Genomic DNA, 284,278 nt, shown 5'->3' with positions numbered 1-284,278 from the left:
TTCCAAAAGTACTTTTACAAAAAAGTTTACCAAACACTATGTTGCTTAATTTCACAGCTGCTTATTCTCAAACAACAAAAGCAGTTTTTTTTCAAAGCACAGTAATACGAAACCAGCCCTAAGTGATAAGAATTATCATCTAGATTATGTTCATTTGTGGTTCGTCTGCTACGCTCCTTCGTACCCTTTGCACTCTGTGAGGTTGCTTCAAAACTTATGCTTGTATAAAGGAAAAAAATATACATGCTTACGCCGTCTTGTCTACCAACTAGCAATTAATGTATTTACACTGGACAATTAAATTTTAACGAAACTAAAAATGAGGTATAGCATTTAACGGAAAAGTAAACGGCCAAGTAACGGAAGGTATAACATTGGACCAAATTCTAAAAATGAGGTATGACATTGTCAATTCTAAAAGATGAGGAATGAAAGTGTCGTGACACCAATAGTTAAGATAATTTTTTGTACTTTACCCAATTTTTTATTGTCCTAACCCAGCCAAAAGTCTGAATCATGTCTTGTCAGCTCCAATAGTGGCTCAAAATCACAATTTGGGCTAACTGGCTTATTGCTCTTATCAACTCCAATAGTGGCTCCAAATGCAATTAGGGATGAGTCATGTCTTATGTTGCTTTCTCATGTTGGCATATATGGAAAGTTAGATGTTGCTTTCTTTTCCAACAACAACCAATTAACCTGAGACAGGTGCTTGCGGCCATTTCCACCAATTCCTGTGCATTTGCGAAGGCTTCTCATGTTCCCGCTATGAATTTGGAGTCAAGTAGCCACGACACCCCTGCGACAGCGTGATGGTTTCCACCGTGCCCCTAGTTTGTCAAAAAATAATGTCAATGGCAGTTGGTTGGCTGCTACAAATACGTGGTTTTCTGGGGTTGTTGCACGGGACGTAAATGGTAGTTTCGTTGCAGCTCATAGATACCGTCTTTCTGTTCCTTGCATTGTGGCGGTTGAGGCATTAGCCATTCTTTATAGGTGTGAGTTGGGTATTTCCTTGGGTCTAAACTCAGTTGTCATTTAATATGATTCGTCGGAGTCAATTTCATGCCTTAAGGATACGCTAACAACTGGCAGTTGGGAGGCTTTTCCCACTCTAGTACAGAGCAAAAAACTAGGAGAATCATTTCAAGACTGTCGCTGGTCTTAGATCCCAAGATCAGCCAATATGGCGGCTAACCACCTGGCGTCACAAAGATGTTTAGAGATGTGTGACTTTATTTGGATTGATTGACCCCCATCTTCTCTTGTTTATATCCTAAACAATGATGGGTTACCTTGCCCTCCTTAGTTTATGTATTAGTAGTGTAAGGGGTGACGTGTTAGCTTTGGTAGCAGCATCGGGCTCTCTTTCATCCCCTTACACTGCTTAATTTTCATCCTCGTTATTTTGCTTGCCTCGCAATAGGCTTTTGTTTGTACTTTTGGCATCTTTGCCTTGGTAATGAAAATTTCTGGTTCACCAAACAAACAAACAAACAAAAAAAAAAAAAAAAAAAAAAAACTGATGACTTTGACTAACGCTAAAAATTATTTAAATTTGCTTTTAGAGAATGTAAAACAATAAAAGTATTTAAAATGCTAAAATAAACTAATAACTTTAACTAACACTAAAAATTTATAGTATTGAATTAAAAAAAAAAATCAATGTCATTACTATCATACACGTCTCTTAGTAAATTGTAGCATTTCACCATTCAATGCATTCACTCATGACTCGTGAAAGCTGCTTGTCAATTCCATGCAGAATTACAGGCTGGATTAGACATTTTTTAAGTCTAAAAATCAGTAGGCTACACCTCTTGCCAAATAAACACTCTGACATAGACATCTCTTCTTTGACTCTTAGTCTGAAGCTGATTGATTTTTAGCAGATTGAATGATTGTTTACATTGAAAACGAGCTTGCCAAAGGTGTTGATTAAGACAAAATATCAGAAGATTTCAAATCGAATGACACATCATAAATATGTATTTCTTCATTTTACTTGTTAAGTTGTTAGGACCCGCCAAAGTCCATAGCCCAAACATAAAGCCTGGATAAGAAACCCAAACAATAACCGGAAAATCGACGGTCCCGCCCAAATATTTGTTCACTCTCACTATTTAACCGCACAGAATCCGCCCTCACTCCATTTCTCCGGGAAACCGCTCTATTGAAAATTTGAACCTCTTCTTCCCAGAGAATCCCTAAACCAAAATTGCAAACCCTAATCGCCGCCGTCTGTGGCCTCTTCGTCATCGGGAAACCCCCGGTCCCAGAAGGGAAACTTCCGAAACTGGACCGAACTCCCTGACGAATCACGTCGTCCATACTCTCGCGGCTGGGAGCGATCGAGATTCTGGAGTCCGCTCATACGGTGTGCATGAAATGGCTCACAGTGTTCAAGGACCCGCTGATGTGGCGCACTATCGACATGCGCAATGATGGGGATTTCGACGATGAACTTCCTTACGACATGGAGAAGATGTGCCGCCACGCCGTTGATATGAGCCGCGGCGGTTTGGTCGATATCGATATCGAGTAGACGAGTACTTCGGCACCGATGATCTCCTCCGATATATCGCTCTTAGGTAAACTGATTAAACTGAAAATATTACTTTTTAGAGTAACATGTATGAATCGTATCTTCATTTGCCCTGCCTCCTTTTAAATTGTTGTAATTTTGTCGATATTATTTTAGAAATTAATGTAAACATTTTGTTATCTGTGATTTGTTTCGGAATTATAAAACTATGTTGATCCTGTAAGGACCCTCGGATGTGGCACACTATGCTGATCCTGACCTGCCGTATAGCCTTGATAGGATGTGCCGCCATGCCGTAAATCTTAGTGCTGGCAATTTGGTCGATATCAATATTGAGTCATTTGGCGAATTTGAGCTCCTTCAGTATATCACAAATAGGTAATTTATTTATTTGTTTGTCTTATTTTTTAAGTTTGATTTGGGATTCTGTTTGGAAGATGTTATTGTCTGTAACTGTGGTTTCTTAGTTTATGTGACATTTTTTAGAGCAATATGAATCATATATTCTTTTTGTTTTGATAAGAAACCGAAATTTTTATCAAACAATTAGATGTTCTATGATTTATTCCACTTCCCTTTTCCTGAGTTCAGAGGTATAAATCTGAGCTGAAATGGTATGATCCACCAGACGTCTTCTGAACTTATAAAAATTGATAAGTTGGAGGGTTATCTAATCGAGCCTGTAGTCTGGTAAGGTTTCGGGGTTTATAGAAGTATAGTCTTCTGTATTCTCTTTTAACCTCTGGCCCCATTTTGGTTCGATGCTTCAACGGTTTTGAAGGGGGTATAATTGACTGCGAAGAAAGGCGTTGTGGATTATGTTCTTGGTGAACTTTTATCGACTCCCAAATTATGCATGTTCGTTCAATGAATAATTATGGTGATGTTTAGCTTCTTTTGGTGTATTTTTTTTTCCTTAATGTAACGGCTAACACATTCATCTAAATTCTTTCAACAGTTCGAGTAAAATCAGAAGGCTCCGAATTGTGTGTTGCTATGGCATTTGCGATGAGGGATTGTCTGAAGTTGTTTCAAAATTTCCAATGTTGGAGGACATTGACTTAACATTATGCAAAAATATTACGCATAGGTCTCTGAAACTGAATGGGCGCTCTTGCCCTCTTTTGAAATCATTGAAAGTGAACAATGAGTGGCACAAGTACCCAGACGACTGGTTCAATGATGATAGTGATGATGAATTCTCTTTGAATAGAGATGAGGATGCAATTGCTGCAGCTCAAACGATGCCTGGTGTGCGCCACCTCCAGCTGTTTGGGAATCAGATAACTAATGAGCGCTTGAAGAAGATTCTAGATGGTTGTCCTCATCTCGAGTCACTTGATCTGCGGCATTGTTTCAATCTTGATCTCGGGGGAGATTTGGGAAGAATATGCGCTGAACGAATTAAAAAGCTGCTGCTTCCTAATGAATTTAGCCCTTCAATTGATTGGCGTAATCAACAATTAAGTCGTCGTGAAACCCCTGTACGACAATGGTGGGATCCGTACGGAAATTATGATAGTAGTGATTGATTGGTTTGTATGGTGATCAACTGATCATGAGGGACCTGAATTGGGAGTGATGTGTGTGGCCTGATCATTTTTCTTCCAAAGTTTCTGTGAAGCTTCATCCATCGTAGTGGTTCGGAACTTCATGACGGTTCTATTTCTTGGTTTGTAGTAACATTATTCTCCTTAGATTCTCAAGAGCTGAAAAATTTCGGTAGTTTCTTCTTATGCTTTGCAGTTTGCAGTTTGCTGGCTGCATTTTATTTATCAGAGAAGGGTTAACATTTTAGCTTTTCAACGTCCTGTTTACCTATGTACTATCGCCATGAAAGGCTTAATGTCTACTTACCTAATCTTAGTGTTTGTTGTCTATCTGTTTATGTAACTACAGTCGTGTGAGAAGAGAAATAAGCACAAAGGGATGGTACCCAGTTGTCTAAAAGTATTGTATTAAAGAAGATAAACAGTGTATCATGGTCGAGTTTTGACAACAAACTCGTCAATAATTGTATCTTGTGTAAGGACCAACAAATATCTAGTCTTTGATTAAGGGTCTTTGTTCGATGGTTGTCTATTAGAAGAGCGCTCAAGGGCGATCTTCAACGAAAGCACTCAGGAGAGTCTTTCATAGAGCACTCTGGAGAGACGATCGTCCGTATAGAGTTTTAATTGGCAGTGGTCGGTAGAGTACTCTAGAGAGGTCATCCGTATAGCACTCTAGAGAGGTGGTCTTCTAGAGAAGGGGTCTCTTCCATCTAGTGGTGATTTAGTTCTCGGTGGATGAGTCTTCTCTCAAGATGGTGACATGGCAAGAGTGGGATCGGGACTTGCATGGGCTTAAAAAAGGGTGGACTACTTCCCATATGGTTAATTGTTTTATGGTGGAACCTCAACTTTTTTCATAGTATTAGACACAGGTCATCCCATGTGTGAAGCCAAACGGCCACACGCGCTCCACGTTATCTCGTTGGGTTGTTCACATGTTAGGCTTAAAATTTCACCACACGTGAGGAGATGTGTTGAGAATGAATCACACATTGATGAGAGAATAGACCTTACATGAGCTTATAAGAGGTTGGGCTAGTCTCCATATTGTCAATTGATTTTATAATGGAACCTCAACTATTTTCATCGGGTCTGACATGGATCTTCGTTAACAACTTCATATTCCAAAGCAACAGCCAATCATACGGTTTGGTTCAAGTGTGTGATTGTGGCTTCTATGCAACTCCCCGGGAGCAAGTCTCACATTTCCCACATTATCAATTTAATGGAGGATCATACGATTACATAGATAAAAGGCATAAATTAATACTATTGTAAAACCTTCTTGGTGCAAATTGGTAAGAGTAAATGGTAGTAATGGTTTTTCAATTTTAACCCAATTGAAGCAATGGTCTATCAACTAAAAATTCATTACTATTGATCATTCAACTTATCAAAACATGCAATTATTATGGTCATTTTCGTCAACTCTGTTAAAACTTATGTCAAAATGAATCACATGGCATGCACGTGAGACTAAATTAAGGGGCAAATACGAAGAATCATATAAGAAATATTGTATCAATAGTCTCTCAATTTTAATTCAACTGGAGAAATAGTACATCAACTTTAACCCATTATAGTAATGATTCTTCCAACATAATTCATTTTAACAAAATTCTGACTGAGTTGACGAAAATGACCGTAATTACATGTTTCGATGAGTTAAGGGACAAATGGTAATGGATTTTTAGTCCAATTTGATTAAATCTGAGAGACCATTGCTACATTTTACTCAATTGATAAAATAGAACTTCGTTATCCATTTTGAAAATCAACTAAAACTTAGAGGTGTAAATGCATGTAGTTTAAGACATGAAGGGAAATCTGCACGAAAAGAAGGAAGGAAAGGAAATAAGGGGGAAAGAAAAACTTCTCACCGCAGAATTTGAATCAAACGGTCAAGATAACTTGGTCAGCAAAATCCAAATGACAAATATGGGGAGAGGATATGAACCCCGGAATGGAGGGACATTTGGGAAGAAATGTGCTTAAACAAGGTAAAAAGCTGTGACGAATGTTACTTTTATATACTTAGACACAAATTTATAAATTTAAGCAACATGAGTTTGGTTAAAGTACAAAATTACGTTACTAGTGATTTTCACACAGAAACAAGAGGAGAAGTTCAAACTGGTAAAATCGTAGTGTGATAATCGACGCCTATTTTTTTTAGTTAAGGAGGTGAGTATTCAAGTTTTAAATTCCTTCTAATTAAGTTTCTAAATTAAAAGAACTAAGTTGGTTAGTTTAAGAAAATTATATTTTCATTTACGATTCAAATTTAAAAAAAAGAGCGTTCCCAAACCAAGCCAAACAAAGAAAGTTTTATGTTTTACTATAATCGAAGAAAACGTCTATTGCACACAATCTTACTTTTATTTTTGTCGGATTTTGGAGTTCTATAACCGTTTAACGTAAAAGAACTCAAACAATCCATTTGAACCACTTTTGATTACGTATAAATTATGTTTGGAAATTATATTTGTATTTCACACTTGAATAAGATTACAATATGAGTATATATACTAGTTGTGAGCCAAAGCAAATCACAACACTTTCTAACTAAGAGAAAACAAACCTATAACAAATTAACAGTTTTCCTTAGTCACTAAGTATTATCCCTTGAAGATGAATTTACAATATTATCCTTAATATCCCCCCTCAAACGAAACTGGAGAGGTTGAAGTGGAAGTTTGGCACGGAGGAACAGAAATCTGGGCTTGGACAAAGACTTAGTACAGATATCAGCGACTTGGTCCTGGGAGCATATGAAATGAAGAGAGACCTGCTGAGCCAGAACCTGTTCACGGATATAATGATAGTCTATCTCGACATGCTTAGTGCGAGCATGGAAAACAGGATTTTTAGCAAGAGACAAGGCAGAGATATTGTCACACCAGAGTTGAGGAGAACAAGGTAAACAATATCCAATATCAGTAAGCAGTTTCCAAATCCAAGTAATTTCAGAGGCAGTATTAGCAAGGGAACGATACTCAGCCTCGGTGGAAGAATGAGCAACAGTGAGTTGCTTCTGAGCACTCCAACTAATGAGAGAGTTGCCCAGATAGATGCAATAACCTCCAGTAGAGCGCCTGTCTAACGAACAATCGGCCCAGTCAGCATCGGAGAAGGCCGTGAGAGAGAGAGGAGAGGAGGATTTAGTAAACCATAGGCCAAGATCAAGACTACCCTTAAGATATCGAAGAATGCGCTTGACAGCTTGAAAATGAGACACTCGTGGAAGTTGCATGAACTGACAGACAAGATTGACAGCAAAACTAAGATCAGGCCGTGTCCAGGTTAAGTATTGGAGAGCACCTACCAAGGATCGATACTCGGTAACATTGTCAAGAGGAGGAGAGTCATGATCAAGTTTGGAGGTACTAAGGGGTGTAGCACAGGGCTTGGCACCAACCATGTTTGCTTTAGTAAGCAAATCAAGAATGTATTTAGTTTGAGATAAGAAAATACCAGTAGAGGAACGTTTGACCTCAATGCCAAGAAAGTAGTGTAAAGCGCCAAGGTCCTTGATGGGAAACATATCACTGAGTTTGTGAATCACAGCTTGACAGGCAGCAGAGGAAGGACCAGTAACCAAAATATCATCCACATAAACCAGGATGAAGATTAAGGCAGGATCCGTTTTGACAAAGAGAGAGTGATCACTTTGAGAACCAACAAAACCAAGTGAATTAAGAGCAGCATGCAGTTTATCATACTAGGCTCGAGGAGCCTGTTTCAGACCATATAAGGATTTATGGAGTTGATAGACAAAATTCGGTTTAGAGTGATCCTGAAAACCAGGAGGTTGCTGCATAAAGACTGATTCAGAAAGAGTACCATGCAAGAAGGCGTTGCTGACATCAAGTTGATTCAAGAACCAGTCAAATTGAACAGCTAAAGTAAGGAGAAGACGAATGGTCACAGGTTTAGCCACAGGGCTAAAACTCTCAGTGTAATCAAGACCTTCTTGTTGATGAAAGCCCTTGGCAACCCGCCTGGCTTTATAACGATCAATAGATCCATCAGGCTTCCGTTTAATCCGAAAGACCCATTTACAACCCACTAGGTTTTGAGACGGATGAGAAGGAACCAAATACCAGGTTCGAGTGTGTAAGAGAGCAGTAAATTCCTCCTGCATTGCAGTGCGCCAATGGTGATGTTTGGAAGCTTGAAGATAAGTGGTGGGAAGATAATCTGGTAACAGCTGTGAGGGAAGGGGATGTTTAGTGGCAGTAAGAGCCCGAGGCCTGTATATACCAGACTTTGAGCGGGTTTGCATAGGATGAGTGGGCAACAGTGGGGAGGAAGAGGCAGGGGGTGAGGAAGAGACAGGTTGAGGAGGGTGATTAGAAAGAACAGGTTGAGGAGAAGGGACAGGTTGAGGAGAAGAAGGAGGGATTGAGGTAAAAGTAAGAGAGGATGGTATAGAAGAGGTGGAGAGGGTAGAGGGAGGGTGGGAAGAGAGAGGAGGAGTAGGAAGAGTATGGAATGGAAATTGAACCTCATCAAAGACCACATGCCGAGAGATGTACAGTCTCCCTGAAACAGGATCAAGACATTTGTAACCTTTATGGTGAAGACTGTACCCCAGGAAAACACAATGCTTGCTCTTAGCATCCAGCTTGGAAGAAGTATAAGGCTTCAACCATGGGAAACATAAGCAGCTAAAGACTCGCAGTGTACTATAACTAGGAGCCTTCTGGAAAAGAGACTCCCAAGGAGAAGGGAGAGATAGAGTAGGCAACCAATTTATGAGATAAATGGCAGTGGCAAACGCATCAACCCAATATATATGAAGGACTTGAGAGGCTGCCAAGAGAGTCCTTGCAGTTTCCACAAGATGGCAATGTTTACGTTCTGCACATCCGTTTTGTTCAGGAGTGTGAGGACAGGACAACTGACGTTGAATGCCATGTTGAGCCAGGAAATTGGAAAATAGAGTGCTCAAGAATTCACCACCAGAATCAGATCTCAGAGCAATTATTTTAGTACACAGAACATTCTCAACCAATGACTTATATTGCATGAAACACGAGAGTACATCAGATTTATGTCGCAGAGGATAGAACCAACAATATCTAGTAAAGTCATCCACAAATATGACATAGAAACGGAAACCTTCCTTAGAAGCAATAGGAGAGGGGCCCCAAACATCCGTATGAATTAGTTCTAGGGGTTTCTTTGTAGTACTAGTAGTAGAGACAAAAGGCAACCGAGAACTTTTGCCTAATACACAAGATGAGCAAAGAGAAGTGCTCTTATTCTATAGCATAGAGATACTAGAGAGGGAAGCTAGCTTATTAAGAACTGCAACAGAAGGATGGCCCAATCGTCCATGCCAAAGAGTTCTGGAAGCTTTGGGAGCAGCAGTGAGAGCTAGATGCCTGGCAGTAGTACAAGAATGTGGAGGAAACTGATAGAACCCATGCTGAACAGGACCTTTAAAACGCATCATCCCCGAAGAAAGATCCTTCACAACGAAGTGAGATGGATAAAGATGCATGGAGACTTGATTATCAATTAAAAAGCGATTGGCAGACAGAAGATTGTGTTTCAGAGCAGGCACATACAACACAAATTTGAGTGCAAAATTACTATGTGAAGCAGTAAGAAGAGAAGCGCCAGTGTGAGTGATAGGCAAACCTTTGCCATCACCAATATACACTTGTTCAGGGCCTGTGTATGCTTCAGGATTCTGGAGCGTGGCATAGTTGTTGGTCATGTGAGAGGTGGCACCAGAGTCGACAATCCACTAAGAAGAAGGATTGGAGGTGCTAGCAGCCAAAGCCGATTGAGAGGACTTGGTATTATAGTGAGGATCCATGCGATGAGGACAGGCGCAAGCCTCATGATCAGATTGGCGACAGATTTGACAAGAAAGTTTCCGGGTGGATGAAAAATTAGGGCGAGCACCACGATGGAACCTCTGATTATTGCCTCGATTAAATTGGGGAAACCTCTGAGAATTAGATTGCCTGAAGTTACCTCGATTATAATGATTGCTCCGATTAGAATTGCGATCCAATCCACGACTGGAATTGTTGAAAAATGAAGAAAATTGAGCAACAGGACCTTGAGAGACAGAGTTAACAGGCAAAGGTAGAAGACCAGTGGAGGTGTTGTAAGCCTGAAAGGAAGATATAGGGGTACTTTGCTTGCAACTGGTCAATTGAATCTCTTTGCTGAGAAGCAATCCATGTAACTCATCAAGAGTTGTAGAGCCGAGACGAAATTGGATAGCATCCACAAACGAATCAAACTCAGGAGGTAAGCCATGAAGAACCACAAAAATTAATTCAGAATCTTCAACTGGAGCACCAGCACTGGCAAGAGCACCTGCAATTTCTTCAGTGCGTTGAAGATTTTGTGCAGCATTGAGATCGCCTTTAGTAAGATTCTGAAGGCGAGATCGGAGTTCATGGATATGAGAATGGGAGGCAGCAGCAAGTCGTGACTCCAATTTGGCCCAGAGTTCACGAGCCGAAGAAACTCCAACAGTATAGGGAATTAGGGATTCAGAGAGAGAAGAGTTGATCCAGATGAGGATGTTCTGATCATTTTCATACCAGACAACATATGCCGGATTGAGAGTGCGAGCACCGGAGGAATCAGTGAGAAATTGAGGCGGCGCCACCATAGATCCATCAATCAACCCGGTGAGATTGTAACGACGAAAGATTGGAGCAAAAAGAGCACTCCAGGTCAAGTAATTGGTAGTGGTGAGCTTAATCGGAACCATAGATCCAATGTTCTGGACCGTAATCGAAGAATTAGGGTTTGAAGAAACAATTGGGGGAAAAGATTGAGATTCTGAAGCCGAGGAGGAATCAGACGCCATGATTAGAGAAACAGAAATCAGAGGAGAAGATAAGCAATAGCAAAGGATTGCAAGATCAAAGACTAGCAAGAACAAGATCAGAGAAAGGAGATCGACAGAGAAGCGGGAAAAAGGCAAAGAAAAGCAGAGAAGCGGGAAAAAAATGAGGGATCGAAAGGTCGTGAGACTCAGGCGGGTGATACCATGTTTGGAAATTATATTTATATTTCACACTTGAATAAGATTACAATATGAGTATATATACTAGTTGTGAGCCAAAGCAAATCACAACACTTTCTAACTAAGAGAAAACAAACCTATAACAAATTAACAGTTTTCCTTAGTCACTAAGTATTATCCCTTGAAGATGAATTTACAATATTATCCTTAATAAATTAAACTTTGATAGCACAGAGCACAGCATGAAGGCCGTAGCACAGCGAGAACAGGGCTATGAATTTTATAAACCATTAATAATAGTTTGCTCAGGAAATCAATAGTGTCTAATTGACTGACATATGAACACAGTTTAAGAACCCTAACCCTACGCTGAGACTGAGACTGAGGAGCTAGGGTTCGTCAGGAGCATATAGTCGCTCTCTGCATGACACAAGTTCCGGTGCAAGCCCACCTCACGTGACCCTCTCGTCTTCCCTCCATTCTCGAAACGGCCAACCACAACCAGTCAGTCGAGCGTGCGACGCCGTCGCAGGGGCAGCAAAAGGCTGAGCCACCAGTGGGGAGGATTGCCTTTTTCTGCTGTAAGATCGAGTGGGACTCGCTCGGGGCTAGGGAGGCTCTGATCTTACGCTCTTCTTACGCAAACCTCATCACTGATCCCTACCGACTTGACCCGGATTCGTACGGCAAAGATCTGACTTGACACTCCATGTTCCTTTCAGCCAAGCAAAGCACCGGGCTGCCCGTCAGTATCCTGTCGTTGACGTGAGGGATGCGCCATGATCTGGAGAAATTTTTAGGTGTACCGGGTACACCAAATTTTTTTGGTGTACCCTCACTCATAACATTTTGATTTTTATTATTTTATTGAAAAATAAGTGAGGGTACAAACAGTGTTATGAGTGAGGGTACACCAAATTTTTTTGGTGTACCCGGTACACCTAAAAATTTCTCCATGATCTGCATACAAACAATTAAATACGAATTTACAATGGTATGTGAGACTGTAAAATTTTTATCTTTTTATTTTCTTATTAATCATTATATTTTAAAGGAAAAAAACAAGATATAGGACTGTAAAAATGAGGTTTCATAGCTTCTTTTTCTCTATCAGGATTCTCTTCTGATTCTTTTGGTGATGATTCTAAAAATTTATGAATTATGTTCATTCATTGTATATTGTGCAATTAATTTTTATCAAGTACTGTTTATATTTATTTTTAAATAAAAATATTTAAAATACGATGAACGGACAAGTACAATTCACAAAAAGAATCTGGCAAGGAATCCGACTCTTTTTTTTCTTACACAAGTATTACTTTAACTAATCTAAATTGCATGAGTATTCCAAATCAGATTGAATATAAGAACGCATTGACTTTAACTATTGTCACTAGTAACACATTTCTTGCCAGGAGACTAATGGTAAGCTTCTTATATATAGGCATTGTTTAAAATATTGGTATCGATAGAAATATCAATATGCAAATTTGTAGAAATATCGATGCATATATCAATTTTGATTTTGATATCGGTTGCTTTCAATATTGATGGAGATGATGAAAATTTAAAATGAAGCTTTAAAGAATGTTAAACACTAGTTTAGACGAAATATAAAAATTTCTCCGATATTTAACTGATACATAGGAAATATCGACGAAATCGGTCGTTGGCCGAAATTTAAGAGTTACTTCTATATATAGTGAAGTTTAGACTTCACCCTCCCTCGATATCTTTATCTGACTTTTTGGATATTTCTTCGAAAATATCGACAATATTGAAGAAATTTCAAATATAGTGCTAAACCTAAACCGTGAACAAACAAGCATCTCCACATTGTGTGACAACATATGTTTTTATGTGACCATTCTTTTTATACCTTTTGCTACAATAATTTGAGAAAAGAATTTGATGATCATATGATTCACAAATTGAGATAATAATAATGCAATGAAATAAACCCATCACAATCAATTCAAGAGGTTGTAGTCATGAATATTTTTCCCAAAATATGCACAATAATTTAGTTTGCATGTTAGGTGAAGATGTTCAAGGCTTCAAAGTTGGCCCATACAATTTAATACATGCTGATGTAGCTGGCAATTTTGTTTTCCTAAACATCATCTCTCAATTGTCATTTTCTCTCTTTTTATCTTTCTTTCTTTCAAGTGATCAACAATACATGACTAGTCAAAAGATGAATAGGATATTAAAAACTATCATTGTCGATTTATAGAACTTTATATTTATGATCAAAATTTTATATTTATAATCAAAACTGTTCTTATTCATCCTTGAATAGAGTTCTTACTCATCCTTAATGAGAATTTTACTCTTAATTAATCCAACAATTTTCCTTGATTATAAAATTAGTGGACAAAGAACAAGTCGTTTACATTAGTTTTGATAGCAGATAATACTATTTATACATTCATTTTTTACTTCTCATACATTTTCTTTTAATTTTCGATCGTCGAATCAAATGAATTGAAAAAGATATATGATTAAAAATTAATAAATATGTATAAGAAGTAAAAATAAATGTGTAATTACCACTATCCTTGATAATATTCAGTAAAAAGTTTGACCCAAAGTCAAAGGTTTATTCCAAGATGACTACCCATTTGGCCCCATTGAAAAAATTGTTCCATCCAAAGAAAGTGTTAACCAAATCTCTTTTTCCCAGTGAATGTAAATTTTATCCTATTCACTTTCTACGTACTATTTAAGTGGGGTTACTTTGCCAATTCACATTACTTTTTCTGGAAAGACAACTATAACAATAACCATCTCAATCAATCTCTCTAGCTAGCTATCACGAAGATAATAGTGAAACTGCACACCTAGGTAGCTATCACCGTTCACACCACTCATTTTGAATACCTTGTTTAATCAAACATGTCTTTTGATTCTTATCTATTTCACGAAGAATTCTCTTTGAGCTATCTGATACTTCGTATTTTGATGTTAATTTTTATGTCAACGTTATACGATATGTGCTAAAAATATAAGATGACAGAGAGTTCACAGATAATCTCATTTTCAAAAGTCTCATTGGCATTTCTCTTTATGACTATCAAATTATGTTAATTTTCTTTTTCAAATACAAATCAACCACTGTGGCAGCTCACGTATGAATGTGTCTATCACTGGTTAATGGAATGGATTTCAGAACACTTCATCAAAACAATGTTCATCCGTATGCATATACAACTTGTGATTAGTAGCACAACTCTTATTTATTTGTGCTTGTGACATGTTTCAGTTTTTAGCATTAAGTTGAAAAATTGAAATTAAGAGTACATCAATGCATAACATACATCAACAGAGTGAAATTTGCTAAACAATGTAAGAAGATTAATTTAGAGATACAGAATCACTTAAAACTTAAACAAACTTATATTGTACGAAGCATAGTAAGATGGCGGATCATGCTCCTGCCCTAAAATTTTGCATGAGAGGAGCTGCCACGTGACCAGCATGAAATGGGAACACGTGGAGGCATTTCATTGGTTTGGCAAAGCATCTTGGGTATATACCCTAGGTTTTGTATTGTTTTGGGTTTTCTTCGAATTATTGTTTGTTTTGGTTTTGAACAAAGAAGGGACAGAGCTTTTAATACAGTTGGTAGGGCTGCCTGGTTGGCAGGTGACCATGGACAATCCCATGTGTTTTTCATGGGCTAATGGACTAATAAATTGATGGGCTTTCCCGACCCGACAATGCCCACAAAAACTCTTATTCAACGTTTCATATTTTGTATGCCACATGATATGATGATTGATGGTTAGATTATTTCTTTAAATCATCAACCGTCAAATTATGTGATTTATAAAATATGGTCTAAAAGAATGATCTCCATAGCATCAACATTTATGTAAAGTTTTGTTGCTTTACTTTTCCTCGTAGTGAAACAGATGGAACTGAAATATATTAACACATGAGGTCCTGTGGTCGAATTTCCATGTCTTCTAGTATTATTACTTGTAAGCGAGAGTATATCTTCATTGTAGAACACTAACTCTAATTGTATGCAAGAGTCTGTTTGGAGGAGGAAGAATTCTTACGTGTAATCGGGATTTATATTTCCATACAATATCTCATATATACGTGTGATCATATATTTTCTCTCTTCAACTAAGAACTTTTTGTAACATATAGAAAAATATTTATTGGCCAATCTATCTCTAGTTGCAACGTAGAATTTTTTATGAATGCGGGCGTTGTGGTTGGTTTAAACGTATAACATTAAATCGAAATTATTAAAACAAGAAATGATGTGTTACGTGTATTGGTGAATGAGGGCGATGTGGTTGGTTTTAAAAGTATAGCATTAATGGAAATAATTAAAATGTGATGTGTTATTTAAGTTGCAACGAAAGTAGGTCCGGGATGCTGCTCTCTCTTTGTAGTAGGTTTAGGAAGCTTGATGATGAGTTATTCGGTAGGGTTAGAAGTTTTTCTTCTTTCCTATATACAAATGAACCGACCTCGGACCTGTGGAACCAGTAACTCAAGTTGTCGGTGAAAAAATAAGAAAAAAATGTTTTAAAATTAACAACACAAAAGGAAAAAGTGGGAAATTGTGGAATTCAAAAGTAACGAATTTTCTTCAACGTACGACCTTCTCACATTCGGCAGACCAAGTTCCAAGCATCCCTAATTGCATGTAAATAGTCAAATGTTCTTTCGGATAAAGTAGCTTGTTTTACGCTTTGAAATTTATCTTAGATCAGGCTGCATTAAGACGTACGCAACCCAACTGACTATGAAATATCGACAAGCATATTGCATTATAATGTACGTGACACAACCGATTATCAGAATATCAACAAGCATTTTAAACTCGCTCATCAACCGCCACGTTGCCCGTATCATTCTCTTGAATCCTTCTACGTTACTTTATTTGTTTTGTTCATTTGACTGTCAAAATATAATACATAAAGAAAAATTAAACAAAATACGTGATAAGACGGTCTGATCTAATATTTCTCATTTTAACGGTAAAATAGTCAAATTGAGAAAACACGTGTACGTACCAACATGGCAATACAGCTTTTTTTTCTCTTTCTCATGTTCTCAGATATTTTATCTAAATATAAGAAATCTATAAAAAAAGAAATTTAAAAAAAGAAAAAAGGAAAAAAAGAAGGGAAACAAAAGACCGCTCGAATATACAACTGTCACCCGCCTGTCACAAAATCGGGCAGGGTTGTCTCAACGCGTGGCGCACATCTCGCCGTTGCTTCTCAGAAGTAATCGAACTCCGTCGATTGTCTCGTATTTCGACTATCCTCGATCTTGGCCTGGCAATACGGCGTCGTGTTTTGCCTTCTTATCGAACCCGGGATCATCGGCGGCGTGAGCGACCGCACCAACGCCAAGTTGATGCCCTTGAAGAACGGATGCTTCTTGACGTCAGCGGCTCCGCGCTTCGACCCGAGTCGCCGGTCCGGGTCCTTGTTGAGAAACCCGGAAATGAGGTCCCGCGCGTGGCCCTCCAGCGCGCTGGAGGGCGTGGAGGTTGGGAATGTTAGAGGTTTTTTCACAATGTTACGCAGGGTGGTCTCGTTCGATGGAGCCGCGAACGGCGTCCGGCCGTAGACCAACTCGTAGAGGAAGATGCCGAATGCCCACCAGTCGACGGCGTTTCCGTGGGACCGACCGGAGGCGACTTCGGGGGTCACGTACTCGTGGGTCCCAACGAAGGACTGCGACCGGGCGGCCACCGGTTCGGCGACGAAGAGCCGGTTCGGGGAGAGGGTCCGGACATTGCGCGACCGGAACAGCCGGTTGGAGAGGCAGGAGAAGGGGGTGAGAGTTGCCCTCTGCTGCGGGCGGGTGTACGATGGGGTCGATGAGGACGCGGAGTCGGAATACGAGTCGGGTGATTCAACGGCAGGGATTGCGTCCGAGCATAGTGAGAGGTCAAAGTCGGAGAGCATGATGTGACCGTCCGATCTGACCAGCACGTTCTCGGGTTTTAGGTCCCTGTAGATGATTCCCAGCATGTGGAGGTATTCCAACGCCACCAGGACCTCCGCAGCGTAGAACCTGCATATACGGACAAAAAACCGAGTTTAGACCGAGTCGAAGCGTCCGAGTTAAACAAAATTAGGACCAAAAAATATGATTGAAGGCGACTATGCAGTGAGATAAAGCAGACAAGATAAGAACATCTCATGTTCTAATCTGAGTAATGTATTCACAAGAAAACAAAATTACAAAAGAAAATGGCGGTCATTTTTTTTTTTTTTAAATTAATGGAGGAATATTCAAAAATGTACCTTGCGGAGTTGAGGGAGAAGCGTTTTTGAGGCTGATTGTGGCGGAGGGAGTGGAGGTCGCCGCCGGAGCAGTACTCCATGACGATGCAAGAGAAATGCGAGGCTTCAAACTCGGCGTAGAGAGTAGGCAAGAACGGGTGGTCAAGCATTTTTAGGATCTTTCGCTCCATCTCGGCTCTCTGCACCTTCTTCTTCATCGCAAGAGCATCCTTGTCGACTACTTTCATGGCGTAAAGGCACGAGGAAGACGTAGACTCGGTATACTGATCGGCCGGACTTGAAGAGTCGCTGCTTCTGAGTGTGCAGAGGTAGACGGTGCCGATGTCACCGGCGCCGATGCGTCGGTGGAGATGGAAGTCGCGGAAAGTGAGGGCTGTTTTTTTGGAGCGAATGGCGGAGTAGGCGAAGTCGGAGGAGCGGTGAGGCTTGAGGCTTAGTGTCTCGGCCAAGAGGTCGGAGGCGGTGGTGGTGGCGGCGGCGGCGTCGAACGAGAGGCGGCTGAAGCTGCTGCAGCTTTCACTGCTCATTGAACTGTGACTCGAGTTTACTGCTTCACCATCCGAATCACGCTCTAACATCTTAGAAATCAAACGTTTTTATGGACACCCAATCCGAATTTCCTCGAGAAAGAATCAATAAGCGGAGGGCTTTTTATATAAATTTTGTGGAGGAATCGAAGGAACAGTTTTCGGCGAATCGGATACGAAGAAGAAAAACAGAAGATTCCTGGGGAATTTGTGACGTGCGGAAAGGCGATTTTGAATTTTAATACAGAGAACTTGGAGAAGGGTTTGTGTTTGTGGTTGGGTCAAAGCTTGTGGCTTGAAGGTTCAAGTGGAGCAGTGACGCCATTAATGGATCTCCGTACGATTGCAGAAAGCGAGTGCCTTGAATGGCAGGTTTAAACGCAGCAGCAGGCTTTTTCAGGTAGGATTTCAGAAGTAGGGTTTCTCTCAAAAAGTATGAAACCTAGAGAGAGAAACCAAGGGGGGGGGCGAGAGAGAGAGAGAGAGAGAGGTTTTGGTTTGAGGAGCTGGTTTGCTCAACACACTGTGTTTTGAGTTCTGAGAGGAGTTGGAAGGCAGTTGGGTATTTATGCTGGAAGTAATGTAACAGCGCGGTAAAGCGGTAACTTTTTGGGGTGAGGTAATAATATGTAACCCGGATCTTATTTGTGAGGATTTCAGAATCTGTCAATTCTGTTCATTTATCGTATATCATACTATCAGAAATTATTTTAAATTTTTTATTTAAAATAAAATACAAATAATACTTGGTAAAAATTGACCGTATAATATATTATGAACAGATACGACTCATTAATCTTTATGATCTCACCAAAAGGATCTAGAAAGGATCCTGTTAGAATAATATGCAGGTTGGGCACGTGGGAATGGTGGTCTTTGTTGTTCTGCGCATGGCGCTAGAAACTTACCGCGGGTGCGGTTTCACTGCTGGGAAGGGGTTGAGGAAAATGTCGGAATTGCCCCTATTGGGGACTGTTACGGTCAATTTTCTTATCGTTGATGTGCGTGAGATGGGCATTGAGAACATTCAGGTGCGTAGATGATAGATACGAATTGGGAACTTTATTCAGAAGAAAAATTAGACTTCAAAGATGGTAAGTTGGTAACTTATCATGCATGCTGTGCCAAGCACATGTGACAAATCAATTTATTAGGTTGTTAATAGGTACCTGTTATGATTAATTTAGTTTAATTCATAATCACTACTAATTTCATCTCGATATTACAGCGATATCATGTTAAACGGATTTTAACATATACCCATTAACAACTTAATGAGTTGATTTGTCACCTCTATTGGCAAGTCGTTTAATTAAAATGATTTCCTGTTTCAAACCTAAGGTGTGCACAAGTTCTTTTGTTGTATGACATATATCGCAGATCCGACTATAAATATCGATTTTTTTTCTTTTTTTCTTCAATTGATCATACCTGATTTGTAGTTGGTAGCGACTTGAAGAAAGAGTTCGGAATAGTCTATTTTATTTGGTAAGTCGCGAGTTTTAAGGGGCTGGATGGGCCAAGTACAACCTCTAAAAACATGCGATAATCGGTTTTTTAGTAGCAATTGTCCTTCCTGACCTGTTGTCATCAACTGTCCGCTTCCTTGAATGAAGAGAATATTGCGAACGCATCCCATATAATGGTTAAAATTATTGCCTTATATTATGTTAAAACTTTCCCATTTGCATTTGCCTATAAACACAGTTGAAAGCTTATCAACACCTCTAATGTCGAAAAATTGACAAGGTACATAATATCGCGCGCACAGTCGAGCGATTCACATTTACCAAAACAAATGCAAATCATTTGAAACAAAATGTTTGCATAACTACATATCTGAACACAAAACGATTTATAAACATGTAGAGTTGATATCGTCAAGGCATTTGACAAATATAATTAAACAGATTGAGTTAGAACTAGATCGTTATTGAAGTCGAATCCAAACAAAAAGCACGATTGAACACGACGCAATGTGAATGCTACCACCTACCGAAAACAATGGAGGGGTAGGAGTTGATATCATCAAGGCATTATTGACAAAATATAATTAAACAGATCGAGTTAAAGCTAGATCATCATTGAAGTCGAATCCAAACAAAAAACACAATCGAACACGACGCAAAGTGAATGCTACCCCCTACCGAAAACAATCGAGGGATAGGAGTTGCACAGGAGTTCTTGTACGGAGCGGGCCAAGAAGGTGGTGATGATCACCCCTTTAAATCCGTCGAGTTTTTTGTTTGAATTCCAAGCCACACCATGTATTGGTGTTTAAGATTCTGAAGAAAGCGTGTATCGTTCTTCAGCCTAGCGTTTTCAGTTACCAATCTATTATCTTGATTTCAAGGGATTTGAATTTTTATGCTCTTAAAAGTGTTGATGCCCCACTGAGCCGCGTGGTTTGTTTTGGTTCGCTTTTTCTCTCTTTCACAAAAATAATTTGCATGGAAGGGGGTCATCACTATGTGATCCAATAACATTATGCCTTGTGAAAAAAAACAAAAACTTACACATAATATAACGTTATTGGATCAGAATGTCACAATGCCGATAAACTCATTAATTTGAGATAAATACGTCTTCTCTTTCGCTATCATCATATATATGTATAGGGTTAGGATCCAAAGACATACGTGTTTTACACATTTTGATACACGTTTTTGTAAGGCCTACTTCATAACGTATTTCAACGATTTAACCGTCTATCGTTTATGTCTTACCTCAAAGATCATGTCTACTAAAAATTGCCCAAATCCAAAAATATGACCATTAGATTAAATTTAGTGTTTCTTTATAGATCGTATTCGTCCATTTTTCTCACTACAAATAAATATCTTAATAATTTTGGATTTACCTAATTTTTTCTAAGAATAATTTGTGAATAAAGTACTAAAATATAGATGATTTATATCATTGAAGTACATTACTAAATAGTTCCAACAAAATACGTGTAAAAAACGTAGATATGCTAGAATTGAAAACTAATAATGGTAGCAGTAAAATACAATGAGGGTTGAGAAAAGCGTACAATAATTGAGTCTTCGATGAGAAGTGACTCTTAAAAGTATTTAACTACTCCTTGGCTGCATCCTGCAGATGTCGACTGCAGTAGAAATTTCAAATGCTTCTATATTCTACTGTTGATTTGAGAGTCTGAATTCCTGGATCATATTTCATTCAAAAGGTTAACTGTCGTTGATCAACGAAGCATTTCCAACCAAGTGTCAAATAGTGTCCAAGGCTAAATGATTGCGTGTCGATACTATGAGACGCCCTATAATCTGATTCATCAAATTATGTCGTAGTATTTGATTGACTAGAATTTGAATTCGAGTACATGTTGGCGTGAATCAATTGAATGCTGTTAGTATGTTATTAGGATTCCTTAATTTACTACGATTCTTTAATTGTCTTTTGTACTACAAGTGTAGTCTTGTATGCATATACATTACCTCCAAGGGAAGAATACAACAACAAATCGAACCCTAAATTTTAAACAGGGCCAAAATGATTTGACAAGAATTAAGGATATTTTGTCATTTTTGTCTTTGTTTAATGGAGAATTTTTTACGGAATGACCAAGTGATTGACTGTGGATGGACAATAGTTCTATCGATTTTAAATCTGAATGACCAAAAAGAGGAATTATGTTAATCTTAGAGACTACTTTGGCTCAAAAGCCTATATATTAAATCGTGATTAATATTGACAGTGAAGTATCAAACCTTAGCACATCATCTACGACTCAAATTCAGAATACAGTTTTGGTAACTCTATTGTTGGATTATTATTGTTATATTTTTCGTAATCCAAAAGATATATTATATTCGACACGACAAGTGACTTTGCTGAATTTGATTAATATTCATAGGATCCCTCTTTTTTTGTTTCTTTTTTACACAAGTGATACTGGAAGTGACGAATTTGAACATAAGATCTTAGATTCATGAGTGAACTCTCTTAACCATTAAGAATGCCTAAGTTAAATGGTAGAATATATAAGAGGACATAATTAATCTGTAGAAAAATAAATAAACAAGAATTTAAAAGTAAAACTGATATATCAAAAATGTGACAAGAATTTAGACGGTTAAAACTTGAAAAAATGGCAGTGATTCATTGCAGTTGAAGATGCTCTTTTACACTGGCACCATTCTCTGCTCCTGCGCGCAGCAACGAGGACATAACTACTATTAGCAAATAAGGGTTCATTTGCATTAAACTAGACACTGAATCTCCGACGTTGCATGCGGGCTAAAATTTAATTAGCTATATTGTGTACGTTACGCGAAGAGAGATATACATACATCAAATTACACACACACACACACAGAGATATATATATATATATATATATATATATATATATATCACCCATTGCGGTTAAGTCTCTCTCGATGATATGAGTTGTAGCGGACTGCATGTATGTTGGGTGTAGTTAGCCAATTCCATGTGCACCTTCAAATGTCTTTTGAATATGATAAGGAGGTTGAAGTAAACTAACCAGCAAGGAGTATTAGATCGATACTAAAATTCCACATGGCCTAAAGAGAGCTGGGTTTGCAACTGTTTGAGGAGAGATTTTTCAGTACGTCGGGAACGTACTCCGATACTAATTATATTATCAAATGTCATAATACAAATGATTGAATACTTGAAAAAATTTCTAACATTTGCATTATGATACTTACTATAACAAACTGTATTTTCGGCATATTAAAAATTTCTACAGGCTGATTGATTGGGAGATGCAGTCTGCTGGTTCCCTTCCTTTGAAAAGAACGAGACTCAAAAGCCTACATGATTTATAAAGATTATTAGATTATTTCATACTCGAATATATTTATTATTTCACACTTTTGGAGAAGTAGATTGAGAGGAAGTTGATGAAAGGGCCCCATGATTGTTTGCATGGAAACCCTAGTGTTTTGGAAAAGGCCAGCAAAAAGTGTAGCAAGTGGAATTGTTTTTTGCATTTCAGCCTTGACATTACTCCAAAAGTGCAAACCAAAAACCCACATTTAACGTTGGCTTGTTAGTTTTGAGGTTACAAACTTAAACTACCAAAAAAAATTAGATTATTAAAACCATACTTTACCTGTTTAATCACATGTATACATGAACGCAACTAACTCCAAATGTTAAATTTGAAGAACGATATTCTAATTTCCTTCATTTACGGATAAGAGAATTAGAAACTTGAATAAAAGAGGATACACACACTTCTCCGTAACACACAACTACAACTCCGAATGCTAACTAAATCAATCATTTCATGGTAGAGCTACTAGAACTGGTATAACCAAGTTAACCCCTGATAAATATGGCTAACCGGGAATCCATCTTAATAGACACGTTTTTTAGACAAATACGTGTACGATAAAATTAATTGTGTTAGGGTTTGTTTTATAGGATTCAATCATTAACAAGCGACATGATAACAACGTGTAAATTTGATGTATCAAAATGAACTTATATTTATGTTTTATAGATAAATTAAATACTTTATGAAACGTGTTTGGTGTTGAATAACTTCTTACAACCTACAACATGAACAATCATAAACGCAGCACCTTACCAACCAAAACCTAAGATTTGTTTCCGGCCATCAGTCTAGATATTAAGTCTAATCTGCCTATGTTAATATAGCTGCCTATGCTAATAGTCTAATCTGAACAAAAACACAAACAACCTAATAGTCATAGGAAGAAAACTTAATAATTGAACTGGGATATTTTGGACGCATTTCAAAGGTAGACAAAATTATCAACTGGTGGAATATTCAATAATTGATCAGAAAATATAACAAGGGCCCAAAAATCTGATTCATTGAATTAGGTAATTAATAGTTTGTTTGAAAATACTTTTAAAATGACTGCAAACATTTTTAGATAATATATATATATATATATATTTTAAACACCTAACGTGTTTTCTTAAAAAAAAAAAAAAAAAAAAAAAAAAAAAAAAAAAAAAAAACACCATTTATATGTTTCTAAACAAGTTCTGAACCAGTGACCACCAAATGTGGCTAATCTAACTTTGTAGATCTTGTGGGCCAAGTTTTTAACTCCGTTGTTGTCCGTTTACTTACTTTGGTGTTTGGAATTTTCTCGAGGATCTTTCTGTTTTTATCCATTGTTATAGAACATGTTAATAAGAGGTGTGATATCTACACATCCCTTTTTACTTTTCATACATTATTTTAATTTTCGGCCATCAGATCGGATAAAATGAAGAAGATCAATGGACATAAATTAATAAGGAGTGTGTGAGAAGTAAAAATGATATGTGAATAGCACATCCCGTTACTAATTAATTAATAATTAGCCACTGGATGAATTAACCTTAAACCAGAAGTAATCAGTGAGATTGCCAGATGACTTTTTGTGATTCACAAAGATATCTTACAAGACAACTCTACCTCAATTAATTGTACCATTTGCATATTCTGTTTGAATGTCGCCAATTTCACAAGCATCCCTGTTTCCTTCTGTAACAAGAGAACAAGACGAAATCTTATCAACCATAGAAAATAGGTCGATAAAAAAATTATGCACATCTTCCATTGAGGGAGTGCAAAAATTGTGAATTGTGCATTATTGGCACACTTTGTACTGGTGACACAACTGGTTTTGGGAAATCAGTGCAGCTCTAGTACAAGTGATAAAAAGAATTGCCAAACTAGTAAAAATTGACATGCAAAATGTCTCAAATGCCCATTGTGGCTGCTCGATCGATAACATCGACAAAGACTTTATGTTTTACTATGACAATAGTTTATGATTCTATTGATACGATCTTCATATAGGTGTATATCGATACAATCATCGTTGTTTATTGTTGATACACCTGCCTTTCATATGCTAAATTGATATCATACTATATAGTATCATATAAATTGAAATTATGTTTGACGATCGCGTACCATCGATATATGAGTATGTATAATGGCATTTTAACATTTCGTGTCTTATTTTTGCTAGTTAAGTATTTAACATTTCGTGTCTTATTTTTGCTAGTTATAATTGCACCCCGAATTTGTAGACGTACCACAGCGCCCAATTTCCAACTTGTTTTTGGAAAGGAAAGAACTTGGCTGCTGAAAAAATTAGCAGCAACTCCGGCTGCTCACCAATCACTGATGGACATGTGTCCAATATGTGATGAAAAATCAATCACTTGGACACATGTCCATCTTTGATTGGTGAGTAGTAGGAGATGCTGCTAATTTTTCAGCAACCAAGTTCCGTTCTTTTGGAAATTCATTGTGTCAGAGAGTTGAGAAAACAGTTGGTGTGTATAGTATTATTCGTAAGTTGTAAATTTGTAGTGCAATCCGAAAGTACAAATTTTTTGTGCTCCCCCCTTAAATACTATTAAAATTTGACATGGAAAACAAAGTGCATAACATTCTCACTCTCCCACACTCTCTCATGTCCAACTCTACAAGACTACATCAACACTAATTAGACCATAAAGATTATAAATGCTAATTGATGAAACTTGTTAGAGTACACCAAACAAAAGAGGGACTTCATACCAACAACAAGGCTCCCCTCTTTGTAAAGATCGAAAAAGGGGGTAAGGGAAAACACCTATTGTACACAACCTTTCTCTTGCTTTGCAAGGATGTTGTTTCTATGATTCAAACTCATGACCTTTCGGTCACAAAAGAACAAACTTTTCCCTTGCATCAAGGCTTGCACTCAGGGTACACCAACACAGATGGGAAAAAAATCAATGGTGTCTTGGTTGGAATAGACCAAAAAATATCAAGCAAACAAATATCTATACCCATCACATTCAAGCTTTGATCATTATCCATGGCATATAAGAGATCCTTCAATGTATTGAATATTTGGTCCCCCAGTTTACCTATAATTTGATAAAGGCTCGTGGAAACTAAAGTAACATTTACACAAAAGTGCACGTCGCATTAAAGTATGGCTAGGAGCTTATGATGCTACAAATACAGAGATTCCGCAGCAAAGTTATGCTTTTCACATCAACCCTACAAGTTTAATATATGTGAGGAATGCATGATGAATAAATTAATCAATCTAATTATATCAATACATGAAATGTAGGGGTGGAAATGCAACAATAATGGTATATTAGGATTAATTTGTTTTTTTTTTTTAAAAAAATTAATGACCATTTCAAGGAAATAGCAGAGGGAAAATGCTTGAGAAAGGACAGTGAACAAACCACCAATATTCCCGCTGTTTTGATAGGCCGACAAACGGACAAAATATGTCACGTAGACAAATTCTTCATCAACGAAGCATATAAAAAATGTTGGATTAGTTGAAAATTATGACACTAATTTAATATTAAAATGACTTTTATATTAAGTCTGTACTATAGTCTACTAGTTTTACAATAAAATACGATTAAAACCTTAATGGTGTGTGGTACGTAATGGCTGTATCAAGAACAACCCAAAATAGTTAAAAAAAAAAAAAAAATTAGGGTTTGGAATCCAAGTACGGAAGTTGAATTATCTCTCTTTCTTCGTACCATAAAAATATGCAGACGTTGCTTCCATGTCTACTTGATCTGCTGATATAGTACGGTGGTCGCTCATCTGACTGCTAGATTTTGTCCCGCTGTATGATATTATATATGTATTGCTGGATCTTATTTCTGCAAAATTTATATGATTTTATTTTTATGTGTGATGCAATTTGCAGCTCGTGATTTGGCTCAGGTATTACTAAATGTTGAGGGAGCATGGAGCCCAGACAAGATCAAACTGGTCAACGTTGAACTATTCAATTTCAAAAATTGATAGGGTCTATAATAAGGATAAAATGACGGGTCTATAAAGGTAATACGTCTATAAAAGCGTTTAATTAGTTTGGCTCGAGAAATTAAGAATAATGAATGTAAACAAAATCTTAAAATGAAAACAACTAAAAACGAAATAATTCTTAAACGAAAAGGTTTCTTTCAAATTAGATATATAGTCACTCGAGCCCTAAAAGGTTTGTTTGACCACATGTCTAAATTGGGTACGTTTCAAAAAAATTCCTATATGATGGGCTCATGCATACAAAAAATTCAAGAAATTTTGTTGTACAAATTGCCAAATTTTTTATATTTAGCCCCATTTCGAGATTTTTATGACTTTAACCACGTAAGATTGGTTTGAGGCATTGAGTACTACCTCACATGACTTGGGTGGGATGAAAAATGTGATCAGACTAGCATTTTTAAAACTAATTTAGATTGTGCAATGTGGATTTACTCTAGCAAGAATAATGCAGAAACAAGATTTTTATGTGACCCAAAATCTGCAAGTTATCAGCGTGTTTCATCACTAAAGTTTAATAGAGATTTAAATATACCAGCAAGAATCATACAGCAGCAAGATTTTTATGTCTAGTGTCCCCCTTGCCTTTATTTATCGAAGCTACTAAAGCAGCGTTTGCTCAATTTCGAGGACTAGTTCAGTAGTGCGTGAGCTATCTTGAGACCACTTGAGTAGTGCTCGAGCACTACTTAGTGGGGCCTTGAGTGAGCATGAGCACTGCTCAAGTGACCATGAGATAGCTCGAGCCCTCTTGAGTATGTCCATATAAGTCCGAAGTATGTCAACAATTTGGCTACTTTTTAAATTTCTCATTTATAATTAGCTTATTCACAAATTAGACCCTCGAAAACTGTTTAAAAGAGCATTGTGGTGTTAGACATTTATGCATCCTTGAGTCTTGTTTGATTGAACCAAAATCATCAAACTTATGTGATTTAATCCATCTTAATTCATCTTATCGTGCTGACATTGTATTTGAACAAGGATTGTAGGAAATTTTTATAGGCGCTAAAAGAGTAATCATAAACTCAAATAAAACTGCATGTTGATATTTTGAAGCGCCAAAAATAGTGTTCAACAAACTGTGTAAAATATGTGAGAGGTCGGCTCAATTAGAAATTTTTCATTGGGACCGGAACACGGATGGTACACCACGTGTTTTTATATAAGTAGTTGGAAATTTTATTTTTTAAGTTATTAACTTTTTAGCAGATATATCCCACAATTTATATAGTGACACATAATATACCTATTCCGTGTTTCAATCACACTGAAAATCTCTCCGACTCAACGACCCGAGTTCAATAGGCTCCTTGACAGCCAGCGATGCTTCACCAGTTGCTGGACATTAACATGTACATAATGAGCCTACATGTGCAGAATTAGTACACAATCTTTCGTCACAAATCAATGAGATTCACAACTATTTAAATTGGGATGTGCTATCTACATATCCCAAATTACTTCTTACACACCCCTTGTTAATTTCTGTCCGTTGATCTTATTTAATTCATTCTATCCGACGATTGAAAATTTAAAAAGTATGTGAAAAGTAAAATAGAGTACATGGATATCACATCTCTTTAAATTATATCGTACGCAGAGCAGGTTACAACTATTCTCTATGACAACACCACGTCAAACAATTAACCGAGTTGGGTCCAACCCCCTGTAACTAATTAAATTCCAGTACTATATAAAACTTACAAAAGAGTGAGATGTTGTTGCAACTATCATAAATTAATACTGCCCTTATTTATTTAGTACTGAATGTACATGTACTTGAAAGTTACGTGTTGGATACGTACGACAAATTCAACAAAACTACGTACCAAATTTAAGTACAAGTCAAGGTTTGAATACAATAAACAAATTAACTGATGTACAACAACAAATGTAGCGAAAATGTGTACCTCATGACGAAATGTTTTACTACCACATCCACGCATAAACCAAATTAGCTAACTTAATAAACTTCGATCTTCCGTATCTGTTTTTACGATTAATAATTCGCTTGGAAAAAAAAAAAACCTAATTAGGACTATATATCACTCAATTTAGCTAACTTAAATTCAATCGTTTGTGCACTTGAGTATTACTGCACTACAGGTGGGGAGTTTCTTTTCTATATAAGCAATATTTTACTTTAAATTAATCTAAACTACTAAGACAGGAACTCAAACTCAAATGTTATAACCAATCGTCAACTAGCCCACTCCTGCTTGAAAGTAGCAAAGGGGGATTTGGTGGCAGGAGTGCAACGATCTAGCCCAAACCTGCTTAATTAGATGAAGTAGCAAGGCGTATGAAGGGAATGACGACCCATCTTGGAGATAACTTCAAAAGCTGAACCTAGCCCAACCTACTTAAACAACCTGTGTAACAATTTCATACCGTCTAGCCACCTTGACTTTAGACTTTTAATATATACCCTTGTCCTAGCTACGATGTGGGAACCAGATCCACTCAATGAGGCTGGGCAAGACTTTACGTCTGATATTGTAGTGTTAGACATTTGTCATACTTAAGCAGTGGGATAGACTCCTTCAAATGAAAAGATAGGAGATGTTTAGCCAGTACAAGCTGTGTTTGCTATGCCAGCACCAGTAAAACTTTGATTCTTTAAGCGTTTCTCATTAACATTATCAAATTATTAGGGGATTTTATGTATAAAATAAGGGAAAAAAAAATGATTGTAACTAAATACAAAGAATAAGATCCGAACCATCAAAAGCCAACTTCATCTTCAACATCACCAGGCCCCGTCCCCAAAACTGGGCCACTTAACCCAATTGAGCCCAGAACTCGACCTGGGTAGTAATGGGTACTCTGCCTGGTTGGTTTGCTTAATTCAAAGTTGGTGGACCAAAATAACCCCAACGAAAGATGGAAATTGCGGAGAAAATCCAAGGGGGTGATATGGATTCAGTACATCGCGAATAGAACCCAAAAATTGCTTTATGGCTGGACTCGACCACCACCACCACCACGACGTTCACCACCACCTTGTGAATAAAGCTTTAATATTTTAAGCGTCCGAACTTTCTGAGACTTCTCTCTGAAACGTATACATTTGCAAAAGTGAAGTAGTACAGAGTAAATAGCTCAGCTTCCGAAAGCATCAGTCACACTCTCTCGAAAACTCAAATTAAAAAAAAAAAAAAAAATAAAGCGAAAAAGGAGATAATTTCCCACTCAAGAAACTTCAGATTCTTCAACAAATCGTTGCATTTATACCACCACCCCCTTTTCTCATTTGCTTCTCACTTTTAAAACACAAACAAGAGAGAGATAGAGAGAGAGAGAGAGAGAGAGAGTGGTGGGTTTTCTTATATTTTTATTTTTATTTTAGTATTATATTTGTTTTCTAGGAGAAGGGTATCAAGCATGAGAAAGAAGATATGGGTTTTGGTTTTGCAGTGCCTCTTGCTCGTGGGAATGGGATGCCATCTGGGTAACTTCTCTTCTCTTCTGTTTTTTTTTTTTTTTTCATGTTTACAGTGGAGTTCTCTGGTTTTTATGTTATTTTTCTTGCTGTTTTTTTGTTTTTGTATTTTTGTTTGGAAATCTTGTTGTTCAGAAGTTGGCCGTTTCTGGTCAGGTTTATATATTTGTTTTTTCTGTGTTTCCCAGGATATATATAGTTGTATATGAACATTTGAAGCTTGCAGAATGCAAGGGATTGGGAAGTAGGCCAATCCTCCTATTTAAGGCGCCAATTTTTGGACCAAAAAGAAAAGAAAAAGTTTGTCTAGGCAAATCCAATCCCACTTAGGCTTGGATAGCTATTTGTTTGGACACAAACTTGAGAACGTTACTCACAAAAGTATGGTATCCCTGTTTATTGGTCTCACTCACGTTTCCCGTGGTTTCATCGATGTGGAAGTTGCCCTAGTCGTACAAGATACAACCCTAACGAAATTTCTCTTGTTTGTTGAATTTCTATTGATGCCAGTTCTGACTTTTATGGGGGTCCATGTTGTTAGACATGAGTCACATGATCTTCTAGGCCACTTTCTAACTGGTATTATTCAATTTTAGGCGAAGCTATCCACTTTTCTTTATGTTTTGTTGCTTGAATCGGTAGAGCTTGTTTTGAAATTGAAGATTTAATTTACTGAATCTTTTACAAACTTTTAGTTTCGACAATGGGAGCAGCGGTGCAAGAGAAGGCAGATGGAGCAATTCCAGACACCACATTGTCACCACCAGAAGGGAACACAACATTCCTTGATGGCACGACATGGTGCGTAGCCCTTCCCGGGGTTTCCCAAGCCGATTTGCAGAACGCATTAGACTGGGCCTGCGGATTGGGAATGGCAGACTGCAAGCCAATTCAAAAGGGTGGAGCGTGTTACGAACCAGATACTCTGCTGTCTCATGCCTCTTATGCCTTCAATAATTATTATCAGCAGAACGGGAATTCGGACATTGCTTGCAATTTTGGAGGAACTGCAGGTGTTACTAAAAAGAACCCAAGTAAGTTGTGCAGCTCCCCTTCCTGATAAGAAGTAGTGTAACAAAGGGTCACTTAAAAGATCTGTTGGTGGAATCCAACTCAGAACAACTTAGATCGATTTTGAAGTCGTAACTAAATGGATTTTCGGTATCGAAGAATCCAAATGAATTCTTTGGTGCCCCTTAGAAGCTAATGTTCTTTGACATTGTAAGGTGCTACAAGGGTCTAGTTCTTCCCGAATTTTTTACCCGGGATTTCACCCCGACACTTCCTTAAACGGGGAAGATGCCATTAGGCCAGAAAGCCATTTGGTAGCGTTGGCAGTCTTACCAAGTTTTCTGATCAATCTCTTGATTACATGGTTATCTCTATATTCTCCACATAGCAATAAGTAAACATGACTGTAAGATCAAATTGGGGCTGCACAAACTCTACCGGAATGTGTTCGCTCTACGATATTTATCGTTCTATGCCTTCAATTCTGCTCTACTGATCAGTTTCATCACATTACAGGTCATGGAAAATGCAACTACGCTGCGCCCGGGTACGCTTGTTGCATCACACAGTTTAGTTTGCGTAATCTAAAACACAAGTCTGTTACTTTTACAATGCTTATAGATTGATACACCCTTTGTTCCTGTTTCTTTCAGATCTGTAGGCTCTACAGCACCTCCATTCTCAAAGCAAAGTCACATCTCTCTTTGGTGGCAACTTGCTGGCCTTCTGCTGCCATTGTATCTCGGAAGCTGATATTTTGATGGGTTAATTAAACTGCTTCCAAGAAAAGCCAAAATTCCCGGTGCTTTTACAAAAAGCTATTTGCTGTTACTCTGGGGGAAAAAAAGCAGGAGATGAGAACATGATTATAAATTTAGAATAGGGTTTTGTAATTGTAATATGCTTTATCCCTATCTTTGTTTTTGGTTTAGGAATCTTTTACTTCTAATTAATCAAATCCTATCCTTCCACCTTTTGCCTGATTGCTTTCTTCTTCTAAACGTATTCATTCATGGCGATTTCACACTTCACACCCATGTTGTCTTTTTTGAGGGGAACATCGTATGGACTTCTAAATCTAACCATCACTTTGCATGGAATATGGTGTTTCTCCCATTGCGGATTTCATCTTCTTTTTCTAGATCTTTCATAGATTGAGGATTGCCGTTATTGCATTATTTTAAGTCAATCATCATATGTTATACGTTTTAATTTTTTTGTATGATAATACATGATTGACGTAAGATATCGTCATAATGACATATTGTTGCGAAGTTAGTTTCTGTCTTTTCTCATACCAGATATTCATGTTCAACAACAATATTATTGATTACAGTATTGACACATTTCTTATTATGACAAGTCTCGCAAATAAGAAAGTACCGATTTTTCAAGGTTGAGCTTTGTCGACCTTACCATTTTGTACAACTGACTAGGAAGCTCAACCTCGATTTGCAAATCCGCACCCCTCTTGAAGGAATTATCGATCAATTTGTATAAAATCAAATATAAAAATATTTATAGTACTGAAGTTACAAGATTGACCTTAACAATTTCTCAAGAGATTTTGAGAGAAAGATACGTATGAGGAGAAGGAGAACCAATCAAATCCCAGGAAACAGAAATCTGGAGGTTTAAATGTGGGGGCCCACTCACCCTCTGCAATGTCTGCATAGTATCTTTGTGGATCACAGATTTACATCATTTTGTCTTTCACAGGCCCTGGCAAACCAAAATCATCATTACATAAACAATACACCTTAAATGACAATTTTGCCCTCTAGATGGCTAATCCCGGTCCATCAGTGGACTGGACTTGCATTTAACTTTCAAACCAACCTAGCCCAGTCCAACCGGCCCAACGGAAGCCCAAATGTAAGATTTCAAAAATTAAATCCAATCAGAAGTTGCTGCTGCAGCAACACAAACAAGGGTCCCACAAACAAAACCTTATCCAATTGAGTAAAATGATTAATCCAATGGGACAGAGCCACGACGGCAGCAAAGGATCCTGGTGCATCCAAATCTGGAATTCTGGAGCCACAGGTTGCTCATGCGGCTGCGGCTGCAGACTTTGTTGCCCTAAAAGCTTATAGCGATATTACGGTACGCAAAACTTGATAAAATTATCAAACAAGTAGAGAGAAACTGCAACAGATCTCAGCAAATGGCAGCTACCACTGTGACCACTTCTCTCCCCCAGTTCAATGGGCTCAGACCCAAAATTTCCTTCTCTAATGTGCAAAGCATGGTAAGTTCTGCTTTCCTCTCGGTCTTTAGGATTTGACGTTGATCGATCATCTTTCGCTACATCATGGTAGATGCTTAAAGATATATGATAAAGTTATATTAAGGAAATTTAAATGCTATAAGAATAGAGATTTTGTTATACTGAGGTTAATGGAGAATCGAACACAGAATTTCGAGTGTAATAGGTGTAGGAGTAAATGCTCTTACTTGTATTTGATCAATACACGAAACTTCGAATTGCAGAATGACGTTATTGACTAACTTGAGTTACAAACCTCTTATTTCTCGTTTTACAGGCGGTTGCTCAACCAATGAGGCGCAAAGGCCTGGGCGCTTTGGGAGCTCGCTGCGATTTCATTGGTTCATCCACCAATTTGGTAAGCAAATATTTCACTGAACTATATATACATACAACAACCAGACCATACATTAGCAGGTGAATGTGATTAAATTACTAATTAATTTGTTCAATTAAATAATCTTGATTTGTTCAGATAATGGTGACTACTACAAGCCTAATGTTGTTTGCCGGAAGATTTGGGTTGGCCCCGTCGGCAAACAGGAAGGCAACGGCAGGATTGAAGCTTGAAACAAGGGACTCTGGGCTGCAGACTGGCGACCCAGCTGGGTTTACACTTGCTGATACCTTGGCCTGTGGGACAGTTGGTCACATTATTGGGGTTGGTGTTGTTCTTGGCCTTAAGAATGTTGGTGCCCTGTAATTAGTCAATTAATCAATCAAATTCCAAGAGTTTGATTCAAAAGAGAACATGTTTGTGAACTCCTCGTGCACTGAATGGTATTTTTAAGTGTCATATTGATAGAAGAATGACAAACGCTAAGAATGCTGAACTTTTCCTTTTTAAGCAAGCCCTCATTGCTCTAAACTTTCTTAATTGTTTTTTGGTAGTGAAGGGGGACAACGCTTTGCACTTGGTGTAGCGTCTTTAGTCTTTGTTCACCTCTTCACTGCTTTCTGTTTGTTTTCTTTGGTTGTTGCCTCCTGGTAGGCCTCCTATGCTTTTGGCTTTGGCCCTAGTTATGAATATTTCCAGTTCAAAAAAAAAAAAAAAAAAAACTTTCTTGTAACGTGACAAGTGAGATGGAGAGATAATCAACGATGTAAACCAAATGCATGGAAGTTTCTCTCATCGAAAACTTCGTAGCAGAGGACCTTCTAAACACCACCTGTCTTGGTGCAACAAATACAAGCATATTGGATTGCATATCGCGTTGTGTAAGAATCGTAAAATTTGGGTTGTAAAAGGAGCCCAAGGAATATGAATTATATTGACTAAAAAGACCAACCACCTCTTGTTTAGTGGCACTTCAGATTTTTATGTTAGAAGATGTTCGAATTTCCACTTCCCCATTAATAAGAACAACCTAATTGTAAAAGAAAAAGAAAAAACTAAACAAGACCAAAGTAAGAAAAATAAATTTGCAGTTGGAAAATTTTGACTCGGACATTATGTACATGATATATTATTGCGTGCCACCACTTGTACATGAGATATTATTTTAATTTACACTAGAGAAAAAAGAGGATTTCAACCTGGAACACAATAAATGGGATAGAAACCATAATTACCTGGCAAATCCACCATTTCAATTTTCCAATTCTTTTCACTCTCTTACAACAAAAAAAGGTCTTGCTTTTATAGGAAGACCGATGATTTTCACACATTCCTTTTAATTTATGGCTGTCGATTAGATAAATCAACGGAAACGACACACAGATTTAATAGTAGTGTGTGAGAAACTAAAAAGAAAGTGTTTGTAACTTTCCATGGAAAATGTAAATATTCCGAAAACGGGCGAAATGGGTCATGAGTCCATGACTATGGATCAGGCCAAGACCTATAAAATTAGCCAAACCGGATCGCACCCAAGTCCCAACAAACCCACCCATGGATCCGCGGAAAAAACCCAAAAGGCCATAAGCCCAACGACGCCGCTTCACTGCATTTCGGATCTTCTGTCTGCTTCTAGATGAGCGAGTGAGACTGTGAGAGCTAATCGGCTACACAGCCGAAAAGAGAGGGAGAGAGAGAGAGAGAGGGAAAGAGAAAGAGGTTGCTGCTGGCTAGGGCTCGCTGGTTCGGCTCCTTTCTCCACAAAACCAATTTGCAGAAGAAGAAGAAGAAGAAGAGGAGAAGAGAGGAAGATGAGCATATGGAACTACGTCGTAACGGCTCACAAGCCCACCAACGTCACCCACTCCTGCGTCGGCAATTTCACCGCCCCTCAGGAGCTCAATCTCATCACTGCGTACGTCCCCCCCCAATTCCTCTCTCTCTTTCTTCTTTATCTTTCTCTCTCTTCGATTTTGTATCTTTCTGCTAGGGTTTCGCTAATGCGTTAGTTTCCTGAGGCAGTCTCTTCATCTTCTCATATACATATATATATCTATATATATACAGATATATATATATACAGATATATATATATATATATATATATATATATATACCTGGTTAATTTTGGATTAGAAATTCAAGCATTAAGTTGTTTGCAAGATTGAAAATTTCAAAACAACAAAAAAACTTCAGGTTTCGGGCCGAAGGCGATTGAGTTTGGGATTTCCTGGCAATTTTTCAAAATTTTTTCGTTTGATGCCGAGAGTTTTCTGGGAATCAATGAAATATTATACTTGTAGCTCTTTTTAGGTTATCAAGATTATCAATTGCTCTTTTAGTGGGGAGTAGTAGTGCGGGAGCGGTTCAATCGATTGTCTAGAAGGCTTTTATTGATAGAGCTTTCGTGTCTGCGCATAAAACAAGGACTCTTCATTCTGCTGTTTAGAGATTTCCTTGATTAATCATATTATTTTGCAGCAAGATTTCTTGTCCAGAGTTATATCTTGTTAATGATTGGTTTCATAAATCTTTTTCAGGAAATGTACGCGAATTGAAATTCAGCTACTTACTCCTCTGGGACTGCAGGTATGTATGTCAATCTATTTTGTGGTAAAAGAGAAAAGATAGATACTTTAAAGTTAATAGCTTACTTGTGCGTTGTGTCATTAAACCCTCAGGTTCGAAGAATTGTATCATCGCATTTTAAATGTCCAATGACAATCTTTGGAAAATTGTTGCTCTTCGGTGTTCCTTGCACCTTTTTGGTAGTTGATGATGTTATGTTGACTTTTGTCCAGGGATTTATATATTATTGGGAACAAAGTAGTAAGAATTCAATTCTAAAGCTTAGGCATTCTGCATGAAGTTTCGGCATCTAAGAATCAAAATTTTAAACTTTAAACTTGGACATAGTAACATTAGACTTTGCATTGTATGTAAGTTGTCCCCTAATAAGAAGTTCTTATTAAGAACTATCATCTACTACTCATTTCACTGAACTCTTATAAATAAAATTATTGTGCAGAACTTGCACAATAAGTTTTACTTGACTCTACATAATATGATTTATTTTACGAAGCCATTTACCATGGCATTTGAATTACACGTGAAATACACGATCGAATAAACTGTATCTACATTCTTGGAATTAATGTTTGAAATTTTTTTTATGTTTATCTCTTTCTGCTATAAAATATCAAATTTGTAGCTTTGTTTCTGTTGCCATTTAAAACTAGCATCCATTTAGCACTAAGCTAAATTTTGTTTCTCTGCAGCCTATCTTGGATGTCCCGATATATGGAAGAATAGCGACGCTTGAACTTTTCCGGCCTCATGTGAGTCTTAATGTCATATTTTTGTCTGATTTTGTATTATAATTTTTTTTTGGTTTTAATGTTGTTTTTTTTTCTTTTCAACAGGGTGAAACACAGGATTTTCTATTCATTGCAACAGAAAGATACAAATTTTGTGTTCTTCAGTGGGATGCTGAAGCATCTGAGCTCATCACTAGGTTAGATATGCAAACCAAGTGAAAGTATTGTTGTTTAAAATTATTTACAAAAGTACTCACTTCATATGGACTGTAGATATATGTTTAATGACATTCTGACAAATGCATGTCCTTGTCGTGTAGGGCAATGGGGGATGTCTCAGATCGCATAGGTCGTCCAACAGACAATGGTCAAGTAAGTTAAATGATTCTACGACTCTCAATTCCTGTAGCTTTTTCTTGTTAAAAATTTTATGTCTTTCTAGAGTTGACGTCTAAATGATGTTTAAGTTTCAACTGGGAAATCCATAAATATGACTAATGTATATTTTTTTTACCTACTATTTTTTGCAGATTGGTATTATTGATCCAGATTGTAGATTAATCGGACTCCATTTGTATGATGGATTGTTTAAGGTATGTGGTTTTGAATACTGGGAAGAAATATAAAGATCTTCATTTTCTCATCACATTTATAGTTTAGAAATGAAATAATATGCTGTTGGTTTTTCAGGTCATTCCTTTTGATAATAAAGGGCAGCTCAAGGAAGCATTTAATATACGGTATTTTTTCTCTTGTTCTTTTAGTTTTCTAGTAAAATATATATTTTGTTGATTAGTCTTCCTGTCATTAACTGACCATGAGTTATATTTAAATTTACTCAAATTGACAATTGATTTTACAAGGCCTCACTATATATTTGTAATCGTGCTTAATTATGTTGCTAGCTGCAATGTCATATTTCTTGCTCTCTTCTTTTTGTGTGAAATTATAATTTCTTTTCACTCTAACTACACCTTTGGCTAACTTTTCAGGCTTGAGGAACTTCAAGTTTTGGATATCAAGTTTCTATATGGTTGCTCAAAACCAACAATTGTAGTCCTATATCAGGTACTAGTCATTCCTTTCATTTGGTTATCAAGTTTATGTTGGGCTACCGTTTTACCCTTTTATCTTTGTATCACCTAATTTGTCTTAGTATCGAATGTTCAAGTTTTCTTATACTGTTATGTTTGTTATGTTCCTTGTATGTCTTAGTATCGTATGTTCAAGTTTTCGTATTAGTATCGTATGTTCAAGTTTTTTTGTTCTGTTATGTTTGTTACGTTCCTTGTATCACATTGAACATTATTTTAGCAAAGGCTTAGCCAATGCTATGTAAGATCCTAGTAGAACAGCAGTTTCAAAATGGAAAACTTGGTAAAAACAAGCGTGATCTGGTCAATGATGTTGGTATATTTTTTTCTACACATGTCTACACAAACCATCTAAGATCTTTGTAAATCTGCTCCATTTCTAAGTCACAGAACATTGTGCATGTGTAGTGTTAGGTATTGCCCCATATAACATTAGTACATATACTAAAATTGTGGGAGGCCTTTTTGGGTGGTAAATTAGTGTAGGAGTATTAACCAAATTTTTTTATTGCCTTACTATGGTTGAAATATTGCAGGATAACAAAGATGTTCGCCATGTCAAAACATATGAAGTTTCTCTGAAGGATAAGGATTTTGTTGAAGGTCCTTGGGCACAGAACAACGTTGAAAATGGGGCTGATTTGTTAATACCAGTTCCTCCGCCGCTCTGTGGTGTTCTTATTATCGGAGAAGATAATATTGTTTACCGCAGCCCGAATACATTTAAAGCAATCCCAATAAGACATGTATGCTATAGTATCATATGAATGTTGTTTGGAATTATGTGTTGAATTGGTTATAGAAGTATTATTTCAAGTTTTTCTTTGTCATTTGTTATAGTCCATCACAAAAGCCTATGGGAAAGTAGATGCAGATGGTTCCAGGTATTTACTTGGTGATCATGCCGGGCTACTTCACCTACTTGTTATAACGCATGAGAAAGAAAAGTGAGTTCTAATACATCCTTGAAACATCAAATTGTTTGTGGTTGAAGATTATGGGGTTAGTTTCTCAGGATTTCATCTACACTTCTTGTAGGGTGACTGGACTGAAAATTGAGCTCTTGGGGGAGACATCAATTGCATCTACCATCTCATACCTTGATAATGCATTTGTCTATATCGGATCAAGTTATGGGGATTCACAGGTGGGGTAGTCAGAACTATTGCTTGTTACTTGTTCTATTCTTAGCTATAAAAAATTGTTCTTCAAAGACTGTACACATAAGACTATAAAGATAGATTTGACAGAAAGTAGTGGTTTAATAATGTGCTTGAAGTTTTAAATGAAATAAAGATGTGCGATTATTATGATCAAAATTACATTGATACCTCATTAAATGATTTGGATTATAATATATTAACACTCCATGGTGTTGTGAACACAGCTTGTAAAGCTGAATCTACATCCTGATGCAAAGGGTTCATATGTGGAAGTGTTAGAAAGGTACGTCAATTTGGGGCCGATCGTTGACTTTTGTGTGGTTGATCTTGAGAGGCAAGGCCAGGGTCAGGTTGTAACTTGTTCTGGAGCTTTCAAGGATGGTTCTCTTCGTGTAGTTCGAAATGGAATTGGAATCAATGAACAGGTTTGACTTATTTAAATATTTTGGTAATCAGTACCCAAGTTTCATTTTGTACGTTTGCATGGGGTTCTTGCATACTGATGCCTGTAATTATTATATGATGTTGAACAGGCATCCGTTGAGCTTCAAGGTATTAAGGGAATGTGGTCGTTAAGATCCTCCACTGATGATCCTTATGACACCTTCCTGGTTGTAAGCTTTATCAGTGAGACAAGGATTTTGGCAATGAATATTGAGGATGAGTTGGAAGAAACTGAGATAGAAGGCTTCTGTTCTCAAGTACAGACTTTATTTTGCCATGATGCTGTCTGTAATCAACTGGTGCAGGTAAGTTGTCTCCATATTGCATTGTTTCTTCTATGTTTTAATGCATATAGTAGAATATACTCAAAAGCAAGCACTTTTATGTTTTTTTTTTTTGGCCTTTTATGTCATTAGGGACGCAAACGCTAATTTTCAGTCATCACTGTCACATCGCTACCACCATTTGGAATGCAAAGTTTTAAGTTGCTTCTCACCCCCTAGTTTCTCTTCTACCAGCCTTAGGGACACTTTAATAACTATTAATTTGAACATTGCTGGTCTACAATTTCGTAATAAATGATCACATCATAACTGAGGTAGTAGGGAAAATCTACACGATCTATCTCACTTAGATGGTGTGGATGTATTTTCACCGGCCACGTTTGTTACCTGTTTTAGGTGATGTTAACATTGTTGAGGTTATATTTTTGTTTTAGAAAATATTCTAATATGTAATAATCTGGATTGTATAGGTGATTAATTTATTGCTGATTGACATGTATTGTATCTATTGCATGCTGGCTGATGAATTGACATCACAGGTAACTTCAAGCTCTGTAAGATTAGTCAGTTCTACAACTAGGGAGCTCAAGCATGAGTGGAATGCTCCAGCAGGCTATTCAATTAATGTTGCCACTGCTAATGCCACCCAGGTTTTGTTTCTACTTGTTAACTTTTAAGTTTGCAAGTAAGCTAATAAAAGTTGTGTTTCTTATTAAAAACTAAGTTTTCAAGTAAGGACCATTGACAGTTTTAGCTGTGCCATTGAATTAGATCAGTTTTGGTTTTTTTTAGGATTTAGGATTCATGTTCCCTATAAATATTCAGGACATCCTATACTATAATATAGAATAGGTGGTTTTTCATAAGGAGCGTCTGTTGACTCCCAAAACCTAGATTAAGATCAACTTTTAGAAAAAAACAAACCAGCATATTTCTGAAACATCCTTGAAAAATTAACTCTCTTATTTCTTTGAAACTTGAAATGAAAAATATTTTATAGATTCCCTGGTGTTGATAAATCCCCCTTCTAGTCTCAGAATTGCTAATGAGTTACCATACATGCTGTTTCCTAACATGGTATTGTTTCCTTTTGTGGATGTCTGCGTCAACATTTGGTTGCCTGATGTTAATGGCTAACTGGTTGTTGCTTTAATCTACTTCTGTGACAGGTTTTATTGGCGACTGGTGGAAAGCACTTAGTTTATTTGGAAATTGGTGATGGGATATTGACAGAGAAAAACCACGCACAGTTAGATTTTGAGATATCATGCCTTGACATAAACCCTATAGGCGACAATCCCAACTATAGCCAGCTGGCAGCTGTTGGAATGTGGACAGATATTAGTGTCCAGATATATTCACTTCCTGACCTGAACCGCATCACAAAGGAACATTTGGGAGGGGAGATCATACCTCGTTCTGTTCTTCTTTGTGCCTTTGAAGGGGTATGCATGTGCTTGAGCCTACTTCACTAAATCAATTCTCAGTTGTAGTCATTTTGTATGACTTGCTCATTAATATTGGTCAGAAATGCAATGTCTTTTTTTGAGATTACCATTGGGGAGTGGCTCTTCTAATAGCATGTTCAACTGATTATAATTTTAATTATCATTATTTTGGAATTTATCTAAAGAGTTGGGCCTGTGTTTGTGTCAATCAATGGGGACTTCTGTTGCGTAGATGAGGGAATATTAATTTGCACATCTATTGCTTTCTTTAGTTCCTTCGTAAAGTTTTTACTTTAGTTATTTGGTTACCGAGTAAATTTTTGTTACTGTTTTTTTAATCAGATATCCTACCTATTGTGTGCCCTAGGAGATGGGCACCTCTTAAACTTTATATTGAACACAAGCACTGGTGAGTTGACGGACAGGAAAAAAGTCTCTCTTGGGACACAGCCCATTACACTCCGTACCTTCTCATCCAAGAGTACTACGCATGTATTTGCTGCGTCGGATAGGCCAACTGTCATATATAGTAGCAACAAGAAACTGCTTTACAGCAACGTAAATCTGAAAGAAGTCAGCCATATGTGCCCATTCAACTCTGCTGCTTTTCCAGATAGGTACTTTTCTCTTTCTATTGTTCACTCATAAAATATGGATAGGATCTTGGTTTGGTGGATACGAGGTTTAGTCTATATCCAAATATCATATCTCTTTTCATATTTTCAATTTGTAATCCACTGTTGCTTATGTGATGGCTGCCATTTTATGTAAATTATCATGCCGGGATGGTTTATAGTAGTTAAAGTCGTGAGTTAGTTTCCAAATTGATTATTAGAGTTACCATTTTTTGGTGTGATAATATGCTTTATGATCTTCTTTCTCAAAAAAAAAAAAAAAAAAAAAAAAAAAAAAGGCTTTATGATATTAGCATGTTTTAAGTATTTCTTTAAATGAAAGTTTACATAAAAATAATGGTCTGGGTGCAACTTAGACAACCATACGCTGTTTTTTTCCCTTTCTGTTCTGTTACTGTGTAGGTTTGACGGGGGAACTCTTCCTCCGCCCTCCTTAAACTGTCAACTTTCAGAGATTAAACACTTGACTTTTTTTTTTCTTGTGACAACAGCCTTGCAATTGCTAAGGAAGGTGAACTTACTATTGGCACAATTGATGACATCCAGAAGCTTCATATTCGCTCTATTCCCCTAGGTGAGCATGCGCGTCGTATCTGTCATCAGGAGCAGTCCAGGACTTTCGCCATTTTGAGTGTGAAATATAACCAGTCTAGTGCAGAAGACTCAGAAACACACTTCATCCGATTGTTAGATGATCAGAGTTTCGACCTTGTAACATATTATCAACTGGACGCTTTTGAGTATGCCTGCTCTATACTTAGCTGTTCTTTCTCGGATGACATGAATGTATATTACTGTGTCGGGACTGCATATGTTCTCCCGGAAGAAAATGAGCCAACCAAGGTAAGATAGCACTTTAGTTTACTGGTTAGTGCAGAAATCTCACTTGAACTGGTAAGTAGCTGATTTTCCATCCTCCCTCTGTAAGCTGACAATATTGTATACTTGTAGGGCCGCATTCTGGTTTTCATTGTTGAAGATGGGAAGCTGCAGCTCGTCGCTGAGAAGGAAACCAAGGGGTCTGTTTACTCTTTAAATGCATTCAATGGCAAGTTACTTGCTGCTATTAATCAAAAGATACAGTTATACAAGTGGACTCTGCGGGATGATGGTACTCGTGAATTGCAATCGGAATGTGGACATCATGGCCACATACTTGCCCTTTATGTCCAGACTCGTGGAGATTTCATCATTGTTGGGGATTTAATGAAGTCAATTTCTCTGTTAATGTACAAGGTAATAAAACTAACTTTCAACCCTCTGCATGCCTTGGACTAGTACTGCTCAAAGTAGTAGTGGTAGGTGATTTGTTTACTCCGACATGAATTGCGTAAAGTTGCAACTTAAAATTACTTGATCCAATGAAAATGAAATGTGATATTGGGATATTTTGTGGGAGGTCACATTTTTCGTCATACGTGTCAAGGCCTTGTAATAAGAGTCCCTTTAGTCCCTTTTGTCTCTGCTAGTTCAACATGAGGTTCTCTTGTTTGAATTTGTTGATCCTGTTTTTACTCTGTTGTTAGTCTCTGTCCATTTAAGAGGAGCGAGCCCGTGATTATAATGCAAATTATAAACTATTCTCTTGCTTAACCGAAATTTTTTTTATTGTATTCAGCATGAGGAAGGTGCCATTGAGGAGCGAGCCCGTGATTATAATGCAAATTGGATGTCTGCTGTAGAGATCCTCGACGATGATGTTTACATTGGAGCTGAAAATTTCTTCAACCTCTTCACTGTTCGTAAAAATAGTGAGGGTGCAACTGATGAGGAACGGGGCCGCCTTGAGGTTGTAGGTGAGTATCACCTAGGCGAGTTTGTCAATAGGTTCCGGCACGGCTCTCTTGTCATGCGGTTGCCAGACTCTGATGTGGGCCAGATTCCAACTGTCATCTTTGGCACCGTGAATGGTGTGATCGGAGTAATTGCCTCACTTCCTCAAGAGCAATATGCATTTTTGGAGAAGCTCCAGTCAAACTTGAGGAAGGTGATAAAGGGTGTTGGAGGGTTGAGCCACGAGCAGTGGAGGTCATTCAGCAACGAGAAGAAAACTGTAGACACCAAAAATTTCTTGGATGGCGATCTGATAGAATCGTTCCTTGATCTAAACCGCAGCAAGATGGATGAGATCTCAAAACAAATGCGCGTTTCAGTGGAGGAGCTCTGCAAGAGAGTAGAAGAAATGACGAGGCTGCATTGAGTTGGGACCACAGTTTAGGTTTCGATTGCACATGTGGTACATATTGGCACTGTAACTATGATCTGTTGTGAAATACCTGGCTGTGAACTTGGGTTTGAGTTTTACTGTAAAACTATAACAAGGAAAAATTGGATGTTCGTTCTCTTAGTCGGTATTTTTCTTCGATTGTAAAGGGCATGCAAATGCAATGCATTTACATTTGTGTGTTATTTATTTGTATTTTTCTGAGGTGTCTTTGGATACGTGTGATATTTTGGGATTCAGGATACATGCATATAAAAACGGATGGTGCTATCTACGCATCCTTTTATGTCTTCCACACATTCCTCTCAATTTTCGGCTGTCATATCAAATGAATTGAAGATGATCAAATAACTGAATTAATAGTGGTGTGTAGAAGATAAAGAGGTGTATGGATAGCACGGCCTCATCAAAACCATTGAAATCATAGGAAAGAATGCTATCTATCTCATCAATAGGCTTAGCTCTGAGGGCGGGGATAGGAAAGGGCGAAGATGAAGCTGATACGGTCGATTGCTGCACTTTGAAGGTAGAGCATGTGAAAGCAATCGCCCCTAACTCGTTGGAGTTTTAACTTCCTCGATAAAGATTCGATCAGATACGAAAACACCGCTGAAGTTGAGGTACCTTTTTACAAGGCAATTAGACAGTTCCAGGCCGGGAAGCGCAGCAATGATCATCTCTTCGACAAGCTGGATGCGAGTAGATTGAATGCTCATTTAAAGCAACGGATGCCTGGCCTTGGCCTTACGGCGAAGAGAGAAGATGGTTGCTTAGCAGCAGAAGCTGGGGATCGGGAGAGCTTAGGCTTGAAATGGAGCTAGGATACCAGTATATTTCCCTCCTCTAATATCACGGATTTGGTTATACATGTCTTCGTTTTGTTACAATCCTTGTGGGTTGGAACTCGTGCTTACAAGTCTAAACTTGAATAGATTATCTATATGTTTGCATTCGAAACAAATCGTAGCATAAAACACTTGTTCACGAATAGTGAAGCTTCAGTCCAAGAACAGAAAAAAGCAACAAACTGCTCTTCGAAAAGAAGAAGCAGAGGAGTGAGAAGAAATCTAGCAGCACCGGTGACTTACTTGGCACTCACTCAACGTCAGTTTGATGCTCAATCAATCTCCGATGAGTTTAACTTAAAAGGCGGTCATGCTTAACTTGCAATAAGCACACTAACACATCGCTCTCTCTCAAACACTGTCCACCAAATCCTCGTCGACAAGAAAGCTCAGCACTAAAACCTGGAGGGATGAGAAACAAGGATGAGTGGGCCTAAAAAAAATAAAGTTTTATAAAAACCTTTTTGAAAACATTATAACCCCTCGTCGTAAAACAAGTATAGTTTTCAAAATATACATACTACGTATAATATGGAAATACTTACCATAGCCTGCGATATCTCAAGACTTCAATACGTCATAAATTCGTAAATAAGCATATCTTCTACAGATCACAATATCTTGCAGAAATAAATAAATCACATCGAGTGCTCATCGACACATGCTAACACACGAGTTCATGCATATGTATTCTGACATGAACATGATTGGGTGTAATAATGATTTACGCTCTAGTATTACAATCACATGAAGATTGACGTTATACGCATCATTTACGAGTCCTAATTGCCTATAGCAATCTAGGACAGGACTGGCACCTACAATGAATCCAAAGTGAGCGTGCGGTGCGATGTGAACATCCGCGTGAAAGACTGGCCCTAGCCCGGACGAGTACTAACACTAGTGCAAGCAACGATGAGCAGATAATGTTAATACGATCACATAGCAGTAAATCAATAATTCACGTTGACGTAATACTAATAAATAAAATATTAATTATGACCGTAATTAAAATCCCATAAAAGTACGCATACCTATGCATCTCGTAGGATTTAGGATAATTTCGTAAATTCCATTATTTTGCTAATTCTTATAAACATTAGTCTAATCTAGGCATAAATAGGAAATTCTTTTTCAAATGTATAAGGGGAAACTAAATAAATATATGATATTGCGAAGTTGCAGCCATTCGAGCTAGGAAAGCTGAATTCTCCGATAGTAATTGCACCTAAGTATAATATTGGAACCCATTAGTAAAACTCAACTAAAACGACTAAATTTGGGAAAACAGAGTGCGGATTTGGAATTAGAACGTCGAATTACGCTAAGAGGGGTCCTTGGTAAATTTTGTAAAAAGTCAACAGTCAACCCTAAGAGGTTAACCGAGCAGCCGCCTCGACAGTGAACTATGTTAAAACTTTGAAATTTCACTAAATGGATGTCAAAAACGGACTCGGGGCATTGAAATTAGCCTAGGAGGGTTTCCAAGAAAATTTCAAAAAAATCAACATAAGGAATATTCTAAAGAATATTCCATATCCATTTTGAAATTGGGCCGCCCTAGAACATCGGCCCAAAGGTTTGGGCCAGTTTGGCCAAAGGTTTAGGCCAAAAATTTTGGGCTTAAGGCTTTTTTTATTTTATTTTTTTCTGGGAAAAAGGATGGCTAGGATAAACCCTGGCTCCAACCAGCCAAAAGCTTCACAAAAACCTAGCCTTCCAATATATCAAAACAAAGCTTGGAGAACAAGGAATCAGAATATACATTTGGTTTCCTCGGCCATGGCCAGAGTTGGACGGAAAATGGCTCGAAAGTTGTCGGATTTTCGTCGAAAAATTGGGGAGAGTTTCTCCTGAACTGATATGCACCAAAACTACAACATTTCTCTCAAATAAAACAAGAATCATATACAAAACAGTGATCTAAGATGATTGTCGTCGATTTCAAAGCTTACCTCAGTCGGATTCATCGAGAATCTGCCGTTGGTTCGTTGGAGGAATATAGTACAGTGATCTGTGTCACTGTCGGGGGTTCTAAGGTTTTGGTCTGGCTTCAAGACAAGGAAGAAGGTGACGATGGTGGCGCTGGTTCACGGGAAAGATGGAACTCGACGTTGGAGGTGACGAGGCAAAGTGGTGCCTTGGTGTTGTTGTAGAGGAAACGAGGGATGATAGATGAGAGCGTAAGTGAAGAAAGAGTTCGAGCGAGATTTCTAGAGAGCTCAGGGAGGAAGACACGCGGCAAAAGGAGAGTAGAGAGTTTTGGGATATATGGGCCCCACGGGCCAATATAAATTAATAAAGTATTTAAAATATCCCCCAAATAATATTCAAATAATAATATAATAACAAAAATTTCTTAAAATAATAATATAATAATTATGAGAAATATATAAAATAATAAATAGTAATTTTTTTTCAAAAATACTTTTCGGATTTGTAGTTTCGTAAAACATTCGTCGTAACCCTGACTTTGATTTCGCTTGCACCTACGCGTTCGTACCGCCAAGTACTTCGAAAATATGGTAATATAGTAACTTGTACGCGTCACGAAATGACGGTCAACAAAAGTCAATAATCTTGCCACTAGGGCATTTTTGTCAATTCACACTTATAAAATTATTAAAGTAGTAAAATTAGGGACGGGTTGTCACAAGTCAGACTACAGTTTCAAATATTTCAGCACCATGTTTACCAATTTTATGCCCTTGAAATTGTTTGACGAGAGGAGCTAGAACTGTAAATTTGATTTCAACTCCTTTCATATTTGGTCATCTTTTTCTTTTTTTTTTTGAGAGAAATATTTTGTCATCTTAAAAGAGGTATTAGTTTCCCACCTTGAATCCCATAACTAGTGGGATTGATGTTATGATTTGATTAACTGAGCTAATTATTTAATTTAGGTCTTAATTAATTCAACATGTTTTTCAGAAATTTAGCTCTTAATTAAAACAAAGCCAAATTCACCTTAATTTTTGGCGCCATTTTATTTTAATTTTGTTTGATTTTCCCCCTCTTTTTCCCAAACAAGTTTAATTCATCGGTGTGAAATACAAGTAAAGTCGAACCAGATGAATCTTCAACAATTCAACCTTTACGTTTACGTGTATGCGCCACATTGCCAAGAAAATTTAAATTACAAAAAAATCGAAAGTAATTCCGTCCCTTATTATATTTTTTGGCTTTTTGTGTTCCCTCAGGTCAATTTGTGATGGAGAAAAATGACCGGACCGAACTATATCGATGATACAGACTCCGGGAGCCTCTTCGACACTATCAAGGTGCAGCAAGGCAGAGAGCCGGTTGATGTGAACTTTTGTTCGAACACAATATATAAATGGGACTTTAGATCATGACCTTTTGCATCATCGGATTGAAGATGTTTCTAGACAAAAAGGAACTGCAGGATATGGAGATTGATCTTAAAGCTCAAATCATTGCAAGATCCGAGATAATGGAATTACAACATAATCTTGATGCTCAAATAAATGCTTCCAAGCCTCAGGTTTTGATTGATAATTGGATATGTACTTTATAGTGTGTATGATGACAAAGTTTGTTCAGGTTGCCAGTAGATTAGGGAGCTGGCGGATTTAGAACTACGCCGAAGTGCCAGAAGATAACATCTTTCTTCACTGTGGTAAAAGCTTATTTACATTTTTTTCAACTATTATTTTCCTCCTCTGTTTATTTTCTTTGTTTAATTTTCAATTTTCACGGTGAAAACTCGTGTAGAAATTAAAAAATATTTCTTAGAAAAAAGGAAGAAAAAAAAGGTGTGAGAGGGAGAGAGCGGAGGAATTCCTTGCCCCATTTTGGAGGTCAGAAATAAAAAGAAGGAATTCAACATGTAATCCTTGACATGTCCAGTAAGTACAACCAGTTTGGATTTCATACATTCGTTACATGTAATCCTTTTCAGGTACTATACCCAAGTATTTGGATAATTTGACTACGATGGTCAACAATTCTGATGCAGGCTCTTTTCATGGCTGTGACCAAGCCACATTGACATTAAAAGCATTGATCTTTCATCAAATAATTTACAACGTGAAATCTCTGAAGAAATAAGCAGTCTCATTCTATTGGGCACCTTGAATTTGTCCATGAATCAGTAAGGTCAGGAAACTTGCGTTGGCTTGGAACTCTTGATCTCTCACACAACCACCTCTTGGGACAGATTCCTCAAAACTTTTCATCTTTAACATCTTTGTCCCACTTGAACTTGTCTTACAATAACTTGCTAGGAATAATTCATTCGGAAAACCAACTTCAAACGCTTAATGATTCTTCCATTCATATAATCAATCCATCACTATGTAGTGTTCCTCTCTTAACCAAGTGTTTTAGAGATGACACTTTTACTACTGAGGATGCAAAAGACGAGAATGAAAATGGAAATGACCAGTTGCGGTTCTATGTAAGAGTGGTACTTGCTTCCTCATAGGCTTTTGGGGCATTTGCGGCACATAGACTTCAAAGACATCGTGGGACTTGTCTATTTTCATTCTTTGACAATATCAAAGATAAGGTAGCACTAGCAATTGCAAGTGCAAGGAAGAAACTGTAGGGACTTAACGAGGTTTTGTCACTGCATTGGGTCTTGATGCATGAATCATATGCATGACATGGATCACGACTCATCGAGCAGATGATCACAACAGCAGTGCAGTCTCATTGAAATCGTATGCTTCGTGAAGCATGCCAGCTCGCCCAAGCAGGTCAACCATACAACCATAATGCTTAAGCATTGGCTCCATACCGTACTCATCCCCTGTGCTTTTGAAAACTCTCCAGCCATCTTCAACAAGCCACCATGATTGCAAGCCATCAAAAGGCAATAACAACTTGTTACAATATATTACAATATCTCTTGACGCATTTTCATGTTTTGAAAACATTGCATGACTACTTTATTATGAATAGGCAACAACATCAAATATCTCTCTATAAAAATAATTGTGTTATTATCATCAATTGATTTCATATTCGATTTCTTAATTGATTGTTCAAAAATTCCATAGCCGAAAATCTTCTATCACGTGGAATTGCTATATGCATCATGTGTATATTTTCCAGAAAAATTGAGTGTGAGCATCTGTCCCCTGGGGCCCAATGTGGCTCTGTCCATGGTCCCCTGTAACCCTGTAAAAAGTAAAAATGAGTTTAGATACACATGATATTTAAAAGTAAAATGTAAAAGCAAAAACGAGTTGATACTTTCCTATAAAGATTTTCTTTATATAATTAGATTATACAGAATAACCTGTCATTTTCGGACTACACACCTTATTTCCCAAATTAATGAGATCAATATCAGTGCTGGTCTTGGGAGTAGCCCGAGTAGGCGGGCGCCTACGGCCCCCACTCCGGGGGGGGGGCGCCCAAATTTATTTATTTATTTTTATATATATAGAGAATTGTTATTGACACTTTAAAAATCTCGTCCTACACTTTTTACAAGTATATTTTTTTTTTCCAAATATAGAAAGTTTGGAACGTACTCCACTAGAATTTTGGAATACCAATAACAATTATATATATAATTTTGTAGTTTGAGTAAAATATCTCAACATGAAATTATAAAAAAAAAAATTTGGAACTTGCTGTGCAGATTTCGGCCTTGGGAAGGGCCGGAAGGCCCAAAATATTTCTTAAGTATGTGTGTGTGTGTGTGTGTGGTTTTTGTAGTAGTTAATTAATTTGAAGAAGTTAAAAGATGTAGACAATGATAGCTTGAAGAGTTTTTGCATCAATCTTGAAGGATTTCTGAAACATGGTGAGCATTCTGATATTGATAGAAATGACTTTTTTTATAGAGCTAATAATCTTGAGAGAAACTTTGCCGAAGGAAATAAATCGGGCAATGGAAGTGCTGAAATATATAAGACAAATGGATGGTTGTTTCCTGAATGCATGGGTTGCTTATCGTATTTTGTTAACCATACCAATTACAGTTGCCTCTACTGAAAGAAGTTTCTCAAAATTAAAGTTGATCAAATCGTATCTTCGATCAACTATGTCACAAGAAAGATTAAATGGGTTAGCTATTTTGTCTATTGAAAAAGAATTGGTTGAAAAGTTAGATTATGTAAACTTAATTAGTACATTTACATCTAAAAACACGAGACATGTAATATTTAAGTAATATTTGCATATCTTTCTTCTTTGGATATGAATTCTAATGATTTTTGATGTAGAAATGAACTTTTTCATGTATTTAGCGAAACCTTTTCTTATACATATAAATGTACAACGAGTCGGATGTTAAAGAACTTTAGGGCCCCCATTTGAAGGCTCGCCTAGGGCTCCCAATTTCTCAGGGCCGGCCCTGATCAATATTTATTATTTTGCCGGAAATATTATTAGATTATTATTGGTCGGAATTCATACATGTGATATTTTGGAATTCAGGATATAATCATATATATGTATAAAAACAATTGAAATCTTTGGAAAACAGTTGGTAGATTTGCGTATAGTACACACGTACGTATTTTAAAAAATATTATGTGTACGAATTTTTCAAAGTATCTTTTCGTATTTGCCAAACTATGCATTGACGTACACAATTTTTCTTCTTGAGAAAGTCATCTCTTATAAGTTGATACAGTCCTACATACGAAACGATCCAGTAATGGATCATCGATTCAGGTATTGCACTGGAAATATTGATATGGTGGTGTATGACGCGTTTTGTTTGTTTAAGAATTCTATTTGGTGTAATTAACATGTGCACGTTTCCGTTCCACTACAAATTAACGAGGCAAAAGAGCAAATATCAAAGGGACCAACCTACTAAGCTTTCCATTTTGGGTAAAGAAATGGACTGCTAACCAAATCCCTCTGAAGACAGCATGCAAATAAAATCCATTTACCATTTTCACATGATGACTTGACTCTGGCACACAGAAATTTGAAAGACCTGCAGAAAGAAGTAAGGTTTGGTTTGAATACCACTTTGTCTGACATAACGTGTTACGTCGAACTGCACTTGCTATTACATAAACCCAGATATAGAGACTCTGCTTCTGCCCACCATGAAGAGCAAGAGCACCCCTCCAGCGATTGAATCCCCAAAAACGAACAAAATCCTCTCCTCCCCAAGCCCAATCCTCTCGGTCAGGTAACCACCCTACTGTTGAACAAGGAGCTCTACATTGCTGGGTTTGTTTTCGTCTGAGGTATGCCCTTGCTTCCAGTTATCTCTCTCTCTGATATGTGCTTTGATTTGATTTTATTACTTGCAAAAGCGGAGCTCGTAACAACGGACTCGGATCCTCTCCGGACTTATCTGTCCGAACTGATTTTGGCGGTTGGATTCAGTCCTACGGTTAATAATTAATTTTGTTTTTTAATGGGTTTTTTTTCTCTTTCCTGCTATCTTTTTCTCACTACTCTCTCCTTCTGCTTGCTGTGCTCTCCTTCTGGGTGTTTTTTTGGTTGTTGAAGAAGAAAGAAGCCAGGGGTTTGAGATAGAGGTTGTTGGGTTATTTGATTTTCTGCTTGAGACAAACAACAAAGATGGCTGTGTTGAAAATCTGAGATGTGGGAGGCGAGATTTTGAGCAAAAAATAATTGAAATTAATATTTCTGTAGCTTCAGTTTTTCATCTGTGAGAGAAAGCAGGAAACAAGACGGAGTGAAAGGGGAAAAAAAGGAGAGAGAAGAGAGAAAAAACAGAAGGAGACGGAGTTAGAAGATAAACACATTAAAAAGCGAAATTAATTACTAACCGTAGGACGTGAATCTAAGGGCCAGAATCAGTGTACCCGTCGTAACATGTTCTTGCTTGGCTCTTTACCTGTTTGAGTTTGTACAATATTTTTAGTTCAATTTTGATTTTTAATCATATATAACAAAAATCTAGCCGCCAATTTCTTCGTCCTTTTCTTATGTAGTGAATGAGCAGCTTCTCCAAGAACCCTAAAATCCAAACCCTATTTGATAGAAGTATGAAAATTTACAAGCTTATGATCGATTTGGATTCACCGTGAAGAAAACTGGTGTCTAAATATATCAATGTGTTAATTATGACCATAGATAAAAGGGCGCTACAAATAGCAGGAGTTGATCTTAGTAAACAAGCCAAACAACTCCGTTCAGGGGGGTTGATTTAACATAAAAAATATTTATACAAAAAGGGTTCTTTTAATTTCTTTAGAATTTGAAAATATGGGTTACTACTTTTCGGATTACTTGTAAAACCAATATGTTGCTTTATTAGTTTCTGCCCAGTTCATCAGGTTCAATTGTAAAACCAACATATTAGATTTGATCCTCTTCAACGTATTGTTGCTGAATGCTAAATCTTTTCTTTGTTTCCAGTTGAACCCACACTCCATCCTTTTCAACATGATCCGTGGTCTGGTCTTGTCGGTGGTGGTGCTGCTGCTGCTGCTGTTGCTGCAGAGCAACAACAATGCCTCTGCACTATCCGAGGAATACAAGACCTATATCATCCGGATGGACTACGAATCCTCATCAGCCACTCTTGCATCTTTCCCGTCCGTGGAGGCGTGGCACAAGTCCGTCCTCAAGTCGCTGCCTTCGTCTCCTCCGGACTACGACGACAACAGTGACATGCTATTGTACTCCTACAGCCACGCCTTGCACGGCTTCAGCGCCAGACTCACTGACTCGCAGTTGTCGGAACTGGAGGACTCGCCTGCTCACGTCGCCACGTATCCGGACTCATTTGGCCGGCTGTTCACCACCCATACCCCCAAGTTTCTCGGCCTTAATGACAAAGTTGGCGTCTGGCCTGCTTCTTCCTATGGAAAAGATGTGATAATAGGAGTGATCGACACCGGAATTTGGCCGGAGAGTGAGAGCTTCAGCGACAAGGGAATGCCACGAGTCCCAAAAAGATGGAAAGGCGCATGCGAGAACAGAACATCATTCGCTTCTTCCCTCTGCAACAGGAAGCTAATCGGTGCTCGGTCCTTCAATAAAGGCTTCCGAGCATCGGGAAGAAACCTAGCCGCATTGGACTATGACTCGCCGAGAGATTACAGCGGTCATGGAACCCACACCTCCTCGACAGCGGCGGGTAACCATGTGACCAGCGCAAGTCACTTCGGATACGCAAAAGGTTCTCCGAGAGGGATGGCGCCGCGTGCACACCTTGCCATGTACAAAATCGGATGGTCTGGACAAGAATTTATAGCTAGTGATGTGCTAGCTGGCATGGACAGGGCCATTTCCGATGGCGTTGATATCATGTCCCTTTCTTTTGGCTTAGATATCACCGAATATTTCAACGATGTGATTGCGATCGCTTCTTTCTCAGCAGTCCAAAGAGGAATTGTTGTTGTGTGTGCTGTGGGAAATGACGGTCAGCTTGAAAGCTTAACATACAACGGAGCCCCGTGGATCACTACAGTCGGTGCCGGAACAGTGGATCGTACTTTTACTGCGAAATTGACGCTCGATGGTGGCTTATTTACCGCTGAAGGAGTATCATACTTCCCGCTAAGCGTTTACATTAGTGATGCACCTTTGTTTTATGGGAAACACAATACAAGCAAACAAAGATGTGACCCTGGGGCAATGATTCCTGAAGAAGTGTTCGGCAAGGTGGTTCTTTGTGATTGGAGCAACCTGACTTCCTTCGTTGGTCAAATGGCGGAGGTAGGAAACTCAGGGGCTTATGCTGGAATCTTAATGTCTAATGAGTCAGATTTTAACCTCCAACACTTCACCATTCCCGCTCTGGTTCTTCCAATTGAGAAAGGGGTTTCGATCAAGGAGTATGCAACAAGAGCCAACAAAACAACTCAAGTTAAAACCCTGAGCTTTGTGCACACTAGTTTGGGTTCAAAACCAGCACCACTAGTGTACTCTCAATCTTCAAGAGGACCGGACCGCATCAATCCAAGCATCCTAAAACCAGACATTCTTGCTCCAGGTGTTGACGTGCTAGGTGCAGTTGCACCTAACAGGCCATCAATCTTGCACTTCAATAACTACGAGTTGGTCTCAGATTATGCACTCATGTCAGGGACCTCAATGGCAGCACCGCACGTTGCAGGTGTTGCTGCTCTGGTAAAAGCCGTTCATAGAGAATGGAGCCCAGCGGCAATTCGATCAGCAATCATGACCAGTGCATACACTGTTGACAACACCAATGCGACCATAAAAGACCAAGAGACTGGTCTTCCAGCCACCCCTCTAGACTTCGGTGCTGGTCATATCAACCCAAACAAAGCCATGAACCCTGGATTAATCTATGACATGGATGTCCAAGATTACATTGATTTTCTGTGTGGCCTAGGATACAATGTGAAGCAGATGCATGCCATTCTTCGGCGAAGTGAGTGGAGTTGCAGCTCGCATCCTACCCAGCTGAACTACCCTTCTTTTATGGCCATCTTCAACAGCAGCACAGATGGATCATCTCCAAAATCCGAAAATTTCACTAGGGTGGTGACAAACGTGGGAGATCATACATCAATTTACAAAGCAGTGTTGCAAGTTCCAAGAGGCTTGAAGATTGCAGTAGAGCCGAGTACTCTAGCATTCTCTAGAAAGAATCAGCAGCACGCTTTCTCTTTGAGGGTACAGATTGACGGCAATGCTTCAAGAGTGACATATGGCTATCTGAAGTGGATCGATCAATATAGCCACATTGTATCAAGCCCCGTAGTGATTGTTAATTACTAGATAGTCATGCAAAACCACATTGTAGCCTTGTAGTGATTGTTAATTTTCGAGATAGTTTGGCTATGTGAAAGGAATATGCTCAATCTTTATCGTTGAACTCTTTTCTTAATTATATTAAGGTTTTAAGCTCTTTTCTCTGTGTCGTTCGATTCTTAATTTCTATGTATGTTCTCAATTCATGTGCGGAGGGCTGTAGTGAGAATCCAGTCCAACCACCAGGGAGATGTTCCTGGAAATAAACACTTGCTCACCCCTTAAATATCAGTTCAGTCTGATCGGGAATTTCTGCTATGTTTGGTTGCTTGTTCTCAACTTTAACAACTCTTTGACCTCTCTGCTTGACAAGGAATGTTGTTCTAGATATGAAGAGAACTTGTAGATTGACAATGATCTTATTTTGAATCACCTCTTACAGGTTTCCATTGCCACGTCTATGTCTCCGGTGCTCATTATGAATTTAACTTGTGCTAGTCAGGAATGCTTTCATTTTTGGTATTTGTCTAGGGGAGCTGTTTGGTTAGAGTCATGAAATGGCAAACTCAAATTCAGTTTTCCTATAATATATTTTGGGGGCTTGCAGCATTTATCTGGTTAATTATAAGTTCTTGAGAGGGTTAAGGTCTTGTTAGTTGTTACTTTTCTAATAATTTGTTGGAGCGGGGATTGGCTTTAGCGTTTTATGTTGAGGAGTTAGCCAGTAGTATGATCCTCTGGCTAGTCTTATAATGTGGGGAAGTATTGAACTCATTTTATGAAGGTTTGCAAAACTATTTGTGAAGCATGATTCTATACTCTTCTTCTTTTAGGTTGTTGCTGTATTTCGGAAATCCTTAACACTGACTCATGAAGCTCGAAAGAAGTTTGCCTATATCAGTTTGATAGCCGTGCTCATGGTAGTTTTAGCTGAAGAGAAAGTTCTTCTGCCAAACCCCTCCTCTTGATCTTGGATTGCCGGCCAATGGCCATCTCAATTAAGAATGGATACTTTTCTTGGGACCAAAGGTCTAATTGATAATGTTTCATTTGTTTCTCTGTGACTGCTATCAATATGATAGGCTTACAATTGATTCATGATTACGTATATCAGTTTATGCATATAATGAAGTTATGCATTTTTGTTCCAGGCTTTAAGCCTGTTTTCATTTTTGGTGATCAATTTTAGTTTTCATAGTTCTTACATCATATAAGCTTATATGAAATAATCTTTTTGCTCTGGGACTGGGGTGGATTAGAGGGGCTGAGAAGTTGAGAATGTTGAAGGGTTAATTCAACAAAAGGAAAAGGACGGATGAATTGGAGCAAGAATGCACTGGAGGGTGGGGAGATAGGCTCGTTACATTTTTGTTTGGTTTTGTATTACTATTTTTACTGGTTTTGGTAATTTTTCTTTTCAACGAGGTGAAACACAGGATTTTCTATCTATTGCAACAGAAAGATACAAATTTTGTGTTCTTCTGTGGGATGCCGAAGCAGCTCATCACTAGGTACTAGACATTCCTTTCATTTGAATATCAAGTTTATGTTGGGCTGCCGTTTTACTTCTGTATCATCTTATCATTTAAGTTGTCTTAGTATGTTCAAGTTTTCTGTATACTGATATGTTTGTTATGTTCCTTGTATTGGATTCAAGATTATTTGAGCAAAGGCTTAGGCAATGCTCTTAGTACTGCAGTTTCAAAATTTCAATATGGAAAACTTGGTAAAAACAAGCGTGATCTGGTCAATGATGTTGGTGTATTTCTATATATGTTTAGATAAACCCTCTAAGATCTCTGTAAATCTGCTCAATTTCCAAGTTACAGAACATCGTTCATGTGTGGGGTTACAGTACTGCTTTTATAACATCAGTATATACTAAAATTGTGGGACGCCCTTCGGGTGGTAAATTAGTGTAGGAGTATTCCAGACAAATTTTTTGATTGCCTTATCTATTGCAGGATAACAAAGATGTCAGCCATGTCAAAACATATGAGGTTTGTCTGAAGGATAAAGATTTTGTTGAAGGTCCTTGGGCACAGAACAATGTTGAAAATCGGGCTGATTTGTTAGTACTGGTTCCGCCGCCCCTCTGTGGTGGTCTTACTATCGTAGAAGATAATATAGTTTACCGCAGCCCGAATACATTTAAAGCAATCCCAGCAAGACACGTATGCCATAGTATCATATGAATGTTGTTTTGGAATTACGTGTTGGATTGGTTATGGAAGTATCATTTCGAGTTTTTCATTGTCATTTGTTATAGTCCATCACAAGAGAATATGGGAGAGCAGATCCAGATGGTTCGTATATCAGAAACCAAGGATGCGCAACATTTTTCCATTGAAAATCGCAGTAGTGTGGTGGAACTTCAAGCAACGACAGATCCATAGTGAAACTATAGAATCCGTGATGCGGCACGACGTGAATGTTGTGCCTTGGATGATTATCTTCACCAACATACAAACCCACAGTTGAATAGTTTAAAATACGAGAAATAAAGACACCGAGAAATTTACGAGGTTCGGCAAAAACCTGCCTACGTCATCGGAGAGATATTGCTCTTCACTATGAGAAAAACAGTACAAGTTACACATGAGTTAAATCGACATAACCCAATCCCATATCCCTTGTACACCCACTCACAGAATTTTCCCAAGAGCCTCACTCTACCCCAAAAGTTCTTTCACAAGAGATCTTTCACTCTAGCTCTCTTGATTTCTCTCACCTGTGCCCATGGTAGAGCCAAATGCTCCCACCATCTCTTTGGATGCTTTTCTTTTTCTCATACAAGCCTTCTCCCTCGGCAAGCATTTAAATAAAAATCAGCCCCTTTTTTTCTCCTCCTTTCTTCCACCCGAAAGCCAAATAATTATGGCTTTGAAAAAGCCACAAAACAAGGAACAAATCAAGCCACAAAATAAGGAACAAATCAAGCCACAAAACAAGGAAACATAATCCTCATCATGATGTTCCCTCATCAATTTTGTTTTGTTTCCTAGCCTAATTTGGCCACTATCCAACAATCTCCACCTTGGCCAAATTGTACCAAAATCCATTGGCCTTACGTACCAGCATGCACACTCTGAATCAACCTCGTTGGTCCTGTTCCAATTCAGTCACTGCCAATGCATGTGCAGCTGCTGCAAGCAAAAAAAACATTTAGCTTCAGACAGGATCTCGACACATCCTCGTCTCCTCCAGCAGGTTTTCCTCCTCTTCATTGTCTGCAACTTGGAAACTTGTCAGTGCACCCATTTCCAGCAACACCCGTCGAGCCAGACAAACATTCCTCACACTTCTCATTCTTCAGGACCATCTCATCACCTGTGAATCCCATAGCTCCACCTGCTGCAAAACTCCTGCAACACTTGAGACTATAGATCACCAGGAGATGTGTTGCTTCGAGTACCTAGAGGGCATACTCGAAGTCTTCCGCCACAAAATTGCTGCTACCTGGACCAAGATCATCCTTTCTTTTTCTCAAAGGACAATTTATCTTTTTATGCCCGAATTCTTTGCAGTCATAGCATTGTGGTCCCTTGCCTTTGGAGCTTGATTAGAACCTACTGTCTCTCTCAAATCCTCCTCCCAATTTTCTTCCATGATTCTAACCTTGAACAGCTAAAGCAGTCTCGTGCCCACTATCAACAATGGTCTTCCTCTTTTGTGTATCATAAGACACCAAAGAAGTCTGCACCTGCTCCAAACTTACTGTATCTTTTCCATGCAATAAGGTTGTCACAAGATTCTCATACGAATCTGGAAGTGAGGTAAGAAGTAAGAGGGCTTTATCTTCTTCCTCAACCTTAACATCAACTTTCCTCAATTGATCCAAGTATCCATTGAACACATTCATGTGGTCCATGAGATTCCCGCCTTCATCCATCTTCAGCTTGTACAGCTTCCTCTTCAGATGTAACTTGTTGATCAAACTCTTAGCAATATAGAGTTTTTCCAACTTCTCCCACAGTGCAGGCGCAGAATCTTCATCCATAACATTGTTGATAATGTTATCAGCTATGCAGTGTCGAATCGTGCTAACACAACGCGACTCCAGCTCCTCCCATTGGTCATCTGTCATTTCTTTAGGCTTCCCATCTTTTCCCTTCAAAGCTCTAACCAAGCCTTGTTGAGTCAAGACATCCTTTACTCTCATCTGCCAGAGAGTAAAACTGCCCTTCCCATTAAACTTCTCAACTGAAAACGACATGTTTGTAGTCATCATGGTGAATAATAAATCTGAACCTTCAATGAACCAAAGCTTCCAACAAAGCTCTGATACCAATTGTTGTGCCTTGGATGATTATCTTCACCAACATACAAACCCACAGTTGAATAGTTTAAAATACGAGAAATAAAGACACCGAGAAATTTACGAGGTTCGGCAAAAACCTGCCTACGTCCTCGGAGAGATATTGCTCTTCACTATGAGAAAAACAGTACAAGTTACACATGAGTTAAATCGACATAACCCAATCCCATATCCCTTGTACACCTACTCACATAATTTTCCCAAGAGCCTCACTCTACCCCAAGAGTTCTTTCACAAGAGATCTTTCACTCTAGCTCTCTTGATTTCTCTCACCCGTGCCCATGGTAGAGCCAAATGCTCTCACCATCTCTTTGGATGCTTTTCTTTTTCTCATACAAGCCTTCTCCCTCGGCAAGCATTTAAATAAAAATCAGCCCCTTTTTTTCTCCTCCTTTCTTCCACCCGAAAGCCAAATAATTATGGCTTTGAAAAAGCCACAAAACAAGGAACAAATCAAGCCACAAAATAAGGAACAAATCAAGCCACAAAACAAGGAAACATAATCCTCATCATGATGTTCCCTCATCAATTTTGTTTTGTTTCCTAACCTAATTTGGTCACTATCCAACAGTGAACACCAAGATCTCCGTCTGTGGATTTGCAATGAACAGTCAAGTTGAGACCTACACCCAAATCATTTGTCAGTTTAACATCAATATGCATTGCATCAACACATCTAGTGCTGTTGACTGTTACGAGAAATGTCAGAACCAAGAGAAATGCATTATTTCGGATGTGCGAAGCTGAAGAAGCAGCCATTCTTTGTTTATGAAATTTTCTTGAAAAATGTTAGGAAGATCATATGTAAAACCCCACCCCCGATTTTAAAAGTACTTTCGGGTTTTTATTTGAAAATTATTTTTAGGGCCTTAATAGGTACGTCCAAGGGGCCCACCTCGTTTTTGTGTCCCCCGACCTCTCTCCTCTTTGTGCTCCCTTGAGCTCTCTTTCTCTCCTTCACCTCTCACTCTCCCTTAACTCTCCTTCTCGACTCTCTCTACGGCCTCCTCCCCTGAGCACCTCACACACACACGCAAGCACCTATTCCCTCCGGCGAGCACCATCAACCACCTGGACCTCCCTATCGTGACCCCGGGCCACCATGGATGTCCTTCTCCTTCCCCTTTCACAGAACAATGACACCGTCACTGTTCAAAGTGTGCTCCGGCGAACCCCGACATAGGTGAGCTTCGAAACCACTCTAAAACTTTCCCTTTTCATCCTTACTGTTCTTTTCTGATCGTATGTGTATGTTGTGGACATTGAAACATCGAGAAATCACCTCGGATGAACTAAACCAAGTTTCCGGTGAGACCCGGGGCTGCCAGGCCGTTTTCCGATCACTTGCTGGTCACAACTAGCCACGAGGAAGGTATATTTCGACTCTCTATTTCCCGGGCTTCATTTTGGTGTTTTGAATTGCTTGAAAAGGTTATGTTTCGAACTCCGTTGGAGCTAAGGAAGGTTCCGGTCGTGTTCCGGCCTTCTTCCTCTCGAGGTCCGGCGGCCCACCTAGCAAACCGATGGCCTTTTAAGGCCCATCCCTAAAACCCTCTAAACCCAACCCTTTAACCCAAAACCCTTTTAGTTTAGGCCTTTCGGCCTAGGACCTTTCGGCCCAAACTCACCAACCTAGCCCACCGGATGGAATTTTTCTGGAATATTCTCCTGTTAACTTTTGTTGACTTTTCGGAAATTTAACCGAGACCTTTCTAAGGGTAATTCGACATCCTAAATCCGTTTTCCCAAATTCAATTGTTATAATTGAGTTTTATTAATTAGATTCTTTATGTGCTTAGGTGCAATTAATAGCGGCGATTCCGTTATTCCTTTTTGGTACGGCCTTTCACAAACGGAGTATGGTGAGTGGACCCCTTCTAAAATGCATGTTTTAATAGTAGAAATGCATACATGAAAAACTTGATTTAATGATTACGTTTTATGAAATGTTCTATGAGATAACATGTTTACTGAGGTTAGTTTGAATTATACTATTTTTCTCTATAACCCATGTTCTTTATAGGATATCAAATGGATGACGATATAATATTTAGAACATGTTTTCGAGCACCTCTTTATAATATAGATGATGGATGACCTTATACTATGAAGTTGATTTTCAGATATATATATATATATATATATATATGCTCAATGATTTTGTACTTACCTAGTGGTCCATATTCTACCTGTGGGCGAGGTTACGATGTTGGCATAGGGCCGAGAGAAATAATCTCTAGCTACGGGCTAAGAGACACGGAATGGCATAGGGCCTAAAGAAATCTCCTTTAGCTACGACGCAAAAACGGGAAGCAGGCATAGGGCCTGGAGTTGAGACTGGACACATACACTAATGATTACGCTTTATACGAGATATGCTTTATGAGAGGTTTTATGGCATGCTAGGGTTTTCAGAGAAACTTATTACTTATTATGCTATTACTTTTCATAAAACTTTGGTGTTAGTATGTTGATAACTGTTTTATTATATATATATCAACTTGGTCCACTCATGTTTGTTTTGCGCCCGCATCAGGACATAGGAACAACGACTACGATCCGACATACGAGGTATTCCCCTACCAGTGATATCGTGCTACATTCTCTCTGCTTTGGCATCTATTGTAATAGCAATTCTCCATCTTACCTTCCGCTTGTATTCTAATTAGAATGTGCTCTGAACATGTCATGCATCATCTTTATGAATTCATTGTCAGCAGTTGAATATTATTTTTGTATTTTAGTATTCATATGAAATTTATATGCATATCGTTACATGTTCTCAGCATTTGCATTCATAAATGACTTGGGTCACCTTCGGGTGTCAACCAGCACGTGACCATCCCGATGTCCCACGGACATCGGATCGGGGTGTGTCATCATATTTATATACTATATTTTGCAAACCAGGATTTCTTTTTTAATGATTTAAAGAATGAATAAAATAATCAATTCTCACATCATATTGTCTACAAAATATGATTTAAAAAATGTATTATTTTATATTTACCCCATTTATGAAGAACATTAATGCTTGTAACTGTTTTTGGAACTACTATACTATAAAATAAATGTTACCAAAATTGATGATGCATGTGAATGATGGTTTTGTGGTATTTCTCTTTACTTATGAGTGGAAGGTCTTAAATTCAATATTCGTAAATGGCGAGTTCAAACCAAATGATTATTGATGCCCATTGTGTGGCTTAGTTTAAATCCTCCGCTCTCAATGTAAACTTGTCATTGTATTAAAAAAGAAAAACAGTGTACATCTATTACTAATTGTGTTACTAATAAGGAGTCTTTATAGAGACAAAAATATATACTACATTTCAAAGAAATCCAATAATTTTTAAATATTTTTAGGAGAGACAAAAATACAAAATACTTAAAGTCCAACCTAAAAACATAAAAATAATTTTTTAAATACCAGTTATACTTTAACAATTATGTTTAAAATATCAGTCATACCCTAACAAATATGAAATTGTTTTACTATTTACTCTAAATAGTAGTTATTTTGTGCAAGTCCACCCATTTCAAAAGAGAAAGAGTAAGGACGATTACTATTGACAAATATATTTTTTATTTTTTAAATGATATCTCCATTTTATCCTCTACATAACATTATTGCCGTAAATCCTAGCAATTGAAATTTTAATTTTTTGAAATCAGAGGATCCACAAAGTGCCACGTGGCGCAGCACCAAAATTTTCAATTTTTTTAACTAATCAATAGACCTTTATAAATCCAACGACTGTAAATAGATCAAATTTTAGCCGTTTGGCTCTCCTCGGCTTCACGTGGGGAGGCCCCTTGTCTACTGGGCTTCATGCGGGCGCAAGCTCTAGCTTCAGTTGGCAGGGCTTCTGCCTTTCACCCAATTGCCCCTCATTTTTTTCCACCGGTGGAGCCATTTTCTTAGGACAACAAAACAATTTAACCCAATTGCAAGGGCAACTGAGGGCTGCTGAAAATGCTCGTAAAGTTGGTTTTCGAACTTGTAAAATATATGATACATGCGGTCAAGTAGATGGCTTACACTCCTCCATTTTCTAGTGCCCTATCTTTCCTGTCTCCTTAAATTCATAATTTTAATGACAAAAAAAAAAAAAAAAAAAAGGAGCACAATAATAATTCATGATTTTGCAATCCAGTTACTTCAGAAGAGCTTAGCACCAATTTATAGAATTTGGTTGCTAAAATGGGCAATTGATAGGTTGATGCAATGTGGTTTTCCTCAAATACGGCTAGAACTATTTATCACAAAAAGGGAAGAAAAAACGAACACATGAGGTGATATGCCTCCCAGTAGGACTTTTTATTGAAGATCAGATAGAAAATACATATTTTGTGAACTGCTTAGAGCATCCTCAATGGGGGTTTTATCCTTCTTGAGGCTATCACATTTGTAGCTCTAACGAAAAATTTCACTTACAATGGGCCAAAAAATGGGGCTACATCCATCACATGGGCTAACAACTTCAATCTTTGGGTAGCAAAAAGTTAGGTTACATCTAGCCCCAAAAAGTAGGAGGACCCAAAGTCTTGTTTTTTTTGTTTAGAAATGGGTGAGCCCCATTTTTAATTCCAAAACCTGATATTAAGGGTTTATTTTGTTAACCGTTTGGAATTTTAAGCATTTATTTTCAACGTTTGTTTGATTAAGAAAACATATACAAACAATGACCATTTTTTGTGTGATTGATTAGAAAAAAAATGTAATGCTTTGTGTTTAATTTTCTAGATTGAAAAATTCATAAAAAAGTGATGAAATTTAACATTGGTAGTTTAGAGACCTAAACCAAAAATATAAACAAACAACATAACTAAATTGTAATAAGATAACTCAATCTAATGGTTGTTATGAAATGAAATCTTTTCTTGTTTCATTTCATAGAAACAAACAAACCGGTGAAATTGAAATAAGAGAGCCTATAACAATAAGAGTAGTTTTATCTAGACCTAAAAATTATCTTTCTACACACATTAAGAAAAATTATTCTTCATAATTCCCATTTTACCCTTATGCAAAATAATCTTTCTACACCCATTTTCAAACAAACGGCTGAAACTCATCCCTCACAAGACATAGCGCCACCACCCAAACCACCACCACGTGCCTCCCTCTCAATTTTATCTTCGCTGCCATTTCCCTTAACAAAAGTTATGTCATACTTGATCCCGACACCTACACATCCTGTTACGTCTTTAACTTCTTCGACGACAAGTTGTTCACGGCGTTCGCCAACGAAGATGCTTAGTTCCATCTCATTACCGACACGCTTCATCATCGCCAAGGTTTGGTCTAAAGTGGTGGTTCCAGCCCCCATCGTCGTCGCCAAAAACACCAGGGCGAGATCTGATCCTATCGATCTATAGGATACAAATTTGAGAAACAAGAGATAAGGATGATGAAGAAGTGAATGAGGAAGAGAAACGATGGCGATGATGGAAGATTTGACGGCATCTGGCATAGTGTCGCCGAAAACAATGCTGTTTGGGTTTTGTTCTTTTTTTTTTCTTTCAGTTTTTGTAAGGGTAAAATTGAGAATTTAAGTGCAAAAATATTAAAGTTGGGTGTGAAAAGAGGATAGTTGGGTTCAAATAAAATTTTCCTAGTACTAAATAAGTGATGAAATCTAACTTTATCAGAATTTGAATTTTTTTATTAGGTTAAAAAGTTCATAAATTTGATTTAAGATAACACGTCCAAAAATCAAGTTAAGAAAAGTTAAGGCAAAATAAATTTATCCATCTTAAAATAAAGTTAAGACAAAATAAAGTTGGTTAGAATCATAAAATATTTGCACCTGAATTCCAGCCGTTCACGAACATATCTTGTCTCAAAAATTAAATAAAGGGTTATGAATTATATGAATATGATACCTAGATCAAACACATTTTCTTCAACCATAGAAGTCAGAAAAATAAAAAGGAAAACCATCAATAATGCTATAAGTTAATGGCTTTTGTTATTTCTTGTTTGTTTTCCAACCAAGAGATATTGCCAAACCATTTATCACAAGGGGGAAAGAAAAAGGAACACCTGGGATAACCCTCTCCCAGTAGGACTTTTTATTGAAGATGAGATAGAAAACACATATTTTGTGAACTCTTTAGGAATCCCAAGTGTAGCAACGCTCTTTTGTAGCCCCGCTCTTCTTGGTTCTCATGCACAGGCATTGCTATTTTATGCTCCAAGGACAATAATTTCGGCATAAATTCTAGTATCTAGATTGTTCGTATATTAGGAACCATGGATATGTAACATTTTTCCATTTAAATTGGCAGTAGTGTGGTGGAACTTCAAAAAATGATAGATCCATAGTGAAATTGTAGAATCCGTTATAAGGCACCACATGAACACCAAGATCTTCAATGGATTTGCAATGAACAGTGAGGTTGAGACCTGCACCCAAATCATTTGTCAGTTTAACATCAATATGCAGTGCACCAACATATCTAGCTGTGCTGGTCACAGTTACAAGAAAGGTCAAAACCAAGAGAAATGCACTGTTTCGGATGACTGAAGAAGAAGAAGCAGCCATTGTTTGTTTATGAATTATTTTGGGTGCGTTTAACGTGCACCTTTTTTTTTTATAATGCATATTTACTCCATTCATGGAAAGTATTCATTCCGTCCAACCGTTTGGTGGATCAAAAAAAAAAAAAAAACAAATAGTATTATTATACTACAAACAGTATTTAAAATTTTGGAGTAGGTAGAAATATCGATATGCAAATTTATAGAAATAATGATGGATATATCGATATTGATATTGGTTGTCTTTGGCACAAATTATGGATTTGTAATTGGGTGGATGTATCAACTCATTTAGTCGAAAGTAAAGAAAAATTTCTTCAAAAAAATTCTTAAATTTAAATCTGCAAAGGATTCCGGCAAAATTTTTGTACTGAGTCAGTAAATATCGTCTATATTCATTGATTTCTTATATCTCGCCAATATAGGGGGAAGTTTGCATTTCAAACCCAGCTTCCATGTCGATCCTAGGTTTTTTGATATTTCTACGAAATTATTGACAATTTTGTCGATATTTAAAACATTGACTATGAAAGATGGAGGGCTTAATTACATTACTAATAAAGACGGATTATCTACTAAACACGAATCCAACGGTTGATTTGTTCATTCAAAATGAATAGATGATTAAACGTCTTTAAATGATAACAATATGCCCAGCCCTCAACGGATTGAGATATCATTCAATGTGCCTGGAATATTGAACAACATACCAAGTGTAACAATACAATTGGTTGAAAATTTTAAAAAATTATTTTCAACCAATCGTATTATGAAGCTTAGTTGGTTAGAATCATAAAATATTTACATCCGAATTCCAGCCGTTCACAAACATATCTTGTCTCAAAAATTAAATAAAGGGTTATGAATTATATGAATATGAAACCTAGATCAAACACATTTTCTTCAACCATAGAAGTCAGAAAAATAAGAAGGGAAACCATAAATAATGCTATAAGTTAATGGCTTTTGTTATTTCTTGTTTGTTTTCCAACCAAGAGACATTGCCAAACCATTTATCACAAAGGGGAAAGAAAAAGGAACACCTGGGATAACCCTCTCCCAGTAGGACTTTTTATTGAAGATGAGATAGAAAACACATATTTTGTGAACTCTTTAGGAACCCCAAGTGTAGCAACGCTCTTTTGTAGCCCCGCTCTTGCTGGTTCTCATGCACAGGCGTTGCTGTTTTATGCTCCAAGGACAATAATTTCGGCATAAACTCCAGTCTCTAGATTGATCGTATATTAGGAACCACGGATATGTAACATTTTTCCATTTAAATTGGCAGTAGTGTGGTGGAACTTCAAAAAATGATAGATCCATAGTGAAATTGTAGAATCCGTTATAAGGCACCACATGAACACCAAGATCTTCTATGGATTTGCAATGAACAGTGAGGTTGAGACCTGCACCCAAATCATTTGTCAGTTTAACATCAATATGCAGTGCACCAACATATCTAGCTGTGCTGGTCACAGTTACAAGAAATGTCAAAACCAAGAGAAATGCACTGTTTCGGATGAGTGAAGAAGAAGAAGCAGCCATTGTTTGTTTATGAATTCTTTTAGGTGCGTTTACCGTGCACCCTTCGTTTTTATAATGCATATTTACTCCATTCATGGAAAGCATTCATTCCCTCCAACCGTTTTGTGGATAAAAAAAAAAAAAAAAAGTATTATTATACTACAAACAGTATTTAAAATTTTGGAGCAGGTAGAAATATCGATATGAAAATTTATAGAAATAATGATGAATATATCGATATTGATATTGGTTATGCAAATTTATAGAAATAATGATGAATATATCGATATTGATATTGGTTATGCAAATTTATAGAAATAATGATGAATATATCGATATTGATATTGGTTGTCTTTAGCACAAATTATGGATTTGTAATCGGGTGGGTGTATCAACTCATTTAGTCAAAAGTAAAGAAAAATTTCTTCAAAAAAATTTATAAATTTAAATCTGCAGAGGATTCCAGCAAAATTTTTGTACTGAGTCAGTAAATATCGTCTATATTCCTTGATTTCTTATATCTCGCCGATATATGGTGAAGTTTGCATTTCAAATCCACTTTCCATATCGATCCTTGGTTTTTTGATATTTCCACGAAATTATTGACAATTTTGTTGATATTTTAAACATTGACTATAAAAGATGGAGGGCTTAATTACATTACTAATAAAGACGGATTATCTACTAAACACGAATCCAATGGTTGATTTGTTCATTGAAAATGAATAGATGACTAAACGTCTTTAAATGATAACAATATGCCCAACCCTTAACGGACTGAGATATCTTTCAATGTGCCTGAAACACTGAACGACATACCAAGTGTAACAATACAATTGGTTGAAAATTTTAAAAAATTATTTTCAACCAATCGTATTATGAAGCTTAGTTGGTTAGAATCATAAAATATTTACACCCGAATTCCAGCCGTTCATGAACATATCTTGTCTCAAAAATTAAATAAAGGGTTATGAATTATATGAATATGATACCTTGATCAAACACATTTTCTTCAACCATAGAAGTCAGAAAAATAAGAAGGGAAACCATAAATAATGCTATAAGTTAATGGCTTTTGTTATTTCTTGTTTGTTTTCCAACCAAGAGACATTGGCAAACCATTTATCACAAAGGGGAAAGAAAAAGGAACACCTGGGATAACCCTCTCCCAGTAGGACTTTTTATTGAAGATGAGATAGAAAACACATATTTTGTGAACTGTTTAGGAACCCCAAGTGTAGCAACGCTCTTTTGTAGCCCCACTTTTGCTGGTTTTCATGCACAGGCGTTGCTGTTTTATGCTCCAAGGACAATAATTTCAACATAAATTCCAGTCTCTAGATTGGTCGTATATTAGGAACCACGGATATGTAACATTTTTCCATTTAAATTGGCAGTAGTGTGGTGGAACTTCAAAAAATGATAGATCCATAGTGAAATTGTAGAATCCGTTATAAGGCACCACATGAACACCAAGATCTTCTATGGATTTGCAATGAACAGTGAGGTTGAGACCTGCACCCAAATCATTTGTCAGTTTAACATCAATATGTAGTGCACCAACATATCTAGCTGTGCTGGTCACAGTTACAAGAAGAAGCAGCCATTGTTTTGTTTATGAATTCTTCTAGGTGCGTTTAACGTGCAACTTTCTTTTTTATAATGCATATTTACTCCATTCATGGAAAGCATTCATTCCCTCCAACCGTTTGGTGGATCAAAAAAAAAAAAAAAAAAAAAAAAAAACAAATAGTATTATTATACTACAAACAGTATTTAAAATTTTGGAGTAGGTAGAAATATCGATATGCAAATTTATAGAAATAATGATGGATATATTGATATTGATATTGGTTGTCTTTGGCACAAATTATGGATTTGTAATCGGGTGGGTGTATCAACTCATTTAGTTGAAAGTAAAGAAAAATTTCTTCAAAAAAATTCATAAATTTAAATCTGCAGAGGATTCTGGCAAAATTTTTGTACTGAGTCAGTAAATATCGTCTATATTAATTGATTTCTTATATCTCGCCGATATAGGGTGAAGTTTGCATTTCAAACCCACCTTCCATATCGATCCTTGGTTTTTTGATATTTCCATGAAATTATTGACAATTTTGTCGATATTTTAAACATTGACTATAAAAGATGGAGGGCTTAATTACATTACTAATAAAGACGAATTATCTACTAAACACGAATCCAACGGTTGATTTGTTCATTGAAAATGAATAGATGACTAAACGTCTTTAAATGATAACAATATGCCCAGCCCTCAACGGACTGAGATATCTTTCAATGTGCCTGGAACACTAAACGGCATACCAAGTGTAACAATACAATTGGTTGAAAATTTAAAAAAATTATTTTCAACCAATCGTATAATGAAGCGTAGTTGGTTAGAATCATAAAATATTTGCACCTGAATTCCAACCGTTCACGAACATATCTTGTCTCAAAAATTAAATAAAGGGTTATGAATTATATGAATATGATACCTAGATCAAACACATTTTCTTCAACCATAGAAGTCAGAAAAATAAGAAGGGAAACCATAAATAATGCTATAAGTTAATGGCTTTTGTTATTTCTTGTTTGTTTTCCAACCAAGAGACATTGCCAAACCATTTATCACAAAGGGGAAAGAAAAAGGAACATCTGGGATAACCCTCTCCCAGTAGGACTTTTTATTGAAGATGAGATAGAAAACACATATTTTGTGAACTCTTTAGGAACCCCAAGTGTAGCAACGCTCTTTTGTAGCTCTGTTCTTGCTGGTTCTCATGCATAGGCGTTGCTGTTTTATGCTCCAAGGACAATAATTTCGGCATAAATTCCAGTCTCTAGATTGGTCGTATATTAGGAACCATGGATATGTAACATTTTTCCATTTAAATTGGCAGTAGTGTGGTGGAACTTCAAAAAATGATAGATCCATAGTGAAATTGTAGAATCCGTTATAGGGCACCACATGAACACCAAGATCTTCTATGGATTTGCAGTGAACAGTGAGGTTGAGACCTGCACCCAAATCATTTGTCAGTTTAACATCAATATGCAGTGCACCAACATATCTAGCTGTGCTGGTCACAGTTACAAGAAATGTCAAAACCAAGAGAAATGCACTGTTTTGGATGAGTGAAGAAGAAGAAGCAGCCATTGTTTGTTTGTGAATTATTTTAGGTGCGTTTACCGTGCGCCTTTCTTTTTTATAATGCATATTTACTCCATTCATGGAAAGCATTCATTCCCTCCAACAGTTTTGTGGATTAAAAAAAAAAAAAAAAACAAATAGTATTATTATACTACAAACAATATTTAAAATTTTGGAGTAGGTAGAAATATCAATATGCAAATTTATAGAAATAATGATGGGTATATCGATATTGATATTGGTTGTCTTTGGCACAAATTATGGATTTGTAATCGGGTGGGTGTATCAACTCATTTAGTCGAAAGTAAAGAAAAATTTCTTCAAAAAAATTCATAAATTTAAATTGCAGAGGATTCCGGCAAAATTTTTGTACTGAGTCAGTAAATATCGTCTATTTTCATTGATTTCTTATATCTCGCCGATATAGGGTGAAGTTTGCATTTCAAACCCACTTTCCATATCGATCCTTGGTTTTTTGATATTTGCACGAAATTATTGACAATTTTGTCGATATTTTAAACATTGACTATAAAAGATGGAGGGCTTAATTACATTACTAATAAAGACGGATTATCTACTAAACCCTAAATCCAACGGTTGATTTGTTCATTGAATATGAATAGATGACTAAATGTCTTTAAATGATAACAATATGCCCAGCCCTCAACGGACTGAGATATCTTTCAATGTGTCTGGAACACTGAACGGTATACCAAGTGTAACAATACAATTGGTTGAAAATTTTAAAAAAATTATATTCAACCAATCGTATTATGAAACTTGATGTACTACGCCGTGTTCCCGGCATACTAAAGAATTTTCCCAACGGACGGTAGCTAAAATCACCTTATGGAATCAAGAAAATTAAAATAATAAATGGTCTATGATTATGTTATTTGTGTGGTAATCAGAAATTATAATTAAAACAATAAATACAGAAATTTTCCTGCCATTCACATTGATTGAGGTTTCTGTATTCAACAAAACGTGCATCATTAGACTTTGCCGTATTCACATCTTTCAAAAGTTCGGTTTGTTTGATAATGTGGCGCGCATGTGAGTCTCACACATTTCATATTCTAAATATGTGTTTAAGGACCAACTCGAATCTAAGGTGAAAGTTCAGAGCCAAATCTAAATTGGGTGAAAGTTCATAAACAATTGTATGTCTTATTGTGGAGCCCAGAGTAATTTGAAAAATCTTGGAATTGCCACGTATATTCTTTTTCGAAGAAGAGAAGAATACCCTCATTAAATAGGCGAGACTCAGATTTAATCCACGCATAATTCACCCTTTCTGAAATACGCAAGCAACTGACTACGACATCATCAAGCTCTCGTACATTTGGCAAGAAGAAAATTCAAAGGCCTTAAAAATATTATTGATTACGAAATCCCATCTTTAATATTCTCCTAATTGAAAATCAGCTCAAACAAGGAACGAATCATAATCACATCCAACCATAGATAATTTCGAGATAATTCCAAGGTATTATTTAATAACTAATACTTTTTAGATTATTCTTTCATCATCCATCCTACTGATGACCCACCTTGACTAATGGAATGCCACCACGTGTAGGCAAAAGTGGACACCATAGGTCAGCCACCTCCTTATAAGTACTCCATCTTCACCAACTTCTGGTAATTTTTGTTATCTCTTGGCTTTTGTTTTTTCTTGTTTGTTTTCCAAGAAGGGAAACCATAAATAATGCTATAAGTTCATGGCTTTTGTTATTTCTTGTTTATTTTCCAACCAAGAGACATTGCCAAACCATTTATCACAAAGGGGAAAGAAAAAGGAACACATGGGATAACCCTCTCCCAATAGGACATTTTATTGAAGATGAGATAGAAAACACATATTTTGTGAACTCTTTAGGAACCCCAAGTGTAGCAACGCTCTTTTGTAGTCCCGCTCTTGCTGGTTCTCATGCACAGGCGTTGTTGTTTTATGCTTCAAGGACAATAATTTCGACATAAATTCCAATCTCTAGATTGTTCATATATTAGGAACCACGGATGTGTAACATTGTTCCATTTAAATTCGAACTAATGTGGTGGAACTTCAAAAAATGATAGATCCATAGTGAAATTATAGAATCCGTTATAAGGCACGACATGAACACCAAGATCTTCTATGGATTTGCAATGAACAGTGAGGTTGAGACCTACACCCAAATCATTTGTCAGTTTAACGTCAATATGCATTGCATCACATCTAGTAGTGCTGCTGACAATTACAAGAAATGTCAGAACCAAGAGATATGCATTATGTCGTATGAGTGAAGAAGAAGAAGAAGCCATTTGCTTGTTTATGAATTCTTTTAGGTGCGTTTAACGTGCACATTTCTTATCTATAATGATGCGGGAGGCAGACCTTGAAGAAAACAATTTGAAGACCACTATAATGCATTGGAATAATAAGGTTGTCTATTTTAATGACATAGGAACTTGTTAAGTCATTTTTAGAGAGTTTCTTAAGAAGTTGTAGTATATTTATGTTCCTTTATCTTGAGTTCCTTTAAATATTGATGTATCAAAAGCCCTTGGGGCTAGACTTGAATGAATTAAAATATTATATGCTTTGTGCATTTGAAGTGAGTTGTTTCTCCTTCTAAAATCAAGCATTTGGCTTGGTCGTGTGAGTGAATCCACGATTAGCGACGTGAGCAAGCTCCGTTGCCCCTGGTTGAGCGAATCCCAGGTTATCTATTCCACTCTCCTCGATACCCTTGGTTCTGTCCTGCATCAAGTGGCATCAGAGCGGGTTTTCGGATTTTTATCTGAAATCCTGGTGGTAGCGCTGCGCACATCATCTGTGTTCGTCCTCAAAACCAATTCAGTTCCCGTGACTTTTATCTAGAGAGTCATATATCACTGGAAAGCTGTGGAAGTCTAGTTTCAAACGCAACAAACTGTGCATCAAACCGAATTTTGTGTGTGTAGATATCGGCAAAACACCACAGAGCATCGGTGCTGTCGCGAAAACAAAATCAGTTCTCTTGCGGGTCAGTTTTCGATTTGGTTAAGCATTTCTTGACCTTCATGCCATATATCATTTGAAAGCCCTTCCAGTCTAGTTTCTAAATTCTCAAGCGATTCCTCAATCCGTTATTTCTACAAAACAATATCTTCAATTTACTAAAGCATGTTGCTGCCTCCAGTAAATGAGGTTGGATGGATTCTAGAAACGGCTGTCTTTGATTTTTCAGGTGATGATTTTCCATATCTCAATCTTTCTCCAAATTTTGATCATTGTCCAGATGGTTCATGTGAGATTTGTTGTGCATGTAATGAGGTTGAAAAACGTTTTAACATGGAGTTTGGCATGAAAGGGGAACATACAGAAAGCAGTGATGTTGTCGATAACTTTGCCAAATGGGATTCCGCCCCGGTTTATGATCAGTATGAAGGCGATGAAGATGTGGTTGAAGAGTTCCATGAACAACTATATAATGGAGTACAAGCTCTTAATATCCGTAGCATTCATGATCCTATTTGGGACAATTTCGTTGCTCAAGATACGAGAGGAGAGCTCTTTGATAGAAGAACTTTTCAACAAGATTTGAATTATCTTGGCTCATTTGAAATAGTGATTTGGAAGCACTATTCCAAGGTGATTATTTTCAAGAAGAAAAGATTAATTTGTGCATGGTCTATAGGAACTTGGAAAATTTTGGTGATAAATCGGGTATTGTGGAACATCTTGGTTGGACATCCAAAAGATCGAGGAAAAAAAAAAAAAAAGAGGTCAATTGAAACTCAAGGACAAGTTTTTTCAAGGAAAGGAGAATGATGCCGGAGGCAGACCTTGAAGAAAACAATTTGAAGACCACTATAATGCATTGGAATAATAAGGCTGTGTATTTTAATGACATAGGAACTAGTTAAGTCATTTTTAGAGAGTTTCTTAGGAAGTTGTAGTATATTTATGTTCCTTTATCTTGAGTTCCTTTAAATATTGATGTATCAAAAGCCTCTGGGGCTAGACTTGAATGAATTAAAATATTATTTGCTTTATGCATTTGAAGTGAGTTGTTTCTACTTCTAAAATCAAGCATTTGGCTTGGTCGTGTGAGTGAATCCACAATTAACGACATGAGCAAGCTCCGTTGCCCTTGGTTGAGCGAATCCCAAGTTATCTATTCCACTCTTCTCGATACCCTTGGTTCTGTCCTGCATCATATAATGCATATTTACTCCATTCATGGAAAACATTCATTCCTCCATAACCGTTTTGTGGAAAAACACAAATATTATTATTATACTACAAAAGGTAGTATTATCATCTCATTCAGATTCAATCAAAACTAGAGAAAATTTTCAAAATAAATCTAAAGTTCAAAATCTACAAGGGGTTCTGGAAATTTTCTATAATGAATCAGTAAGTATCGTCAATATCATTGTTTTCCTATATGTTGCCTATATAGGGTGAGGTTTGCATTTCAAACTCACTTTTCAAATTGATTCTCAATTTTTTAAACATTTAGAAGAAATCATTGACAATTTCATAAATATTTTAAACACCGACTATAAAAGATGGGAGGGCTTAATTACATTACTAATAAAGATGGATTATATACTAAACATGAATCAAAACGATTGATTTGTTCATTGTATATGATAGATGACTAAACTGTCTATAAATGATAATCAAAACAATATGCCCTGCCCTCAACTGATGAGAGATTTTTATTGTGTTGGGAACATTAAACGGTAGACCAAATGTAATAATACAATTAGTTAAAAACTTAAAAAAAAAATTCTAACCAATTGTATTATGGAGTTTGGTATACCACGCTATGTTTTGGTCCACAAAAATTTGTCCAACGGACGGTAGCTAAAACCACCGTATGAAGCTTTAGTTATAAACTACATAGTCCTATAGTCAAGCTGCATGCGAGAAGCTTCAGTCCCCATCATCTTAATGCGTCACAGCATATGCAATTTCAAGTGGGGATCAGTGAAAGAATTTTAGTTTTGCATCAGAGAACATTTTTTTTATTGATATTTAACTGTTTGATTATGTTTTCAGGCTTCGATCTCTAGCATGAGCAACAAAAGGAAGGAAGAAGAAGTGAATCGATGCCTGATTGAGGATTGGTACCGCTAGATTTCTATGTCTGACAAGAAACAGATTCATGAACTTCCATAATCCATTGTTCAATATCTTCTTGATGATTCGGGGCCCTTTGTTCTTCCTGCTTCCATCTCAAATGAAGATGCCTTACAGGAGTTCATAATAATCCAGAGGAGGAAGATGATTATCAGGTTTCAGAAGGATCTGGTAGTGAGTCAGTGAAGCGTCGGTTTCCCCCTTCTTGCTGAACTTGAGTTGGAGACGGAGGCATCATATTAAGAATATATTGTAATTAAATATTGTATTTGTCTAATCTAGAAAGGCCATTCCGTGTATTGTGCGGGGATCACGGCTTTATAGAAAGGCCATTCCGTGTATTGTGCGGGGATCACGGCTTTATAGGGTTAGAATCAGGTTTTGACTTTACCACTTGTATTTGTATATATATATGGGCTACATAGCCTCTGATTAAAAAAGAAAGCATTCAGCCATAATATTCCTTCATATATTTTTCCATATATCAATCCCAGGAACTACCTAGCTCTTTCTTATTTTGGTATCATCACAGGCTCTTCGATCCCCTTCATCAAACCCTAGCAAAATACAAACACCATGACAGATAACCAAACATCCAATCCCAACAAAAACAATTCCAGCAACCCGAGTATGGAATTATCAAATCCATACTATGTTCATCCTTCAGATCACCCTGGCCATGTGCTTGTTTCTGAAAAACTGAATGGGACTAATTATTCTTCCTGGAGCAAGTCTATGCTTCATGCCCTACGAGCCAAAAATAAAATTGGGTTCATTGATGGATCCATCAAACCCCCTTCAGAAGACGAAAAACCAGGTGACTATGCCTTATGGGCACAATGCAACAGCATGATACTATCATGGATTTCAAATTCAGTAGAGTCTCATCTCTCTAAAGGCGTTGTCCATGCCCAATTTGCGTACAAGATTTGGGAGGATTTCAAGCATCAATTCTCACAGCAAAACACACCAACAATTTACCAAATCCATAAACAGATTGCTTCTCTATCCCAAGGCTCCATGACGGTCTCAACGTACTTTACAGAACTCAAGCATCTCTGGACTCAACTCGATGCATATGAAGACCCCATCATCTGCAACCTGATGGAGAAGCATCATGAGTAGCGAGAAAAATACCGACTTATGCAATTTCTTATGGGCCTCAACGATGTTCATGACACTGTTCGCACCACCATTCTCATGATGACACCATTGCCCAATATTCATCAAGCTTATTCATTCGTCAGCAATCATGAACAACAACGCCAGTTGTCTTCGGAACAACACAACCAATTGCCGTCCGACAATTTTTCTCTTGCTGCCGTGGCACAAACTCGCTCTGATCAGCGCTGCAATCATTGCAACCGCGAGGGACACACCATCGACAATTGCCGCACTCTAAAATACCATTGCAGTTTTTGTGACAAAAGAGGACATACAGAGGACAGGTGCAAAATTAAGAATGGAACATGGGTGCCCAATCCCAATGGAGGCCATGGCAACAAAACTGGTCGAAAACAACGACCTCAAGGAGGCTCTTTTTCCCGTCCTGCTGCCCATGCAGCAGAAACAACTTCAAGCCCTCAAAGGCCATCCATGCCGCAGCCAACACATCCTCCTGCATCTTCCAATTCGTTGAGTGCACTCTCTGCGGATCAAATTCAACAGTTAACTCATGCGCTCTCTTTGCTTTCTTCTGGTAATGGGAACACTTATGCAAACGCCGCAGGTCCAAATTCTTTTTCTATTACTTCCATTAATTCTGTGTTTACTAAGCCATGGATCTTGGATAGCGGAGCTACTGATCATATTGTTTCTGATTCCACTTTATTTTCTAACACCAAACCTCCATCTTTACCCGTTGTTAATTTGCCCACTGGTTCTTCAATCCCAATCACTTGCACTGGTACAATACCATTTAATTCTGATATCACTTTAACCGATGTCTTGTGTGTTCCGTCTTTTAATCTCAATCTCATGTCCGCTAGCAAAGTCACTGACTCTCTCAATTGTTGTGCCATTTTGTTTCCCACCTTTTGTGTTTTGCAGGACTTGGCTTCAGGGAAGATGATTGGTTCGGGTAAGATGCGTGGTGGTCTTTACTACATGTCACCTATCCATCGGACACCTACCTCTCATCACGTCTCTCATCCTTCCAATTTATGGCACCAACGACTCAGACATCCATCCCCTTCTCGTCTTAAATTAGCTTCTTCTTTATTACTTTCTAATGCTATTTCCCTTGACAATAATTGTAGTGTCTGTCCTTTAGCCAAACAGACCAGACTTCCATTTCCTTTAAGTTCAACATCAACTCATACCCCGTTTGTTTTATTACATTGTGACATATGGGGTCCTTACAAAATTCCCACTCACTCTGGGGCTCGTTTCTTCCTTACAATTGTGGATGATTTTAGCCGATATACTTGGGTTTTTTTAATGTCTAAAAAATCTGAGACACAAAATCTCTTAAAGTCTTTTATCACTTTTGCTCACACTCAATTCCATGCTACATTTCAAACCATTAGAGTAGACAATGGGTCTGAATTCCTCTCCATGAGAGATTATTTTCAATCTAACGGCATTGAACTTCAACGCACTTGTGTTTACACTCCCCAACAGAATGGGGTCGTTGAACGCAAACATCGCCATATTCTTACAGTGGCCCGTGCTTTACGCTTTCAATCCAACATACCCCTCATCTTTTGGGGCGATTGTGTACTCACTGCCGTCTATCTCATCAACCGTTTACCTTCACCCCTCCTCTCCAACAAATCACCCTTTGAACTATTGTATAACCGTCCCCCATCCCTTGAACATCTCAGAGTTTTTGGATGTCTCAGTTATGCTACTGTTGTCCATCCTACCCATAAATTTGAACCTAGAGCTCACCGTTGTGTTTTCGTTGGCTCCCACCTGCCACAAAGGATATAAACTTTACAACTTGGAAACTAACCAATTTTTTATCAGTCGCGATGTCAAATTTCATGAAACTTCATTTCTATTTTCTAATATTTCCTCTCCTGATTCTCATATTCCTACCACTAACCCCCTAAATACGGACCCCACTTCTCTTTTCCCCATTTCTTATTTAACCCCACCTCTTCATGAATCTGACACCATCACCGATCACACCCCCTTAACTCCACATGGTGTTGACCCCACCCTTGTCCCTCCACCGGTCGACACTCCTACTCCACATATCCCAAATCTTTCTCCTCTCCCAGACATCATTCCCCAACCCGTGCCTACATCTCCTCCATTACTACATGTCCCCACCCCTCCTGAACCCCCCGCACCTTCTCCTAACCCTCTTACTGGATCTCATACCGACCCTACACTTCCCATCTCTTCCCCACCTCATTTTCCTTCTCTCCGGCAGTCCACCCGTCCCACACAGCCACCAGCATGGACTAAAGATTACCACATGTCCAACCAGGTCAATCACTCTTCTCTGGCACCACGTTCTGCGAAAGGTACCCGTTATCCCATCTCTGATTTTCTTTCCAACTCTCGTTTCTCCTCTACCCATTGTTCCTTTTTAGCTAACATTACAGGTCCATCTGAGCCCACCACCTATGCTGAAGCTATCCTTGATCCAAACTGGCAACAAGCTATGCAAACAGAATTAGATGTTTTACATCATAATCACACTTGGGACTTGGTTCCTCTTCCTGCTGGTCATAAACCTATCGGCTCAAAATGGGTTTTCAAAAAGAAATACAAGTCTGACGGTTCTCTTGATCGTTACAAGGCTCGTGTTGTTGCAAAAGGATACACACAGGTTGAGGGAGTTGATTACCAGGAAACATTTTCACCCACTGCCAAACTCACAACTCTGCGTTGTCTCCTTACCGTTGCTGCTGCCCGCACTTGGTTCATTCACCAGTTAGACGTTCAAAATGCTTTTCTTCATGGCACTCTCCATGAAGAGGTCTACATGGATCCCCCTCCAGGTCTTCGCCGACAGGGGGAGACGCTTGTATGTCGGCTCAACAAGTCTCTTTACGGACTCAAACAGGCATCCAGAACTTGGTTCACTACCTTCTCGGATGCTATTCAGAACGCCGGATATCGTCAATCGAAAACAGATTATTCTTTGTTCACCAAGGTCCGAGGTACTTCAATCACTGTCATTTTTATTTATGTGGATGATATACTTATCACAGGAAATAATATCCAAGAGATGGAACAACTCAAAGCATTTCTTCTCAAACGCTTCCGCATCAAAGACCTTGGTGATCTAAAGTATTTTCTGGGTATTGAGTTTGCACGCTCAGAAAAGGGAATTTTTATGTCACAAAGAAAATATGCGCTTGATATTTTACAAGACTCAGGGTTACTCGGTGCACGACCAGATTCTTTTCCGATGGAACAAAACTTGGCACTCACATCCACAGATGGAGCATTGTTGAATGACCCAACTAAATACAGAAGGTTAGTTGGGAGATTGATATATCTCACTGTTACTAGACCGGACATCGTTTATCCTGTTCATACTTTGAGCCAATTTATGCACGAGCCACGGAAATCGCATTGGGATGCAGCTATGCGAATCCTTAAATATATCAAAGGGACTCCTGGTCAAGGTTTACTATTTTCTGCCAACAATAATCTAGACTTGAAAGCCTTTTGTGATTCTGACTGGGGACGGTGTCGTACTACGAGAAGATCAGTTACGGGATATTGCGTTTTTCTTGGCAATTCACTCATTTCGTGGAAGTCCAAGAAGCAAGATAATGTGTCCAGATCATTAGCTGAGGCAGAATACCGTGCTATGGCAAACACTTGCCTGGAAATAACTTGGCTGCGTTACATATTACAAGATTTACGAGTTCCCCAGAAAACTCCTGCTTCATTGTTTTGTGATAATCAGGCAGCCTTGTACATCGCAGCAAATCCTGTTTTTCACGAACGTACCAAGCATATTGAGATAGATTGTCATATAGTTCGAGAGAAATTACAAGCTGGTATAGTTCGTCCCACGTAGGTGCCCACGCTTTTTCAGTTAGCTGATATATTCACGAAGGCTTTAGGGAAGGATCAATTTGTGAAGCTGCGAGACAAGTTGGGCGTTCATAATCTTCACTCTCCAACTTGAGGGGGAGTATTAAGAATATATTGTAATTAAATATTGTATTTGTCTAATCTAGAAAGGCCATTCCGTGTATTGTGCGGGGATCACGGCTTTATAGGGTTAGAATCAGGTTTTGACTTTACCACTTGTATTTGTATATATATATGGGCTACATAGCCTCTGATTAAAAAAGAAAGCATTCAGCCATAATATTCCTTCATATATTTTTCCATATATCAATCCCAGGAACTACCTAGCTCTTTCTTATTTCATCAGTCCAATCCAATCCATAGGATCCCGCAGCTCGAAACCATTATTAAATTACAAATTAGACCGGTCCCCCCGTAATCTTGTATAAAAATCCAACTAGGTAGTACGACATTTAAGTTTAGGGAACTTTAACGAAAAACTCATGTTACTATTCATTTTAACGAAAAATCATATTTTTACACTAAAAAGTCAATCTGGTATTATTCATTTTACCATGTATTTTATCCTTATCGTTAAAATTAAAAGTTTTTAAATCATTTTCATTAATTTTCCTTTAAGTGTTTAACCGGTGTGGTGGTATAGTTTTAGGATGTCCAGAACGATGTAGAGCAGCAACACAATTTTATCTATTTATTTTGTTTTTATTTAATAATTTTTAGTAATTGTCTTGGAATTTGGTTTGATTTCTCTTTATACGAGAGTTTGCTAATTTGGGCACCCTCTGTAGGAGAGTGTTGCTTGATTTCAATATTCATTTTGGTGTGCCACAAGTTTTGGATCTATGTGTGAAGAGCGGAACTGTTTGATTTTCTAGATTTACTTCATTTGATGATATAGGATTGTGGAGGTGATTATGCGATCTACTCATCCATGTCCTAATTTATGATTTGAGATTTTGTTCTCACATAATCTTCGTGTAACACGAAATTTAACTATTTTATTGATTTGTGTAATCTTCTAATTCCGGAAGATCTTGGACGAGTGTTTAAAGTTAACTCATTATTTTGTAATTAGTGATATTTGTTGATATATTTTTAAATTTAGTTTGTAAAGATCCTTTTTGATCCGAGAAGGTCGTATAAATGCAGCGGTTTTACTCTTGCAGTTTTGCTTCTGGGTTTTTGAGTACGGGACAAGTCTCTGAGGTATTTACTGCTTTTGAAATCTGAAAAATTATGAATTTGGTATTTCTGAGTTAGTTTTTTTTTTTTTGAAGTAATAAAAGCTTTTATACGTTAATTTATTTTTTTTGCTGAAGAATTTTAGTTTTCTAGCTTGAGTCTCTGCTTTGTTTGGTAACTGAGAAAATGTACACTACCAGAGTAAATATTGACTTTCTTTAACTGGAGTGAGGTTCTAGAAGGTTTGAAGTTATATGGAAAGCTTGAACTTTTTTTTTTGGATTATTGGAAGGCTCGGAACTCTTGATCTCTCACACAACCACTTCTTGGGACAGATTCCTCAAAACTTTTCATCTTTAACATCTTTGTCCTACTTGAGCTTGTCTTGGATCAACTTGCTAGGAATAATTCCTTCGAAAAACCAACTTCAAATGCTCAATGATTCTTCCATTCATATAGTCAATCTATTGCTATGTAGTGTTTCTCTCTCAGCCAAGTGTATTGGAGATGACACTTTTACTACTAAGGATGCAAAAGACGAGAATGAAGATGGAAATGACTAGTTGTGGTGTAACAACCCGTCCCGGATTTTTTACGGAACGAAAGGGTAATTTTGTAATTTCATGTTGGGTTGGGATATTAGTTTAAAATATTGCCTTAATAGGTGTGCCCAAGGGGCCCACCTTTGGAGTTTGTCCCCAGCCCACTCCTCTCTCTCTCTCTCTCTCTTCCCTCTCGTGAGTCTCACTCTCCCTCTCACTTTATCTCTCTCACTCTCACTTTTCTCCCTTCTCTTTCGGCAAGCATCAAAGGGTGCCATGGGGGAAAGCACCACTTAAGAAACCACCCATTTCATCATCTAGACCTCACGAGCTCAAACCTGAGCCCTGTTACGTAGGAAAAACCGAGCCGTGATACTCTAACTCCAAGCTTCAACGAGAACAAAGTTCCCTAACGCGACTTTGAATGATTTTGTAACTTTTCTGATTTGGGTAAGCCTCAAAACACTCCAAATGCTTCTCTTTTCATCCCTATAGTTCTTTTCCGGCGAGGTGCTGGGACTTACGGACGTTGTCCGATCATATTCCAGCCATGACTGGCCACAAGGATGTTATATTTCAACTCCTTGCTTCACAGGCTTCATTTTGGTATTTTAGTTCACTTGTTTTGACTAAGTTTTGAGCTCCGTCAGAGCTCGAGATTTCTCCGGCCGATTTCTAGCCTTTTTCTTCCTTGGGTCCGGTGACCCACAAACCTTAGACCCAAAACTTTTTACCTATCCCATTTGGGCAGCCCAATCCCTTAGTCTTTTAAACCAAATAACCCAATTAAATAACCGCGCTTTCAAGCCCAAAACCGTAGTCTAACCAAGCCTTGTGTCGTGCACCTAGACCCAAGCCCGTCACCAACCCAGCCCGTTGAAGCCCAAACCATTGACCCTTTGAAACCATGCCTTTGGGTCTAGGACCCTTCGGCCAAACCCACCAGCCTAACCGGATAGAATATTCTTTAGAATATTTCGTCAGGGAATATTCTTAGTGTTGACTTTTTCGAAATTTACCCCAGGACCCTTATTAGGGTAATTCGACGTTCTGTATCCGTTTTGCCAAATTCAATCATTTTAATAGAGTTTTATTAATTGGACCCTTTATGTGCTTAGGTGCAATTATTAGCGGTGATTCCATCATCCCTATTTTGTACGGCTCTACGACGACGAAGTATCTATGAGTGGATCCCTTCTAAAATGCATGTTTAATAATAGAAATGCATACATGAACAACAGGATTTAATGGTTACGTTTTATGGGATATTACGCTTACTGAGAATATTTTGGAATATCATATTTTATCGAACTCATGTTCTTTGTAGTATAGATGATGGATGACTTTATACTGCTTATGAACATGCTTTTACACACTTCTTTATAGTATAGATGATGGATTTATACTATGAATATGTTTTTGAGATATATGTATCTACGTTTGGAAATACTATGTTCAATGATTTTGTGCGTATCTAGTGGTCATGGTTTTGCCTACAGGCGAGGGAGATAAATGGCTGGCAGGAGGTATATATTGATGGCTTCAGGGTGAGAGATACTGATATTGATATCAATAGCTAGCCCACTATCTACGAGATATGTTTCATGAAAGGTTTTATGGCATGCTAGGTTTTCAGAAAACCTATTACATTTTATGCTATTAGTCTTTATAAAACTTTGGGGGTTAGTATGTTGAATAACTGTTTTATTATTATGTATATCAACTTGGTCCACTCATGTTTGTTTTGCGCCCCTCAGGATTTAGAATCAAGGCGTATGATCCAGGTGTCAAGGTACTTCCAAATTGACATCTTCAAGCCTTCTTAGTGTAGTATCCATTCTCTTATTCATTCGATTTTATATTCTTCCCTTTAGTGTTCTAGATTAGTTGTATGCTCTGAACACGTTCTTTATTTGCATATTAATTATATTTAATTTATAACTCTTATTTATTTCTTGTTCTCATGCATTCTAATATGATTTCATCACCTTCGGGTGTCGACCAACACATGCCTACCTTGGTGTTCGGGGAATATCAGGGTCGGACGTGTCATGTGGTTCTATGTAAGCATGGTACTTGCTTTATATTAGGCTTTTGGGGGCATTTGTGGCACATTGATCTTAAAGACATCGTGGAGACTTGTTTATTTTCAATTCTTTGACAACATCAAAGATAAGGCAGCACTAGCAATTGCAAGTGCAAGGAAGAAACTCTAGGGACTTAACGAGGTTTTGTCACTGCATTGGGTCTTAATGCATGAATCAATATGCATGACACATATCACAACTCATCGAGCAGATGATCACACTGAAATCGTATGCTTCGTGAAGCACGCCAGCCCGGCCAAGCAGGTCAACCATACAACCATAATGCTCAAGCGTTGGCTCCATGCCGTAATCATCCCCTATGCTTTTGAAAATTCTTCAGCCATCTTCAACAAGGCCACCATGACTGCAAGCCATCAAAAGGCAATAACAACTTATTACACTATATTACAATATCTCTTGACGCATTTTCGTGTTTTGAAAGCATTGCATAACAACTTTATTACCAATAGGCAATAACATCAAATATCTATCTCGATATAAATAACCATGTTATTATTTATCAACTAATTTCGTATCCAATTTCTTAACCAATTGTTCAAAAATTTTACAGCCGAAAATGTTCTATCAGCGTGGAATTGCTATATACATCATATGTATTTTTTCCAAAAAAATTGAGTGCGAGCATTTGCCCCTCGGCCCCAACGTGACTCAATCCATGGTCCCGTAATCCTATGAAAAGTAAAAATGAGTTTAGATATACGTGATAGTTAAAAGTAAAAACAAGTTGATACTTTCCTAAAATGATTTTCTTTTATATAATTAGATTATACATAATAATCTGTCATTTTCAGGCTAAAACACATTATTTTCTAAATTAATGTGATCAATATTTATTATTTTGTCGGAAATATTATTAGATTATTAGTTGTCGGAATTGTGCTCTTCTTCCCTTTTAAGTTACAGCAAGTTTACTCCTAGAAAATATTGTTTACTTTTCTGCATTTATTTTCTCTCACTTTTTCACCAATTAGATTCTGGAGAATCATTTAAAAAGAATTATAGATATGCCGGTCATTATTAAAAAGAAGAATTGCCATAATAAGATTCCTCCTGTGTCCCGGCCATTCCTGGTTATCATTGATAGAGATTTTACCGGTGCTGAAGGTAGCTTGCTTGCCAAGCCACCCACTTTCTGCCAATTTTATTTTTTGATTTAGTCAAAGAACCATCAATTTTTGTGTGTGTTTGTTTGTTTGCTACCCACTCGAAAGGGTGGGGGCGTCTCTACTAAATTGAGAGGTTTAGTGCGTGCTTAAAGTGACTTCATAAGAGTGGTGAATATATTTCAACCAACCATGCCTTACTCGACAAAGTCTCCATCATCCATCAATTGCTTAAATTCTCTGCTTAGTTACAAGCTTGCACTACCATGGCACCGCCAAATTTTTTTTACTACCTGCAAAAACATGGATATTTAAATTTCAGTTTTAATTTTGACTGGTCAGTTGTCAACTTGTCATGCTTTTATTAATATTTACAAGCATTTACCTATATATTTTGTGTGTATGAACACATTTTTTTTAGAAAATAAGAATGAGAGGGAGAGATAACGTGGGGAGTGGGAGGTTTTTTTTTTTTTTTTTTTTTTTTTAATATTGAAGGTATTTTACACTTGTAGGTGAGGCTTCAATAAAAAACAGTAAAATTTAGACCTGTGAAATTACATTATTGCCTATTATTTTTTTTTTGTGATAGAAGACTAAATTATATTTTCACTCTTTTTTCGTTGACAAAGAGAGTTTCATTAATTAATATAAATAACAAAATTCTCAAAAGAAATTAGAATTTATTAGTGAAGATTTCAAAATAATAATCTACCATTAATATTAAACAAAATAATTGACCCAAATCACTAAATAACTGACCCAAATCACAAGAAGTTACTTTTTCCATCAACAGAAAAAACAGTAATACCCCTACTGAGCACCCCCACCAATCTTTGTCTTCCCCACCTCCACCTTGTTATACACAGAAGAACAAAAGCCCAAATTTCCAGATTATTTCCAGAGTGTAGGAAAAACCAAATAATTATTGTCTTTTTGTCAATTTGCTTTTCAGATGAAGAAATTCTCGGTTTTCGATTCCTCATCAGGAATTAGATACGATACCAACTCCACTCCAATGATTCCATCACTTCTACACAAAGAAAATGCACCAAAATGGTAATCCATCTTGTCCAGGAAAGTTGGGATTCTCTTCTTCTATTTTCTCGGCATCCAATCAAGAGCTTTAAAATATTTTACTTTCCCAAAAAATTTCACTTTTTTGATCCGAGAAGGTCGTATATATGCAGCGGTTTTACTCTTTCAGTTTTGCTTCTGGGTTTTTGAGTACAGGACAAGTCTCTGAGGTGTTTACTGCTTTTGAAATCTGAAAAGTTATGAATTATGTAATTCTGAGTTTTTATTTTTTTGAAGTAATAAAAGCTTTTATACGTTAATGTATTTTTTTTCCTGAAGAATTTTAGTTTTCTAGCTTGAGTCTGTGCTCTGTTGGGTTACTGAGAAAATGTACACTACCAGAGTAGATAATGACTTTCTGTAACTGGAGTGAGGTTCTGGAAAGTCTGAAGTTATATGGAAAGCTTGAACATTTTTTTGGGATTTTTGAGAACGACGGTGCTGAGATAGTAGAATGCTTGACTGTTTTTATTTTTGTCCATATTATTTCGAAGCATTGTATTTTCTCGTGGATAAAAAAGTATGAGGTAGGTAGTAAGGAAAGTATGCCATTCATCTGCAAAGTTGTAATTTTTACTGTTTTCTTTTACCCTTTGAAGAGATTTCACTGGTTCCTGGGTTTTTGTGGGGCTAAATTCAGTTTTACCATATAATGCAGGAGTAGCTCTCAGTGGGGACTGAGAGCTCAGAGTGGTGGATTGTGTGCTTTAAAAGTGAATAATTCTTGTGAAAAAAAGTGACCAAAAAGATGGGTTTTCAGCCTTTGGATTGGTATTGCCGTCCGGTGCCCGGTGGGGTCTGGACAAGAGCAGTGGAGAATGCTTTTGGTGCATACACGCCGTGCGCGGTTGATTCTTTAGTTGTCTGCATTTCTCATTTGGTTGTTCTGGGCCTGTGCATTTATCGAATATGGCGGATCAAGAAGGATTTCAAAGTCCAGAGGTTCTGTTTGCAGTCCAAAGTTTACAATTACATGTTGGGGTTATTGGCTGCTTATTGCACTGCCGAGCCTGTGTTCCAGTTGATCATGGGAATTTCAGTGCTGAATTTAGATGGGCAGACTGGCCTTGCACCATTTGAGGTTGGTTTGTTGTGTACTGTGAATTAATCGTTTAGCATTTAGCTGCTCTATTTGGTGTTACCGTAGTTAGTACAGATGAAGTTCTTTTACGTAAAATTTACACTTAAATGAAGTGAATTGAAGAAACCAATGTTTCCATTTATCAAATGTAGGACAATTAGGTAGTCATCACCCTTTAAGTGACAAAATAAACCAAGTTTAACAAACTAAGAACCGTGATTTCTAAGGAGATATCAAGTTTAACAAACTAAGAACCGTGATTAATGTAAATGCAATGAAATTAGGGATTTTACACTTAAAACCCAGTTAGCTTTAGACCATTGGCTTAGCATTTTTCACATGTGAGTGTCATTAACCTGCTCATATTATTTTTCTGGGTAAGAAACAAACTTTCATTGAAGGGAAAACAGAGTACAAAAACAAATTATCAGTAAGCTTACACTCATGTGCTTAATATTTTAATTTCATCTTTTCTCGGCAGGTATTTTGTCTGATATTAGAGGCTTTTACTTGGTGCTCTATGCTGGTCATGATTGGTGTGGAATCTAAGATCTATATCCGTGAGGTCCGATGGTTTGTAAGGTTTGCGGTAATTTATGCTTTAGTGGGGGATTCCGTGATGCTGAATCTTGTTCTTTCACTGAGGGAGTTATACGACAGGTTTGTGTGTGACTGTTTACCTAAATTGGTTCCTTCCTTACCAAAAGATGATATCACTGCTTATAGTTTTAAGGTTTTTGTTTGGTTTTATATTACTCCGCTAGTACATTATCCAGGCTTGTGGTTGTGCAAGACAACTTACAATCTTCCTGTGTAACCGTTGCAGTTTTGTACTATATTTGTACATCAGTGAAGTTGCTGCTCAGGTTTGTTGGCTTGTTTTTCTTTTTTGACGTTCATTTTCACTGGTTATGCTTTTGTTTCCTCTTTCTGTCCTACTGTTTTTTTAAATGTCGCAATGTTTGAGGTTTCTTCTTAAAAGTAGTGTAAATAGTGTTTGAGCAAGTCTAATTTCTCTTATCCTCCAGCACTGCCTTGTAAAAAGCTACTATTTACCAATCCATCTTAGAACCATCATAGAATTGCTGCATATCTAATGTCATTGTTTTTTATATGTATTTTCACTCTGATGTAGGGTTTGTTTGGAATACTGTTGCTTGTGTACGTTCCATGTGTGGTCGATTATCCTGGTTGTACTCCAATCCGTACTGAATCAATTGATGATGATGCATATGAAGAACTTCCTGGAGGAGAGCAAATATGTCCTGAGAGGCATGTGAACATATTGTCAAGTATGTATGTAATTTGATGTGATCCTAATTTCCCTAGCCCTGTATTTGTTATTTGCTTGCTAATTTTGCATGGTGCAAAGGCAAAGGAATAGATTGTTAGTAATATTCTGAAGACTCCACCGAACCCTCTTTCCATGGCTGATTTCTCAACTCATATCTTGGTTGTGTTTTATCCAGGATTGCTGTTTTCATGGGTGAATCCCCTTATGAAGCTAGGATATCAAAGACCCATTACAGAGAAAGATGTCTGGAAATTGGATACTTGGGATCGTACTGAAACACTGAACAATAAGTGTGTGCTTGTTATTTTCAAATTAGTTTCTGCTTAAACTAGTACAATCATGGTTTGCTCATCATTCTTTTACTGGCTTTCTAGGTTCCAAACATGTTGGGCTGAGGAATGTCGAAAGCCTAAACCATGGCTTTTAAGAGCATTGAACTCTAGTCTTGGCGGAAGGTAATATATTCCAGACTTTTCATGTGCAGTTCTATGTACATGCTTCTCATTCATATTTTGTTGTTCTGTTTATAGGTTTTGGTTTGGAGGCTTTTGGAAGGTAATTAGCTTGTTCTTCCGAATTTATTATGTTTGTTAATAGTGTGCAAAGTTTGATACAGATGTAATAGTACACAAAGGCCATTACACTTATTTTTCGCTAATTGGAATAGTGTATGTTTTTAACTTTTTAATCAACACTTACTGCTCTTCGTCATTGTTGTTTTACATTACATGCTGGTCACACTCTTCAGTGAGTTGTTCTAGAAATTAAGAGTTATTAGTTTCTTATTTGTTTCCTCAAAAGTTTTGCACGGTAAAATTGAACGCATTGTGTGCTATAACTTATTTTATTTTTTGTTGACAACTTGTAGATCGGGAATGATCTTTCCCAGTTTGTGGGGCCGCTTATTTTGAATCATCTCTTACAGGTTTGTGTTTATACCCTTCCCTTTTCTATATTTTCATTCCCATGTCTGTCTCTGGTACTACTAGTTATTTTAATATACAAATCAGCAGGGATAATGATTTTGGTGATTGGGCCCATATGAGGGCTGTTTATGAATTTAACTTGTGCTAGTCAAGCATTCCTGGGTTCTGTGTATTTGCCATTTTGGCCATAAAATTGTTGAAACACGATAACTAAATAGAAATTTTGACTACGAAATAAAGAAAAGAAACAACGATGAGACTTCAATAACACAAAAACTCTAGTCGCTGTAATGTCGGAATAGCTTTAACCTAACCTTCGCCAGGTATGTTAATTTTTAAAATTATGCTGCTGATATGTCATAATTCCTGCATATCTCTGAATTCAGAATGTGTATCAGAGTCCTGTGAAATGATCCTTTATTGTAATTATCATAATCATTCCTTCATTTAATCTAAAATTGTCTGCAGTCTATGCAACGAGGGGATCCAGCATGGATTGGTTACATCTATGCCTTCTCAATATTTGCTGGAGTGGTATGATATAAGTCCTTTGTTTTGTATTTACGTCATTACTTTTGCCAATACATAGCTTGTTTTGCACAGCTACCCTTTAGTATCACATATATTTGCATACTCCTGCTGCTTTAACAATTTCAAGGGATGTTGCAGTTACCCTGCTTGGTGAATTGACAAAAATTGCTTACCTAATATAACCTGCTTTCCCTTTTCCTAAATTTCCTGTTTTTCCCTGAAAACCTTGCACAATATCCACTAGCTGGTGTTTGAACCTTGGAACATATCTTGCACATTTATTTTTATTGGGAGGATGTGCCTTGATTACAGGTTGGTGGGGTGTTATCTGAAGCTCAGTATTTTCAAAATGTCATGCGCGTTGGCTTCCGGCTACGGTCAACCCTGGTATTTTGTGTTACTCTTTCCAATCCCATTTTAATTGTATTAGGTTTTATTCCAATATTTGTTTGTATTTTACCATGTTTATAATATCATCAATGTCATTCTTTTCCCAAATTTATACTATTATTTAAGAGAACTTTGTTGAGGAATTTTGAGAAAGTTCCATCTGTGCTCATTTATACATTAAAGGATAATAATATAGTTAGGGTAAATCATTAATGAACAGTCATTTCGAAACTGAAGATATAGGAAAAATGCTCCAACTTTTTTTCTCCCACAACTCTCCCTCCCCAGTATAACTCTTGTTTCACATGCATGGCAGCAACCAACGCAAGTCTATCAGTTTGTGAGTCCCTTTACTTAGTCCTGGTCCCTGGGTGAATGAGGATTGGAACTTTACGGTAGATTCTTAGCTCAGGGATGTCTATAGATGTTTGGTTTTGTTAGGCTAGGTTTTTGTTTAGAATCATGAAATACCAAACCCAAACTCAATTTTACTGTGCTATTTACTGGGGGCTTGTGACATTTGGCTGGTTATTTATGAGTTCTTGAGAGAGTTAAGGTCTTGTTACTTTTCTAATATGTTTGGAGTGGAGATTCTTTTTAGCGTTTTATGTTTGGGGGTTAAATAGTAGTATGGTCTTCTATTCACTCTAATAATGTGTGGATGTAGTGAACTCATAATTTTATGAAGAATTTGGATATATCATTTTTCGAAGTATGATTCTAATTTCTACAGTTTTCTTCTTTTAGGTTGCTGCTGTATTTCGGAAATCCTTAAGGCTGACTCAAGAAGCAAGGAAGAAGTTTGCCTCTGGGAAAATAACCAACTTGATGACAACTGATGCTGAAGCACTTCAGGCACGCACTCTGAACAGTTTTTGCATGTGTCCTAAAATTATCTTTTGAAAGTGAAAATTATTTTTTAATTAGAGATTACTATAACAATTTCCTGAAGTCAGACGATAGTAAAATCCCCGAATGTGCGATTGGAGCCATAATTCTCTGGACACTTTAATCTCAGAACATAAGATGTTATTTTCTTTTTCTACTTATTGTCTACTCAAAATTCTTTTCAAATGAGATTTGGGTTTATGTCATTCTTGCCAAAATATATACAGGTGGTACCAAACAAATTGGAGTGTACTAATCATTTTGTGCTATTATTTGTGAAGTTGTTTAGGTTGGTTGGTTAATTTGTTTTTGTTTCCTTGCACAGAAAGTATCCCAATCTCTTCATATTTTGTGGTCAGCTCCATTTCGTATCGTTTTCTCCATGGTTCTTCTTTATCAGCAATTGGGAGTTGCTTCACTACTTGGTGCCCTCATGCTTGTTCTTTTGTTCCCCCTACAGGTAACATAGTTGCTGCATTTGATTTTGCTTGTTTTCCAATAAAAGCTATGTTAATTTTGCTTTAGTGACTACATTACTATCACAATAGAGTGTGCCTGTCTGTACTGAGTAGTGAGTAACTACACCACAGTTTTATATTTGGACACCTTATACATGTTTAGGTCTCCTATCTATTTAATGTGTCCTGATCTTTGCGATTTATTTGGAACAGACATTTATGATAAGCAAAATGCAGAAATTGTCCAAGGAGGGGTTGCAGCGTACAGACAAGAGAATTGGTCTGATGAATGAAATTTTGGCTGCAATGGACACTGTGAAGTATGACTCAATTTTGGTGATATGCCTATATATGTTAGGGGGATTTATATGTACTGTTTTTCATTGTGTTTTCCAATGGCTCAGATGTTATGCATGGGAGAGTAGTTTCCAATCCAAAGTGCATAGTGTTCGAACTGATGAATTGTTCTGGTTTCGAAAAGCATCACTGCTGGGAGCGGTATGGCAATTTTTTTCTGAAATTTGCATTTTCTTACCATATCCACTCATTTGATGTAAATTTCTTATAATATCTCTTTTTTGGAAGGTTTTCAGTCCTATAAGAAAATCACTTCTGATTTCATATATTCATGACATGCCATCAAAGTGCTACAGTTGATTACTAAAGTAGGCATTTTGCATGATCTTGTTTCTATCATGATCATGTGCATATCCAAATTCATTGAGATAGATGTTATGAACGTCAACTTTTTTTCCTTTTATTTTGACCGACTCTTTCCCTTGTTTTGCAGTGCAATGGATTTATACTAAATAGCAGCCCAGTGGTAGTCACTGTGATTTCATTTGGATTGTTCACTTTTCTTGGGGGGGATCTTACACCTGCAAGGGCATTTACTTCACTTACTCTGTTTGCTGTGCTTCGGTTTCCCCTATTCATGCTTCCTAATATAATAACCCAGGTTCAACTTCTTTCCCGATACCCAAAAATGATAATATTTCCCTCAAACATTTATAGTGGTTCAAACTTTGGGTTATTCTTGAAGATGGTTTTTTTTTTTTGGGTAATGTGATGTACATGCAAGAATATTTCAGTGTTTTGAATCCATGTTGGTTCTTTTCTGAAAACAGTTCTTGCCTATACTTTGAATAAGCAGTTTAACAATATGTTGGCCTCTTGAGCATTAAGTATTCTGTTTCAATTTCATGTAAATAATCAAAATAAAGTTCTTTGTCTGCCAACTTTGTGAACTTCTTGCATGTTTTCTTCTATTACAATTTCTAATGGTAGTTTATTTTTACAGGTGGTTAATGCTAATGTATCCTTAAAGCGCTTAGAGGAGCTACTTTTAGCTGAAGAGAGAGTTCTTCTGCCAAACCCTCCTCTTGATCCAGGACTGCCGGCCATCTCAATTAAGAATGGATACTTTTCTTGGGACTCAAAGGTCTAGTTGACAATGTTTCTTTGGTTCTCTGTGGCTGTTATGAATATTCTAAGCGTACAATTGATTCATTATTACCTATATGTGTTCATTATGTAGTCAATTTGTTCTCTGTGGCTGTTACATCATATAAGTTTGTGTGTGTTGTAGAAGGATTCCATATATAAGTAATCTAGTGCTTGAACAAGCTTAGAAGTGTTTTGCATTTTCTCTATTGAAAGAAACAAACCTGAAATATATGTTTTCCTTCAGGCAGAGAAGCCCACGCTGACAAATGTTAATTTGGATATCCCTGTTGGTAGCTTGGTAGCAATTGTTGGCAGTACTGGTGAAGGAAAGACGTCACTTATATCTGCAATGCTTGGGGAGCTTCCTCCTGTAGCAGAATCAAGTGTTGTAATGAGAGGAATGGTTGCTTATGTTCCACAAGTTTCATGGATTTTTAATGCAACTGTAAGTTTTGAGCACCTCTTTTATGTATTTATATACATCTTTCTAACATATGTGTTTGAATTTTTGTATTTATATACTGTTTCTGTGAATATGGAAAACCTTGTGATTGAAAATTGCTCGCACAAATAATACTTGTTCTTGTTATCAAGATAATTTAGTTGGAGACGGTGCCCCCTGGGACGTGGTTAAACCTTGAGTACTAAATTAATTACAATGCAATCTACTTGCTCGTGCAAATTGGTCAGTTTCTGAATTTATGTTTTCAGGTACGTGACAACATTTTATTTGGATCTTACTTTGACTCCAGAAGATATGAGAAGACAATAGATGTGACTGCATTGAAGCATGACCTTGACTTATTGCCTGTGAGTACTCTTAGAGTTCTATCGTGCTAGTTCTTATAGTACATTTTGCAAACTTCCCATGTTACCTAGTAATTTGTAGGCCTAAATTTCTCGCTTGTTTCACTGTAGGGTGGTGATCTGACTGAGATTGGTGAAAGAGGAGTGAATATTAGTGGTGGGCAGAAGCAAAGAGTCTCCATGGCTAGAGCTGTCTACTCCAACTCTGATTTATACATTTTTGATGATCCCTTGAGTGCTCTGGATGCTCAAGTTGCTCGACAGGTTACTGTTTTACATCCAACTTATGTTATTCACTTCAGGAGTTCGGTTATCTGTTGCTTCTGCATTCTAATTCTAAATATAAAATATAATCTCTGATCTGTTGTTTAGCATGTCCTTTGTCATCTCCACAAATGTGTTTTCAGTAAGCTTTCAGTATTTCAAATATTAGGTTGAATCTGTCTTCTTTGTCAGAGTTAATTGGACTTACCCACATAAGCATGCCTTTATTTAAGCATTTGTGTTAACAGATCATAATCACATATTAATTTTGACAAATTCGTATATAAGTCCAGTGGATTCTACTAGTATAGTTGTATCTTTCTTTTATTTATACTGTAAAGCTTATGGATATTTCCTTAACTCTGGTTTATCTTGTCGTTTGCATTTTCCTAATTCCATTATTTCTTTCTACAACACTTGCAAGCTCTATCTCTGGCTGCTGAAAGTTGGTTATTAATAATTCTTTTGTATATTAGTCATCTAACTTTTCTTATGTATCATTCCAGGTTTTTGATAAATGTATCAGGGGAGAACTGAGAGGGAAAACCAGGGTTCTTGTTACAAATCAGCTGCATTTCCTTTCACAAGTTGATAGAATCATCCTGGTCCATGAAGGTATGGTGAAGGAGGAGGGAACATTTGAGGAGCTTTCCAATAATGGCACACTGTTCAAAAGGCTAATGGAAAATGCAGGAAAGATGGAAGAATATGAAGAAGAAGAAGAAAAAGAAGATAGTGGTACCATTGATCAAAACAGTGAAATGATTGATCATGGTGGCTCTTCAAAACCTGTTGCCAATGGGGTGGTAAATGGTATGCCAAAAAATACAAGCCAAGCAAATAAACCAAAAGAAGGAAAATCTATTCTTATCAAACAAGAAGAAAGGGAAACAAGCGTAGTAAGCTTGAAAGTTTTGGCAAGGTAAATCAGATTTTCAAGTATCCCCTTGAATTCCTCTTGTACTACGTTGAGAATCCCTTTATTCTTAAGAAACCTTGATCTCAGAGGGGCTAATACCATTTGCTGTTTACATTCGCACATTACTTAGCTAATCAATGCTTAGAAGTCTTTTAAATCTGCAATTTATCTTATCCAGGTATAAGGATGCGTTAGGAGGCTTGTGGGCGGTTATGATACTCTTTACATGCTATGTTTCATCTGAGGTTCTACGAGTTTCAAGTAGCACATGGTTGAGCCATTGGACTGATCAAGGCATGACAACGAATTATAACCCCGGTTTCTACAATATGATCTATGCACTTATATCATTTGGTCAGGTAAGAACACAGTTAAACATCAGTTGTTTTAAGTTAGGTGTTGTAATGTGTATCAACTATCTTGTGGAAGATTTTGCCTCAAATTGTACTGAGCAACTACATTTCTTGGTTTCAGGTTTTGGTGACACTGGCAAACTCTTATTGGTTGATTATTTCTAGTCTTTATGCTGCTAGGAGGTTGCATGAGGCCATGCTTAGCTCTATCTTAAAAGCTCCAATGGTCTTCTTCCAAACCAATCCCCTTGGACGGATCATAAATAGATTTGCAAGGGATCTTGGAGACATTGATCGTAATGTTGCTCCATTTGTGAATATGTTTCTTGGGCAAGCCTCTCAGCTCCTTTCTACCTTCATCCTGATAGGGATCGTGAGCACGATGTCCTTGTGGGCCATTATGCCCCTTCTCGTTTTGTTTTATGCAGCCTATCTCTATTATCAGGTACATGATTCTTACATGTTTGATATGCTTTTGGAGTCACCCTTAAGTCTTAACTCAAAGATACTAGGTGTCATGTACTTAGCCTGTTGTATTACCATGTTGGTCACTTTGGTATCAATTTCTTGCTGCACTTTGTATAATATTTTGTTTTCTCTTTGGGTAGAGCACGGCTCGTGAGTTAAAGCGCTTGGACTCCATCAGCAGATCCCCTATTTATGCACAATTTGGTGAAGCACTGAATGGTCTAGCAACTATTCGCGCATATAAGGCTTATGATCGGATGGCAGACATTAATGGAAGATCTGTGGATACCAATATCAGATTTGCACTGTTGACCATAAGTAGAAACCGCTGGCTTGCAATCCGTTTGGAAACATTGGGAGGCCTCATGATATGGTTTACAGCTACCTTTGCTGTTATGAAGAATGGAAGGGCAGAGAACCAGCAAGAGTTTGCGTCCACTATGGGTCTACTTCTCAGTTATGCGCTTAATATTACAGATTTATTGACTGCTGTACTGAGACTTGCAAGTCAGGCTGAGAATAGCTTGAATGCTGTTGAGCGGGTTGGTACATACATAGAATTGCCTTCCGAAGCTCCATGCTGTAATTGAGAGCAACCGCCCCCCTCCAGCGTGGCCTTCATTTGGATGTATCAAGTTTGAGAATGTTGTTCTACGTTATAGACCTGAACTTCCCCCAGTTTTGCTTGAGTTGTCTTTCACAATTTCTCCTACTGACAAGGTCGGAATTGTTGGAAGGACTGGCGCTGGAAAGTCCAGCATGCTAAATGCTTTATTTCGGATTGTTGAATTAGAAAGAGGAAGAATTTTGATTGATGATTGTGATGTCGCTAAGTTTGGACTGTCAGATCTACGTAAAGTTCTTGGTATCATACCTCAGTCACCGGTTCTTTTTTCAGGTACATGCAAGCATGCCACGTTGACTTAGCAAGCTATAATATTAGTCAAGAGTAACAAGAAGTTATTCCCAACACCTAATAAAGTACATTTATTCTAATGATCCTATTTTTCTATTTTTCTTAGGAACTGTGAGGTTTAATCTCGATCCTTTTCAAGAACATAATGATGCTGACCTCTGGGAAGCTTTAGAGAGGGCACATTTGAAGGATGCCATCAGGAGGAATTCTTTGGGATTAGATGCTGAGGTAAATGCTCAACTTTGCTTTACTTGACAGTGATTTCGGTCTCATTATATATAGGCTCTCCCTCATTTAGAGGTTACTTTATGTGATTCCGGTCTCATTATATTAACCTGACTTGTGATATGTCAAGGTCTCGAGGCAGGAGATAATTTCAGTGTTGGACAGCGACAACTATTAAGTCTTTCTCGAGCACTGTTGCGAAGATCAAAAATACTTGTTCTTGATGAAGCAACTGCAGCTGTTGATGTCAGAACTGATGCTCTTATTCAAAAAACTATTCGTGAAGAATTTAAATCATGTACAATGCTCATCATTGCTCATCGTCTGAATACCATTATTGACTGCAACCGAATCCTTCTGCTTGATGCTGGCCAGGTATGCTTCAGTTAGAATTCCTTAAGCTCATTCTTTATTTTCTTTTCTGCTGATGTCTGAGTGACAATGTGGAAAGATTATGGATTCTGTCTTATGGGATCCATATTGCAAATTTGAGTCAATTATACTTGAGCCTTGCAGCCTTTGGACTTAAAACGCTTAAGTGTTTTTGTTTTTGTTAATTTTTTTGTGCTTGCAGGTTCGAGAATTTGATACACCAGAGCACCTGCTGTCTAATGAAGGAAGTGCTTTCTCCAAAATGGTCCAAAGTACAGGCTCAGCGAATGCTCAGTATTTACGAAGCTTGGTACTTGGAGGGGAAGGAGAAAACAGTTTGGTGAGAGAAGATAACAGGACAAGTCGATGGATAGAAGAGATGGCTAGCCTCTTCTCGCTGGGCTGCAGCTGCTCAGTTTGCTGTAGCTGTAAGCCTCACTTCATCCCAGAATGGAAACTGAAGACGAGAACAGCATCCTCAAGAAGACGAAAGATGCAGTGATCACTCTCCGAGGAGTTCTGGAAGGGAAGCATGATAAAGAGATCGACGAGTCTCTTGATCAAAACCAGCTCTCTGGAGATGGGTGGTGGTCAGCTCTCTACAAAATGGTTGAAGGTACCGTGTGGCTCCATTTGATTACTCAACCCACATTATTTCCGCAATCAGAAGTAGATTCTGAATGTATGTTTTCATCTGTTTTCCAAAGCTGACCTGCATTTAAACGTTCTTTACTTCAGGTCTTGCCGTGATAAGCAAGTTGGCTTGGAATCGGCTGCAGCAACCGGAAAATGGTTTTGAAGACGGAATTGACTGGGACCATTGCTGACATTTAGGAAAATTGTCTCCGGCTTAGTGAAGAAGTTTAGATGACTAATTGTTACTCGATTTTTACTACGGTCTCTAATTTCGTTTTTTACCTTTATAGGGCGATATTGTTAACTAGTCTAATTTATGAGGAGGGAGGCTTTAACTTGGGTACAAGAGAGTTGGCACTGGCTTTTGTTTAACTAGCTTAATTAACGTCTACATTCGAAGTGAATGTATTTTGAAAATGATTTTTCGAACATTTATTTTCTTTAATTATTTGATATTTATTCAACTTGAATGTCAAAAATAAACATGAGCGTTAGAAGAAATGGGGTGTGTTTGCATGTATACATCACTTTTTATATCTTGTTCAGACGCACAAGTGGGTCAAGTCTCCAACTAATTCGTACTAAATTGCTTGCATATCTCTGTTTCTTTTATCACACGACATGTTATGTGATGAAGAGACAAAAATAAGCGCTACAACCAGTTACACTTAAGATTTTACCTCACGATAATACAGGTTCTTATCTATAATCGAGAATAAACCTTACTCGAGAACTTATTCTAAAAATCTACAACACTTACCAAGTTACGTAGAGAAAAAGATGTATGACAGTGACAACAGTTCGCTATGGCTCGTGAGGGGGATCAAATCAACAATGCGATGTCAACAGATGCTAATGCACTTCAGGTATGCTCTAAACGTAGATTGCAGCTTCCCTTGACATTTCTAGATGGCACGCATTGAAAGTAATCCTTCTCACGTTCATCTGAACAAATAATGTTGCGGATGTTATGCCTTGGGAGACAAGTTTCCAAAACCGAGTTCAAGGTATATATAAGAAATGATGAGCTGCCAAGGTTCCGTAAAGCGCAGTTACTGTCTTCTGTAAGGCACAACACATCATCCTGGAAGTCTTTTCTCCCTGATTTTTCAACACCACCTAAAGCACAATTGCGTCGATAGATTCAGTGGATAACATGTTTCCGCAGACTATCTCATTCGTAATCTTAGAGTTTCTCTGATCGACCAGCTGCCTCCGTTTTCCAGTTTAACAGTTTTATACTGAACAGCATCCCGGTTGTTGAGGCACCAACATCATTCACTGTTCTCGGCGGCGAATTGACACCTGCAAGTGCATTTATACGTCCCTTCCTCTCTTTTTTTTTTTTTTTTTTTTTTGCAGCGCTGCGGTTTCCTCTAAACATGATATCTAGCTTATTACCTAGTTTCAGAAGTGAAATTTCAACTACGCCGATAGCCTGCTAGCCCCCCTGTATACATCTATCAAGTTGGGGGGAGTGCAGTTTCCGAAGTGAAATCAAAACCATCAGTTGGTTTAATGTGCCCACAAACAGCCTCAATGGCTTCAACATAGCGACTCGAAGACGTCATTAACGCTTGGAATACATTAGGAAGGCTCGTTTTCAGGTTTTCCAATGTCATGGCCTTGCTAACCTGGACCGAGTTTAGATATTAGTACAAAATAGGACGCCAGTCATATATGAACGTGTTCTTACCGGTAAAAACACGTTCATTAGTAAAGCTGCAAATTTATACGTGTTTTTACCAGTAAGAACACGTTTATTATTAGAGCTGAAAATTTACAAGCATTCTCACCGGTAATAACCTTTGTAAAATTTCAGATCAATTAGTGAACGTGTTCTTACCAGTAAAAACCTTTCATACATAATTACCTATTATGTTGTAGTAATTTTCAAAATTATAATTTAAGACTCCGAAGTCTACTGTTTCCTAGATCTTTTTTTTTTTCCATGCATTTTGCCAACACTTTGCCTACTATTTTGGAATAATTTAGAAGCAAGGCTAGGTTGAGGCTAATAGTGATGTTTTGGCATGCCACGATGCAAGAGTTAGCGTGTCAAAGTGTTAAAAAAATGCATGGCATGACATGCTAACTTTTGCATCGTGGCACGCCAAAACATCGACGTTGGCCCCCGACATGACAAGCGTCGCGAAATGTCGGCAAAATGTATGTCATGACAAGCCATGCATTCTGTTAACAATTCGTGAGGCTTGTTTGGTGTTCCACGATTGGGGCTTAGGGTGTCAAGACAAGTCATGGCTACATTAACACTCGCATCGTGGCATGCCATCATTTTGTCAACACTTTACAGCGGAATAATTTAGATGTCAGCAATGCATGTCACGACATCCTAATCCCATAACATTCTCATCGCATGCCAAGCGCGCAAAACGTCAGCAAAATGCATGGCATGACACACTAACCCTCATATCATGGCATGCCAAAACATCGATGTTAACCTTGACATGACAAGCGTCACAAATTGTCGGTAGAATGCATGTCATGACACGTCATGCATTATGTCGACAATTCATGATGCTTTTTATGGCGTGCTACTATGTGAAGGTTTACGTCATGCATTTTGTCGACAATTCATGATGTATTCAGTTGTCAGCTCGCAAGGCTTGTTATGACATGCATTTTTCTAACACCTTGCCTTTTGGAATAATTTAAAAAGGAAAAAGATCTAGGAAAGAGTAGACTCTGGGGCCTAAAATTATTTTTTTCCAAAAATTAGTACAAAACAGGACACTAGTCATATATGAACGTGTTCTCACCGGTAAGAACACGTTCATTAGTGGAGCTGAAAAATTTACACGTGTTCAACCAGTAAAAACACATTCATTAGTAGAGCTGAAAATTTACAAGCGTTCTTACCGATAATAATCTTTGTGAGTTTGCAACTCAATCAGTAGATGTGTTCTTACTTGTAAAAACCCTTCATATATAATTGCCTACTATGTTGTAGTAATTTCCAAAAAAATAATTTTAGGCTCTGAGGTCTACTCTTTCCTAGATCATTTTTGTTACATGCATTTTGCCAACACTTTGCCTACTATTTTGGAATAATTTAGAAAAGAGCCTAATGTCGGGGCTAATAACGATGTTTGGGCATGCCACGATATGACGGTTATGTGTCAAAGTGTTAGAAAAATGAATGGCATTGCACTTTAACCCTCGCATTGTGGCACGCCAAAACATCGTTGTTGGTCCTAACATGACAAGCGTCTCAAATTGTCGGCAAAATACGTGTCATGACACACCATGCATTCAGTCAACAATTTGCGATGCTTGTTATGGCGTGCCACAATGCAATGGTTAGGGTGTCAAAACAAGTTCTAGCTATGCTAACACATCATGGCACGCCAACATTTTTCCAACACTTAGCCTATTATTTCGGAATAATTTAGATGTCGGCAATACATGTCACGGCATCCTAATATCATAACATCCCATCACATGCCAAGCATGCAAAACGTTGGCAAAATGCATGCTCATCGTATGCCAACAGTGATGTTTTGGCGTGCCATGATGCGAGGTTAACGTGTCAAGTGTTAGAAAAATGCATGGCATGACACACTAACTCTTGCATCGTGGCATGCCAAAACATTGATGTTGGTCCCGACATGACAAGAGTCGCGAGTTACCGGTACAATGCATGTCATGCACAACACCTAAAGCACAGTTACTATCTTCTGTAATGCACAACACAATCATCCTGAAAGGTTTTTTTTCTCCCTAATTTTTCGGCAACGTCTAAAGCACAACTGCGTCGATAGATTTAGTGGATAACACATTTTCTGAGGACTATCTCATTCGTAATCTTAGAGTTTCTCTGACCAGCTGCCTCCGTTTTGCCCGTTTAACAGTTTTATACTGAACAGCATCCCAGTTGTTGTGACACCAACATCATTCACTGTTCTTGGCGGCGAATTGACACCAGCAAAGGCATTTACGTCCCTTTCTCTTTCTGCACTGCTGCGGTTTCCTCTAAACATGCTGCATAGCTGATTTCCTAGTTTCAGAATTGGAATTTCAACTACGCCGATAACCTGCTAGCCCCCCATTATAAATCTATCAAGCTGGGCGCAGTGCAGTTTCAGAATTGGAATCAAAACCATCAGCTGTTATAATGTGCCCACAAACAGCCTCAACGGCTTCGACATAGCGACTTGTAGACGTCATTAACGCTTGGAATACATTAGGAAGGCTCGTTTTCAGGTCTTCCAATGTCATGGCCTTACTAACCTGGACCGAGTTGAGATATTTAGCCTTCTCGCTGTCCACTTGCTTCTTTAAGGCTTCAGTTTTGGCGCGCTTCAGTGACAATGGATGCTTAGGGCCTAAACCGGAACACCCATCTTCCGCAGTGCTCTTTTCCTCCATCTCAGCTAATGTACATAACTCCTTTTGCAGCCTTTTGTCAAGTTTTTCATATTTTTTCTGCAGATTGTGCTCCTCTTCTTGCTGCATGAAAATTGAGCGGATGGCTGATAGAAGGCTCTTAATGGCTTCTGCTGCCTCCTGCAAGCAAAAATAAAAAGCATAAAAAATCATAGCTCCCCACATAAAACAGCACAGTTTGTAACTTATAGTTTCAGAATTATAAGTACAACGCCAGGCACAAACTAGGTTACGAATAAAATGGTTCATAAAAGTAATCAGTTATTCTCAACTTCAAGATACTTACGAGGATTTGCACTTAATCTAAAGCACAATTGATTCATCCAATTTCCACATCTCAGTACATCTTGATTGCCTAATGCCTCAACGTCTAGTACTCAATTTAATACTTCTCAATTCTCATAAGATGCAACAAGAAATGTAAGCACATTTGTTTTTCTGTCAAAATTCAACCACATGTTTTACCTCTGCACAGCAAGCGTCCAACTCGTATTTTGTTATACAAGTGCGAAAGACTGAAAATCTTGTCAGGAAAATCAGTGATAGCCAAAAGAAGTACCTTATCCTGTAATCTTTCAAAGGCAAGATTCCATTGTTCACACATCCAACAAATAGAAGATGAGTAGAGACTCTTTCGATCATCATCAACAAGACTGTTGGTAAGTTGGATCCACCTGGAGAGGGTTCTAACATACTCTTGTTGAGATTTTATGACTTTGCAGAAGTGGTTGTACCAGCAAGAGACCTCGGCTTCTAGTTGAATTGTTGCTTGGCGGTGGTAGTTGCTACTCAAGTCTAGCTTTTGGATATCAGTAAGAGTATTCAACTGCTGGGAGATAGAATGCTGAACTCGGTGACACTCATACATTGTTCTCCACAAGTGCAAAAGCCTGCAAGAGGGCCATGCAAAAAGACATCTCAGGATACAAATAAGCGGGGGAGTGTTTCACCACATTCCATTAAAATGTGTAGAAGGGCAGTTGAGAATCCATGTTCAAGGTAACGGAATTTTAATCCTGAAGAGAAATGAAGTTCAATTAAATTAAGGTTTTCTTCAATTAAAAGGGTGCTTAGGGATAAAACAACCTCTTGTTCCATGTACTCACTACTAGGTTGGTATCAACTAGAAAGACTACTAAACACCCTGCTGTATGCAAAAGAAAGTGTGAAGGAAGGAGTACTAATGAAATTTACAGAACCAAGAGGAGGATACAATATCATCACTGTCTGATAACTATGGTGAATGAGATGAATGAGAACAGAAAAAAAAGTCATAATTTCCTTCATCATGAAGGACAATTTTCCCCGAGTGATCAAGAGTACTTTATGGTATCGACTAGAAAGACTACTAAACACCCTGCTGTATGCAAAAGAAAGTGTGAAGGAAGGAGTACTAATGAAATTTATAGAACCAAGAGGAGGATACACTATCATCACTGTCTGATAACTATGGTGAATGAGATGAATGAGAACAGAAAAAAAATCATAATTTCCGTCATCATGAAGGACAATTTTCCCCGAGTGATCAAGAGTACTTTATACATTCTACTGTCCTCCATAATCTAAAGCTAATAGAATAGCATCCATGTTATTTTTATAGACCAAGGACAAAACAATGGTTTTCATAATCTCAACAATACCCGGTAGTTAGCTTGACCAACTGAGGATACAGCTCATTATCTATGAGCTTCACTATAGAAGAACAAGTAGAGCTGATTGAGTGCTGAAGACGTAAGATTTCAGACTCCAAACTCTCAACGCTCAGCCTTATTTTCTCAGTCCTGGTCCAGTCATTGTTTTCATCCTCTAGTTTTTGTAGTAATTTGGTTTTTCTGTCATGCTCAAATTTGATAAACTCTTCCTCCTGCACAATAAAAATGATTAAATTCGGAGGGGGACAAGGCCTAGCTTGTGATATTTAAATACACATTCTGAATATCTTCACTGGATACACTACCGTCAATTACCATTCTTACCTTAACTTCTTTGTAAAGTGTCTTTTCGTGACCATATAATTTTTTCAGTGTGATGCAATGAGCTCCTGGCCTGCATGGTTCACTTGAACCACTAGACTCAACCGCATCTTTAGGAAATTGAAGCGACCTAGAAGACCAGCTCCATGGGAATGCACTAAAGACCTTTGTGGAATTGGAACTCTTCCCTGCAAATCGTACAGCAAAGAAAATATGTGGAGGAGCCTAATAAGCGAAGCAGCCAGTAAACACAAGTGCACAGGCATAGAGACTGCGTTAAGCTGCACGATAACAAAGTGTTGTAGAGAACTAATACGTTTGAAATTTTGACTTCAATGTGATATGTATTTTCAAGTTAGAAGTGTATATGTAGTTTTACGAAGTTCTCTACCATGCTACTAGTACTTTTTCTCCAACTTTGTTATAAAGTTTGTGTCTGTAAAAAAAAAAATTGTCAAGAAGAAGACAACATTTAAGAGAAACCAAATCCATAAATCAACAACATCTTACATTTGCTTTCGTTAGTACTGAGTGGCTCAAAAGTGTCTCCTCCTTGGATGTCCATAAGAACAGCAATTTCCTTTAAACCATCAGATGATTTCAGAAAATAATCATCTAACACCGTAGCTATACCCTCCAAGGTCTTCTTGCATCTCCGTAGTACCATGGGCATATCTGCAGTGTCCAAAGTATGCCGCTTCTTCACTGATACATCCTCCACGATGAGTTCTGCAAGCTGCAGATTCTTAGGTGGCGAATTCACAGCATTAGCAACCGTTTGCTCTTCCTGTTCGTCTTCCTCAAATTCCATGTTGGCCTCTTCCCATTTTTCCTCAAGTGTTTCCACCATTTCATCATGTTTATGATGCTCCAGTGAAGAAGGGCCAAAGAGGTCCCAAGACTCCCACGACGAGCTAGGGCCTGGAGGAGGTGGTGGAGTGTTGCTATTATCCTTAGTAAGCTCAATGCATACTTCTTCTGTGTAACTATCATACAACTTTCTCAAATCAGGGCTCAAAGGTGGTGGTGGTGGCGGGGAAGGAGGCAAATGGGGAGGCGATGAGGCTGGAAATTCCAAGCCGTAGGGAGCAGTACTATCAAGCTCCAACGTCGCCGACTCCGTAAATTGTCTAAGTGCTGCTCCAGTGTTTCTCAATGATCTTACATAAGCCAACTGAGCCTCTGCAAATTCACCTCTAAAACCTACCAAATGTTTCATTAGCTTCTTTCTCTCCTTGCAAACCCTCACCCTCTCTTCCTTATCAATCCTAGATGCAGCACAACCCATCTTCCCAAATTACCAAATTATACCAAAACAAACACAATTTCTTCTGCCTATTTACTGAAATTACAATAGCAAAGCTTTTCATAACATCCATTACATGCATTCCTTTATTCTGATCACTGAGAATAAAAATAAATAAATAAAAGCTAACAAATTCAAAATCTTTCGTAAACCAAAAGGCTTCAGAGGTTGTAGAAGTAACAGAAAAAGAGAAAAAGTAAAGTGGGTACCTTTTTTCTCAGTGAATTTTCAAGCATACACAGAGAAAGTTGGCATCTTTCACCAATGAATTCAAGGTTCTTATCCTCCAAATCATGAATCTGCTATCCTTGCACTGCATGCATCCACACTTCCAGTGCTTCAAAGTCCCCAAAGAAAATAAAACTCTCAGTAAAAAAAAAAAGGTTCACTTCCCAAAATCTCCATATCTCCCACAACTAAACAGAACCGGAATAAAAATTAATGGGTTTTACAGCAGCTTTGCAGGAGAAGTGTTTTTCCTGCCAAGCAGTTCCAGAGATGTTTTTGAAATTTTAGCATTTTTTATTTGGTTACATAAAAATTTGAACTTTCACAAAACAAATAAAATAATTTTTCAAAAAAAATGGAAAGCAAGACGACAAGATAAAGAATGGGTCCGACATGGAAACTGTTAAGAGAGAGAAAGGGGTAGAGAGAGAAAGAGGAGCAGGGATTTGCCATGCCCAGAATAAACGACAGGAGTAAAAACGACAATCACTGATATTACTAGTAGCAGGGTTTTGGGCTTTCAAAATGTTGTCACAGAAACTCGAACCTTGTTCAACAAATGAATGTCGCCTTTTCCATGCTTTTCAAATGGAAGACCATCTCTCCAAGCACGCAGAGAGGAGAGAGAAAGCAAGGAGAGAGAGAAGAGCTCGAGACCCAAGAGACAAAGAGAAGCAACCAAGGACGAGAGAGAGAGAGAGGAGGCGCATTTTAGCACAGGAACATTATTATAATACTTGCCCAAGAAGCAACTCACGATCATGAATAGAAAATTTTAATTGTGACGGGAACACGAGTGATACACTATTTTTATATAAGTAGTGAAAATTTTTATTTTTTAAGTTATTAATTTTTTTACACATATATCGCACTATTTATATAATGACACGTAATATATCATCTCATATAACGATTACACTGAAAAATCTTTCAATGAAAGATTACAGCCATGATTCCTTTTTGGGGAGGCCACTCCACCGATTGCAAACAGTACCGTACAAGAGGACTGGAGTGCTACAGTAGTCGCCCTCGGCGCATTTTAGCAATGAGAGGGGTCCACGCTCCATAGGTTTTTTAGCATGAATCCACAAAGAAAAGTGTTCGGGTTGTTATCTTTTGCGTGTTATGATATGGGTATTTATAAAGTTTGCATGTCGCAGGTATTGTATTAACCAAAAGACTAGGAATTAACTAGTTTTGAGAGTGAATTGAACATTGAAGAATTAGCGTGTTGATCCAACGTCCCACATTATATATTAAGCTTAATTTATTTTCTCCGTGTTAGGCTTCTGTAACTTGTCATATATTAAGCTTAATGGTTAACATGCTCCTACGTCACTCAAATGATATCTCATAAGAAAAACATTAATGTATAAGTTATGCATCAACATGTAATTTTACGATGAAACATATAATTCTCACTGTATAAAGCATTATATGACGGTGCCAAGCGCGAATCTTCGTATGATTGGCGTGAACGTAAAGGTGCGCATTTAGCATGCAAGAGAGGGCTGTGACGTATTACTTTCAAAGTTCAAAAAGCTCCAACTACGATTTTTCCAGTTTATTTTATTGGAAAAGAGTATGTAAGTTAAAATTAACAAATTAATTCGAACCCACGAAGGAAAAGCCCAGTTAGGCCTGTGTGCGTGAGATTGGGTTGGGGCCAGAGTCCTGACTGGTGAAGAAGGAAAACCAAGTATTAAAAACATAGCAACACTCGTCCCACATCGGCCAGTCTTGCTATTTATGAATGTTTTATATACCTTTCCTTTCCGAACAGAGCTTGTCCCTTCGGGGACATCCGATAAAATTGGAACGATACAGAGAAGATTAGCATGGCCCCTGCGCAAGGATGACACGCATAAATCGAGAAATGGTCCAAATTTTTTTTTCTGTTTTTGCGCTGTCTTCCCGGTGTATCAGGGTGCTTCCCGGAATCCAAAGGGTCAAATGCATAGTTGAATGCAGTTTTGGGTTTGAAGCTACGGGAATTATCTTATATCTCCAGTATCTCATTGCCTTTTGATCTGTTTGCAAGGCAGCTGAGAAGGAAAAAGATGTATATAACACGACTATGGTGGCCGTTTATCCTCCCGTGGTCGGCAGCTTCGACTCTTCATGGCAGCAAAGGGTGTTATACGGTGTTAGTACTGCTAGGGCCTTGTTTTGGTGGGTTAATAGCCGAAATTAACTTACATGACACGAGTATACTCTGTTGTAGCATTTTGTGCCAGTGCTAAAACGACATATGCAATTCATTTTGTCATATGGCGTTGAATTGTAGACACAATGAACGTGTATTTGTGCTGTAAAAGTACTTCTCTTACATGTAAGGTCTAATAATAAAATTAGATGTCAAACTCATCATTCAAGTAAGTCGAACTTGAGACCTCCACGTAATGGTCATTTGTGTGCTTTGTATCAATTATTGTGGCTTTAGGCTCGTAAATGTTTACCAATTTTATATCACGTTCATCAATTTTCAAGCGTATCAATTAGTTACTAGTCTAATTATAATTTTTTCCCTAACATGTAAGACATTCATGTTCGACTCCTTCCTCTCCTCTCTCATCTTCGACTAAAAAAATAAAGTTTCAAAGATTAAGCGAGTTTTCAAGAAACTGCTCGAGTTTTAGTAAAAACTGCTTTCCAGGGTCATATTGATTGGTTGGGAATGTTGTATTTTATTGTTTTGCAAAGTAAATTATGAAGTACAAAGTAAACAACGCAAATTCTGATACAATAAATACTCATGTTATCTGATCGTCCCTCCCACGCCGCGCAAACTTACAATATACAAGATTATGTGTTTTGCATTGCATTGAACTCTGCACAAAACTTCACACCTACGTTTATGTGCAATCATTATTTTTCAAATCCTAGCCATTATTTTTTAAGCAATACAATGAACTTGAAACTTTAATAAATCGGTAGAATTAATTTGCAGATGGCGCGTTATTACAGTGGCAAAAAATAATTATGTTTATGTATTTTTTTTATTTACACCGATTTCTCATGCCCTAACTATTAACTATTTAACTCATTAATGTTATCAATCTAATAAAAAAAATAGTATAATCATCTTATTTAAGTTTCATGTACCCTTGTATTTCTAATTCTTATGTTTGGTTTCGCAACTTGTTTTTAGAAAAGAAACATTGGTATTGTCTGATTAAAACAGCTCACACACCCAGTAGATCAATGTGAGGCCACACCTAACCAAAATACATGAGCTTTTTAACTTTTGTGAAAGATGCCCAACTGATGACGTGAAGATACATCCCAACTTAAATTTTTATTTTTTTTAACAAACGATATTATCTACACTAAGGGAAAATGAGTGGGCTTAGTCTCACAATGGACTAGCAAGAATAAGGTTCAAATTCGTCTTTGGCAAGAATCGAACCTAAGACCTCTCACTTATAAGTGAAGAGAAGTACCACTAGACCGTAGTATTATCTGACCCCCAACCTAAATATTGACCATTGAGTAAGAGTGATAACATGACATGTAACAGGACATAACAACACTCTATGTTAAGTTTACGTGTCATTTTATTTTTATCGTAGAATTATATTTTTCTTCACTTATAAGTTACAAAGTAATTAATAATGCTTCAGATCATCTATTTAAGCTATATTTTGTAAATCATATGACGTATCTGTTAATGATTGAATTATTACTTAACTGTTGATTAACGTGCTTATTTCCTATTAATGACACATCATAAATTTGTAAAAGTGTTCTAAAAAGTTGGTTCACCTAACCTTACTCGAAAGTAATGTTTTAAGTCCGATTCTCAAGAATGACAACGACGAATTCAATAATAATTTCGTTATAAGGAAAACTAATGAAAATGATTTGAAAGCTTTGAGTTTTAACTATAAGGACAAAATAAATGATAAAGTAAATAGTACCAGGATTAATTTTTTAGTAGAAAAATGTGGTTTTTCGTTAAGAGCAAATCCACCGGGAGTGGATAGCCCGACACCCAGCCAATTCCTTCCAACCTAGTCAACTCGGCCAGTTGATAGCCCAAGTCATCCTATAGGCTGGGCCAAAATGTGCTGAGCCAAGGCCCAACCTATGTGACGTCATGCTGACGCCAGCGTGACGTCACAGGCCGTTTTAAATTTTTTTGCTCTAGGCGTGTGGAAAACACGCACGCGTGGCCGACATTGTCACAAAGGCGGGGCCCACTGTGCAGGTGCACTATGGGGTTCCGGCGTGGGGACACATGGCTCCTCTCTGTTCGTTGGATTTCCAACAGTAAAAAAAATTTGAAATTTAAAATTAATGGCTACTGACGTGACAATGAGGATCGTTCGGTTTTTAGATCAACGGTCTAGATTTTTCAACCAAAATTTTTTTTTAAAAATAAATAAAATGTCAGAAATTAATAATTTTTTTATAAAGTCAGAAATCAAAAATAAATTTATTATTTATTATTATTTTATAAAAAAAATAATAATATTTTAATAAAATTGACTATGCTTTTTTTTTTTTAGGGGTGGAGAGACATTTGACCTATTACTGTTCATTAGGATCTATCACTGTTCACTGAGTGCTGATGCATTTTTTTAAGAATGGACTTGCTTTTAAGTGAACAGTACCGAAAACTTTTCGTTAAAATTCCCTATGTTATAACTGATACATAATGGAGCTATATATTGAAATTCCATAAATACGCTTCAATCTCCCATAAAGTCTCGCATCGTCGACACCGACCCTACGGAGCATACATCTCCGTCAATGCAGGGGAAGGAGGGGTAGGTAAGTAATAACGTATTGGTCCCAGTCCTAAATTTATGCAATGCATCTGCATGGGACAAGAAATTGACTATCTTTCTAATCAAACCCTAGCAATTTTTATTCTCGGAAATCAGTCAGAATCTCAGTTAAAATGTCGACGTACTAATACTATATTTTAATTTAATTAATATTATTATTTTGGTTTTGGTCTGAATAATTTAATTATTTTCATATAGGCATTAGTAACGTACACCCACATGGCCTTGCTGGATCAAACAGATAGTTGTTGCTTCTATTCTTTCTTGTCAACAAACTAGAAAAAAAAAACCCTTAAAAATTATAGTTAAAAAAGTTTAGTGTTTATACATTAGTTGAAGTTTTTTTAATTACAATCGGTATTACTATTATCAGCAGACTCAGTTATATTAAGAAAGAAGAATTAATTTGAACACGAAATACTCATAGTTTTAATTTTGAAATTTATAGTTGACATATTTCAATTCAATACCAATTTCTGTTTGAGTGTGATTCGATAGGGGTTATCAAAATATTATGTCCGAGTATGATTAGCTATAGACTGTGAAATCGCTGACCTTCTACTAATCTATCTACTATTGAACATATTATAGAGAATATTAAGACCATGATTGAACCGCCCACAAACTTGCTCGCCTCGGTCTTATTGTTAGTCAGTGCTGTACTTGGCTTGACACCCTTCTGAATCTAATCTTAGATTTATTTAGTGGATGAGTCTTGCTTTCCTTTAATTGACTTCTTGCAATGTCATTTGCTCTTTATTCTAATGAATCTACTACATTTCTAAAAAAAAAATGACTAAAATTATTCTTGTTAAAATGTTTCTGAAATTAATTTTTAGTACGAATTCAAGTGGATCTTAAAAAAACATTTGAAATGTTTTTTTTGCACAAAGCATATATTTAGTGCTTTTTACAAAAAGCGCTTAAACTGTTATCAGAATCTCAAATCAATTTTAACAAAAACGCTTTTAGTTATTTTAGAATGACTTCCAAACAAGTTAAATATTTAAATATTATTATATATAAAAACAAAATTTACCCTTACGTGGGTTTATTTTTCTTTTCTTTTCTTTCTCACATTATAAAAAAAACCCTAAATCGCGAAAATAGAAAATACAAAGACGAAAAGCAGAAATTTGCTCCAACTACAAAGCCAAAATCATTGTTGGGGCTAAAGATTCTCTTTCTCCTAAACCAAGTTATTAAAGTGCAATGAGTGTGTCGCAAGCCAGAGGACCCCACACGTGTGCGTGAGAGAGGAGAAGGTCTTCCTTGCTTCGGAGCCAGAGAGAGGGAGAGCTGCTGTGCTGCCATTAATAAAGCCATTGCATTTGCATGTTAGGGGTTCCAAGCGCCTCGCTGTCTTTTGAGCAAATGGGTCTTCCGGTTTTACATTTGCAGACATTATTTTCCATCACACATTCATTGGGAGGACTCCTTTTACTTTAATAAGGTGTCAGTGGTTTTGGTCCCTTGTGTCTTGTGGGTTTTAAATTTTGGAAATTTCTTTCAAGTTAAATTACTATAGCATCTCCTTTTGGAGTTTTCTGGGGCTGCAGTCTGGAGGGGTTGACCTAAATTCGCTGTCTGAATTAGAAAGTTTGAGTTTTTATTTCTTTTTTATTTTTTGTGGGGAGGTTTCTGATTTGGGGTTTTTTTGGAGATGGGTATTCTGTGGTGGAGTTGTTTTGGAGGAATTTTCATGGATTCAGAACTGGGTTTGTGAAGGAACTCACTTTCTTCTGTTATATCTACTGGTTTTTTTGGGTCAGCTTTTCCAGAAAATTCAGTGGTTTCTGCAAAGAAGGCTACATTGTGGTGCTGTTTAAGCGTTCTTGGGTTTCTGCTTTTGGCTTTTTCAGGGAGTTATTGGCTGATTTGGGCTTTTACAGTGTGTTTGAGGGAAAGTGCTTATTGGGTTTCTGCTTCTGCTTATGAAATTGCCCTGATTTGGGCAGTTACTTGTGCATTTTGCCTTGAGGGGTTTGTTTCTGCATACCTGATTGGCTTATCTCTGTTGGGAAGTTGATCTTGAAGTTGTTCTGTGCTGCTTTCACTGGGAGGAAAAATGGCTTGCGTGAAATTGGGATCTAAAACTGATGCATTCCATAAACAAGGACAGGCCTGGTATGCATCCTGACATCTTAAATTTGAAACTCTTTATGACAGATTGTGTGTATATATATGTATATGTGCTGTGAATTGTTCAGAATTTGTATCGTAATTAAAATGGTTTAATTATGTGTTTATTTTTAACATGGTTTATGTTCAGTCTGCAAACCTTGGATTTGTATGGAAAGTAAAATTTGTTATGTGTTGGCTGGGATTTTGTAAAATTTGGAGAGTTGTTACCTCAGACTATTCTTTTTCCATTGCTCTGTTGCGATTTCGGCTTGAAGAATGCTTAAGAGAAAGGCGGTTGATACAAACATTTCCGCTGCTTGTTAAGAATTGATGAATTCTTGCTTTATCATATACTGTTTGGTTATACCTACGATTATATATGCTCTTTGGGTGATCAGGATCTAGTAGTTGCATGTTCCTGCATAATACATGGGCCGTTGAATTCTCTGTGTAGACTGCCTTGTGCTATTAATCTTTTTTCTGTTTTCAAACCTTATACTTTTGATTAACAGTACAAAATGATGTCGGACTGAATTCTTTTTTGTACTAGGTAATGATTATCTATGATGGATTTGTATCCATGTTGTGAAATGGAAGCCATGTATGTGATTACCCTTTTGCATTATGAGGTCTATGCTTCATGATTGATTTCAAAAATCATGACTTGCTCGGCTTTTTGAATGCTGATACAATGAATTACTCCTTCATGTGTAAATTAGTTCCCCTTATTCTCTCTTTTCTGTTGACTACTTGACTGACATATATATGATTTGTAACAATTATAGGTTCTGCACCACTGGGCTTCCTAGTGACATTGTTGTTGAAGTTGGAGAGATGTCATTTCATCTGCATAAGGTAAGCTTCTCTGCTCCATGTTTCCTTTTACTTCCTTTTGGTGGGTATAACTATCACTTGATTTACTGTCTTTACAACTTGGGACAATTCGTTGCATACCCTTGTTAGAGAGTGGCTTTTGACTCCTTTTATGAGGTTCTATGGCTCTACGCTCGAGTTGTCAATCATAATTTGGTGTTGACCCTATATGCATGCATAGATTAAAATTTGAAAGCTACTCTCACCCTTGAATGGCCCTTCGATGCAGTTTCCTTTGCTCTCAAAAAGTGGGGTTATGGAAAGACTGATTTCCGAAGCATCTGAAGGAGAAGAAGGACGTGTCATAACCATCCCTGATATTCCTGGTGGGGCTAAAACATTTGAATTGGTAGCCAAGTTCTGCTACGGGGTGAAATTTGAGCTAACTGCCTCAAATGTTGTATATCTACGATGTGCTGCTGAGCATCTAGAAATGACTGAAGAGTACGGGGAGGACAACTTAATCACACAAAGTGAAGCCTTTCTCAATCAAGTAGTTCTTCGAAATTGGAAGGACTCTCTAAAGGCACTTCAAACTTGTGATGACATTCTTCCTTATGCTGAAGAACTCAACATTCCAAAAAGGTGCATGGAGTCACTTGCCACAAAAGCATCCACTGATCCTAATTTGTTTGGGTGGCCTGTTAAGGAGCATGGTGGCCCCATGCAAAGTCCTGGTGGGAGTGTCCTGTGGAATGGAATAAGTACGGGGGCCAGACCAAAGAAATCAAGTTCAGATTGGTGGTACGAGGATGCATCAACCTTAAGCTTGCCTCTCTACCAGAGGCTGATTTCGGTCATGGAATCTCGTGGCATCAAACAGGAGATTATTGCAGCCTCGATCACTTTTTATGCAAAAAAGTACCTTCCTGGGCTCAATCGGCGTCAAGGCAATGATTATAGTACTAATCTTAAACCAGTGTCCTTGGGGTCCCCACCATCAGAAGAAGACCAGAAGCTTTTACTTGAAGAGGTCGATCGGTTACTTCCATTTCAGAAGCGTGTAGTTCCAACTAAATTTTTGTTTGGTCTACTTCGAACAGCCATGATTCTTCGAGCAAACCCTTCTTGCATATCAAATTTTGAGAAAAGAATTGGCATGCAGCTTGATCAAGCTACGTTGGAAGATCTTTTGATGCCAAACTTCTCTTATTCTATGGAGACTCTATACAATGTTGACTGCACGCAACGAATTCTAGACCACTTCCTTGCCATGGAACAAATTACAGGAGGAGTGTCTCCATGTTCGGCCGATGATGAACAATTGATCGGGTCTTCAGGCCCTTCACTGACACCAATCACAATGGTAGCCAAGCTCATTGATGGATACCTTGCAGAGGTCGCCCCTGACGTCAACTTGAAGCTCCCTAAGTTTCAGGCTCTTGCTGCTGCTGTTCCAGAATATGCCAGACCCTTGGATGATGGTCTTTACCGTGCAATAGATATTTTTTTGAAGGTAATTAGAAGAATCGATCAATGGTTCATATATATATATATATATATATATATATTTTTTTTTTTTTTTTTTTTGGTTATAAGATCATTGAATAGACAGTTGACCCCATCACTGCCATGTAGAAAATAACCACATCACATCCTCTAGAAATTCTCTCTCAACCTCAAGGTTTCTAGAATCACAATTGCGTAACTCTCTGTGTTTATTGTTTTCAATGGCTTTCAACTTGCAGTCACACCCATGGTTGGCAGAGTCCGACAGGGAACAGCTCTGCCGGTTGATGGACTGCCAGAAGCTTTCCTTGGAAGCTTGCACTCATGCTGCACAGAACGAGCGGCTACCCCTTAGAATAGTTGTTCAAGTTCTCTTCTTTGAGCAGCTTCAGCTTAGGACATCCATTGCGGACTGCTTTCTGGTTTCAGAAAATCTTGATGGATCAAGACAGTTAAGAAGCGGGTTTGCTGGGTCTACTGAGGGAGGCTGGGCCACAACCGTGAGGGAGAATCAGGTTTTAAAGGTTGGGATGGATAATATGAGGACGCGCGTATCTGAGCTTGAGAAGGAGTGTTCGAACATGAGACAAGAGATCGAGAAGTTGGGTCGCGTAAAAGGTTCTAGCACGTGGGGAAATGTATCAAAGAAATTCGGGTTCAAGATAAAGTCCCAGATGTGCAGCGCTCAAGAGGGATCGGTCACCAATCAGCATAATGCGAGTGAGAAGGTCGAGAAACTAAAGGAGAGGCATGGAAAGCAAAAGAAAGACTCTGTTAAAGATGAATAGTTTTGGAAGTTCTTTCTGTGTTTCGCTGGATATTTCTTCGATTTCGGTTCGTAAACTCAGTTCCCACTTTTACTTCTCTTGTGCTAATACACCTGTTTAGTCCTTTGCTGTATAATTCTGTGTTAATTATGTGTAGTGGAGATGGACAACGAAGTTACCTTGTAATTTGTTTCTTAGTTACATTCTCAACAAAATTCATGAAAAATTCGAACGACCTTTGGCAATGTTTTTGTTGCAACACTCTTTAACCTTTTGAGATTTATACGTTTCTTATATTTGATTGTCAGGAGAGATTGAAATGTTTCTGTGGACCTTGTTAGCTCCGAAAGAGTAAAAATACCGTGACGAAAACCTTTGTTCCTTTTTTAAGAAAAGAACATATGAAATTCATTGTCCTTATGATAAGAACAAAAAATTGAGTCATATCACCTTGAGCCCTTTACTTTGTTTTATATTTGCAAATTCAGTATATTTGTTATCGTTATCTTAACTTATTGACTAATATTGTATTGAGAGTTTTAACGAAAAGCTTACGGTACTGTTCATTTTAACGAAAAATCACATTTTTACACTAAAAAGTCAAACCTGGTATCTTTTTATTTTGTCCTTATTATTAAAACTCAAAGTTTTCAAGCCCTTTTCATTAGTTTTCCTTATTGTATTAGTAACACAGTTAATAATACATGTATATGGTTTTTTTTTTTTTTTTTAAATACAATGATAAGTTTACATTGTTTTTTTGTTATTAAAAAGGATTTTTAACCTTTTGAGATTTAAATGTTTCTTATATTTGGTTTTTCTTATATTTGATTGTCATGAGGGATTGAAATATTTCTGTGAGCCTTGTTAACTCCGAAAGAGTGAAATACCATGATGAAGATCTTTGGTTCCTTTTTTACGAAAAGAACATATGAAATTCATTGTCCTTATGATAAGAACAAAAAATTGAGTCATATCACCTTGAGCCCTTAACTTTGTTTTATATTGCAAATTCAGTGAATTTGTTATCGTTATTGTAACTTATCGACTAATACTGTATTAGTAACACGTTTAATAATACATGTACATCGTTTTTTTTTTTTTTTTCAAATACAATGACAAGTTTACATTGAGTATCGAGAATTTAAACTAAGTCACACAATGAGCATCCATAATAATTTGTTTGAACTCACCATTTACAAATATCGAATCTAAGACATTCCACTCATAAATAAAGAAAAATACCACGAAACATCATTCATTTCACATGCATCGGCAATTTTGATAACATTTATTTTATAGTATAGTATTTCTAAAAAACAGTTAAAGGCATTAATGTTCTCCATAAATGGGGTAAACATGCAATAGTATATATTTTTAAATTATATTTTGTAAATCACATGATGTGAAAATTATTGGTTTGATTCATTATCTAAATCATTAAAATTTTTAAAAAAGAATCCAATCATCATCCCCGTGGTATGCAAAATTTGGTCTATAAATATGATATCTCTAGCATTTTTCAAGAAAATTTCATAAACAAACAATGGTTGCTTCTTTCTCTTCGCTTATCCGAAAAAGTGCATTTCTCTTGGTTCTGACTTTTCTTGTAGTTGTGAGCAGCACTGCTAAGGGGGACTCTCTCAAGGTGGGGCTCTCTATAGATTATCTACCATCTCAGAATTTAACGTCAATTCTTATACAAAAAATATGAGGTGGTATAGAGTTTATGAAGAGTCCAACTATTGAGAGTGTTCTTAAAATTTCTCAATAATTATGGCAATGTCTCTTGGTTGGAAAACAAACAAGAAATAACAATGTCTTTTAACTATTTCCTACTTTAGCATTATTTGTTTCTCTTCTCATTGACGATATTTTTGGGGTCTTTTTCCAACTCGCTTTGTTTGTTCTGGAAAGGGATATTCTCTGGATTTCTTCCATTAAATCCTCCCCATCAATTAATCTGGATCTTTGAAATTTGATCTAACGGCTAAAAACAGGTTTCACTTTAAATGTTATAATTACTTTAGCCGTTAGATCAAATTTCAAAAGTCTGTATTGGTTGATGAAGAGGATTTAGTGGAAGGGATCCGAAGTGGATCCCTTTCCATTTGTTCTGATGTTGTGAGTCAGTTTTGAGTTGCACTTCTCGTTTCTTTACTTGAAAAAAAAAAGTGTTTTATTTAGGTGTCGTATGTAATTAATAATCCTTCATTTAGTTTTTGATACAAGTGATATTGATGGTGTAGGCTGGCCAATTACGGGTGCAAAGATAAAAGAGCCAAAGTTTTTCAACTAATTAAGTTACAAATTTCTTACTAACATTTGGCTAGCTAGAACTTTCATATTCCATCTCTTTTTTGTTCTTAAAAATAAAATAACCTACACTAAATTCATCTAAACTACGAACATGTATGTTTAAACTAGAGTGAAAAAAAGAAACACACAACTCTAGTTAACTGGCTAAACTCATGCAAGTGGCCCCTTACCACAGTGGTGGAGAGGAGTATTGCCCTTTCACCACGGCGTGAATTCAAACTCTGTTCCTTAATTTAACATCTATTTTAACAAATCTATCGTTTGACTAAAAAAAAAAAAAAAAAAAAGGCTAAACTCATGTGTACATCATATCCAAAGTTTATTTGTGAGCTTGTTGTTTTCTAATTTCGTGTACTCAGTGTTTAACTTTAAACTCGTAACGCAGGTGAATTAAAAATAAACGTCTTATGTAATATTTTTATTACAACTGATATTGCCATTCAAAACTAAACTAAAACAATCATATTCATATCCATCAGCGCAACAGACTACTTGCATGAATGCAACATTTTTGTTATAAATAGCGTACGACATTTTTGTTACAAAATTACAGAAACAGAAAATATAATTAGTGAAAAGAAACAAGATTACAGAAAGAAAGATAAAAAAAAAAAAAAAAAAAAACGTAAAAATCCAACAAAAAATGGGTTTTTACAGAAAGCGAGAACGAGTTTAAAAGGCGCGTGCTGTTACCGCCGTGCCAAAAAATTTAACGTCCTCATTTCTCAACTTTTTCTCTCATTTGATTTCGTCTCCAGGTTTCTTCAATTCAAAGACGCCTCTCTCTTTTTCTTTGCGTTTCTTTTGAACATTCAGTATTCAATAACATCATCGTTTCTTAATTTCTCGCAAATATTATATAAAAATCCTTTCTTTCTATCCGTTTCTCGCACAGATCTAAATCCAGTTTCTGTAGGAATAGTTTGTATTGGATCGATCCAGACAGGGCGCAGAAATGGACAATGCCGACGTCGAAGCCGGTGCGGAAGAGGAGTTCCGTGGCCAGAGGGGTCGCAAGTATCGCCCCGTCGTCGACGACGATCGCGCCGTGCTCGAGATGTCGTCCATGGATCCTTCCTCCTCCTCCTCCTCTTCCTCATCTTCTCTCCCCGTCCACCAAGCTTCACTCAAGTATGTGCGCTTTCTTTATCTGAGACTTAGGGATTTGAATGGTGGTTAAAGAATGAATTTTGTTGCGTTATGCTTTGCGTTTATTGGGTTTTTTGTGGAAAATGAGTTAAACCCACAAGTTCATTTGATGCGTTAAGCTTTGTGTATGATGGAGTTTTGTCGGAAATTGGAAATGAGTTAAACCCACAAGTAAAATTTGATGCTTGAAGCTTTGTATATAATGAATTCTCATCGGAAATCGAAAATGAGTTAAACCCACAAGTGCACTTTGATGCTTTAAGCTTTCTTTATGATGAATTCTTGTCGAAATAAAAAATGAGTTAAACCCACAGTGCAATTTGCTAGAATGTTGATTGTTAAGTAGATGAGCTATTGAATTCAAATAATGGGAATTCTTAAGATGCTTGGATTCTGAATTCGAATGTACACTAAAGCGCTGCCCAAGTCTCATTTGTATACTACATATGAAGGTTAATTCCAAGTGGCATGTATAGTAGTTATCTTCTTTGGTTTTTGCTTGTAGGGGATATAAATTTTTCAGTGAACTTGAATGATTGTGAATTCCGAGAGTATTGTCTCCTCAAATCTTGGTCAATTTGATAAAAGATTGTAGTCGGGTAAATCATTAATTTTGTTATCTGCATACTGATCAAGGTTTTGAGCCATATAGATGATGTGAAAGGTCGGTGTGCCCAATCAAAAGTGCAGTTTTTGTTTTCTATTGGTTCATGAAACATTAGTACTTATGATATGCTCCAGAAAAGAAGTCTATTTGAGCCCATGTCTGTTTAGATCTCCATAGTGGTGTGCTGTGTTTTTGCAAAGCGATATACCTATTACAACACAAATTTGGGTTAGGCTGATGAAACTGTTGGGGTGGTTTAGGGTTTAGCTTAGAAACTGTTGTTCCTTGCTGGTGAAGATCAGTTGGGGATTGGCCCCAACACATTGCGATTATCATTTGGCATTGTGGGTATTGGTTTTTATGTGGATTGTTTGGTTGGAATGAAATAAGAGGTTAGTTGATGTTAGGGTAGAGGAAATGGGGTGAGTTTGGGGCTAAATTAGGTTTGATTTTTGTTTTGGTCATCTATATCAAGCATTTCAGGATCTTCCTTTAAATGCAATCATTTTGGTTTGGAGTTTTGAGTTGAAAGCAAGCAATTTGTAATTTGATGGACGTCTTGTCCATACTTCTCTGCAGTATTTTTTTCTTAATGATAAACATGTTTCCTAACAAAGAGTACACACATTTTCCACTTATACATTTTTTATTATTATTCATGGGTATCCCAATCTATGGTTTGGCATAACATCAGTCCATGAAAATTTAGAGTTATCTTATTCATGGGTTGTTGCAATAATTCCTTGGAACCAAAAAGATCCGAGTTTCCTTGTCAAAATGTTTTATATAGCTATAAAGATAATTGTAAATTGATATTCCTATTCAGGTAAGTTTGGTTTATTTTGTGCCTATACGTTGAAAGGTGGGTTTCTGTTCATTGCATGTAAAAAAGATCGAGCAACATGTGGAATATAATTTTATTTATTCTTGCTTATAATCTCTGTACATGTCTATTGGGGGACAGGAAAATAAAAGTGAGCACCCAAGAAAACATGGGTTCTAACATACAAGAAGGGCCTTCTACTCATGTGCAAGCCAATGGGCCCCAGAAAGAATCAAAATTGGAACTATTTGGTTTTGATTCTCTCGTCAACATTCTTGGTCTGAAGAGGTAAGTTCGATATGCTCATTAGTATGTTTTTTTTTGTTCTTTTTATCATGTTCTGTTACCCTTAAACGCAGGTACTCTCAAAAAGTTTCAGATATGCAGTATCTGATTCACATGCTTTTGATACTCCAAATCTGTATCCAATTTGACACTTGAATATGGCATGTACATGGTGAATAGGAACAATGATTTTGAAATTGTTAGGAAAATCACGTCCCTACGGGTAGTTTTAAAATGTTAAGGGCTCACATGAAAAGAAAACATTGATGAAAAAAGAGGAAGCACTTTGAATATATTATTTTGTTTTGCTGTCTTGTCCTTTGCTTTGCCATATCTGTATCCTAGGTTTTACGATATTTGTCATATTGTTTATGTACCCCTGTCTCTGGTGCCCTTGGAACATAATTTTAACTGACCAATACACACACTCACACACACACACACACACACACATATACACATCTAGGCATTCAGAGGGATGCAGGCACATGTACAATTAATTTATTTTCTCTCTTAAAGTTATCGTTTTTGATATGTGGTTTCTGTTTTCTGTGTAATCTCTTTCTGAGAAAGGATGTAAGGATGAGAGAATAAATATTTTGGCAGTTTTTTCCCCCCATGTTTGATTTTGGAGAATTTTCTTGATACAAAGGCTATTTACTTATGTTTGGTATAACTTTTGTTGCTGATTGGCTGGTAATTATTTGTTTCATGCTTGCTACAGTATGACAGATGAGCAGACTGCAGCACCGTCAAGTCCTAGAGATGGTGAAGATATTGCTATCACTCAGGGGCGACCAAAGGTATGGTACTTTATTGAATATCCTGCTGTATCTTGCATAAGTCCCTTCTTTATCTCGTTGCTTGCTTGGATTCAATAGAGTAAATTACAAGGTAAAACAGTGCAACTATTTTTGTCATTTTGTCATTACTTTGAAAGTAGGTGTGGTTAAGAAATCATAAGGATGCTGGCTTAGATGTATAGTTACTTGTAGCGTATACCTTTTAACCCTTTTGAGTTATGCTTTCTTGAAAGTTGGAACTGCAGTTCCGAATTTCTGATGTTTTTCTGTATCTTTTGATGTGCATCACCATGCAGCCAAGTGATCTCAAATTGGGAACAATGATGGGTGTATTTGTGCCATGCCTTCAAAACATATTGGGAATTATCTACTATATCCGCTTTTCTTGGTAATTCTTAATTTGCTTGAGGTTCATCTTTCTTTGATATGCAACTATTTTATTCTATTTCTCAAGCTGTTTGCAAGATGCATGAACAATATATAAAAATGACCTTTTCTCTGGCATGCTTCTACCTCGTTCTAAAGCTCTTTGTTAGGCTTAATAGAACTGGGAAATTGCATGCGAAACAAATCTGATGATTATTGCTTTTATTTCTGTATCTTTCGTTTTTATGGATTTTCAAATGATTGAGTGCATCATGCTTCCTTTCCTTCTAGACCAGTCATGTTCTTACGGATATCTATGTTTTTGATTTATTTATTTATATAAAAAAGCTACTGATATTATATCTGAACATGTAAAAATGACAGGATTGTTGGTATGGCTGGCATAGCTGAGTCACTACTCTTGGTTTTCTTCTGTGGCTTGTGTACTTTCCTGACTTCAATATCATTGAGTGCAATTGCAACCAATGGTGCTATGAAGGTACATAATATTTATATGATAAGACAGACTAGAGAAATATTAGACGGTATTTTAAGAATGTCGTCACCCTGTCATAAAATACCAGAGCAATGTTTTAGTGACTCTTAAAAGTTGGAAACTGGATTGTGATACCATTTTAGATTGTTACATGATTGTGTGTCTACAATTTGGTTTCAATCATAAGAGTTATTCTTACTTTCAAAGAATTGCTAACCCTGTGCTTTATATGTTATTGAACTGTGTTATATTCACATATCAGGTAATGCATGTTGAATTATGGTTCTTTCCTTGAGTACTGTGACACGGTATTTTATGAGTTAGTTTATTTTTCACCAAATAGGTTTGCGAAAGAAGGGATAATGAATTCTTCTTTGTATTCATTTTACTTCTAGGGTGGTGGACCTTACTATCTAATTGGTCGTGCCCTTGGTCCAGAAGTTGGAGTTAGCATTGGATTATGTTTCTTTCTAGGAAATGCTGTTGCTGGATCTCTGTAAGTGTTCACTGTTAACTTAATTGTGATGACATAATGACATGATGGCTGATGTCCTGAGGCGGGCAGAGTTGAGTCTTGAATAAAGTGTTCTATTCTTTTGATTGCTTTGTGCATGGTGCTGGATGGTTGTTGAATACTGACCTTGGGCTTTCATGTTCTTGTTATTTTAGTTATGTCTTGGGAGCTGTTGAAACCTTCTTGAAAGCTGTACCAGCAGCTGGGATTTTTAGAGGTAATTTACAATAATATCTTTCCTATGAATTTTTGAGGCCTGACTAAATTTGAAATTCTTGTATGGCTTGGCAGTGGTAAAATCTATACTTGTTTTTAGGAAAAGTTCTAGTGCTTGTAATGCTGTTTTTTCTAAGGATTTTTATATCTTAAACAAAGAAGAAAAAAACCTCAATCCATTTGTGAATTACATTTTTTAATTTTCATTTTATTTTAAAATAAAGTTAAACCTAAAATAGGAAAAGATTTCAAACTGAGGTTGATAGTCAAGAATTTTGAGCTTTGTTGGCAGTCTTTTGGAACATTTGGTTGGAGCGAATAGAACAACTTTTGAGGATTATAAGGGAGTGGGAGTAGATGAACTTTGGGATTAGATACTGGGCAGATCTCTTCAGGGATTATTCTCTTTCATATATAATGATGGATGTGTTAGCAGCTGTAAAATGAATTTGGTCCAACTTTAGGTTCTTGTAAATTAGCCTACTTGAGAGGTCTTATCTATATTTTTTAGATGGTGGACTTCTTATCCACTTGTTTGTAAATCTTTCTGCTGTTTTAAGTTCGATCGTTTCTTGTCAACAAAAAAAATAGTGGAACCTTTTTTCTTTGAAATGTTTTGCTGGGAATTGGTATAATTACCAAAAAAAATTCAGGTTAAAGAAAATAAAAACCAAGAACTTGTTTCTAATATTTGAAATTGTATGTAATTTCTTGTTCCTTTTTTCATGTTGTCAACACAGAGACCACAAGAGTTAATGGAACATCAATTCAAATACAAACTCCGAGTTCACATGACCTACAAATCTATGGGATAGTTGTGACTATTCTTTTGTGCTTTATTGTGTTTGGTGGTGTGAAAATGATCAATCGGGTTGCACCTGCTTTCCTCATACCTGTTTTATTCTCGCTGTTCTGCATATATATCGGGATTGCTTTGGCGAGGAAGAATCACCCTGTAGGTTAGTGAAGCATTAACTTTCTTTCAGGAACTGGCACTTATCAATATGTATATATGTTTTTGCTTGTACTTGATATTTTTTCTATGTAATTTGTCTACTATTATTAATGGTGTATTTAATTTTGGGGTCATAATACGTAGGCTCGATTTCATACATAAGTAATATTGTGAACCTTCAGTGTTGTGTTGTCGTCAGCTTGTTGTTTATTGTTATTACTACTACAATGTTAGAGATAATATTATTTGCAATAATAATGATAGCAATATTAACAACAATAATAGTTTTACTAAAAACAAAAACTTAGGTTTAGAAATAAAAGAAAATACAAGTAAGCTAGTATGACAACCTCAGCTGAAAGCACGAAACAAGGTCAATAATCTAAGCAACGCTGCCCCCATTCAAGAACAAATATACTGAAAGAAATATCTTCGGATGTTGGTACTCAGATCTAGTTGGATACTGTTATTATTTTTTATTTTTTTTCATTTTAGTGGTCAAAGGCTGCATGCCTGGACCAGTATCTTAAAGATTAGCTTACTTTTACACAGGTGTGCAGTTTAGATCAGGTCGACTATCGCATTATATTATAGTAACTGGACTTTTTACATATATGTTCCCGTCAAATGTATTCTTTTATACTTGTTGGCTTTGGTTTTGGTGGGGGTAAATGGATAATATTTCTTGTAATATCTGTTACAGATGGGGTCACGGGCTTGAGTTTGAACTCTTTTAAAGAAAACTGGAGCTCAGATTATCAGAAGACCAATAACAATGGAATCCCTGATCCTGATGGAAAAGTATCCTGGAATTTCAAGTTAGTCATGGCATTAATCTTTTGAACTTTTGTAGTTTGACTATTTTGCTGGTGTGAGTTAAACTTATAAATATGCAAATATTAGGATTCTTTTTATGATTATTGAGGACATTCTTTTAAAATCACGGTTTCATCAATCTATTTCTTTAAACTTGTAATTGTCTACTATTATTTTCCTTTTTGGTGAAGGGCTATTATTTTATATACTAGCTGTATGTTTGTATGGCAATTTATTTGATTTGTTGGTTATGAATTTTGGGCGGATATAAATTTTCTATTGCTTTTTTAACTTTGCTATTAATTTTTGTTTCCAGTGCAATGGTCGGCCTCTTTTTCCCTGCTGTGACAGGAATTATGGCAGGTTCAAATCGGTCAGCCTCACTAAAAGATACTCAGCGTTCAATTCCTATTGGAACACTGGCTGCAACTCTTACAACTACGGCAATGTATCTGGTCTCTGTGTTACTATTTGGAGCCCTTGCAACCAGGGAGAAGCTTTTGACTGACAGGTATACAAATTCTCTAATAGTCCTTCCTTCAGGCACTAACCTATCTTTTCTTTCTCATTTTAACTATATTAATTTAAAGTTGCCTGAGGTTGTATAATTTATTTATTTTTTTGCCTTTCTATTCTCATTTATGTGTGGAAATGACCACCTCTGTTAATCATGTGGCAAACTAGACATCTAGGAATCATCTATTTTGCAATATTCATTTTTGCTCATCAACTTTTAACAAAAAATCCAAATTTGGAAAGAAAGACTGGCAGTTCTTCAACATAAGGACGGAGACAGGTGATAGAAATCTTTTACTAAACTTTTTAAGTTCCCCCTCTTTTGTCAGTGGCTGTTCTTTCTTAAAAACCTAGAAAAACATCTTTCTTTGTGCTGAATTTTTCAACACCTAATAAAAGGATAATGTAATTCCTAGGTTTGTACTTGTTAGAGGGTAAGTACTGAGAAGATCTGTTTGAGATGATGTCTAACTAGTCTCTGGTCTGGAAGTTCCTTTTGTTTTTGTTTGTTTGTTCTTAACTCTTCAGGGTTTAGAACAGCTAAATCCGTTGATTTGGAGTTTCGTCCATGGCCACTTATTTATTATATTATCTATATTGTGTTAACTGAGTTCTAAAAGTTGGGAGTTTCTGTCTAGTTAATTATTTTCCTGCGTATGTGTCAAATAGAATTTTGCATTGGCAAATTAATGTACTTTGTTCATCGTTTGTTTCTGCTGAAACTGGAGTTTCTCTGCAGGCTACTTTCGGCTACAATAGCTTGGCCTTTCCCAGTATTCATTTACATTGGAATAATTCTTTCAACCTTAGGTGCTGCTCTTCAAAGCCTGACTGGTGCCCCCCGTCTCCTTGCAGCAATAGCCAATGATGACATTTTACCTGTTCTTAACTACTTCCGGGTTTCAGAGGGGAATGAGCCTCACATTGCTACCTTGTTTACAGCGCTCCTCTGTATCGGGTGTGTCGTTATTGGGAACCTGGATCTAATCACACCAACTATAACTATGTTTTTCCTTCTGTGTTATGCGGGTGTGAACTTATCTTGCTTCCTTCTGGATCTTCTAGATGCTCCCAGTTGGCGTCCTCGTTGGAAATTTCACCACTGGAGCCTCTCTCTTCTTGGAGCCTCACTTTGTATAGGTATACTATACCTATTATATTTATTTTGTACTCTGATTTTTAACATTATGATCTATCTTTATAGATGCGCTAAGAAAGACAGTAAAAGCATAGGTAGGGAAATCAACTGTCAGCTCTTGAAATTTAGTTGGAAATTTCCAGCCCACCTAGCTTTGGGGATTGTTAAACTAATGGATCCTATATACTCGTCACTGTTAAGATTGATTAAATGGATTAGCATCTGACAGTGGCATGATTCTGTTACTGTCGTACTGCAAGTTATTGTAGCCATATGTGCATGCTTATGCGTGATGTAAGTAGGTTAAATTCGATTTTTTTTTTTACGTTATATTAATCATCTGTGTTTTCTTTTTGTATACAGTGATCATGTTCTTGATCTCCTGGACATTCACTATTGTGTCTCTAGCCCTGGCAAGCCTTATTTATTATTATGTGAGCATCAAGGGCAAGGCTGGGGATTGGGGTGATGGTTTCAAGAGTGCATATTTCCAACTGGCTCTCCGCAGTCTACGATCTCTAGGAGGTACGTGTACATCTAAAGTTTTACCTTTCTAGGTGAAAATTTTAGTGTGAGAGCGTGTTTATGTGGTGTGGTTGCCGGGGGCATCCTGATGGTTTGGAGGAAGTGCATGCTAATCCAATGGTTCGTGCTTGCATGCGAGTATACTTTAACTTTTTCTTATTCATCTTTTCACTATGCATGCAGCAAACCAGGTGCACCCAAAGAATTGGTACCCCATCCCATTGATATTCTGCCGGCCATGGGGGAAGCTGCCAGATAATGTACCCTGCCATCCCAAACTTGCTGACTTTGCCAACTGTATGAAGAAGAAGGGCAGGGGAATGTCCATCTTTTTTGCTATTATGGACGGTGATTACCGTGAATGTGCTGAAGATGCTAAGACTGCATGCAAACAGCTTGCTACCTACCTTGACTACAAGAATTGTGAAGGTGTAGCTGAGATTGTCGTGGCCCCCAGTGTGTCTGAAGGATTTCGGGGCATTGTCCAGACAATGGGTCTTGGAAACCTCAAGCCAAACATTGTGGTGATGCGGTATCCTGAAATATGGCGTCGTGAAAACTTAACGGAAATTCCAGCCACTTTCGTTGAAATAATTAACGATTGCATTGTTGCGAACAAGGCTGTTGTTATTGTCAAGGGTCTTGACGAGTGGCCTAATGAGTATCAGAGGCAGTATGGTACCATTGACTTGTATTGGATAGTGAGAGATGGGGGTCTCATGCTTCTTCTCTCTCAACTCCTCCTCACGAAGGAAAGCTTTGAGAGTTGCAAAATCCAGGTTTTCTGCATTGCGGAGGAGGATACTGATGCGGAGGTGCTCAAGGCTGATGTCAAGAAGTTTCTGTATGATCTTCGGATGCATGCTGAAGTGATTGTTGTAACAATGAAATCATGGGACATGCAAGCAGACGGTGCTTCTCCTCAAGATGAATCCATGGAGGCGTACACTGGTGCTCAGCAGCGGATAGCTGATTACATGGCTAACATGAAGGCAACAGCTGAGAAACAAGGGACCCCTCTGATGGCTGACGGGAGGCAAGTTTTCGTGGATGAGCAGCAGGTGGAGAAGTTTCTTTACACTACGCTGAAGCTGAACTCGACAATACTCAGATACTCGAGAATGGCTGCGGTTGTGCTTGTGAGCTTACCTCCACCACCGGCCAACCACCCGGCATATTTCTACATGGAATACATGGATTTGTTGGTGGAGAATGTGCCGAGACTTCTAATTGTGAGAGGATACCGTAGAGACGTTGTAACTCTATTCACATAGTTTCAGTGAAAGACTGCATCCGTCCTGGAATGGTAATTGCCGCATTTTCCGACGCTACGTTGTTCATATATTTTTTTTCACTTTTCCATTTGATTTTCTTACTTTTGTAGTTTAAAGCGTTACATTCATTCTTTTTACCGTCCTTGTGGCTAGAGCAGCATCTTACTGGTTCCCTTAATTTGTTCTTGTAAAGTTTTGAAATATAGCTATTTTTTGGGATGTGAAACTTCCAGTTAAAAAGCTTAACCGTGCACCATGATGAATCTATTTTTGTTCATTTCTTGTGTCTTGCAGCTCAAATATATGTTGGTTTTGACTCGGTGTTTTTTATGCTTCTCCCAAAACATCACGTAGCCAATTAAGCAATACATAGGTACAATGATGTGCATTGCATTTGCTCTGCCATGGGATGTGCATGACCCGGTTAAAGACATTGTATCCACCGATATCTTACCCAAATATAGACACTATACAAACATGAATCTACGAGTTTTACGTTTAGCTGGCCTCGGTTTGTGCGGCGTATCTTGTCTCGTTTTTCATGCTTAGAGCCATACTCGTTTTCTGAGTATCTGGGATTTCACCTCGTTTTGTGTGCACGGAGCCTGCCTTGTCTTGTGCATTGGGTTCGCCTCGTTTTGCATGTGAGAAGTCCGCATCGTTTTGCCTGCCAGAAGTCCGCCCCTTTTTGCGTCCACAGAGCCTGTGTCATTTTAGCTTGCACAGAGCTAGCCGCATTTTCCATGCGCAGTGCGGGCCTCGATTTGTGTGACATATCTCGCCTCGTTTTTCATAAGCAGAGCCCACCTTGTTTTGCATGCCACGGTTCATCTTTTTCTGTGTAAGCTACGTCCGCCTCGTTTTGCATACGTCAAGCCTGCCTAACACCCATGTTTTTGACAAAAATGTAAAATTTTTATTTCCGCAAAATATTTTTCCTAAGCATTCAGTTAATTTTTTTAGGAATTTGGAAGCAGGTTTACGGTTTATTGAGTAACAAATGTATATTTAGTAGAATATTTAAGCTGAAAACTAAAAAAAAGGTGAAAAATGTATTGAGGCCCAAAACATTATCAAATGGAGTTTTGCATTCAAGAATCTCAACAGAAAGTCTCACCTTAATTTTCAAAACTTCGTAGGGAGGCGAAGGTGAAAATAAATAGATTGGACGGTGATTTATGTACGAATTTGCAAAACCAACCGAAAACTGTGAGTTAACATCCACATCTTTTTGTAAAAAATGCAAATTTTTTATTTTCTCGAAATATTTTCCGTGAGCATTAAGGAAATCTTTATAATGTATTGGAAGCAGATTGAAAATTTATTGAGCAACAAATGTACATTTAGTAGAATATTTATGCTGAAAAGAAAAAAATAAGTTTAAAATATAGAGATGTTAAAATGTATATTTAGTGTATAATTTTTATTTTTAAATTAGAGATGTTAAAATCACATGTAGGTGAGGCTTAACCAAAAAACAGCAAAAATATTGTTTCGTTAAATAATCTTTTCACTCTCTTTTGGTTGATAAAGAAAGCTCTATTAATAGGTAGTTTAGAATTAGATGAAAGCAAAATTAACAAAAAAAAAAAAAGGTTCAAATACCTTTAAATTTAGGAATGTGTGAATAGTAGAGCATGAACAGTAACAAGTGAATAAAAGCGGGCTGTAAAAATAACATCCTGAGTTCGGCACATTTCAACACTCAACGCACACGAATGTTTTTAACCTCACCTCGTTTCTTGTCCCAGAAGCCACCTAATTTTCTATGTGCAGGATTGCCTCGTTTTGAGTGCTAGAATACCGTATCTTTTTTAGCGTTCAGTTGGCCTCGGATTACGACATTACGTGATGTATCCCGCCTCGTTTTCTATGCGTGGAGCTCGACTTGTCTTGTGTTCCTGAGTTTGCCTTGTTTTGCATGTGAGGAGTCTGCATTGTTTTGCTGGCTAGAAGCCCTCCCCTTTTTTCGTCCATAGAGCTCGTGTCTTTTGGGCGTGCACATAGCCAACCTCGTTTTTCGTGAACGAAGCTCGCATCGTTTTGCATGCCAAAAGCCCGTGTGAACGAAACCCGCCTTATTTTGCATGCCATGGTTCACCTTGTTCTGCATGAGCTACGTTCGTCTTATTTTGCGTGTGTCTAGCCCGCTCAACACCCATATTTTTTGACAAAAATGCAATTTTTTATTTCGCAAAATATTTTTCTTGAGCATTAAGTTAAACTTTTTAAGGAATTTGGAAGCAGGTTTACAGGTTCTCGAAAAAAAAATCTATATTTAGTAAAATATTTAAGCCGAAAACTAAAAAAATAAGTAAAGAATACAATAATGATATCCAAAACATAGTCAAATGGGGTTTTACACTCAAGAATCTCAATGGAAAGTCTCACTTTAATTTAAAAACTTCGCAAGTGAGGCAAAGGTGAAAATAAATAGATTGAATGGTGATATATGTACGAATTTGCAAAATCGACTAAAAACTGTGATTGTTAATACACGTTTTTTTTTGTAAAAAATGCAAATTTTCTATTTTCTCGAAATATTTCCGTGAGCATTAAGGAAGCCTTTATAATTTATTTGGAAGTAGATTTATGATTTATTGAGCTACAAGTGTACATTTGGTAGAATATTTATGCCGAAACGTAAAAAAATAAGTGAAAAATGTAGAGATGTTAAAATGTATATTCAGTGTATGTTTTTTAATTTTTTTTTTAAAAAAAAAATTAGAGATGTTAAAATCACCTGTAGGTAAGGCATAAACAAAAAACAACAAAAAATTAGTTTTGTTAATTATGTTTTAAATAGTTGATTAGAAGTGTTTAAATACGAATTATAATAGATTTTGTACAAAAAAATATATTTTGAAGAACATAATATGATAGTTTGTTGTAATAGTAAGAGAAATAAAAGAAAAATGTACAAAAAAAAAATGTTTCAAACTCTCCCTCCAAAGCCCACCAATCAATTAATTCGGGCCCTTAAAATTTAATCAAACGATAACCCCTTAAAAAATTATAATAATTTTAGTCGTTTGATTAAATTAAATATCTGAAAATTATCAAATTTAGAAAATTAAATATTTAAAATATTTCCAGTAACCTCGTCTAAAATTTATCAAACAAACAGCTCGTAATCACCTAACACATAACGTCGGTTACTCACGTACGTAAAATAAAGTGAATCTCACCCGGAGATTCACCAAACCAACAGCTCACAATCTTCACAAATAACATGTGACCATCGATGAAGCCTGAGATTCAATGAATCTAAAACGGTTGGAAATCGTTTGTTGTATGGTACTAAAAACAGTTGATGCAGTGAATCTCTCACACAAAAAATCAACGGTTCAGATTCCGTCGTTGGCCAGTTTGCAACAGCTCTGAATACGAGTAAGGATAATTGGGAAAATTTTCATTGTGATCAGAAGATAAGTGATATATTTTGTGGTTGTGTAGAAGGGTTCGGAAAAACGGAAGCTCACTCTATGTCTCTCTAAAATAATATATAAATATGCAGATATTGGAATAATCGCTTTTTGTTCGTACATAAAAGCCGAATTCAGACGTACGGTTACGGATCGAATCATTTTCCTCAGCTTTCTCGGCAACCAAACAGAAACTAAGGGTACTGAATTTAGTCTCTCTGGATCATATTGTGGTTTTATTTATTTATTTTCTTTGATAAATTCCATTTTTCTGAAAATTTTGAGTTAGAATTTTTACAGATGCTAGCGGGCGGCGGAGGAGACGATGAGGGGATACGGCGGAGAGGCTGCACGTACAGAAGGGACGATTTTCTCCCCGAGGAGTCGTTTCAGAGCTGGGGCAACTACGTCAACGCGTTGAAGCAGACGCCGGGCCGGTTCGTGGATCGGGTCCTGACCCGGTCGGCGGACAACACGGAGCTGGTGGAGGTGAAGGCGCGGAGTCATCACGAGATGAAGAAGACGCTCAGCTGGTGGGACCTCATCTGGTTCGGACTCGGCGCTGTCATCGGCGCGGGAATATTCGTGCTCACGGGACTGGAGGCGCGAGAGCACGCGGGCCCAGCCGTCGTGCTGTCGTACGTCGTCTCGGGCGTCTCCGCCTTGCTCTCTGTTTTCTGTTACACCGAGTTCGCCGTTGAGATTCCTGTTGCAGGTACGGCTATACCAACACACTTACTAAATATTCGAGCATTTTTAAATATTTTTATTTAAATTAGCCTTTGCCCACATATTTATCATCTTGTTTCAACCATAAACGTTTAAAATATTTGTAGCAATATGTGGATGTAGCCTAGGCTTTGATGTTTGATTTTCACACCACAAAAAAGGATCGATATCAGGGATCAGCAAAATATCCATGGATTCGAGTAATCGCGATTATCTATTTATTTAAAGTTCACTGTTACAGTTATGGATAATCGTTTAGACGAACAAACGGTTATGGGTATAACCGTTTATTTGTGAAATTTAAATGAGCAGTTATAAGTATTACCTGTAGTTATAACGGGTATCTATCGGTTATGGGTGTTGTCCGCTATTATAACGGATATTCATTTACTTATTTAATTTAATATATGTCAAATTTATAATATTTTTAGCGGTTATAACGCGTTTTTGTATTTGTTGCTTAACTTTTCGTATACAAAAAGTTTGAAGCATAAGAATCCAACAAGGAGAAAGATCAAAGAGCTGACTTGAAGCTTATGATCTATCTTGCAGTTAACAGAAAGTACTGGTATTAGTGTAGAAAAATGTTTGTTTTTAGAAGCTTTACTTTGTAATCATATGGATTATAATTAAAGACTTGCTTGGGTGTAGTAGAAAAATATCATTCATAAACTATTATTTCAATTATTAGAATTGTATGAGAACCTAAATGATTAAAATAGGGAAATGCATACTAAAATGTACCTATAACGGTGTTTAATTGTCAAAAAAACGATTTATTTATTTATTTATTATTATTTTTTTTTTGTAATTTTCAAGTTGTTAAAAAAAAAACAGGTAAATAGGTGAAAAATGGGTAAATGGATAAAAAAAAAAAGGATAAACGAGTTTAAAATGGGTAAACAAGTAAATGGTTATGGTTAAATGGGTAAACGATTATGATTAAATGTGTATACGGTTGTGGGTATGGTTAACCGTTTATAAACGGTTATGGGTATGAGTTTAACCGTTTATGCAATTACCCAACGGGTAAACGGTTATACGGATATGAACATAAACGGTTATGAGTAAATAACCGCGATTACCCATCCGTCATAATCGTTGCCTATCCTAAATCGATATATAATTTAATAATAATACACCATAATTTTATTTTATTGCCCGTTATAAAGTAATGCTGACATTTTAAGGGTTATAGGTTCCCTTTGGAAGCGTTTTAAATAATATAAAGCTTTTTAGAAATATGTTTTTGAGTTCTAAAAAACTTGAAGTATTTCATACAAGAAAATACTTGAAGTGTTTTCTATAAGAAATACTGATTTTGTGTGCTTCTTGTGAGAAACACTTCAAATGCTTTTACAAGTTTCACTTACATTTTTATTAAGGATTAATTCTAAAAATACTTTTACAAAAAACGTTTGCAGTCATTTTATATACACTTCCATAAGATTCTGTATGCTTTAGCTTTGGTTCAAAAATTTCTGAAAGAGGATTGTTAATAGGACTAAAAATAAAAATTTGTATTCCACTTGCTCGTTTTTCCCCTATCTACCCACCTCGGTGAGTGCCAACAAATGCTTCCTTTTAAAAGTGTGTTCTTAAGTTGTGTGCGTGAAATTTAGTATGTTATTGTTAGGACATGATTGAGAGTGCTTTTGATAACAAAGGATTAACTGCATCCAAATAACTAGATCTTTTATTTATTTAGAAAACATATATTTTTGATAAATAAAAAGCTAAACATGCCTTTGATTAATACTTTCCAATTGAATTATTTCATATACATGCCTTTGATTAACTAAATCATAAACATGCTTTTGATTAATATCTGACAATTGAATTATTTCATAGGATGTATGACTTGAGGTTTTATATAACTTTAATTATTAGGAATGATGTTACTCAATACTATAATCTGGTGATATTCCTATTTACTGGGAAATGAGAGGTCTTAAGTTCGAATCTCGTGGATGACAAATTTCATATCAAATTAGATTGTTAATTGTGTAATTTAGTCGAATTTTCTCTTCCCTTTAATGTAAAAATATATCGATGTACTAAAAAAATAAATTATTAAGAATGCTTTTAGGTGAAGATGCAACATTATCAAATTATCAAATGATTACGTTTAGGAATTCCTTTTGAATATTCTAAAGATACTTTAGTTACATGTACAAAAAAGAAAAAGTCTAAATTGCCAAATGATTACGTCTAAGGAATTCCTTTTAATTACGTTGATGATTTTCTTCCTCCAAATTTCTTTCTTTTTTAGTCTCTATCACTTTTATTTATTTATTTATTATATATATATAAAGATAACTTAGTTGAGATTGTTCAAATAAGAGGAGACTGAGGAATAGGAAATGTTGAAGTGTTATTCACGCATATATTTTTATCTTACACACAACCTTGTTAAATTATTATTATTAATTTTTTTCAATTCATTTGATTTTTGCATAAATTTGAGAAACGTGTGTGAGAAAATGTGTGGATAAGAGAATAGATGGTGATGGGGGGAAATCTGGCAGGAAGCACACCTTTGCTTGGCCACATTCTTTTGCTACTTGCTAGATTGATTTTTTCATCGTTTCTTCTGGATTGTTTTGTTTACCTTCTAAAATGTAAAGTCAAGTGGAGGCCTGCGTGTGTCTTCAACTCTGCCCCCACCACCTGTCCAAGATTTTGACTCTTTTTTTTTCTTTCAATCTTTCAAGATTTATACTTAATTATAGGGGTGGGTACAGTTCGATTTGTCCTGGTTCTACCACAAAATGGAAACGAAAAAAGAAAATTTCAACGGTGCGGTATTGCTTAAATTTATTTCTAAAATCGTACGGTTTGGTTCATGACGGTTTCGGTTCGATTCATACCGGTTTACGGTTCTAATCAAAATTATATATATGTTTTTTCTAATTTTGTACTTCTAATACCAAACACATATTTCAATCATAAATTCAAGTAAATTTGAGTTTCCACTATTAGATCTACAAAATTTGTGACCGGAGGATAGAAAGTGTGCATATATAAATATAAATCAAAACATAGAAAAGTTCATATCAAGACTAAAGTGTAGATCTTAAACTAAAACTAAAATGTACATAATGCATAATATACTGGAAAAGAATGAAGAACAACAAAGGAGGGGGAGAAAAGTGATAAAACAACAAAGGAGGGGGAGAGAAGTGAAGAAAAATATTGGGCTTATACACATGGTTATCTTGGAAAAATGTCTTATTTATACAAAAATAATAATAAAACAATAATTTATATTAAAAACGGTTCGGTATGGTTCCTTCGGTTCTTAATATTTCCAAACCGGAACCGGAACCATTTGAAACGGTTCAGTTCGGTTTTTGTTCCGGTTTGGTGGTTTTTATGCCCACCCCTACTTAATTATAGTGTTATCTGGTTGATTAGGTACTAACAAATTGTTTTATTTCAAATTTTGGATATATGAATTTTCACACATGCGTTCAATTCAAGCATTGCCATTGCATTTTTTTCCATTCAATTGATGATTTACTTCATAGTAAATAACAATTAGTAACGAGCTTGTCACATCTTAGTTAAAAGTATCGAAGTTTCAAGTTCGAATCCCTTCCTTTCTCGGCTCCAGTATCACTTCTAAAAAAAAATAATAGTTGTTGATTCCATCTTGCTACATCTAATCTAATAGTCCGAAGTAATTAAAATAGTAATTTGTTGATTTGTGTCGCTACACTTTCACAAGATTAAAAGTTAATTAGGTTCCCTCCTAATATACTTAGATTGAATTTGATTTTTCAGGTGGCTCATTTGCCTACCTAAGGGTGGAGCTTGGGGACTTCGTGGCGTTCATTGCAGCAGGCAACATCCTCCTCGAGTACGTCATTGGTGGCGCAGCCGTTGCTCGTTCTTGGACATCCTACTTCACCACCCTCTGCAATCGCAGCAACACCAATGATTTCCGCATCATAGCCCACGGTTTCCCGGAGGACTACAAGTACCTCGATCCCATTGCTGTCGCTGTCATTATCGGCATCTGCTGCCTCGCAGTCCTCAGCACAAAGGGTTCTTCTCGTCTCAACTACATTGCCTCGATTGTCCACATCATTGTCATTCTCTTCATCATCATCGCTGGCCTCACCAAAGCAGATATCAATAACTACCGCGATTTCTCCCACTTTGGCCCTCGCGGTGTATTTCAAGCTTCAGCTGTTCTATTCTTTGCGTACGTTGGATTTGATGCTGTTTCAACCATGGCGGAGGAGACCAAGAATCCTGCAAAGGACATCCCAATTGGTCTTGTCGGCTCAATGGTGATTACCACAGTGCTCTATTGCTTGCTTGCAGTGACATTATGCCTTATGCAGCCGTATGACCAAATCGACAAACAAGCTCCATTTTCGGTTGCGTTTGAAGATGTTGGTATGGGATGGGCCAAGTAAGTTGTGGCAGCGGGTGCATTGAAAGGCATGACAAGCGTGCTGCTTGTTGGGGCAGTTGGACAGGCGCGGTACCTCACTCACATTGCCCGAACCCACATGGTGCCGCCATGGTTTGCGCAAGTTGATTTCAAAACCGGCACTCCTGTCAATGCCACGGTCACCATGCTTGCAGCCACCGCAATCATTGCCTTCTTCACGAGCCTTGACATTCTGGCCAACCTTCTCTCCATCTCCACTCTGTTCATCTTCAGCCTTGTTGCCATCGCTCTCCTTGTTCGCCGCTACTATGTCAGCAGCGTCACAACTCAGGCCAACAGAAACAAGTTCGTTGCCTTCCTTTTCATCATAATTAGCTCTTCAATTGCCACCTCTGTCTATTGGAGCAGAACAGATGATTGGACTGCCTACGTGGTAACCGCGCCGCTTTGGTTCTTGGGTACTTTAGGGATTTGGTTACTTGTCCCCCAAGCAAGGAGTCCAAAGCTCTGGGGAGTGCCACTGGTGCCATGGTTGCCATCTCTTTCAATTGCCATCAACATTTTCCTGCTCGGGTCAATCGATCACGCCTCATTCATAAGGTTTGGAGTGTGGACTCTGATCATCTTGGTTTACTACTTCATCTTCGGATTGCACGCGTCTTATGACACGGCAAAGGACTCCGAAGAGAGGAGGCTGGAGGGCGGCACAAACAATGAGTTGAAGAAGGTTCAAGCTGCAAGGGTGGCCACGAGGGACGCCGGCTTAGACGCTGGAAATGGTAGCAATGCCTCTGCACCTCCTGCTAGTTAAGAAAGGGTATGTTTTGTGTGTGGAGATTTAATTGTTTATGTGTGTGATTAGTGCTGTTTAGTTTTATCAGCTTGCTTATTAGAGATGTGATTTACAATTAAATGTTGTCTATAAATCTGTCTTGAAGTACGTAGTATTTTACTTTTATTGATATCACCACAACTTTCTTTCTCAATTAACTTTGTTTCTTACAATGTAACTAGAGGGGTTTATTTATTTTCAAAATGATAAGTAGACAATCTAACTCTAACGGGCAAAAAATTATGATCGGTCCGGGGAGGCTACTGTAGCGATACAAAGCACCCAAACATTCTCGCACGGTTGAGAATGGCTTGTATTCGCAAGGGATTCGCATCAACAAAATAGGTAGAGAATTATTGAGAAATACCATTAACCCGTATTGCTAAGTGGCAATTAAGAGCTACTTAAATTGCCTAAAAAAAGAAGACGTTAATTGTGGATAGGATCTTTACCATGCGTAAAAGGGTTAAAAACATTTATAATACTTGCAAGAGTAACAAGATATTGTAGTATATATGGCTCTAGCAAAATCGTTATTCACAGGGATTATTAAATAATTCATATTAAACCAAATCTCAATTAATTATTTAAAGTAAAGTTTTGAGAAGATTGATTTATGATATAATTTAATAAAAACGAGTTTAATTTTAAAGAGTAGAAATCAAATTCAGAAAGCACTGAGGTTCCGCCCTCATCTTAACAATCTTAAGTAGTTCTCCTAATTACTTATGACCTAAAAATGCATATTTTGAAGGTTAGATTTTCCTAATATATGCCTACTTAGACCCCCAATATAGAGCGTATATCAAACATGCAATACATCTGTGGCATTCAGATCAAATCTAAACATGCATAACTCATTAAGTTTTGTGAAAACCCTCTAAAAAACAATGCAACCCTTAAGACGTGGTATTCATCCTAAATGAACTTGCACGTATTAACCACAAGAAGCCTTTATCAATTTCAGGGACTGACCTCCGGCCAAAATTGCATCAAATTACTTTTCTAAACATCCTAATGGTCACGAATCATCAAGACACTTAGATAGTTTAAACCGGAATAATTCAAAATTTGCATGCATATTATCATAAGAAAATTGAAAATAAACTACCTATTCTTACTAAGGCTCGTGGCCTCACCCTAACAAAATAGATTAGTTACGCATATTTATAATTAAAATCAAAGGAATTTTTATTGAAATAGAAAAAGATTGAAAACATCTTGAATGTAAAAATCTGAAAATCTCTAAACTTTGCCCAAACTCCTCTCTCAAATTTCACATAGAGAAGAAGAAGAACTAGGCCTGGACCTATTGTCTTATTTATACTGCTATAATTCAATCCTCCTAGGAAATCAAATAAATTAAAATAAACAACATAATCCTAAATTAACTAGTAATGCCCAAAATCTGCACAGTCACATTTTGGACCCATATATGCTCCAAAATAGGCCCAAGATAGCTGGATTTAAAGCTTGAAATATTTTGAACACTTCTCTAGTCCATGAACCTGACAAAGGTCATATTGGGCTCTAAAAATCGCAATTAAGCCCCAAAAACGTCATTTTACAGCATCACACACTACTACTTTGTTTCATCGCCAGAAAATAATCGATTGGTAGAAAAGCTGAAATTTTGACATGAACAAGCTAAGGAACTCACGAACGTCCTCCAATTTGAATCACTCCAAAATTTGTCTGTTTGATCACATTTTGCTCCAGAGAAAGTCGAAAGTCCTATATATGTTGAAAATATAAAGTAAAGCATCATAATTCTACCAAAATAATTACCAAAACATACTAAGAATAGGATAAAATATATAATATGAAATCGACTCATCATGAGGATTCTCATTGCAAGTGACCCTTTACCATAATGGTGAAAAAATGTTAAACACTTACATGACGGCGCGAGTTCGAATTCTGTTAATGGCTAATCTAACAAAATCCCTCGTTTGATGAAACAAAATTGTGGGGTTCTCACTAATCACTATCCGCATGTCCTTTTTATAGGAGTAGCATCACAGCCGTCCGATTAGGACATCGTTTTAAAAACTACTGAATCTTGTCCAAAGTCACTTCCCCGTCCGTCTGCATCACTCTCTATGCAATTATTTGAAAAATATCAAATATCAAATTAAATATTTAAAAAAATTTCCATGTGAAATAATTCCAAATAAAACCAAACTTCCAAAAAAAAAAAAAAAAAAAAAATCTATTAGACAAACAAGCAAAGTTGTAGTCACTTAAGATTATGATCTAATGATATTCTTTTTCAGTTGTAAGTGAGAGGTTTGAATTCTGTTAGTGGCTAATCTAACAAAATCTCTCGTTTGATGAAACAAAATTGTGGGGTTCTCACTAATCACTATCCGCATGTCCTTTTTATAGGAGTAGCATCACAGCCGTCCGATTAGGACATCGTTTTAAAAACTACTGAATCTTGTCCAAAGTCACTTCCCCGTCCGTCTGCATCACTCTCTATGCAATTATTTGAAAAATATCAAATATCAAATTAAATATTTTAAAAAATTTCCATGTGAAATAATTCCAAATAAAACCAAACTTCCAAAAAAAAAAAAAAAGAATCTATTAGACAAACAAGCAAAGTTGTATTCACTTAATGATAATTTTTTTTAGTTGTAAGTGAGAGATTTTAGGTTCGATTCTCCCTAAAGACGAATTTGAACCACAATATTGCTAACTCATTGTGAGGTTTAACCCACCTCTCCAACCATTTAGTGTAGATAATATCGTTTGTTAAAAAAAATAAAAAACTACTTCCAATTATATTATACATTTAATTTCATTGTGTTTGAAGTAGAAAATATTAACATCAATTATTCACGAGCATATAAATAATTGAATCTTAAAATTTTACTAAACAAACAGCTTACAATCGCCTTAAAACATAACCTCAATTACTCATAAGCACATAAATAAAGAGAATCTCAGCCGGAGATTCACCAAGCCAACAGCTCACAATCGTCTCAAATAACAAGTGACCGCCGATGAAGCCTGAGATGAATCGAACGGTTGGAAATCGTTTGTAGAATGGTACTAAAAACAGATAATGGAGTGAATCTCTGACACATAAAAATCAACGGTTCAGATTCCGTCGTTGACGAGTGTCACAGTGTAACAGCTCTTAACACATGAGTAATGAGCGGTAAACTAAGTGAGCCTATATAACTGCTTGCTCAACTGAACGAGCTTTCCCGCGTCTCTCTCTCTCTCTCCGCCGGTCATCGGAGAAAAACGGAAGCTCACTCTCTCTCTAGAATAATATAGAAGCCAAATTCAGACGTTCGGTTACGGATCTTATCATTTTCCTAATCTTTCTTGGCAGCCAAACAGAAACTAATTAAGGGACTGAATTTAGTATCTCTGGATCATATATTGTGATTTTATTTATTTATTTTCTCTGACAATTCGATTTTTCTGAAATTTTTGAGTTTGAATTTTTACAGATGGGAGCGGGCGGCGGAGGAGACGATGAGGGAATACGGCGGAGAGGCTGCACGTACCGAAAGGACGATTTTCTTCCCGAGGAGTCGTTCCAGAGCTGGGGCAATTACGTCAATGCGCTGAAGAAGACACCGCGCCGGTTCGTGGATCGCGTCCTTTCCCGGTCGGCGGACAACACGGAGCTGGTGGAGGTGAAGGCGCGGAGTCATCACGAGATGAAGAAGAAGCTCAACTGGTGGGACCTCATCTGGTTCGGAATCGGCGTTGTCATCGGCGCCGGAATATTCGTGCTCACAGGACTGGAGGCGAAAAGGCACGCAGGCGCCGCCGTCGTGCTGTCGTACCTCGTCTCGGGCGTCTCCGCTATGCTCTCTGTTTTCTGTTACACCGAGTTCGCCGTCGAGATTCCTGTTGCAGGTACGGCAACACACTTACTAAATATTCGAGCATTTCTTAAATATTATTGTTTTATATATATATATACATGCATACATTTAAAATTAGGAGGTTTAACAAAACACTTCCGGTACTATTCATTTTTAACGAAAAATCATATTTATACATTTCTCTGGTACTATTCACTATACCTTTAAAAAGGGCTTTTCATTAAAAGAGAAATTTTTTTGGACTTTTCATTAATTTTCCTTTTAAAATTAGCCTTTGCCTGCATATTATCGTCTTGTTTCAACCATAAACGGTTTAAAAAGCAGAATTCACATAATAAAATTGGTATTTATAGAAATTATATTAAAAATAGAAAAAATAATATTTAATAAACAACTAATTGTATCACATTATTGCTAACATATTGTGAGGTTAAGCCCAACCCCTCCCTTGTGCAGATAATATCATTTGTTAAAAAAAAAAAAACAATCATTTTACAACTTATTTAATCACATTATTATCCGCGTGTAAAAATTCTTTTTTTTATAACTAGCATTACACGCCTCTTAATATGTTTTGAACATGTTTAAAAATATAGAAATTGAATCACATTATTGTTAACTTATTATGAGGTACTAATTATTAAATAAAAAAATTGTACCCAAAAAATAATTATTAAAAAAAACACTATTAAAATGATAAAAATACCCTTACCTTATTTGATGGATCATTTTGGAATACCTTTCAAGCCTTGTGTCTTGGGGGTATTTTTGTTGAAGCATGTTGAACACAAAACGAGGGTACCAAAAATACTGTTCACCTTTTGTGTTCTCTTTAAATATAGATTTCTTGAAAGGATTGTGAATAGGGTTAAAAAAAATAATTCATATTCCACTATTTTCTTTCTTAGTTACTTTACCTCGACGAGTGCCAATAAAGGTTCATTTTAAAAGTGTGTCCTTACATTGTGTGCGTAAAGTTTAGTATATTATTGTTAGGATATGACTGAGGGTACTTACAATAACAAAGAATCTGCCCCCACATAACTAAATCTTTTATTTAGAAAACATATATTTTGTTTTTATGAAATAAAGAGCTAAACATGCCTTTGATTAATATTTTCCAATTGAATTATTTCATAAACATGCCTTTGATTAATTAAATCATGAACTTACCTTTGATTAATATTTTACAATTGACTTATTTCCTGGTTTGTAGGACTTGAGGTTTTGTACAACTTTAATTACTAGGAATTATTTTAGGTGAAGTGAAGATGCAAAATATAAAATTATTAAATAATTACATTAAGGAATCCTTCTGAATATTTAAAGATATTTTTAGTAATTAGGTTCGATTCTTGCTAAAGGCGAATTTGATTCACATTATTGCTAGTCAATTATAAAGCGTATCCAACGTCCTCTATCCCGTTACGATAAATAATATCGTTTGTTAATATATATATATATATATATATATATTTTTTTTTAGTAACATGTATCAAAAAGTCTAAATCAATATGGAATCATGGTGGTGGAACCGTGGAGGAGTTGTTTAGATGGTGACTGGTGGAAATCTGGCAGGGAGATTACGTTTGCTTGCTTGGCCTCATGCTTTTGCTACTCGCTAGATTGATTTTTCATCGTTTCTCCCGGATTTCCTGTTTGAGTAATGCTAGAATAAATTTTTAGATTAAATTTGTAAATTATGTGACGTGTCATTAATATAAAATAAACACGTTAATCAACACTTAAGTAATAATTTAATTATCAACAACTACATCATATGATTTACAAAATTAAGAAATGTTAAGAGGACTCTTTCGAAATAAAACTCTTTATGAACTCTCTGTCACCTCACAGTTTGACGTCAATTCTCAAGTTTTTGTCACCTCACAGTTTGACGTCAATTCTCAAATTTTTGCTACTTGCTAGACCTCCATGCATATCTCTTCAACTCTGTCCCACCACCTATCCAAGATTTTAGGCTTTTTTATTTTTTTTATTTATTTTAATGTATTCAATATTTATACTTAATTCTAGTATTATCCGGTTGATTAGCTACTAACAAATTGTTTTATTTCAAATTTTGGATATATTAACTTAACACATGCATTCAATTCAAGCATTGTTTTTGTTCAAAATAATAATAATAAAATAAAATCAAGCATTACCATGGCATTTTTTTTTTCATTTAATTGATGGTTAAGAAATAACAATTAGAAAGAAACTCGTTGCAACTTAGTTGGCTAAAAGTATCAACATCTCGAGTTCGAATTCTTAGCTATTGATCATATTTTGATATGTCTAATATAATATTCCAAAGTAATTAAAGTAGTAATTTGTTGGTTTGTGTCGACAAGTCTCACAACATTAAGTAAGAACTTAATTAGGTTCCCTCCTAATATAATTAGATTGAATTTGATTTTTCAGGTGGCTCATTTGCCTACCTAAGGGTGGAGCTTGGGGACTTCGTGGCCTTCATTGCAGCAGGCAACATCCTCCTCGAGTACGTCATAAGTGGCGCAGCCGTTGCTCGTTCCTGGACATCCTACTTCACCACCCTCTGCAATCGCAGCGACACCAATGATTTCCGCATCATAGCCCACGGTTTCTCAGAGGACTACAAGTACCTCGATCCCATTGCTGTCGCTGTCCTTATCGGCATCTGCTGCCTCGCAGTCCTCAGCATAAAGGGCTCTTCTCGTCTCAACTACATTGCCTCGATTTTCCATATAATTGTCATTGTCTTCATCATCATCGCCGGCCTCACCAAAGCTGATACCAAAAACTACATCGATTTCGCCCCTTTTGGCCCGCGCGGCGTGTTCCAAGCGTCGGCTGTTGTGTTCTTCGCGTACGTTGGATTTGATGCTGTTTCAACCATGGCGGAGGAGACCAAGAATCCCGCAAAGGACATCCCAATTGGTCTTGTCGGCTCAATGGTGATTATTACAGTGCTCTATTGCTTGCTTGCACTGACATTAGGCCTTATGCAGCCGTATAACCAAATCGATGAACAAGCTGCATTTCCGGTTGCGTTTGAAGCTGTTGGGATGGGATGGGCTAAGTACATTGTGGCAGCGGGCGCATTGGAAGGCATGACAAGCGCGCTGCTTGGCGGGGCAGTTGGACAGGCTAGGTACCTCACTCACATTGCCCGAACCCACATGGTGCCACCATGGTTTGCACAAGTTGATTGCAAAACCGGCACTCCTGTCAATGCCACGGTCACCTTACTCGCAGCCACCGCAGTCATTGCCTTCTTCACGAGCCTCGATGTTCTGGCCAACCTTGTCTCCATTTCCACTCTGTTCATCTTCAGCCTTGTTGCCATCGCTCTCCTTGTTCGCCGCTACTATGTCAGCGGCGTCACAACTCAGGCCAACAGGAACAAGTTCATTGCCTGCCTTTTCATCATAATTAGCTCTTCAATTGCCACCTCTGTCTATTGGAGCAGAGCAGATGATTGGATTGCCTACGTGGTAACCGCGCCGCTTTGGTTCTTGGGTACTTTAGGGATTTGGTTACTTGTCCCCCAAGCAAGGAGTCCGAAGCTCTGGGGAGTGCCACTGGTGCCATGGTTGCCATCTCTTTCAATTGCCATCAACATTTTCCTGCTCGGGTCAATCGATCACGCCTCATTCATAAGGTTTGGAGTGTGGACTCTGATCATCTTGGTTTACTACTTCATCTTCGGATTGCACGCGTCTTATGACACGGTAAAGGACTCAGAAGCGAAGAGGCTGGAGGGCGGCAGAAACAATGAGTTGAGGAAGGTTGAAGCTGCAAGGGTGGCCACGAGGGACGCCGGCTTAGACGCTGGAAATGGTAGCAATGCCTCTGAAACTCCTGCTAGTTAAGCAAGGGTTTGTTGTGTGTCTCTGTGATTGTGTGAAGATTTAATTGTTTTTGTGTGTGATTAGTGCTGTTTAGTTTGGAAAAGGGGATCCCAAGATCCCGTGATCGTGATCGTTTATCATGCGGACAAAAATCATTTGAAATTTAAAATTTAAAATTAAATATAAATAGTACTTAACGAAAACTGACCGTACAATGAACGACCACAATCACGGGATCCCAAAAAAAGGATCCGACGAGGATCCTTTTCACGTTTGTTATCAGCTTGCTTTTAGAGATGTGATTTATAATTAAATGTTGTCTATAAATACGTTTAGAAGTAGTACTTTTATTGTTATCACCACAACTTTCTTTCTCAATTAACTTTTTTTTCTTACAAGTACTTAGAGGGGTTTATTTATTTTCAAGAGGATACGTAGACAATTTAACTCTAATCAGCCAAAGTTTATGATGGGATTGGGGAGGTCATTGTAGTGACACAATGCACCCAAACATTCTCGCACAGTTGAGAATGGCCATGTTCACAATGGCATTCCCATCAACAAAATATGTAGAGGGTTGTCTGTGTTCGAAATTCTCCTCTTCATAATTTAGATGAGTTTAGTGTGTCCAAGTGTTTTAGTCCTTATACAACACTGATTAGTAGTAAGATTTTGTTACGAAGTAAATAACTATCATACCAAGTTTAATGGGAGAGTATTATTTAATTTAATGGACCATTAAATACTGAACCCTTCTTGTGGAGTAATTTTTCAGTGTGTCACATATGTAGGCAACACAGTCTAGTACACCAAGTGTTATAATATAAATGGTTGAATACCTAAAAAAAAAATTTCAACCACTTTTATCATAACACTCTCTGTGCCCATACTTTTTGTTTTTTTTATTTCTGTTTTTATGTTAAATTTCTGGGTTTGCCTTCTCTCATCTAAAACACTCTTCAAATCTGCAAGGGCTAGTAGCTTAAGTAGGTAAAAGCGTTTTTCCTCCGTTTGAAGTTCTGCACTCGAAGTCGTGTGTTTGAATCTTCTCCTAGTATTTCTTTGTATAGAAATACAAGCTTCCAAAAGGGTACGTTTTTTACTTTTGCTGGTTCCAATTTAAAGTTATTAGTGTAAATTGCAATGTTCTTTGCTGATGTAGTCACATATCATCAACTAACAGTTATGCTTATTTTCACAAATCTGGTTTTGAATTATGCTATGAATTTTGAATATATTAATTTTTTTAATATGCATCAAGATCCTTGACTATTATACTTAACCGCCCATACAACCCTTCATTACTGCGGCACATGTCGTACACCGAAGCATTGTAGAATTTTCTTTTTCTTTATTTTTTGTCGAAAGCATAGTAGAGTTTTTGCTGATGCCATTTCTTAAGAATAATAACATTTTTATACATGATGAGTGAACAAATATAAAATATTTTATTTTTCGTTTTGGCTAAACGTTTGATGAGGATTGAATTTTGTTAATTAAGTTGACTGGTTCTATTTTAGCAGTTAAAAAATCTGATCTGTTATCTGAGGATCCGATCTTCTCCCAAAGATCTTTATTTATATGGTGAGAAGGAACCCTAGCACCGAATAATTTGGTACCAATGTTTTAGACTTTTTATTTCAAAAAAAATAATAATAATAATAATAATAATAATCCCTGCATCAAGATTTTCCATTTCTTGGTTGAAAGGCAACATTGTTCCAGTTATATTCTCACAAATTTTTTTGTCGAAACTTGTAAATCCGTTCGATTTTAGGGAAGCCGGAAGACAAATGGTGACCGTCGTCAGTAGAGGTGGTGGTGATGGTGGTGCACAAGGCATTGTGATCAAGAGAAGAAGTTGCATATGCAGCAAAGATGATTTCTTGCCGGAGGAGTCATTCAAGAGCTGGGGAAACTATGTTCATGCACTGTCCAGCACGAAAACAAGACTCAAAGACCGGCTTCTTGCGCGGTCCCTCGACCACCAGGAGGTCGAAGAAATTCGTGCACGTAGTCAGAATCAGATGAAGAAAACCCTAAACTGGTGGGATCTCATTTGGTTCGGCATTGGAGCGGTCATGGGGTCAGGGATTTTTGTTCTCACAGGTCAGGAAGCAAGAAATCATGCTGGCCCTGCTATAGTAATCTCTTACTTCATATCCGGCGTTTCAGCAATGCTATCAGTTTTGTGCTACACTGAGTTTGCAGTGGAACTCCCTGTGGCGGGAGGCTCATTTTCTTATCTTAGGGTGGAGCTTGGTGATTTTGTGGCTTATATTGCTGCCGGAAACCTCCTCTTTGAGTATATAATTTCAGGAGCTAGTGTGGCAAGGTCATGGACCTCGTACTTTGCTACGTTGTGCAACCACAGCCCCAACGATTTTCGCATCACCGCATCATCCCTTTCCGATAACTTCAACCATTTAGACCCAATCGCGGTTTTGATCTCCATTTTGGTTTGTTTTGGTGCTGCCTTGAGCATGAAGGCTTCGTCTAGATTCAATTCGGTTATGTCTATCACCCATCTGGTGGTCTTGATTTTCATCTTTGTCGCCGGCATGACTAAGGTTAACCCTACTAATTTCACTACAAACTTTGCACCATTTGGTATCCACGGAATCTTGAAAGCTTCAGCTGTTCTCTTCTTTGCGTACGTGGGATTTGACGGTGTAGCAACGTTGGGGGAGGAGACGAAAAACCCTGGCAGAGATATCCCAATTGGGCTGATTGGCTCAATGTTGACTATCATAACAACTTATTGCCTTCTTGCAGCCACATTGTGCCTGATGCAGCCATACAGCCAAATTGATCCTGATGCATCATTCACCGTTGCATTCCAAGCCGCGGGTATGAATTGGGCCAAGTACATTGTTGCACTCGGAGCACTTAAAGGCATGACAACCGTCCTGCTTGCCAACCTTCTTGCCCAAGCTCGTTATTTCACTCACATTGGACGCACCCACATGGCACCTCCATTCCTGGCGTCCATCCATCCGAAAACTGGTACGCCTGTGAATGCCACGGTTTTTATGACGGTTCTAAACTCCCTTGTTGCATTCTTCACAAGCCTTGATGTCCTGACAAACCTTCTCTCAATATCAACCCTGTTTATCTTTACACTTGTTGCCCTAGCACTTATTGTAAGGCGATACTACGCTTCTGGTGAAACCTCAACTCCCGACAGAAACAAACTCGTTGTGTTCTTGGTACTGATCGTAGGATCATCAGTTGGTTCTTCTATTTTTTGGGCAGCTAGCGACAACGGTTGGATTGCCTACACTGTGACAGTCACAATTTGGTTTGTTGCCACATTAGGCCTACAATTGACTCTCAAACAAGCAAAGAAACCTAAACTTTGGGGGGTGCCATTAGTCCCTTGGTTACCATCAGCCAGCATTGCCATCAACATCTTCATCTTGGGATCCATCGATGGTGCATCGTACATAAGGTTCGGCGTTTGGACGTTGATTCTGCTCGTGTACTATTTGTTCGTGGTGCTGCACGCTTCGTACGACGCAGCTAGGGAGCTTGAAAGAGGAGCAGTTGATGCTAACATGGAGGCTGGGACTAGCAGAATCATTGAATTTAACTGAAAATCTGAGTCTCTTCTTTCAGCATCTCTGTACAAGTCTTAAATTCAATTCACTATTTTTATTTTTTTACCTATTTAATTCAGGATACAAGTTGTTGAGCATTGCTAGTTTCCAATGTTCATATCCAATTTTTGTTTTGTCAAATTTTATATGCGCTCTAAATATGCACTTCTAAGTCTAAAAAAAGTAAGCAAAATTTGCTGAAACAATCAATTTACAAAGTAAGAAATGCAACTGTTGAATTTTCGCAAGATTTTTGCGTGCACAAGAAAAATTCATGCAATTTGAAACGGATCTTACCGAGGACATAACTATATTTTAATCTAATTTTTAAGCTCAAAAGGAAGGAAAATCAATAAAAGAAAACTAGTTTTTCCCAAAATATGGGATTTTTACAAAGTCTTAACATGAATTTGAAGAATTTTTTTTTTCTAACAAACAATAGCGTTAATGAGTTAAAAAGATTAAGAACAAGAACATCGGTGAAAAAATCAAACCTGCACTATGGTACATAAGTATTATTACTTTCCGTCAATGCAGCAACACACCAGCTATGAATTTTAAGAAGCTTATGTGGCTGCTAAAGTTCCACAGTAAGTTTTACGACGATTTCTGTAGAATTTTTGCAAAACCGATCAATAACAGTGAGTAATAATTTCTTTTAGAAAATGCAATTGTTAATGCTTCTTGAACAAATAATTTAATCATTAACTAATATAATAATTCCAACAGTTTCCTCAATGTTGTAATTTACATACAATTCTTGACCACTGCACACCTTTTCTTTCTCACTACCGTACACAGAAAAATAATAAATAATTTTAATTTTAATTTTAATATCATTAATAACAGTATTAATAATAATCACCTTAATTACCAATTACATAGATTATTTAAGCCTCTATCTTGAGGAGGGTATTGAGTGATGTACTGTTGAATCTCTGAGCAAGCCCTCTGATCACCAGCACAGTTACATCCCGAAGGTGCCTTGACTGCACCATCAAGTCGACATTATTCTCGCCGTCCACGACGATTTTCAGACGGTGTTGGTCGTTTCGGAACAGCTCCACCTGCCAAAATCCTCCACCTTATTAAGTTTGTAGTACATAGAAATGCAACTCAAAACCAGGAAGAAAAACGAAAGGAAATCCAGCCATATGGCTGAATTATGTAGGTTAGGCTTTAGATCAACAACATAACCACGCTAAATTTGAAACTTCTTCGATCTGTTGAACATTGCAAACATCATACAACTGGAAAAGAAAGCTCGATTAGAAGCATGCATATGGACTTACATGAAAGGGAGGCGCGTAACTTCCACGAATTTCAGTGGTTGGGAAGGAAGTCTTAGAACCGGGCTTTACCACCTTGACTCTCTTTCTGTTGACTTCGAGGATTCTTCTCTCAAGACTTCCCACTGCAGGAGCCTGCGATAAGAACAACGGAAAAAAATACTCAAAACTTTAAATCATTTCTAATGGGGAACAGATTAGTTACGATTGTATGCAGACAATATCAAATGACAACCTTTTTCGTAGATTGGTCCTTGTCACACAATGTCTGTACCGAACAAGTGAAACGTGGTTAGAAATGGTTTTCGCAACAAATACTATACGATTTACTACACGCAGAAGACAATATTAAGAGTTTCAGAATTTCCATAACCTCAAATTTCACAGTTCCAAGATCAAGCTTCTGCTTCACTTCTTTAAGAACATCAGGTTCTGCACGAAAATCAATGCCAGTTTTAAAATCGCAATGTATTATAACTTAAAAGTAATAAGAGATAGATCCAAAAGGAAACCGGAAAAAAAGGGTGAGGGATGGGATTCTTAATTACCAACTGCAATCGGCTCCGTTGATGCAGAAACAGGTTGCCCCTCCACTCCATCCTCTCTTACTGGAGTGTAAATGGCAACAAGCCTGTACCCTACGTCGTCAACATTAGACTCGTACATTCGCCCTACCTCCCCTGCAAGGAAAATTTTCATTTAATATTGCCCAGTGAAAAGATACATCTATGATAATGTTATCAAGAAAATTCCAATACCTGGTATAGAGATAAGATCAGGACTGCCAACCATTGATCTGAGCCACTGGATTCTACTTTTTCCTTCCTTCCCTCCACTATAAATTCCACGTACAGCGTATAAGTTGGTGTGGAAGCCCCTCCCTTCAATCTCCAGCTTATCTATTCTAGGGATTCCTACAGATAAACAGAAGTAATATATGATTAAATAAAAATTAGGGGGCAGATATGGAGTCAGGGGCAACTTCCACCAGTTTTGCATTTCAACTCGTCAGTACATGGCTTGAAATCATTTCTTATTGATGTCCAGTTTACAAGCTTTAGGAACCCAAGAAAATCAACAAACCCGAGGCCTAAGTGTTCGAATGGGAATACCTGGTAATATGGGTCCGGTTTCAGCATACACAGGCTCAGTTGATCTTCCAAAGACATCAGTCACAATGCATTCGCATTTTAGACAGCGCCCAACATCTTCTAGACGCATCTTGTAGGAGCAAGATTTCTGTGCAGGTAATAATTCGAAGGTTTTCTCATCTCCCTCTGTTGAAGAAAAATACCTGCAGCATCCCTCTGTCATGTAATGAACAAAATGAAATAGTACAAGCTAACAAACTTGAGACAAAAAATCCAAGAAAATTTCAACAAATTGAATGCATCTCCAGACTTCAAAGTTATACAACATTAGAAATCGCTGCATGCCAAATAGTCATCTGCTTATCAGAACAAAATGTTACATGAAACTAGGACCCAGCTGTAATAAAAAGTTAAATTCCCATTTGAATGGAATCATGCCGTAGATTACTAAAATATAACATCATACCATTGATATGTGACATCTTTCTTGTACTTGCTCCAAACAATCTGTTGAGTCTCACTCTCTGGGATCACTTGAACAACTGTAAGAACACCACCTTCGATTGCCTTTCCTGTGAGAGCAAGCATCTCTAGTCTTGGAAGCTCTGGAGGGATCCAAATTGAAATTAAAATTTTATTTAAGCTCTACCATGTAAGATAATAACACAGCGTTTTTACTGCTTTCTACCAGACCGAAGAAAATGCAAGTCCATCAAATATATCAAAGGCCAGAAGTGTTGATATGATGAATTTCTACCTGGAAGGATAATATCAGTTGGCTCAGACAACTTCAGTTCTCCAACCACCGAATCTGAACGAACTGGTGTGTATCTATAAGATGCATATGGAAGCATATGGAAAAGTTTATTAGAATATACATCTCTAAATTCTCTATATATTCATCCACAAGACTACATATAATATACGAGAAAGCAATTATTGAGTTTACAAGGAATAGATTTACATGCAAGTTTGTTAGATGTAGGAAAAGTTAAATAGTCAGACAAAACTTTTACCCAAACAATAGACGGCAGTTGTAGTCTGCATCAGTGACTTCATAAGTGTTAGTGTTGGCTCCATTAATAAGAACAATAGTTCCTTCATTAGTTTCTCTATACCAGCTAAAAAGGCTCGATCCTTCATATCCACCAAAATATTCTCCTTCTCCAGAATAAACGCTTTGTGACAACTCCTTCACACGAACATTAGAAACCACAGGAAGAGCTGCAACATTAATTCACCAAACAGTCAACGAACAAGATCTAAAAGAAATGGATATATGAATGCCTTTGTATAACTCAGACCAAAGATCAGTAAGATCATATAGCAGATACAGGACATGGAACTATCAATTAGCTATAAAATTGGTCTTGGCTAAAATGAACTGAAACAGTTGCTCAAGTACACAACTTCCTCAAAAATCGAACACCAAATGAAATGTATGAAATTTGGAAGTGTACTGTGTATACTAGTTTCCAATCAGAAAAAATGAAGTAGCCTTAACGATATCTCCTCATGTGAATGACATTGACAAGAAAGAAAATGAACTTATGAGCATGAAAATGAAGAAGTTTGTACCAGGTGCAACTGGAAAGTTGCAAATGGCAACTAGTGCATGTCCACATTTGCCATCAGAACGAGTAGGGACCCAATGTAAGGCCAAATATGCCCCCACATCTTCAAGTACTGGTGTGTATGTTCTGCCACATTTGCAAACCATTCAGACATCTTTTCAAAAATGAAAATACAGACTTCAAAACATTAGAAACCACCTAGTATCAGAACTTACAATGTTTTACCACAAATAACCAAATCTTCACATGCATTATATATGTCCTGCAATGCAGATCCATGCAGCTTATTCTTTGTTCTGTACCAAATATATTCCCCAACACCTTCTTCTCCACCAAAATATGTTTTTTTGGGGAATAAATTCTCATTCTCACAGCAATCGGAAATAACAAGCTCCAGTCCTACTGGATCCGCTGTTGCAAAAAGCAATAAATTGAATTGGTCAAGTTCAAATTAGAATTTATTAAATGGATATGAAAACGGAAGGGAAATGGACAGAATGAGATACATCAACTATAATCCTAAACAACTTTAGCATATGACCTTCCAAACTACAAAGAAAAATTTGCAGAACTCTTCAAAATAAATTAACTAACCAGGAGCAATCACATCAGATTGTATGCTCTTAGGATTTCCTCTCATCCCATCTTTGCGCATGGGAGTGTAAACAAGTTCAACACATGTACCCACATCATCAAGAGTCAAATCCACAAAATCTGCCAAGAGAAAAAATACCATTAAATTTGTAATTTCACATGAATGTGAAATCTGTCTCATCTAATTAGAACTCACCCTGAGTACTCAACTTCTCCTTGACACCATTACGTTTAACTCTAAACCATTCGTGCGAGCAATCTCCATTTCTCCCTGAATTACAAACAAGGACTTCCATTGTGTGAATCAGTCACAACACTAAAGTTCCAGGTTTATCTAAAAGGAAAAGAAAATAATAATATAATAAGAATAAAAGTAAGTCTGACCCTCCACTATAAGAAGCAGTAAAGCTCAGACGTTGCCCTTCTATCATTGAACCAAGAAACTCCAAAGACCGACAAGTGGGGGGCCCTGCACTCCGAGTACAAATTCATAATGGTTTAGTGATAACCCAGTACACAAGCCAAAGTGCACAAGGGGAAAAAACTAGAAATCTTCAATAGAATCCTACGATTATGAATAAAGATTACAAGAAATTAACTCATTACCAGGTATTACAGGTCCAATTTGTTCAGATAGAACAGTAGGACCACGCGCCCAGTCACTTCTGACAGGCTCACAAGATACTGAGACAAAGAAGCCAATATCATCAATTGAGAGTGTGTATGAAGCAGTTGTTGCACCCCTGATTTCGGTTTGTGTTCCATCTGAATTAGTCTGCCAATGCATCACATTTCTTTAATCAAATGTTGTACCAGTTGACAATTTTCTATTTCTAAAGAAAAGCAATCAAAGTAATCAAGTTCATAACTAAAGTGGTTTTTCAAGGAATTATGACTTTCTGATATTATAAAATGTAAATTTCTAGTAAACTAGGAATGCTCTGTGCAATAAACCAGCATTTTGCAAGTTGAGAACAGATGATATCTTACAAACAGCAGAAAGTTAAATGAAATTACCCGGAACCAGTAGAAAACTGAATCCCCTCTTCACCGCCCCAATATTTCTTTTCTACACTAAGTGCAGTTCCCTCAGTGGCATTCCCAACGATTTGTAGAGAAAGAAATCTAGGGTTCCCTGATTATGAAACAGCACGCTTTATAAGAATGATTCGAGCACAAAATATATAAGTCAGTACGCAGAGCTATCCATCATAGTTTGCACAAGTCCACAATGAAAATTATAGCATATGCCTGATTGGCAATCGATATTCAATTGAAGACATCAATGTACTATGATTTTTGTCCACTTTGCAAAAACAAACATGCAAATAATCGGCACAATAAATATCAAGAAACGAGAGAACAAAATTACCAGGGCGAACACGTTCCTGGCCCATGCATGTTCTTAGCTCACCCACAATCCCATCATCACGCACAGGGGTGCATTTGAATGAAATGAATTTACCAATTGCATCTTTTGCAATACGATACTGAAGAAGCCCTGTAACCTCAGGTATTAGAGATCCGGAGTCAGTTTCAACCTGTCAATTACGAGGTAAACAAGTAACTATAAGCATTGGTCCTCTTTACATTAGCTCGTATTCTGCACAGCACGAAATCAAGGGATCACGGATGGACCCTAGAGACTAATTATCATGGCATAAGAAACCTAATACAACCCAGTATAAAATTGAATATTATCTTATTTTCGGTAAATAAATCAGTTTAAAATATGTAAGATAGGTGTTAGACCTCCAATAGATCAAGCATTAATTCATGACTTGCAAAATTTGATAAAGGTGCATATACCTCGTGAAGATACCAACTATAGATACTTTTTCCTTCATGACCACCAATGTAACCATATGATGCCGTCAACATTCCACCTTCGATGTAATCACCAGTAATTGATAAGAAATTTAGGCTTGGAGGCAAAGCTGCAAGAAACGGGACAACAGTCAGCTATACACAACCTCAATTATGCATCAAGAATGGGACATTCAATAGATGGAAGCTTCAAATCTAGCCGTTGGAAATCAACAGTTGAGTTTGTAAAGTATTTAAAAAAATGCATATAGAAGTCCACCAAATTTTTGGGAATATATTAAAATAATTGTCTCAGTTTCCATCACGATGGTGAAACACCATAAGAGGGAAGGATACACCTTCCACCACTCCTTCTATATCAGTGGTGGCAAAATACTTGTAATAGGCTGATATTACTGTATAGTGGCCTGCATTTCAAATACTTTAAATACACAAAAACATGTATAAAGTATATTTACTTACTCTCAACTGCTCTATCTGATATAGCATATGCTGGTTCACCAGATTCACCATCTGGAGTCATAGGAGTAAATTTTACAACAATGTAATAGCCAACAGCTCCTAAGGGTACGCGAAAAGCCTGAACAAAGGTACGATCAATCCAATTTGCATCACATAAATGAAAGCCTTCAATTAGGATTTCTGAATTCATACATTCAAATAATATGAGATCGCATACCTTTGCAATCTTAGATGTGCTTACAGATTCAAGACCTTTCTCACCATCCAAAGTAGATGAACTTGTTTTAAACCACTGTACTCTGCTAGACCCTTCAGTTCCTCCAGTGACAGTACCAGTTGCAGTAACCTTACTGTTCTCCCTTAGATCACCAACTATCTTCAAATCTATTACCTTTGGAGGCGCTGGAATTTGACAGAGCAAAAAAATAGGAAAACAAGAGGAAGTCAGTGACAACATGCCAACATCATAAAACCAAACAGAAGCATAGAACAGGTTAAAATTCCAACCATAATCATCACAACAGATATGCTCAATAAACAAAATTTAAAAAAATAAACAACCACAAGACTTCCACAAGGAAAATGACATCAATTTAAAGAATGTTTTTATTTTCCCCTTGGAAAAGTAAACTGAATCAAGCTTCAAGAGTATTGACATTATTCAAGATACCTGGCTTCACAACATGGGACCTTATCGAAACAGATTCCCCTTCTTGACCTGAAAAAAAAAAAAAAAAATAATAAAAAAAAACACCAACACAATTTTAAATGACAATCCATTAGTAAGCAACACTGTTACTATCTATAAAATGTTCCCAGGGAAAGTTCAACGTATTAACCTTCCAAATTGATGGGTATATACACAAAAGCCAAGCGATGGCCAACATCTTCCTTGGTCAAAGTATACTCAGGTGTACCCGTTGATACCAAAACAAGGTCTCTGACAAGAAAAGCCATTAGAGAAAATAATTGGAGGGAGGCTCAAGTATGCAAAATTTCAACCAAAAAAAGCCAAAATTCAAAAAAGATCAAGGGAACAAAATACAATAACTAAAGACTTTCCATTGGAGCATCGCAAGATATGAGCATACTAACCCAGTGTCTTTATCCTCACATAACCATTCAAACTTGCTGGGACCCTCTCTTCCTCCAAAGTAATCACCAACTCCTCTGATAGTACTGCCTTCAACAACATCTCCAACAATGTGTACATTATTGACTGATGGAGGGGCTGCGACCATGAAACATGAACAATTAATACCCTAATCATAATCTCCTAGGCCAAAAAAGAAATGCAGTGAGTAAAAGAGAGAAAAAAGCCCTAAAAATCGTATACTTAACAGTTAACATAGTCATACCACAAAAGTTATAGACAAGATCTTCACAAAAGTTGGAAGGCTTACATACCTGATTTTACAAAATCGGTGTATTCATAATGAGGTTCTCCTTTGGCACCTTCTTCTGTCACTGGTGTATACATGAAAACCAAACTGGAGTCAACATCATCTATGGTCAATTTGTACTCCTCATCTTCAGCTCCCGCAATAACCACAGGACTGCTATTCCATTTTCTCCTCAACCAACTGAAAAATATGAAACATGTATGTGCATTATATGATTTTTCTGTACCAAAAGGAAAGAGAATAAAGCATATACGTGTACATATATCTGGTACATTACATACAAATGTGCAGACAAGCATATATCTGGTACCTTAGCTTGTAAGAAACATACACACGTAAATAACATGTGTAGATATGCTAGGCTACCATTGTACACCAAAAGCTTAAGCAAAGGAATAGGCCAACTATGCAAATCAAAGCTTCAACATCCTTGTTTTGAAACCTCAACCAGTGCATGGGAGATAAAAAGAGAAACATACGTGTGTAACCCACTCCTGCACTATTAAAAGCTAATAAAATCACTGGTGGGTGGAGGATCAGAGGTTTGGACCACCAACATCTTGAAACTAGAGCTTTATTACCGTGCTAGACTATCACCATACCCAATCTTAAGTTATTTTGGAATGGACAACAATGTATAACAAGCACAAAACATCTAGAATTGTCAACGTATAACATGTATGTAAATCGTTTAAATAGGTAGTCTCACCTAGAAACACCTTTCCCTGGAGTGCCACCACACCACGCAACCTTTGCATGACCTCTAACAATATTTCCCTCCACTAGATTTCCACGAACATCAAGATTCACAACCTTTGGGATTCCACTTCCTTTGCAAGTGAGAAAGTAAGATAATCAGTAGCATGACAAAAATTACTTGCACCATATAAAAACTATCCCAATAAGCAAAGGTATGCTTCCAGAAGAAATTTTAACACAGAAAGATATTGTCAAATTATTCCATTCGCATTTACCTCGTTTAACTGGAGAAGATATAGCAAAAATAGAAGGGTACTCTGTTTCTCCTAATACAGGAGTACACTCCACTTTTAAAATTCTACCAATATCTTCATGCTTAGGCCAGTAGACCTATGTTCATCATCAGCTCAAAATTAGATTGCATGAAGAATCAATTGCAGCCCAAAAGTTCAAAACATTGAACTTACTGAAAGAATCAGTTACCTCTCCAGTGGCATCAGGAATAATGGTGAAATTCGAAGGAGTTCTTTCTCCTACAAACCATTGGTATTTCAAGATTAATTGTGGATCAGCTGCCAAAGTGTTCTCTTGTACAAAAGTGAACTGGCAGCGACAAGTATCTTCTTCAAATGGTTTCTCAACAGAGGCCTCCTTGACCAGGAAGCCGGGAGGCAAATGATCCTTCCATTGCTCAACAAGAAAACGAAAAGTAGAGTCTGTTCAAGAAACATAATTTCATAAGTTTAACTAGGCTATCAACTACAACTGCAAAACAGGGTTAACCATCCTAAAATATTCTGACAGCAGCAAGCGTATCCCTCAACACATAGATCCATAGACATATACATATAAATTTTATAAGTTCATTCATGGGCATATAATAATAGCTCATTGCGAACTTTGTTGATGCATTTGAATACTCTACTATTAGATAATACATAATGCATGATAAACCAACAGATTTGCAGTCCTTTTACCAAAAGCAACTTGTATATCCAAAAGGAATCATGAAAGACAGTAACTTATCCATTCAATCCCTTTACTTCCAAGTTCCAACGGTGACTTGTCCTTTCAAAACCAACATAAGCTCTGCACCAAAGATTTCACAAGAACTGAATTTGCAACCTAAAAGAATGAAAGAAATCAAACTACACACCTGCAGCATGATCTGGACGGCAAAACTCCCAACCATCTCTAATGCACAAAGAGGTGTGTGCCGGATAGCGCTTTGCAATTGTAAGCTCTTCTCGGGAAAGATCTGGCAAAATTTTCAAAAAAACTTGTAAGGACACACTATTGTAAAAACTAGTGAGATGGACAGAGATAGAGAGAGAGGGGGGAGGGAAGAAGAAATATAAGAACAGGAAACAGGTGAACATGGCAACTGATGTAGAAACCAAATCACAATCATTCTACAAGATACCTCTGTCATTGAACTTTTTTAATGTAGTACCAACAAGCAAAATGGAAGCTGCTTCCAGGTGAGGCATTTTAAGTATGGGATTTTCCTCCACTCGTAAATGCTGTGGCATGAAACAAGAAAGTACAATTATGTGAGTTTACAACCCCGGTCAGATGAATTAAGTTATTAAGAGATGCATAAATCCTTTACATGGACATGTGAGATGTAAATTCAATCCCAACAGCCAGTTTCCATGAATTTATGAATTTAAATGTGCCGGATGTTCAGCTACAGTGATAAAGATAAAGACCAACACAAGACAACTTGAAGGCAAATGCCTACATATTTTGAAACTAACCTCAAGGACTGGTAAATAGGGGAAACCTTTCAGAGTTGAAATTTTGTTCTTGCTGGCAGCTAATACCTGTTTGAAATTATTGAAAAAGTTAGCATTTGGTTCAAACACTGGGAGTGGGGGGAAGAGGCAACAAGTTCGAAGCTCCTAAACAACAACAAACCTGTAGTCTAGGTTGGCTTGCCATTGTAAGAGACTTCAATTTATTTTGAGCAACAGAGAGAAACTATACAAGGAAAAAGAAACAAAAGTTAGATAAATACAAATTTTTACCACTAGGGACCAATTCAGGAGGTTATAACAAATTGCAAACTGCCATAGCACATCAGCAACAGAAAACTATTCATGAATCTTGACCTCCAAATTAGGGAGCTGAGGAAGGCTAGCAAGTGACGTGAGTTGGTTTCCGGCAAGATAAAGTTGCTGCACAGATCAAAATATAAGAACCCTATTACATGGATATCTACAAACTACCTAAAGATGAAGATATGCACATATGAAACACAAACCTGTAAGACTTTGCAAGTTTCAAGAGGTTCAAATCCAGGCCCTTTGAAATCATTGAAACTCAAATCAAGAACCTGGAAATAAGGAAGTACTATCAATAATTACTAAGCTATTTAGTTTCAAATCTTCAGTAGATGGTTTTCATGCTTATCATGTGCATAATAATAAATAGTTGACTTGGCAATTTAGTAGATTGCTTAAAATTTTCAGATTAACCAACCTTTACTCGTGCCAGTATTTCCACTCCCTCCAATGTAGACAAGAGATTGTCTCTGAGATAAACGAACTGCCAAAAGGAGTGTTATTTAAGGAACAACTATAATCGCTTACAAAGAAAAACGTTTATGGAAACCTGACAAAATAATTGACAAGGTATCTAGTTAGGTAGATGGCAAAACTCACTTAAATAGACAGCTATTCATATAAAAAGAAAATCAGTTTACCTCTAAATTTGGTGACAAGTTCAAACCACTAGCCTTGAGGCTGCGAACTCTGTGACCCCTAAGATCTAACCTCTGGCACAAAACGTAATGTAAGGTAGAAAATAAATACATACAGAAGGGAAGGACTGTTACCAATGATATGATAATATTTCATCAGTAGTCATGTCCAATAGCATGACAAGACAGATGCAAATCAAACAAACAAAGTAAGCGTTTGAGAGATTGAACAGGAATGATGCTTACCAGATCATCACTGGCTTTGACTTCCACTTGTGGAAGGACAATGAACCGAGAATCCCGGCTTTGAGGAGTTGCAGTTTTCCTACGCCCAGATAAACTAGAACTTCTATCAAGAGAAGAGGACAAAGAACCGGTTTTCAGCCCACTAGTAACTGTAGGTGTTCGAGCTGATGGGGAAGAAAGCTTTGGGACCGACTTCCTGACTCCACTGCTAGCACTACTATCCAATGAGGAAGTCGCCCTTCGTGAAGAGGAAGATGAAGTAGACAATGCAGGTTTGACAGCAGGCTTCCTGACAGTCTCTTGTTTAGTTACACTCACATTTGACCCGGATGATTTATTCAGACTCCGGTCCAATGGCGATCCTGAAACCGACTTTCTAACTTCTGAAACACTGATTCTAGTCAAAGATTTAGTGGTAGCAGCTGAAGGCAATGAACTCCTTCTAAGCTCTGGGAGGGACCGCCTGACAGGGTCCAGAGTCTTTTTTACTGCAGTCGTAGTGGCACTGTTTTGCTGTCTTGCGGTGGAGACTGATGGCTTCTGCGGCAAACCTCCAGTGCTGTTTCGCCTTATCGGGACTGAATTCAAACTTCGGGTAGACCCATTTGCACTAGACTTGGTAGCCCTTGAACTAGGATCCACACCACTTTTGGGGTCTACTTTCTTTCTAACAGTTGGAACCGAGACCCTTGATGTCACTGCATTGCCGGTTTTCACAGTTTTGGTAACTCCTTTTGCAGTTTCTGATGAACGAACAGAGGACTGTTTCTCCGAAATTGGGGCCTTTTCAACCGTCTCTTCGCCCCCCACCACTAAATTGTCCTCCATTTTGGTTCACCACAAATGCGTCCAAAACCAAAAGCTACATTCCACGAACAGTGAAAAAAACCGAGTCAGTTTATGTTTGGTTTCCAAGAAAATGCAGAGGAAACAGAAAGGAAAAAGTGCAGTTTTGTAAAAATTCACACCCTTTACTCAACAAAGCTAAAAACTTCAACTTCATTCCTCACCTCAATTCAACTAAACTACCATGTGAACAAAATTGAAAACCCAATTCATAAAATAAAAGCAGGAGGTACTTACAAGTCAAGAACTTGATAAAGATTGAAGCTTTTTCAGGACCAAAACCTCTGTCCTTGTAAACAAAGGACCATACTTGGATCTACCACAAAATGCAGACAATTTAGCAAAACCCAGTTCGATTTAAGCCAAACCCTTTTGAGAAAAAAAAAAAAAAAAAAGCGCTCAAAAACAACAAATTTGAACTCAAAAGGACAAATTCAAACACACACAAAAAAAAAAAAAAGACAAAATAAACAAAGAGAGAGATAAGGATAATTAAATAAACAATTACCTGGACAATGTGTCAGATCTGCGGGGTTACAGAACTGAAACGGAAACTGTAAGGCATTTCTAGGGTTTGATTATTAGGCAGAAGATGGTCAAAGCAGGCTTGGAAGGCACCAAAAAGAAAAGCACAAAAGTAATGGAGTGAGAGAGTGAGGGAGTGAGTGAGAGACTGTGCTGTTTGGTGAGCTAAGAAATTGGAAAAGCTATGGGCATAGCCATGTGGGGATTAAAATATGTCTGAAAAAAGCTGGGTTCCATATAAAATTTGCAAATGTTAAAAGAAATGGCGGAAAAAATTAGGATTTGAAACACTGTGCAGCGTGCCATGGAAGTGGAATCCCATTCCCCATGTCCCATGTGTGACCGTGACAAAAGAAGAAAAAGTGAAAAGTAGAAAAGTGACAAAATTTTATAAAGAAATTTAACAAAAAAAAAACTCTCAGTATTATTTGTTTTAACAAAAAATTATATTTTTATACTAAAAAGTTAATCATGGTATTATTTATTTTACCTTTTATTTTTTCCTTATTATTAAAACTCAAAGTTTTCAAGTCATTTTCATTAATTATCCTAAAAACCATAAGCACAAACATTCTCATCTTTATTATTTTTTTTCTTTTTTCGGTCCAACATTGTTTATATTCACTTTCAATCTTTGTCTATTTAATTGGAATGGTTCAAGAGTCACATAAATATTTGTACTATCATTCGGTGAATTTGGACTGATTTTATTTAATTGGAATTGTCCGAAGACAATACAACTACATAGATAGTTGTATTGTCATTTGATGAATTTGGACTGATTTTATAATTGGAATGGTTCTAAAGACAGTATAGCCGCATAAATATTTATGTTGTCATTCGGTGAATTCAAACTAATTTTTTTTTAGTATGTGATTCAAATTTACCATATGGCATAAATATATATACATGTATTTTTATGTATATATGTTCTTTTAGTTTCAGATCCAAGGGATTTGAGCACATTAATCAATGCATTCAGATCATTGAAATTTGATTCAATGGTTACAAACAAAGAACCTCTCTGAAAATTCTAATAATTGTAACTGTTATCAAATTTCAATTAATGGCCTCAGATCTTTTCAGATCCGGAGAAGATCCAGTTCCCATAAATATATCTTCTTGGCCAACAAATTGGAGACTTTTTAACAGTTATTCCCAATCGAAATGAGAAGCAATTATTGCCAGTATGATATCGTTGTCACCTATACAGCTACGTTAATTGACTAAATTGACCATTCGTTACGGGATTATTGCACGGTCACTAGTGGGTAAAATTGTAAAATGACAAAACACGGATAAATGTTCATCCTAATCCGACGTAAGGATATTCTAATCTCGAACAGGAGCATAGACTTACACGTGTCCAAACACCTCCAAATCATTTTATTCATTTCTTCGTCTTCGCTGCGTTGGCATGCAGCAAAGCAAACGAACATTTCCCGGCACAAAAGCAAAAGACTATCACTGAGAATACCTGTAGAGAGAGAAAGAGAGGAGAGAGAGAGAGAGAGACCTGCAATGGCGGACGAGAAGCCGCTGAGGAAAATAGCGGAAGCATTCAAAGAGCTGGAGGCAGCCGTAAACTCCCAAGCGGCGGAAGTCGAGGTCGCTCCCTTCTCTCGCGCGTGCTCGCTCGTTTCGCCTCTGTTCGGCTGCTGGGCATCGCCTTTAAGTTCGCCGAGATGGACTACGTCGCCAAGGTACGGGATTCCATTTTCCTTTTTTTTTCTTTTTTTTTTTTTTTTTTTTTCTGTTTGGTTGCCGAGAATATCACAGAAACGAGCTCAAATCAAAATCTGAAACATTTGCTTCAATTTGATCAGTTTTTGGATTGTAACAGGTCCATGATTTGTCGGAGGCGTCGAATTCAATATCGACATTGCAGGTTCTGCTCGATCGCGATATCGAAGCGGGTTGCGTAGAGAAAAGGCGGTAGTCATTCGAGGAATTTGTTGAGAGTGAAGCGTGGGATCGACATGGTTAGAGTGCTCTTCGAGCAAATTATAGTCACCAAGTACGTATTAATATTATCCACTTAAATTAATAAGCTTTTCAGTACAAAGTTAACTGGGATTATATCAAACTTAATAGGGACTGTTTGCGAACAAAACATCCTTGGAAGATTACATTTTGCGCCATAAATTTACGAACTTTTGCACATATGGACTGCAACTGTTAGACATTCCTTCAATTTTTGCATCAAGTGAACACTATCTAAACCAATTTAAGCGTAGAAGGAATACGATGACGAATATATTCTTGCTTGAAACATAACGCGAAGCAGCTGCAGTAGTTGTACAATCATTCATGGATGTGTTCCATTTGCTGCATCTCATTTGTTGTTTGTAGCTGCTGCAGCCACCGGGCGTTATGCTTAAGGCGAGAATGTATTTGCGTTGATTTGCTTCTGTTAAATTGGCTTAAACTTTAAATGGCGGCCGTTTGGGTATTGATACGTTTGATTTAACATACACATTTAACATTGTGGTTATTGATACGTTTGGATGCTGAAGTAACATTATGTGTTGAAATTGTACTAACATTATGCAGTAGTTGTACAATCATTCATGGATGTGTTCCATTTGCTGCATCTCATTTGTTGTTTGTAGCTGCTGCAGCCACCGTTGGTTATGCTTTGGGCGAGAATGTATTTTCTTTTATTTGCTTCTGTTAAATAGGTTTAAACTTTAAATGGCGACTGTGTGGTCATTGCTACGTTTGATTTAACGTAAACATTTAAACAGAGCCAAAGTGAAATTCACTTCAGGTAAGCGGTCGGTCAAGGTTGAATTTCATACAAAATTATGTGGATGCTGAAGAAACATTATTTGTACTGACATTTCCTTACTTTCGAATGAAAGGGGAAATTCTCTGAAGGATCCAGCTTCCAAGGCTTATGCACAGGTGTTTGCTCCCCACCATGGATGGGTCATCAGGAAAGCTGTTGCTGCAGGGATGTATGCGCTTCCTACTAAGAAACAACTACTGAATAAACTCAATGAAGATGGTGAGTGTATTACGAGATACTACATTCGTTTCTTAAATTCTTTATCTCAACAAAGCGTTTGATTTGGCTGCAATAAGAGTTGCATTTGGATAGCTTCTGAATACGAAGCTTTCCATCGTTCACATTGCGTATCTTTATACACTGTTTTAGATGATTTGAGGTCTAGCGTCGACATGTTAAACACTTACCGCCTACCAAGTATGTCACTTTGCCAATGGATTGTGAGACGGGGGAGGAAAAACCTTGGAGTGGTTTCGATTTATCTTCCTTGTTTCGAAGAAACTTTTACTTGTTTTGTTATAACTTGACTATTCTCGTATTAACACCGCTCTTTGCCTTCCACTTTGTTGCTTTCAGAGAACTCAGCAAGAGTTCAAATGCAGAGTTACATCGCTGCTTCTGCCCCTCTAATTCTGTACATCGACAAACTCTTCCATTCGAGGAAATTGGGCATAGATTGGTAGAGCAGAACTTGCATTGTACTTACGGAGATTTGTTCTTGACATTGTAAGCTATGCTCATAAACGTTTCTGTTTACAACTGCATTGGACATGCTCTTACTATGGGCGTATTTATGTTCGGAGATCGGAATGTGTATTTATCTTCGAATGAGATTATATCAGCGCCGCTGTTATGACCTGTTCGAAGAGGACGGTGGATTATACATCGCCACAAGCGTCTTCTACAATTCGATTTCTGATTCTAACGTGCAAATGAGGAATGCCGGCCTCCTCGTCGTATGAATACAAAAGAACATCATTTCATATAACTCATCAACTCAATGTAGTCAAAATTGGGAGATGCAAGAATACATGATTGTCAAAATTGAGAGCTTAGGGAGTATTTGTATCTTCTGATGAAAGCTTAAGGGAATAAATTGCGATTCCATTCCGAGCAGCTGGGTTAAGTCCCCACCTTCCTAAACGAGGTTCCTGTCACAAGGGTAATCGGCGATGTTAGAAGCTGAGATTGTTTCCGTAAGGTGAACATGGAAACGCAACGGAAGAAAATGGACGCTGGATTATAAATATCCCGATGAAATAGTAAAGGAAGCAAAATTTAAGCTCTAGCAGCATTACACTTGATTTCACAATTAATGCTTCAGCTTTCGTATCCACGAAGTTCAATCTTATGGTCGAACATTAGTCGAACATTCCTTTCAGTTGATGAAATTGAAAGGAATAAGAGAAAAGCAAATACAAGAAGAGAAGGAAGGGAAAATCGAAAAGAAAGAAAGGTCACCTTCCCGACTCCTGCAACTAGAAACTGTCCAGATTTTGCAAAAGCTAACGAATTCACAAATCCAACCTGCAGGGAATAAGAATATTGTGGAAAGAAAAAACTTGTTAAATTTTGATTTACAAGAAGCAAACAAGGTCTTTTAATGATTGATTTGGCATACCAGTGGGATGTTGTGTAACGGCTGAATCACTTTGCTTTCACTTTTAATAGCCCATAATCGAACAGAGCCGTTACCAGCTCCTGATGCAGCAAGGTCGCTGCCACTACAAACAGCGACTGAACTAACCCAAGAATTTGTTGATGAACAATCATAACTTTCAGAAGTGTGGTTACCATTTTCTGTACAACAGAATTCAATACCATCCCGTTAGAACACAACTGACTGGGAAGAAAAGTGTTAACAGCGTACAACTTGAAGCCAGAAAAACTTATAATGTTTTGTATAAATTTACCCATGTGACCATTTGGGATTCTATCACCATCCTTTGGTTCAGCATTTTTCTGTGCAGCCAACAGAGGATGAGCATTCTTAGCTATGCAAACAGGCTTCTTCCGTAGCATGTCCCAAAGCTCAACACCTCCATCATCAGAGCCGGATAAGAATTCGTCATTGCTAATAAAACAACAACATTCCAAAGAAGATGCAGGGGCACGGAATACTAAACGAGACTCCTCTGGGACCTGTGTTTCAGATAATAAATGATCCACCAACGTGACTTGACTTAAGTTTTATTTACAAGCATTCCCCAAAACAAAATAAAGTATTTACTTCTTACCTTAAATAACTGCATACTTCGATCATGTCCAACAGTCAATACCCTTTCTTTCCGTAGGTAATCAATACTTAAAACTTCACCTTGATGACCAAATAATGTGTTAATGTAAGCTCTATCTTCTACATTCCATATCTTAACTGTTCGATCATATGAACCAGAAAACAGTTCTGAAGACCCTTGCCTGAAAGTTAAACATGAAACAGGTCCCCTGTGACCTGGAAAAGCCTGTTAACAAATTAAAAAAAAAATTCGATTAAGAACAGAACATAAAACCTTTTCAAATTTACAAATGCAGCTTCTAACAAAATTTGGAGAGAGAAGTGCAGAGTGTATGCACATAATAAGATCACATATTTTACTGTCATACAAACAATACTTCCACAGGACTGTCTATCATAAATTATATATAAAACCTCATCAGTGTCTTTAACATAACAATGCATCCCAATATATGGACGACAGATGAGTCAGCTTCCAGATAATGCGGCTTTTGCCAAAATAAATTAGGTCATTCACACATGATTTGCATATAAGCCACAAAGCACTAGAGATTTTACTTTTACTGAACTTTCCTTATAGTATGAGAGGTCAACGACTCAACCGCATTCCTCTATCCTGACCAATTGAACTAAGTTTAAACTCAACATTTTTCCAAATATTAATATATTATTCTAAAAGTAAGAAATCAATCGTATTTACCAGAATATGCTCTCGTGTACGAGTATCCCACAAATGAACATGGCGATCTAATCCCCCACTTGCCAAATACCGACCATCAGAACTAACTGCTAGTGCTAAAACATGTTTACTATGCTTTTTAGCTCGACCTTGTGGATCCTTGACCCCATGGGACTTTAATACTGCATCACTAGGCCATAGATACTTTTCACTTTTCCCACTGTCTACATCCCAATGTAGAATGGTGCCATCCTTAGAAGCTGAAAAGCCCCTGAGGTCAACCTCAGACAGAGCCACAGCAGTAACAGGTTGTCGATGCTTCACTAATATCCGAAATTCATCAGTAGGTTCTGGCTTTTTAACCCTAAAATGAGAGAATTGAACATGAGAATTACAAACATGGTACCACAAAGTAACATATTAAATAATCGATATGCAAGCATACTTTTCTCCATTATATGCAACAACAAAAAACTACTTCCAAGATACCCATCAAGCTTAAAGTGTCAAACAAGAAAATGCTTAAGCAAGAAAGCTGATGGTAACATGATAGAATATGATCTAAGTACCATTACACCAAGAACGAAATGCATAAAGCTCACAACTTTGAATCTGAATACCGATCAAATGCCACTTCAATTTGGTCAAGTTTTGAAACAATAACAACATCTACAATCTAGTCACTAAGAAAACTATCAAAATAACAATCACGGACAATCCAAATTTCGGCACAAACTGCAGGAAAATTGACACAGAAACTAGAAGTACTGAATAACAAGGAACTGAAAACACCAAAAGCAGATAAAAAGCTTCTAATAAAAGCAATTTCAACTGAAAAGCAAAAGAAAAGAAGGTCAAATAGCAGTGATTACCTAGAAGCAATGGCACGGCGAGCTCGGCCGCTGTCCTCGAGCTGCTGCTGCTGCAACATCTTGCCAACAAGCGAGTCCATCTCGCCTTCCTTCACATCTTCTTCACCACTATCATCATCCTCATCTTCCTTCGCCCTCCTCAGCAGTTCCCGAGTGTTCTCCAAAAACTCATGCGCAAGCCTATTCCTCTTCTCGTCTGCCGTTTCCACTACAGCCTCCTCCTCCTCCTCCTCCGCCTCCTCTCCGCCGCCCTCGCCGTCCGATCCAACGTCGGCGTCGGATTCGCTCTCAATCTCATCGAGCTCGACTTTCCGGCGCTTCTTGGATTCGGCGCCGAAGAAGGGGTCATCGTCGAGAGAGAAAGCCTTGCCCTTTTTAGGTCCCTTGGGAGCTGAGCCTGCCGCCTCTCTTCTTGTTCTTCATGATCGGAATCAATGCACGGAAATGTGCTGCTTGCACTGGATTGCTAGGGTTTTGCGTTTTGGTTAGGGTTTAAGGTTTAAGCGGCGAAGATGACGGTGAGGGACATCTTTGTTATGGTGTTAGAAATTCGGGTCGTGGGCTTGCCCAACATATCCATTTATCATGATCCGGATTCTAATTTCTCGGCCCAATGTTTTGTAACGTCGGGTTAGGACCCGGGAGGCAAGGATATGGATTTTACAATTTTCTTTAAATTTCCAAATTTACCCTTGAAATGCACTAATCAAATAATTCGTATCACCCCGATATCAATTAACTTGCCCATTATTTATTTAAAGGTTGAGTAGTAGACTTCGAACATGTCAGTTGATTAAGAGAGTGTGCAAGTTGAAAATCTCTATGTTGTTACAAATGAGAAGATTAAATTATGTATAAACGGTCATTCACAGACGTGCCAACCATCAACATGTATGGAGCTCTAGTGAAGGTTATCCCGCCACAGCACGAATAACTTGAGATGTCGCTCGTTTGAAACTGTTTCTTTTAAGGATACTTCTGCTCAAAAGTACTTTTAATAAAAACGCTTGCCTCGGTCAGAAAGCGATTCAAGTGCATTTTTGAACCCAGAAACACTTCCAGCTTTCTCTCTGAATATCAAGTTCTGAGTTTTCACAAACCGATTAATCACCTTTAGCAGTATACAATTACAGAAACATCAGAGTATGAGAATGTAATCAGGAAAACTTGTTTAAACATCTAAGTTTCCTTCAGCACCAAAAAAGAATCCATATATCAAGAATGGATCGTCCGATCGTTTCTCAGAAACCGGTAAGCCTAAGAAAGAAAACGGGTTTCGTTGTTAGTGGCTGAGCTGCTAGTGCTCGGAGATCGCATCTCCTTCTGAGTCTCGCCGTTTCTTCTTTCCCTCTCCATGCCTCGACCGCCTCGGGGCCTCATCCTCACTTTCACTGTCATCATTTCTAGAGTTGTTTCCAGCACCATAATGTGCCTCATCATCTGGTCCCCCAGCCGAACCTGTCATATCTTGTCCTCTCCGGTCACCGGAAGCTCCCCTTGGATCTCTCTTCTGCATCCGGTTAGGGTTTTGAGTTAATAGGGGCGGGGGTGGTGGAAACATTGGAGACATACCAGTTGGCCGACCACCTCGGCCTGGATGGGGGCCTCCCATAAATGGTGCTCGTCCAGGACCCATAATCCCAAACCCACCAGGCGGAAATCCAGGTTGTGGCCGTCCACGGAACATCATGCCAGGGTTGGGCCCTGTAAAATCACCTGAAAACCTGGGACCATACGGATTGAAACCCCGAGGGCCCATACCAAAAGGATTTGGCATAACAAATCCGTCAGGGCCATAGGGCATTGCATCAGGACCCATCATTCCTGGGGGAAAACCCTGCATCCCGGGCATAGGTCTGCCACCTCTTGGTAGAGGCATGTGAGGTGGCCACATGACTCCTCCTCTGCCCCTTCCTCTGCCATCATTTCCTGCTCCGGGAACTTGACCGAAGCTATCTTCCTCATCTTCACTTTCTTCCTCTTCCTCCTCTTCATTGTCCTCAAATGGAACAATGTCTGGATTCTCACCACCATTCTCTGGATTGACTCCCTTTGCTTTTTCTTCTTCACGTTTTGATTCTGCCTGCAATCGAAATTGCCTGTACGCAGGCAACGATAAACAACATTCAGATTCCGTCGAGTTTTGGCCATTCTAGAACATTAAATGAAAAGCAAAGACACATTATAGTGCAAAACAAATCTTGTGCCTGCCCCAGTAAAATTGACTAATTTTAAGGACAACGCAAATGAAAACTAAGGAGAAATATAGAGATAAATTCCTATGTTAAAATAATTGATAGACATTATCTAACTCTTTTTTATTTCTTTCCTTTTTAACCCTTTTTCTTTAATTTCTATTTTATTTCCCAAAATTTAACTAGTTTCTGTAAACTTTGAACATACCATAAGTTCACTATCTGGCTCAAGATAAAGCAAGGAAGCCAACTGCTCACCGACGGATTGCTCTAGCTCTTGACAATCTCTACTTATCTGCAAGAGTACAAGCATAACAATAAGCTCAAAAGTTTTTTCCGTCTTGACTCTTAAGGTATGTCTACAGAATGTAGTAGCACATCAGCAAGCATACATGTCGACAATAGTAATCACTGCAGGTAAAAATGCATGGTTAAACAGCTAATAAAAAATAGGCGCACGTAAAGAAGTTATTAACATAATATTCTATCAGATTAGTTCTATTTAAGCTCCAAGTGATGCATCAACACTTATATTTTTCGCATCAACACTTACATTTTTAAGAAGCACCCAGCCAAGATACATCATGGCATTATACAATGACTCTTCAGTATGATTCTAAACAATGCTGACTTATTTGTTAATACCACACACACACACGCAGACAAACCACAAAAGGACCTACAAAATACATGCATACAGATATATTCATGGATTGTACATTTAGTCATACAAGTATATTATACTATTTTGACGTTTTCGGTTATCAATTTAAGCTTGGTACTCAAGACCCGTTCAGTAGACTCCAAGTCCCCTGGATTGTAACTTCCATTCTAATTAATAAAGTATGTCTTTTATAAATGTACGAACACGTTTTGGCTGGTTGAATCATGGATTAGCATGACAAACCTGCAGCCTACCGATACATATTGAAAATCCTGACAGAAATATAAATTGGGTGATTTTAAATCAATCAAGACAGAACAGACAAAAATCAAATAGTGTTTATATTACGAATTATCAACTGCGATTTCTATAGTTTTAGGGCTCCTGATTGTACCTTCACTGGTAGGTTCTCATTGTAGGGATTCCTCAAATGACGAGTTTTGTGAAAGGACAGTTCACATAGCTGCATCAAAGAAACTGCAGTTAGACATCACATCTTATCCCAACTGCAACTTGACGCAAAGTGGGCACACAGATGGGAGTTTAGGTTTAAATGTTATGAAATGAAAGAGTGAAGTCCACATAACTTAAAAGCTGATACAAGTACAAACAACTCCAATCTTGATTCAAACCAACAATGTGAGAACATATAAACGAAAGAATGAATTAACTATTAAGATACAAGCCTCAAGCAAATAAAAAAATACTGTCACTATAGCCAATAAGGAGCCGAAAAACCAAGGCACACTCATTAGCATGCCAATTAGTAAGAGTGAGAAGAACAGTAATAATAAAACAGACTTGATAATTCTAACAAGAAACTTTGTAGGATCCTGTCTGTTTGTTTGTATACCAAAAATATACCTTTAACCATTTGACAGAGAAATTTCGCCCATAATGCGCAGTTCCGTGTGCATATTTCCAGTTCCCTCCACCAACTGACCCACCAATTCTGGACATCATCTTTGCACAACCCTAGCAAAGAATAGGTGAATTTAATTCTAGCACCCCCAGTAGATAACTTAACATAACTAAAAATAGTAAGCAATGTGAAACACAATGGGATGCAATTTGCAATCCTACCTGGAAATGTCGAGTCCGGTTGACTGAGAAAATTAAAATCACATTTTCAGCAGAGTCAAAAGCTTCATTAAGTTTGGACTCATTGCTCCTTTGAGTTGCCCATACTCCTTGTTGTACAGATAATTCCAAATTTTCACGGTTGCAACTTTTAACAATAAAATACCTAAGGTTTGATGTTTGAAGTAAATAAGTATATCCAATTCAATAAAACGGGTGCACTAATTGGGAAGAAGAGTGAAACATGGATAGAGAAACAGTCAAGAGATTTCATTAGGTAGGAAGAATGATATGACAATTGACTACTACATTACGAAATTTGATGGGAAGATGATTATCACAATTTGACATTTGAAAAAATGCAGAAAGCAGGTTGGCAGGGCACTTTTATATTTGAACCTATACAGCCATCATACAGCATAACTCCAAAACTAACGGTGAGCAGTAAGCACTGATGCAAACACTTTGGTAGCAAATATCAAGCAGCTTAAACTGATATGACACCCACATATTTGAACTTTTCTAACTTTATCTAGATGGCCCAAATCTACATTGTGGAACAAACAATCAAGATTACTATCAAACAAGCTTTTTGAGATTCACAACCTATATCTGTAGCACCTTAGCCCCCAACAATACCAAATGCAGTTTGACGGCCGGTACATATTTGACTCATGTTCCCCGGGAACTTTTCTGCATAGCCAGGTCAGAGTATGTTCCCGAATCTGAATGCTCTTTGACAGAACATGTATTTGGACCCTACAACTCAACACACCACCAAACCATTCATTATGGGATGGGATTCATGCACTTTCATTCCTGCTAGCACAACAAAAAACTTTGGACTTAACACCCCTACTATTGTTGCGCAGCCCTTCCTCAGGTTTGTAGAGTCGGGATTCCAGTTTACCCACAACAGAGGACCCGCCCCCAAACTCTGCACAAAACTCATCCAATTATTTTTCTATGGAACTTCCTCATCAACAAAATCACTGGTAGGTTGGACTTCTAGTTCTGGAAGATCAAGATACAACATCTTATTCAGCCAAGGTGCAACTTAAGAAATATGGTCCTGATATGCCCTGAGACATACATCAGAATCTATCTAGGCACCATTGCACACTCCAATTGTCTTACGGAGAGTTTTTTGCTTCTTATTGCAACTCAAAAATCAAAATACATTTGCTTTGAGTACCCAGTTCTTTATTACCCTCTTCCCTCCCTACCTGCTGACAAGACAACTAATTTTTTCAGTTGTAAACTTGTAATAAGCCAAACATGTCAAGCTTAAACCCTACTTAAGAGTTCAGAACTGTCTTACACTTTCTTTCCTTGGGAGTCTCCCAGAGTGTTTCAAGCAAGTTAAAATTAACACGCTACAGCCATATGCAACAAATACCACATCCCAGAGATAAAGATATAAATTTTTTCCTAGCACCAAATAAGAGTGAAATTTACTGAGTTAAGTAAAGCCAAAAACAATTTCAGCTGGTTCTTATTACACTATCGCACCCACAAAAGTAAGTCTTGCCACATATTTCCTTACTGCTGTAGAATGGAAAAATAGATATCATACATCTTCCAATAACAAAGTATAAATAGGTCATGAACTTATGGGAGAAAGCAACCCCATGTACAGATCATAAAAAGAAAGTAAAGTACATATGAAAAAGCAAAACCCGTACATAACATGGTCAAATATAAATTGTACAGAGTAATTATTTATAAAGTTAGCTAGTGTAGGTTTAAAGGAAGCTAGTTACAGCCAATAGAAGTGAACAGAACTTTTTTGGGAAATTATTTACCAAAAAATTTCTCTTATAAAAATGTCCATAAAAGAATACAGAAACTGATTTACAAAACCTAATAAAAAACCTTGGGACTCTGAACAAACCTAGATGTTCCTTGAGGCAAAGGCAATGCACTTCTATTTGCCTGATTAGCTAGGCCAGAAGGAAGATTTTGTGTCTGTGCGGGGCCAACCTGTTGTTGGGTTTGTTGAAGCTGTTGCTGCTGCTGAACATTCCCAGACTCTGCTGTAGTAGGTTTTCCCACAAAATTGTTGGGTGCTTGTGCAGGTTGGTACTTCTCTCCTTGTTGGGGAAAACCAGCATTCCTTTGTTGATAGAACTTATTTGAGTTGTTGTAATTGTAAGAATTCAAATGCTGGATCTTCTGAAGGACTTCTTCCACTGGAGGTGGAGGTCCTGGCAGCTTTGCGTGTCTATACCGGCAATCAGGACCATTTGGACAAAAACCCAACTTGTACCTACAATGACAAAACCCTTCCATAAGAACAAATAAAACTTCGATAAATTCATGGTTTTATTCACGTCGAAACTAGACTCCAATATTTGGGATAAAGAAGTTCAAATAATGAGGAGAAGCAGCAACTTTAGATAATTTTGTTTCTTCTACCCTCCAGTTATGAACCACGAATCGTCGAAATCATATGATCGCAGAATACCAATATCAACAATTCCTAAGGAATCCACAACATCAATATTACAATACGACAATTGAACTCAATTCAGTACAACTTTAACCTATCCATTAAGTTCAAGATCAGAATCACCACCTAGTTGAAACAACCAAATTCAACCAAAAACTAACAAAGATGAATCAGGAAACTGGCAGAGAAAAGCAAGCCCATACATATTACACTCTTTGATGTCCTCGTTAGTGTGCTTGTACACGCAGTCCTGCTCGCGGCACTCACCGTACAACCGGAAGAAGCGGCACACGGGCATGCGCGACTTGTCGTATTGGTGGAGGAACCCACAGGCATCGCCCTTCATACAAAGGCTGCGCAGCCAGTGACGACACACCGTCTGGCGATAGCTCCGCCCACCCATCCGGTTCGCATTCTGATTGGGCTGCGGCGCCACAGCGGCCTGGTTGGACCCCACCCCGCCAGGACCCGTGACGGCCGAGTCGGATTGCATCACGGAATAATTAGAAGTTGGGCCCGTGTTGGCGGGGCCCGCAGAGGCCGAGACGGTGGCGGCGGCATCGAGGCCGCCCTCGAAGTCGAAGTTGAGGACTCCGTCCGAGTCCTCCATTGGGCGAGCTTCGTATTTGTCTGGGTGTGAGGGTGGGTGGATGGTTGGAAGATTTGGGATTTGGGGGTTTGATCAGATAATTAGGGTTTTAGAGATTGTGATGAGAGAGGGGAGAGAGATGCGAAACGTGCGTTTTGGGGATCTAGGATGATGAAGGAGGAAGGAGTGTCGGTTTCGACAGTCAACAGGGAGCAACAAAGGGCGCCAACACCAGGACGCGCAGAGGAGGAAGGGTTTAGGGCGGTCGGGGTCAAACATTTCGGCGGGTATTCGGGTTTGGGTTCTCGTTGCGTCCAATTCGGGTTGGAAGCAAAGTAGCATTCTGGCCCAACCAAACGAGAAAGGCCTCTCATCCGGGGAGATGCTACTTTCATTTTCTTTTTTCATTTAAGTTCAACAATTCATAGATACTATCGTTACGATTAGTGGTATTTTTTCACTTATAATTGATATAGTTATGCAAATTTAAAACGTAAAAGTCATATTTACATGTCGTCTATTAAAGAACTTTTTGGTCAATAAGAAACATTAAATGTCCATTTCAGTTTTTTAGTTGAGTGATAACGTTAGTAGATTAAATAGTTTATTATTAAAAGGGAAGATAATCCGTGAAAATCGAACTTGCACAAGAATACATAGGCATGGTTGTTTACTCCCATTGCATTAAAACGTCATCTGCAATTAAATGCTCATTTCAAGATAGAAATGCTTTTAACTTGACATAAATTCACACTAATTTGTTATATCAAAAGTTCTATCCAGTTGACATTTAATTTATTTTGCGGACATTTTCTCATTTACAAATTCCAAGATTTTATTTGTTTGTTTTGAAGAATATTTTTTGAAACTGTAAATCAAACTTTTCTCTTTTGGTCAGTGAAATTATAAATCAAATTATCATGATGGTGACTATTGCGCAGCAAGCAACGAAGGAATCAAAAGGACTCTCTCGTGTCTCCATCGCATGGTTTCCAGAGGATTTTCGCTGGCTTCTTTTTGTGAGGTTTTTGAAAATTCTTCAATTACATTCGTTCATTGTATATTGTACAATTAGAAACTATTGTAAATTTTTTTATTTAGAATTGAATATAAACAATACCTAACAAAAACTGACCGCACAATGTACGATGAACGGATATGATTGAAAAATCTCTGGAATCCTCACAAACGGCAAGGATCCTCTCTCGTTTTCATGCGCATCATTTGGCCTGATTGAATCTCGGCCGTCCACTTTTTCAAATGAAAACCAGCGGCCGTGACGGAGTTTCAAGAGAACAGGTGCAGCAAAAACGCGGCAGCCAAAGGGAAACGTTGCTAGTTACAGTAAACACAAACAAGACAGTAAATTCATGCTCTTCCAGTTATAGCCTGAAATAACAAAATATTCTGATGGGAAATGCCGCGTCCGAACGCTAACAGTACATCGGCGAACAAATGTAACGCCGGAAATGCAAGCCATCGGATCAAAAACGAGAAACAGCATCAGACAATCAATGAACTTATTTCCAAAATAAATTTCATATTCAGAGAAGGGGGGAGAAAGGGAGTGTGGGAGAGGGAGAGGGCAACTATATATATTGACAAGTTCTTGCTAAAAATACAGCGGGGAGAGCGTGACAAATCCAAATTCTGTAACACCTAAACTGTAGACAAATTAATGAAACATGAAAGTTACTTTGCTACGAGGGTCTGCAAACGAGAACCTACCGCCTTCCCTTTTCCTCAATGTTCAACTGGAGAAAGGGCGTGAGGGGGGCTAGAGTAGAGAACGAGGACAAGATCAGTTCTTACAGGTGGGGAAAAAATATCATCAGCCCTATTCAACAACACTGACTCCGATGATGTGCGCAAGGCCCTATAGATACAGTCGCCTTGCCCAACCAAGTGTCAAGATTCAACTTCCCACCCAATCACTGTCGTGGTGTAATGAGTTAGCCCAGTTAACTGATCATCAAGAGTATACATTAGTTCCCTTCCTTGTCTTTCTCTTTATCACCTGCAGCCGCTTCTTGACTGCCTTTTGTTCCCACGTCGGCAGCTGCAGCATCAGAAGTGGTTGACTCAGAACGTGGCTTCTCGTTGCCTGGTTCTGACAGCTCAGGCGGCTTTGAAGTTCCCTCAACTGTTGATTCAGCTTGAGGCTCAGTAACAACTTTATCATCTTTTATCAGTGGCTCGGAAGAGGACGGAGAACATTTAGCTGCATCTGCAGATTCCGTTTGAAGCTCACCATTTGGTAGGACATCAGATGGTTCCCCAGAGTCTGAACTCTCCCTCCATTCAACCCACTCCGGTGGTTTTTCAGTTTCAACAGGTCCGACTTCTGGCGAATTGTTGGGGACAGCAATTTCTGAATCTTCTGGTTTTGTTCCTGGTTCTGGAGAAGATGTTGCGGTGTCAACCAAGTCATCATCTTCACCAACAATGACATCATCATCATCATCACCGCCACCACTGACAGCATTAGACTCCACCATATTTGGTGATGGAGAAGCAAGAGAACCAGTTGAGCGATCAGTGGCAGCCCTGTCATCCTCAAACGCAAACCAGTTGGAATTTGTAAACAGAGAACCACTGCAATCAGAAAGGCAACCATGTCAAGCAGTTCAAAGCACTTGTATTATATACATAATCAGGAAAGCTAGATATGCACAATAACACTACTAGTAAGAGTCCAAAAATCCATTCAGAAGTTTAGGCCCTCTATCACATAACCCATGCGAAGAACTATAAACCAAGAAAACGACATGAAAAGAAAATTGTTTGCTTCAAACGTCGGCATTATAAGCCATAAAACCCAATATTCATGACATTATGGTGGGTGCATTTTTTATCACCAGCCTCAAGAGATGGTAATGCTCACCATCCTATTTATCACCGTTCGATGAGTTTCAATTTTGAGACTTGTGTCTATCCACTACACATCTCGAAATTCGAATCATCCAATGGTGATGGATAGGGTGGTTAGCTGTCACCATCAAATGAGAGTGGTGAGCAAAAATATTCCTATTATGGCCAGGAATAGCCTACATGCATTGATTTAGTTGTGACAATCAAACTCTGCATACAGCTTCCTGCTGAAGGATTGTCTTGCCAAATATCCTAATAGAATCTAAAGAGTAAAGATTAAAGGACTTTCCACCTACCTTTCCTGGTCATCTCCCAAACGCAGTGAAGATATAACAACTTCAGCAGATTCATCATCAAAGTAGACATCCTGTGCCAAAATTATATAGTAAGGAATTGTTGCAAAACCTTTTTATATAGAAACAAACAGTAGTCAACACTGATATCATCAAAACATAACAAGAAAAAAAATTCATGCTCAATGAATGGAGTAAAATTGCAGCATATTTGATACCTCATCATCCCGTTCAAGTGAGCCATGGCCCTGAAAAGCATAGATTCTTAATATCAATAATCATCATCACAGCAACATTAAAGTAATAATGACAAAAGTGTTTGGAACATTTTTGGACATTGTCATCTTTCCATTCCCTCTAGGACCATGTAATGAGACACCACTCAATTTCATAGCTGTTGCGATAAGAAACGAAAATTCCAGGTGCTGAAAATATTAACCGACAACTTTATCATCTAAACGCTCCAGGGGAAATGTGGATAGAGTAATCGCTCTCCTAAAGATTAAATGCAGTAACAGAGACGTTAAAAAACTAATTATAATGGCACCAAATTATCTAGTCTTAAAAAGGGAAATTTGTTCTATGTGGTACTTCCTAGCTATGTGCATATGACGATAGTTAGTGAAAATTACTCCTGAATATTTAAACAGGTCTATTTGCTAACTTCTTCATTTATACTTTTCACCCAAGCAAAGGGTACTTTCTAATCTAAAATTTTGAAAAGAAAAAACACAGGCGGTCTCTTACAATGTAAAGTGTGTAGATATAGGATGATAAAATAAGCACAGGTATAAGGGGGTACCTCATCTAACTCATCGTTGTTGTATATTCCATATCGGAAAGCCTGGCTTAGGTTATTTGCAAGAGCTGCAACATCGTAATCTCTATCTTGATAGTCATCATCATCACTATCCCTATTTCGATCATGTAATGCAGTTGGCCGCCTGTTACAGTTGATTAACCATAATTAAAAGGCCAAAAACATGAGGCCCAAAGGACAGTGGAGAGGTAATAAAGAAATGAAAAGGGTCACATTGATAAATTACTATTGTATCAAGATGCAAACAACAAAAGCAATATTTTACTAGAATAAAACCACATCTATCATGTTTGATGTCCACTAGTAACCATATGTGATTTACTACAGCTTTAGAACTGGCACCGCAAATCAATGGTAAATGTGACATGAAAAAACCAACTGCTTTTGTGAGGAAAAGCACATACCCACAGGCCCATTGATAGACGTTCTCGACTGTATTACGCCTTGACAGGACACTTGCCTGCCACTCCGCCCACTCGATGTTCTCCTGCAAGATAATTACAACTCTAAAAATGACTTTGACAGTGAAAACAGTAGGCACCATAATATTGGTAGCGTTATGTTTCTTCCATTCAGTCATAGATAACAGAATACTTATTTTCCATAAACTAAAAAGGCTAAAAAATACAAAAAATAAAGATAAAAAACCTGCAGCAGCGTCTGAATCTCGCTATTGTTATTTCCAAGCTGAATGAGTTTGTTGGATATACGTGTTAAATGTCCAATGTTCCCTATTCTGGGTGGGGATCTACCCTCTGCAGGAACAGTTGGCTGAAAGAAAAATGAAACAAGACAATGTTTAAATAGGTTTCAATAAACTACTAACCGAAATAAAATAATAAGTACATAAGCTATCTGGATGCAAGATATTAGTAATATATAAAACAATGCAGCACCACCTTGTCCGCGTCAGCTGCCAATGTAAAATTCTTTTCTGCTTGAAGTATTTTTCCAACAAGGTCACACTCACAAAGAAGATGTTCAACAAGAGGAATATTCTTGCTTTCTAAACACGACACAATTATGTTCTCTATGTGGTGATGTACAAAGTTGTTATATGGGTACCTGGAGTGGCAACAGAATCACGGCATAAGGCACTTGTATCAAATCAGTCTTTCTATAAACATGAAAACTTTTGTACTTACTTAAAAAACAAGTCTAAAATTCTCTGTACAGCACCAAGACGAATCAATTCCTTCTCAGCAGCTTCACTACCAACCGTAAGTAATACTGAAATGAACTCTACAACCTGAAGAGTACCATGTTCAGAATAAACAGAATTAAACTACAAACATCACCCTTAAACAAACTATGAAAGTTTCAAGGGGCTTGTAAACATATTAATTGATTATTACATTTAACTAATAATGTTCCATAACAAACAGTCCAATCATACAGGAAGGCTTTTGTGGAGAAAGAACTCAATTCTTAAAAGTGAGCAAGGACAACTTGAAAAGACCATTAAAATATTCACCTTTAACCGATGTTTTCCAAGAGGCGGCTGCAACTTGCCATATGTAGTTAACAGCGTGTTATCCACCGATGAAACATCCAACAGCTTCAGCAAATCACCTAAACAATTAGAAGAGATAATACTTAATCCTTAAGAAAATAAACAAAACACTCTCTTCAAATTCCTATTGCCATTAAAAAGGAGCATAGAAACTCTGCACGGTCATATGAATGTGTAGACAAAGCAGCCATATATCAGCTCACACTTAACTAAAAGCAAAAACCATAGTCAAAAGGAGATAACTTTACCTAGGCTCTCCAGCATGCCCACAACAGTCTCAGGATTAGCAGTAACTGTGGATCCATGAGTCATCTGACGGCCATACATATGATATGTTCCCAAAGTTTGCCTCCTAGGGTCTAGCAAAGAGATGCATACTGACAACGAGTTAACAAGAACAGATTTTGGCCGTGAGTCCTCCAAAGCATGCCGAAACAATCTTCCTATAAAACTGCACAAAATACACAAATGAACTTTAATGAAGAAGCTATAAAGAAAATGCATGTATAACACTAATCAATAATTATGTGAAACAAATCTTACCTTGGGCTGGAGATTTTAGAAGAAAGTCCAGGCGGAGCAAACCGTGTTATAGCACAAAGTGTCTCTGCTGCATTAGCATGCACTTCAGGAGAATCCTGTAGAAATCAGGATCATTAGAGTTTGCTCATTAACACTCAACATTCTTTAAGCACATCAAACAGAACATCTATAGTAATATAGTAAAATGGGTAGAACAAAAACAAATACATTGAGTAAATTTATTTTTTTTACAACAGGCAATTAAAAAATTCAGACTTTACACAACCTCTCTGTTCAAACATGTAGATAAAAAATAATAATGAAGAATGATTAAGAAACCCACGTTGTCTAGTCATTCAACCACATGAATATAGCTTAAATGTAAAATTAATCACATACTGAAGAGCTGAACTTGTCCACAATCATCTCTAGGACATCTGTATCTTGTATCCAGTGCATTGCCTCCGTATGATTAGAATACATGTGTTCATCAGCACCAACCAGACGTATCAAAACCTATAAAACATATAAATTGGGTTTTCAACTATTCTCCACCTGTAAGGCTAGCAATCTTAATGTGCTTCTTTTGTCTAAGTTTAAAAAGAAGTGCATTAAAGAAGCTCAACTATGGAAAGAAACAAACAACAGTCTACAACCAACCTCCATGATAGATGTAATTCCAATCAGGTCAACTAGCTTCTTAACAATATCTTGATGACCCTGAATGTGCACATAAAAACAGTGGATCAGCTCGAAACTAAAGCAAATAAATTAACTCGTGAAAACCTTAACCCTCTTACTATCTTAAACATGATATATGATGTGATAGCAAGTATTCAATAGAGAATGAAATATACATGTATCATGGTTAGTGAGGATATTGGGTTCAATCTGTTTGAGGAGAACATGAATCTATGAAGTCATGCATCTAGTAATTATAAGGACATACACACCAACAGAATTATCAAGCAGACAAAGGCTCAAAAAGCCAAACAGACTGTCGCATTTAAAAGTTCTTCACACAACCAGACACCACTTTATGAAATTACAAAGAAACTTATGTAAGCCCAAATTTTCCCCTTTTAATCCACCAGAATGCATTTCAGACACCCATTGGCCCATATCACGACAAAATTTCAGAAAGTTAACACCTAAGCAAAAAGGATTTTGAAAATAACAATAATGGACTTACCTGAATATACTGCAGGAAAGGAACTGTCTTGCGCAACAGCAGACAAACAACAACCTATGATAAAGAAATTAAAAATGTAAAACCTAAGAAAGAGGAACTAAACATCAAGTAAACATATATAATTTACCTTGGTAAAACTACTCTCATGTCAAAAAATGAAGATAGCATTTAGTTCAACAAGAAAATACCTTGCTAAAGTACCCAGCCAAGAGTGTGCTGTGAGAATTATTTGGTTCCAAAAAGGAGAACAACAAGTTCATCAACTGGCAACACGATATAACCAAGTTAATCAAAAGTTGAATATGTTACACATTCTTCAAAACTATCAACCAGAGTCATTCAGAATGTATAGTTACAGTTTCTTACCTCCTCATCCTCTACCAATGTTTTGAGTATGATATCAACTTCACAAGTAAAAATCTCACACGCAATAAAAGGAAATCTGCATCACACAACAAATGGACTTGATCAATCACATGGATAGAGTAATCCAGTAATGCTCATGTTTACATGTGCATTCAATGCAACGCACTTGAAAGTTCGTCTCTTTTCAGCATCCTCAGGAACTTCTTCAACTATGTATCGGATTAGTTGCTCAACCTGGGCTCTTTCTCGCAAACTGCAATGTAGGGCACCACAAATAATTTAATATATTAACATATCTTGAAAAATGAAAAGGAATATTACAGGGATTTTATGCATAAAAGGAAAACAACACAACTAAAAAAGTGCAAACAATATTATACGTAAAATATTTAAGACAAATTAGAGTCTTTAGACAATCTTATGTTTTTTGGCCAGAGAAATAAAAGATTTGCTCAAATTGGATGCAAATCAAAGCTTGGAAAATAAAAACATTCCATCTACATAGGGAAAAAAAATAAAAACGACATTTCCAAGGTAGACATCTCAAACCATTGAGGCATGGAAATCAAGTAGTTCAAGCCCAAATTTCTGATTCAAAACCAAAGAATTTGCATCTATATGCCAACATCAGAGTCCCAAATCTCTAAGCCCCAAACCATTATAAGGAATCATTTTGAGAATAGCTCTTAAAAGGATGTGTTGAATTCCTGCTTTCATCTTTCAACACGTTGGTCTTTTGATACATGCACATGACAAAACATAAAATTATTCTGACAAATGCACTGTAGCAGCCCTTACCCAAAGACACTGAGCAGAAGGATAGAAGCCCTCTATTAACTCACTCGTTGAGGTACAACAAAATAAATAAGGAGCAAGGAAAAGAAAACAAAGGTCAAAAATATAGTGGCAGTAAGAAAATGAAAGGAGCATTACAAATTGATTAGGCGGCCATTAAGAGCTTTGCATTCCTGAATAATTTCATCTTCATCAAGCAGCTCTTCCAACGTGAAATTATCCTTGTCCAAAATTGTCTCCACCTGAACCATAGAATAAAATAAGAGACACAAACACATAAATTAGGCTAGGAAACAAACAAAGAGCTAGTTTTCTTATTAGTGAAAACCCATGGTATGGACCACATAAAGCAAGTTCATAGTAAACCAACAAGCGCAGGTGACAGCTGGAGACCATCCCAGCCTTCTAGGGTAGGGCATAAGACACAATGTAAATCAGCGCAGATATAATTGAATGATTCAAGGGAAGCACATCATGCAAAAATATTAATACAACCTATTTTTAAGCCTGCATATAATCATATCCAATTTTGAAAACCAGACACCCAAAAATGGTTAAAGCTTGGTGCATCATAGGATTTTGAAAAGTCTCCAAACCTTGCACAACCCTCAAACACCCCTTATCGAATTACTAACTGGCATGTAACGCGTTGCCACGGTCTGACTTAACAAAAATCCATGTCTACTACACTAAAAACCACTATGTTCTAAAGACGCTGCCACTACTTTCCAACCGTAAGATTTAAATAAATAATCTTTTCAATGGCGTTTTCCGACTGCCACAAAGTGATATATTAGAAAGTTCATAGCTCCCACTACACCACTGATCCCAATTCTGGATCCGAAACCAAAGACAACATGCCCAATTTCAAACATAGTCCCAATTGCCCACCCCCCAGCAGTTTGCACACACGTAACAACTCTCCTTAAGATCCAAATATTCCAAATTTCAATTTCCAATCCCACATTTTCTTCACCAAGCAAACAAACTTCACCAAGATTCAATCCGAACATATCATAAATAATCCAATACCGCGCCCCGCACACCAAATGTCAAAACAAAACAAGAGAAAACAAAAACGACGTCGGACAACTCACCGGAGACGCCGTGGACAACCCCGCCATACGCCAGAACATGGTGTGAATTGAGGAGCGAAAATGGCCTCCGCGCGGCGAACTGAACTTGGATCTGCGAACCCCCAGAAAACGAACCCTAGCGCGCCCTCACAAAATCCCCAAAGCGAGGATTCACCAATTGCCGAACCGCCCAAAACGCCGAAAGTGATCCGAGCATGGGATGCGAAAACCCTAGAAATTGGAATCCGCGGATTCGATTTGGATCTAAATCGAGGGCCGCACAGAGATGGCAGAACCCGACGAAGCCTGCAATCGCGGTCGGGGGTGTGTGTGAGAGAGAAAGAGAGAGAGTGTCGTTGGAAATGAAATGGAGGGTTGAATTATTATATGGCTCCCAAATATTATTTTCCTTTTTCGTGTTTTATAATCTATGCTTTTTTTTTTTCAATCATTTGGATGGCTATTTATTTACAAATAAAAATAAAAACATTTAACAAACAAAAATTATTTAACCAAAAAATATATATTTGGATGGCTGTTCCAACTTTGCGATGACAATGGAAACACGGCTCATTATACCAAATACTATAGTATAACTAATTAAAAAAAAAAATTAGGTTTCTAAGTACTTGTGTTATGAAACTTGATGTGCCGATTTCGTTTTAACACATTGAAAAATCTCTTAAAAATATGTCATTGTTATAATTTTTGGGGCTAGGTTTTGTTGCTCTCCTAAGTTGGAAGGTTGGAGTGTTGTTGTGCACTTGCCTTCCATCTCTTGTTTTGTTAGTTTTATTTTTCAATACTCTTCTCTTTTTCTTTGTTTTTATCAATCATCGAAGTCACGTCATCAGAGTTAAACTTTAGTTGTGAATGTGAGCAAAACAATAAAGATTAAGATGCAATGGCTAAAGCTTGAATTTTGAATTTTATAGTTTTGTTTTGTATCATATAACATCAACTTTAAAATTATTGAACACTGGTCAACTATAGAACGTCATTAACTTGCTAAAAGGTCTTTGTTGGGACACTCATGCTAAAAGCACATTGAAACTAATCCCACAAGTTGAGGCCATAACATGTGGCAATCGCTCATTTGCTATCCGTGACGAGTGAGGGCGCCACATTAGCTACGTTCAATCCCACATTAGCCAAATCATAAAAGTTCCTCCAACTTCGTCTCTACAAAAGACTCTAATCTAACGTAATTATTGTTCAACACTTATATTACTACTAAACTCGCCCAATGTGATGCCTTAAACATACTTTGCTAACTTAAGAATTGAAGACTCTTATGACGTCGGTGTCTTGCAATACTTACTCTACCTTACTTGCATGTTGCTTTGTCCGTCTACCTTTAATTGAAGCTCCCTCGTGAAGGTCACTTCACCGCACTTTATGATTGAGCTCTCCATGACTAAATGTATCACTTCCCCACGTAATTGGTGCTGAAGCACTTCAATTACTTTTAGAATAAAAAAACATTTATCTAAAAATATTTTCAATCATTTTAAAAGCAGTTTTAAACATGCTGATATTTTTAACCTTTGAACTACAATTTTAGATAAAGAAAACTAATGAAAATAGTTTGAAAATTTGAGTTTCAACAATAATGACAAAATAAATGGTAAAGTGAATAATATCATAATTGACTTTTTATGTAAAAATATAATTTTTTGTTAAAATGAAAAATACCGAGAACTTTACGTTAAGGTTCTTTTAAATACTCATCGTCAATGTAAAATTTAGATATTGGACCATCTCTAACGGATCTTGGCATGTAAGCTTTAGGCTCGGATCTTTTTTCAGACAGAAAACGGTGTGTGATTTAGGACTGATTTGAGTAAATCAACCATCTATTGGGCTAAATTTACCAAAGAAAAACAATTGTATTAACGAAACTATAGAAGAGAAATGCAACAAAAACAAAACTTCAAGAGGGGAAATGATAATTCGAGTGAACTACAGGGACTGCTTAGTGCAATTTTGACAAAGAATTTCGTAACCAATACTTTCCTCAGTTCAGTTTCTAAAGCCGGAAAGCACACGCAGAGTCATGTAGCTGCACGTCCTGCATCCGCCATTCATTTGTTGGTACGCTTCCTTCCCTTCCTTCCCTTCTTTCTGTTCATTATCCTAATCAATCTATAATCTCACACCAAATCCAAACCCCAAAACGCAAATTTCACCGATTTCCCCCATAACCCATTTCTTATTTTCCACCAAATCCCCATCAGAACCCCCAAAATTCACATCAATCAGCAGGCTTTCAATTCTCTCTGGGATTTTCAGAGCTCTGTATTTGAAGAGAGAAAGTGGGTAGTCGTCTAAATGCTAGGTGGGTTGTACGGAGACCTCCCTCCGCCCTCTTCGGCGGAGGAAGAGAAGCCCAGCAACAGCACGGTGTGGTCGAGCAGCACGAAAATGGCGCCGCAGACACTCCGGAAGCCAGCGTCGATTTTCGCCCCGCCGCAGACGATTCTAAAGGCACAGAGCAAGCCTAAATCATCGAATTCCGTGCAGCCGAAAATTACAGCGTCACCGGTGGTTGCATTGTCGCCGGCGGTGATACACGATGACGTGGCGCGACCTGAGCTGGTTGGGGTGACGTCGACGGTGCTGGAGGAGTATGATCCGGCGAGGCCCAATGACTATGAGGAGTACAAGAGGGAGAGGAAGAAGAAGGCTATGGAGGCCGAGATGAGGCGGGAACTCGATAGGAGGCGGCAAGAGGAGGAGGAGAAGGAGAGAAGAGAGAAGGAGGAGAGAGAAAGGGAGAGGGAAAGGGATTTTGGAGAATCAAGAAACATTTCGGGTGAGGAAGCCTGGAGGAGGCGTGCGGCGATGAGCGGGGCAGCAACGCCGTCAGTTCCGAGGTCCCCATCTCCGCCGAGTAATCCAGATGGTTTTACCATTGGGAAGTCGGACAGTGGAGGGTTGGGGCTTGGGGCTGGCGGCCAAATGACCGCGGCACAAAGAATGATGGCGAAGATGGGGTGGAAGCAGGGTCAAGGGCTTGGTAGGCAGGAGCAGGGGATTACCACTCCCTTGATGGCCAAGAAAACGGATAGGCGAGCCGGGGTGATTGTGAATGCTAGTGAAACAAAGCCGGAGAAGAAGGTGAAGAGTGTCAGCCTTAACGGGCCACCCACCAGGGTTTTGCTGCTTAGAAACATGGTATGCGTATACTTTTTGGAATTTCACTCATCATAATTTGTTCTTTTGAGTGATGATGGTACAAAATTTGATTTACAATCGTTTTAAATTATGACTCGGAAGGATATCTAATTGCTAGATTGAGAAACTATACAATCAAATCAGCTGTTGGGATCATGGCCAAAAATTTATTGGCTCGTATCAAAGTTTCATGGGCTTGAGGCATCACTTTTAGGAAAATTATAACTGGGTGGAAGACGGTGTGTGAAAAAGAGGCAACGTAAAACCACATGTATGATTGGAAGGTTTTTGCTTGTGTAAGACATTGACTTGGAGAGTTGTGATTTTTTTTTGGAAGATTGATGAATGGGCTTCACTGGAAACGTGACGTATGAAATCGGACTTGTATCTAAAACATAAGTGGTGCATAATGTTTTCTTCATTTTTATGTACAATTTTATGCTTAGGATTCCTTAGCTAATACAATATTAGCTGCTTTAACGAAGAACGGCATTACATGTTACCTTGAAGCTTTGCAGGGCTTGAGTAAATTTTAGAGCGTATTGTTAGGTTAGCTTAGTACACTACTGATGTTGAGTCTGTAAACTCTCCAGAGGGTTGCATTTTCTTTTCCTGTATATCTTGCCCGTATGTCCTGTGTATCATTGTTCAAGGGGTTGATGGTTTGTGGAACCGAACCGAACCATACATACAATTATAGCACAACGTTTTTTAGCTGTAAAACCCTATCAATCTTTTTACTTCAAAGAAAGTCATAAGTCCTTTTAGGTCTTCCTATATAATCTGAACTATTCTATCTTTTATGTCCTCCTTTTCCCTGAGCTGGACATTAAGTTTAACCTCCACTGCTGAAATCTGTCTAGTCTTTACATCTTTAGATCGTTGAACAGAACAATATTGTAGTTCCATGACTTCTCCTTAACTTTAGTTTCTTTTTAATGCACACTTTCTTTCTAGGATTAAAATTGTCAACCTTTCGACCTTTTATTAGGACTGGCCATTGGACCGAAACAACTGAAAAATAAACTGAGCTTTAAGTTTCTTTTGTTAGGTTTGTTAGGTACCATCAAGAATATTGTTATTCTATTAGCGCTCATTTTGTTGCTGACTACGGCCGCGTTTTACTGAAAATTTTAATTATTATTTTACCCTTGAACGAATTTACCTGTAAACTTTTCAAGCCTTGAACAAATTGCAGAAGATCTTGGGCCCAAGTTCTTTCAAGTGTTTTAGGAGTAGTTGAGTATGGGGGCAAGAACAAAAATGGATTGAACTAAGCACCCGTATTAGTCAAATTGGTGTACAACTGGTTAAGTTGCGTTTAATAGTAAACACCAATCCTGTTCTTTCTATAAAAGCCGCAGGATTCTTTGGGAAGCTAATGAATTTGATGAACGAACTTAACCTAGGCTTTCTTCTGTGAAGGTTATTGATCTGTGAAAACAGACTAACACGGTGACTATTTGATATGGAGAAGAAATCGGTGTTTTTTAAACTTATTTGACAACCCATTTATTATATTGATTTCTTGTTCTTATGGATAGTTAATTGCAATTCAAGCTGATGTGCTTTGTTATTGAAGGTGGGCCCTGGAGAGGTGGATGATGAATTGGAAGATGAAGTAGCTTCAGAGTGTGCAAAATATGGGACAGTGACCCGGGTGCTTATATTTGAGATAACAGAGCCAAATTTTCCAGAGAACGAGGCGGTGAGGATCTTTATCCAGTTTGAGAGGTCTGAAGAAACGACTAAAGCATTGGTTGACCTTGATGGTCGGTATTTTGGAGGCAGAGTGGTTCGTGCCACGTTCTATGATGAGGAGAGGTTCGGTAACAACGAGTTGGCTCCAATGCCAGGAGAAATCCCAGGTTTTACTTGAATTACAGAGTTTCAAATGCAAGCTTATTTTCCCGCATATGTAGTTACTGAGAAAGATAAGGTAGGCTTTGATTTCGACATTGCCACTAACGACATGTGTTGCTAGCAGTGTTAGTGGAATTCAAACTCTGGTAGTAGCTTTATTTTTGTGATTGGATCAAGCTTATTTAACACTGTAACTGTACAATCACATAAAAGGTGGTTACTGCTCTTAGAATGCTTGACCAATTCCTTGTGCCACAAGGGTTTTTTCTTTTTCCGGGCTGTTTCGGCCCTATTTTTTTAACCGTTAAGGGTTTTAAGCTTCTTTTTTTCCACTTGCCAACCAAAACGAACAAGGAAACAAGTAATTGACACTGCAAATGCATATATTAGAAGAAAATCAGATTGCAGAAATTCATCACAGCACAGCATATACTCTGCATAGCCACCAACTATTTCATATCCTAACTCAAAGTATGGGATGAACTAAACCATATAATATATATGAATTAAGGAAGATACGGATTGTTCTAAGGGCGGTGATGTGGAGGCGAAGCAACCGGCATGGTATTGGTGGAGGCCCTGGCTTCCGGCAGTTGGTGGTGGCCACCATACATGTACAATGACGAGTAGATGCTCATACTGCTGCTGGGGTTGGTGGTGGTGGTGGAGGTGAAGGCGGGGAAACGACATGGAGAATCTGTGGTTGAACAATCACCACGCTACGCCTCGGCGTTGGTGTCGCTGTTACCACCGTAGTGCTCGCTTTGGGGTTCCATGTTGGTGCAAATTGAACACCATAGAAAGCTTCAGCGTTGGTAGGAACCATGAAAGGAGGAGGAGATGCATAATTAGTGTGGTGGTGGTGTGAGTGTGAGTTGGGAAATTCTGCAAATCCAAGTCCTCCATTACCACGAAAACTTGCATTATTGCCCATCACAGAAAAAACATTGCCATCAGCTCCAATTGCATTTCCATTTCCACCCACAAAAATGGGGTCGAATTCACCATATAGTCCTTCACCGCCAATCATATTTGGTGGTGATTGGCGGTGGTGCTTGTTTCTTCTGGGATCTCTGTTGGTGTTGATCATTTGTTGGTCGGAACTTGGAGACCAAGGCTCTGCATGTTTGCCTGCTTTCGCCAACTTTCTAATTAAAGTAGCAAATTCTACGTTTCCTATCACTGTGATCTTCTCTTCTTCTGCCTCTACGTTTACACTATAAACACCTGAATTTAATTATAATTTAAAAAGGTAAGAAGGGTATCATGATAAGTAAATAGTTAATGTTTATAACCCAAGAAAAATACGATGAAATAGTTTGTGCTGCAGATGTGAGTTAGACCAGTTGACTAACGTAACACGATCTTTTCCTTGCATACAAGTTTGAATTTCCATTCCCGCGAATTAGATTAATTAAAAGTGTTTCCTATCACCGCTAGTTAGGGTGAGCTAATGGTCTCCTCTTGCATGTTTTCCTCTACAGTTACTAACAAAAGCATCTTGTCCAAAAGTAGGCAAGGGACTAGTGGCTCAAATGATTAAAAATATTAAACCATCCACCCGAAGTTCAGTGTTCGATTCCTCCTTGGTCTCACATATAGTAAATATGTATTAAACATATTTTCTGCAGTCCAAAAAACTGAGCTCTAATAGGGGATTTCAGTGGAAGTCAGACTTGTGGCTAAGGTTGAAATGCTTTTGTGAGTCTTTCCAGTCTCCAAAAAGGTGAATAACCGTGACTTGCTATCAGTTGTTTTCATTTTTAAAAGAAAAAAGAAAAAGAAAATACGGGGTTCTAAATCCCCTTCCGGTATAAGAAAAACAACAAAAATATGGTGCATGTTGAAGATACATAGAACCTTGGATCTTCCGGAGGAGTTTTTTCACTTTCTGCTCGCATCCTTCACAGTTAACGTGCACTTTCAGAACATGCGTCTGCAACGAAAACACAACGAAAAAAGTATTTCAACTTATATGCATTGAAGAAAAAAATGGAAAGGGAAGATATGTGGGAGGAGGAGGAGACCTGGATACTGAAGAAATCAAAATCAAATGTCGACGACATCTTTCTAGCTGCTGCTGCTCAAACAAGTAGAACAACAAATGAACAAGTTTCCTTTTTAACGAGGAGATTGTGCTTCCTTTTATGGCGATGGGGATTTTTCGTTTTGTTTGGCCAAAATAATGCTTTTCAAGCAACTGAGAAAAACTTCTTCGAAAGGGGATATAACAAGTGTTTTAACCGTTGAATTTTTAATTTATTTTTAACGAAAAAATTAACGGTTCAAACGCCGAGAATATGAGAAACTCTAAAGAAAATATAGAAAGACATGAAAGGAGTAGAAGAACGAAATGTAGGACTGACAGTAGGAGGATAGAAAGACATGAAGGAGTAGAAGAACGAAATGTAGGACTGACAGTAGGAGGAGGCGGTTCGGAAAGTGTGATTTGACCATGCTCAGAGACATGACAAATTTTGGGAGGCATCGTACAATACACACTCTCTCTCTCTTGCGACACTGTGTGCTTAATTGCAACAACCACTGATCTTTTGAAATTCACAGGACTTTTCAGCAAAAATAAGATCTTGAAATTGATATAAATTCTCACTTTAGTTTTTTATAATGAAAATCCATATAAAGCTTCAGCGTTATTTTCAGCAAAAATAAGATCTTGAGATTGATATAAATTCTCACTCTAGTTTTTTATAATGTACTCGGCTTGATGACAGCTCGAGTACATTCCTGCTCATCGAGCTGAGCAACCCTGACTCTCATACACAATCTACAAACAAAGGATTTTCAAGTATGTTGTATCCTATGTATTAACTTCAGATTGTTTACATGGAAAACAGGAAAAGCTACATGGAAAACAGGAAAAGCATACAAGGATGGAGTTAGACGATTGTTCTATGTGCGCCAAACGCCTCCAAGGAAAAGCTCTGCAAGCTATAAATACGTGGAAAAACAGACCATGAGATCTCCAACGCACTCGCTGTCAGGCTTAACCCCGGAACACTTCCATAACAAACCATTAACGTGTTCTTTCAAGACGGCATGAATAAGATGTTGTCTAGTTTCACAGAGGCATTTCAAGGTCCGGCCTTTGATCGAGTACTTGTTTCGAGTCATCTGGAAATGCATCTGGATAGGTAGCCAAAATCCTTGACTTCATGCTCCTGTTATAAATCACCCTAATGAATCAGCATCTCGGTTCAAAGCAGTAATCAAATATAACACAAACTAAACTACATTTGACATCGACAAATTAGCACAAAATACGCAACTTCCTAAGCATCAGGAAGCTAATACATAACTGCATCAACTGGGAAATTGCATTGACCGGAAGTAAACACCACTCTAGACACCAAAATAAATATTCAGTTAAACTCGCAAGGCTCATCCCGTTTTTCTATTTTCGCCTCTGTGTGTGTGTGTGACTTTGCTTTTAGTAATGTCAAAAGATTTAGTAAAAGGAGCCTTGCGAGAATCGGGGGTGGGTTGGTGGGGGGGGGCGTCTATTGTACGTTGCCTTACCCTTACTTTGCAAAGATTAAGTGAGCACTTTAAATAATCAGATCCCAAACCAAAAGAAAGAATTGATCATACCTTAACTTCTGAAATATGTATTCAAGATCAGTCTTCATAGACTTTAAACGGCGTGTGTTTCTGGAGAAATCTGCAGAAACCTCAGCAAAACAGTTCTCTGAAAACTCATTAAAGTGTGACAGGACTGCATTTCCATCTTGCAACCTCCCCAATCTGCACCAGTAGATTCAAATGCCAGGCAAGTAAGCACCCAAAGGCAACGGCAAAAATAAGAGCTGAATCACTGATCATGAAATACAAAAGGTATAACTACTAAATATCCATTCAGTATAAGCATCACACAGTGTTATTGCTGTTTCCGCAGCGAAGGGGAAATATAGGAAACGACAACATTTCTGCATAATATACATGCAAATGAAATTGTTCAAAATAGAAAATCCAATTCCAAGTTTTCAACAATTTGGGCATACGATACAAGCGGGATTAAGACGAGGATATTCAAGGTAAAGTAAGAGTGTCGCAATTGAAGATACGATGAAAGAAAATTGGTTAAGGTAGTCTGGGCATGTGAAACGAAGACCTACCGCTGTCAAGGCAAAAGGGTAGAGAAAGACCTAGAAAGACTTAGATAGAGACTTTACGAAACACATGGAGTACTCAGAGCTAAAGAAAATTTGGCGCAAGTGTTCTAAGATTCATACAATCAACTCCTCTTAATGGGATAAGGTTTTGGTTGATTCCCACTTCTCCTTTCCTCCCACACAAGTTTCTCTATTCAATTCAACAGATGACCAAGTAGGGTTTTAATTTTCACACAAACCCATGATTTAATGTTCACAATATGAATAAAGTTTCTACCTTTCTCTCCCTCTAACTCTTCAAACAGCATTTCACAGAACCCAATTACACATATGAAAATATGCAACAAACAATCGAATTTAAAATTAAACAATCAATGGTAAACAAGAATTTAATAAAAAATTGCTCAGTCTGAGGGGAGAGAGAGAGAGAGAGAGAGAGAGAGAGAGAGAGTTTTCTTACACGATGTGCTGCAATTGTTTGAGGGAATCCAAGTCCTGAGCATCGATTAGTGTTTTGAATTCATTCGATATCTCCTCTGATGCTTCCCTGATCGTTTCTTTCTCCGTCTGTTCCATCTTCTCTTCCACCTACCTATCACTCTCTCTCGGTACTCAACGGAGTTGGAGGTGGTCGGGTGAGAGTCACAGAGCTACTGTCTCCTCTGGGTCGGGCCACAACCCAAATAAGATGAGTCGCATAACCCAAATAAGCAAGGAATTCCAAGAGTTAATTTACATGGGCCGGTCCAAAGTGAGAACTTGCGTAGGCCCACGATAAATTGGCATTAGTAGGTTGAAAACTTGAAGGCTCAACCTTATGTGGTTTATCCACAAAAAAAATGGTTTTCCTTGAGTCCTTTTGTGAGAAAGTCCAAGGATTGTTGGGTGATCAAAACAAACTTACTCTTCAACTCCTAGACAATATTTCATAGTCCTGTTGTGTCACCAATCGATTTCGGTTTAGGGTTTAGACTTTAGAGTTCGGAGTTTAGGCTTCCGTCTAAAAAAATGTAATTTCGTAGTCCTAAAGGTCGCTTTCTAGGTATTTTTGCTCTTGTGTGTAAGCTTCAATAAAATTAGTAACAAACTTCGTTGTATGAGTATAAATTATAATTAACATTTTTTTTATCATTTAGCTCACCTTAGGGCATGTCCATGACTACATGAATGTTACAAAAAAATAACCTTTCAGTTTTGATTAGGGCATTACTTCTTATCACTAACCCTTTTGCGTTCATGCTAGAAGGTTACTTTTGACCCCAATCCTTTATCTCCTTGATATTATGGAAGAAGAATTGAAACAATATTATATAAATATGTTCATTATTTCCCACTACAAACTAAATAAATAAGTTCCAAAAAATACCTAAATAAATAAAAGAAAATTAACTAGGTCAACATATTTACATGCTTTTGCTGGCATAATAAATTTCAAAGTTGTGAGAAGTATGAATCCAAAATTTTCACACTTGTTTGTCTGGTCCAACACAAAACCCTAGTAAAGACTTGTGAAATAGAAACAATCATGACTTATATTTCTTAAAAACCCACCCAGCAAAACTCCAACCATCCACAATATCCCCTTCCTCTTCGAACAAACAAATTAAACATACATATATTGCCAAAACCCAAAACCCACCAAACATCATAACCATCCTGCCCTGCACTGCATCTCCCACCAAACAGCAAAAGTCCCTCGTACTGTCACAGTCCCCTAAAACCCTAATCCTCCAAAAAAAAAACCCAATTCACAGAAACATGAAAGCTTCACCGGTACACCCCCACCAGTCAAACACTCAAACTATTCAGTATTCACCCTGATAACCACTAATTAAGACTCTCTGAATGCCTCTCTTAGACCATGATTGTCTATCGGACTCAAACCCTAGCTGGCTAATAAATAAATTTAAGAAGCCTGCAGATCATTAGATTTGGTTAAAGATCTCATCAAATTTTTTACAGTCAGACAAGCAAAGCAAAGCCCGATAAACTAGCTCAAATCCTAGCTAGGGTTAGTGTTCTCGAAAAGCTAGAGATCTTTGCACTTTAATATTTCTCTGCATTTCTTTTGCACTGGTCTTTTTTCCGTTGTTGGAGAAACCAACCGTGCCATAAAAAGGATTCAAAGGGCACGCCCAAGTTGAAAGCTCTGACTCTACCCACCTGAAAAAGGAGAAATTTTTGGGTGTTCCGGGTACACCAAAAAAATTTGGTGTACCCTCACTCATAATGGTGGACCCTACCCTCACTTTTTTTTCAATAAAATAATAAAATCAAATTTTAATGAGTGTGGGTACACCAAATTTTTTTGGTGTACCCGGAACACCTAAAAATTTTCCCTGAAAAAGGGATCATTTTCTTATTAGATATAAAAAAATGAAAAATGAACATCATAAAAAAATAGAAGCATGAGATTAAAGCAGTATTGGCAAAAGTGGAGAGGTAGGGTGGGTGTCTCCATGCGGGAAACTGCTTTAATTTACTCTGCACCAAAAGATAGAGAGATTCATATCATTTTCCCATAAATAAACCCCATTAGTTTAATTTACCTGTCATCGGTTAATTTGTTAATAAATACGCAAAAAATATAGAGCACGAGACTCGAAATTTTCATAGTGCCTACGCCTTTCGTGCTCAGCTTTAAAAACACCTCGAATTTCAAATGCTGAAAAGCCAAAAGAGGACATCTCAGCCTCAGGGTAGAAGAGCAGACGAGGGCCCTCCTCAAACCATGTAACTGTTTTATGCTCATGAACAGGCATGTAATGTCCATGTTTGAACATGATGATGTCTGTATCTGCATGCTGGAAACGATGCCGTTATTAGGACCATGCATGCATTGCATGGCTTGCGGCATGCATCATGTTATTATATGTACTTCGGATGAATTGCCAAGTAAAATTAGGATGAAAAGAACGTATATAGTGTATTATCAAAAACGTACGTAGTAATCAACTTGTACTAGTAGAAAAAAAAATCTTATATATCTAAAAGAAAACAAACTGATAATTCATGTTATATTATTAGAAATTAGAAGCATGTTTAGGTAACATGAGAAATAATTAGTAGAATAACACATTATAACACCCCTCCTAATCAAGTAAAGAAAAATACATAATAAATTATATGTTCACTACATGCAACTTCTCAAAATAAAACTCATATAACAAGATTGACGTCTTATGTATATTAGCTTTGATTGTTATATTTTTTGTGGGATATATGTTGGTTATGTATAGGTGTGCATAGTCAATTTAAAGTTCAGTAATGCTAGTTAAATTAATTTTTTTAGACAAACTTATAAATCTTATAACATTTCACTTATAAAAAATAAACATGTTATTTTTTTTTAATCTTCAACAAACACGTTAATATTTAATTTACACTTTAAAGTCGTTTTTGTTGGGAAGCTGTTGGGCAGTCTTGTAATATAAAACACAGAACGATAAGATGTTGATGGACATGACTTGAATCCAAATTTCCAATCAAAAAGAGACAAAATCAGGACTAGTGTACGTTTTTATGTCAATTGTCAAATCAAATCAAAGTGTGGTATGTAATTAGCCACCAAACCTAACCAAACCAAGCACGTACTTGATTATAATTACCAGATTAATTTTAGGGTTCATCATTAGGCCACACACTAAAGAGTAGGTGGTCCATCAGCACCATAACACTTTAGCACAAGCATATACACTATAGCAGACAAGGCAGAGCAGAAAAGCTGAGGGGGGGCAGGAGGGCATGGGGTTGGCTTTTGGGCACGTCTTTTAATTGGGGAGAAATGGTTCTGGCTTCGTTTCAGAAGTATACTGATTGTGACTGGGACGTGGCTGGTGTTGAATGGCAAGTGTGAGGTCATCCCTCCCTCGGATGAGAATCCTCTGCGAGAATTCCAGAGATCATTTTTTTTATGATCGTTTATTATGCAGTTAATTTTCATTATAAATGATTTATGTTTAATTTTAAATAAAAAATTTAAAATAATTTTTATTTGCATGATAACAAATAAACAAATACAATAAAGTAATTCTTGGAATCGTCACAAAAAAAATCCGGATATGATTTTATTCCCCCTCCATCGATCCCTTTCCCTTACTATTTGTAAACTTGTGTGGTGTGGCCATTGAGCAAAGAGAGATTCCTTTTGGCCCAACAGAAATAACGATTCTTGCAATTCCCATTTGTGGGGGTTGTGTAACTTGGTTTCTAGGGGACTTCAAGTAAAACATAACTTTAGGATTTTAGTTTAGTAAAAAAGAATGTTTGTGATGTTAGAATCTAAGTCATGTTTGTAAGAAGGAGAAAACCTATTTTTGCTTCTAATTATGCGTATTTTCAACACCATGAGAAAGTTTAGATTCATTTTTTACCTCATGTTATGATTTGAAAATTCAGCTTGGATCACAACGAAAGAAAATGCACCAAAAAGTCATTTTAGGCCGTCAAGCACATTGCACCAAGTATTGTCAATATATATCAAGCAGACATTTCATTGAACACTTTATTGGTACAAACAAGTTAAATGATTCCTAATAAACCTTCATATTTATTATTCCCATCTAGACTTTCACATTTGTTATCAGAACCACCCATGATACCTTAATGGATCCACCCTTGCTCGTGATTAGGTTACCGTCGTGAGTTTACATTATTATTTCACCTTTTCCCTGCAAAAAAAAAAAAAAAAAAATATCATATGACCAGTATTTTGGTTTCGCACTAAGATAACATTGAACAGATATACAAGAAGCTGTTCACGTTTTTTTCTCCATTTTAGTTTCTTTTCTTTCAGTTTCACCCAAAAAGTAAACAAAATCTTCAGATCAATACTTAAAATCAACAATCGGACAACAATTCAATGGAAAGATTACTAATTATTCTCTTTAATTCAATTACATGTTTCAATATTTCATTACAAACTCGGCTAATTGCACTCGCATCACAATCTCAATGTGCATGGAAATATAAAATAAACTACGTATACAATTCATCACGATCCGGTTGGTGTGTATACAAAGTGACAATATAAGAGACTTTTTGAAAAGTATAACTCTTTATAAACTTTCGGCCGTCTTATATTTCCTACGCAGTAGTCTTATAATGTTGGTACAAAATTAACGTCAAACTGTTGTAAGTGCAACAAAAAGAGTGAGAGAGGACTGGGACCAATGACTTCACACCGTGCAACGTGGTACGGCAGCATGACATACTCGGATACTCCACTGCATCACACTAATTACACAGAATCCATCAGGTGACGTGTACTTGGTTGGTTTTCTTGCAACCATTTCAAATATATACCATGAAACGTTTAATCTTACATATGAGGAGTCCCAAATCCAAATTAAAAGCATGATTTCACGTTTATGTGTATTTAATAATTGTTAATCAGGGTGGTGGACACATGTCGGATTAGGATGATATAAACTTGAACTATAAAAAATCAGTCACAAAAATTGAACAAAGATAGATAAAATACGAAAACTTAGGTATGACAGTATGACCATGTAGATATTCAAGCAATCTCACAAAGGAATATGCTTCATTTTATTTAGGTATCGTTTCGTTCGGCTTAGGTACAACTTTCAATACATACGATCAACCCTTTGTAAGATTAGCTGATTGGTAATTGGTTGGTCATGACTGTCCAATTGAACATTAAAATTTCTCTAGATAATGAATGGCACGGTTCAATTAGTTTTGTCGTCCTTGTAGGTTAAATGCCTAAATAGATGTTATAAACGAATTGTGATCAAATGACAAAAAAAAAGAAAAGATGTCATCATGTAGGTTTTGATCCGTTTAAGCTAATAGTAGCTAAGTTATGATCTAACTTTTGTACACCATCGTTAGATGTTTGTCTTGTTTGAGCTTAATTTTCAGAGAGAGAGAGAGAGAGAGAGAGAGAGAGAATTGGTTTGCCTAACCATATCTTTATTATTCTGAAGATTCCACAGATTGAGCAGGTCTCCTGCAGTTTTGGCAAATAGGGTAGGATCTTATCTTCTTCTCCCTCTTGTCTTTTGCATTCAATTGCCTTAATTCAATTATTTTTTCCACGGGTATTTACGGACCGCTGCAAAATGCAGAGACTCTCTGGGGTTAAAATTAAAATAAAACATGTCAGTGGACCAATTGTAAAGCACACTGTTATTGACTTCTATGGGATATTTTTACATGATCCCCTGGGTAAATTCCATAATTCAATCTTACCCTCCACTTTCGGTGAACTGTTGTATTTTGTTGCTATTTTAAAAATGAACTTTAAAGAAAAGCTCTTAGTACTGTTTACTTTAACAAAAAATTACATTCTAACACTAAAAAGTCAATCACGATACTATTTACTTTACTTTTTATTTTGTCCTTATTGTTAAAACTCAAAGTTTTCAAACACTTTTCATTAGTTTTCCTATTTTAAAAGAGACTGGGAGTGAATAAATCTCGCTGGAAATTTACTGCAGTGCAAGATATAAAAAGGGCACCAGGACTTCCATCTCCAAGGTTTAAGACATTGTTGGCAATGTACATGCTAAGAAATTAGTGTGTGCTTTTCTAAGTTTGAAATGCTAAAATGGTCAAAGTGATTTTTAATTTGGCCAAGTTAATCGTTATATTATTCATATTAGTTAGAATAATCCATTCCGTTGTGTGAACGTTAAAAAAAGAAGCGTAAATGTCAAAACGATCTAGAACACAAGTGCCAAGTTCCAAAACTAGGGCAATGACGTTAGGAGAAACTCTGTAGTAGTGTTGACTGACTAGAGCAACTATCACACTCACACCGAGCATGACCAAAATGTTACAGGGATCGCATGCTTTTGCGATAGATTCAGCATTCACAAACCATTGTGACACGTTGAAGTAGACTGCATAACCATATCCATATCGATCCAAAATATAAACATACATACTGCCTTCCAGAGGTCTAAAAGTACACTTATAAGAAGGAACTACATAACTTAACAGATAATTTAAGTGTTTGTTGAGATCTATCGTCACAATCACACGAAGGACCAGTTCATGATGAACATCAATGCCAGGCAACCTCACAAAGGAATATGCTTCATTGTATTTAGGTATTGTTTCATCCGTACAATTCTCAATACATACGATCAACCCTTTGTAAGATTAGCTGATCCGCAATTGGTTGGTCAAGTTGTGCAATTGAATATTGAAATTTCTCTAGATAATGAATGGCACGGTTCAATTAGTTTTGTCGTCTTTGTAGGTTAAATGCCTAAATAAATGTTATAAACGAATTGTGATCAAATGAAAAAAATTTACAATACTCCGAAGTATAATAACCTCATCCGTGACAACAAAGATTCAAAACATTCTTATTTTTACTAAAAGAAAAAAAAAATAGGACAAAGATGATCTTCATCATGTAGGGTTTTATTCTGTTTAAGCTAATAGTAGCTAAGTTATGATCCAACTTTTGTACACCATGCTTAGATGTTTGTCTTGTTTGAGCTTACTTTCACAGAGAGAGAGAGAGAGAGAGAGAGAGAGAGAGAGAGGCGGTTTGCCTCACCATATCTTTATTACTCTGAAGATTTCACGGATTGAGCAGGTCTCCTACAGTTTTGGCAAATAGGGTAGGATTTTCATCTTCTTCTCCCTCTTGTCTTTATCATTCAACTGCCTTAATTCAATTATTTTCTCCACGAGTATTTACAGACCACTGCAAAATGCAGAGCCTCTCTGGGGTTAAAATTAAAATAAAAACATGTCAGTGGACCAATTTGTAAAGCACACTGTTATTGATTACTGTGCAATATTTTACATGATCCCTTGGGTAAATTCCATAATTTAATCTTACCCTCCACTTTTGGTGAACTGTTGTATTTTGTTGCAATTTTAAAAGAGACTGGGAGTGAATTAATCTCACTGGAAATTTACTGCAGTGCATGATAGCGAAAGGGCACCAGGACTTTCATCTTCTAGGTTTCAGACACTTTTGGCAATTTACATGCTAATAAATTAGTGCATGCTTTACTAAGTTTGAAATGCTAAAATGGTTGATGAGATTTTCAATTTGGCCGAGTTAATCGTTATATTATTCATATTTTCGTTAGAATAATCCATTCCGTTGTACGAACACAAGGGCCAATTACAAAACTAGGGCAATGACGTTAGGAGAAACTCGGTAGTGTTGACTGACTTGAGCAACTATCACACTCACACCAAGCGTGACCAAAATATTACAAGGATCGCATGCTTTTATGAGAGATACGGCATTCACAAACCATTGTGATACGTTGAAGTAGACTGCATAACCATATCCATATTGATCCAAAATATAAACATACATGCTTCCAGAGGTTTAAAAGTACACTTATAAGAAGGAACTACATAACTTTAACAGATAACTTAATTGTTTGTTGAGACCTATCGTCACAATCACACGAAGGACCAGTTCATGAACATCAATGCCAGGCAGTGATTGGAATCGTCATCGTTAACAACTTTCCATGCAACAGCTTGCTCGTAGGACACCGGCCTACCCATGCTGGATGCACATATTCCGGCTGGCAGATATGCAAAGCCCTAAAAATTCGGAAGAAAAGAGCGCGTTAGAAAGTTGTATGAACAAACAATTCAAGATAGAAAAACAATAAGAGCCCGGTTTGGGGAACTACTTACCTGCTGCGTGATTTTGGAGAACTCCGAGCAGAGAAGTTTCCGTCCAGCTTCGTCTAGAATCTTGTCAAGCGTGATATCTTGGAGGGCAACAAGGGTAGTTTCGAGCATGTCAAGGCCAGCCTGGTTAGCAAAGGTGAACACTGGAGATGCCTGCAATTGAATTTCCAACAAACAGGTTGAATAGGGAACTCAGCATGTAGTTACTAGGCTACAGTCTAAAAGAGAGAAGGAAATTAAAACAGAAGGAATTACATTTGTTTTCACAGAGCAGCACATGATGGCATCCGAATGGCGCCAAAGTTGTTTCAAAACAGCATCACCAGATGAGATATCGACACGAAATAGCTCTCCCCCAGTGTGGATCCTGAAATACCGTATGTGTTCAGCTTTATGCAACTAAACAGGACCACACATTGCTAACACAGATATGCAAATAGAAACACTATAGTAAAGAGATGAAATATAAGTGACACCTGTAGCTTCTGAAAATCCATCGTGCCAAAGTATGAGCTTCGGGAGATCCAGGAAGGGGCTTTGGTCCTATTTGGGAGCTGAGCCTGGAAGGGGCAATAGCCATAGCTACCCTCTGAACAGAGCTTACAACACTACGCACGTACTGGCGAGCCATAGCAGCCACATTGTCTCGCAAGTGGTTCTCAAAGGTAAATTGGAAGGCTATGGTTAGCACTGACCTAAGGTTGTAACCATTCCCATCAGGGTCATTAACGGCGCGAGCACCACTGGTTCCTATTTCAAGGGTAGAGGCCAAATCTAATGTGCGAGATGCAGTAGGTCCATCCTGCAGTAAAGAAACAAGTAAAAGAAATCAGATATAATCAAAACAGACGGATACAAGAAATACCGCGATGTAAGATTAGTGACGTCACTTAACTGCCTTGGGATCCAAAGGTATGACATGAAAACCGGAGGGCAACAAAGGAGCATCATCAGCAAATGATTCATCGATAGGTGCGAAGACAAGCTGAGCACAGGCACCAACTGCATTCTCATCAACTCCACTGCACAACTGTAACAGTATATTATAGGAAACTTGTGTTAATTGACAGCAACAGAAAACACATGATGAATTCGATCGATATGCAGAATCAGTACACTAACCTCTAATAAGTACATATCCTGTGCCAAAGCAACATCTTCAGGAGAGAAAGCAGGACCCTCTAGCCGAACTACCTCTAAAAACTACATAAGAGTGAATGGCACGAATTACTACAAAATTGACTTTAAACACGGTGGATACGCAGTAACAGCATTGAGTTTAACACATGGAAATTGCAGTCACTGAAATGAATTTAGAGAGGATGATAAAGTTAATACCTCCTCATGCTCCACAGTTTGTGCAAGCGGTAAAATATTCTGGGTGGTAGGAAGCCACCACCTCTTGCAAGAGGAACTGCATATGGACTAGCTTTGAGACATGCAGCAGAGTATGCATCAACCCCATAGTCAGCCCACTCTGAGCGGTGCTCCCTCAGAAAACGAACAAGCAAAGCAGGAGGAACACTCTGATCAACCAAATGAAAGTTATCAGTCAACGATAGAAACCAGATTACTGAAAAGGGAGGGGACAAATATACAACACTAAGGAAGAACCGAGCCACAATTGGGTTAAGTTGCTAGGGACTTACCTGCAGCAGCATTGATGCCTTGGCACACAACACCCCTCCTCCAAAGGGTGAGAAAATAGATGTGTTATACTGCGAACCAAGCACTTTGTTTGGAGATGAGTTAATCGCAATGGTAACATCTTCCACACCATCACTACCCATAAGTGTCCAACCGTCATCAGCAAACCCATTAACAGCATCGTTAAACCCACTGAAATCCAATTCCAAATATTCTTAGTAAATCAAGAAATATGTTACTACAGCGGCCAAAGTTACATATGCACTTCAAATTGCAACCACCCTTTTGGTACTCAAGATTTCGGAGGGCATACCTGCACAGCCTCTGACAAAATGTCCTCAGCACAGCAGGTTGGCGACCTCCACCATGCTGAATTTCTCCACTAGACTCTTGCGCTATCTGTCGTATGTGTCGCAAGGCCTACAAAATAAAATAACAAAGATAAGTTGTGAATGGATAGGAAGAATAAACTACTACGTATAGTGACATTTGCACAAAAGTTCTTACAGAAATGGTCGTCTTCTGAGCAAGGATTTTGGAGGATTCATAAAGTGACCTGAGAACTTCGGGAACGCTCCAGGCCTAAGACATAAAAGGCACTTAATAAGGAAATCAAACAACTAAAGATTTGAGAGAGAAATAGTAATGATATACTCTCACATCTAGATCAACATGATCAACAATGTTGATAATGGAGCCACCACCCTCACAAGGTCGGATAAGATAGCCACTCGGAAGCATCTCAGCTCTGACAAAACTCGCCGATGTTGGCCCTGTTGGGCCACCAGTAGAAGAAGTCAGCGACCTCTCGCATACCTGTAAATGTAATTTTGAGATGGTGAGACAACTACAATAATTTTTCCACCGAGAACAACCAGAGATAGTAAGTCAAATCTCAGGATAAGAAAAGGAATCACTAATTGAATTACCACAAGACTGCCGTCTTCCAAACTTGTAGTATATCTTAGCGTCCAAAAGTCACGTGCCGCAGCCAATGTTGTGGGTGCATAAGTCTGGTTCAAAAGAAAATTTAAAGACTTAGAATACAAAACAACATTATCGCCACAGTATTTGATGCCTGGACGCATAGTGATAGAGCACCAATTGATTAAAACAGCATACCTGCATGTATACGAGCTCAATTGTTCCACCATTCCCCGCAGGGATTAAACTTAACACCTCAAGGCATCGGCAATCGCGAAACCAAGACTTACGATCTTTGAAGATTTCGGCGACCTATAATGGAAGTGAACATTTTACAACGGGGAGAGAAAAATGCGTAAACACAAATTTCTCAAGCGCCATCTGAAAATTCATACCTTTGTGGGCTCTAGGCTCACAAGACCGCAAGCTCGTGCTGCTACTCCACTGCAGTTGCGGGAGACAGCGACGATGCCAATAGAATCCGGACCAGGCTACAAAATATTGAAGGGAAAGTTACATTTCGAAGTGGTCCAGCAGATATAAAGTAGTAGACTGTAAAATATAGACTCATGCTTGCTCATTGCTTTAAAAGAAAGGACGCTACCTTCATCCCAATCATCTGGACCCAGTCGACAGCAGTTCCGGTAGCCTTAGAAAGGAACTCTGCCAGGGTCTCTTCTGCTATTGCAAGAAGACTGAAACAAAAAGAAAAATAATACTGTAAGCTCGCTTACTAAATCATAAACTAAATAGCTTCAATCAATTGTTCCACGGACACTAACGACTCACCCAGCTGGGTTGTTAGCATCCCTTTTGGGGTGCTGGGGAGTTGGGTTTTGCTGTTGTTGGTGCTGACCACTCATGACCACAGACTCGCAGCTATTGTCTGTGGTCGTTCCCGATGCCTACATAGAATTATCAAAACACTTTAGAATATGTATGATCTCAGAAACCTTGTAAGTTTTGTAAAGTACATTTCGTTCGAAAACATGCAACATTTCGTAGAACAGAAGAGGCACTTAGTGAGAATTACGGTATGCAGTTGCTGCTTCATAAATCCGTTCTCATAAACCAAATGAGAAACTTGCTTCTGTAAGCGGTCATTTTCTTCCATTAACAGCTTGTTCATTGCAGATAGCTTTCTGTTCACTGTCTGGAGCCGAGAAGATTCCTTCCGCTGCTTCTCTCGGCATCTACACAAGTAAGAACAACACGCAAAATGCAAGTTTTAGAGATTAATCTATCAGTTGATGGTCGTAAAATCTTATTCGGAAACAACTCGAATACTAATGTACGTAAAAAAAAAAAAAGATCGGAAATTCTGAATGCTGAAACTAACCGATTTATTATCGTCACTTGCGTGATAAAGTAAAAGGCTACGTTTGGTAAGCGGAAATTAATTCATGGGAAATCATTTACGCAATAAAACATCGAATAAAAATCATGGGAAAAGGAAGAAAATTCCAAACTCAAGAAACGGCATTAATTAAGCCAAAAAGGTGTCACTTGGCTCAAAAGAATCATTGGAAAAGAAAGAACATAATAAATAATAAAAGAAACTTATAAAAAAAAACCAAAACACTTTTGTTTTAATGAAAAATAACAAATAAAAATGCAGTAAATAGTAACATAAAAAATGTAAATATTTAGTTTTTAATTAAAAATAAACAGTACGAAGAGTTTAGTTAAAAACTCTATAAAAAACAACTCTAAAATAAAAGAAAGTGGATTGAGATGTCATTATCGTTCATTAAAAGTCCAAAGGACGCAAAAGCAGGTTATAAATTTTACATTTACTTTTCTGCAAAAGATTAAATATGCAAAAATCCAAGTGAAAGTTTCACTTTCTAACAATCGTTGTCGTTTTCTTCCATTAAATCGCAAATTAAAGGAAGCACAGAACTCCTTTTCGGAGGAAGATCGTTGTTCAGATAAATTCTCATTTATCTAAAAATAAACAAGAGAGAGAGAGAAAAAAAAAATTCCACGTGAAATAAACTGCATTATACGAATAATTTTTTACAAAAAAAAAAATAAAAGACAGAAGCTTGAGATTGCAGTCTTGCAGACCAGAGAAACAATATGTATGTATATATATACACATGGATTATTTTGGATTCTTTAGCGCAAAAACGAAGGCGTTTTAGAATTTATAGAGCCGATAACTGAGGAAGATAAAGCTTTGTTCTCGTACTTGTAAATAAAGAACTCGGCTTTTTCCAAAGACAGAAAACGTTTAGAGCATTTTTGAAATGATAAAAAGAACCCACATTTTCTCTTCAAAACTATACCTTTACACAAACAATTCAAATTGATAAAAGTCCATCACTTTCCAGAAAAGATGTGAACTAAATTTGAGATCCATCTCTCCACCAAAAATTATGACAAAAACAGGAGATAAAAAATGGCGGAAAATAGATGACAGAGGAGGCCAGAGAATCAAATTACCATTTTCCCAGCTCTTAAAAAATTTACAAATTAAATGGTTAATACTACCTGCGGTTCTGGAACCAGACTTTGATCTGTTTAGGCTCAATGTTGGAGAGAATGGGGCACTCTCTGATGAGCTGCTGCCTTTTCAGAGAGCTGGGCTTTGGGCACTCTGAGTAGACTCTCTCCAACGCCTCCACCTGCTCCGGCGTGTACCGAACGTACTTGCTCGAATCCATCTGCTGCCTCCCGCCGCTGCTGCTTCCAGGCGAGTCTCGATGCATTAGCAGCGCCATGTACGGACACACCACAACAAATCCAAAGGCTAAAAACAGGGAAGATTTGTGAAGAAAAACAGAAAAGACCACAAATCGAAAAGTGGGAAATCTCAAGAAACAGGTGAAAACTGAGGAAACCCAGAAAAGATGTGGGCTTTGAGCTCAGTGTTTTGGCAGAGGGGGAAGAAAAAATGGTGGGAAATTAATGTTTGGTTTGGTGGGTTTAGAAAGATGATTGGTTTTGGGTTAGGCGTTGTTCTTCGTCTTCTTCTTCTTTGGTAGTGGTGGTGGTGTTAGTGCAGCTGGGCAGGCTCTCTCCGCCAAGAGAGCCTCCTCTCTCCTTCATCAGATGCCTCTCCCTCTCTCTCTCCACCCTCACTCTCTCGGTCCTCACACACTCTCTCTCTAAAACTCTTTTGGTTTTTCTCTCTCAAGAACTCAAAAACTGAAAAACCCAAGTTAGAAAAAGCTCCTAGCTTGCTCAACAGTGGTTAAAGGGTGGCCCTGCTTGTGGTTTGGGGCTCCATTCTCGAGAGTTTTCTCTTAAGAGAGAGAGAGAGATAGAGAGAGAGAGAGAGAATTTATGTTTTTTTGTTTTCAAAAAATAAAAAGGAAAAAAGAAGAACCCACAGAAATAGAAATAGCAGAAAGGGATAGATAAGGGGAAGAGAGAGAATGTGCGTGTTTCTTTGTTTGTGGGTTTATATGTTGCGACAGAGAAAGCAAAGCAAGCAAGCCACAAGAAAACAAACACCACAATGCCAAATCAAACGGCAGCTGTGAACTGTCTACGACTCTGTCCTTTCTCTCTCTCTCTCTCTCTTTTTTTCTAAATTTATTTTTCCAATTGTTTTATTTTTGTATTTCTTGATTAAAAAAATACAATAATTCCTTTCTCTCTCTCTCTTATTCTCTGTAACTGGTAATGTGAACAATTTCGAAAAGGAAAGAAAAAAAGGGAAAAGTATAAATAAATGAGGAAGGCAGCGCTGCTGCTGCTGAGCTGACTGCTGATATGATATGATATGAGCCTGCAGGCCGTGAGAGTGAGGAGGGAAACCCAAAGCAACCACTGATGAGAGAGAGAGAGAGAGGACGTTTTTACAGATCTAGTTAATGTTTAATGTTTTGATTTGATTTCAAGTGTCTAATCTTAAAACTTGTTCATCTCAGAATCTACTTAATCAACGGTAGGTAACAAGGGTTTAGTTGGGGTGTTCTTAGAAGTACTGAGTACTAATTTAGTACTGAGGTGTTTTTATAAAAATAATGTATAAAAAAATTAAAAACGTGAAATAACAAAAATGGTGTTTATTCTCATAGCATAGCGAAGCAGTTTTTTTCTTTTCAAAACACAGTAATATCAAACCAGTCCTTAAAGTATCGTTCAATCACAAAAGTGATTCTAACAATGTTTAATAGATTGAAATTAGCATTTAGAAGAGTTTTAACACTACTAACATCTTGAGACAGAAAAATTAAAAGTGATTTTACATTTTGGAGAAGCATGAAGTAAGAGCTTCCGAGGTACGTTATGGTCATAAGCACAGCAGTTCAGATGAAAAATACTTAATACTTAATAGCTTTAATAATATTGGAATAAATGGTAAATTGAATATGGCATGTTTTTGCATGGCCATGATAAGAGCCATGCATGGGATGCATGTATGTATGCATGCATGGATGTTGTTATGTATGTAACATATGGATGCATGTATGCATGAGTGAGAAGGAAACTGTGGGGAGTGGGAGTTGCATGGGAAGCGTGAAGGGAGAGAGAAAATGGACAAAAGTAGAGTAACGCTTGCATTACTTGGTTATATGGGTTCCTTGCTACTTGGGCGGTTTAACCCGGAACTCGAGAGGTAAATTCAACAATAGGCCCAAATTATAGGGTTGTGAAAGTTTTTTTTTTTTTTTTTTTTAATCGTAAAGAATGAAGGAAAAATTGGCCACTCACAGGGAATTGTGGGCATCATTTAGGCGAGAGATGTTTCAATGTGCTAAGAACATAGTCTTGTACACATGTAATAAGGTTGAAATTTTTTCTTTAAAGTTCTAACTAATTATATTATTACACTTAATGCATCAAGTTGTGTTCCTTAGAATTTACACAGCTTGACTCATAACTCATAAGCAAATGCAAGTGTTTATTTTGTTTTTGAGGCCTAACGAACATTGTGTCAATAATACTCTGCATATAAAAAAAACTTAACTAATTTGTCGTATGCAATATATATGCGTGTCATGTAAGGAAAGACACGTGATAGATGCGTGAACACTAGTACATACATGACAAAATAACGTATATGTAACATGTTAAAGATGCAAAGAAAATGACTTGTTTTGATGATATTGTCACATCTCGGCCCGAGCCATCACCACATTCTGGGCTCAACTCCACCGTAGCACGATATTGTCCGCTTTGGGTTCCGACTACGCCCTTATGGTTTTGTTTCTGAGAACTTCTCAGTGAGTCATCCATCATGGGAATGCTCTCGCCCCTTTCTCGCTTGACTTCAAAGTTCCAATGAACTCCGAAGCCAGTGAGCTCTCAAAATGCCTTGTGCTAGGTAGAGATGAGAATATACATATAAGGCTTACATGATCCACTCCCTTGGGCGATGTGGGATGTTACAATCCACCCCCCTGAGGAGCCCGACGTCCTCGTCGGCACACACGCGGTCAGGGTTAGGCTCTGATACCAAATTGTCACATCCCGGCCTGGGCCCCCACCACATCCCGGGCTCAACTCCACCGTAGCACGATATTGTCTGCTTTGGGACCCGACCACGCCCTTAAGGTTTTGTTTCTGGGAGCTCACACGAGAACTTCCTAGTGGGTCACCCATCATAGGAATACTCTCGCTCCTTTCTCACTTAACTTCGGAAATTCCGATGAACTCCAAAGCTAGTGAGCTCTCAAAAGAGCTCGTGCTAGGTAGAGATGTGAATATACATATAAAGCTTATAGAATCTATTCCCTTGGACGATGTAGGATGTTACATATATACCACTCCATCCATCATTATATAATGGCCTGAAGGTGTGCGTATGTTCATTTAATAGTCACACGTAACATCTACCAAATAAAATCAAGAAAGATGTAATAACAAATAAAAAATAAGTCATGTATGAAGAAATATTGGAAAGTGTCATGGAGGATCAAATCAGTTTGAATCGAATTAGTCTCCATTATCATGGACTTACCACATATTTTGACAAAAAAGAGATGCTTGGTTACACAAAAATGGTGGAGGAGTTCTTAAGCAAAAGCAGTTTGTTGTCTATTCACGTAACTTAATGTTCATGATTGGAAAGTTTATATTATTATTCATTATTTAAAGATCATTTTAACCCCCAAAAAACAAAAAAAAACGAAAATAGGAGACTGTTTAGTCCTTGAATTGTATAAAAACAGATAGTCGGAATCGATAAAAACATGACAAAACTTCTATTTATTTGCTACAATTGATTAACCAAACAACCTTAGTTCTTGATGAGGGTAAATTGTGATGCAAACCAAAACTCTGGATAAGTTTCAAAGTAAACTAGTTTTGGACATATGTAGTTGGTGGCACTTACTTGTAGAGAAAGCCAGATATGCAAGTGTTATGTCAAAGGAAAGGGGAAAAAACTCACGGGATGGACGTAATGGGGTAAATTTGAGAAGATAATTCAACTTAACCAATTTCAAATCATCATTATATTTGTTTGTATTTACAAGTGGGGTTTGCTGTCCTCAAATTCAACTTATACATATTTCTTCATGCCAATAATATCCTAGTTAACTTATTAACTCACTAGAAATGTGGCACGTATTGTGCATGTGCATGCATCGTAACTTGTAAGTTAAAAGTGCAAAAAGAGACCAATTAGCTCTCAGTATCTAATGATATTTTCTTTTTAATGTTAAAAGAGGTTTTAAGTCTGAATTATTTTCGATAGAGTTTTATACAGTTACCATATACCACGCATTTTACCTATTAAATCTATGCATTGTTTAATTAAATTGAAGACTAGTCAATAATAGTTAGATATATATATATATACACACACACATATATAATAGCGTTAATTGATATAGTTTTAGTTTCTCCACCTGAAAAAGGAAATAAGAAAACTTTAAACACACTTGATTATCAAGCTTCAATGATGGATGCCAGTGTATACAAATTTTTATTTTTGTCAAAAGTGTATACAAAAATTTAAACCAAAGTATATATACTTTATAGCATGCATGAAGATGCCTCTTATTAAATTAATTAACAAGTGGCAAGGGTTCACATCACAAATTGAGATCCTGTCTGAATCTTTGTTTTTGAAACTTGGAAATTTGAGTCATTTAAGAACTTGATTTTGTGTGAGATGAGTCAATATGATGGATTGTTAAGGGCCGCATGATATAAATTGAGTGATCTAGATTTCCAATTTTGACAGCTCCGGACACATAGATCCAACTCTCGATCCTCACATCACATGCATGCAAGAAAAAGAGCTCGCTGTTTATATACTTTGATTATCTATAAGAACCCTAGTACTGGCTAAGTGCATATCTATAGAGGTCATATTTTTGTCTGATGTAACCACTCTACGTTATAGTTTCATAAGAAGTGTCAGTACCTTAACCCAACTTAACTAATTATCCATGCTCACAGTCGTCTCCAGACTATAGACTATAATTGCCAATCGGGCATGAGAATAATATATAGTAGCTAGGGTTTTGAGTCTCATCACCATTCATTAACGATTGAATTTGAGTTGAATGCTCACATTCTAGTACTTATCTATCTAAAGCAATTTAAACTTTCAAAACTAGAACCTAAACCCTTAACATACTTTTGTGGTTAAGGTCGACCAACATTAAATTTGAGTTTGAACGCTCACATTCTACCAACTATGACCTATCTGAAACAATTTAATTTACAAAGCAAGAACCTAAACCCTAAATTTCACTTTTGTGGTTAAGAGGACGATCAGCACCAACCATGGCACACCCTTTTGGCGACAATTGAAGGTGTCTCCCACATCTATCTCTTCACTTGCAAGAATCCAATAGAGTGAGAGAGAAAAAAGAGAGAGATGATGGATGAGAAAAGTAATTGACTTTTAGATTTCACGCAGGTTGACATTTTACATAAGGGTCATATTTTGAAAGCATCCAAAGCTTGCAAACCCTACATACTCCTTCAAATTAAGTTCCCTCTCTCTCTCTCTCTCTCTCTCTCTCACACACACACACACACATATAAATCTATACATACATGTGTCGATGTATAGCTTTAATGGGTTTATGATGAGGTTGAAAGAGGAGTCAATGGCTAGCAACACAGACTCAGTTGGTGTCTTCCTGTCTCCCTTAGTTAGCGCGCTCTGTATTATGATCATGATGAAGCCCTTTGCTTCTCCCTTTTTCTCTTTTAATTAGCTTTCCTTTTTTTTTTTTTCCTTTTGGGAAGAGGAGCATACAATATATATAACAAATAAGGTTTTAGGGTTTGGGACACACAGAAACCCCCACTGAGTCATGTTCCTGTATCACATTGCGTGATATTGCAAAATCAACATATTAAAGGTACTGGAGGTCCCTTTCCAGCAGCCCCATCTCTATCTGAAGGGACCCAAAAGTTTCTTTCTCCTTTTTTTTTCCTTCTCCTTTTTCTCATTTGGTGGAGGAGTGGAGAGGATGACCCCATTTTTTGTCATGCACCAAAAGAGTGTAATAGACTCACAAACAAGATCGACCCCTTTGCTTCCATTTTACATCTCTCTCTCTCTCTCTCTCTCTCTCTCTCTCTCTCTCTCTTGTGTGAAGGTGTAGGTTGAGGGTCCATATGCATGAAGTTAAAGAGGTGTAAAGGTTGACATGGATCGATAGAGAGAAGGAACCCAACTTGATAGGATATGCTCTCATGTGATGAGGGGAAAGTTTATTATGATTAATTTGCTAATAATTATGGCACAATATCATATAATTTTATACATAAATATATACACGATATGATTAGGAGTGGGATTAAAGTATGTGAATTTTATATTTTTGTCAAAACCTTAGAAAATGAGAGACAACAAAAAAAGGGTTTCAGTCATGAGATGAGAGTGAGAATGAGAGACTCTATACTAGTGGCATTTATGATCATTAACTGCGTACCAACATGACAAAAATGATCACCATGCAGTCTTTAAATTGTCACTATATATGTGGATTTTTTAGATTTTTGGAAACTTCTTTGGGTTGATTAGCTTGGAGCAGTATATAAGTATGTTAGGAGTCGGAGACACACGTTTTTGACACATGTTTTTATGAGGTCTACTCCGTAATGTTTTTCAACGATTTAATCTGTCTATCTTTTAGGTTTTACCTCAAAGACTATGCATGTCTACCAAAAATCACCCAAATCCAAACCATATGACCATTCATATGGATTAGATTTTAGTGTTTCTTTGTAGAATCGTATCCATTTTCTTTACCATAAATGAATGTTTTAATGGTTTTGGATTTGTCTAAATTTTTTGTAAGGATGATCTATGAATGAGGTACTAAAATATAGACAGTTCGGATTGTTGAAGTACATTACGAAATAACCCTACAAAATAAGTGTCAAAATATGTGTAAAACCGTGTGTATATCCATACCCTAATCCATATATATGAACCTTTTTCTCAAGTTTAATTGTTCCTTATTTTGTTTATATACATGTGAAATTAAGATGAAAGTATATAACCGTATCTAGGACCTCAAGTGCACATGAGGGACGTAAGATCATCTCCAATCAAAGGGTCTAGAGGGTCAGAGGGCTAAAAATAGCCCAAAAATCGTCTCCAACCAAGGGCCAGGTCAAATGGCTCGTGGGCTCTACTAGACAAAAAAGGGTTAAAGGGTCAGCCAGCTGGCCCGGGCCTGGCCACATGTTGACATCATGATGACATCATATTTGATTTTTTTTAACAGTTTTAATTTTTTTTATTTTTATATTAAGTAACATGAAACAACATTAAACAATATTATACAACATTAAATAACATTAAGTAACATTAAACAACATAAAAAAAATATTTAACAACATGAAAGTTAAACAACATTTTTAAAAACATTTAACAACATGAAAAGTATTGACAATCCATAACATAACATTATTGAGGTAATTTAATTTAAGTAACCATAGTAATTCAATTAAAATAATAAATTATGTTTGGCCCTATGGTCCTTGGTTGGAGATGGTTTTTTGTAACAGGGCTATGCTTAGCCTGACCCTCGGTTAGAGACAGTAAGAAATATGACCATGTTTATTAAAATATTAATTTCTTGAAGAACCGAATGATCCTCTGGCTATCATTCGATTAGATATGATCTAAATATTTTTAACCAATTAAAGTACAAGCTTAATTAATCCTTCGAGAAATTTAAACTGCAGTTGCAATACACATATATGGACAAAGTTTTTTCTTTTCTTATCATCTTATTATATTATTATTCATAGGATTAGAGAAATAGATGTGTGGCTAAGAAAGCACAAGTGGATAACCCCTCCAACAACACATATTGCCAAATGCAAAAAATAGCAAAGATTGGACGTGTTAACTACATTGAAGTGACGTATGCTAACCAATTAACTCATAATTAGTATTTTTTTTTTTTTTTTTTTAAAAGAAGATTAGTTGATGATTTTCGTTATGATAGTTCACATTTTCAGAGGTCGGGAAGATTCATGAGTCACAAAGGCATTTTAATATTTCTCTTACCATTATCAGTGTAATTCAACAGTACAAAAAATCGTACTCAAATATTGTTTGAAATTCTTTTCTTACTCCTGAGTCATCTCATAGTGGTACATAATTAGTAATATTATGAGACTTCAATTACCGTTTCGATAGACTTGTGCTGCCCTTATTTTTGGCACCCATGATTTTACTTTCCACCAAACATTACAATGGAACTTGTCATGCGTTTCCCAAGGAAATGATTCACGGATTGTTCTGGTGTGGTTATATATCATAACAAAGTTATAAGCTGTTTGAACAGAAGTAACATCTTCGATTATCTATATATTATGTGAACAAAAAAATGTTAAGCTAAGTCGTACACGCGAGTGCAAACTGATTATGATCATTCATACTTGTAGGACTTACTCTAATTTTTGGAGTAAAATTCAAATTTTAGGTTGTAAACTTATCCCAACTTGCTCCAACTCTTGGGTCAAATATGAGTTTTAACTCAAAACTCATTTTTTGGGACAAATTTAGCCCATAATTCTCCTGGGTTAGTGGGTTGGCCCACATATATGTGTATTTTTTTTAGTTTTATCGAGTTTTCACAAAATTCCCTCACGTTTGAGACATTACACTAACATCCCCTCAGGTTTTAATTCACTTTCACATAACCCCTTTAGTCAAATTTATGCCAATAAACTGACAACTTCACCCTTATAACTAATACTTAAACAATAAAAAAAAATCTTTATAATTTATACAAAAAATAATTAAACATTAAAATAGTATCACCATCTTCATCTTCTTTTTCCCTGCTAAGAATGGTTATGTACAATGGGATTCTACTTCATAAGCATTATGCTTGCATCCATAAGAAAATAATTAACAACAACAAAATTTTAGTTTCATGAAAAATTACTTCGATATTCCAAAACAAGTCAAAAGGCGCAAGAGGAATCAACTGAATTTGCAACTTGTAATGAAATTTCTTGTATTTAAGTCTAATTTTATTCTTTCAAATCAAAAAAATAAGCAGACGGTTGCTTTTCTTCCTCAAATTAATTTCCAGACAAAAGAGTAAAATGAGTAAAATGAGAATTCCTGAAGAATAATAGAACATCGATGCATAAACCTGCTGAATAACTTATGGTTATCATAACGTTCATAACCTTTATGCTTGTAGAGCCTTGATGTCCCTCCCATTTTGTGAAAGCCCTGATATCATTGCATTCATAGTTATTGTATCCCTCATTGGCATCCTCCTACACACCAGACTGTTGTCTTCCAAATTCCCACACTTTGCATACAAGGTTGAAAGAGCACTTTCAATTGGTACTACAATACTGAATGCATAGTTGATGGTACAGGCATGGATTTGCCTTCCTTGTTCAAAAGCATTAAGACTCGAACATGCTTTGAGGACGGTAGCCGCCGTTCATAGGGCATTCTTCCCCTCCCTTTTTTAATGTTTAATTTTTTTTTAATATTTTCTTTTTTATGGAAGAGACTTTAAGAAAATATTTAGAGTACTTGGATCTAAGGAAAGACATGGCACAAAACCGAACGCAATGGTGTTCTAGGATTCATACAACCAACCCCACTTAGTGGGAAAAGGCTTTGATGTTGTTGTTGAATATTTTATTTTCCATATAATTATAAAGACTTTCTTTATTGTCCAAGTAATTAATTATAAGGGTAAAGTTGTCAATTTATTAGCAGAATTTTGACTGAAGGGGTCATGTCAAAGTGAATTAAAACTTGAAGGGGTGTTAGTGTAATGTCTCAAACGTGAGGGGGTTTTTGTGAAAACTCGATAAACCTCAAGAGGTGTTAGTGTAATTAACCTTTATATTTATAAGTTCATTGAATCCAATGGTTAAGATTTAATATAATCAAATCTAACGGAAAGAAAAAAAATCTAATGGTCAGAATTTAAATCTAAAGACTAAATTAAAAAAAAAAATTCATGTGTTTCATATTCTTTCATAGTGTACCATAAGTTTCATGGTGTCAGTTTAATGATTTTTCAATATTTATCGGAATATAAATATTTTTAAGTTCAAATGTTCATAAAATTAAATTAGAATAGTCTACACAATTTTTTTTTTTTTAAGTTACTTTAAGAATCCTAAATTCATTATTTAATAATTTTGAACTAAAAATTTAACAATACATATGACTACAGGTCCATTTCCACATTTGCTGGTTGTCCATTCCCAACAACCCTAAACTTGATATATGAGTTGAAAAAAAATATTCATGCAGTCCACAGAAGACAAATTCAAACAACGTTAGGGTTTTCAGACAAGAAGCAAAATGATTTCATGAAGAAACATTTTTGAATCAGATAACGTAATATGAAAGTAGAAAATTAAAAAGAAGGTAATAGTGATGCGTTGAATGTAGAGAAGAGAAGAGAAGAGAAGCCAACATCCTTGATGCGTTTTATACCCCATCTGATTCATCTGCTAGCTCTTAGTCAAATAATACCTATTTTTTCTAATATTAGAAAAGATTTCAAAGTCAAATCTCTCATTCCCCATCAGTGTTTTAAAAGACGCATCTCGGGTGCGTTTAGGCTACCTTGGAGGTTGGGTTTCGGCAATTTTGCCTCTGTTTTCTTGGATTGGACGGAAACTTGCATAGGCTTATTTGGGGCGTGCCTAAGGTGTTGACTGGACGTTCCAGTGATCCAAAATCTTTTTTGAAATCTAAAATTTTCTGGAAAACTCTGTGCTTTGTAACTATGTTGCAACGGCGTTTTCACGAAGAAGACGACCGCGCGAGGAAGAAGAAATGTTTTTTATTTTTTATAAAGACTTGGCCCAAAACGACGTCATTTTGGCCAAGTCTAATTTTTTATTTTTTTTTTATAATCACTGCAGTTCTTCTTCTTTGCCAATTCTCTGTTATTTTCACCACCCAATATCCCATTTTCTTTGTGACCAACCAATACCCAATTCTCTTTGCTATATTTCACCCCATCCCTAATTCCACGATTCCCCAATTCCTCAAACCCTAAATTCTCAATCCCAATCCTATATTTCAATTTGACTCCAATCTCATACCTCAATTTGTTTCAAAATTCAAGTTTTTTAGTATTCTAATCTCAATAGATAATTATATATACAATATATATTAAATTATTTAGGTCTTGTGAGGTTTTGCCTCACGCCTAGGCGGGACTATCCATGGAACGCCTCCGCCTTTTAATACATTGTTCCCCATTGATAAACAAAAACAAAAAAACAAAGACCAATGGACTTGTCTTGAGACGACAACTCCTTACAACTCACTCTAAGGTCATATCCAACCAAAATAGCTAAATATAGCCCCGTCTAGAATTATAGCTCTCCAAAAAATTATTTTTTAAATGAACAGTGTTAGACTATACTTATATGCCATCTCCCACCGAAGGGGCTAAATATAGCCCCCTAAATAATTTACAGTTTTAAATTTACTAGTTAATTTAATAAAACGACCGTTGGATGTTTTCAAATCTAGCCTTGAATTTGAATCAATTATTGCAACTGAGAAGTTGAACCCCTAAAAATGAGCTAAGAGGGGGGCTACATTTGGCCAAATAATGGTCTAGTGGACTCCATAGAATAGTAGCTCAATCATCATTTACAAATGAGTTTATGAACAAATCAGACCAAATTTTGACTTTTGAACCTTTAGCCTTCTCCATTAGAGATGACTTAAGGTCATCTCCAACTAAAAGGGGTATATTTAGCCCCCGTCCAGATTATAGATCTGCAAGAAATTATTTGTTAATAAACAGTGCTAGACCATATTTATGCACCATCTCCAATCGAAGGGGGCTGTTTTCTAGTCCCTTCAATAATTTATTATTTTAAGTTTGTTCTTTAATTTTATTGGTAGATTAAATTAAACTACCATATTAAAATAAGGTTTCCAGACGTCTTTTGAGTGTCACTTGTCACTAAATGAATAAGCATTCGTACATCATTGAAGTGCCACTTATAGATGTGACCAGTTGAAAATTATTGAAAAAAATTAAAGGAAATATTATTAAAAGAGTTAAGAGAGGTGTGTGTATGAAAAAAGTGTTTGAGGTGAATAGAATGTGAAGAATTGAAATAAAATGAGGTAAGATAGTATGAAAGGGTGAAAAGGATGTGAGAAATTGTCACATCCCGGCCCAGGGCGGATCACTTCCCGGGCCCGCTCCACCACCGTAGCACGATATTGTCCGCTTTGGGCTTACCATTCCCTCACATTTTTGTTTTTGGGAACTCACAAGCAACTTCCCAGTGGGTCACCCATCATGGGATTGCTCTAGCCCCCTTCTCGCTTAACTTCGGAGTTCCTACGGAACCCGAAGCCAGTGAGCTCCCAAAAGGCCTCGTGCTAGGTAGGGATAGGAATATATATTTAAGGATCACTCCCCTGATAGAAATGTCTTAGGTATTATAGGAAAAAAATTAGAATTAGAATTTTTTTTTTTTTAATTTTGTCTTAAAAAAGTAAAAAGTAAAAATCCAGTTGGGCCCAATTGAAAAGGCTGCCTGGCTGACTAAAAATAGCCAGCCCGTTGGCCATATGGCTGGATTTTGGCCTGGTTGGTCCCAAGATTTTTTGGCCCAGACCTTCATTGAAGATGGGTTTTGTGTCAAAAAGAGTTATGCTTTGGCATATGGCCTTATGGTCGGCTCGGTTGGAGATGGCCTAAGAGGGACACTGAGAGGTCAGAGATTGATTGACTCCTTAGGCCATCTCCAACCAACCAGGCCAAAGGGCCATATGCTAAAATATAGTTCGTTTTGACACGAAAACTGTCTCCAACCGAGGGCTAGGCCAAAGGGCTTATGGGCCTTACTTGACCAAAAATCAAACACCAGGCTAGTAGGTTGGCCAAAATGAGCTAGCCAGTCAGCCCGATACAGTACCCCAGCCAGCGCCATTTATTGATTCCATTCCATTTTCCAGCCTGAAATTCCCAAAGCTGCTCCATTGCATTTTCCGATAAAATAACAAAGCTTAATTTTATGAAGCGGTTCGTTCTAGCGCCATTTGTCAGGTGCATTTGACATTAACATAATTTAATCTTATGATAAATTACAAAGCTTTTTAGACGAAATCTTTTAAAATAAAAATAAAAATAAAATCTAATTTTTTTTCCTATAAATACCTAAGTCATTTCTACACTATTTTTCACATTCTTTTCACCATTTCATACCATCTTACCTCATTTTATTTCAATATGGTAGTTTAATTCAATTATGTCCGAAAACCTTAGAGACAAGTGACACTCAAAATATGTCCAAAAACCTTATTTTAATTCAATTAACCATATTAATTTAATTAAAATAATAAATTATTGAGGGGCTAAAAAGTAGCCCCTTTCGGTCGGAGTAAGTTTTTTGTCAAAGGGCTATGTTTTGGCCTATGACCCTTTGGCCCCCTCGGTCAGAGATGGTATAAAATATGGTTAGCACTGTTCATTAAAAATAATTTATTGCAGGACTATAGGGCTAAACATGGCCCTTTGGCCCTGAAAAGGCCATCTCCAACTGAAAGAGCTAAACATAGCCCCGTCTAGAATTATAGCCCCGTAAAATATTATTTTTAAATAAATAGTGCAAGGTCATACTCATATACCATATCCAACCGAAAAGGGCTAAACATAGCCCCCTAATACTTTATTAGTTTTAAATTTATACTTCAAATTTATTTGTTAATTTAACTAAATTATCGTTGGATGTTTTCAACTTTAGACGTTCAATTTCAATCAATTATTTTAAGTGAGGAGTTGGGGCCCCAAAAGGGGCTAAGATAGGGGTTATATTTGGCCAGCCTGATATCCCTTTGGCCTAATGATGACGTCTGGTGTCTTCCATAAAATTATAGCACAACCATCGGTTGAAGATGAATTTTTGAACAAATCAGACCATTTTTTAGCTTTTGAACCTTCAGCCATCTTCATTAAAGATGGCCTTACAGCCCGCACCAATAGCACCGAGCGGTCGAGTATTGATTGAATAGGCAGCCCAGCCCAGCCCCTTCCCTTTAATTTTATGATAGAGATCGATCACCATCTCATATTGCACCGTTCTTCCCCGCCCAAACACCCCCCGAGTGCCAACCTGCTCGTGCTCATAGCTCGATCATTCTTCGCAAGGGGAGCATCTTATGCACTAACCTTTTCACCTTCTGCACTCCTCCCGTTAATTCTGTCACTCGATTGTCTGTTAAAATCGCTAAACGACAGAGGCGAGTCCAGAAGGTGAAAACGAGTGCATAATTCAATTCCCGTTTAGTAAACCCTTCATCTTCACAAAGAAAGAAGTTGCACCCAATTTCATTAACCATTAAGCTTATTGTCCGAATCGATAACAAAGGAATACAAGTCATATAACTACTACTAATAATACTACTAAGACACAATCGGCAGCCAACCTAATCTCTGCCGATCTAACGAAGCATTACCAAACCAAACAACACAACTCTATATTTGGTCCTACGAGTTTCCAACCTCACAAACAGGTATAAGTTCAAGCGTACACCACAAAGCATTCTTAACCGTCACTCTCTCGGGAAACAAAGTGCGTCGGGTTGAAAAGAAACCCGTTGTCGACAAGGTTATATCACTCTACTTCAATAAGACTCTGCCTACTTCGTCTTTCGCAACCTCCCTACAAGCCTAATACTTAAGAACCTATACACATGCTATTGCTAATGAAGCTTCAAGTGTCCAGCCACAGTGAAGCACTACCGAGACTAACGAAGCTGGTATTAGGACCTCCGTCCCTGGTGGTTGTTGAAGAATAAATGCTTCATGTGGCCCCTTGGGTGTTGCAATTGCTTCTGAAGTATTTAGGACGTTCGATCTGAGGAAGCAAGCTCATTTTTATCAGAGTTCAAGTTGATATTTGACTGCGATTTGTTACCCGATGTCATTTCATCCTGTTCATTCTCATTTTTCTTTGCATTAAGAAAGCGACCCCCGCATCCTCTAGCTCTTCTCAATGCATGCTGGTGTCGAGATTCATGCAAGTATGGCTGCAAGAGTAGTTTGAAGTGCCAATGAATAAATGAAGCCTAACTAAACGTTTCATTGAACACAAGGTGCAAGGATTTGCAATCCACAATACTACCTTACGATTCTTAAGAGCTTTATTTTCAGATTCTGCTTTAGCACGAGACTGCCGACGTCGCAAGATACCATGATACTGTTTTGCATTTACAAACACAGGTTCCTCAACCGCATCTGACGGCAGTGGAACACCTGCTTGCTGGATTCCCATCAACTGAAGATGAACCTGAAATGAAGCACACGCAGTAATAACCATAAATTTCAGGCTCATAAGCAAAATGCGGTCTCATCTCGCCATATTCAAGTACTATTATCAAGAAATGGTATCTACAAGACAGGGGAAGATATACCGTTGGTTGCGCGGCCCCATAGGGCTGTGAAGGATATGGCTGTGTTTCATAGGGAGCAAAGATGCTTCTGTAGTAAGGGTCTGGATAGGGGTAAGCTCCTGGTGCCTTCAATTAGACAAGCGAAGCATAATGTATCAAAATATTTGAAATACAATTTGGTACGGATGATAATTTTTCTCTGTTTTGCTCTCTACTTTGTATATGTAACTAGGCAGAAGCAGAACATTGATATGCTGTTTATTCAGTTACAGAAGCACTTACATCAACCAATTTGTTCAAACAAGGTCAATAGTTTCAAACAAATAGTGAAAGTAGTCACAATCAATTATTTATACACTAAAATAAGAGGGCAAAGTACACAAGGGTATTCTATGAAAGGATCACCTAAAGAGGAAAAACTACGCATTAATGTCTAGGGCTAAGAACGCTTACAACAAAGTAGGTACCAAAATGAACCAGATGAAACCTTAGGCCAAGAGGAGACATACACAAGCTGCCTCACAGGATATTGCTTATTTCAAAATCTATGCCAAGTGCCAACTATCTGTAAGAATTCGAAGATGATTTCCTCAGATTATAATTGCAAATGAGCCGGTTATCTTAAGCTTAACCTAAAGCATTTACATTAATATTACAAACAAACATCTACATGAAACATAGCTCGAGAAGCAAAACTTACCAATGATCCTTAACATTCTAGATCTAGAATAAGAATGTTTTAAACGATAACAACAATTTCGACAACATTAGTTTGGAAGGAAGGTTGCAAGAGCAAGTAGACGGTAAATCATAAAGGAAGGACAAAGGAAGAGAAGGAGATTTTTCCTTCCTTTTGTTTAGTAAAAAGGATGGAAAGGAGGAAAAGAAGTGTAAACACGACTTTCACAATTATACCCTTACTCAAATTTAATTGCTTTGGGACAACAATGCAACCCGAAACAAGATCTCTACTAGAAATTAAACCCCCACAAAATCAAATTAAGAATTTCATGGGTCAATTTGAAACACTTCCTTCCACCTCCATCCTTTTTTTCCGTTACAAAGCATAGTTTAATCTCTCTATGTACAGAAGATCAAAATTATTGAGACTCAAACCATATAAACTGCCTAAATACCTTGCAAAATACAACATTGTCTTCAAAATAAAAAGCATTGATCTTTTATTTCGCAAATAGCTTTTTCCATATTTTTTTTAAGTTTAAATTTTGCAATGAATGTCCCTAATTATGACCAGATATGCTGCCAAAGAATCATAACAGTGTGATACCTGTAATTTAGTCCTATTAATCCACCAGTTTCTTTACAAGTGATGGCCTCTAATCCATTGAATTCATCTTTTTTTTATTTTTACTTTTTTCTTTCTCAATCTTGGATGCATGTCTTGAAGGCTAAATCTATTTTCTTTCTAACCATATACAAATTCTCTTTGGGGCCATGTTGCACATTGCTTCACTGCTCTGTTACCCAAGTTTAAGAAGCAAACATCTCTTATATTTAATAAAATTGCAACTTCAACATCATTAAAAAGAGAAATAACTGTAAATTACTTGATGAACTAAGTAACCTGTTACCACATATATGCTTCAGCACATTCTAAAACTTGACGGTCAAACATGGTGTATAGGATCACCAATGTATACAGGGCAACATCTTCATAAACGTTCATCTTATTTTCGCTACCTGGAGTCACGACAAACACACATATACAAATATATGGCACCAAACAAACCACAAAATAGATGACACAACAATAAAGTAGAACAAGTAGTGGACTTCCTCTTGCATGAAAACACGTCAACAAAAAAAAAAGAAAAAAGAGTTTTAGATGGATTACCACTGCGTGTCCCGTTCCAACTTGTGGAGGTACTGCATACTGCATATTTGTGGTTGCTACTCCAGGATGAGACATTCCAATTGCAGGTAAGGATGAATGAACTTGAGACTCTGAATGACTTTGCTGGTCATCAGAATCACTATTATCTGCAAAACCATTATCATAAAGTATATAACATTGCGGTTCGAGAAATGGTATACAAACAGACAAGTGAAGAAAGGACGAAACAAAAACCATGATGCCAAGCATCACGCAAGAAATAAAACCAAAATCAATAACAAAGAATTGAAAGCTTGGAAGCTTGAACTTCAATGTTATACAGCCAGAAATATGAGAAAAAAGTGTAGTAAATCCTACATCACCACCTCGGTCATTATGTAGCATGGAAGCAATATATGAAACACGTAGTCGGGATGTCATAAAACAGCATTACTAGACAGCATTAAGGCCGACTAAAACAACACAAGGTAGAGCCTTCCTTAGAGCACACCTCAAATTAAAGGGGTAAATGGATTATCAGTGAGATGGTAAATTATGTAAACCATAATTCGAAGTCAGGAATACCAAAGGAAGTTGAGGACTGGATGTCTGGAACAGAAACAGATCTTGCTAAAATCAAACCGTGATTTCAACCGTCAACTTCAGAAATGGGATGGGTATTTGGAATGAAAAAGGTAAGCAGATGTTAATCTCACAAAAAGTTATTGGATTCTAGAATAATCCACAAAGAGAAAACGAACGAACCCTTACTTGAACAAGTTTAACACAAAATTTACACCATTATTTTTATCAAAGAAGCAGAAAAACCAAAACGACCAGTTTCTTGCCACATTAACTACTCCGGCTCAATTAAATGCCAGAAACATGCGTCCTTATCCATTTACAGCAAGTTGAATGGACTGAGTCACTTAAAGGTATCACATGATGATATGAAATTTATGAATATGGATTTTGGGGGAAAAAATTTACCAGAATGATGGCGCACAGAAGAAGTCATGAGGATGTTGTACGTGGAGAGTTCGAAAACAATATGTAGCTGCAAAGTAATAATCACCCAGGTCAATGTCATACCAAAATAACATGTTACTACAATAATAAGAAAGTATGACTTTGCTGAATTGAAAATCTATTAGTGTAAAAAATAGATTCCATCTGTGAGAACGAGCGAGTGTCACCACTATCACTAAAAAAATATCTCAAAAACAGAAAATTACAAGCAGACCCAATCTACCAACACCAAGGCACCAAAAATCAACCGAACTGCAACAACACAATCGGAATTTAGTGCAAAGAAAAGAATATCCCTAAAATTCAGTTGCTAATCAATGCCCACAAGAAGCCCGAAAGCTCACTAGTACGACCTACCATAGTATAATATAACCACATATATTTGAGAACCACGAAAAACAGAAGCTGCAATTAGGAAGGGAATTGGGAACTGATATCGCAGAACCATATCAGCAAAATGAAAGAACAAGATACAATCAAAGATACGCGATGACACTGATAGCCTTCAAGTATGAACTACTAATTTCCAAAGTGTAGCTTCCATTTTCCAGCATAACAAAGATACTGAAATAGAAACAGATTTAAAAAAGGTGCACTAGGCTTTGTCTCCCTCCACAGAGAGTCCAAGGAGGACTGGATGTGCAAATCCTTACCCCCATTTCGAAAGGTTGCCAAGTCGAATGGGTGACTACCAGATCACAATGGAGCAATCTTACCATTGCGTCGAGGCTCGAAATACATAGATAAACAAATCATCAATAAACAAGAACTCCCTCCACTCTTAAGTTGTAGCCAAAGCTGCAGATTTATACTTAATATTCTTCAATGAATGCCTTGAAACAACTAATTTAGCTCATGAAACATAATCATGGTTAAAAGCAGAAAGTAAACCCTACCCATCTCAATAATTTCCAATCCAACCAATTAAGTTCATCTGTATGCTCAATTCCATAATCAAGTAAGAAACGCAGAATTAAACCCAGAAAATTCAGCTCAATTAACTCTGAAAACACCTAATAAACAAGCTAAAAAAAATCAGAAAATCCACCAAATCAGCAAGAACAAACAAGTCCCCAGTTCCATGCATTTTCCCCCCAATTGCACCAACTGGAGAATTCCCCATAATTGGCAAGGCAAAATAAATTAGAGAGCAAAAATGCTAGGGTTTCGAAATTTGGGAAATTTACCCTTTATTCGCTGGTTGCTGCCACTTAATTAGTAAAAAATCTGCTTCTTCTGCAGGTACGAAAAATGGCGTCTGACGGAATCAGAACTCCTCTCTCTCTCTCTCTCTCTCTCTATAAATATATATCCATATTGTTATCTCTCTCTCTCTCTCTCTCTCTCTCTCTCTATATACATATATATCCATATTATTACTACTTTCAGCTGCATGCCCATTTATAGCCATACAACATTTTTATTTTATTTATTTATTTTATTTTATTTTTTGTGTTTTATTTTTATCGGTTAAGTGTCGAGCAGGATAGGGAGAGGTGGACACGTGGGCCGTCGGATGGAGGGGTCTGTTTCGGGCAAGGGGGAATGTGCTGCCCGGGAGATAATCTGGACCAGGAATTCGGCGGGGCCTACTGCGCGGGGGAGAGGGCGGGATTGAGAGTGACCGCTGACCTACATTTCCGTTAGGGTCCACGTCCTCTCTGAACTAGCTATTTCAAAGTTTTCTTGACACAGATGCTTTAAATATATTAAAGGAAATGGTAGCAATAATCGTTTAATTTTAACTTAATTAAAATGATGATTGTTTTCTTTAACTTTGTTGGAATGTTTGTGAAAACTATGTTTTACACAGGAGCTGAATTGAACGACAAATATAGAAAATCGAATGAGAAAAATTATAATAATGGTCCATTAACTTTAACTCAATTAGAGAATGATTCCATAACTTTAACTCAATTAAAGCAATGGTCCCTTAATTTTTATCAATTATAGCAATGATCATTCTAACATAACTCATTTTGATAGAATTCTAATGAAGTTAACGAAAATGACCATAACTGTATATTTTGATAAGTTAAGAGACCACTAGTAATTAATTTTTAATTAAGAGATCATTATTCAAATTAAGTTAAAATTAAGAAACCTTTCACACAAATTAAATTAAAAAAAATAATTTCCGCCAACATATCAGTTTTTATTTAAAATTTACTCTCACGTTTCCTCTCTCACGCATTTCTCTTCAACTTCTCTCCATAGTATTTTTTGTGGGGCCTACTATGTGGGCCTAGGTTGAGCTCTTTCTCTCTAGAGATATTTTTTAATGTGATCAGTATACAAGGTCAGTACATCACATGTTACTAAACAAATTGTGAGATATATGTGCTAAAAAGTTAATAACTTAAAAAATAAAATTTTTTACTATTCATATTAAAACATATAATGTACCACTTTATGTTTCCGTCATAACTAAAAATTTCACTTCTCTCTATGTTTACTTTTCTCTCATTTGAGTCACGGAGGAAAAGAAAAATAAGAAGACAAAGTAGGAATAAAAACAAAATAGTAGTAAACAACACTAGTCCGTATCGGAAGGGTGAGGGATTTATGGATAACAATTTATGTTATCGTGATCGAGTGAAAAGTGTGTGGTGAGATTGTTTTTCATTTTAATTGTTATAATAGTTGTGGTTACGTAAGTTGACCATGAAATATAGATCTCTGGTACGAGAAATTATTGAATAATACAGTATCATCACGTAGCATTAATAGCTAGTAGTTATTGTATCGGACAAGAATTGTCTGTCTTTTCACGTAATCATAAGTCACATCAATATTTTATATTACTATTCATTTTTGTCTTATTATCTTTATTAAAAAAATAATATAAAATGTTGACGCGGCTTAACCGTTACCACACAAAACAGAAGAGCACGAAAGAACATTGAATGTGGGACGGCAAACAATCCCTTGTCCTATATATCACCACGTAGCATTATGGGCAACGTATGACATGTGGCAGAGTAATTATTAAAGAAAAGTTGAAGGCTGGGTTTCAATGCTTCTCCCGTTCCTCTACTCCCTCCTTTTCCATCAAAAAAAAAAAAAACTAATGAAAAAATTTTGAAAACTTTGAGTTTTAAAGATAAAGACAAAAAAAAAAGTAAAATGAATTATACCAAAATTAACTTTTTAGTGTAAAAATGTAATTTTTCGTTAAAATGAACAATATTAATAACTTTTTGTTAAAATTCCCAAACAAAAAATTTCCTCCGCCTCCTCTTTTGCTTGAATTTTGATTGAATCTCATCCTAAACATTAAAATCCACAAACTACAAATACCAGAAATCTCATGTTATAGGTTCTGAAATTTTTTGCTTGAATCTAATTGCAATTTTTTGATTGAATTTTGTTTTATCCTTTTGGATTCCAGCTTGCGCAAATTTGGAGGTTCTGAGTTTTCTTAGACAAAGATAACATATGCGATTCAATTTGATGGGTGAGTTTTTAAAGCTTGGGGGAACCATTTGCAAATGAAAAAATTGTTGTCCTTCTTGCTTCATCTGCAGATGGATGGGAACGTGATGGGTGATTTTTTAATTTTTTTTATTTTTTAACAATATATACGTTAAAAATGATGGAAGGTTGGCTTAGGCTCATAATAGATTAGCAATAATATAGTTCAAATCCGCATTTGATGAGAATCGAACGTAAGACTTCCACTTACATATGAAGAAGAATATCACTAAATCGTAAATACTCAATGACACGTGATGGGAGAGTTTTAAGCTTGAAGGAATCAGATGTGGCAGCCCAGAGGAGGCAGAGAGTTATGTGACGGAAAAAAGGCAAGAAGGAGATGGGGGAAGGAGGAGATGAAGTTAAAAAATTTCCGTTAACGAAGAGGAAAGAGAAGAAGTCGGTTGATGAAATTATTAATTAAAAAATACTGATAATTTTTATTATCTCACAATTCCACATGCCGTGTTTAATTAATAAGTACCACCATTTGACAATGCCACGTGGTACTACAGTACCACTCTATAATATCTTCTCTGATATAAGTTTGATCTCCATTTTTGTAGTTAGAGTGTTTCATTTCTATATTAGCGGGAGGAAGATTTCAATAAATCATATTAACTCAATCATAACTAAATTTTGTACTCGTCATTCATAAATCATGAAACTTTATACGTATAAATGAGAAAAAAAATATAGCAGCACTACATCGTAGTGTATGAACATAACTGATCACTAAGAAAGTAACTGAATTATATTATACTTGTGGCTAATAAAATTAGAATAATATATCGTTCATATAAAAAAGAAGTTGACGGAATAATTGTTGTAGACCTTTTTCTCTTCTCTTTTTTTTAAAAAAAAAAAAGAAAAAGAAAAAAAAAAAAAGAAGTTTCACCTTACCCGTAGAGGTTATGAGAAGTTTCACCTTACCCGTAGTCAGAATCAAGCAGACTCACTAGTTCGGAGCATTGAACTCGGGACCTCTCACATTTTTTTGTTTATTGAAAACCGCAGTTCGTGTAGGCCACTTACACTGGTTATTTTTGTAGACTTTTTTTTAACCCAAGTCTAAAAGCACGAGATGCGTAGAAAAGGTAAATAAAAGCGTGTAGAAATTATATTTCAAACTTAATTATATCAAAATTTATCGTAATTTAAAAAAAAAATTGCATTTAGATTTGCTCTGCTAGGCTTGTTTTGACTAGTTGCCAACGATAATTGATTCAGTTGGTAATAGTATGCTTGTGGTTAACCTCCAATTCAAGTTCGATCCTCATTACCAATGCCATCAGTTCTCATTGGTGCACCATTGTAAATTCATGCGTAATTTATATTAGTGTCAACTGACAGTTATGTGTCATGCATAAATAGCTTGAAGTTGTGGGTATATTCTGGTAATAGTAAGAGTAGCCAACCTCCTTATAAACTTTACATTATAAAAAAGAAAGAAGATTTGACTAGTCAAATTCGTCGGCCATATTATTGTAATTTTGGGGGCTGGTCTTCTACAAAAACCCTTCCCAATTCCAGTCTCTTAGAGTATTCTACTTGAATCTAACTTTTTAAACTTAAAAACAATTTTCAAGTTTTAGGCCTTAAAAACTTGTTTGATAGAACTATTTTAAAAAACTGAACTCAAGACTAACTAAAAAATATAGTCTATTATCTAAAAACACAAAAAATGAGTTTTTAGAATTTTTAAATTTAAACTTATTCTTTTTTTTTTTCTCTCCCTCCTCCCCTCTCACTCCAAATTTATCTTTCTCACCCTTCTCTTTATTTTTTTACCTTTTTTTGTCTCTCCTCCAATCCGCTATCTTCATTCTCTTGGTTATTTTTCTCACTCATCTTCCAATATATCTCCCTTTGATCCTCTCACTTCTTTCTCTTTCCTTCAATCATCTCTTACTTTCTTTCCTCCTCTATCCTCTTTCTCTCTCAGACCCCTTCTTTTTGGATCTCTTTGTCCAATTTAAGTTGTAAGATTTAGAATTTTTAAATCGCATACCAAATAAGTTTTTGAGTCTTAAAAAAAATTATTTTCAAGAAAAATTCTTAAGAAATATTTTGAGAAATTATAAAAAAAATTAAATAGAATACCAAATAAGCACTTAATTTATGGGCTACTTGCTTCTCTCTTTGCCCTTTCGTTTGTGGCATATGGGCCTATTAGAGCATTGGCCCATATGTGAGTAAATTTGCAGCATCATACAGGTTGAGAGAAAGCCAACGGATACCTTGAAAAACAAAAAGAAAATTTTTATTTGGATTCAACTATTTTATCTCTACACCCAATTAAATAAAATTTTTTACTAAACTTTCAAATTTGCTCTCAAATAAATAAGAATAAAAAAATAAAAGAAAATAAGCATTGGTATTTTTATCTCTACACTCAATAACTTAAAAAAATGGCAGACATCTACACTCCTCCATTATTTCCCACGAAACACACCTAAATGACAACAAAATATGCTCTTGAGTTCATCAACAAGTAAGCTTGCTAGAAGCCCGTGTTGCATGAAACCCTTAGCGGCCCTCATTTATAATTTTAGCGGAGAAAACTTCTTACCAATTCGTTGGACATGAAACAAATTCCTGCAATATGAGAAAAAAGCTTCCATGTCAGTGTCTATGTAGAAGAGATAGCAACAAGAGTTTCTAGCAAGTTGACTTGTTAGTTTTAATAATTTATGCAAGTAGCCAACTTGTAGATAATGGTTCAAACAAGCAAACGTATTAGCCGAAAACCTACGTTGCAATTATAAATGAGGGCTGATAAGGGTTTATGGCAAGCTGACTCATTGATAAACTCAAGAGAATATTTTACTGTTATTTGAGTGAGTTTTGCCGAAAATAATGGAGGAGTGCTCCATTGTGCCAATTTTGTAGTTATGGGATGTAGAGACAAAAACATCAATGTTTATTTTATTTTCTTATTCTTATTTATTTAAAGATAAACTTGAAAGTTTAACAGATAAAACTTGTTAGTTATATGTAAAGATAAGATAACTGGCTCTAAATAAAATTTCACAAACAAAAATGCACCATATCAATGCCAAATGCGACCATGCAACGGATCGTATGATGCAGAATAAATTATTTCAAGTTGTCAGGTCGGGTGAAGCATCGCAGTGAGAGAGAGAGAGAGAGAGAGAGAGAGAGAGAGAGAGAGAAAGAGAGCCCGAGGAGGCATAGCAAAAACCCGACCTTTGGGACTCTCGGAGGGATCACCTTTCTCCCCGTCTTTCCCCAACGACTCTTCTGCTTGCAGATTCTTGTGCATGATCCAACTCCCCCATCACCTATATTAACTCCTCACGCCACCCGCAAGACCTCTCAATTCAGAGTTCAGACCGCCCTCGATCATCCAATCATGTCTCATTGGGCTCTCTCTCAGGTAGTCCCCGGCCCCGTTTTCAGATTCGTGTTTGTTTCCCGAGAAAATGAAAGAAAAATTGAGTCTTTGGTCGTTTCGTGATTACCCAAGTGCTAGATAGCAGATATTTGATTAGATATGTTGTTTTTGTAATTGGGTTTTGATTGTTTTGGTTGCTTGCAGGGTTCACTGACTGTTCCTGTTGCAAGTGATTTCTCCCTCAGAAGATCTGTGTTCAAGGTGTGATCTTTGTATTTTTGGTGGTGTTAATTTCGTAAAGTTGTGTTTGTTTTTATTCATTTATTATAGCTTAGCATTTCTCGGATTCTCCGCTCGAGCTTAGAAGCACTTTTGTTAGCATTACTTTGTGTGTCTTCAAGGATGGAGCGTCTAGAAGAAAAAGAAGTTGCCTTTTCGGTTTTTTAATTTCCGTTTTTCTTCTTTTTAGGATGTTATAATCTTAGCGGGCATTGTAACATAAATAGTTTTGTTTCAAAGTACAACCAAACAAATCGTAGCTATTAACTTTGAATGTGATGGTGATGGTCTCTTGTGTTGTTAGAAGCTGCCGTGGGCAGTGATTGTCAACAGTTGTGAATTTGAAGTTATGAGCTAAATTTAGTTTAATGATTTGTAATTGAGTTGAATGTTAAATTGTATTAAAAAGATTTACAAGCGTATGAATATCTTTGCGGTTGAAACAAATCTCTTTATGCTGATCTGATTAAGTTTAAACTGCGTCTTAGACTAATGTTTTAGGGTCTTAATATGATGGTTCAAGTTTACCTGATAACAGAGTACATATTTAACCTGCTATGTGTTTGTTCAGTTGATAACTTTCACTGAAACCGCTTGTAATTTTGCTGCAGGCACGAAGTGTTAACTTTAATGATAAATCATGGGCACCTATTTTACCCTTGGACTTGAAGACGAAGAATGGGCAGCTGAGAAATCAGCGCATTGTATGCATGTCGGTGCAACAAGCTAGTGCACCTAAAGTTAATGTAGCTCCTTTACAACTTGAGGATGCTAATGAGCCCCCATTAAATATATACAAGCCTAAGGAACCTTATACTGCAACCATTCTTTCTGTTGAGAGGATTGTCGGCCCAAAGGCTCCTGGTGAGACTTGCCATATTGTTATTGATCATGGTGGTAATGTGCCCTACTGGGAAGGGCAAAGTTATGGTGTAATTCCTCCTGTAAGTAACTTATATTTATGTTTTCATGAATATTTGCATGATTTTTGGCCTTTAAAGTTCACTCGGGTTGTCTTTTTTTTAACTAAATGATATACTCACGTTCATCTGTTTCATGCTCTGCCTATGGATACCCGCTGCAGTTATGATTTTAAAATTAAGAGGATTATGATACGGTTGTTTTCAGCCCCATTTGTTGTCTATCCTCTTCACTAAAGCCGCATAGTTTTATACAATGTTATTGGTTCCATCTTCACACTAAATTCCTCCTTTGTAGTACCTTATTGTGATTCACTTGCATAACAGGGTGAAAACCCAAAGAAACCTGGGGCTCCACACAATGTTCGTCTTTACTCAATTGCATCCTCAAGGTATGGAGACTATTTTGATGGCAAGACAACCAGTTTGTGTGTCCGCCGTGCTGTCTACTATGACCCTGAGACAGGAAAGGAGGATCCTTCCAAGAATGGTGTATGCAGCAACTTTTTATGCAACTCCAAACCTGGTGATAAAATTAAGATCACAGGTAAGAGCCTATTTTTTTAAAGAACATTTGGACTTTTTAAAATGAAATTTAGCCTGCGCAATAGTGCATAGCTCATGGCAATGAACTCATACTGCTCGGGGACTGTGCCCCTAGCTCATTTAGTTACCCCAGCCTGTTCTTCCCTTTTGTTATTTACCAAATGCCTGCCTTCTTCGGATTTCCAACATATATGAGTTCGATGTTCGTTTTAGTTCTTGCCTTGGCCGAGTCATTTTATGGATTTGACACTGTTGTGTAGTTAAGATGCACTCTTTATCAGTAGTTAATTGTACTTTAAATATTAATATGGCAGGGCCTGCTGGCAAGATCATGCTTTTGCCTGAAGACGACCCAAATGCCACCCACATTATGATCGCCACTGGCACTGGTGTTGCCCCATACAGAGGTTACCTTCGTCGCATGTTCATGGAATCTGTTCCCAAATTCAAGTTTGGCGGCCTTGCATGGCTATTCCTCGGTGTGGCCAACACTGATAGTCTCCTCTATGATGAAGAATTCACCAAGTATCTCAAAGACTACCCTGATAATTTCCGGTATGACATAGCACTTAGCAGAGAACAGAAGAACCAGAGAGGAGGGAAGATGTATGTTCAGGATAAAATTGAGGAGTATAGTGACGAGATCTTTAAGCTACTGGATAATGGGGCCCACATATACTTCTGCGGGCTCAAGGGTATGATGCCCGGGATTCAAGAGACCTTGAAGAGGGTTGCAGTTGAAAGAGGGGAAAGCTGGGAGGAGAAGCTTTCACAACTGAAAAAGAACAAGCAATGGCATGTGGAGGTCTACTGATAAGGCACTGTTTCTGAACTGATTTGTGTCTCTTTCTCGAGAAAATGTTGGAAGTCTCTTATGCTAGGTAAAGTTTTCTTCTTTCTTTGTTGTAAGTTGCCCATTTGACAGCTTTAGTTAAGGAACTTGAGTAACAATAGCATTCATCTGTAGCATTAGACAAAGAGCCAAGCCGTCATCTTGGCCGCACCAATTTGTGAAACCCTTTTTATTGTTGATTGATGTTTCATCTTATGATGCTGTTTACTACTTTAAGCATTTATATATGATCGATAGCTGCCCAATTGTCCTGTAAACTATCTCTGGAGTGAATCACGTTTGGATTAGGTGGTTCGAGCGATCAAGCATTGTGGTGTATAAATGCTTCCGATGTTCCTCAGCCCTTGATTGTTTGATTGCATTAGCCATTATCGAGGTTCTCTGTCCAACTACAGAAACGGAGAAACACTTTGATTGCCGAATGATTTTCATCATCTTTTACTTTTTATTTATTTATTTTTTTTTCAAACAAAAATTTTGTTAGATTAGATGTTAGACTGCGTAAAGCTGGAGCCTTGTGCACTGAGTACGACCTTTAGATGTTAGATTAGTACGAGGTTCGAACTTACGCTGTCATGCAAGGGCTCTACTTTTTTCCACCACTGTAGAAAGGGGCCATGTGGCTGTCCAACTGCACACAAAACATTGCACTCCCTGTATTTGGTCTCACCGCTCGCCCGCCCGGTCTCACCCCTTGCGGCTGGTGCCCTATGTAACGTTGTAAAGCTGGAACAGAAGAATCTCTCATGCTTTGTTTAAGCAATATTACGTAATAATCAGAAGGATCCTTCTGTCACATGTTTGGTGGTTGTCCTTTTGTCCTGTCAAAATGCCAATTGTCTCGTGATTGCAATAATAACTGAGATAACACAAGTACACTGGTTTACAGCGTCCTGGACACATGATACAACTTCAAGTGAATGAAAATCTACATATCTTTATATGATCGGTACGAAACTTTACGATAACAGTGTATTCGTGGCATATAATTCATAAGTTATGACTCCACTTATTAACGTTTGGCATGATTCATGAGGTGATTTGGAACTAGAAAGTGACCAAATTTTGGATTGACGCTTTCCCTTGAAAGTGCCAAACATTTCCAGTCCTCAACAATCTGGAGAGTGGGGTATAAATCTTGTAATATTCCCTTCCTAAAAAAGCTATTCTCTTATAAATGTTTGTCTCTCTGTCTTTTAGGTCGGTGTATTCGGTCGGATATTGTTATTCAAATTCATTTTTATTTCTCACATACGCGTCTCAATTTTCGATCGTTAAATTCAATGAATTAAAAAAAATAATGATAAAAAATTAATAAGAGTACGTAAAAAGTAAAAATAAATATGTGAAAACACGATTCTATTCGATTTTATGGATATTTTAATCTTTAACAAAAATCTAACGGTTAAAAAAATGAAGACCATGGTCGCATATTTCGATTACCAAACTTTGTGTTGTGAAGATCATAATCTTATCTAATCCTAAGTCACTCTAACCTTAGTGATGATGGTGCTTGGTGGTGTCAAAGTGCAAACCCACTCAGTTGATGCCTTATCTCTTGCTTCTGCCGGCCATGTCCGTTTGCCACATTCCGTGTTCAAAGGGCTAATGCAATTCATGTTATCATCCTGCATTACTAGTAAGGTTTCAATTTTAAGACTTGACTTGTAGAGCGTAATTCTAACACTCTATTTATCCTTCGCCAGCTAATTATGCAATCAATTATTGTCAAAAGAACTTTATGTGAAACGGTTTAAATTTTTATTATTTTTTCAATACAGATTGTATGTTTTATAACTTTGAAAGGATTTTAAGTTTGAATTAGTCATTTTTATTCATCATTGAAGGCGTTGCATTTTTTGCTCACCATCTTATTGTTTATTGTTGTATGAGTTTGGGTTTGATCTAATTTATGTATTACGTAAATCTCAAAATTTAAACTAAAATAACAATGATTAGTATGGTGATGAACATTACCAATACTTTAAGGTGGTGAGCGAAAATCTACTCGCTAAAAAGAGTCTAAAAACATTTTGGAGGAATGATAAGAGACTCTATCAAAAGTAAGGCTCTTCATGAACTTTCTGACACCTCATGATTTTTGTACAATATTTTATAATGTTGTCACATGAATTGACGTTGGAAGAATATTTCTTAGCATTTCTTATCATTTTGTGTGACGTGGCATTGCGATTGTGTCAATTGTCACGGTGTCATCTAAACATAAACTTTGTCAAGAAAGGCAACTCTCAGGTGGGAATTCATGTACATTTGCAAAAGTAGCATCGTGTACACACCACTACTTTTCAATGTTAATAAATGAATAATAAAATCAGGTTTAATATTAATACCTTTGACATTTTATTTGTTTAAAATAAGGGAGAAAGAAATAAATACGAAATTGCATGAAATTTAATTTAGAATGTCAAACATTTACAACAATTTCTAGAAAGGCAATAACTCAAAATTGGGATGACCCACCAGCTGAAATATCATTTGACAAAGGTAACAAAATTCCTTTTCATTACTAAATACGCATTACAGAATTAACCCATTACATCATAAGTAACTAATTGTCTAGATAGTTTCGAGCGCATGCAAGTGGCTTGTTATTGTGCATAGTATATTCTTCTTTAACGTACTACGTTCTAAATTCAAATTCTATTCATTTTTTTTAGTAGTTTAGGAGTAGCAATATTGTTTGTAAGTTAATAGAGTTAATTCTCCTTCGATTTCTTCCTCACTTATTACTTATCAAATTCGTTATTCACGAGGGTTGAACGTGATACCTACCACCTATAACTATACGGAGCAGTGGAGTTGAAGGGTCGTGACAAACCTTCAATCTACAAGTAGCTCAACCCTTATAGGGTTTTTTTTTTTTTTTTTTTTTTTTGTTTTTTTGTTTTGTGTGTGTGTGTGTGTGTGTGTGTGTTAATTAAGAATGAATATATACCTATGCATCCTAATATGGATTCCCATCAATTCCTCTCTCCCCTAACAACGAACTATTTAACCAAATCAAACTACTACGACTCTAAAAGAAAGAAATGAATACATGCCCAACTGCCAATTTGGGAGTTGGGAGCAGCAAAAGGAGTGTGGTAGTTATTCAAGGGAAGGCAATTAAACTGCCCATATCCTGAAATTAATAATTTTAATCTCAATCCATCCTTCCTGTCCTACCATTGTAATTCCTCCTCCTCTGACCTTACAATATAAAAACAAATAAATAAAATATTTTTCAACAAATAGAAAAACAAAAACGAAACTGAAAAAACAAAACCAAACAAAAACACAGTTGTTTCAACAATCCTCCTCCTCCTCCTCCTCTCTCTCTCTCTCTCTCTCTCTCTCTCTCTCCCCGTCTCTCTCTGTTGCTGGTTATTTCTCTGAAGAATCAATCATTCTATAAAGGGCATTTCCCATTTCTTCAATCCACTGGTAAATTTGATATCTTTCTCCATAATTTTATATTTGTCAGGTTAGTTCTTCATTTCTTTGGATGATTGGTTTATATCATTTTCTCTTTATCTGGTTTCTATGTGATACGTTGGATTGATTTGGAGCCTCTGATTTGGACCAATTTTCCACCTTTAGTTGCATGTTCTATTACTTTTGAATTGATCCCATCATTTATGATTATTAATTAATTATCCCTTAATTGTTGATTTGGGTTTTGTTTCTTGTAATCATTGATTTCATTTCGTTGCGTGTGATTGGAGCTTTCATCATTTGGACACGAAAAAATCAACAAAAAAAAAAAAAAAATCACGTATTTTGTCCATTTATGGGGTTTTTGTAGCCAAGTCAAATAGTATTTTTGTTCATTAGTTTTTCTCTGAATTTGATGTGGATGTTTGGATTATCGGACTGCCTTCAACTTCGAATGATGTCAAAAATCCGTCAACGAGTAGTGCATGTTCGCAGTGTTATTGGGAATTTCATTGTTTTCAAACTGATTTTTGCTCACAGATATGGGGCAATTTGCTTGATATGAGCTCTACAGGATTAGCTTGTCTGCGTACTTTATGCTAAAGAAGTTCAAATTTTGAGGCTTTCGATTCGGTGTGGTTGTTTCGTTTCTGGAACGTTTTTGCTCAGGTTGGTTGTTTTACTTTTCCTTTTTCAGGTCACTGTCCTGATTACTTGAAAATAACCGGCATCACTCGTTTCATGATCGTAAGTTATTAGCGGAGCAATGAATCACCGTCCTATGGAGCTTGGGAGGCCTGCCTCAGGTATGCTTGTAAAACTCAAATCAAAAAGGAAAAATACAATATGAATAGGGTCTTATAACTTGAATTTTTTTAGATATTATGCATTATGCACCGTATTTACATGTAATATTCGGGTAAGAAAAGGAAAAAGGAAGGAAGGTTTGGTTCTACATACTTTCTGTTGCGTGTGTACTATACACTGGACTGTACAACTTTTCTTATTGTGGTTTCTTGAACTAAATCTGTACATGTTTGGCATAAAAAGAAAGTGTCCTTTATGTTTATTGCTTTAATCTAGAAACTGAATGACTTGCACTTTTCAATGCAGGTAAAAAAAGATTAAAAGATTTATTGATCCAAAAAGATAATCGCAATTGTGCTGATTGTGGTGCAACAGATCCTAAATGGGCGTAAGTTTTTTCCCCTTGATACCGACATTGTGTCAGTGTTTGTATAAGCACCAAGTCAATTATTGCACTGTTTGAGACATGCTTGGTTCGTAAGTAAGCTTCAGAGCTCAACGATGAGCGTGTCGTGAAAAGCTATTAGTTGACATCCCAAATTTGGATACACATGTTTCAGGACAATTGAAAATAAATGTACATTAGGACAGTTTACTTTCATTCCTATATCCTTCTGATTTGTAAGATATTTTGTTCGTAACTGCATTTGCAGGTCAGCAAACATTGGAGTTTTTATATGCTTAAAATGTTGTGGTGTGCACAGGAGTCTTGGTACTCATATATCAAAGGTAACCGCTCCTGATTGCTGGATGCCTCTAATTTAATTTTTTAATGGAAACAATTTGCTAGTTGAAAACATGACAGATGACTAGTTAGGGACACTCATGCTTCGGAGTTTTGTTTGCAGGATTGTAATATAACTAAATTTATACAGAAAAAAAAAAAACAGAAGCATGATTGTTTTTAACGACACAAAATCTACTGACCAAAAGTAAATTTGTAACTCGAAGAACGAAATAACTGATTGATCCCAATCTGCTTTCATCAAGGAAGTTCATTTGATTTTTTACTTGAACTTTCATCCTTGGTTGTTTGAGTTGGACCGCAAGGAAACTGGGGAAGTTTATTTCAGTTCTTTTACCAAAAAAAATCTCTCTTTTGGGTTGTCTTCTTCTTTTGTTTTTAGGATGTCAGGCACAGTAGAACTATTCCAGGCTTGCTCGGCAATCTGTCAAATGTTGCTTAATTGATTGATATTCATTATTATTTTGTTTTCTCTATATTCAGATGTGATGTCCCCAGTCGTATGCATTATTATAATTGTATATTTGTCTTAAACAACATGAATTTGAAATGTTCAGGTTTTGTCAGTGACCCTGGATGAATGGTCTGATGATGAAATTGATGCAATGATAGAAGTTGGAGGAAACTCTTCTGCAAATTCAATTTACGAGGCTTTTATTCCTGTGGGAGTTTCAAAGCCTGGACCAGATGCCGGTCATGAGGAACGTTCAAAATTCATCCGGTTAGTTATGATATAGAATTCTAGAATCTACCACGGAGCAGATTCAATTGTTGGGTTATTTTTCAGATTTTTAAAGTAGTCACATATTTATGCAGGTCAAAGTATGAGCTTCAAGATTTTCTGAAACCTAGCTTGCGAATTAACTCAGGTCCTTCTAGAAAGAACACTCTCCAGAGCACTCTCCAATCAAATAGTTTTTCTAGAAAGATTATCGATAGTTTCCGTTCAAATTCTTCACAGAAATCGGTAAATATTGTCACACCTTATGTCTGCCTTTCAATTATGTAGTTTGAGTATTAAAGTAAAAGTTGATATACTTTTGGGAGGGTGGAATATAACTTTGTTCCATACTTGACATGTGCAGCAGGAAGGCATGGTAGAATTTATTGGTTTATTGAAGGTAAAGGTGATTAGAGGCACAAATTTAGCTATTCGAGATATGATGACAAGCGATCCTTATGTCATCCTGACTCTTGGGCAGCAGGTTAATAATTCTTTCACTTTTCTTTTTTTCCTTGGTACTGAAACTTCAGAATCTGCGTGACATGCAGAAGCATGTAGAATTTATGAGATCCCTTTACTTCCTATCTCCTGGTTACTTTCTCTTTCCATGTCAAAGTCAAACATCCAAAATATCCCCAGGAGAGAGATTAGAGAGAGAAAAACAGGGTTTGAAGGGACGAAAAGGGGGGATGGGGGAGAGGGAGAAAGTTCATCTTTACTTGGTTTTTGCATATAACAAGGAACATGGGGGTAAAACTTTCAAAGAACAAGGTTGTTGACACATGCTAACGGGCTAGATTTGATTAAACGTATTAGACCATTTATAGATTGCGAACCAATATGTTAATAATAATATAATTTCAATTTCAATTCACTTGAGACTGACATTTCTTTATTTGATATAATGTAGACTCTTCGGACAACTGTAATAAAGAGTAACTTGAATCCTGTCTGGAATGAGGAACTCATGCTGTCTGTACCTGAGCAATTTGGACCTTTGCAGTTGGTACGTATATCTATACCTCTTTTCCTCTTCATCTTTGCACATAATTCATTTGTTATTCGATAAGAGATTATTATTATACTTGATAGATAAGGAAACACCCTTTTCTTTTAAAGAAAAACTAATGAAAAGGGCTTGAAAACTTTGAGTTTTAATCAAAAGGACAAAAAGGTGTTGTAAGTGAATAGTATCAGGAGTGACTTTTTAGAGTAAAAATATCATTTTCGTTAAAAGTGAACAGTACCGGAAGTGTTTCGTTAAAACTTTCTTTTTTTTTAATCACATTTTGACACCCATTTTGTAGGGCCCACTTCGTAATGTATTTATCCGGTTCGGATCGTTGAAATACATTACGAAGTGGACCCTATAAAGTGGGTGTCAAAATGTGTGTCAAAAAGCGTGTGCCCACCCATCCTAACCCTAATACGAAGTGGGCCGTACTCACCGGAAGCAGTCACGTCAGCCTCCCGCTATTCCTATGTTAAATGTCATAACAAAATTTGTTTTGATGATAAGGAAAACTTTGATGATGCAATCTGACTGTTCCGAAAGGTTTTACCTTTTATCCTTTTTCACTTGTAGATTATGGTATACATGGATAGCAGATTAGCCTGTCTCTGGTCTAATCAGAAGCCTTTATGTATTACTTGGGAAGTATGTTATCGAATCGTTCTGCTTGTCACATTGCAGCAGGTGTTTGATTATGACACGTTCTCGGCTGATGACATAATGGGAGAAGCAGAGGTTGATCTTCAGCCTTTGATAACATCTGCAATGGCGTTCGGGGATGCAGGAATGTTTGGCAACATGCAAATCGGAAAATGGCTGAAGTCGAATGACAATGCCCTCATAGACGATAGCACAGTTAATATTGTCGACGGGAAGGTAAAACAGGAGCTGTCTCTCAAGCTGCAGAATGTTGAGTGTGGAGAATTAGATTTAGAACTAGAGTGGATGCCCCTTGAGCAATAGGTAAATAATTCAATTATTTTTTGTTCATCGTATTCAATAAAAACCTGTCGTTTTTGGTTGAGTTATGTATATTGTTGTATGAAGACTTAGAAAGAGACTCTAAGAAAAGACAGGGAGTGTTTGAGGCTAACGAAAGACTTGGCGCAAAACCGAGTGTAGTGGTGTTCTAGGATTCATACAGCCAACCTCACTTAATGGGATAAAGTTTTGTTGTTGTTGTTGTATGTATATTTTGTATGGAATGGCACCATACACTAATCTCCATCTTGTGTACTTGCTCATAGAAATTCGGTTGTCACTCCAGTTAATGAATTGCCGTTTGATTGGGAAAAATTAGATCATAAGTCCCTTAGTCACAATGGTTTTGCTTATTTCCATTGGAATCTTCTAGTTCTAGAAAAGAAGTTGACCTGGTTGAGATGAAATAAAAGGGAAGAGTAACCCTAACCATATGTTTACTTGGAACGGGAAAAGTCATGAATCGAGGGAAGAGTAACCCTAACCATTTTATTATTTTATATGTCGGTAAAAACGAGAAGTTGAACAAAATTTTTGATTTGAAAAATTGAAATTGCTCTATTCAACCATTGAGAAAGTAAGTATTACTAGACTAAGAGTTAATTAACAAGAAGAGAAATATTACTAAACTGAATCCGATTCTAAGAGCTAATTAACAAGAAGAGAAATATTACTAAACTGAATCCGATTCTTGTTCAAAGATCCGACGCAAGTAACCGTGTTCTTTATCATCATCTTCACTTAGATTGTCGATGATGCCGTGACCCACAAGCTAACCCAAAGTCAACCATGTGCTGTGAGCTGGACTAAAAGCCCAGCAACCGACAATTAATTTTAACAGGAGGATTCTCATCTGATCATCTTTGTGAGAATCTTGAAATCTTTCAATTGCATTCGTTTATCGTACATCGTGCAGTAAACCTCTTTCTTAATTTTACTCCATTTTTGGCATTCCTTTGTGACAAGTTAGTCCTAACATACCACGAGGATGCTTACTTATTCCTTCATAGATCTCACATAATAAAAGCTATATCGATACATTACCAACCTACATCTAACAATAACACTTAAATCTTGAAATAGTATGAAATAATATTTATCTGAGCAGTCCATAAAATTAACGGTTTAGATTTTTCATATAAAGATTTAATGGATTATTGCCCATTTAGATCATGCATAAAACGCGCACGGTATCATTAAGTGAGGCTATAGCCGGAATCTAAATTAAAAGCAACTCTAAGGCAAATTAACAAGGATCAAACAAAAAAAAAAATTGGACATCTGCATCCTCTATCGCATATGATCTAACTCTTAAGTTTATTTACACGAAAAAATAAAAATTAAAGAGTAGAAATCCAAAGAAGCATCAGGAGTCCTTTGAGACTGCTTATAAAATAGCTGAAAGTGTTTTTGATGAAAATATTTTTAGATCTAATCTTTAATCAAAATGCAAGCAAAAAAAGCATTTGAAGAAAGCATTTCGACTTAGTGTTTTTGCAATCTAAAAATATTTTCTTTAAAAACGCATTCAGTCATTTAAAAGCGGCTCCAAACTTATGTGCCCTTAGTTATTACTTAATGTAATTACCTCAAGATGACGGTGACTCTGACGGTAAAGATTTATGCTTTCGGTACTTTAGGACGTAAACAATAGCGGAGGCCACAAATAGCGCGACACCTGCAATCCCACAGAGCAAGCTCACCACCAGCAACACGTCCTCCACGTGATCTCTACGCCTCCCGCCGTCACGTGCCACCACGCCCTTCCACCACGACGCGTCGGCGTCGCTCGAGTTCATCGCCTTTGGCTTCGGCAGTGCCGCGTCCCCCGCCGCCGGAGAATTTTCTCCTCCTCCCCCGCCGAAGAACGACTTCTCATCTGTCGGCGCCTTCGCGCTTGCCGGCCCCGGGTCCTGGTACACGAGGCCGTGATCAGACGGACGCAGCTCCCGCCCGTCAGATTCCATCGCCACCGCCATCAGAAACACCGCTATCGCTGCTACTCCAACTTGGATGAAAAACGCCATTTCTCTCCCTCTCTGCTCCTGCCTCTTCCTCTCGGAGGGCTCAGGTCCACCAACGGCGTCGTTTTATATGATTTTTTTTCCTTTTTTTGTCTGGATTCGGAAAACTGTGTCCTGGTTGTCGTTTGTCGGAGACCAGTGACGAATGAGCAGTGGCTGCTCTCTCTCTGTCCACTGTATTGCAATATAGAATTCACAGAAGTCTATATAAGGACTTCAGTTGATTCAACGGTCGTCGTTTGCTTTATTGTACCGTTCTATTATCCATTCATAATAATTCCTCACACACCAACCTAAATCACTAGAAGTTTTTTCATTTTGTCGGAAAAAAGACTGATATATCAAATGTTATTATACAAGGAGTAGTGATGTTCATATTATGTTTTTGTACTATATTTTTATAACACCTTAAATGATATTTGATGTAAACAGCTACATCATTCAAATTAATTAGGTTTTTAAATTTAGTTAAACATGGTATGAAAATGATGAATTCATGGTTTTATGTCTAATGAAAAATTTGCAAAACCCAAGGAAATGAAGGTGAAATACTCCTCGTAAGCCACAATCATCATTTAATTAACTAATTTTTCTTAATTATTAGTTTATTAAATAATGAACTAAATTTAAAAATCTGATTAATTCAAATGATGTGGCTGTCCACATCAAATGCCACTTAAGATGGTATGAAAATATGATACAAAAACACGGTATGAATAACATGACTCGTATATAAGTGGATATTTTTTTTATAGGTTATTAATTTTTTAACATAAATATCTCATCACTTGTACAATAACAAAAGGTTTATCACCAATGTTCCAGACACATTGGAATCTCTCCTAACATGCACTCTTTTACACCCTGTAATAATAGAAGAAGGAAAAAAAAAAGAACATGATTTCATTGGAACAAATTGTATTTGATGGGAAATCTTGTTCTTAGTCACTTTTTGTGGTTGGTATTGGATTGGATAGCTCGTTAGACACCAAAAACACTTGATCAGATTGTTGACCACGTCGTTCATAGTCTCACAAAAGCTTGGGTTGCTTTACATCTCACCGAATCTCACACAACAACGTTTGTGGTAGGAGATACCTTAATTAGTGCTCTATCGATTTCTTCACCTAGACTCACATTATGTTGGAGGAAGAAATAGAAGTGAACTACCAAGTTTTGTCCAAGTTGAACTCAAGAATGAACTAGTCATGAATGAAATTATCACTCCCGATTCCCACCAATGTTAGGATATCAAGTTATCAACATCTTATAAAAAACTTGAATAATTTAAAAATTTAGCCTTTCATTGCTCTAACGTAGCTTGAATCTTTTGAGTTATCAAATCCAATCCAAGAAACCATCCATAATGATCATGTAATATGTGTGACATAAAAAAAAAAAGATGGCCGGGTGAAGCTTTTGCTTTGTATTTTTGTAAAGCTTGATAAAGAATAGTCATGGTTCATCCGTGATGCCAAAAGTAGCTTAGTTTGTCATATTTTACTTTATTGTATTATAAACAGAAAATTATATTTTTATTATCTATTTGTACAATCTTTCTGATAGAGATAGGACATACATGTTGATGAACCCTACCTTTATTAGAGAGATAATACAAATGATAATACAAATAGATTGTAAGTGTAACACTACTTGACTGGAAATGACTTAAATTGGAAGCATCATTTAGGAGCTTAACTTTTTTGATTTATTTTTAACATGGGCTTAACTTTGGGTCTAAGTTGCTTCTGCTTCATTCTTTCTCTTTTCTTCTTTAACTTCGATGACAAAGAAGAAAAAGAAGGAGCATCAAAATTTAACTGTAGACATTGACGGCGATAAGTAACCTTTGAACAAAATGCACATGAGATTTTTAAGCTGAGAAGAACTATCATGCATATGAAATTTTCTCAGCACTCGATTTTTAACCTAATCATGTAATGTCGTGTGAGAAAGATAAAACAATTGACCATCAAACATGATACACGACAATAAGTGATTGATTTAAGATAGAGAATTGTTATTAGCACTCCAAAAATCTCATTTGGCATTTCAAACTTTCTACAATTAGAAAGAAAAATACACTTATAAGAAGTGTAAAATGAGATTTTTGAAATGTTAATATCAGTTCCCTTAAGATATTATCAACATAATATCTTAGCTGGTGGGAGTTTTTCGCGATTTAGCTATTATATACTTTTAGGGTGCGTTTGTTGCACCGGACTGTCTCGGACTGGACTAGCTGCAGGGACTAAGTTGGATTGGCTTAGACTAGACTAAGCTAGACTAACTTAGTGAAGCGTTTGGTGCAGTGTCGGACTAAGAAGCAGGATAATTAATAAATTCTAATATTATATTAATTTATCTATATCTCTTTTAATATTTTATTCTTACTTCTCTCATTTTTTTCCTTCTTTTTTCTGAAAGCTCTTCATCTTCTTCGAAACCCAATTCTTTTTTCTGAAAGCTCTGAAAGCTCTTCCTCTTCTTCGAAACCCAATTCTTTTTTCTGAAAGCTCTTCCTCTTCTTCGAAACCCAGTTCCATACTTTGAGATCAAATCAAAACCAACTTCCTACAATTACATATCAGAGGAATCGGACGACGGCAAGAGCGGGACCTTCCTCAAAGGTTTGCAGCACATTGTTGGAGCTCTATGCAGCTGCAATTTGGTTGGGCCGCCGAGAATATGCCAGTACTTCATCCAGGGCCTTCGCCTCGTCGACCTCGAGTACCTCCGCCGCACCGGCAACTTCCTCCCCCCACCCAACGCCTCCGAGTCCTGCTGGGTGCCTCCGCCTGCAACTAGTCTCTCGAAAATGGATCGCCCTGCGCCCTCTGCACCACCAGAATAACCTGGCAGAGCTTGCTCTTGACCTGCGAGTCCGTCGGAAACGTCTCCACCTGCGCGGCGTACCCGTCTTGGTGTGGTGCTGTGATCTCGTTGGAGAGAGGGCGCAACGCAGACGAAGCAAAGTCTTCGCAAAGGGAGGACGCCAAGCTACACAAAGGAGACGAAGCAGGTCTTAGCAGTCCCGTGGTTTTCGGGGGGTTTCACTAAGACGACCTAGTGAGGGAGATAGTCCACACGAGTCCGGGCTAGTCTCATTTAAGTTAGTCCCCAAGCTTACCAAACATGGGACAATAATCCTAGCCAGTCCAATCCCACTTAAGAAGGTGAAACAAACGCCCCCTTAAGAAATAGCATACATCTATGCATTTCTTTTTTACATTTACTATTGCTAGTCTTGGTGTCGATCTTTAGTCATGGGCCAAAGTTCTTTTAGTCTGCACCCAAACGTAATGCTTATGCTTGCAATTTTTTTTAATTTTTAAAAAGGGACCATTTGATAGTTTTGTTACGGCAGCCTATCTTATAGGACCGGAAAAACTCATAGAGACATTTCAGCATTTCTTTGGCCATCATTGTGGGATTCACCAGTTCTAGAACTCAAACCCAAAACATATAATGTGAAATACGAGTCTAATATTCGTCTCTAACTACTAAATAATTCTATGATGGTTTATGCTTATGTTTGTAGTAAGTGAGATATCTTATGTGTGTGTTTATATATATATATGAAGTCGTTGGTCGTGACATGTGTATGTCCACGTGTTCGAACAAGATAAGATAACTTGAAAATCCAGTCGTCCAATGGATGTCTGTTCTGAGCACTCTCTCTCCCCCTGCTCTTTCTTTCAAACGAAACACTAAGATCATCTCCAATCGAAAGGTCCAGAGGGCTCGTGGGCCCTATGAATCTGAAAGGGCCAAAGGGTTGGCCCCATGCAGCCAGTCGGGGGCTGGCCAGAAATTCCAGCAATCCTGTCGGATATAACCGACAAGAATATATTTAATATAAATATATTCATGTCGGTTATATCCGACATGAATGCTTAAACAAAAATTTGAATCCAACGGCTAGCTGATGCCAGTTACCATTGGATTCAAATTTTTGGGCCTTTCTTTTTTTTTTTTTTAATTTTTTTTAATTTTTATTTTAATTCTTAAAAATTAATTTTTTTTTTTTAATATAAATACCTAAACCATTCATTCACCATTCCTCACAAAATGAATATTAAATTTAAGTTTTTGTAGTTTTTAAATTTAAGTTAATGTTGTTTTTAAATTTAATTTGTAGTTTTTAAATTTAATTTGTTGTTTTTAAATTTAAGTTGTAGTTTTTAAATATAAGTTGTAGTTTTTAAATTTAAGTTGTTGTTTTTAAATTTAAGTTGTTGTAGTTTTTAAATTTAAATAATAAATTGTGTTTGGCCCTATGGCTCTTTGGCCCTCGGTTAGATACGATTTTTTGTAACAGGGCTAAAACGAGCTCTATGGCCCTTTGGCTCTCGGTTGGAGATGGAGACAAATATGACATTGTACTGTTCATTAAAATATTAATATCTTGGAGGATCAGAAGGCTAAAACGAGCCATCTAACCAATCCTCAGTTGGAGATGGCCTAAGAGCTCGGTGGAGCACCTGCAGTTGCAAATAGCTTCACAAAAATAACAAGACTTTTAGTAAATTTCTAGTTTACTCCCCATAGAAATGGGTAATTCCTCAGAGGCCCACATTTGCCAATGCCTGACCCTCCTATCTACTCTCCGGCGCAATTCCGCGGTCACAATCACCGGCAACCGGCAAAAGACCGGCGAGGAATTCGTGGGTGGTGTCATGTATCTGGCCCAAGGCCTGCTCCAACTCGGCCTATGTTCCGGCGACGTCGTTTCCATTGCTGCCTTCAACAGGTGCCGCTTCACGTGTACAATGCTTTTCAAAGACTCAATAAACTAAGGACTTGTTGAGGATTTCTTCCAAATGAATAGCTTCTGCCCATAATTTTACTAAAAGCGTAACAAATTACTATGAATTCATAAGGTCTGTTTGGTATCCTATTTGAAATTTTTTATCACTTCTCAAAACATTTCTTGAAAACAATTTTCTGCAAGATTCAAAAACTTGATTGATTTGTGATTTAAAAATTTTAAATCTTACGACTTAAACTAGACAAAAAATCTATGAAGAGAAGATCACAAGAGAGGAAGAAAGATGAGAGATAATTGAAGAAAAGAGAAAGAAGAGAGAGGATCGGAAGAGATAGATAGAAAGAGGAGTGAGAAAAAAAACTCAAAGAATGAAGAGAGTGAATTGAAAAAAAGACGAAAAAGGTAAAAAAAAAAAAAAAAAAAGAGAGAGAAAGAAGAAAATAGAGAGATAGATTTGGAGTGAGAGGGGAGGAGGAAGAGAAAAAAAAAGAGTGAGTTTAAGTTTAAAAACTCAATTTTTATGTTTTTAGAGAATAGACTAGATTTTTTAATTAGTCTTGAGTTCAATTTTTTACAATAGTCCTACCAAACAAGTTTTTAAGGCCTAAAACTTGAAAATTATTTTTGAGTTTAAAAAGTTGGGTTCAAGTAGAGTACTAAACAGGCCCTAAGTTTCCTGAAAAAGCACTTTTGCTCATAACTTTGCTAGAAGCATAACAAAAATTTTCACTAGAATTTATCAAGTTTCCTGAAAAAGCACTTCTAGTCGTAACTCTACTGAAGCGTAACAATTTTTTAATTAGAATTCTTAGGTTTCTTTAAAAAACACTTATGCTCATAACGCTACTAGAAGCGTAACAAATTTTGTTTTTTTTTTTTTTTACTAATATCCAAATGTCTACTAACAACACTACTGGAAGTGTAACAATTTTATTTTACTAACATTCAAATGCTTCCTAAAAAAGCACTTCCAAGCATAACTTTACTAGAAGCATAGCAAATTTTTTTTCTTAACGACCATATGCTTCTTGAAAAAGCACTTGCACTCATAATGTTACTAAATTGATGCTTCCAAAGAAAGCACAAAAAAGTGCTTTTAAAATCTATGAACTCTTTTTTGTTATTTCTACCTATGATGTCGTAAGCACTTAGATTATCTGAAAGAACTTTTAGCCATTCTAAACCATGGATAAGTACTAATATTTGGTTGTTTATGATTAATGAATTGTATTTGGAGTGGTTACTAGCCATTGCATATGTTGGTGCCATAGCTGCTCCTCTTAATTACCGATGGGTACGTAAGTAAACTTTGAAACCATACTTTTGTCAATTACTTTTCTGTAACCAAATCTGACCCAACATTTGTTTAATTTGTGCTTTCACCCCATGCAGAGCTACGAAGAAGCACTTTTGGCAATGGAAGTAATGAGGCCAGCAATGTTGGTGACGGATGATAGCTGCATCCCTTGGTACTCAAAGCTTCAACTTCACGATGTACCTTCTCTGAGGTGGCATGTTTCGTTGGATTCGCCTTCCTCGGATGTCTTAAGGGCTTCGAGTAATCGTTACATTCAGAAAATTGTAGCAAAAACCAATTGGTTTAACGTGTTATGTTAATCTGCATTCTTCATTTGGCCAGTGTTAACTACTGAATCGATTAAAAAGAATTCCGTTGGGGCCGCGCTGACGTTGAATTACTCCTGGGCACCTGAGGGGGCTGTGATTATATGCTTCACTTCTGGTATGATCACTACTCTCTGTTTATTTGTCCTCAAAAGATTCTGAATATATTTGTTCTTGTTACGTAGGAACCTCTGGGAGGCCAAAGGGAGTTACCCTAAGTCACTCGGCTTTTATCATACAGTCCCTAGCGAAAATTGCCGTTGTTGGCTACGGTGAGGATGATGTATGCATGTCTTCTTCTTGTAGTTTGCGTCGCGAACGCTCAAATTAGATTTTCACACGAAAGCTAGGGTTGAACGAGATTCAACTCGTGAAATTGAACGAGTTCATAACATTTAATGGTGTGGATATTTGTGAGTTTATTTGCATACTGCTCCGCTGTGCCACATTGGTGGTTTGTCATCTGCCCTGGCAATGCTGATGGTGGGAGTGTGCCATGTCTTGATGCCCAAGTTTGAGGCTAAATCCGCCCTCGAATCCAAGAGCAACATAGCGTTACTTCTCTGATCACCGTTCCGGCAATGATGGCCGATTTGGTTTCTAGATTCAGGTAAATGACGACCCTTTTTCCATATCAGACTTATGAAAGAACGAATTTTTCTGTCTTTCATACACAGTGCACGCATGAGTCTTGAACCGTTGTTTTTCGAAGTTCATGTTCCGTAATCTGTAAGGGAGAAGGAAACATGGAAAGGGATGGATAGTGTGAAGAAGGTATTAAATGGAGGTGGAGGCTTGTCAATAGCTGACCAAAGCTGCCATTACATTGTTCCCACAAGCTAAGCTTCTCTCAGCTTATGGTAATAAGCTCTCTTTATCCCAGCAGATTCCTTCGTTCATATATTTAGTGCTCATTTGGCGCCTAGGATTGAATTTGATTGGATAACTCAGGAATGACGCAGACATGCTCGTCGTTAACCTTCATGACTCTGTACGAACCAACTGCTGACACCGCCGGCCAGCCGCTAAAAATGGTTCAACAAGGAAGAGGTGTTTGTGTTGGGAAGCCTGCTCCTCACTGTTGGAGTTTGTGGCCAAGTGGACTATCCTCCAAAATACCTTTCGGCTAAAGAAAGAAAACATCTTTCGTTGTTTTGGGGAGAAAAAAAGGGAAAAGCAAGGAGGAAAAAAGGGAAAAGCAAGGAGGAAAAAAGGGGTTGTTTTTTATTTAAATGCCTTGCCAAAGGAGAAGGAACGGATGAAGAAGAAAAAAAGCATCCAAAGAGATGGTGAGAGCATTTGGCTCTACCATGGGTACGGGTGAGAAAAATCAAGAGAGCTAGAGTGAAAGATCTCTTGTGAAAGAACTCTTGGGGTAGAGTGAGGCTCTTGGGAAAATTCTGTGAGTGGGTGTACAAGGGATATGGGATTGGGTTATGTTGATTTAACTCATGTGTAACTTGTACTGTTTTTCTCATAGTGAAGAGCAATATCTCTCCGAGGACGTAGGCAGGTTTTTGCCGAACCTCGTAAATTTCTCTGTGTCTTTATTTCTTGTATTTTATTTTGTTCAACTGTGTGTGATTTTGGTGAGGTTGTAATCTGAATCTCGGTTCCGCACTATCGAACGGGCCAAGGCACAACACTCACGTAGAACTGAAGATCTCAGTCGACGGCTCTTCTCGTGTGGGGAGGATCTTAACTAGAGGCCAGCATGTGATGCTCAGATATTGGCATGGAAGTCCACCAAATGCGTCAGTCTCCGGTGACGAAGTATGGTTTGACACCGGTGACATTGGATCCATTGATGACTCAGGTAATGTGTGGCTAATCGGACGAGCAAATGGTCGGATCAAGAGTGGAGGGGAGAACATTTACCCTGAAGAAGTACGTGAGTTTTCAATGTTACATAACCGGCGCATACAATCTAAATGTTTTTGTTGCGGATTTACCAATTTAGAAAAGTATATTTACTTATTTCATTAATTGCTATGGCACACATACAAAACAGGCTCTAAACCTACGTGAACTCTAAAACAACTTCTTCCAACCATGGAAGTAGGAGGAACTAGCGGTCAACTCCAGACGAGGTTCTACCTCGGCTCCTAGACAAAAAGAACCGAGTAAAAACTATGCTTCACAAAAACCAAGCTCCCTATTTGCGCACTGCCCGTATTGGTTGCGAACCATTTCACATCTCATTCCTTCGTCAAATTTTGCTTCTGCAACATGTCTCTCATATGGGAATATCTCTTCCGGCTCATCAACTTTTTCTTGGATGGCTGTTTTGACAAAGGTGATGAATTGCCTGACAACTACTCTGCTGACACCGCGTCACACCAAAGATGCATTGCGAGACCATTAAGAGTATGACCCAACAGTCTCAAATAAGTAAAATTTAAACACATTTATAGGAGTTACGTGACATGGTGAGCTGTTGTAGAAAGACGAAACCATTAAAGTGGAAACCTTACCAAGGCAAAAGGGTGCATCAAGCTGCTTTAGTTTCTCCAGTTAATTCTCTCCTTAACAGCTTCAAGATTTCAGTTATCTGCAAACGCAAGAGAAAAAGACTTGGTCAATATACAAATGTTCTTTCCGCGCATCAAAGCATTCACCACACTAGATCTTCTGAACCAAAAACCTATTAGCAGATAAGAACGTATTCCAACTAATTCCTACAAAATATACAAGGGCCTATTTGCAGAAGTGCTTTTGTTAGAAGCACAACATTATAATTCAGAATCAATTATATGTTTTTATTAACTTTCATGCTTGGAGTAAATTTCTGTCATTCCCGCCAATTTTAATAGATATTTACACCGACATCAATCTTTTTTCAAACACAGGCATCCGATATTTCCACAGACATCAACGCATTCAGCTTTTACATTGGTTCCTCTGAAATCTAGAAGGCATATAGAGCTAACATGACCAACAAATGAATAGAAGAAAGCATCTTACTCCAGGATAATGCTTCAGTACTGGTGAATAATGATCAAGGGCAATGTGTATTTTTTCAACAAGGCTCAATAGAGTATCCACCTTATCCCCCAAAAGATCAACCTGAAAATCAATGATAAAAACTCCATTATAGAAGGTATTGATAAAAATAAATCGTAACGCTCGTTTTTAGTATATTTTAAGGATCTAGGGCACACAAACTACAAAAGGTATCTTTGATTCATAATCATAATTTCATAAACAATATACTAAAAAGATATAATTCATTTTCTTGCGTTACAAAGCTACAGCATAACACTGTGAAACAGAAGTCATATCAGGGCCAGTAATGGAAGATAACTTCCAATCATATTCACACTGTTCCGTCATCCAGCAGGGCATCTCAAACAGCTTCTCCCACATGTATATGCATTATGCAAGCCTCAATTCAATTCCAGGGTTTTATAGCACGAAATATAATATGAGGCCAAAACATCAAGTTGGAATCTATCAATGCACAATACTTATCTGATTTGAATTCACATACCTCAGCTTCGGCCTTTTCCAGGGCAGAACATTTCTTTTCAAGTCTCTGCTCGTACAGCAACCCCCTTCTTACAATGGCATTAGCTTTTTGTTTAAGAAAGCACAATTGATAACTCAAATTCCTCAACCTGGAAACAAAGCCAGAGGCACATTAGCTTTTTGCTTAAGCAAAGAGTAGTATATGGAGGTCCTTGATCTCTTTACCTAAGTAATGATTTAAAAAATTATGGAGAAGAAATCACATTAACATTATTAAAGGTGTTTTCTTTAAGATCATTGTACTCCAAAAACTAGAACTGATGAGGCTAAATTAACACTAACTAATGATATTATCTAGGTAAAAAAGGTTAGTCTGACACAACATTTCTGCCTCGCACTAACCTCTTTCCAGGCAGTTAAAAATACAACAAAATCATTTTAACTTACATGCATACATATGAGGGTTTCGAATGTAGAAACACATCCCATTAGATTAACAAAACATAACCCGTCCCAAGAATCATATAAGAATGTGGTAGCAAATCCATACACAGAACTAGCGCACAAAAAGCATTTACAGGAAGCAATAAAAGCAAAAATAACTGAGGAAGTACCTTGAACATTTCCCTGACATATCTTGTGTTACTCTATTTTCAAATTCAGCAACGGCTTTCCAAAGTTCACGAATATGCACGGCCATTGATTCCAATTGTTGCTTGTGCTCCCTTTCTTTTGCTTCAAGCAAAGAAAAAGCATTTCGCTTCTCTTGGTTAGCATCAAGAAGCATTCTCCTCTCTTCGCAAAACTCTTTCTTTGTTAGTTCAAACAAAGAAAAAACCTTTTTCTTCTCTTCATTAGCATCAAGAAGCATTCTCCTCTCTTCGCACAAATTTTTCATTGTTAGTTCAAGCTTCTGATCTTGCTCCCACACATCAGCCTTATATCTTTCATTTTGCTCCAATGCCTCAGTTAAGTGCTGCTTTATTGCATTTGACTCTTCAATGCTGTCAGAAATCAATTTCTGTAGCCGACATGTCTCGTCCTTTAAATTATGTAGCTCCTGAGCAGCTGATTCATATCGCTTCCATTCAATTTCCAATGCAGCTGTTGCATCATGTGCCAACTGCTCCTTCTCTTCTGACAGAAATGTTATTTCTGTCTTTAATCTCTCTCTGTTCGCAACCTCAACTTCCCATTGTTTCTCTATTTCTAGTTTTTCCATCTCAAGCGAAACACGGAGTTCATTTTCTTCTATATATTTCATGTTCAGGTTCTTGAGATTTTGCTCAGCATCTTTCATGGCTTCTTTGAATACAAGTACAAAATGTTCTTGCATGATAGTGTACTCCATACTCAAATCTTCAATTTCAGATTGGCTGGCAGTTTGAGCACTGTGGGAAGCTTCTTTAAGTATACTTTTGTAAATTTCTTGTATATAAATATTTTCCACATGCGACTCTTCAGCAATGCATTTAATTTGATCCATCATTCCCCTGAGAATACAAGCATACGTGTCTTCAACAATTAAAGCTTCAATGTCCGCATCTTCTACAGCTGATTTAAGATTTGCATTTGTTTTTAACAACTTTGCCTCAGACATGGAGTGTTCTGACGTTTTCTCAGCAGCTTCAGAAACTTGACACTTAACTTCCCTTTCCTTATTTGCAAGCAAATCTCTGAGGTCGTGGTTTTCTGAAATGAGTAATTCCAGTCTCTCTTTCAAACTGCTAAGACTTTCTTCATTATTACCACATGTAGCAACTTCCTCCTTTTCAACAAGAACTTCATCTAATTTGGTAACAACCTCGGAGATTCTCCCACGCAACATGTCAAACTCCTTGCTTTTCTTTGATGGCAAAGAGGATCCCCTTTCTCTAAAAGGTTCTCTCCTCAGGCTGAAAATTTGCTCAGTCAATTCTAGCACTTTAGACTCATGACTTCTCTTCAATTTAGCCATCTCATTATTGTAAAAGCTTGTCAATTCATCTGTTGACATACGCGCAAGCCGGTTGGCACCCAAACGTTCTTGCATGCTTATTTCTGACTCATCATGTTTGCCATTTTCTTCCAAAAGAGATGATGATGTTGATGTAGATGTTGAGGTTGATGAGGACGTCAATGACAATGAAGGCGATGATTTAAGATTGTTCAAAAACTTGTGGTGTGAACGGTCGCCCTTCATATAATTATTACTCTCTTCGTCCACTTCCAAGGACCCGTGAGAAGATAGGTGCCCAATGTCAGAGACAGATAGTGATTTAGAAATGGTATCTAATTCCTCACGTAAACTTGATATCTCTCCCATCCTTCCATGCCAGTTCAAATTCTTATTGCCATAAAACCGGTCCCGATTTTTTTCTTCAATACTCCAAATACAATTCCTCATCACCAGTGCTTCTATTTCTGCTTTAAAATCCTGCTCCTGCTGCCATTCACAGACCGATGCCTTTGCCGAGCTAACCATTTCTTCCACCTGTTGAAAGACAGTTTCTACTGTGCCTTTCAGGCTATCGAACCATCTAGCCACATCAATCCATCTGTCAGATGCATTATCTTGCAGTTTGTCACCCAAGCCCAACAACTGAGAATCAGAACCAATCCTCTTGATTGAACTACACCCTCTCATTCTATCAACTTCATTCTTGAGCTTGTTGAACTGCTCTTTAGTTGCTCCTCTTAAGATGCCCAAAGATTTTTCCATGCCATCATGCTCTACGACAGCTTCAAGAAAGTTAGGACACACACCACCTATGGCACCTTTTTTAATAAATCTGTCTTCCGTACCTTTTGACTCTCGCTCCCTGGGTAAGAATTCGTTTTCATCACCACCCACGCGGGAAACGTGTAACATTTCCTTCAGCTTAGTCACCTCTAGTTCTTTCTGAGCAATTTTCTCTGCTGCTTCTTGTGTGACCGCATCAACGATCCCCTTGATGACCGAGTCACTCACCACCCTCGACACGGTCAACCGGTCATTGATTTCTTTCCAACAAGAATCCAAATCCTGGAGAATTTCAAGACCCGGATTATCATTTTCTTTCACGTCATTGCTAAGCTGCACCAAATCTCCATTGCATGATTCAACACCGTTACTCATGACTTCTAAAATCTCCATAACTTCTTAGGTTCTTCGCAAGTATAAAACGAACTTCACCACCAATATGCAGACCCGTTGAACTGTAAAAGTTCAAAAAGAAAGAAATTAGGAAAAATCACAATTAAAAAAGTCCCAGTAACTTTAATCTTGTCGACTCAACTAAATTTCATGATAACGTGAATCAAATTACAAAGGAACCTGCTCAAGCGCTAATAAAAGTGGAAGAAAACAAAAGATGTAACAGTATCAAGTCATTTAAAAAGAATGCAGAAAACAAATATACACATACATACATAATATATATATAAGTGTATAGTCTCTGAATTTTTTTTTTCATTTCTACTAGTACATAAGTTAAGCAACCAAAAAATGCAATGCCAAATTCAAATTATTTTATATTTCCACCTTCTTGCATTTTCTCGCCAACCAAACAGAGCTTCCACGAAACCAGCTCCAGAACACCAAAAAATAATTGAAAATTAAAAATCCAAAATTCCTAAAAATGGAACCACAAAAAAAGCTACTTGCCAGTGAAGAAGCTGAATCCACTGCCGCTGATGCTGTTTGAAAACCCCGCGACGAGTGTGAATTTTGGGAAAAGCTGCTTGCTTTCGTCGGAACGGAAACTTTTCCAATTTTGTGGTCTGGATTTTAAGGGTTTATGGAGAAAGAGAAGTTATGGGCTTCGGGGTGGATTTGGTGAGCGGGAGAGGGGGGGTATCCATTTGCCGCCGTTGTGCGCCAGAATTACGACTGTTGACGCAGCTTTGAACTTGGTGCGTGTACTTGTGACGTGACGTAAGCGTACGGTCACTTTGTTCTCATTGGGCAGCCTCTCCAACTTTACTTTTTTTCTCATCTTTTCTCGTTACACTATATTTCTTTTCAAATTTTTGGTTGAGACCCCATACTTTTTTTTTTTTAAGAAATTAGAGTAAATTGAATTTTGACTAAATTGAAGCAATGATCTATTAATTAAAAATTTATTACCATTAGTTCCTCAACTTATCAAAACATGCAGATATGGTCTCTCAACTAAAAATTAATTATCATTGGTCCCTCAACTTTAATTTAACCAGAGAAATAACCACTCAACTTTAACCCAATTAGAGTAATAATTCCACAACTTTAACACAATTGTAGCAATGGTCATTCCAACATAACGCGTTTTGACAAAATTCTGACGAAGTTAACGAAAATGACTATAGCTACTCGTTTTGATGAGTTAAGGGACCCCAATTGTAGCAATGGTCATTCCAACATAACTCATTTTGACAAAATTTTGACAAAGTTGACTAAAAAAACCATAGTTACACATTTTAATGAGTTAAGAGACTAATGATAATGGATTTTTAGTTGAGAAATCATTGCTCTATTTTGATTAAAGTTGATGGACTATTACTATAACTTACTCAAGGAATTATATAATATGGTCAATAGTTTAGATTTTGCTCGTCTGAATTTTTCTTTTAAAATGTTAAAAAATGCTTTTAAAGAAAATATTTTTAAAATCAATCTTTAGTAAAAATCTAAGTCAATCTTGAAAAAAATATTTAAAGTACTTTCCAACGGTATTTTTTTTTTCTCCTCTTTTCTCGTTAGTCCATATTTCTTTTCAACTTTTGGTTGAGACCCCATACTTCTAGATTAAGGAATTATATAGAATGACCGATAATTTAGATTTTGCTCATCTGAAATTGCTTTTAAAATGTTTAAAAATGTTTTTGAAGAAAATATTTTTGAAACCAATCTTTAATAAAAATCAAAGTGGCTCTTGAAAAAAATTTAAAGTGCTTTCCAACTATAATTTTTTTTCTCTTCTTTTCTCAATAGTCCATATTTCTTTTCAACTTTTGGTTGAGACCTCATACTTCTTGATTCATCAATTATATAGCATGACCAATAGTTTAGATTTTGCTTGTCTAAAATTGCTTTTAAAATGTTTAAAAACGCTTTTGAACAAAATGTTTTTTAAACCAATTTTAAGTAAAAATCTAAGTGGCTCTTGAAAAAAAAAAAAATTTAAGTGCTTTCCAACTGTAATTTTTTTCTCTTCTTTTCTCATTAGTCCAGATTTCTTTTCAACTTTTGGTTGAGACCCCATACTTCTTGACTAAGGAATTATATAGTATGACCAATAGTTTAGATTTTGCTCATCTGAAATTGCTTTTAAATTGTTTAAAAATGCTTTTGAATAATGTTTTTGAAACCAATATTTAGTAAAAATCTAAGTGGCTCTTGAAAAAAAACATTATGTGCTTTCCAAATGTATCTTTTTCTCTTCTTTTCTTATTAGTCCATATTTCTTTTCAACTTTTGGTTGAGACCCCATGCTTCTTGATTAAGGAATTAAATAGTATGACCAATAGTATAGATTTTGCTCATATGAAATTGCTTTTAAAATGTTTAAAAATGTTTTTGAAACCAATCTTTAAAAAAAATCTAAGTGGCTCCTGAAACAAATTTAAAGTGCTTTCCAACTCTATTTTTTTTTTCTCTTCTTTTCTCATTAGTCCATATTTTTTTTCAACTTTCGGTTGAGACCCCATACTTCTTAATTAAGGAATTATATAGTATGCCAAATAGTTTAGATTTTACTCGTCTAAAATTGCTTTTAAAATGTTTAAGAATGCTTTTGAAGAAAATATTTTTGAAACCAATCTTTAGTAAAAATATAAGTGGCTCTTGAAAAAAAATTTAAAGTGCCTTCCAACTGTAATTTTTTCTTTTCTTTTCAACTTTTGGTTGAGACCACATACTTCTTGATTAAGGAATTATATAGTATAACCAATAGTTTAGATTTTGCTCGTCTGAAATTGCTTTTAAATGTTTAAAAACACTTTTGAAGAATGTTTTTGAAACCAATCTTCAGTAAAAATCTAAGTGGCTCTTGAAAAAACTTTAAAGTGTTCTCCAATTGTATTTTTTTTTTCTCTTATTTTCTTATTAGTCCATATTTCTTTTCAACTTTTGGTTGAGACCCCATACTTCTTGACTAAGGAATTATATAGTATGACCAATAGTTTAGATTTTGCTCATATGAAATTGCTTTTAAAATGTTCAAAAACGTTTTTAAAGAAAATGTTTTTTAAACCAATCTTCAGTAAAAATCTAAATGGCTCTTGAAAAAAAATTAAAGTGCTTTCCAATTGTATTTTTTTTCTCTTCCTTTCTTATTAGTCCATATTTCTTTTCAACTTTTGGTTGAGACCCCATACTTTTTGATTAAGGAATTATATAGTATGACCAATAGTTTAGATTTTGCTCGTCTGAAATTGCTTTCGAAATGTTTAAAAACGCTTTTGAAGAAAATGTTTTTGAAGCCAATCTTTAGTAAAAATCTAAGTGGCTCTTGAAAAAAATTTAGAGAGATTATATTCACATACCCTAAATTACTTCTCCCACACCCTTTTAATTTTTTAATATTTTTTACACACCACTAACACTTGATAGAAAAATATTAAAAAATTAAAAGGATGTGGCAGAAGTAATTTGGGATGTATGAATATAATCTCTGTAAATTTAAAGTGTTTTCCAACTGTATTTTTTTTCACTTCTTTTCTCATTAGTCCATTTTTCTTTTCAACTTTTGGTTGAGACCACATACTTCTTGATTAAGGAATTATATAGTTTGACCAATAGTTTAGATTTTGCTCGTCTGAAATTGGTTTTAAATGTTTAAAAATGCTTTTGAAGAATGTTTTTGAAACCAATCTTTAGTAAAAATCTAAGTGGGTCTTGAAAAAATTTAAAGTGTTCTCCAACTATATATTTTTTTTCTCTTATTTTCTTATTAGTCCATATTTCTTTTCAACTTTTGGTTGAGATCCCATACTTCTTGACTAAGAAATTATATAGTATGACCAATAGTTTAGATTTTGCTCATCTAAAATTGCTTTTAATATGTTTAAAAACGTTTTTGAAGAAAATATTTTTGAAACCAATCTTCTAGTAAAAATCTAAGTGGCTCTTGAAAAAAAATTAAAGTGCTTTCCAACTATATTTTTTTCTCTTCCTTTCATATTAGTCCATATTTCTTTTCAACTTTTGATTGAGACCCCATACTTCTTGATTAAGGAATTATAGTTTAGATTTTGCTCGTCTAAAATTGTTTTTGAAATGTTTAAGAACGCTTTTGAAGAAAATGTTTTTGAAGCCAATCTTTAGTCTAAGTGGCTCTTGAAAAAAACTTAGAGAGATTATATTCACACACCCTAAATTACTTCTCCCACACCCTTTTAATTTTTTAATATTTTTTACACACCACTAACACTTGATAGAAAAATATTAAAAAACTAAAAGGATGTGGGAGAAGTAATTTGAGGTGTATGAATATAATCTCCCAAAATTTAAGGTGCTTTTCCAACTGTATTTTTTTCTCTTCTTTTCTCATTAGTCCATATTTCTTTTCAACTTTTGGTTGATACCACATACTTCTTGATTAAGGAATTATATAGTTTGACCAATAGTTTAGATTTTGCTTGTCTGAAATTGCTATTAAATGTTTAAAAAACCCTTTTGAAGAATGTTTGACACACCCCGACCGAGATCAGGGCGTGCTGGCCATCACACGAAGGTGATGTAGCCATGTGCACGTGCGGAAGCTAATAGAACAGTAATAAAAAGTACGTATAATTAAAACTAACTAGCATACACAGTACTAAAACAAGTGCTAGCGTGTGAGTCACAATTTCAGAGCAAGATTACAACAGTCCAAAAGAAGAGATACAATAAAAGTGCACCCGAAGGTGACCCTACAATGATAGGTGTCTGTCAGAAGTGCCGGAAAAGCCCTCGGGGAAACCACCGAAACTGCTACTCAACTAGAACCTGGAGGGGCGCAAAACAAAAGCGTGAGTGGGCAAAAACAAAGCTTTCGAAAACCATTTATAAAATACTTTCTAACCCCTCGCCGTAAAACCTGTATACTTCCCAGAAAATATATATACGCATAAAACATGTGCTAAGCATGCTCAAATATAAGCCATGTGCTCAATAATATGCCATGCCGAAGTCTCATAGTGAAATGCAAGTGCCCAGGTACAAACATATCAATATCATGTAATCTGGCAGCCGGAGTCACCTAACGTGACCTGTACGGCTGCATATAGAGCTCAAATCTCAATCTCAATATCTGAACCTGCCCACGAGTCGGAACCACCTAAAGTGGTCTGTACGACAGGCCTGGGTGTAAATAAGTGCTACGATCACGTGAAGACTAGGCGAATAATCGCGGGTCACCTACGAGTCGGAACCACCTAAAGTGGTCTGTACGACAGGCCTGTGCACCTACCTTGAATCCAAGGTGAACATAAGGTGCGGGAGGTGAACATCACGTGAAGGACTGTGCCCTGGCCACCGGCGGGAGCACTAACACCGGGGGTGCAGGTTATGAGCTCTCTAACTATCTCAAACCCTTACTGAAACATAAACGTGAATAACGCTTACCTGGCACTTACCTGTGCGTCCACAGCACCCAATATGCATATGTATAAATATATGCAACTAATAACGTAACCAACGATGCACGAAAAACGATAATGTAATGCATGACATAATGAATAAACATTTATTCAAGTTCTGGGAAAATATAGTATATAGGTATATACGGAAAACCAAAAGCCCACTCACTGGTATGTAGAAGGGTCGTAGCCCCCCTGCCTCGCGTGTGCACGCTCGTCTTCGGGGTACGTGTCACCTATATGCGAAATAGCTATAAAAACGTTAACTTTAAAGCACATAACCAATTCCTCGTAATAACTTCTCATACATTGCTCAAAAAGGACACTTGAATATACCAACGTGCTCTACACAACCTCAGGATCACAACCATATTTTTAAAATAATTTTTGGACCTCTCACGCGCCCCCACGCGCCAAAATAGGCACAGACCCATGCGCCCCCACGCGCGGCCACGTGCCATGCACACTGACGGTGTCAACTGACGCCGTCAGGAATATTCCGTTAAACTTAACCGGATACCGTTATTGCCGTTAGGAATATTCCGTTAAACTTAACGGAATATTCCTGTTTCTTCTCCGACCTACCCTCGCCGGACTCCGGCCACCGGAAAACGGGGAAAAGTTTAAACTCACTAATCTCCTTCGTTTTTCATCTATTTTTCACGTAATCTATACCAAAATGAAGCCCTAAACATAATCTACCACGTTGGACAAGTTTTATGGCCTAAAAACAACGGAATCAAACTTTCCAAAAATATGAAAATTCGGCCAAACTTACAATTCGTGGTTCCGACGTCCAATTCCTTCCAACGATGCACTCCCAAGCTCCTTGGGACCTCACCAACACATCTACGAGCTTCAAAAGTCCAAAAACTAACTAGATTAAACTTGCATGAACAGTGCTCAAAACTACCATTGTCGAAACGACGTGAAAACGTTAGAGTTCCTACCTGAAAATGGTATGATTGTGCTCGCCTCGACCTCACGAGTCCAATGGTACCCTTAGTTTCTTCGATCTGTGAGGATTTGGTGGGTTATGGGTTTGTCCGTACGTTTTCAAAGAAGAAGAAAGAGAATGGAGCTCGGGGGAGAAAGAGACAGGGAAAGGCAGAGAGAGAGAGACAGTGTCTGAGAGTGTGTGAGTGTGTGGACCAACACATGCCACAACACACAAAACAACCAATAATGTCAAAGAACGAACTAGGGGTAATTTAGTCATTTCACACGTGCGTTTCGATATTTCCAGGACGGGATGTCACAATGTTTTTGAAACCAATCTTTAGTAAAAATCTAAGTGGCTCTTGAAAAAAAATTTAAGGTGCTTTCCAATTTTATTTTTTTATCTTCTTTTCTCATTAGTCCATATTTCTTTTCAACTTTTGGTAGAGACCCCATACTTCTTGATTAAGGAATTATATAGTATGGACAAGAGTTTAGATTTTGTTCGTCTGAAATTGCCTTTAAAATGTTTAAAAACGATTTTGAATAAAATATTTTTGAAATCAATCTTTAGTACAAATCTAAGTGGCTCTTGAAATAAAATTAATGCGCTTTCCAACTGTATTTTTTTCTCTTCTTTTCTCATTAGTCCATATTTCTTTTCAACCTTTGGTTGAGACCCCATACTTATTGTTTAAGGAATTATATAGTATGACCAATAGTTTAAATTTTGCTCGTCTAAAAATTGCTTTTAAAATGTTTAAAAATGTTTTTGAAACCAATCTTTGGTAAAAATCTAAGTGGCTCTTGAAAAAAATTTAAAGTATTTTCCAACTGTATTTTTTTCTCTTTCCAACTGTATTTTTTTCTCTTCTTTTCTTATTCGTCCATATTTCCTTTCAACTTTTGGTTGAGACCCCATACTTCTTGATTATGGAATTATATAGTATAACCAATAGTTTAGATTTTGCTTGTCTGAAATTGCTTTTAAAATGTTTAAAAACTCTTTCGAGGAAAATATTTTTAAAACCAATCTTTAGTAAAAATCTACGTGGCTCTTGAAAAAAATTTAAAGTGTTTTTGAACCATTTTTTTTTTCTCTTCTGTTCTCATTAGTACATATTTGTTTTCAACTTTTGGTTGAGACCTCACACTTCTTGATTAAGGATATATATAGTTTGACCAATAGTGTCACATCCCGGCCCGAGGCGGATCACTTCCCGGGCCGACTCCACCACCGTAGCACGATATTGTCCACTTTGGGCTTACCATTCCCTCACGGTTTTGTTTTTGGAAACTCACGAGCAACTTCCCAGTGGGTCACCCATCATGGGATTGCTCTAGCCCCCTTCTCGCTTAACTTCGGAGTTCCTACGGAACCCAAAGCCAGTGAGCTCCCAAAAGGCCTCGTGCTAGGTAGGGATTGGAATATACATTTAAGGATCACTCCCCTGGGCAATGTGGGATGTCACAATCCACTCCCCTTAGGGGCCCGACGTCCTCGTCGGCACACCACACCCAGGGTTAGGCTCTGATACCAAATGTCACATCCCGGCCCGAGGCGGATCACTTCCCGGGCCGACTCCACCACCGTAGCACGATATTGTCCGCTTTGGGCTTACCATTCCCTCACGGTTTTGTTTTTGGACACTCACGAGCAACTTCCCAGTGGGTCACCCATCATGGGATTGCTCTAGCCCCCTTCTCGCTTAACTTCGGAGTTCCTACGGAACCCAAAGCCAGTGAGCTCCCAAAATGCCTCGTGCTAGGTAGGGATTGGAATATACATTTAAGGATCACTCCCCTGGGCAATGTGGGATGTCACAAATAGTTTAGATTTTGCTTGTCTGAAATTGCTTTTAAAATGTTTAAAAAGGTTTTTGAAGAAAATGTTTTTGAAACCAATATTTAGTTAAAATCTAAGTGGTTCTTGAAAGAAATTTAAAGTGTTTCCAACCGTATTTTTTTTCTCATTAGTCCATATTTCTTTTCAACTGTTGGTTGAGACCCCATAATTCTTGATTAAGGAATTATATAGTATGATCAATAGTTTAGATTTTGCTCATCTGAAATTGCTTTTAAAATGTTTAAAAACGTTTTTGAAGAAAATGGTTTTAAAACCAATTTTTAGTAAAATCTAAATGGCTCCTGAAAAGAATTTAAAGTGCATTTGGAATCCAAAATTAATTTTGCTAAAATCGTTTTTAATCATTTTAAAAGTACTTACAAATGAGGCATAGCTATTGAATTCTTGGATTTTAATAAAAAAAACTTAAAGTGCTTCTAAAAAACATTTTTCAAGTTCTATTTTGAACTCATAATTACTTTTAACATTTTTTTTTTTTTTTTTTTTTGTCAAATATGATCAAAAGCGCTTGTGATAATTTGAAAGTACTCTAAAACTCACATCTCAACAACATGATCAATTAACGCTAATTACATGAAATAATATAATAGAGGCATATAAGTAAAACAACATCTAGGCATATAAGTAAAACAACATCTAGGCTAATAACACGATCAATTTCTGGGACGGAAGGATTCGAACTATCTATTTCTGCTTTAAAATCCTCCTCCTGCTGCCATTCACAGACTGATGCCTGTGCCGAGCTAACCACTTCTTCCAACTGTTGAAAGACAGTTTCTACTGTGCCCTTCAGGCTATCGAACGATCTATCCACATCAACCCATCTGTCAGATACATTATCATGCAGTATGTCACCCAAGCCCAACAACTGAGAACCAGAACCAGTCCTCTTGATTGAACTACACCCTCTAATTCCATCAATTTCAGTCTTGAGCTTGTTGAACTGCTCTTTAGTTGTTCCTCGTAAGATGCCCAAAGATTTTTCTATGCCACCATGCTCTACGACAGCTTCAAGAAAGTTAGGACACACGCCACCTCTGGCACCTTTTTTAATAAATCTGTCTTCGGTACCTTTTGACTCTCGCTCCATGGGTAAGAATTCGTTTTCATCACCACGCACGTGGTAAACATGTAACATTTCCTTCAGCATAGTCACCTCTAGTTCTTTCTGAGCAATTTTCTCTGCTGCTTCTTGTGTTACAGCATCAACGATCCCCTTGATGACCGAGTCACTAACCACCCTCGATATGGTCAACCGGTCATTGATTTCTTCATTGCATGATTCAACACCGTTACTCATGACTTATAAAATCTCCCTAACTTCTTAGGTTCTTCGCAAGTATAAAACGAACTTCACCACCAATATGCAGACCCGTTGAACTGCAAAAGTTCAAAAAGAAAAAAATTAGGAAAAATCACAATTAAAAAAGTCCCAGTAACTTTAATCTTGTCGACTCAACTAAATTTCATGAAAACGTGAATCAAATTACAAAGGAACCTGCTCAAGTGCTAATAAAAATGGAAGAAAACAAAAGACGTAGCAGTATCAAGTCATTTAAAAAGAAGGCAGAAAACAAATATACACATACATACATAATATATATAAGTATATAGTCTGAAAATTTTTTCATGTTTACTAGTACATAGTTAAGCAACCAAAAAATGCAATGCCAAATTCAAATTATTTTATATTTCCACTTTCTTGCATTTTCTCGCCAACCAAACAGAGCTTCCACGAAACGAGCTCCAGAACACCAAAAAAATAATTAAAAATTAAAAATCCAAAATTCCTGAAAATGGAACCACAAGAAAAAGCTACTTACCAGTGAAGAAGCTGAATCCAATATTTTGCTCATCTGAATTATATAGTATGACCAATAGTTTAGATTTTGCTCATCTGAATTTGCTTTTAAAATGTTTGAAAATGCTTTTGAAGAATGTTTTTGAAACCAATATTTAGTAAAAATCTAAGTGGCTCTAGAAAAAAAAAAAAAAAAAAATTAAGTGCTTTCCAAATGTATCTTTTTCTCTTCTTTTCTTATTAGTCCATATTTCTTGTCAACTTTTGGTTGAGACCCCATGATTCTTGATTAAGGAATTATATAGTATGACCAATAGTATAGATTTTGCTCATATGAAATTGCTTTTAAAATGTTTAAAAATGTTTTTGAAACCAATCTTTAGTAAAAATCTAAGTAGCTCTTGAAAAAAATTTAGAGTGTTTTCCAACTGTATTTTTTTCTCTTCTTTTCTCATTAGTCCATATTTCTTTTCAACTTTTGGTTGAGACCCCATACTTCTTGATTAAGGAATTGTATAGTATAACCAAGACTTTAGATTTTGCTCGTCTGAAATTGCTTTTAAAATGTTTAGTATAGATATGCATATTATTGCATGATGCTGCGGACACCCAGGTAAGCTTCAGGTGAGTGCATATTGATGTTAATGGTTGCATTGGTTATAGTTATGAGTATAGACATGTAAAGCTCATTATCCTGCACCCTGGTGTTAGTGCTCCCGCCCATGGCCAGGGCACAGTCCTTCATATGATGTTCAACTCTCACACCGCACGCTCACCTTGGATCTAAGTTTGGTGCACAGCCCTGTCGTAAATACCACATTAGGTGGTTCCGACTCCTAGGTGACTCGCGATTATTCGCACAACCTTCACGTGATCGTAGCACTTGAGCATACTTATTTACACCCAGTTCTGTCATACAGACCACATTAGGTGGTTCCGACTCGTGTGCAATAATTGGTTAATGAGCTATAGGTTCAGCTATACAAGTCACGTTAGGTGACTCCGCCTGGCATATCATTTTACATTGATTTATTTCACCTGGCTTACTTATTTCATTGATGAGATACTTGACATGGCATATACTAGGTTTTCACTATTCTCGAGCATGATTCTATATATGTATGTATTATTATTTTCTAAAAAATTATAACAGTTTTACGACGAGGGATTATAACATTTTCAAAAGGTTTTTATTAAAACTTTATCTTGAGACCCACTTATCCTTATTTTTTGCCCCTTCAGGTTTTAGCTATTGCAAGTTCGTATCAACGAAGATTCTTGGCAAATCTCAGTATAGGTGGCTACCTATGAGGGTATGATCCTTAGCCACACTACTGTACTTTACTTATACTCTGACGTCGCGTGTAAAATGGATTTATCCCCGCTCATAGCGTACTCTTGTCTTTAGGTACTTTTAGGTTTAAATTTTTTATTCACATTTTCCACATCACTATACTTTATGGCTTCGTCACCCTCTAGGTGTCGGCCGGTACAGCTTGATTCGGAGTCCTAGTGGACATTTCGAGTCGGGGTGTCATTTTGAAGAAAATATTTTTGAAATCAATTTTTAGTAAAAATATAAGTGGCTCTTAAAAAAAAAATTAAATCATTTCCAACCGTAATTTTTTTTCTCTTCCTTTCTCATTAGTCCATATTTCTTTTCAACTTTTGGGTTGAGACCTTATACTTCTTGACTAAGGAATTATATAGTATAACCAATAGTTTAGATTTTGCTCGTCTGAAATTGCTTTTAAAATGTTTAAAAACGCTTTTGACGAAAATATTCTTGAAATCAATTTTTAGTAAAAATCTAAGTGGCTCTTGAAAAAAATTTAAAGTGCTTTCCAATTGTATTTTTTTTTCCTCTTCTTTTCTCATTAGTCTATATTTCTTTTCAACTTTTGGTTGAGACCCATACTTCTTGATTAAGCAATTATATAGTATGGCCAAGAGTTTAGATTTTGCTCGTCTGAAATTGCTTTTTAAATGTTTATAAACGTTTTTGAAGAAAATATTTTTGAAATAAATCTTTAGTAAAAATATATGTGGCTCTTAAAAAAAATTTAAAGTCCCTTCCAATTGTAAGCTTTTCTCTTCTTTTCTCGTTAGTCCATATTTCTTTTCAACTTTTGGTTGAGACCCCAAACTTCTTGACTAAGGAATTATATAGTATGACTAATAGTTTAGATTTTGCTCATCTGAAATTCCTTTTAAAATGTTTAAAAACGCTTTTGAAGAAAATATTTTTGAAACCAATCTTTAATAAAAATCTATGTGGCTCTTGAAAAAAATTTAATGTGTTTTCCAACTGTATTTTTTTTCTCTTCTTTTCTCATTAGTCCATATTTCTTTTCAACTTTTGGTTGAGACCCCATACTTCTTGATTAAGGAATTATATAGTATGACCAATAGTTTAGATTTTGCTCATCTAAAATTACTTTTAAAATGTTTAAAAACGCTTTTGAATAAAATGTTTTTGAAACCAATTTTTAGTAAAAATCTAAGTGGCTCTTGAAAAAAAATTTAAAGTGCTTTCCAACTGTAATTTTTTCTCTACTTTTCTCATTAGTCCATATTTCTTTTCAACTTTTGGATGAGACCCCATACTTCTTGATTAAGGAATTATATAGTATGACCAATAGTTTGATTTTGCTCATCTAAAATTGCTTTTAAAATGTTTAAAAACGCTTTTGAACAAAATGTTTTTGAAGCAAATCTTTAGTACAAATCTATGTGGCTCTTGAAAGAAATTTAAAGTCTTTCCAACTGTATTTTTTTTCTCTTCTTTTCTCATTAGTCCATATTTCTTTTCAACTTTTGGTTGAGACCCCATACTTCTTGATTAAGGAATTATATAGTATGACCAATAATTTAGATTTTGCTTGTCTGAAATTGCTTTAAAAATGTTTAAAAACGTTTTTGAAGAAATTGTTTTTAAAATCAATCTTTAGTAAAAATCTAAGTGGCTCTTGAAGAAAAATTTAAAGTGCTTTTAAAATCCAAAATTAATTTTGCTAAAAGTGTTTTTAATCATTTTTAAAGTACGTGCAAACGAGCCATAGATGTTGGAACCTTGGATTTTAATAAAAATGCGGGTAAACTTTGAAAAAACATCTAAGTGCTTCTAAAAAGCATTTTTCAAGTTCTATTTTGAACCCATAATCGCTTTTAACTTTTTTTTTTTTTTTTTTGTCAAATATGATCAAAAGCACTTGTTGACACACCCCGACCGAGATCAGGGCGTGCTGGCCGTCACGCGAAGGTGACGTAACCATGTGCGCGTGCGGAAGCTATTAAGATAGTAATATAAAAGTACGAATAATTAAAAACCTAGTAGCATACAAAGTACTAGTGTATGTGAGACACAATTCAGAGCAAGTCTACAACAGTCCAAAGGAAAAGATACGACATATTTACACCCGAAGGTGACCCTACAATGGTGAGTGTCTGTCAGAAATGCCGAGACGCCCTCTGGGATAAACCACCGAACTTGCTAGACCACTAGAACCTGGAGGGGCGCAAAAACAAAAGCGTGAGTGGGCAAAAACAAAGTTCTTTGAAAACTCTTTAGCAAAATACATTCTAACCCCTCGCCGTAAAACCTGTATACTTCCCAGAAAATGAACATATATACGTATGTATAGGTATGTCAATCATGCTCCACATATGCCATTCATGCTTGAGAATATGCCACAACAGAATCTCATAATCAAATATAAATACTCAAGCGTAAATCACATCAATAACATATAATCTGGCAGCCGGGAGTCACCTAACGTGACATGTACCGCTGCATCTAGAGCTCCACTCTCAACTCAACATCTGAATCTGCACACGAGTCGGAACCACCTAACGTGGTCTGTACGACAGGACTGGGTGTAATATATACGCTCTAGTGCTACGATCACGTGAAGACTGTGCGAATAATCGCGGGTCACCTACGAGTCGGAACCACCTAATGTAGTATGTCCGACAAGGCTTGCACCTAACTTGGATCCAAGGTGAGCGTGTGGTGCGGCTGAACATCACGTGAAGGACTCTGCCCCTCTCTGGGCGGGAGCACTAACACCGGGGGTGCAGATTATGAGCTCTCTAAACATATCAAATTACTATTGCATAACAACATGAATACCGCTAACCTGGCACTTACCTGTGCGTCCACAGCACCAAACACACATTTATATATATGTATGCCGCTACTAATGCATGTGATGATCCATAAGTAATAATAATAAAGTGCATGGCATAAATCAATTACTCTTTTTAATCTGTTTCTGGGAATTTAAATGTATATAGGTATATACGGAAAACAAAAGCCCACTCACTGATAATTAGAAGGGTCGTAGCCCCCCTGCCTTGAGTGTGAACGTTCGTCCTCGGGAAACGAATCACCTATACGCGACAAAGTTACGAAAACATTAATTTAAAAGCACCTAAGCAACTTCTCGTAATAACTTCTCATACATTGCTCAAAATGGACAATTGAATATACCAATGTGATCTACACAACCTCAGGATCACACCCATATTTTTAAAATAATTTTTGGACCATGCACGCGCCCCCACGCGCAGTCACGTGCACTGCACACTGACGGTGTCAACAGACGCCGTCAGGAATATTCCGTTAACCTGACGGAATATTTCGTTAACCTTAACTGACGCCGTTAGGAATATTCCGTTAAACTTAACGGAATATTCTCCTTTCTTCTCCGGCCAGTCGCCGTCGCCGGCGCCGTCGCCGTCGCCGGAAAACTGGGAATTTTTCAAACTTTGTTTTCTCCTTCGTTTTTCAACCATTTTTCACAAACTTTATACCAAAATGAAGCTTAGGACTAGTAGAACAACGTTAGACTAGTTTTAAGGCCTAAAAACCATGAAATCTCACCTACAACAACGATCCAAGTTCGGCCAACTTTGCACAGGACGATCCTGACGTCCAAATTCACCCAACGAACCACTCCCAAGCTCCTGGGAACCTCACAAACACAACTACAAGCTTAGAATCTCCCAAAACAAGCTAGATTAATTGTGCATGAACAGTGTTCAAATCGGCCATGGCGATATCGACGTGAAAACAACGATATCCTCACCTGAAAATGGCACCTCTGAACTCCTCTCAGCTCCACGAACACGATGATGGTCTTGGTTTCTCGATTGGTGGAGATTTGAGTTGGTTTGTGTGTTTGCAGAAGGGAGAAGAAGAAATGGACTCGGGGGAGAGAGAGAGAGAGAGAGAAGACAGAGTGAGGGAATGAGGGAGGGAATCCCGGGAGAAAAGAGAGTGTATGAGTGTGTGTGGTCCCACCACACCACACAACACACACTAATGGGATAAAAACGAACTAGGGGTATAATCGTAATTCTCCAAGTACGTTAAAATGAAATTTGGGACGGGATGTTACAACCTACCCACCTTAATAAAATTTCGTCCCGAAATTCAAAATAACTAATTACACCCCTAACGGTCAAAGAATAATCTAGGATACAAATCCCTCATTCGTTCTTCTGTCTCCCAAGTAGCTTCTTCAACTGAGTGATTCCTCCACAAAACTTTCACCAAATTTACCGTCTTGTTCCTCAGAACCTTTTCTTTCCGATCCAAGATCGTTAACGGTTCCTCGTCGTACGTCAAATCTGGATTTATCTCTAACGGTTGAGGAGGTATCACATGCAATGGATCAGCAACGTAATGTCGGAGCATAGACACGTGAAAAACGTTATGCACTTTAGCCAACTCCGGAGGCAACTCCAACCTGTAAGCTACCTCACCAACTCTTTCTGTGACTATGTACGGTCCGATGTACCTGGGACTCAACTTTCCCTTCTTTCCAAACCGCACAACACCTCTCCACGGTGAAAGCTTCAGAAATACCCAATCTCCGACCTCATACACTCTGTCCGTAGCATGTCGATCTGCTAAACTTTTCTGCCTGTCCTGAGCTGCTTTCAGGTTAGACCTAATTACCTGAACATTTTGAGTAGTCTCCTCGACAATCTCCGGACCCACTAAGACTCTTTCGCCAACCTCTGACCAACACAACGGAGTGCGACAAGATCTACCATACAAGGCTTCAAATGGCGCCATGCCAATGCTCGAATGGAAACTGTTGTTGTAAGCAAATTCCATCAAATCTAACCGCTGGTGCCAAGCATCACTGAACTGTAACACTGATGCTCGCAGCATATCTTCCAAAGTCTGAATAGTTCTCTCGGACTGTCCGTCCGTCTGTGGATGATATGCCGTACTGTAAAGTAGTCTCGTACCCAAAGCTTCCTGAAAAGCTACCCAAAACTTCGATGTGAATCGTGGATCACGATCCGAGACGATACTTACAGGGACACCATGGTACTTCACAACCTTTGAGATAAACAATTCAGCTAACCGGCTCAAAGAGTACTTCTCTCTCACTGGAATGAAATGTGCCGACTTAGTGAGCCGATCAACGATCACCCAAATGCCATCAAAGCCATTATGTGTACGCGGCAACTTGTACACAAAATCCATAGTGATATTTTCCCATTTCCACTCTGGAACGGGAAGCGGTTGCAACAATCCAAACGGCTTCTTTCTTTCTGCTTTAACCTGCTGACAAATAGCACAACTGCTCACATACTCAGCTATCTCTCTTTTTATACCCGGCCAATAGTAAAATGGTCGAATAGTATGATACATTTTAGTCACTCCTGGGTGCATGGCATAAGCCGAGATATGTGCTTCATCTAGAATTTCCTTCTTCAAATCTGCATTACTAGGCACGAACATTCTACCCTCTAACATCAACATGCCATCAGAATCACGAACTCTGAGATCTCGCCTCCTTCCTTGATCTCGAGCTCGAATTAGTTCTTGAGTCTGTTCATCAGCTACCTGAGCTTCAAGCACCCGATCAACCAAGATTGGTCTAACTTGAAAATTAGCAAGTAATGCCACTTCTCGATCTTCTGCTTCTAACCTTACTCCCGTAGCACGCAAGTCCACTAAAAGAGGAATACGACTAGCGTACAACGCATTGATACGGCCATGTGACTTCCTGCTAAGTGCATCGGCCACTACGTTCGCACGACCTGGGTGATAATCAATCGTGCAATCGTAATCGCTGAGCAATTCCAACCACCTCCGTTGACGAAGATTAAGTTCCTTCTGGGTGAAAAGATACTGAAGACTTTTGTGGTCTGTGAAGATCCTACACTTCTCTCCGTACAGATAATGTCTCCACAACTTCAACGCAAAGATGATAGCAGCCAACTCTAAATCATGTGTAGGGTAATTCATCTCATGGGATTTCAACTGCCGCGAAGCATAAGCAATCACCCTACCATGCTGCATCAATACACATCCCAGCCCATTCAAGGAAGCATCGCTATAAACTTCGAAATCACCACTATCGTTCGGGAGTGCCAAAACAGGTGCATTAGTAAGACAATGCTTCAACTGCTGGAAACTTTGCTCACACTTATCATTCCACTCAAACTTAACGTCTTTCCTTGTTAACCTCGTCAGTGGCAAGGCAATTACCGAAAAATCCTTAACGAATCTCCGATAATATCCCGCCAAACCAATGAAACTTCTCACCTCAGTGACGGTTCGTGGTTGTTCCCAACTCTCCACAGCTGCAACCTTTTGAGGATCAACAAGAATACCTTGAGCAGAAATGATGTGCCCCAAAAATGCGACTTGATCTAACCAGAACTGGCACTTGCTAAACTTAGCATACAGTTGGTGTTCCCTCAACCTCTTCAACACCAAAGTAAGATGTCGAACATGCTCTGCTTTGGACTTAGAATACACCAGAATATCGTCAATGAAGACAATAACAAATCTATCCAGGTAAGGCTGAAATACCCGGTTCATTAAGTCTATAAAAGCTGCTGGTGCATTAGTCAACCCAAATGGCATAACCAGAAACTCGTAATGACCGTAACGAGTCCTGAACGCCGTCTTAGGAACATCATCCCTACTAATCTTCAGCTGATAGTACCCAGACCTCAAGTCTATCTTAGAAAATACACAAGCACCTCTCAGCTGATCAAACAAATCGTCGATACGAGGCAATGGATAACGGTTTTTAATCGTCACCCGATTCAATTGTCTGTAGTCGATACACAGCCTCAAAGTTCCGTCTTTCTTCCTCACAAACAACACTGGAGCGCCCTAAGGCGAAGTACTAGGCTGAATGAATCCCTTATCCACTAATTCCTGTAACTGCACTTTCAATTCCCTTAACTCAGCGGGAGCCATACGATAAGGAGTTAAAGAAATAGGATTGGTACCTGGAAGCAACTCAACAGTGAAATCCACATCTCGATCTGGGGGTAAACCAGGTAAATCCTCAGGAAAACCATCAGGGAAGTGTCTAACCACTCTCACATCCTCAATTCTGCTAGGAACGGTTTCCTCTAGCACCACATGAGCTAGATACCTCTGACAACCTTTAGTCAACAATTTCTTTGCTCGCAAAGCCGAAATAACGCCGTGTCTTACTCCGCTCTGCTCACCCACAAAAGTAACCTCAGGTAATCCAGGACGGTGAAACGTAACTACTTTCCCGTAACAATCAATGTTGGCACGATAGAAGTGCAACCAATCTGTGCCCAAAATCACATCAAAATCGACAATATCTAACGGGATAAGATCAGCTGGCATAACAACACCCTCTACTATCACTGGACATCCTGGGTACATACAATCTACAACACATCTCTCTCCTCTAGGCATAGCGAATTCTAAATCGTACCCTAGAGATGTGGGGCGAGGTTGCGTCAATTGAGCAAATGTATGAGAAATAACGGAATGTGTAGCTCCACAATCAATTAAGACTCTAGCAAAATAACCAAGAATATTTAACGTACCCATTATCAAGTCCGGGTTGTTTTGAGCATCCTGCAGGGAAATATTGTGAATACGCCCCTGGCCCTGCTGTCGTCCTCCACGACCTCTGCTCGCTTGAACACCGCGACCTTGAGCTCCACGCCCCTGACTGGGCTGACCCATCTGTCTCGAAGACCCTGCACTACTAGTAGCATTCTCACCCTGTTGATATTGTCCTCCTTGGTACCACTGAGAACCACCAACTGGAGCTGGAGGATACGGCATGTAGTTGCTGGGATACGAGGGATAACCACCTTGTGAATACGGGTCCTGGGGGTACTGATACGGTCCCGGGGCATAGGGAACAGCATCACCCTGATAATGATAGGCACCACCTCTACCTGCTTGACCATAATTACTCGGACCCTGGATTTGCCGAATCGGTGCAGGTGGCGGCATAAAGGTCTGCTGCGGCTTCTGCTGCTGACTCTGGGGACAATTCACAGCTATATGTCCCGCCTGTCCACACGTGAAACAAACACCACTGCCACGCCTGCATTCGCCGAAATGTCGGTTATTACATCTACGGCAAACTGGGGGTCGGTTTCGGCCACCATCACCTTGTCTCTGGCCTCGAGCACCTCCATAAAACCTACCTCCACGTCCTTGTCCAGAGGCACTAAAACCACCACTAGACGAACTTGAACTTGCACCACCCCTTTTGAAGTTCTGAGTTTGGCGAGGCCCTAGCGATGTTTGACCTTTTCCTTTGTCGTCTTTCTTCTGATTGCCGTTTTTCTCTTCGTCACTATCACTTGACATATTCTCAGAGTCCTCTACCCTCAATAATATCTCATAGAACTCCTGGTAGGACTCGCAGTGAGTAGTAGTCACCATAGAACGCCATTTCTTCTTAGTGCCCAAGCGAAAACGACGAAGCATCTCCGCCGGATTACCAGCGACATCAGGATAGTAACGAGACAAATCAGTGAACTTACGATAATACTCGTTAGCCGTCATCTTTCGCTGTTTCAACTCAGTGAATTCCTGTTTCTTACGGTCGATATACTCAGGGGGTACAAATCTCCTTTGAAACACGTCCTTAAAAACATTCCAATCGGTCCTCTGAGCTGGAGTCAACATACGAAGTTCTTGCTCCCACCAAGCTGCAGACTCCATCTCCAGAAACCATGACGTTGTCTCGACCCACCTTTCCATAGGAAGGTTCCCCTGGTTATGCAACACACGGAAAGTCTTCTCTATGTGTTCCAACCAACGTTCTGCACCTTCATGACCCTCGTTACCTTTAAACTTATCCAACTTCAAATTATACATAGTCTCCAGAGGGGTCCTCTGGGGAGGGCGCATCACTGTTTGAAGGGCTGTAGCAATCACTTCCCCCAACTGAGTAAGATCAGGGAAACTAGGCTCATCTGAGCGACGTGGTTCCCGACGAGGCGGCATGATTCTGACAGAAGACACCAATTATTAGAATACTCACAAAGACACAGGACTGCCAAACCTAGGCTCTGATACCAAGCTGTCACATCCCAACCCTTCAACTCCGAAGATATTGTCCGCTTTGGCATTCCCTGGCCCGAAGGCAGGGCTACCGCACGGTTTTGTTCCTGTGGAACCGGTACCTCCAGCCGAAGCCAGCGCCGTCGCCACAAAAGGCCTCTTCGAAGTTAAGGAGCCAGGCATGGACATATAAGGCCAGGACTCGACCCTCGTGTGGCCGATGTGGGATAGGTTTACCAAGCCTATCCACCCCCCTTAGGGAGCCCGACGTCCCCGTCGGCACACCACCAGCACGAGTCCGGCTCTGATACCAAGCTGACACACCCCGACCGAGATCAGGGCGTGCTGGCCGTCACGCGAAGGTGACGTAACCATGTGCGCGTGCGGAAGCTATTAAGATAGTAATATAAAAGTACGAATAATTAAAAACCTAGTAGCATACAAAGTACTAGTGTATGTGAGACACAATTCAGAGCAAGTCTACAACAGTCCAAAGGAAAAGATACGACATATTTACACCCGAAGGTGACCCTACAATGGTGAGTGTCTGTCAGAAATGCCGAGACGCCCTCTGGGATAAACCACCGAACTTGCTAGACCACTAGAACCTGGAGGGGCGCAAAAACAAAAGCGTGAGTGGGCAAAAACAAAGTTCTTTGAAAACTCTTTAGCAAAATACATTCTAACCCCTCGCCGTAAAACCTGTATACTTCCCAGAAAATGAACATATATACGTATGTATAGGTATGTCAATCATGCTCCACATATGCCATTCATGCTTGAGAATATGCCACAACAGAATCTCATAATCAAATATAAATACTCAAGCGTAAATCACATCAATAACATATAATCTGGCAGCCGGGAGTCACCTAACGTGACATGTACCGCTGCATCTAGAGCTCCACTCTCAACTCAACATCTGAATCTGCACACGAGTCGGAACCACCTAACGTGGTCTGTACGACAGGACTGGGTGTAATATATACGCTCTAGTGCTACGATCACGTGAAGACTGTGCGAATAATCGCGGGTCACCTACGAGTCGGAACCACCTAATGTAGTCTGTCCGACAAGGCTTGCACCTAACTTGGATCCAAGGCGAGCGTGTGGTGCGGGTGAACATCACGTGAAGGACTCTGCCCCTCTCTGGGCGGGAGCACTAACACCGGGGGTGCAGATTATGAGCTCTCTAAACATCTCAAATTACTATTGCATAACAACATGAATACCGCTTACCTGGCACTTACCTGTGCGTCCACAGCACCAAACACACATTTATATATATGTATGCCGCTACTAATGCATGTGATGATCCATAAGTAATAATAATAAAGTGCATGACATAAATCAATTACTCTTTTTAATCTGTTTCTGGGAATTTAAATGTATATAGGTATATACGGAAAACAAAAGCCCACTCACTGATAATTAGAAGGGTCGTAGCCCCCCTGCCTTGAGTGTGAACGTTCGTCCTCGGGAAACGAATCACCTATACGCGACAAAGTTACGAAAACATTAATTTAAAAGCACCTAAGCAACTTCTCGTAATAACTTCTCATACATTGCTCAAAATGGACAATTGAATATACCAATGTGATCTACACAACCTCAGGATCACACCCATATTTTTAAAATAATTTTTGGACCACGCACGCGCCCCCACGCGCCTGAACAGGCACGGACCCACGCGCCCCCACGCGCAGTCACGTGCACTGCACACTGACGGTGTCAACAGACGCCGTCAGGAATATTCCGTTAACCTGACGGAATATTCCGTTAACCTTAACTGACGCCGTTAACTGACGCCGTTAGGAATATTCCGTTAAACTTAACGGAATATTCTCCTTTCTTCTCCGGCCAGTCGCCGTCGCCGGCGCCGTCGCCGTCGCCGGAAAACTGGGAATTTTTCAAACTTTGTTTTCTCCTTCGTTTTTCAACCATTTTTCACAAACTTTATACCAAAATGAAGCTTAGGACTAGTAGAACAACGTTAGACTAGTTTTAAGGCCTAAAAACCATGAAATCTCACCTACAACAACGATCCAAGTTCGGCCAACTTTGCACAGGACGATCCTGACGTCCAAATTCACCCAACGAACCACTCCCAAGCTCCTGGGAACCTCACAAACACAACTACAAGCTTAGAATCTCCCAAAACAAGCTAGATTAATTGTGCATGAACAGTGTTCAAATCGGCCATGGCGATATCGACGTGAAAACAACGATATCCTTACCTGAAAATGGCACCTCTGAACTCCTCTCAGCTCCACAAACACGATGATGGTCTTGGTTTCTCGATTGGTGGAGATTTGAGTTGGTTTGTGTGTTTGCAGAAGGGAGAAGAAGAAATGGACTCGGGGGAGAGAGAGAGAGAGAGAGAGAGAAGACAGAGTGAGGGAATGAGGGAGGGAATCCCGGGAGAAAAGAGAGTGTATGAGTGTGTGTGGTCCCACCACACCACACAACACACACTAATGGGATAAAAACGAACTAGGGGTATAATCGTAATTCTCCAAGTACGTTAAAATGAAATTTGGGACGGGATGTTACACTTGTGATAATTTGTAAGCACTTTAAAACTCACATCTCAACAACATGATCAATTAACGCTAATAACATGAAATAATAGAATAGAGGCATATAAGTAAAACAACATCTAGGCTTAAATTCGGTACAAAATCTAGCACACCAGACCGATAAAGTATCATTGGTCTTATAAATTTTTTTCTAATTGATTGGTTTACATTTTCAGATGAACTTCATCTAATTTTCTGCACTAATATGTTGGCGTTCTAGTTCAAATTGTCTTTGAAATTGGCATAACTTCTCATTTTTATCTTTGATATTGAAAATCAATAGAAGTGATCTCTAGTTTATCCACCGTCAATCATTCTCTTCATTCCGTAAAAAATCTCTGTTAAATGGGAAAATAAGTTGAGGGGTTGATTGGACAAAAATACACTCAATTTAACTAAGACTTTTTCACATAATCATTATAATGATTGACGGTAGACAAACTTGATGATCATTTGTATCGATTTTAAATCACAATGAATAAAATGGGAACTTATACTAATTTCGAAAACCACTTTAACTAAAAAGCGTAATATGTTTGGACAGAGGACTGCTTGTCAGTTGTATTCAACAAATTTAAAAGTAATTGGGTCCTATTACTTTTGTACCTCTCCAACTGTACTTTTCTCTCTTATTTTCTCATTAGTCCATATTTCTTTTAGACTTTTGGATGAGACCCCATACTTCTTGATTAAGAAATTATATAGTATGACCAATGGTTTAGATTTTGCTCGTCTGAAATTGCTTTTAAAATATTTAAAAATATTTTTGAAGAAAATGTTTTTTAAATCAATCTTTAGTAAAAATCTAAGTAGCTCTTGAAAAAAAAAAATTTTAAGTGCTTTTGAAATCCAAAATTAAATTTGCCAAAAGTGCTTTTAATCATTTTAAAGGCACTTGCAAACGAGCTCTA

The 284,278-nt window shown here is 37.4% G+C and overlaps 28 protein-coding genes, 1 long non-coding RNA gene, 1 other non-coding gene and 2 pseudogenes across 49 annotated transcripts; 17 read left to right on the top strand and 15 right to left on the bottom strand.

Moving 5' to 3' along the window:
- The first annotated feature begins 1,976 nt into the window (after positions 1–1,976).
- Positions 1,977–4,411, top strand: LOC103952445 (putative F-box/LRR-repeat protein 23). 2 transcript variants are annotated; one of them, XM_048582564.1, is made up of 3 exons: positions 1,977–2,591; positions 2,816–2,923; positions 3,504–4,411. In XM_048582564.1, the coding sequence occupies exons 2-3, from the start codon at positions 2,826–2,828 to the stop codon at positions 4,075–4,077; spliced, it is 672 nt and encodes a 223-aa protein (XP_048438521.1). In that variant the 5' UTR covers positions 1,977–2,591; positions 2,816–2,825; the 3' UTR covers positions 4,078–4,411. The 2 variants fall into 2 exon arrangements, with proteins under 2 accessions (XP_048438521.1, XP_048438520.1); XM_048582563.1 differs by having other exon boundaries at positions 2,770–2,923.
- An 11,655-nt stretch (positions 4,412–16,066) lies between these two features.
- On the bottom strand, positions 16,067–18,009 carry LOC103952398 (protein kinase PINOID-like). Its single transcript, XM_048582159.1, has 2 exons — positions 17,389–18,009; positions 16,067–17,155 (listed from the first exon to the last, which is right to left on the bottom strand). Exons 1-2 carry the CDS (start codon positions 17,964–17,966, stop codon positions 16,351–16,353), a joined length of 1,383 nt encoding a protein of 460 aa, XP_048438116.1. The 5' UTR covers positions 17,967–18,009; the 3' UTR covers positions 16,067–16,350.
- Positions 18,010–29,615: 11,606 nt separating this feature from the next.
- On the top strand, positions 29,616–32,171 carry LOC103952397 (PLASMODESMATA CALLOSE-BINDING PROTEIN 5). 2 transcript variants are annotated; one of them, XM_048582679.1, is made up of 5 exons: positions 29,616–30,193; positions 30,373–30,763; positions 30,880–31,218; positions 31,712–31,742; positions 31,849–32,171. In XM_048582679.1, the coding sequence occupies exons 2-5, from the start codon at positions 30,568–30,570 to the stop codon at positions 31,946–31,948; spliced, it is 666 nt and encodes a 221-aa protein (XP_048438636.1). In that variant the 5' UTR covers positions 29,616–30,193; positions 30,373–30,567; the 3' UTR covers positions 31,949–32,171. The 2 variants fall into 2 exon arrangements, with proteins under 2 accessions (XP_048438636.1, XP_009362261.2); XM_009363986.3 differs by lacking the exon at positions 30,373–30,763 and having other exon boundaries at positions 29,666–30,193.
- A 1,039-nt stretch (positions 32,172–33,210) lies between these two features.
- Positions 33,211–34,315, top strand: LOC103952396 (photosystem I reaction center subunit psaK, chloroplastic-like). Its single transcript, XM_009363985.3, has 3 exons — positions 33,211–33,446; positions 33,742–33,822; positions 33,940–34,315. Exons 1-3 carry the CDS (start codon positions 33,363–33,365, stop codon positions 34,165–34,167), a joined length of 393 nt encoding a protein of 130 aa, XP_009362260.2. The 5' UTR covers positions 33,211–33,362; the 3' UTR covers positions 34,168–34,315.
- A 1,176-nt stretch (positions 34,316–35,491) lies between these two features.
- On the top strand, positions 35,492–44,591 carry LOC103952395 (DNA damage-binding protein 1). The gene is made up of 19 exons (XM_009363984.3): positions 35,492–35,716; positions 36,342–36,390; positions 37,080–37,139; positions 37,224–37,315; positions 37,439–37,490; positions 37,649–37,711; positions 37,809–37,858; positions 38,111–38,186; positions 38,749–38,958; positions 39,053–39,159; positions 39,251–39,359; positions 39,600–39,800; positions 39,909–40,124; positions 40,643–40,753; positions 41,273–41,548; positions 41,894–42,168; positions 42,678–43,029; positions 43,138–43,422; positions 43,805–44,591. The coding sequence occupies exons 1-19, from the start codon at positions 35,613–35,615 to the stop codon at positions 44,384–44,386; spliced, it is 3,270 nt and encodes a 1,089-aa protein (XP_009362259.1). The 5' UTR covers positions 35,492–35,612; the 3' UTR covers positions 44,387–44,591.
- Positions 44,592–52,063: 7,472 nt separating this feature from the next.
- On the top strand, positions 52,064–56,057 carry LOC103952443 (subtilisin-like protease SBT3). Of its 2 annotated transcripts, none has more exons than XM_048582678.1 (2): positions 52,064–52,423; positions 53,604–56,057. In XM_048582678.1, the coding sequence occupies exon 2, from the start codon at positions 53,611–53,613 to the stop codon at positions 55,918–55,920; it is 2,310 nt and encodes a 769-aa protein (XP_048438635.1). In that variant the 5' UTR covers positions 52,064–52,423; positions 53,604–53,610; the 3' UTR covers positions 55,921–56,057. The 2 variants fall into 2 exon arrangements, with proteins under 2 accessions (XP_048438635.1, XP_048438633.1); XM_048582676.1 differs by having other exon boundaries at positions 52,064–52,439; positions 53,584–56,057.
- A 5,939-nt stretch (positions 56,058–61,996) lies between these two features.
- LOC125476561 lies at positions 61,997–62,978 on the top strand. The gene is made up of 2 exons (XR_007257887.1): positions 61,997–62,073; positions 62,748–62,978. It is a non-coding gene; the product is annotated as an uncharacterized LOC125476561 (long non-coding RNA).
- Positions 62,979–67,871: 4,893 nt separating this feature from the next.
- Positions 67,872–68,303, bottom strand: LOC125476445 (S-protein homolog 19-like). The gene has a single exon (XM_048582621.1). The coding sequence runs from the start codon at positions 68,301–68,303 to the stop codon at positions 67,872–67,874; it is 432 nt and encodes a 143-aa protein (XP_048438578.1).
- Positions 68,304–87,348: 19,045 nt separating this feature from the next.
- LOC103952394 (ABC transporter C family member 2) lies at positions 87,349–100,012 on the top strand. Its single transcript, XM_048582157.1, is given in 31 exon segments — positions 87,349–87,556; positions 88,233–88,655; positions 89,137–89,315; positions 89,482–89,521; positions 89,791–89,947; positions 90,125–90,239; positions 90,324–90,404; positions 90,480–90,504; positions 90,818–90,874; positions 91,344–91,409; positions 91,719–91,793; positions 92,544–92,651; positions 93,010–93,144; positions 93,356–93,462; positions 93,547–93,640; positions 93,933–94,100; positions 94,443–94,583; positions 94,833–95,033; positions 95,300–95,398; positions 95,507–95,659; positions 96,166–96,581; positions 96,757–96,937; positions 97,053–97,376; positions 97,540–97,977; positions 97,979–98,297; positions 98,422–98,548; positions 98,675–98,915; positions 99,115–99,270; positions 99,272–99,363; positions 99,365–99,528; positions 99,651–100,012. Coding segments are annotated over 30 exon segments (4,881 nt in total). The 5' UTR covers positions 87,349–87,556; positions 88,233–88,322; the 3' UTR covers positions 99,740–100,012.
- Positions 100,013–103,215: 3,203 nt separating this feature from the next.
- On the bottom strand, positions 103,216–108,136 carry LOC103952393 (protein ALTERED PHOSPHATE STARVATION RESPONSE 1). Of its 3 annotated transcripts, none has more exons than XM_009363981.3 (6): positions 107,444–108,136; positions 106,439–107,332; positions 105,932–106,116; positions 105,596–105,819; positions 104,515–104,845; positions 103,216–104,075 (listed from the first exon to the last, which is right to left on the bottom strand). In XM_009363981.3, the coding sequence occupies exons 2-6, from the start codon at positions 107,214–107,216 to the stop codon at positions 103,629–103,631; spliced, it is 1,965 nt and encodes a 654-aa protein (XP_009362256.2). In that variant the 5' UTR covers positions 107,217–107,332; positions 107,444–108,136; the 3' UTR covers positions 103,216–103,628. The 3 variants fall into 3 exon arrangements, with proteins under 3 accessions (XP_009362256.2, XP_048438494.1, XP_048438495.1); XM_048582537.1 differs by having other exon boundaries at positions 106,439–107,270; XM_048582538.1 differs by having other exon boundaries at positions 106,439–107,196.
- A 1,114-nt stretch (positions 108,137–109,250) lies between these two features.
- Positions 109,251–109,353, top strand: LOC125476564. Its single transcript, XR_007257890.1, has one exon. It is a non-coding gene; the product is annotated as a U6 spliceosomal RNA (small nuclear RNA).
- Positions 109,354–113,418: 4,065 nt separating this feature from the next.
- On the top strand, positions 113,419–117,703 carry LOC103952392 (BTB/POZ domain-containing protein At1g30440). The gene is made up of 4 exons (XM_009363980.3): positions 113,419–114,382; positions 115,165–115,234; positions 115,482–116,708; positions 116,941–117,703. The coding sequence occupies exons 1-4, from the start codon at positions 114,324–114,326 to the stop codon at positions 117,487–117,489; spliced, it is 1,905 nt and encodes a 634-aa protein (XP_009362255.2). The 5' UTR covers positions 113,419–114,323; the 3' UTR covers positions 117,490–117,703.
- Positions 117,704–120,721: 3,018 nt separating this feature from the next.
- Positions 120,722–130,550, top strand: LOC103952391 (cation-chloride cotransporter 1). The gene is made up of 13 exons (XM_009363978.3): positions 120,722–120,918; positions 122,508–122,654; positions 123,376–123,454; positions 123,751–123,842; positions 124,205–124,319; positions 124,712–124,812; positions 124,986–125,047; positions 125,787–126,005; positions 126,705–126,819; positions 127,134–127,328; positions 128,073–128,473; positions 128,835–128,996; positions 129,180–130,550. Exons 1-13 carry the CDS (start codon positions 120,743–120,745, stop codon positions 130,268–130,270), a joined length of 2,955 nt encoding a protein of 984 aa, XP_009362253.2. The 5' UTR covers positions 120,722–120,742; the 3' UTR covers positions 130,271–130,550.
- Positions 130,551–133,699: 3,149 nt separating this feature from the next.
- Positions 133,700–139,815, top strand: LOC103952388 (annotated as a pseudogene).
- A 2,870-nt stretch (positions 139,816–142,685) lies between these two features.
- On the top strand, positions 142,686–147,726 carry LOC103952389 (cationic amino acid transporter 1-like). 3 transcript variants are annotated; one of them, XM_009363976.3, is made up of 3 exons: positions 142,686–142,969; positions 143,129–143,543; positions 145,940–147,726. In XM_009363976.3, exons 2-3 carry the CDS (start codon positions 143,129–143,131, stop codon positions 147,367–147,369), a joined length of 1,845 nt encoding a protein of 614 aa, XP_009362251.2. In that variant the 5' UTR covers positions 142,686–142,969; the 3' UTR covers positions 147,370–147,726. The 3 variants fall into 3 exon arrangements, with proteins under 3 accessions (XP_009362251.2, XP_048438113.1, XP_009362252.2); XM_048582156.1 differs by having other exon boundaries at positions 142,686–143,027; XM_009363977.3 differs by having other exon boundaries at positions 142,688–142,964.
- Positions 147,727–148,250: 524 nt separating this feature from the next.
- Positions 148,251–151,091, top strand: LOC103952387 (cationic amino acid transporter 1-like). The gene is made up of 2 exons (XM_009363973.3): positions 148,251–148,438; positions 149,126–151,091. The coding sequence occupies exon 2, from the start codon at positions 149,142–149,144 to the stop codon at positions 150,942–150,944; it is 1,803 nt and encodes a 600-aa protein (XP_009362248.2). The 5' UTR covers positions 148,251–148,438; positions 149,126–149,141; the 3' UTR covers positions 150,945–151,091.
- Positions 151,092–151,625: 534 nt separating this feature from the next.
- Positions 151,626–164,499, bottom strand: LOC103952386 (187-kDa microtubule-associated protein AIR9). The gene is given in 40 exon segments (XM_048582155.1): positions 151,626–152,014; positions 152,240–152,371; positions 152,472–152,504; positions 152,610–152,668; positions 152,785–152,916; positions 152,995–153,150; positions 153,349–153,530; positions 153,794–153,932; positions 154,085–154,158; positions 154,344–154,551; positions 154,906–155,027; positions 155,117–155,312; positions 155,496–155,615; positions 155,692–155,762; positions 155,880–155,964; positions 156,102–156,270; positions 156,513–156,535; positions 156,538–156,630; positions 156,868–157,036; positions 157,305–157,432; positions 157,785–157,902; positions 158,002–158,186; positions 158,455–158,502; positions 158,624–158,724; positions 158,880–159,015; positions 159,192–159,367; positions 159,897–160,017; positions 160,162–160,276; positions 160,370–160,602; positions 161,043–161,144; positions 161,310–161,409; positions 161,647–161,712; positions 161,807–161,869; positions 162,001–162,066; positions 162,153–162,224; positions 162,371–162,436; positions 162,594–162,665; positions 162,837–163,698; positions 163,920–163,998; positions 164,191–164,499. Coding segments are annotated over 38 exon segments (5,136 nt in total). The 5' UTR covers positions 163,665–163,698; positions 163,920–163,998; positions 164,191–164,499; the 3' UTR covers positions 151,626–151,837.
- Positions 164,500–165,625: 1,126 nt separating this feature from the next.
- On the top strand, positions 165,626–167,800 carry LOC103952385 (annotated as a pseudogene).
- A 157-nt stretch (positions 167,801–167,957) lies between these two features.
- LOC103952384 (U3 snoRNP-associated protein-like YAO) lies at positions 167,958–171,208 on the bottom strand. The gene is given in 8 exon segments (XM_009363969.3): positions 167,958–168,149; positions 168,460–168,525; positions 168,620–168,798; positions 168,912–169,140; positions 169,236–169,460; positions 169,935–170,277; positions 170,786–171,183; positions 171,185–171,208. Coding segments are annotated over 8 exon segments (1,563 nt in total). The 3' UTR covers positions 167,958–168,050.
- Positions 171,209–171,829: 621 nt separating this feature from the next.
- LOC103952383 (30-kDa cleavage and polyadenylation specificity factor 30) lies at positions 171,830–178,120 on the bottom strand. 2 transcript variants are annotated; one of them, XM_048582154.1, is made up of 7 exons: positions 177,380–178,120; positions 176,619–176,993; positions 174,728–174,890; positions 174,509–174,619; positions 174,039–174,107; positions 173,178–173,275; positions 171,830–172,884 (listed from the first exon to the last, which is right to left on the bottom strand). In XM_048582154.1, the coding sequence occupies exons 1-7, from the start codon at positions 177,784–177,786 to the stop codon at positions 172,083–172,085; spliced, it is 2,025 nt and encodes a 674-aa protein (XP_048438111.1). In that variant the 5' UTR covers positions 177,787–178,120; the 3' UTR covers positions 171,830–172,082. The 2 variants fall into 2 exon arrangements, with proteins under 2 accessions (XP_048438111.1, XP_009362243.2); XM_009363968.3 differs by having other exon boundaries at positions 172,718–172,884; positions 173,189–173,275; positions 177,380–178,115.
- Positions 178,121–179,346: 1,226 nt separating this feature from the next.
- On the bottom strand, positions 179,347–187,614 carry LOC103952382 (serine/threonine-protein phosphatase 6 regulatory subunit 3). The gene is made up of 19 exons (XM_009363966.3): positions 187,235–187,614; positions 186,276–186,379; positions 185,509–185,595; positions 185,343–185,418; positions 185,165–185,239; positions 184,977–185,030; positions 184,445–184,504; positions 184,184–184,300; positions 183,806–183,900; positions 183,511–183,713; positions 183,224–183,321; positions 182,895–182,998; positions 182,649–182,814; positions 182,398–182,520; positions 182,154–182,236; positions 181,732–181,873; positions 181,148–181,177; positions 180,933–181,003; positions 179,347–180,360 (listed from the first exon to the last, which is right to left on the bottom strand). The coding sequence occupies exons 1-19, from the start codon at positions 187,271–187,273 to the stop codon at positions 179,751–179,753; spliced, it is 2,337 nt and encodes a 778-aa protein (XP_009362241.2). The 5' UTR covers positions 187,274–187,614; the 3' UTR covers positions 179,347–179,750.
- A 1,633-nt stretch (positions 187,615–189,247) lies between these two features.
- On the top strand, positions 189,248–192,523 carry LOC103952381 (DNA-damage-repair/toleration protein DRT111, chloroplastic-like). The gene is made up of 2 exons (XM_009363965.3): positions 189,248–190,390; positions 191,973–192,523. Exons 1-2 carry the CDS (start codon positions 189,545–189,547, stop codon positions 192,267–192,269), a joined length of 1,143 nt encoding a protein of 380 aa, XP_009362240.2. The 5' UTR covers positions 189,248–189,544; the 3' UTR covers positions 192,270–192,523.
- A 131-nt stretch (positions 192,524–192,654) lies between these two features.
- On the bottom strand, positions 192,655–194,208 carry LOC125476296. Its single transcript, XM_048582153.1, has 2 exons — positions 194,114–194,208; positions 192,655–193,480 (listed from the first exon to the last, which is right to left on the bottom strand). Exon 2 carries the CDS (start codon positions 193,341–193,343, stop codon positions 192,888–192,890), a length of 456 nt encoding a protein of 151 aa, XP_048438110.1. The 5' UTR covers positions 193,344–193,480; positions 194,114–194,208; the 3' UTR covers positions 192,655–192,887.
- A 729-nt stretch (positions 194,209–194,937) lies between these two features.
- Positions 194,938–197,003, bottom strand: LOC103952380 (kxDL motif-containing protein 1). The gene is made up of 3 exons (XM_009363964.3): positions 196,844–197,003; positions 195,863–196,015; positions 194,938–195,432 (listed from the first exon to the last, which is right to left on the bottom strand). Exons 1-3 carry the CDS (start codon positions 196,957–196,959, stop codon positions 195,333–195,335), a joined length of 369 nt encoding a protein of 122 aa, XP_009362239.2. The 5' UTR covers positions 196,960–197,003; the 3' UTR covers positions 194,938–195,332.
- Positions 197,004–204,643: 7,640 nt separating this feature from the next.
- Positions 204,644–210,917, bottom strand: LOC103952378 (homeobox-leucine zipper protein HOX32). The gene is given in 19 exon segments (XM_009363963.3): positions 204,644–204,936; positions 205,033–205,182; positions 205,285–205,396; positions 205,506–205,831; positions 205,925–206,059; positions 206,152–206,232; positions 206,368–206,420; positions 206,423–206,555; positions 206,679–206,868; positions 206,990–207,096; positions 207,184–207,258; positions 207,337–207,492; positions 207,606–207,689; positions 207,799–207,912; positions 207,996–208,091; positions 208,205–208,295; positions 208,390–208,505; positions 208,634–208,793; positions 210,097–210,917. Coding segments are annotated over 19 exon segments (2,556 nt in total). The 5' UTR covers positions 210,327–210,917; the 3' UTR covers positions 204,644–204,789.
- A 13,397-nt stretch (positions 210,918–224,314) lies between these two features.
- Positions 224,315–229,619, bottom strand: LOC103952377 (nuclear transcription factor Y subunit A-7). Of its 3 annotated transcripts, none has more exons than XM_009363962.2 (6): positions 229,457–229,619; positions 228,231–228,297; positions 227,262–227,407; positions 225,428–225,532; positions 225,139–225,303; positions 224,315–225,043 (listed from the first exon to the last, which is right to left on the bottom strand). In XM_009363962.2, exons 2-6 carry the CDS (start codon positions 228,256–228,258, stop codon positions 224,858–224,860), a joined length of 630 nt encoding a protein of 209 aa, XP_009362237.1. In that variant the 5' UTR covers positions 228,259–228,297; positions 229,457–229,619; the 3' UTR covers positions 224,315–224,857. The 3 variants fall into 3 exon arrangements, with proteins under 3 accessions (XP_009362237.1, XP_048438108.1, XP_048438109.1); XM_048582151.1 differs by lacking the exon at positions 229,457–229,619 and adding an exon at positions 229,166–229,434; XM_048582152.1 differs by lacking the exons at positions 227,262–227,407; positions 228,231–228,297; positions 229,457–229,619 and adding an exon at positions 225,860–226,985.
- A 5,177-nt stretch (positions 229,620–234,796) lies between these two features.
- On the top strand, positions 234,797–237,897 carry LOC103952374 (ferredoxin--NADP reductase, root isozyme, chloroplastic). Its single transcript, XM_009363954.3, has 5 exons — positions 234,797–235,146; positions 235,309–235,365; positions 235,995–236,327; positions 236,631–236,850; positions 237,164–237,897. Exons 1-5 carry the CDS (start codon positions 235,123–235,125, stop codon positions 237,661–237,663), a joined length of 1,134 nt encoding a protein of 377 aa, XP_009362229.1. The 5' UTR covers positions 234,797–235,122; the 3' UTR covers positions 237,664–237,897.
- A 2,889-nt stretch (positions 237,898–240,786) lies between these two features.
- LOC103952375 (probable ADP-ribosylation factor GTPase-activating protein AGD13) lies at positions 240,787–245,449 on the top strand. 8 transcript variants are annotated; one of them, XM_048582148.1, is made up of 10 exons: positions 240,797–241,146; positions 241,678–241,806; positions 241,890–241,943; positions 242,251–242,332; positions 242,598–242,673; positions 243,247–243,410; positions 243,506–243,656; positions 243,775–243,894; positions 244,324–244,419; positions 244,999–245,449. In XM_048582148.1, the coding sequence occupies exons 3-10, from the start codon at positions 241,904–241,906 to the stop codon at positions 245,386–245,388; spliced, it is 1,119 nt and encodes a 372-aa protein (XP_048438105.1). In that variant the 5' UTR covers positions 240,797–241,146; positions 241,678–241,806; positions 241,890–241,903; the 3' UTR covers positions 245,389–245,449. The 8 variants fall into 8 exon arrangements, with proteins under 8 accessions (XP_048438107.1, XP_048438105.1, XP_048438104.1 ...); XM_048582150.1 differs by lacking the exon at positions 241,678–241,806 and having other exon boundaries at positions 240,787–241,146; positions 241,821–241,943; positions 243,778–243,894; XM_048582147.1 differs by lacking the exon at positions 241,678–241,806 and having other exon boundaries at positions 240,798–241,146; positions 241,835–241,943.
- A 1,546-nt stretch (positions 245,450–246,995) lies between these two features.
- On the bottom strand, positions 246,996–247,433 carry LOC103952376. Its single transcript, XM_009363961.3, has one exon. It carries the CDS (start codon positions 247,431–247,433, stop codon positions 246,996–246,998), a length of 438 nt encoding a protein of 145 aa, XP_009362236.2.
- Positions 247,434–255,792: 8,359 nt separating this feature from the next.
- LOC103952373 (WPP domain-associated protein) lies at positions 255,793–261,230 on the bottom strand. 3 transcript variants are annotated; one of them, XM_018648726.2, is made up of 6 exons: positions 260,918–261,230; positions 257,907–260,469; positions 257,315–257,441; positions 256,789–256,890; positions 256,299–256,375; positions 255,793–256,153 (listed from the first exon to the last, which is right to left on the bottom strand). In XM_018648726.2, the coding sequence occupies exons 2-5, from the start codon at positions 260,405–260,407 to the stop codon at positions 256,316–256,318; spliced, it is 2,790 nt and encodes a 929-aa protein (XP_018504242.2). In that variant the 5' UTR covers positions 260,408–260,469; positions 260,918–261,230; the 3' UTR covers positions 255,793–256,153; positions 256,299–256,315. The 3 variants fall into 3 exon arrangements, with proteins under 3 accessions (XP_018504242.2, XP_048438499.1, XP_048438498.1); XM_048582542.1 differs by having other exon boundaries at positions 255,793–256,147; XM_048582541.1 differs by having other exon boundaries at positions 255,793–256,144; positions 260,918–261,229.
- A 7,935-nt stretch (positions 261,231–269,165) lies between these two features.
- Positions 269,166–270,624, bottom strand: LOC108865372 (WPP domain-associated protein-like). The gene is made up of 2 exons (XM_018648713.2): positions 270,481–270,624; positions 269,166–270,037 (listed from the first exon to the last, which is right to left on the bottom strand). The coding sequence occupies exon 2, from the start codon at positions 269,955–269,957 to the stop codon at positions 269,223–269,225; it is 735 nt and encodes a 244-aa protein (XP_018504229.2). The 5' UTR covers positions 269,958–270,037; positions 270,481–270,624; the 3' UTR covers positions 269,166–269,222.
- A 5,292-nt stretch (positions 270,625–275,916) lies between these two features.
- Positions 275,917–280,971, bottom strand: LOC125476444. Its single transcript, XM_048582620.1, has 8 exons — positions 280,804–280,971; positions 280,266–280,587; positions 279,532–280,103; positions 278,730–279,090; positions 278,223–278,528; positions 277,687–277,958; positions 277,492–277,614; positions 275,917–276,993 (listed from the first exon to the last, which is right to left on the bottom strand). Exons 1-8 carry the CDS (start codon positions 280,969–280,971, stop codon positions 275,917–275,919), a joined length of 3,201 nt encoding a protein of 1,066 aa, XP_048438577.1.
- Between the last annotated feature and the right edge of the window lie 3,307 nt (positions 280,972–284,278).

The sequence above is a fragment of a genome, unplaced genomic scaffold (assembly GCF_019419815.1).
Source record: "Pyrus x bretschneideri cultivar Hongxiangsu unplaced genomic scaffold, Pyrus_bretschneideri_v1 Contig19, whole genome shotgun sequence".
NCBI classification, from domain to species: domain Eukaryota; kingdom Viridiplantae; phylum Streptophyta; class Magnoliopsida; order Rosales; family Rosaceae; genus Pyrus; species Pyrus x bretschneideri.
The sequence above is the reverse complement of the archived record's forward strand: the minus strand, read 5'-3'. Positions and strand labels throughout refer to the sequence as shown.

Coding starts and splice junctions, on each gene's coding strand:
- LOC103952393 (XM_009363981.3), bottom strand. CDS start 107,216: ATGGGTTGTGCTGCATCTAGGATTGATAAGGAAGAGAGGGTGAGGGTT. Junction 106,117..106,438: donor CAGTACTAACGAAAGCAAAT/GTAAGATGTTGT, acceptor TACGATTTGCAG/GGAAGAGTTCCAATTCCACA. Junction 105,820..105,931: donor CACTTTACAAAGAAGTTAAG/GTAAGAATGGTA, acceptor TTTATTGTGCAG/GAGGAAGAGTTTATCAAATT.
- LOC103952391 (XM_009363978.3), top strand. CDS start 120,743: ATGGACAATGCCGACGTCGAAGCCGGTGCGGAAGAGGAGTTCCGTGGC. Junction 128,474..128,834: donor TGGAGCCTCACTTTGTATAG/GTATACTATACC, acceptor TTTTGTATACAG/TGATCATGTTCTTGATCTCC. Junction 128,997..129,179: donor CAGTCTACGATCTCTAGGAG/GTACGTGTACAT, acceptor CTATGCATGCAG/CAAACCAGGTGCACCCAAAG.
- LOC103952376 (XM_009363961.3), bottom strand. CDS start 247,433: ATGGCGTTTTTCATCCAAGTTGGAGTAGCAGCGATAGCGGTGTTTCTG.
- LOC125476296 (XM_048582153.1), bottom strand. CDS start 193,343: ATGATCAACACCAACAGAGATCCCAGAAGAAACAAGCACCACCGCCAA.
- LOC103952383 (XM_048582154.1), bottom strand. CDS start 177,786: ATGGAGGACTCGGACGGAGTCCTCAACTTCGACTTCGAGGGCGGCCTC. Junction 176,994..177,379: donor GACATCAAAGAGTGTAATAT/GTATGGGCTTGC, acceptor TTGTCATTGTAG/GTACAAGTTGGGTTTTTGTC. Junction 173,276..174,038: donor ATGAGAACCTACCAGTGAAG/GTACAATCAGGA, acceptor GTACTCTTGCAG/ATAAGTAGAGATTGTCAAGA.
- LOC103952389 (XM_009363976.3), top strand. CDS start 143,129: ATGGGAGCGGGCGGCGGAGGAGACGATGAGGGAATACGGCGGAGAGGC. Junction 143,544..145,939: donor CGTCGAGATTCCTGTTGCAG/GTACGGCAACAC, acceptor TTGATTTTTCAG/GTGGCTCATTTGCCTACCTA.
- LOC103952396 (XM_009363985.3), top strand. CDS start 33,363: ATGGCAGCTACCACTGTGACCACTTCTCTCCCCCAGTTCAATGGGCTC. Junction 33,447..33,741: donor TCTCTAATGTGCAAAGCATG/GTAAGTTCTGCT, acceptor CTCGTTTTACAG/GCGGTTGCTCAACCAATGAG. Junction 33,823..33,939: donor TTGGTTCATCCACCAATTTG/GTAAGCAAATAT, acceptor TGATTTGTTCAG/ATAATGGTGACTACTACAAG.
- LOC103952382 (XM_009363966.3), bottom strand. CDS start 187,273: ATGTTCTGGCGTATGGCGGGGTTGTCCACGGCGTCTCCG. Junction 181,874..182,153: donor GTCTATCAATGGGCCTGTGG/GTATGTGCTTTT, acceptor CAACTGTAACAG/GCGGCCAACTGCATTACATG. Junction 181,178..181,731: donor ACAACGATGAGTTAGATGAG/GTACCCCCTTAT, acceptor TATGCTTTTCAG/GGCCATGGCTCACTTGAACG.
- LOC103952397 (XM_048582679.1), top strand. CDS start 30,568: ATGGTATCCCTGTTTATTGGTCTCACTCACGTTTCCCGTGGTTTCATC. Junction 31,219..31,711: donor TGTTACTAAAAAGAACCCAA/GTAAGTTGTGCA, acceptor ATCACATTACAG/GTCATGGAAAATGCAACTAC. Junction 31,743..31,848: donor TGCAACTACGCTGCGCCCGG/GTACGCTTGTTG, acceptor TGTTTCTTTCAG/ATCTGTAGGCTCTACAGCAC.
- LOC103952381 (XM_009363965.3), top strand. CDS start 189,545: ATGCTAGGTGGGTTGTACGGAGACCTCCCTCCGCCCTCTTCGGCGGAG. Junction 190,391..191,972: donor TTTTGCTGCTTAGAAACATG/GTATGCGTATAC, acceptor TTGTTATTGAAG/GTGGGCCCTGGAGAGGTGGA.
- LOC125476445 (XM_048582621.1), bottom strand. CDS start 68,303: ATGGCTGCTTCTTCTTCTTCACTCATCCGAAACAGTGCATTTCTCTTG.
- LOC103952373 (XM_018648726.2), bottom strand. CDS start 260,407: ATGGAGATTTTAGAAGTCATGAGTAACGGTGTTGAATCATGCAATGGA. Junction 257,442..257,906: donor ATGTCAGGGAAATGTTCAAG/GTACTTCCTCAG, acceptor CTTTGTTTCCAG/GTTGAGGAATTTGAGTTATC. Junction 256,376..256,788: donor TACTGAAGCATTATCCTGGA/GTAAGATGCTTT, acceptor TTGCGTTTGCAG/ATAACTGAAATCTTGAAGCT.
- LOC103952392 (XM_009363980.3), top strand. CDS start 114,324: ATGGCTTGCGTGAAATTGGGATCTAAAACTGATGCATTCCATAAACAA. Junction 114,383..115,164: donor CATAAACAAGGACAGGCCTG/GTATGCATCCTG, acceptor TAACAATTATAG/GTTCTGCACCACTGGGCTTC. Junction 115,235..115,481: donor TGTCATTTCATCTGCATAAG/GTAAGCTTCTCT, acceptor CCTTCGATGCAG/TTTCCTTTGCTCTCAAAAAG.
- LOC103952445 (XM_048582563.1), top strand. CDS start 2,564: ATGATCTCCTCCGATATATCGCTCTTAG. Junction 2,592..2,769: donor CTCCGATATATCGCTCTTAG/GTAAACTGATTA, acceptor TGATCCTGTAAG/GACCCTCGGATGTGGCACAC. Junction 2,924..3,503: donor CTTCAGTATATCACAAATAG/GTAATTTATTTA, acceptor TTCTTTCAACAG/TTCGAGTAAAATCAGAAGGC.
- LOC103952387 (XM_009363973.3), top strand. CDS start 149,142: ATGGTGACCGTCGTCAGTAGAGGTGGTGGTGATGGTGGTGCACAAGGC.
- LOC103952380 (XM_009363964.3), bottom strand. CDS start 196,959: ATGGAACAGACGGAGAAAGAAACGATCAGGGAAGCATCAGAGGAGATA. Junction 196,016..196,843: donor AAACAATTGCAGCACATCGT/GTAAGAAAACTC, acceptor CTACTGGTGCAG/ATTGGGGAGGTTGCAAGATG. Junction 195,433..195,862: donor TACATATTTCAGAAGTTAAG/GTATGATCAATT, acceptor GATTTATAACAG/GAGCATGAAGTCAAGGATTT.
- LOC103952374 (XM_009363954.3), top strand. CDS start 235,123: ATGTCTCATTGGGCTCTCTCTCAG. Junction 235,366..235,994: donor TCAGAAGATCTGTGTTCAAG/GTGTGATCTTTG, acceptor ATTTTGCTGCAG/GCACGAAGTGTTAACTTTAA. Junction 236,328..236,630: donor GTTATGGTGTAATTCCTCCT/GTAAGTAACTTA, acceptor CTTGCATAACAG/GGTGAAAACCCAAAGAAACC.
- LOC103952398 (XM_048582159.1), bottom strand. CDS start 17,966: ATGTTAGAGCGTGATTCGGATGGTGAAGCAGTAAACTCGAGTCACAGT. Junction 17,156..17,388: donor TTCTCCCTCAACTCCGCAAG/GTACATTTTTGA, acceptor CCGTATATGCAG/GTTCTACGCTGCGGAGGTCC.
- LOC103952375 (XM_048582148.1), top strand. CDS start 241,904: ATGAATCACCGTCCTATGGAGCTTGGGAGGCCTGCCTCAG. Junction 243,895..244,323: donor TCCTGACTCTTGGGCAGCAG/GTTAATAATTCT, acceptor GATATAATGTAG/ACTCTTCGGACAACTGTAAT. Junction 244,420..244,998: donor AATTTGGACCTTTGCAGTTG/GTACGTATATCT, acceptor TTTCACTTGTAG/ATTATGGTATACATGGATAG.
- LOC125476444 (XM_048582620.1), bottom strand. CDS start 280,971: ATGCCTGGCTCCTTAACTTCGAAGAGGCCTTTTGTGGCGACGGCGCTG. Junction 278,529..278,729: donor CACTGTTGAGTTGCTTCCAG/GTACCAATCCTA, acceptor ATCGGGTGACGA/TTAAAAACCGTTATCCATTG. Junction 277,615..277,686: donor AGTTGGCTGCTATCATCTTT/GCGTTGAAGTTG, acceptor AAAAGTCTTCAG/TATCTTTTCACCCAGAAGGA.
- LOC103952395 (XM_009363984.3), top strand. CDS start 35,613: ATGAGCATATGGAACTACGTCGTAACGGCTCACAAGCCCACCAACGTC. Junction 39,160..39,250: donor ATAACGCATGAGAAAGAAAA/GTGAGTTCTAAT, acceptor CACTTCTTGTAG/GGTGACTGGACTGAAAATTG. Junction 40,754..41,272: donor CCACTGCTAATGCCACCCAG/GTTTTGTTTCTA, acceptor CTTCTGTGACAG/GTTTTATTGGCGACTGGTGG.
- LOC103952443 (XM_048582678.1), top strand. CDS start 53,611: ATGATCCGTGGTCTGGTCTTGTCGGTGGTGGTGCTGCTGCTGCTGCTG.
- LOC103952377 (XM_009363962.2), bottom strand. CDS start 228,258: ATGACTTCTTCTGTGCGCCATCATTCTG. Junction 225,533..227,261: donor TTGGAACGGGACACGCAGTG/GTAATCCATCTA, acceptor GTCTAATTGAAG/GCACCAGGAGCTTACCCCTA. Junction 225,304..225,427: donor ATGGGGCCGCGCAACCAACG/GTATATCTTCCC, acceptor GCTTCATTTCAG/GTTCATCTTCAGTTGATGGG.
- LOC108865372 (XM_018648713.2), bottom strand. CDS start 269,957: ATGAGTAACGGTGTTGAATCATGCAATGAAGAAATCAATGACCGGTTG.